At 30.1% G+C, this 225,210-nt stretch overlaps 8 protein-coding genes and 1 long non-coding RNA gene across 41 annotated transcripts; 5 read left to right on the forward strand and 4 right to left on the reverse strand.

The window, feature by feature from the left end:
* Positions 1–4,410: 4,410 nt before the first annotated feature.
* On the reverse strand, positions 4,411–169,680 carry LOC140668128 (uncharacterized). Of its 20 annotated transcripts, none has more exons than XR_012047125.1 (15): positions 125,620–127,196; positions 117,225–117,747; positions 79,491–79,554; positions 68,118–68,374; positions 37,365–37,428; positions 36,156–36,251; positions 24,215–24,315; positions 22,039–22,170; positions 18,580–18,753; positions 16,622–18,514; positions 15,184–15,322; positions 14,826–14,948; positions 12,714–13,112; positions 11,011–11,125; positions 4,411–4,635 (listed from the first exon to the last, which is right to left on the reverse strand). XR_012047125.1 is itself a non-coding variant. In XM_072896799.1 (14 exons), the coding sequence occupies exons 2-14, from the start codon at positions 169,207–169,209 to the stop codon at positions 11,082–11,084; spliced, it is 3,576 nt and encodes a 1,191-aa protein (XP_072752900.1). In that variant the 5' UTR covers positions 169,210–169,326; positions 169,547–169,680; the 3' UTR covers positions 10,921–11,081. The 20 variants fall into 20 exon arrangements, 17 of the variants coding, with proteins under 17 accessions (XP_072752900.1, XP_072752898.1, XP_072752896.1 ...); XR_012047124.1 differs by lacking the exon at positions 4,411–4,635 and adding an exon at positions 6,188–10,681 and having other exon boundaries at positions 125,620–127,195; XR_012047123.1 differs by lacking the exon at positions 4,411–4,635 and adding an exon at positions 6,188–10,681 and having other exon boundaries at positions 10,922–11,125; positions 125,620–127,193.
* On the forward strand, positions 50,563–51,551 carry LOC140667633 (uncharacterized). The gene is made up of 4 exons (XM_072895775.1): positions 50,563–50,643; positions 50,742–50,900; positions 51,015–51,219; positions 51,476–51,551. The coding sequence occupies exons 2-4, from the start codon at positions 50,747–50,749 to the stop codon at positions 51,549–51,551; spliced, it is 435 nt and encodes a 144-aa protein (XP_072751876.1). The 5' UTR covers positions 50,563–50,643; positions 50,742–50,746.
* Positions 169,681–180,331: 10,651 nt separating the features above from the next.
* Positions 180,332–187,522, reverse strand: LOC140668130 (lanC-like protein 2). 6 transcript variants are annotated; one of them, XR_012047128.1, is made up of 11 exons: positions 187,301–187,419; positions 186,945–187,160; positions 186,651–186,830; positions 186,424–186,575; positions 185,658–185,805; positions 185,432–185,572; positions 185,096–185,278; positions 184,878–185,024; positions 184,481–184,583; positions 184,168–184,276; positions 180,332–181,318 (listed from the first exon to the last, which is right to left on the reverse strand). XR_012047128.1 is itself a non-coding variant. In XM_072896802.1 (10 exons), exons 2-10 carry the CDS (start codon positions 187,041–187,043, stop codon positions 181,242–181,244), a joined length of 1,230 nt encoding a protein of 409 aa, XP_072752903.1. In that variant the 5' UTR covers positions 187,044–187,160; positions 187,406–187,522; the 3' UTR covers positions 180,332–181,241. The 6 variants fall into 6 exon arrangements, 4 of the variants coding, with proteins under 4 accessions (XP_072752903.1, XP_072752902.1, XP_072752904.1 ...); XR_012047127.1 differs by having other exon boundaries at positions 184,168–184,375; XM_072896802.1 differs by lacking the exon at positions 184,168–184,276 and having other exon boundaries at positions 187,406–187,522.
* Positions 187,523–188,332: 810 nt separating this feature from the next.
* Positions 188,333–191,296, forward strand: LOC140667993 (chitinase domain-containing protein 1). Its single transcript, XM_072896486.1, has 7 exons — positions 188,333–188,544; positions 188,673–188,816; positions 188,916–189,093; positions 189,170–189,279; positions 189,365–189,519; positions 189,769–190,101; positions 191,067–191,296. The coding sequence occupies exons 1-7, from the start codon at positions 188,434–188,436 to the stop codon at positions 191,206–191,208; spliced, it is 1,173 nt and encodes a 390-aa protein (XP_072752587.1). The 5' UTR covers positions 188,333–188,433; the 3' UTR covers positions 191,209–191,296.
* A 1,607-nt stretch (positions 191,297–192,903) lies between these two features.
* On the forward strand, positions 192,904–193,751 carry LOC140668013 (uncharacterized). The gene is given in 2 exon segments (XM_072896525.1): positions 192,904–193,242; positions 193,244–193,751. Coding segments are annotated over 2 exon segments (783 nt in total). The 5' UTR covers positions 192,904–192,967.
* Positions 193,752–198,195: 4,444 nt separating this feature from the next.
* Positions 198,196–199,925, reverse strand: LOC140667719 (uncharacterized). Its single transcript, XR_012047067.1, has 4 exons — positions 199,462–199,925; positions 199,091–199,366; positions 198,875–198,961; positions 198,196–198,562 (listed from the first exon to the last, which is right to left on the reverse strand). It is a non-coding gene; the product is annotated as an uncharacterized lncRNA (long non-coding RNA).
* Positions 199,926–204,323: 4,398 nt separating this feature from the next.
* Pus10 (Pseudouridine synthase 10) lies at positions 204,324–207,286 on the forward strand. The gene is made up of 7 exons (XM_072895886.1): positions 204,324–204,622; positions 204,883–204,987; positions 205,059–205,366; positions 205,506–205,711; positions 205,865–205,990; positions 206,072–206,264; positions 206,729–207,286. The coding sequence occupies exons 1-7, from the start codon at positions 204,482–204,484 to the stop codon at positions 207,156–207,158; spliced, it is 1,509 nt and encodes a 502-aa protein (XP_072751987.1). The 5' UTR covers positions 204,324–204,481; the 3' UTR covers positions 207,159–207,286.
* A 3,272-nt stretch (positions 207,287–210,558) lies between these two features.
* LOC140667715 (uncharacterized) lies at positions 210,559–218,051 on the forward strand. Of its 9 annotated transcripts, none has more exons than XR_012047061.1 (8): positions 210,559–210,570; positions 212,852–213,113; positions 213,621–216,132; positions 216,212–216,550; positions 216,640–216,723; positions 216,949–217,160; positions 217,365–217,523; positions 217,668–218,051. XR_012047061.1 is itself a non-coding variant. In XM_072895883.1 (8 exons), exons 3-7 carry the CDS (start codon positions 215,922–215,924, stop codon positions 217,500–217,502), a joined length of 984 nt encoding a protein of 327 aa, XP_072751984.1. In that variant the 5' UTR covers positions 212,747–212,761; positions 212,852–213,113; positions 215,753–215,921; the 3' UTR covers positions 217,503–217,523; positions 217,668–218,038. The 9 variants fall into 9 exon arrangements, 3 of the variants coding, with proteins under 3 accessions (XP_072751984.1, XP_072751985.1, XP_072751986.1); XR_012047058.1 differs by lacking the exon at positions 210,559–210,570 and adding an exon at positions 210,618–212,761; XR_012047059.1 differs by lacking the exon at positions 210,559–210,570 and adding an exon at positions 210,618–212,682.
* A 3,783-nt stretch (positions 218,052–221,834) lies between these two features.
* LOC140667691 (uncharacterized) lies at positions 221,835–223,971 on the reverse strand. Its single transcript, XM_072895846.1, has 4 exons — positions 223,689–223,971; positions 223,476–223,616; positions 222,308–222,470; positions 221,835–222,178 (listed from the first exon to the last, which is right to left on the reverse strand). The coding sequence occupies exons 2-4, from the start codon at positions 223,515–223,517 to the stop codon at positions 221,835–221,837; spliced, it is 549 nt and encodes a 182-aa protein (XP_072751947.1). The 5' UTR covers positions 223,518–223,616; positions 223,689–223,971.
* Positions 223,972–225,210: the final 1,239 nt, after the last annotated feature.

Below are 225,210 nucleotides of genomic sequence, written 5' to 3' on the forward strand. Positions count from 1 at the left end.
TGAGTTTTATCTTCGTAAAAAGAAGTAGAAAAAGACGAGTAGAAAAATCTGCGATTATTAAAGTAGAAAGCACAATACAAAATAATAATTAGAATAAGGTAAAGAAAAATAATTATTATAAAACAATTTGATATTTTCAGTATAAAAAATTAGTATATTTTCAAATATAATTAACACTAATTTTCTTTTAAATTTTAATATATAAAATTCATTTTTGTTATATATTTGCAAGTAATGTAAAGTTATAATATTAATATGTGTATTAAGAATGATAATATATATAAATGATTAAATATATATATATATATAAAGAAAGTATGAGAAAAGTTTTTTTTTCATAAGATTGGAACTAAATATGAGAAAAGTTTTTTTTTTCATAAGATTGGAACATTGATTGGAATGTCTTTATTGAGAGTCTAAAAAAATATTTATCTTTAAAAAGTTAATCTTTCTAAAGTTAAATTAATTATCAATATAGGGGAATCAAGAGCATTCATGCGTTCATCCAAAAATCTATCGCTTTATTTTTATATCATGTCCAATCATCGCATAATAAAAACATAAATCATAATATCGTTGTATTTTTTTAATTTGCACCGTTAGTGTCAATCTAAATTTTATTAATACGTTGTAAATAAATTAACTTTGACTTTTTAGATATAACGCAGTCCGGGGAAGATATCAATCAAGAATATAAATTATCTGCGATACCAAAATCCTTGAAGAAATCTGGATGCTATTAGACGGTCAAGAAACTGATACCTGTTGATTTCGATTTAAAGATCTATTTTTATATTTTTTCGATCACAATATAATAAATTCCAAGTAAATTGTTCATCGATGTCTTAAAATTCTTAAGTGCAGTAAAAACCTGTTGGATAACGTTTTGGAACCCATAACCTGCTTACTTTTTTCTTATCTATTATGGACTCTTATTAACTTTTATTAGCCCCTATTAACACTTCATACCCACACTTACATGCATCTTTCACTGACCATTCAATATATTAGAATATTCGCTGATTTTGCACACAAATTTACGATACCAGTAGATTTTAATAATAATTAAATAATTTTTATTTAAAGTGAAATTAAATGCAAATACACACACATAAATTTTATATATATATATATATATTGATATTTATAATTTGATCCGAAACACACACAGGAAAACGTTTATCTTTCGAGAAATATTTGTTACGTTTTTCCACTGACTTACCTTTCAAGCTTGGCTGTAACAGTATTGATGTAATATTGTAAAATAATACGTGTGGTATATACTACAGTTTTATATTATACAGATTATGTAGATTACTTACATTATATTATTTATTACTATCATTTATATTACTGTAACAAACAGTATCCCAGGTAGCAAGCACACGACATTTTGACGTCAAAATAATTATTTTATTAGTCAGTTCGAACCAATGACGTGATGTAATGGCGTAAAAATGACAGAACTAACGTCACAGACCGATAACGACATTTCAAGACGTTAAAAAGACGTGACTTTATGACCATTTTAGACCTATTTATATTAGTGACGTTTTAATTACATTTGATCATGAATCTTTTCCTCTAGCGTGAAAAATGTAAAAAATGAAAAATTCATTCGCAAATATTGAATTCGTTAATGAAAGTTTTCAATTTTTACGAGTTCACGCTAGAGGAAAAGATTCATGATCAAATGTCATAATTAAGTTCCAGGTTATAGAGGAAATTCATGTTAAGGTCCTGAGATATAGAGACTTGTAAATATCAAAATTATACACAAAATTGTTTTAATAATTTAAGATATTATAAAAAATTAAATGAGTTTTTAGTTAAAAAATAATAATACTTAGGCGATTTATAATAACTTAAGAATCATGATATTATGACGTTTTTTTACAACATTATTAAGAAGTCACAAAAAAGATGTTTTAAATTAGATATTATTTGGTCATGTGACGTCATTGAACCAGAAATGACTAGTTTTCGACGTCAAAATGACATGTGCTTGCTACCTGGGATTTCTTATTGGGATGTTTATTGAATCTTACAATATACAAAATATTTACAAAAGAATTATTATAATATATCACTAATTAATTGCGCATTGAAACGCATTCGACAGAATTGATGTTGCACAACTTGTTCATTTGTATTATTATAAATAAAATAAATTCAATGTAATATAAATACAGTGTTTAAATTGTGGACAATTATTGTACATATTTGTTTGTTTATTATTGTTACATGAATTTGCAGTGCAAAGAAAATTTTCAAGTTTTGGGAATATTATTTGTATATAAAACAACAATAAGAACCAAAATTATTTATTGTTTATGTCTTTTAAATCATTTTAAAACATTTGTAACAGTATTAAAATGTACATATATAACAAAAAATTATTTTATTATTTCGAGATAACAAATGATATACCAATTCTAAGATAACATTACATATCACTTATAATCACTATAAAAAATAATTATTATTTCAGAGTTTTACATGTGTGAGCATTTATTTCGCATAAAGATCTGTATTGTAAGATAAATGAACTCATTTATGGACGTAAATATACGTCATTAAATATAATTTATGAAGATTTTATAATAATTAAATGATTATATTATACAAGAATTATATTATATACGAGAATCACAAAAAAAAAAGATTAGTGCAGTATTTATGTTCGTCTAAACGGAGAAGAATACAGATGTTTTAAGTGATATTCAAAAAGATGCTTACATTATTTGTTACATATTATACTCATATGACAAGCATAGCTATATATATAATAATTATTATGTAAATTACAGTGAGAATTATATTATAACGTAAATCAATAAAATACTATTTTTAATGTAATAAATTTTTTTTTAATGATGGATTGATAATTCAATATAACGAAGTTTATGTTTTACAACAAATTCAATCTGGAGCTTATTATATTTTGCTTTTTCTTTTACATTTCTTTGAAAATATAATCACAATTTTGAAAATTGTAGATATATAATATTTGAAAATCGGAAGTGGAAAAATGTTTTTTTTATATGTAACCTTTTATTTATCTATTTATTTTCGTCAAAAAACATCAATTATTAAGCCTTAGTAAAGCAATGAAGTAATTCGACAAAAGGGAACATGTATGTCTACAGGTGCAATAAATTTTTCAAAAAGTGTTTGGACAGCGTGGTCATATATAGAAATACTGAGAAGTTATATTTATTCCAGATAAGCTTAAGACAATTATTATTTTCACAAAAAGTTTCTTATTTTTAGTCCCATTTGCTTGGTCTATCTGATAAAGATAAGTTTCTTAAAAAGTTATTGTATATTAAATTAATTTGTTAATTAAATTTCTTTGTTTTTTGTTTTAATGTTATTCCATGATATCATTCATATATATTAATACTTCGTATATTAATTATATAGTGCGTATGTGTTTCTTTTTTTATAGAGTCAAAAGAGTAAGAAATTTTATGCTAATCTAAATACTAACATAGTTTTATAATGTTTCATTGTCTTGGATATCTTGCAACTATCACCTGTGTAATAAATATTGTAAAAACATAATTATTTATGTTGGATGTTGCAGTAAGAAATATTATATATGCTTATTACGTGACATGATAAAATAAATTAGTTTTGATAAGAAAATAAGATATATACAAGGCATTGTTAACTGCTTAATCGAGATTTTGGAAAATCAATAAGAAAAAGACTGCTAGTGTTCGTGTAAATGTACTTTAAAAATCTACCTATATAAAAAGTCATACAACATAGATATAATAATTATTTTTGATTAATTGTAAAACTTATACTTGATATTTTTTATTTTTTTTATGAGTTTCTATAAGACTTATTGTTAGTAATATTATTTATTTTACTTTCGGGGATTATTTGAGTACGACAGATTAAAACAGTACGTGAAATATGTAATAAACCGTGAACGAGATGGAAGTCTAATTCGCTTTTTGTGGTTTTGAATGTAAATGACAATATTATCAAAACTCGATGCAGATGATAATTCCAACAACATACAAATATCATTAAAAATTCTGAATTTACATTAGTTATCGTATTTACGGACAAAGGCAGTATAATAATATTTATATTGAAAATATGTTCGCGTATTAATACAACTTTTGTTATATATTATACGCATCTTATAACTTTTGATTTATTTCAATTCACGTACCATAAATCTAATACGCATGGTAACTGTCAATAATAAATAATAATTATATAATTAATCAACATTTTGTTAACTAATTAACTTGAAGATAAATTGCATATATATATATATATATATATATATATATATATATATAGCGTATATATCGCTATAATCGTTATCTAATCGTAAAAACGTCTATTTATTTAAACATTGTTACAATTATAACAACGACGACAATGATAATGATAATAACAATGCTGATGATTACAGAATTATGAACGATAATAAAAGTGTAATAGTTTAACAATTTTATTGTTGCTACTCTCTCTACCGTTGTTATTTTTAGTTTATTATTACTATTTTATTATTGTTTTATTATTATTATTATTATTTATTTGTCAGGTTTTTGCTCGTCAAGTCCATCCCGTGGCTTTTGAATTCACAGAATAGGCATGGGCAATATCCTGTAATAGAATCCCGTACCATAGAAATTATTATTAATCATCTTGATGGAAATATTCTGTAGAAATTACAATAAATTACAGTTTCAAGTCCAAGCTCTTTATTAGGGAGTTCACTCTTCGTTTTCGGTATTCGTGGAGTAAAAATTTGCTACTACTCTACTTTTTCGCGACCAGAAAATTCCAATTCTATTCTATCATCTTTATGAATTCTTCGTGATAATTGAATAAAAAATAGAAACAATGACCAAATACAAGTTGAGTTCAGGAGCCTACAAAGTATTGTAAAACAAGAAAAAAAATTACCAAATTTTATAATCAATTTTTGATCAATCGTATTCAATATTTGAGTCATTTTGTTGCAATTGTTGCATTATTGTAATTTTAATAACATATAGCTCTCAGAAGATATTATGCAATGATATATTCAATATTAAATAGTTAATATTATAGTATTTGTTAATGTTATATATTGTTAATTTGAAATAAAATTATCTTTTAGTAATATTTTTCTTAATTTTTAATTTTTTTCACAATGTATTCCTTATATTTCCATACATGTTACTATCCTATATTCAGTCATTTTGGCAGAAATATCTATCCCTCACAAATAAGGACTTGACTATATTTGACAATGTAAATATAAATGATTGATACTATTTTAATATAAATTAAAATTTTCACAAAATAAAAGATATAATTGAATACTATAAACTATAACTTAATGATAAAAACATCATTGTAAAAAATTAAAAACTAATTTGTTAACTTTGCAAAACATTATTTTGTTTTAAAATTTATAGAATTTTATTAAAGGTTACGAAATTTTCAAAGATTATTTAAATAAAATTTGTTGAAATATTGGTGAAAACTGTTGATGAAATTATTGCATAATCTTTCAAAATTAAATTAAAGAATGCAAAATATGAAAATTTATGAAAAAATTCCAATTATAATAATTATAATAAATTTGTATATTATTTATAAATGAGTGTATTATATGTCAAAATTCAATATTAAAATTTAATATTTGTTGATTTTTTAATTTTTTTTATATTAATTTTTCGATATAAGGAACAATGAAAAACATTGCAAAATTGTTGCATTAAAGTCAAAATTTAATTTTTGTATCAAAAATAAAATGCAATAAAATATTATATCAAATATTTTGCATAAATATATAAAATGTTGTAATATATAATTTTTTTATTATATTCTTTAAAAGATTTAATAACTTATAATCGGATATATATATGTAGTTTTTATTAATTTTTAAAATCAATTGAATTTTTATTAATTTTTAAAATCAATTTAAAGTTTAATAAAATTAAAGATGTGAAAAAGATGATTTTGACGAATCTATTAAAAGAAATACTTGAGAAAGTATTTATTTTCATTTACACTTATAGAATTTCAAGAAAAAAATATAGTTGTGCAATATTTTTAAACATTTTTTTATATTAATATTTATTAAATTATTATATATATTTTATATAGATAGCAATATCAATATAAAAATGACATAAGTTTATTATATTTTAATATCAATAAAATATTTAAAATCTATTTTTAGTAATATTTTTTTGTTAAACTAACTTTATTTAAATTTTTGTTAAAATTTTAATAAAATCACAATGAAAATAGGACAATAGAAATTTATAAGATAATAGAGATTTCAGTATGTGATTCACTATTTCTCAGTATGACTTTTTATCATAATTTCTAAAGTAAAATATTTCCATCAGGGAACCTACGTAGAAATTTAGAAACGATCCAACACTGATTGTGAGTGAATATCATGCGTGCTGCCAAAATTAGACTAGTAAAATTCCTTCACAAGAGTGTACTTATTAACTATTGTATTTTGCGATTAATTGCATAAACTGACAAGAAAGATACGTGTCAATTATTTATTAGTGCAAAAAGATATACAATTAGCATTGTATTTTGAAAATAATTCTGTCGATAAAATTAGTATTGATTGATATTTTATTAAATCTCTGTCAAATACAGCTATAAATTAGTTAATATTCTGAAATATCCTCTATAAACATTTAATCCAATTTTAAGATTTATATATAAACATAGATATCACATATCTTCACTATTTATTATTTGCGTTTTCTTCGTGGACTTTAATTAATATGTAGTAGAAAGTCGAATACAAGATGTAGTCATGATAATATCCTGTATAAACATAAGAAACTAATAAACATTATTGGCACAGCACTGCAATATTATTCTGCATTGAAAATTGTTTTTTAAATTGTAATATGACTAATTTTAATATAAAACTCAACTATTAATCAACAACGAGACAACAACGTTTAGTTGGATATCGCGAACATTAAGTAGTTGACCATAATTTGAACATAAATAACGATGCTACTAAATCAATGTTGGACTTGTTTAACTTAACAATTTCCACGTAGGAAGTTGTCTCATGCAATTATTATTATTATTGTTATTATTATGTAACTAATTTTTATTTTACATTGTATATTACTGTTTTCGTGGAATGCTTGTTTGTATTTGTTATAATTGATAAAATACTAAAGAAAACCACTGTTTCGTATATATTTATTTTAGAATCAATTAAATAGAATCAGCTTTTGTTGTTTTGAATTATTATTCTCGAGTTAAAAATACATTAAAATTCATTTGATTAATTTTCTTTCGTATATGTATATGTATGTTCAATGTAAAAATATATGTGATGTAAAATACATATGATTATTAAATTATAAAAAATTTAATGTCAAAGATTAATTTATAAATTTAATTAAAACATGTATTGCGATTCGTTAATTAAGGGCCTGATGTTATTCTGTAAAACTCTCGAAAATCGTAATTTTTGCCTAGCTATGAGCAAATGTTATTTCGTTTTTTTTTCAATCTACATCTTTTTCAGCGTATAAGTATGTAGCGGCAAATTGTCTTCTACCAGTCTTTTTTCCTTCTCCATTCATAAGCATTTTAATTATTAAAAAATCGTCATATTATAAATTCTATGCATATGATCATATTCTTTTTTTTTTCCCTCTCTCTCTTTCTCTTTTTACTTTTTTAAGTGAGCTCGATTACTAAATTTAACTTGAACCATGGTTAAATATTTTACTTCCTGAATGTCGCATTCTGCATAACTTTCATATATGTGGCACAAATAGAGAGATGTAAAGTTTAGCCCCCCCCCCCCCCAGTGGGCTTTTTTACTTCTCCCACACGGACACATGAATTGCAAGGAAGACATTAGCATATAATTCTTATACATTATATAATGCTTATATAATATCTCAATATATGAGATACAGTTCAGTTTCAGAGAATTTACATAAAAAAGAATAAACGGTTTATATAAATATATGATCTATTTTACTTTGTTTCTAAATTATAGTTAATATAATGTTCTAATAAATTCATGAATTATTTTATACATTTATCTTGCGAATTATTAAATATGACTCCATTGAAGTGTTTATAACATTTTATATTTTATATACAACTTTGATGACAATATTTAACTTTACATAATCAGACAAAAATCTTTCAACTGATATATATTGATCATATATAAGGTCATGTCTCTGAATAAAAGGTCTTAGTTGTTATTTATTAAAAAATTTTGAATAAATAAAAGTCTATGCAAAAGAAAATTTGAACGTAAACTGGGAATGTAATGAAGTTTACTTATCAGTTTATTTTTTATTCATTATATATAAAAAATACTTTTGTAGTCGAACTCTTATTTATTAATAACTTTTTTAACAACAATGTGTGAAATCAATGATTAAAAATTTTATGAAGATAAATTTTTTTCAGAATCGTGATCTTGACAAAATATGTCAGCCGGAAATTTTATGGACTTGTGTGATTATATAAAGGTAAATATTCACTAGAAAAGCATCCCAGATAGTAAAATGCTAGCAATGTCTCAAGAATACGTCAACAAATTCAATCATATAATTTCTCGGTATGTTTTTTTATGTATCCTTATTAAATTCAGGTTCTGACAGCATATAGCTTGCTGATATAGTGATATGACAAAAATAGTAATAGAAACAAGCATTGTCTGCTATTATATCGTGAGTATATGTGTATGTACGTATCGAGCAGTATCGACAAAGAGCTACAGAAATCAAGCAGAAATTACGTAGCTAGCATAATAATAATGTAGTGATAAATCGCGGCGAAAATACAGCACGGTTTATCGTATTAAATGTATAGCTGAATGTAGCAGAAAGCCTGTCGTTACGATGTGAAACGGTAAACACACGACAATGGACATTAGAACACATCTAATAAGCACTTAAATTAATGTAACAGAAGTACAACAAAATTAAATGTTACAAATATCATTGCAACGTGTTTTACCAAAAAGTCACTGATATTATTTATAATTTTTCATTCATAAATATGACATAAATGTAACATAAATGTAATATAACATGTTATAATATATCATAGTTATTTTCTATATAGCATATAAAAAAATTGGTCTAATTAAATGAATAATTAAATAATTAAATTTAAACAATTTATTTAATTCACAAAACGCAAAATTTTATTTATATAAGAATTTAATTTTCATTTATGTCTTATTATAAAATAAGCGGAGAATTTTAATCTGCCCTTTAAATAAATTAATATTCTGAATCTCCTTTTGTCTTAAAAATATATCAGAAATTAAACTGATATAACAGATATATTATACTTTTATTCGCAATAACCGTGCTTTCCAGATTTTATATCTGATAGTGGCATAAAAATTTGATTATGAGATAAGTAGATTACATAGTAGTACATAAATGAAAAAAAGATTATAATTTGACTACTATACCTTATTCAAACATATCTTACTTGTAATGTTACCGTGTTTCGGCTATTATTTCATGATAACAGACTACGCTGTACTTTTGTTGTGCTTTTTTTTATTATAATTTATTTTATTAGGCAGCAGTGCATGTTCGAGACCGCGTTTCTGGCATCATAATGTGCTTATTCGATTTTTAAGCTATATTCTACCAGTACGTTATGTTATAGTTACAATTATAGTTTGGTTTATTTTTTGTTGAAATATTGTATTAATAAATATGCAATGTTAAAACTTTATTTTTATGCTAGCAAGTTTCATTTAAATTCTTGTAACATCTTTTTAAATATTATATTTTATAGTGGGCGCGTACACGCACACACACACGTACAAACACATGTACATACACATGCGCGCGCGCGCGCACGTACACAGAGGATTTGCTCGTTTTCTGTTGCATTTCTATTTCTGCTGACATTAGCTAAAAATGGTTTATTATTGCTTAACTATTGTTGGAATTTTGTCAATATAATATATGTAACAATTTTGTAATACATGCTCCTGGCAAATTTGGCTATCTGGAATGATCTATTGAAGTACTGTAATATAATTTTTTATAATTCTTTTTTTACTTTTGAAATGATGTATAATAAAAATTTCTAAACAAGATTTAAAATTTACGAATAGATAAGATCTTAGATGAAATTTTACAGGTTCTAAATCAGAGATACACACAAGACACTGATTTTTGAGCATTTATGAACATAAATAAAGTATAAAGCTGTCAGAATATATAAAAAATAGTTATAATTTAGAAACGAAGTAAATCACACATACACATACATAGATTATATATTTATCTGAGATTCTTTTCTTGATTTTCATGAATGCTGCATCTACTTCTGAAGTATGTCTTATATATTAAGATATACTTCATATATTTTATTCACTGATGTATATATTGACTCTATGATTTAATATCTTGATATTTTATATAAAGTAGAGTCTCCTTAGATTTGACCCTGTTAATTTTGATACCCTTTCTCCATGTATTTTAGTGAATATTAATATCACACATCCCCTTTATGTTCACCGGACTACATGATGACATACAGATAATATGTAGTTTTATGTGCCCAATTGCCTTCGCAGTTGCAAGTATATACGGCGATTGGATAACTCACATTTTGGAGGTGACATTTGTTAATTTTTGTTTTCCGAGAATTGTTCGTTTTTATCCTGCCAGAGGGCCAAAATTAATGAGATTTTACTGTTATATATAAGTTTGCAACATTTTCTCGATTAATAATAATAAAAAGTAAAACTTCTGATTAATTTCAATTTATATAGTATAGGCAAGAATATATGCTGTCGCATTTATATAAATTCTCTTATCAGAGATTTGAAATTTAAATGCAAATTAATTGATCAGCATCGTAATGTATGTCTAACAATTAAAATCATCGAAAATATAATTACAATATTTATTCGTTTATGTTCACAATCAATAAGAAAATCTGCAATATCGACAATCTTGAAATTCAGTCATCAATCGTCGCTGATATTACCCTTTATTCCAGGAAAAACTGTTGTCAATGTGTTCACTATCATGGACGGTCCTCATGTTTCTACAGAAAAGCTAAAGTCGCCACAAGCTTGATCTGTGTGGTGCCGATGTTGATCCTATAACAAACAAAAATTTTGTTAGACTTTAAAAATATTTTATTATAATAATCACGATCCTTATGCATAGAATAAGATTTGTTTATTTGTATATATATGATACATATTTTCTCATGTAAATCTTTCATAAGGAAACAATCGGAACTGTCTCTTACTAGTTTTAATGAACTTTGTACTAGACAAATATCGATTAATAAAACCAGTCTCAATGATTTTGATATACATTAACAATAAGATCATGATCTAGTTGTATCTCTAGTAAAAAAAAAAATTTTGTTTATTTTTATTAGAAAAATATAAATAAATAAAAGTTTAGGTAAAAGAAAATAGTTTAGATATAAATTGTTGATGAAAAATTCAATACTAAATATAGTTTTTAAGGATGTAGAAATCTTATCATACTTGGCAATTCACACATTTAAATTGAGACACTTAAATATCTAAAAAAATATACAAAATTAAAAAAAATGTTCTAAACAAAAGTGTGTTCAGTTCCAAAAAAGAAATAAAATATAATACCTATTTATTTAAACTTAAGTAACTTACCAAACTTATCAAACTCAATTTTTTAATTAAGAATTTTCTTTTATAGATTATTTTATAGATTCTTGTAGCTGATGTTGAAACATTTTCAAAATAGTATAAGGGATTAGTTTTGATTCTTTCCTTATGCTATTGAGTTGATATAATATTATTGTGTTAATATTTTTAAATAAAGAAAAAATTAGTGAAATGAATGAAAATCAGTGAATTTGAATAACTTTTGTGCGTGTACATATTTAGTTTCATTTAAAAACTATATGTTTGATTGAAAAAAATTTATTTGAAAAACTTGCAACATTTAATTTTTTCTTTGTTTGTACAATATTGAGCGTATTATAATTAATAAATACATCTCAACATATTTAAAAAACGTAGACATTATTTTCAATATGTTCATAAACATATTACAAATTTAATTATTTTTAGTAAAAAAAAATCTGAGTTCTCTAATTAAAATAGATAATGTGTTCAATTACATATATTACAAAAATTAAAAAAATAAATTTTGTTGCTATAGTTAAACTCTCTATATATTTAATAAGTACAATTGCTTGTGTTTGTTATTTTTACTACTCTATTGTAAACAACCCAGCAAACATATTGCATTAATTTATACAGGGTGATTCAAGATTTCTTGTTGCATTGCTCCTAATGCGTCAGAAAATAGGTTATCTAATAAAAAAATAAATCGCTTTCTTGCGAGATTTATTGTTCCTTAGAATTTGTTGTAAAGATCCTGAATCATCCTACATAAAAGAGATTAAAGGATATTAATCTATAGAAAATATAGCGCTTTTTTTGCTTGAATATCGAACCTAAAATAATCAAGATCATTCAAAAGACTGTTAATTGATTTTCTTTTAATGAATAATTGTATATAATAAAATTATGTTTCTTGTATATAGTCACTTTTTATGAAACAGAAAAGAAAAAATAATACAATGGAATGATGTAGAATGCACAAAATTATGTACATATATTTTTGGAAAACGTATTTGTACCCGTTTGTATTACGATATCCTCCTTTATCTATTGTTGTACCGACCAGCATGTGAAACAGCCACCATTTCTATGGGTAGAGATCCTCTTCGTTTGACAAGCGCTTCGGAGACAGAATCGCGTGTTCCTATTTCCCTCTTCCATTTGAGCCATGTACCATTATCGTTCCCGTCATCCATTATAGATTTGTCAGTGAACATTTCCGGACCCCCACTACTTCGTCTTTTTAAAATCTTCTTACGACTTCGTGATTTGCTATTTACGCTATTTCTATTGAACATATCGTGGCGTAACTCGGATATGTCTGCTGGTACTGACCCTCGTCTTGGGGAAAACATTCCAGAAATGCTGCTGTCGAATAGTTTACTAATTCCATTGTTGTTACTGTTATTAGTGTTGTTGTTGTTATTATTATTGTTGTTGATTGAAAAGCTTTCACGATCGCCTAAAATAATTCAATGTAAAATTATATTTTATATTTGTTTTATGTATTTATATATGTTATATTACTGTAGGATTATCGTTTTATAATACGTTTATTGTCTCGATAATAATTTACATAGTATCATTGGCTGCGTTCAGCAGAGAAAGCAAATCAGTGAGCGCTTAGTGATTCTTTATTGTGATTGGTTCTTGCATTTAGATCTTTGTTGGATCCAAGTGCAGAAACCAATCACGGTAAAGAATCACTAAGCGCTCACTGATTTGCTTCTCTGCTGAACGCAGCCGTTGTGTGTTAAAGATAAAGACGAACCGAACTGACTCAACTGATTAACTGAACCACAGACTTCTATATAATACTAGACTGCTAACTCCCTAAGATTTTGCTTATATAAAGTGTCCTCGAATTTTATGTACTAATAAGAGCGCGTTCGGAGAGATACTATTAGCGCTAACAGTGTCGTTCTGTCTTTGTTACTCATTAAAAGTTGAACAAAAATAGAACGATGCTGTTAGCGCTAATAGCGTCTTCCCGAACGCGCCCTAAGGTGACCCTTTCTGCGCATGCGCTGACATGTGCCGACGCCATTATGATCAGTACATGTACTTCTAACCTGCTTTCGGTTTTTAATTCTTGTCAGAACATATGTCGTGTTAGTAAAAAAAGTAAGAAATATAAATATTAAATTATGAGATACAAATGTGCAGTTATTTTATATCTTTTATATAAGCTTGTCTATCATACTCAGTATGTATATACATGTGTGCAACACGCGCCTTCACAGTGCATGCGCAAAAAGGGATGTCATACATACTTGTTTGTACACAAAATTAGAGCTGTCTTATACTTAGACCATATATACATATATGGACCGCGCATGCCTTTGTTTGAGCTGTTGCTGAGTTGGGGGAAAGAGAAAGAGATATTCGACTAACGTGTGTGACAAGGAAAAACTAATCCCTTAAGGGAGTTAACGTTGCCAATTGTTCCAATTGCTGTGTTGTCACGTTTTGAATATACTCTGTTTGAAGTAACTTTGGTCTAAGTGTTGACTATTGTTACGACACAAGTTAACGCGAATGAGGTATATTTTATTATATATAGCACTCATATCTGTCCTTGTCTATCAACTCGCAAGCAGTCCCCATCACTAACGCGCGGTCCATTTCTATATGGTCTAAGGTCTTATACATAAGGAGTTAGCAATCTAGTATTATATAGAAGTCTGTGAACTGAACTCAAAAAACTCTCTAGCGCGTTCCTCAATAAACTAAAAAAAACTTAAGGCGCTCGCTGCTTCTAAAGCCTTGTGGCCACGATACTAGAACTTGGTCCGAGTTCTCAATCCGAGAAACGAATAGCCAATAAGATTACCGCTTTTCTATAAAAACTGCAAGTTGATTGGCTAAATATTTTTCAGATCGAGAACTCGGACCGAGTTCTAGTATCGTGGCCACAAGGCTTAACAGAGACACTCCACTGCCTTGTAAGGCGCATTTTCAAAGAAAAGATAAAAGAACTAGAATTCACTTATTCCCTACATTACTACGGCCGGTATTCATAGTCCGTTCTTATATTCGAGCTCGTTTTAAGTAAGGTCTTAAAATTCTATTCGGCCATCTGATTGGCTGAACGTCTTAAGTCGACTAAAAACATGTCTTAAGATGATTTTATATATAAGAATGGATTATAAATACCGGCCTAAAAGGTACTTACTACTTAAAGTCAAGACATTTCCAAAAAGATTTCCCAATGCAATCTCTTGCGGAAGACTAGCTCTTCTTACGGCCAACAAATTGTTTTCTCGAGGTCCTAAAGCGAGCCGATTACAACCTCCGACTAATATATAAAGAAGAATGTATTTATATAGAATGTATAAATAGAAATATTGTAAATATGGATAAGTACTTCTCCAGCTCAATTTTTTTGATAGCAATTGCCAAACTATTATAAAAATAAAATACATGAAAGTTTTTAGGAGAGAGCAAGTTTATATTCAAAAGCTTATCCATATTTATTAAAAAACGTACCTCATACAAATAATATTTAAAAAAAGAGTTATTTTTGTGTATACCTTGATGTCTAGTGATATCTGCCGGTACAGATCCACGTCTACAACTATGATCAATTCTGGTAGGAACAGAAATTAAAGTAGAATCATCAAGTTTCGATAGAAGTCCGACCGGAGCTGATCCGCGCCTTCTTGCCCATCCCTGCAAAAATTATAGAGATATTAATAAAATAAATATTGATAATAAAAGACAAAATATTGAAAGAGACAACAGAAAAAAATATTAGCCAATTTAAATCAGTTTAGGAAATAACACTTTATTTGCAGTTCCGTTACAATTTTTTTCAATCACTGTAATAATGATGGTGTTACAAATTTCGTATGTGGAAACAAAAGTAATTTTGATATATTTTTTCGATAACAAATATGTAAATTCAACAATTATGTCGTTACTTCTCAAATTTACGCTGTATGATTTCCACATAAACAAACATATATAATATGTAATAAACTCTTTAAAAAATTAATAAAAACTCTCGATAAAGTTAATATTTATTTTAAGGGGGGAATCTCTTTTTTTTTGGTCAAAAAAATCGATTTTTTTTACGGAATCTTCTAGTTTAAGGTCTTGAAAATACTTCTGTAAAGTTTTAATTTGAAATTAATTAAATTGTGAAAGTTATAAACCGTGAACTGACTCGACGCGCAGGTATATTTTGAAGCGCACAACAGCTGTTTGAACTCCCTGCTGCATGATCAATTCAATGTGAATAGATTTCATTGTGTTGACAAAAGGAAAAGAAGAAAGAAGAAAGAAAAAAAGAAGAAGGCATACAGTACGACCCTAGTATAGCAGATTAGCTGTAAGTACTTGATATATCTTCATAAACTCAACTTGAAACTTTAAACGCGTTTTTCTCGAAACAGGTTTTTTACAACTGGTTGATACGATTTCTAAAAAACTATTCAATCGATTGACTTGAAATTTTAACTGTATGTTCAGAAAACATCCCTCTATCGCGTGAACTAAAGAAAAAGTGATACGTTATATACTTTTTTTTTATTGGAAAAAAAATTACCAATTTTAAGAGTAAAATCGATTATTTAAGTTTGACAAGTCGCCATTTTCTTAAAAAAAATTTTTTTTGCTTACTTCTAGTTCAGGCGATAACTACATGTATACAGAAGAAAACACCATTTGATTTTTTTGTTTCAGATGATCTCAAGGGTAGATATCGTGTTAACCAGCGATTAAGGCACTCCACGCGGCATCATAAATGAGCAGGAATAACAGGCGATATTTTTAATAAAAAAAATATTTTTAAATAAATAATACATAAAGTACATTTAAAGAATATAGAGTATGTAAAGAATATAAAATATATGATAAAAAAATGATTTATTTCAATAAAAAATTTCTTTGACATTATAATATAATAGGCAAGGAATCTTATAATATAATAAACAAAAAATCTTGAAAATTTAATCAATTTTATATTACCTGACTTCCCCTACGGGACAACGCTAATGTTTTAGCGAAATCGTCGTTTGTACGAGGATCAACATTTTCCTTCATCTGCGCATCAGAACTTAACTTCACGATCTTCGAATTTTTTTCTTTCGTACAATCCAATTCCCTCTTGCTACCAATAATAACAGCTTCGTTACTTGAATCATCTATATTTTTTTTTGGCTCACTATTACTATCACTCGACGAGGACACACTATTATTACGAGGTGGTGAATCGGGAGGACTACCAATAAAGAACACTTTATGAGTGTTAAACTCAGAAGACACTGGAATTGTGGTGTAACGTCTACCTGCGTGGTCGATCATTGTTCTATACTCTGTGATAGGAGTTGAGTATCTTCGCGGTTCTTGGTCAAAATGTGCATTCTTAGCTGATGAAGTACATTCATCTACTATTTTTGATGATAATGTAGTCCGTAATTCTTGAACCGTTAATTTTGCACTATGACGATTAAGTTTGACATTGCAATCCGAATTCAATTTAGATTTTACAACAGACATATCAGAAATATTGTTTTTGTCACTGTGGGAACCTGTTAACGTAACATAGAACACTTGCGTGGAATCAGACTCTTGAGCAGAAGAAGATCTTTTGCGCCGATGTTTAGAAAAAGAATCATCAGTGTGAACAGTTTGCATAGAATGACGGCGCTCGGAGCTGAAAGCGTGTTTTTGTTTAATCGTATTCGACAAAGTGGAGCTTCGTCTTTTGGTATCTACCGACAGTAATTTTTGAGAGACTTTCAGGGTGTTGGATTTCTTTTGATAGCATGTATCAGGATCATGTATAGATGGTGGCGAACAACATTGGCCGCTTGAACAAGATTTATTCTTTGTGGGAGTTGAAGAATTGGAAGAACTGTCAGCTTCTACTAAGATCTGAGTGTAACATTGTGACATCTCCGCGGTTGCAGACATATACCTTGTTCTTACGTACGATTGCAACGGAGGGAAAGTCTGTTGTCTTGTGAGTTGCTTAATTTGTGCATTGGGTTGAACATCAGATTGCAAAACTGAGCTTAATTTTGATGCCTCGGTATTGCTGGTAATACTGGCTATACTCGTTTCTGGTAGGAGATCCTCCGCGCTAACTGGTCTTTCAGTAGTGCTAACATTCGATGAATCAGCCATGCTGCTTTTGGAGGATAACAGAGATAACGAGCTTGGTTCCAATAAGCTTTGATTTTCTAGTTTCTGCAAGGAACTCTTTACTTTGATTTGTTCACTCGGAAGACTTTCTCTCCTGGGGGTCTGACGTAAAGGTACACTCAACGGTTTCGATATGCTTAAAGGTACAGAATGACGTCTACCAACGCGATCGAGTCCAACTCGTCCTGGCAGCGTCGGCATTTGCGCTGTTTGTGCATAAGCGGCTGGTATTAATAAATCGATACTGCCCGAATCATCGTTGGCAGCTGCTTCCTCGCCTGAACTAATGGCGCCTTCAGGTTCATCCAGCTCAGAAATTTCGGTTTCTGTTTGTTCGCTTGTTTCTTGATTAATCAATGTCTCCCATTTTTTCTGATTTGTCCTTAAGTATTCCATTAATGATACGCTTAGGCCATCGCCAAGGAAACGGTGCCATTCCATATAAAGAGGAGTGACGACGTGTTTAAAGAAACCAGCCTGGATTTTTGGGATACTAGTGGTATGTCGATCGCACAACGGTGTTACCGGAAGATTTAAACGACGCTCGTAATCACCCTGTCTAAAGAATTCCTCGCAAACTTTGTAAGACCATTTTTTTGATATATCCCATGGTCTACAAGGATTGGAAATATCAGCGCATTTTAGAGCAATTTGCAAAATAAAATGACGATCTTCCGCACGTTTCATCTCAAGTGAATTGTTGCTTAAATAATCCTGTAACATGCAATGAGATGATTAATTTAGTTAATCAAAGTAAAAAATTGACTAATGGATCATACCGTAAAACGTGAAAGAAACTCTTGTTGTCTGGTAATGTCCGTTGCTAAAATCAATGAACTGATATGCCGTTGAAGTTCTGGTCTCACATCGGCCGGTAATTCTGCCGAGACTCCGCTGTCTAGAAGACATCCTATGGCTGATCTCCAATGATGATTTTCAAGAACAGAAGTATTCTGAAAATTGTCAAGTTTTTATTTATGTACTGCCAAAAATTTAAAAATTATTCATAAATAACTATTGTAAAATATATAATATTTATATATATTAAAATATTTATAAATTTATAATTAAAATATATATGAAATATACATATATTAAAATATATATATTTAATTTATAAATATATTATTGTAAAACATAAGTAAAAATTGTGAAAATTTATTAAAAAAAACTAAAAAAAAATGCAAAAAAAAATTATAGAAAACATTAAGGTTGTATTATGTAAAACTTTAGAAGATAAATCTAGATTACAAAGAAGATGTAAATATAGTAATGTAAATATAGATTGTATAGATTTATAGTACGTTATGTCTTCATCTATTGTAATATAATAAATATATATGTAATATAATGTAATAAATAAATATGTATGTAATATAATATATGCACATCCAACAATTTAGTTGTTTATGAAATAAAATATCAGATAGTTTATGACCGACTTAAATCGAGTTAACGTTGTCAAATTTATAATAGAAGAGTCAAATATAAAATGTTGTTAATTTTGTAAATGTTTATTTGTTTACATTGAAATTGTCATTGCAAGTGGAACGAAAAATAATAATAGATAAATAGGGGAAGAGCGGGAGGGAGGGAGGGGGTGGGAGGGAGGAAGAGTGAGGGAGGGACGAAAGGAAAGGGGAAGAGTGAGAGAGGAGAGTATACATCAATATAAAATTACCTAGACTATTTAGAAAACTTTTTTCTTTCTTATTTTTTACCATAAATCACAGTGGTCTTTAAATCGGAGTCTATCATCAATAATTATACCTAACAATAAATATTTCATTATTTCTATTTGTTTTACCTAAGTTCCAAACATTTTAACCTAATATTTCTTTTCAATTATTTTCTTATATTCACTATTATATATTTCGTTTTTTTTGCATTCATTTTTAATTTACTTATATTTATCAATTTTTCTAATATGTATTCTAAATGCCATATTCATTTTACTCTTTAACTCCGCACCACTTTCTCTACTTACATATATTAATGCATCATCTGCGAACATTTCTATACTACATTCTTCTGTATGTGGACAGACTTTAATTATATTGTTTGTATATACAATAAATAACAAAGATCCTAAGTAATACAGACCTCTGGCACTCCATATTCAGTGGCAATTAATTTAGATCATTTATTACTAAAAGGATCTGTTGTGTTCTATTATTTATATTTGATCTTAATTCTAAATCTATAAAAATTATCTCTACCATTTTTCCTTCAATTTATCAATTTCCATTCGTCGATAACGGTTTGAATCGCCGTTTCACATGTATACTATTATAAAGTCTGATTGATGTTTCGTATAATATCATTAGATTCAAGATACATTTCAATTTGTTTTTTTTACTAGTAATTTTAATACTTTCTCAAAAATTGGTAGCATATTAATAGGTCTACATTCGCTTACTTTTTTAGCTTTTCTTTTGGAATCGGTATTATTGTCGATGTGTTTTCTAATTTTCTGGATAACAACCTTCTCTCAAGGAAGATTATTTACTAGATCAACAAACCCCTTTTTTATTACACAAAACGTTGTTTTAAATATATCACTAATTATCCCCTTTTCCATATCTTTTTTTTGGCAGCCCCATAACAATTTCTTTGAAATTCCTCCATTCCAAATCTTCTATTTTAATAATTTCAGTATTTCCTATAATTTCGTTATTTTCAATAACATAAATAGTTTTTTTACTTTCCGGATTTTCACTTGGACCTTGGACCCGCCCCTCCAGACTTTTCACTATTTATAAATTTTACTATATTATTAATACTTTGTATATATTGGCAGCTGTTTTTGTTTTTCTGCCAAAGGAGGAACCAACAATGACATGAAAAAAAAAGAAATTATAAAACATATAATATATAGCTTAATCAATTTTTCATAAAATTGTATTGTCATTGAAATCATTAACTATAAGTGTCAACTATATAAGAATAATCAATGTACATATATTTAAAAATAAATATTTCTTTTTAAATAATTTCTTTTTAAATAATTTTTAAATAAAATAATCTTCGCGTATAATAATGTTTATTTCAAAAATTTTTAATTCTTATTTATTTTATAACCAATTGATTTGTGCGAAGAAAATTAAAAATAGTTTTGTAAGAAGTATGTATGTACGAGATTGAAAAGTTTCTGATCTGACCAAGAAAGAACAAAATTTTAATCAAAGTTCAATATTTGTCCAATAGATGGCAGTGAAAGAAACACAAAGAATTAAGTTTGATGTCATTCTAGCGATTGCTTTGTTTCTGACAGCTTTTAAAAGTGACAGTTTATGCAGTGGAGAAATTGGAGTCACGCCGTAATAAAATTGACTTGTTTTAAAATTTATCGCATAAATTACTCGATTACAAAATAAACGGAATAGAAAGTTCTTGATTAAACATATTTTTGAAATATAATACAAAATAATTATATACCTTCACAGTATTAATTATGCACTATTAAGAAAATGCTTATTACGTTATGTTTAAAATTAATTCATATTCACATGTGTTAAACTTATCAATAATTAGGTTTTAAAATGTCAGATTAAAAAATCAATTAAAATATCTTTTTTTGTATAATTTATCTTACATTTTTTCTTTTTAGCTGATTTTATAGAAAAGTTTTATCTAATATTAATAAATAGATATTATCTAAATAAATTATTTAAAACTAATAAAAACCCCACCCAAAAAATAGGATGATCATTTATTTTTTTTCTCTTCTCTCCTTTCTTCCCTCTCTTCTTTCTCTCGTTCACCTTCCCCTTGCCCCTCCACACTCTTGTCTCTTCTTCCTCGTTTCTTTCTCTCCTTCTTTCTTTCTCATCTCCCTTTTCTTTCTCCTCTCCCTCCCCCTCTCTCTATCTCTATCCAGATAAGGACGGTACTTCCGTTTGATTGTGTGTGTGTACGTGTGTAGGTATGTGTGTATAAGATTATACAAATACATTATATCATTATAATATTATTATTATATAAAATTATAATCTCTTCTTTTCTTTTCCTAGTTTTTGAAGTAAATATAAAATAAAAATGCACATATTCTAAATAATATTAGTAATACTTTTTTGGAAAGCTATGTATGATTCTCACATCTGATATAATAGAGGTAACTTTTTATTCAATAAAATGGATATAACATTCAGTATATTTGATATATTGATTAGAAAGAATATATTTAATCAAGCAATAGTTATTTGAATGTTATTTTTATTATTTGGAAATATTTTTACCTGATAGAGTGCAGCCAAATGATTACTCGTCGCAACCAAAAATGGTTGATTGACACCAGGATGATCTAAATCGTGTGTTACAGCCGCTATCAAGGAAGCCATAATTTCTAAACTGGTTAGATGTGGTTTAATCTGTAAATTTACAATTCTTAGTTTGGTAATTATTTAGTTTAATAAACTCCATCTCCCAATTTTAATAATTAGTATATGTTATCAAGGTCATTATCCTGAGTAATGTTGTGAAGGTTTTAGTCAGCGCTCGTTGTTTATTTAAAAGTTATTAACAGAGAAAGTATAATGAACAGTATTAAAATACGTTAATAATTTTGATCTTGCTTCACGTGGAATAATATAAGTGTAGACGGGGGCTCTGCTCCTCTTCCTGTTCCCCACCCCGAAAAAAATCTAACCCAACCCGTATTACTCTCATACTGATATACGTAAATAATTTTGATCTTGTTTCGCGTGGAAAGTTGTAAACCTATATATAAATGGATAATAGACTTTGTTTTGAAAGTAGGAGTAGTGTACAATGGACCTCGCTTGTATGGAAAGTTGGAAATCTATGTACAACTCTATACTTATCGATTTTATTATCATACAGTTCCACATGGACAGCAAAGTCTATTCCACATCACCCTTGCTTTGAGTGCGAAACGAGATCTATCATTATGCGGTTTCACATGGTTTTTAACTTCTCGTGAAGTGAGATCAAAGTTGTTTACATATATCAGTATGAAAGTAACACGGGTTAAATTTTTCCGGGGTGAAGGTATAGGGAGAGAAGCTTTGCTCATACTTTGATCACGCGGAGCGAGATCAAAATTATTAATATATTCCAGATGAGAATAAGATGTGTTAATTTAGAATTTTTTTTAGGTAAATACGTAGGCGAAGCCTCTTCCCCGCCCACGCGTTTCCTGCAAAATCATTACAAAATATAATTTAACTTTCCCTAAGAATAAATAATTACATTTTATTAAAAAATTTTTTTGTTAACTTTTTAATAAATTTCTGCTAAAATCTTTACAATATTACTCGCAAGAAGATTTACGGAAGTGTTACTCACCGATTTTAATGAAATTTTGCACACTTGTAGAACATCGAAAAATAATCGACATGTATTTTTTTATATCGGCAATGGTGCGGGTTTAAGGGTAGAAACCACCTCTTGAACGTAGAGGTGGTCTCCGAGCATAGACAGGAAACAATCATTTAATTTAGAAGAAAAAATACTTTCAGGGGGGTTTTAGTACAGCTGATTCCGAATCTGACGTCAAAATTACAAAATTCAAAATGGCGGATTCAATGTGGTGATTAAAATTACAAAAATTCTTTTGGTTCGAAATACTTTGTAGTTGGCCAATAAAATTATAGTTTTTAGGGTTTACTACGAGAAGGTTGCAGAGCGATTTTAAACCCCTTTCTGTACTTATTTTAACGGGATGCTTGATTAAAGTGAGTCTCTTCGCCTTTCATTATTCGGGGTGCTTGATTAAAGTGAGTCCCCTCGCCTCTCACTATTCGAGGTGCTTATTTGTAGTGAGATACATAAATTTCTGAAATAGTGAGAAGCAAGGGGACTCACTATAAATAAGCACCCCGAATAGTGAGAGGCGAAGAGACTCACTTTAATCAAGCATCCTGTTAAAATAAGTACAGAAAGGGGTTTAAAATCGCTCTGCAACCTTCTCGTAGTACAGAGTATTTCCAACCAGAAAATTTTTATAATTTTAATTACCATATTGGATCCGCCATTTTGAATTTTAACGTCAGATTTGGAATCAGCTGTACTAAAACCCTCCTGGAAATATTTTTTTTTCTAAATTAAATGATTGTTTTCTGTCTATGCTTGGAGACCACCTCTACGTTCAAGGGATGGTTTCTACCCTTAAACCCGCACCATTGCCAAAATAAAAAAATACGTGTCGATTATTTTTCGATGTTCTACAAGTGTGCAAAGTTTCATTAAAATCGGTGAGTGACACTTTCGTAAGTCTCCTTGAGTGATGACCTAGATAACATATACTAAAAGTATTAAAATCGGCAGAGATGGTTAAGCTAAATAATTACTTCGCATTCTATTTAGCTGAAGAATAAAATTATCAAATGTCTAAATAATTGAAAATACGCTTACATTTGTTTGTAAATTTATAAGATAGAAGTATGTAATTACCTTGTCTTCTTGGAGAAAGCAATGCATTGCTTGAGTGACATCTGTGGCATGTATACTGTTGTGGTAAGGATTTGTACTGTGATATCCCTCCTCGATAAAAGCTTCAATTAAATAATTGCATAAATTATTTTAATATAACATTCAAATTTATACATTTTCAAAGAAATTTTCATTTATTTTTGTTTTATTTTTATTCTATTTTTAAAAATTTTTCTCTTAACTGTAATCTACTCTTAAGAAAACACATAGTTGAAAGTATCGAAGTTTATTATTGTGGCTTATCTTTAATGTCGATTAGTTCTCTCGTTGTACTGTCTTTGTGAATAGCTATCATTTATTGTATGGAATATTTTGTATGTATACAGCGGTTTTATTTGAAAAGTTTCCACCCTGTTTATTTTATGACCAATTAATTTTTGCGAAAAATACCGAAAGACGTCAATTTTGTTTTTAACGTATAAATACGATAAATGCAACAGTATTACTTCATCGCCTTCGCAGGGATAGCTACCTCTTCAAAAATCTTAAATAGCAATAGGGGTCAAGTAACATATCATTTTAAAGGTATTTTGATTCTCTTTACAACGTTTGTTTTTTTAATTTGAGTGAATATTTTTCAAGAAATTGTACTAGAAAGTTTCAGGTATAAGAAAAAAAATTTTAGATGCAAATATACAATTTAGAGTAAATTTATTTATTTTACATGTCATTTTAAATGTTCAAAATGTTCGCCATTATTAGCTACAATAATAAAGACAATTCTCAAACTCTAAACGAATATTTTTAAAGGTATCTGTTGGAATGGTTTTATATTTTTATACAATTCTTCGACGCAAATAATTCATATTGTTTATTGGTGTTTTATAAACAACAAATTTTAAGTGTTCCCACACAAATCATTTATATTGTCTACTGGTGTTTTATAAACAACAGATTTTAAGTGTTTCCACAGAAAGAAGTCCAAGAGATCTTGATGGCCACTCAGTAGCTCCTCTTCTACTGATCCATCTCTGTGCAAATCTGTCATTTAATCACTGTCGAACTGGTAACATATAATATGGAAAGCATCATTCCACAAATTCCCACAGAGATGGATCGGTAGAAGAAGAGCTATCAAGTGGCCACCAAGATCTCCTGGACTTCTTTCTGTGGAAACACTTAAAATCTGTTGTTTATAAAACACCAGTAGACAATATGAATGATTTGTGTCGAAGAATTGTACAGGAATGTAGAGCCATTCCAACAGATACCTTTAAAAATATTCGCTTAGAGTTTGAGAATCGTCTTTATTATTGTTTAGCTGATAACGGCGAACATTTTGGACATTTAAAATAACATGTAAAATAAATAAATTTACACTAAATTGTATGTTTGCATCTAAAATTTTTTTTCTTATACCCCTCAAATTTTCTAGTACAATTTCTTGAAAAATATTCACTCAAATTAAAAAAACAAACGTTGTAAAGAGAATCAAAAGATCTTTAAAATGATATGTTACTTGACCCCTATTGTCATTTAAGATTTTTGAAGAGGTAGCTACCCCTGCGAAGGCGATAAAGTAGTACCGTTGCATATATTGTATTTATACGTCCCCCTCGAAAACAAAATTGACGTCTTTTGGTATTTTTCGCAAAAATTAATCAGTCACAAAATAAACAGGGTGGAAACTTTTCAAATAAACACGCTGTATATACAGGGTGTCCCCGAATTGGCGGATCAACTCTCGTCGGTAGATAGAGCGTGTTAAACTGAAGAAAAAAATCTTATATCATTTTGCTAAATTCGCAATAATTAATAAGATATAAATTAATAAAGATCGGCCAATCTGTGCCAATATAAGCGTGCGGCGCGAAGAAACCTCCCAGTTGTTACTTGATACTAGGCGCGCGGCAAGACGTAAACGCAGAACGCACTGTACGTGTCTCTTTAAGTACGCCCTTTGTACGTCCTTTGTATGTCCTTTGTAGAGCGCTCCGCCTACTGTCTCGCCGCGCGCCTAGTATCAAGTAACAAGTAGGAGGCTTCTTCGTGCCGCGCGCTTATCCTGGCACGTATTGGCCGATATTTATTAATTTATATCTCATTAATTATTGCGAATTTAGCAAAATGATATAAGATTTTTCTCTTTAGTTTAACACGTTCTATCTACCCACGAGAGTTGATCCGCCAATTCGGGGACACTCTGTATACAAATATATACAGGGGTCTCATAACTAACGAGCCAACGCTCGTGAGCGAGTAGAGTGGGTTAAATGGAATAGAAAAGTCCTGTACCATTTTACGATTTTCAGAATAATTATTGAGAAATTAATTTACAAAGATCGGCAAATCCGGCCTGAGTATCAGTCCGCCGCAAAAAAGATGGCGAGAAGGACGGCCCACCGCTAGGCCGGTCGCTAAATAATAATCGCTAATCTATTGTTCTTATCAACGCTTCTCATCTATGCCCCTGGTAACTGCGAGGCAATGGCGCCTATTTACGCCGCGCGCGCTTAGCGATCGTCCTTAGGGCCGTCCTTCTCGCTATCTTTTTTGCGGCAGGCTAATACTTGCGCCGGATTTGCCGATCTTTGTAAATTGATTTCTCAATAATTATTCTGAAAATCGCAAAATGGTACAGGACTTTTCTATTTCATTTAACCCGCTCACGAACGTTGGCTCGTTAGTTATGAGACACTCTGTATATATGTACATATATATTATAACAATTATATTATTATGTGTTATATAGTAACAAATACCATTTACTGTATGAAAAAAATAATCTAGTTTTATCCATTAAAAATATATACAATTATTCGAATAACCAAATCTTTGACGAAGTGTCAAAATTAATTGATGGCGCATAATTTTATTTATAACCACGTGCAACCGAATACATGCGCAATATTATAAAAGCATCTATCATTGTAAATCGAATTAACAGATTGATACAATTATTTCGTTCTATCACCGTTCAATCCAAATAAGTATACGTGTGTATATATTATGTGTGTATTAATTTTTATTAGTATTTATACTACAACAGTAATCTTTACAAGAAAGTAGAGCAAAAAAAATATAAGTTGTGTTTTGATAAAATATTAATTATTTTTTTTATAAAGTATTATATTCTTGTGTTAAAAAATTTTACTAGTTTTATGAAAAAAAACATACTTATATTATATAATTTATAATTTAATAAAGAAGACAAAAGTTTAAAAAAAATTTTAAAAAAGCATAAATATATGTAAAAACATAAACAATACAAATTTTTAAAAATTAATACATGCGTAATATATGTATATTTATATGGATTGAACCATGACAGAACGAAATCATATACTAAACTAATTCGATTCACAATGAATGCTTTTAATAATGCGCACGTATTCCGTTGCACGCGGTTATAAATAAAATTATGCGCCATCGATTAATTTTGGCATTTCATCAAAGATTTCCTTATTTCGGATAGTTCTATATATTTTTAGTAGACAAAAACATATTATTTTTCTCATATGAATAAATTGAATAAATATGATTTATCGTACCCCATTAGGGTTATTATACGTCTTCTTAACTTATGTATATTTAACTTAATTATTTTACTGCTAACTTATTTATTTTAATAATTTTAACTTATTCTAACTACTCCTATCTAGTATACACACTACATACGTTTTTTCTATCTTTTATCTTAACCTATGTGACTTCCGGTTCCAGTGCATTCTTTACTCTTCTCTCCTTTCTTCTCTCCTTTCTTCTCTCTCTCTCTCTCTCTCTCTCTCTCTCTCTCTCTCTCTCTCTCTCTCTCTCTCTCTCTCCCTCTCTCTCTCTCTCTCTCTCTCTCTCTCTCTCTCTCTCTCTCTCTGTTTCTTCCTTCCATCCATTCTCTTCTTTTCTCTAACATCTTCATTCATTCCTCCCTTTTGCCTTTCTCTCCTAAAATGTGTTCTATTGCCTCTTGCAAGCTTTTCTCTATCCTTACACTTCCCTTCCTGCATATCCTTCCTAAATCTATTTTCATGTCTTTTCTTTCTATTCATATATTCTACATTTTTCTTCTCTTCCTTACTAATAAATTAATATTTATTACCATATAACACATAATAATATAATTGTTACACTATATAAATATATAATATATAAATATGTAATATAAAAATTCTCATATACAGAGTATTCCGGAATAACCTTCCGTCCGTAAAATGACGTATTCCTGACACAATTCTAAGATAATTTTTCCTTTACCAAAGTTTGATTTAAAGCGTAGTTTTTGAGTTATAAGCAAAGATAGTTAGCAAATCATGCGTCGAGTACAGAAGGCAGGCAGAAGCGACGCGGCGCGCCGTGTAACAATCAGCTGATTGCAGCGTCCGACGGCCGGAGATCCGGAACAACTTTTGGTCATTAAAGTAATATTATTTTAAGGAACACGTATTCCTGACGTAATTCTAATTCATTTTCTTCTTTACCAAAATTTTACTTAAAGCATAATTTTATGTTATAAGATAAAATAGTTAGCGACTCATGCGGTGGTAATCACTCGTCGGACGGTCAGCTGCGTCCGCATTCGCGGCGCGCAACGCCGCTCCTGCCTGCCTTCTGTACTCAACGCGTGATTTGCTAACTATTTTTGCTTATAAGTCAAAAACTACGCTTCAAATCAAATTTTGGTGAAGGAAAAATTGTCTTAGAATTGTGTCAGAAATACGTCATTTTACGGACGGAAGGTCGTTCCGGAACACCCTGTATAAATAATTTACTGATAAATGATTGTCTCTGAGATTGCGAAAAAAAACTGTTGCCATGAAGCGTGATATAAAGGTATTTTTAGCTTATTCAGAAACATGAGTTTGCGGAATACAATTTTCTTATATAGAGTTGAATTTGTCATTAAATACGAAGGTAGATTAAAAAGTTTCTGACCTGACCAAGAAAGAGCAAAATTTTAATCATTCTAGAAATAATATTTCATCCCAGGTTTTTACGATCGTAAATGAAGGAGCAAGATCTCTATACACTGAATTTTCTTTTGATTACCGTAGGAATTTTTCCTTTCAAATGAAGAAATTTTATCATAGTGCGATTTCTCCAATTTCTTCATTGTTTACAACTGTCACTTTTAAAGGCTGTCAAAAACAAACTGCTAGATTGATATCAAACTTAACTCTTTGTGTTTCTTTCACTACCATCTATTGGACAAGTATTAAAATTTGATTAAAATCTTGTTCTTTCTTAGTCAGGTCGGAAACTTCTTAATCTACCCCTATGCTATAAGTTTTGCTATAAGACAAATTTAAAAAGTTTCAAAAATTGAGAGGGGAGGGGTATTTTGAAAAATATGACATTTTGAAAAAAATTGATTACACTGTATATAGTAAATTAAAAGCTATAAAATTTTTATTGAAACTTTTTTTTATATTTTTTACATATTCGCTTAGTAATATAAAAACCGATTCTTTCAAGAGTGTGTTTCATCCTTTTAACGGCCAAACGGGGTATAAAAAAATATGTGTTTCTTATTTTGACTTAGATTAACAACATATTCAAAGCTTTTATCAAAATCGAAGGGAGACACTTCCGACTTTTCCGTTGTTAGTCAAGTGTGTTTGAAAAAAGATTGAAGAATGTACATAGGGCTAAAGAATGAATAGAAATTATTGTATAGAGCATCTCTCTCATGATAATTGTTCATCAGGAGATATTTATTTTAGAATTCATGTTTATTAGATTTTTTCTTGTTTTGATCAATACTATCTACTTTCAAAATGTATAACTATATTTTTAATATTGTGTATATACATATATATGGGACGTTCTTTGTAAAGCGAGTTATTCCATCTGCCAAAATTCAGACTAATAAAAAAATTTTTTTAGGTTTAAGTTATAACTTTATCTGTCTACTTTAATTAACAATGTGGCCTTTTCGAAAATAAAGTGGAAGAGACAATATGGCAGCGTAAATTACGAAAAAAAAAATAAATTTATTTAATAAAAATTTGTAAATTTCTTGTTAAAAAAATTCTTTTTAGTTTTAAATTATAACTATACATATTTACTTTTATTAGCATTTAATTCAAAATAATGGACTTAACAGGGTTGTGAAAGTGTACAAAAAACTAATCAAACGTTAATAAGTGAATAAATATTTCTTTTTAATTAATTTTCTGTAACAGATTATTTGATATAATTATTTAAATATGTATTGCAAAAATTAATTATTTTGGCAAATGTAAAATCTGATGTCATAATCGATATTACTGAAGAATAAGAAAAAATTAGAAACGTGAGCAACTCTATCCGCACATAGTTCAGCTTAATAAAGAGAAATCTTTTTTGGTATTACTTTATACATACACATCATTTTTATTTTATTAGCACTTTGGTATTTTTGACACTTCAAAATAGAGAATCCAATATAGTGGCACAAATTTACAAAAGACTAAAATTTAAATTATTAAAATTTAAAATTGAAAGATTTAAATTATTAAATAGTTAAATGGTACTTTTTAATTCATTTTTTAAAAATTTATTTTAAAATAATTTTATTAAAGCTAATTAGAAGCTAAGAAAGCTAAAAAATTGAATCGAAACATCGACAGCATATTGTTAGAAATACTGCTAATACTAACAAATACTAATAAATCAGTTATAACTTATTACCTTAATTCGTCTTAATTAAAGTCATGATTTTGAGTGATGAGGTAGATATTAGAAGGATATTTCACGAATTATTTTACAATAAAAAATTAATCTCCGAAATGATATTTATTAGAAGCTAACATAATGGTCTTTTGCAAACGGACACTTCTGTGTCCGTAAATATTCTTATTTATCAAATACTTATTGTAAAATAATAGATATGGTTTTGAAAATTTAAAGATTATTAAATATATGTATATATGTTATACATTATGTTTATCTGCATGTATTTTTACAGTCTGTTTTTGACTACCTAACCGAATGGTACATTTTATTATTTTTCTCTCACGTTGTTATTAACATCGTTGTTATTCACATCTTTATACCTACGTGTAAGCCTATTATTTTCCACTTTTACTTTGCAATTAATTTAATTTAAATTTAAATTTTATTATTAATTTTGTGATTTTTTTTTACTCACAATGTCCATTTTATTTTCTTCATTGTAATTTATTTTTATTTTTATAATTTTATGTAATTTATTCTTTCTTTTATTTATTTATTGATGACAAAATTATAGGACCTTTATTGAAAACGTTAATATACGTTTACACACTTCTGGCTAAAAGCTAGTGAGAAGCATTTATATTTGTGTAAATTTTTATATATGACGATGAGAGTATCAGTAAGTTTACTAGGAGGAGAGTATTAACAAATGATTGAGCGTATCAACTTATAATTCTTTCCGGCTTATTTTAATAATTTTGACTCAGTACATTTAATATATTTTAATTTATAATAATATTTATACTATATTCTTGCACTGAGGAAGATCCAAAAAATTGGACCAAAACGTTTGTTTTTATTTTTTCTTAACATATTATAACATTATATGCACTATTATCATGTAGATCTTTGATTTATATTCAAATGATTAAAGTTGTTCTTAGATACTTTTTCATTTATTTATTGATTTTTTTATTTATTGATTTATACTTGAAGAATATACTATTCCTTTTATTGAATTTTCTTAACAAGATATTTACAATTTATAATTTATAAATATAATGAGAAAACTCATTAATATAATTTACAAAAATAAGAAAGTATTGTATAGCCTGTTACGAGCTAAACTGTGGATGAACGGTCAGTATTTAATTTATGTATAGGTCACATAATAAATATGTTATGGCTTCGTTAGATGTCGTGTCTTTTGTTTATGAATGTTCCGATAGAATTAGCAATGTTAGGTATTTCAAGCCGGTGGTATCATATATACAAAAATCCACAAATTTATCAAAAGAAAAATTTTTAAACATGGTAAAATTCATACTTGATTGCACTTATTTTACATTTGACAATAAGATTTACAAACAAACATTCACTCCCATGGGATCTCCTTTATCTTCAATCGTCGCGGATTTGGTGTTACAAGATTTAGAAAATAAAGCTTTATTTAAAATTGGCAAAAAAATTAAATTCTATTAGGTATTGTTATGTAGATGACATTTTACTTGCTGTTGAAAAAGATCCATTACAAAGCATCGTGGAAATTTTTAATTCTTTTCACAAAAGATTACAATTTACTTGAAATTACTATGAATTAGAGGCTAATAGAATAAACTTTTTGGATCTAAAAATTCATATTATTAACAACAGTTTAACTATTGATTGGTATCACAAAAATACCTACTCAGATAGATATCTATCCTTTCATTCGAACCATTCTATTTCTCATAAAATTGGTACGGTTTACAGTTTAATTGATAGATCGATCTTATTATCACATCTGAATTTCCAACAAAAAAATATAATATTAAGCATAAACATTCTATTAAACAATGGTTATCCTTTTCCCTTCATATTAAAACATGTTTTTATTAGAACCAAAAACTTATTGTTCACTAAATTAAAAAATAATAATAATACAGACAGCAACATAATTGATAGTTCAGATAATAGGAGATTCATAGCAGTTTCGTACATGAAATGTCTTTAACAGAGTGTTTGCAATGTTTTGAAAAATACAGAATTTTCCGCAGGTTTTAAATGTTTCAATCGGTTAAACAAGTTTGTTAAGGTACACAAGAACGCAACTCTAAAATTGAAAGAAAACAATGTCATATATAAAATTAATTGTAATGATTGCAATGCGACGTATATAGGACAAACTAAAAGGCATTTAGAAACAAGAATAAAAGAACATAACAATATAAAACAACCATACACCAAACCATCAATCATAACTGAACACATTAAAAATGAAAGTCACACCATAGATTGGGTAAAAATTGAAATACTCGATCATGAATCCAATTATTATAAAAGATTAATCTCAGAGATGATCTTTATAAAAAAACAAAAAAATGAACTAAATAAAATTGATGATTTGGCAGCTTTAGATAATATATATTTTCCGTTATTGGAATCTCTATAGTGTTGTTGTTTTTCTCTTAGGGTACATGTTCTTCATTACTCTATACATATATAAGTAAATTAGAGACAATTATTTACACTCTCATTTTCGGAATAACAATATGTAAGAAATTATAAGAACAGTTTAAAATGTTTTTATTCAATGGTTTAATATACCGATATCGATGTGTCATCTGTCACATTTGGTTCGTATGGTAAGTTCTCGTGGTAAGATTTATTAATAAAATAATTTCTTACGGATAAGCAGAAATTGACTCTTAATAAAACTCTTGTATTTTTGACAATAATTTTACTATTGTTTAAGATATCTATTCGATTTATGGAAGTACATTCGTTACTGACCCTTTTGCTATCCCTGAGCGTGCAAAATTCTAGTTCTGTCATTCATAATCTTTAAACCTTTCTAATTTCAAAACTATTATAGCCTCGGAATTTTCGTATTCGAACTTTCGTCTTAAAATGTTACAAAGAATTTGTCATTAAAATTATTATCGAGCATTTTGGTACAACCTGTATTGTATACATATATTGTATATACAGGGTATCTCATAACTAATGAGCCAACGCTCGTGAGTGGTTAGAGTACAGTGAACTAAACAAAAAAGTATTAAGTCATTTTGCGATTTTCACAATAATTATTAAAATATTAATTAAAAACGTTTAGCGAATAATATTATTCATATCTACAAGATGTCCGGTAATAATCGTTCTAACTCTCTAGGGCAGATAAAGCAGGTCCAACTGAATATAAAAGTCCTGTATCATTTTGCGATTAGCGCAATAATTATTGAACTATTAATTAAAAACGCTCAGGGTATGCTGAGCGCTATATGCGGCGCGCACTCCTACGCTGAGCGTTTTTAATTAATAGTTCAATAATTATTGCGCTAATCGCAAAATGATACAGGACTTTTATGTTCAGTTGGATCTGCTCTATCCGTTCACGAGCGTTGGCTCGTTAATTATGAGACACCCTGTATATATATATATATATATATATATATATATATATACATATATATATAATTAATAAAGAATATTACTTAATTAAATACATGATGTTAAAATTGATTAACATTATATTATTAATTAATTCAAACATATTTAAAATAAATAGATAAATAAATAAATAAAATTATATGTATATAATTATTTAAATAAAAAATAGTATAAACAATTTTTTACACATTAAATTATAAGAAAATTAATAAATAATTTGGTAAATATCCTGTTTATAGAAGAGGATACTCCAATGTCCTTGACCTTGACATATATTGTCAAGGTCATCACCCTGAGTAACGCTTGAAAGCCGTCGTTCGTTGTTTATTGAAAAGTTACAAAGAAAAAAGTTTCATTTCAAAAGAGTATAGTTTTTTGACACCGTGTACATTTCAAAAGTAAATATATAATTTGCTATACATAAATATAACATACACAACTGGCTACCTAATTTTTGGAAATTGTACTATTGTCTGTAAATATTTGGTACTATTGTGATTAAATATCAACGCTTGAAATATTTAAAAAAGAGCTATGTTCATGATGTAGCGTCGATATTTACAGTTAGAATAATTTATATTTTTAATTTAGTAGAATCAGATATGTTTTATTTACATAGATATCATAGATATTAATATATCAATTATATTTAACTAATGAGTAATTAAATATTGATTTTAATATTTAAATTGAATATTATTAACTATATATTTTTTTATTTAAAAAAGTTATTTTTATGATTTCAGAACTTTTTTATGACATTAATTTATATTTACATTTTAATATAAAAATGTTTTATTTTTGTAAAGATTCTAGTTTTTCAAAGATTGTTATTATGGTTAGAAAAAAAGATACTTTTTTTACATCTTTTATGTCTTTTTTAGGTGAATCTATTTATTCATTACGCTATTCTTTATATTAGGCTTTCGTAACTCATCGAATGCGTATATGGCTGATTTTTATTGTTTAAAAACACATGCCACAGTGTCTTCATACATAAAAATTATTTTTTGATCTATTTATTGTTAGTTTCACCGTTATTTCATAAAAAGAGCTGTATATAGATAAAGTAGCGAACTGTAGACAGATAGAGGCGTTATAGATATAGGTAGTTGAAACTATGGGTATAGTTGAAAGATTTGTTTTTAAAAAACAATTTTATCGTATATAATTAAATTTTTTTGTTAAATGTAATTTAATTTTTTTTATTAGGAAAACTGTCAAGTTTTCAAAAATTGCAAGAGAAAGAGGATGTTTTAAAAAATTTGACACTTTTGAAAAATCTAACATTATAACATTGTTATAACATTAAGAATCATAAAACTTTTATATGTATATGAAACATTTTTTATATCTCTTACAATTTCAACGATATTCATTTAGAAACAAAAATCATTATTTTACCGCTTATAATATGTGATTGATTTATAAAATATATGTGGTAATTATGCATAATAAAGTCAATTTCATAGATTCCAATGACCTGGATATATGTTGTTGAAAAGTGTTTCTATTTTAGTATTTATATATTTTGCGTATTTAAGACTAATATAATATTAATTTGTATTGAATGTTGAAACTATGCAAATTTGTGAAGAACATTAAGAATAATGTACTCTATTTAAATACTAGAATATTGTAAGAATGTTAAAAAAAAATGTCAAAATCTGCCAATAAAATGTAAAGTTATGGCAAAAAAATTGATTGCAGTACGTTATATATAGTACATTTATAATACATATAACTTCATGTCGCTTTATGAACATGTAATATAAATATTTATGCGTATTTTCCGTCCATATTAGTGCTTCCAATTCGATTAGATATAAATTATAAAATTTTCAAATTTTGAGATACTTGTAATACTCTTATGTATGCTTACCGAATAATTTCCATACTGTTACAACATCCAAACTGAAGTAGTGTAAAAGCCCATACCAATGAAAAAGATGGACACATAATACTGGTAACGAACGACCTGGAAATCAAATATGAGATTACTACATATGTAGATATAAATAAAATAACTTTTATTATGATATATTTGTAGTACATTTTTTATATTTCATCATAGTATATTTATAATATAGCTTCTTATTCTAATTGTAAGATACATAAACAATAAAAGCAAAACTCTTTATTGTTTCCGTAACACTTTATATTTACTTTTGAAATGTTAGGTTACTTTTGAATAAAGTTTTTCTATACTCATGTATATATAATATTTTTTTCTTATAATAAGTAATGTAACAATTAATAATAAGCTCGATTTTGTTGAAACAAATTTAAGTAATTAAATAATAGACATATACAAGCAAGTTATGGGTGTTTTTTTGATTTATTATTTTAAATGTATAAATTGGTCAAATAACATAAAATTAATACAATAAATAGGACGTTTCAACAATTACTTTTGCCTCCTCAGCTAATAAAAAATTAATTTAAAAATTACAATCCTTGATTAAACTTATATAAAATATAAACGCAATGTGATGTCTGAAATGTTAACATGGTTTACAAGTATTATATTGTTGTAGACCGTTTTTTTGTTTTCTTTTATCTTTAAAAAATCAATCCCAGAGCGCATGAACTTCTATGGAATTTGATGTTTGTCAAATTCTTTTATCAAATTCATGTTATTTTGGAGATTGGCTAATAGACTTATTTTTTCCTCTTCAACGGACAGATTTTTTTCTTATTTTTAGTTTAGCATATAGAATATACTTTAGTCATATAAGATAGTTTTAACCTCGACAAAACATTCTGTATAATTATGTATTTACAGATACAAATTAATTTTAATTTCGCTTTCAGAAATGCATATGAAAAATATGTCATTAAAATGAGATAAACGCACAAAAAATATTTTAAAAATATATCATTATTATATAAAAACATTTATTCAAATATTTTAAATAAATAAAAACAAAAAAAAGTATAACTTTACAATCTAAAATTATATTAATTTAAAATTATATTCTACAATTTAAAATTATTTGCCAAAAATTATTTCATGTATTGGTTAATACTAGAAAAAGATTTGTATACAATAAATAATTTGTATACAATAAATGATTCTAACAATACTTACCACCTGTTACTGTTTCTAGCGTGAAAGCATTAAATCGCCAATTTCCAGCCTTTTGTAGAACGCACTGTAACATATATTACAACTTTGGATATGGTAAACCGATACAGTATAATGAGTATGATAATATCAATAAAAAAAAACAAAAAATATCAAATGTAAATAAATAGTTAATATATTTTAAATAATTTTTCTTTTTTTAAAGATATCATTGCATTATAGTATATTTTTTTAAGTTATAATCAAGAATAAAGAGCTCTGCTTGCTAAGAGCGTAGAAAGATAAATATAATGTAAAATTATATTTTTCAGTAATATATAAAGTTATATAATATATAAAGTTAAATAATATGTATAAAGTTTTCTTGAATTTTAATTTAAAACTTAATATCAAAATATATTAATCAAAACTAAAAGGTTACAATAAATAATAATCTTTTTGAAATCTTTTCTAAAAAAATCTCAATTCAAAATTAGCGAAAAGCACAGTTTTAGAAAGTGTACTCAATAAATAATGAATAATAAAATAGACTGTTGAGAGCTAACGCAGAGAGAATGTGTAAAAATTTCCAATTATAGTACAAAAATATTTAGTTATATACATTTTAGGTCTGTTTTCGGACCTTCTTCAGTAAAATAAATTGAAAGTGTGAGTGCTTAATGTTTTTTCAATTTATCGGCGTTATTTTACTGACAAAGGTCTGAAAAGAGACTTTTTCTTCTGAAACATATTTATATAATATAAAGAAATCTTTTTTATTTTAATTGAAACTTCTTCTTTTTACCCGTTCTATCTGCGTTGACTCTTACTAATCTATTTTATTATTACTTACAGAAATGGGAATATTACTTCATAAAAGTAACGTTACTTTTTGTCATTATTCATAAAAGTTTTACTTTTTGTCAAAAATAACTTTTTGTCATTACTCATTACTAATTTTATATTAAAATATAGAATAAATCGAATTAGCAGATCAACCTATAAAAATTACAATATATCCCCCAACAGACATAATAATAATTATTAATAAACTAGAATAATTCATATAATAAAAATCAGTAATATAAGGCTATAATATTATTAATAAAATTAATATAATTACAAATCTTATTAATGGGCATAAATAAAATAAATTACAATTAGACTTACAAATATAAAATAATTCTTTATTTAATAATTTAATTGCATCTCTAAGTGACTGTAAAATTCCAACTAACCCTACTTTATTAGGACCTTTACGTATTTGAACATATCCTAAAATTTTTCGTTCTAATAAAGTTAAAAAGTTACTCCTATTACTAAAACTAATAATAAAATTAATAAATGTCAAATTATATAATAATGAATATCTTTAATTATTACTTATATGTATAAAATATTTATATATTCAATAAATTCTAAATTTATCACACTTATCTCTGCCAAAGTAATTTTATATGTATATATATATTATAAGTATTATATACATATAATTACTTAAATTTAATTTTATTTATTATTAAAAAAAATTTTTAAATAAAAAGTCCTTTCATACAAATTAATTTTTTTTTAATTATAGATAGAAACTGATCTGGCTTACGCCGATCTAAACTCAAATTATATAATATTTTAATAGTCGAACAAACTAAATAATTCTTTATTTAATTTTTATTTTAATTCAACATTGAGGTCGCAATCATTTTTTATAATATGTTCTTAAAAAAATATTACGCTGTTATCCCTAGGGTAATTAATTCTCTAATAAATTTATTTATATTTATTCATTTTTTTATAAAAAAATCTATGTTATATTTAATTATTATTAATAAATAATATATTTAAAAAGTTTATAAAATTTTTTTATCCTCCTAACAAAATATAAATTTTATTATATTTATAATTATTATATTTCTCTTCTATTAATAAAAATTATATTAAATTCTATAGGGTCTTATTGTCCCATAATAATATTTGAACATTGTTATTCAAAATTTAAATTCTTATTATTCAATTTAAAAAGTTTAAATCTCATCCATTCCTTCATTTCGGTCTCTAATTAAAAGACAAATGATTATGCTACCTTAGCGCAGTCAAATTATTTAATTTTTAATCATTCAGCAGAATAAATCTTTAATTATCTTCTAAAAACTATGTTTTTATTAAACAGGTGAATTTAATTATATTTATAAAATCTAAATAAACTTATTTTGCCTACTTCTTTAACCGAATTTATATTTTATATTTCATAATTTTTATATATTTATCATTTTTATCTTTAATACAAATATTATCATTATTTATTTTTAAATTATATATTATTAAAAACATTTTTCTAATAAATTAAATTTATATTTTTATATCATAAATTTATTTAAAACTTATTTGTTATTAATAAATTATTAAATTTTTTCAAAAAATTTAAAATTTAAAACTACTTTTTTAAATAATTTTTTTATTTATTTAAAAATAATAAAACTTATATTTATTATTATTATAATTTTATTTTAATGTATTATAAATTCTTAATTTTTAAATAAATTTTTTTTATAATCATTAATTAATTTATTCTTATATAAAATTTTAAATTAATTTATAGATTATTCCATAAATTTTTAATATAAATAAATTCTTACAATAATTTATAAAACATTTTAAAAATTTTTATAATTTTCTTTAAATTTATATCTAAATTAAATTTATATAAAAAAAATATATAACAAAAAATTGATTAAAATATCATTTCTAAATAAATATTTAAAATAATTTTTATATATAATTTTATTTATTATTTAACTTTTTTTCTCCAGAAATTTTTATTATAAAATTTTTTTTAATATACCCTGATACAAAAGGTACACTTAATAAAAATTACTTTTTAAAATTTCATATTATTTTCATTTATATTACTATCTTTAAGATTTATAATTATTATTAATGTAAATAATTATTTTAAAATTTTCCTAAACCTTTTGATTCTTTTTAAATATAATTTTATTTAATTAATTACAAATTATCTCCTCTTTATTCTGAATTATTATATCTAATTTTATTAAATATTATATATAATTGTTATTATTATTTATTTATAAGTTAAAATTTTAATAATTTTTAATTAATCCTTTCAATGTAAATGAGAAATATTTTAATTATATTTTAAAAGTAACTCGTTATCATTACCGTTACTAAGAAAGTAACGATTCGTTACTTTTTTATCGTTATTAAGGCTATTCCAATATTCACTGTTACTATTGTTAGAAAATGTATACTTTACATATATACGTTTACGTATATATATATATAATATATATTATTTAATATTTCTATCCAATCAAGAATACCTAATATATATGATCAGCATGTAAGTGAGGCGCGATCTATTGAATAGAGATAAACTGATAACTACTATTTTAATACATAAATTATAATAAAATAAGAGATAATGGGCAATAGGAGCCAAGCTCAGTAATTATTGAGCAAATTCATATTTATACATTGCTTTAATTAACTATGTTAGAATATAAATTACATAAGTTGTTGGCAATGCATCGATTTATATAAACACGAACGTTTCGGCGAATTTTTTGGCCCTCTTCAGCGCAAATAACTTAAAATAATAATTTTGTGTGTGTGTGTGTGTGTGTGTGTGTGTGTGTGTGTGTGTGTGTGTGTGTGTGTGTGTGTGTGTGTGTAAAGGGTGGATCAAAATTCATGATACAATCAAGAAGACAGTTTGAAAATTTTAATTTGATGAATAGGATATCATCCACAAAAATAATTTGTCGCAGTAGATATAATTTTAATGCACGAATCCTAGCCGTATTTTCTATAGTGTATCAGTTCATTTGTTCAAAAAACTAATAATTAATATCCATGTCAAGTAGTCCAATACAATAGTACGTATAATAATCTACATAATACAACCATAACATTGTATTGTGCTTAAAAGAAAGTATAAAAGCGACTTGTAGCGAAACCGAATTTGTCGATTTTTAATCAGACGCGTACCTACTCGATTTTCAAATTCATTTTTCTTGAAAATAAAACTTTAATCGGAAAACAGTTATTGAATCATTTTGATTTATTATGAGGCGTAAAATTACCTCTTTCTTGGTTGCATTACAAATTCTGGGTTAGCTTTTACATTGAGCGAAGACAAAGTTTTTCTATCTTGAAAAGTATGTGTCTTAGCAAAAAATATTTTAAACAAATATTTTAGGTGTTAAGTTATAGGTTCACTTTATAATTTCCACTTATCTCTTTGGCGCGTGTACTTATAAGTGTACTTTAGATTTTTTCACATTCTGTGATATAAGTAGCAGCAAGTTAGTTGCAGACGGTCGTCTTTAACGGAAAGTAGCAGAGATAGTACAGAGTCTACTTTGTATCGTACATAAAATTAAGTATATTCTATTAATTATCACATTATTTGACTGCCCTACTGATAATAACAGATTATGGGCCTCGATGTGCCTGTGTAGTTAGTGTTAATTAACTGTAATTAGTGCCATTCTTCGTTTACGCTGTAAATCGACTTGTAGTTCTTTGTTCTCACAAAAGAAAAATAACAAATTAACAGTTAGCAAATTTAATTGACACGATTTAACGATGTGGAAGTTTCAAATTATGGGCTTTCTGGAATATCACATATGTATACTGTTTATTCCTGAAATTACATGAAATCTTTTCAGTGTTAGAACGACACAGGCCGTGAAGAAAAAACAAAGTTCACAAAGTATAAGTTATTAACGAAGATCAGTTGTAAAGTGAAAGCAGTAGGCAAACGAATTACTGATGTATCAAACGGTCATTAATACAGTTGAAGCGAATATTGCGACAAATGAAATTGGAATTGTGACATGCTCGTCTTGAACATGCAAGCATAAAAACCGTTCATGAAGTGACCAAAAGCAATACTGTGATCGGTATAGTGCAGTAACACTGATTCAGTTCAAGCTGATCATTATGAAACATGCATATTGGACAACAATGTCATAAGTCATTCCCATCGTCGATAACTCGCGTTAAGAATCAAGTGAATTCATTCATTTTAATATTTGTGTATTGAAATTTTGAGTATTCGAAGCATCAACATATAGTATGGACTACGCGAAGGATCGAAAAGTATGTCCGGCCAAAAGAAAGAAACAGCGACTGGCGCTCAAGCTCTATTCTTTCTCTATCTCTTTCGCTATCTCTTTCTAATCAATAGCGTGACAAAATATTTATGCACCCTACCATCAACAATTTATTGCGAATAATTAATAATTAATAATAATGTAATTCATAATTCATTACCTAATATAACCTAATTATATTAAATTATTATTTACCTATGGAACGATAAACTTTGCGATTTGTCTGATTTTCTTACAGATAAAACATGTATACAGGGTGTAACTAAAAAAATATATATGATGCATACTATGAGATGCAGGACAAGAATTCAAACCAAAAAGTCCTGAACCACTTTTTGATCCGAGCTTTCTATTTGTCGTTATACGATGTTAAAGTTAGCTAATGAGCATCTGGTTACAACGGAAATCAGCTCCACTCCGCCGCGCGCCGCCCGACCGTTACTGCTGTAACCAGACGCTCATTAGCTAACTTTAATATCGTATAACGACAAATAGAAAGCTCGGATTAAAAAGTGGTTCAAGATTTTCGGTTTGAATTCTTGTCCTGCATCTCATAGTATGCATCATATATGTTTTCTTAGTTACACCCTGTATATTATAATATACAAAAAAAGTAAGTAGTAAATAAAGGTTTCTCTTTTAAACTAAAATTAACGATGTTTGCCGATAAACGTAAAAGTTATGCTCACAATTAGTTTGTTATATTCATTACACGATGAAGGTAGGTATAAGGTTAGGTTTATCATGTAACAATACCTATCTGACATGCTGTGAACGGTAACAAAATCAGCCAATAAATGTATTAGAAAAAGAGAGCGATTGATCGCTAATTCGCTCTCTTTTTGTCTAATTCTGCCGGACACTTTTTAGAGAGATTTTATAAAGGATAGTGTAGTTCATACCATATGTCGATAATTCGAAGCATAAGTGGATAAGCGAAATGGCTGTATTTATTGATGATTATAGTGGAATACTTATAAAAACCAATGAAATTAAAGCATTTCAAGCAAGTGCGTAATAAATACAACATCGCACAGAAGTTTTCAACTGAATATTGTCCTGTACAAAATGATCATATAGAACGTCAGAGAAGAACAGTTGTTCGAAATGACACGCACCATGATAGCAACAGCAGAATTACCATTGAGCTTGTGGAGTGAAGTATCAAATACGGCAGCGAATGCATTCGAAATTTCTTACCTTTAGATAGATTTGGTGGACGTATGCCATGGGAATCTTGGTTTGATACAAAGCCTAACATCAGGTTCTTACGTGTGTTCGGTAGAAAAGCATATACTTTGATTGAAGATCAACAACGCCACAAATTTGCACAGAAATCAGAACAATTAGTTCTAGTCGGTTTCAAATCACAGCAGAAGGCTTATCGCTTGTGGAAACCTGGAACATGAAGAGTTGTTATTCGTCGAAATGTATAAATAATCGAGCCTATTTGTCGACAGTCGGTGAGTTATTAATTATGGTGTGCAATCAGAGCTGAACTCATCAAAGTTATCACCCAATGAATCAGAGACTACGAGCAATGAAGTGTGCAACGGAAGATGCTGACACACAAGAGTTAATCCAGAATAATATATAATAAAGTCACGAATATGAAAAATGCATTTGGATACAAGATGCCTAACCGGCATTGCAACTAGAACACGAAGACTGGTTGCATTTAAATGGAAAAACATAGTAGGCAATCATGCCTTGTATATGCGTTAATGGCTGAAGCCTGTCCGCTTGACATTAATGAGGCACTCAACGCACACTAATCAGGAAGGAAGCAATGAGCAAAGAAATGAAATCCCTCATGAAAAATAGAACTTGGGAGTTAGTCGAACTGCTCTCAGATCATCGCGCAATTAAAAATAAATGAATATATCGACTCAAAACAGACAGAAATGTTAACTGTTATAAAGTAAGATTGATTATAAAAGGATGCTCACAGAAATGTTTTCACTTGTCGTTCGGTTAAAGTTAATACATGAATGTTCATGTCAATTGCATGTGCAAATGATTATGAAATTCATTAATTTGACGTTAAAATCGCGTTTCTTTATAGTGATCTCAAGGAAAATTTTTATACAATATAACTCAAAGATTTTAATGACTGAAGCGGCAAGGTTACAAGGTACACAAGAGTTTATATGAATTAAAACGAGCTCCGAGATAATGGAATGTAAAATTTAACAAATTTCTGCAGAGATTTAGTTTGATTACATCATAATACGACGCATGTGTCTACGTTATATTCACGGAAGTCTTATATCTAGCGTTGTATGTAGATGATGGATTAGTTATTGGTAAATCGCTTCAAACAATGAAGAAATTTCGACGAAATGAAAAAGGAATTTGAAACAACATATGCAGAAACAATGTTATTTGGACATCGAAATTGAACGTGATCGAAAAATATGCAAGCTACGCTTACATCAGTTAGCATATGTTCAGTATACAGTACTTAAGAAATTCGAAATGTAATTCAGTGGAAGTATCAGCTAACCCTAATCAAATTTTAACATCTAATATAGGTGGAAACAAAAATCCTAATCCAATTATCGATGTATCGTATCGATAATTAATTGGTTTAGTTATATACTTGGCAGTTGGTGCAGACATTCCATTTGCTATGAGTACTTTAAGTCAGTTTTTGAAAATCCATCAGAATTGCAATGAAAGGTAACAAAACGCGTCTTGAGGTACATGGCTGGCTTGAGGTACATTACACGTACTATGGAAATTGAATTCAACTCATTCAAGATATCAAATGTTTTAATAGCATATTCCGATGCAGATTACGGATCCTGTCTCAACACACGTAGGTGGTGCATTGATATCAAGTGTGAGATTGACATTAAATGGTCTAATTTGGTTTGCACGCAAACAAGAATAAGTTGTTGCAACATCAACAACAAATACAAATATAATTGTAGCATATGATACTATAAAAAAGTTGTATAGACATGCAGAATTTTAGAAGAGTTAGGACTACATCAACTTGAATCAAGAGTATTACATTGTGATAATATAGCAGCTGAACAATAAAAATCTTGTGTTTAATTGATATAAAACATATTGATATTAAATGCCACTACACATGTGATATTATAAAACAAAACAATTTGGTACCCAGATAACAAAAGTTGATCCTAAATACGTCCATCGAATGTAAATAAAAAATTTTTGGATATCCAGAGGATATCTATGAAAAACTGTAGGATGTACGTAGGATATACTGAGGATGTCTGAATGTCCGCTTTTGCAATATCCTTAGAATATTGTAAAATGGATGTCCATGGGATGTTCTACATACAACTAACAAGTTAGATCCTAACAATGTCCACTGGATGATTTTAAATGTTTATTCGTTAGCCTAAATTCTACATAAAATTATTGAAATATAGAAATTCATTTTAAATGTTTATTTAAAATATTTTGTAAAAAATACGTATTTCGAAAAAATATTTCAAACAAAAATTGTTAGTTTTGAGGAAGCAATAAAATAGTAATAATCTTGAGTAACGTCAAAGATTTCAATATTATTATAAAATTCTCAAATCGTCGTGATGCTCGCATGCGATCTAGCACAAAAACAAGTATCGTGTGCCGTTGGCTTATTAATATACAAAATAGAAAAAAATATTAAGAATAAATAATATTTGATTCTAATAAACGAATTGAAATTATTATAAATATATACAGGTGTCCCATTTTAATTCCTCCAGTCGAATATCTCGAAAACCAACCCTGGGAGAGAAAAAAAAATGTTTCAGGCAAAAGTTGTATGGTTTCGAGGGGGCCATAAGATGGTATTATTGGTCTGACTTTGAAGAGTCATTTGAAGGTCACCTCAATTTTTTTAAATGGCACCCCCTATTTTTTGTTACATATTTGTAGCTGACTTCGAGAGCTTTCCAAAACACTATAAAAAAATGTTTTTTCATTAAACACTTTTTAGTTATTTTTTTTTATTTAGAGTTATAAGGCTTTAAAGTTGCAATATTTTGACATAAAATACAAGATATCTCGTAAAATATTCATTTCTCGATTATCTTATCCTAATACTTTTATGCACAAAATAATGAGACAAATCAATTAGTGTAAAGAAAACACATAGTTATCTTTAAGAAAAAATCTGAATTTGCAACCAGCAGTTACACATTTTTACTTTAACATAATTATGTGTTTTAATTACGCCAATTGATTTATCTCGTTATTCTGTGCATAAAAGTATTAGGGTAAAATAATCGAGAAATGAATATTTTACGAGATATCTTGTATTTTATGTCAAAATATTGCAACTTTGAAGCCTTATAACTCGAAAAGTGTTTAATGAAAAAACATTTTATCATAGTGTTTTGGAAAGCTCTCAAGATAAGCTACAAGAATATGCAAAAATATATAGGGTGTTCCATTTAAGAAATTCAAAATGACCTTCACGTGACCTTCATATGACTCTTCAAGGTCAAACTGATGGCACCATCTTATGTTCTCCTAGAAACCATACAACTTTTGTCTGAAACATTTTTTCGAATTTTCCATATTTTTCGAGATATTTCACTGGAGGAATTAAAATGAAACACCCTGTATATGTGTGTGCGCATGCACACGAAATTAAAATTGGGAAATTAAATTGAAAGTAGTTAAAAAATGGCTTACATTTAAAAAATATATAATATATATGTAAGATATCTTTTGCCTAATTTGAAGATATATGTATATATGTATATATGTATATATATATATATATATATATATATATATATATATACACATATATACATATATATATATATATATATATATATATATATATATATATATACATATATATATCTTTAAATTAGGCAAAAGATATCTTACATAAAAAAATATATATATTATTTTAATATCTATATATATTAGAAATATCCTTAGGAAATTCTATGGATAACTCTTTTTCATATCTTTTTTATTTATTTTTTATCAAATCAGAATGTCCTATGGATGTCTTATATAAGATCTTCGTAGGAGATGCTACATAGGATATCCTCAAGTAATCCTACAGACAATTTTTAGTCTGGATCAAAATGGGATCATTTCGATCAAATCAGGATATCCTATGAAGATCTTATGCTATGTGGGTAGTCATATTGGAACAATGAACAATTGGCGGACATACTAACATACTAAGCCGCTTACACACGAAAGATTTGAAATTAATCTTAATGCCAACCTCACATCAGATTCCTTCGCAATTTTTAAAAAACGGTCACTCAAGGAGGGGACATACGGTAAAACGAAAAATGTGGAATTCTTGTCACCATCAGTGTCATTGTTATTATTAGTCGATATTGTATTAATAATGTCCGAATAATTGTGTCTGTCAAATAAAAATTTCAGTCTTTCTCTGACCGTTTAAAAAAAATGAGGTTGGCATTTTATAGCATTAATAAATTACGGGGCCTCATAAAGGACACAAAGATAAACTGAATTATGATCAAAAGAACGTGGTGTATAAGATTAATTGTTCTAACTGCCACGTATCATACGTTGGACAAACAAAAAGGAAACTTAAGACTAGAATTGCCGAACATCGCAACGATATCAAAAAGAATTGCAATAACCGTTCAGATATCGACATATAAACTTAATTTTAACCACGAATTTGATTGGAATAATGTTAGGGTCCTGGATAAAGAACGCTGTTATTATAAGAGACTCATCTCTGAAATGATCTACATAAAAAAACAAAAAGAAGGCATTAATTTGCAAACGGACACCGAAAATTTAGATGAAATATATTCGGTAATTGTAGATAAACTCCCTAAGTTTTAAATCAAACATAATATAATAAATAACAAACAGCTTTTTTTTGACTCTCTCTCGATACGATTGACACAGGTTATACTTAGGTGCAATCTGTTTATTTGTATCAGTCTTTGTTGAGACACTCGAGATGTTGTTACCCCAGGTTCTCAGTGTTATAAGCAACTTTAATGAGACAAATTTCCAATCCAGATTTGACAATGTCTTACATCATTGGGTAATTATCTTTGACAACTTATTATGTCTTAATTATTTAATTTTTCTTTAATTTATTACATTTTCCTTTATTTATTATCATTATTTAATTTTATTTGTTTGACTGTTATGTCTTATTTATTTATTTTTTATCTTATTTATTACATTTTCCTTTATTTATTATCATTTTTTTATTTTTATTTGTTTGACTAACCGCTTTGGTTTTCTTTTTCAATTAATTTTTATTTTTATTAATTAATTTGATCAGCCTACGAATCAGTGATGTTCAGACAATTGTTATAAATATATCCGCACCAACAAACGACAAGATAATACTTTAGTTCGATAGAATGCTACTCTGCGTTTTCGACTTATACTCTTCTCCAACATGTGTCAACGTCACAATATTTATGTAAATGACCAAATTGAGTACTTTATCATTGTAACTATCCGTTCTTTACTTTACATCAGTTTGACGCAAATATGTTTATATTTACTATAATGTTTATTCCGATTAATTTGCACTGAAAATGGCTTAAAGAGAAGGCCAAAACGTACGTCTTAATTTTATATTTATATGTCAAACCAATTTATATGTATTTAAATTTGTTTGTTTGATTTTAATATTGATTAAAGAAATTTTTTGCGCCTCACCAACTGCGACTGACTCGTATCGCCACACTTTCCCAGATTTATAATTAGCTGCTTAAATTTTTAGCAAAAGTATCAATGTAGTATATAATAATCTCTCTATATAATAATCTTAATAATCTCGAATCTTTCAAAAGCTCAGAAAAATCCTCTATCATGAATGTCACAAAACGATATGGTTTATCGGATAGATTGCGCTAACTTCTCATATGTGAATCATATTGGACGATCTATCACATTTTATTGTATGGTCAGTGTAATATTCCCCAGAATTTCAGATGGCGCTGTTGACATTCTTTGGATTTACTATCTATTGGTTATATATGTATAGATTCTTATGTACCTTTCCTTTTTCTATAGTCAGAACCATGGTGTAATAAGATAGGTGTAACCATCGACATATAGAATGGACTGAGCATCGCGATAGCCAAGCGGACGCCCGCTATCGAGAGAGAGAGAGAGACTACAGCTGAGGCCTCTTCTGTCTTCTTTGCTAGCATCTCATTGGTTATTTTGTTACTGGAAGGAGACAAAATAACCAATGAGATGCTAGCAAAAAAGACAGACATAGGCTTCAGGTGTAGTCTCTCTCTCTCTCTCGATAGCGAGCACCCGCTTGGCTATCGCGATGCTCAGTCCATTCTATATGTCGATGGGTATAACATTCCCGAGGATGCGCAGTCATCCAAAGTAATGGCCGCTCTTCGACCAATCAGGAATTGGTCTTAAATGCTGAAAAGTAATATGGCTGCGCACATATGTTTAGAGCTATATGTATATGTAGTTTAAAAGCCAAGCGCGGTTTAAAAGTCTTAAGCGAAAGTTATAAGCGTTGTAAAGAAAGTAAAAAAAAGTTGTTTAGCTTGCATTTAACCCCTTCGCAGTGTACGAGCCAAACTCGGCCAAAAATAAGTCGTGCCACCAGTGTGTTATGGACGAACTCGGCCATATAAAAAAAAGGGTTTACGCTTTTTCAATTTTTACAAAACTCAGTACTCTAAGGTTTTTGGGGTTGCTGAATTCAAATCTGACATCAGAATTTAAAAATTCAAAATGGTGGATCCAATATGGCGAATCAAAAATTTGAAAATCGTTCGATTCAAACGACTATCCAAGGTCAAACCAATGGTATCATCTTATAGCCCTTTCGAAACCATACAACTTTTTGTCCGAAACATTTTTCTGTAAAACTTATATTTTCCGAGATTTTTCAGGGTTTCCATATTTTTTCCTCACCCTGTATGTATTGGATCCGCCATTTTGAATTTTAAAATTCTAATGTTAGATTTGAATTCAGCGACCCCAAAAACCTAAATAGTAAAATCATCAAGAGAATCCAAAAACTTTTTTCTTTACACACTTCTTAGCACAAAGTCTATTTTAGCTACACTGCGAAGGGGTTAAGTGTTGTGGTATTGTGAAGTGTATTGTGGTATTGTAAAGTGTGTTGTGGTGTTGTAAAGTGGTGTATGTGGTGTTGAGAAATAGAAAACTGTTAAATAAAATATATTGTAAGTATATTTTGGATATATATCCTTAGAAAGAGATATATTAATGTGATGCTGTTAATCTTTTTATTTCTATAGTATATATTTTTTCCTATTTGCAGGAACCATGCCAACGTGTTGCGTAAAAAATCGTACAAGTCGTACTGACCATACGCAGACGACAAATCTGAAATTTTTCAGATTTCCAAAGAATGCACATACTTGGCAGCAATGGCTTAATGCTTGTAAAATAAATGATATTGATATAAAAATTGATTCTGGTAAGTAGATATGTATAATTTCTCTATTATTATTTCTTATGTAATTCTTCTGTTTTATGTATAAGATAATGTTATTTTATTACATAAATACATTATACTACAACTTAATTTTAGCAAGAGTATGCAATCTACATTTTAATGAAGATTATTTTGAAATGGAGTGGACAAAACCACGTACAAGTAATGTGCCTACCAAACAAAGGCAGCGATTAAAAAAGGATTCCATTCCTACCAAAATGTTAAATTTAGAAAAAAGAAAAATAGTAAAAGTAGTGGAAGAAAAAGACGTTGCAAATGCAAACAAAAAGATGAAAGTACCGTAAGTATTCTTTTTATTTAAAGATGAGATTTTATGTATATGTATTAGTAACACAAGTAAAACATACTAATAATATTAATATACAATAATTATTGAACAAAAAATTACACTTTGCAAATTATTCGGTTTTGATATATTATGGAGGATCAAGTTTTGAAATAGAGCAAACTCAAGACTATCTTCTGTAACATGTGAAAACTAAAATAATTATTTACTTTTTAAAATAATTATTTACTTTTTTTAAAGTGAAAACAAGGATACCGACTTACACCAAACTTGTGCAATATATGCATAAAAATCAGCATATTACTTTTCTAAAGAAAATGCTGTAAAGGAAGTAGTTGTACAAGAATAAGTTGTTGAACAAATAAAAGAAGATATGTATATATAAGATGATATACAAGAAATTTGCAAAGAAAAGGATATCTTGCCACTGAATGAAAAAAAGCAACAGACGTATGTAATATAATTTATATCGTATAATTTCTATTCTATTTAATTCTACATTGCCATATATATAAGCTTGTTCTTGTTTTATTTTGTAATATACCTGAAGTATGGAAAGGAAGTTATTGTAACCCTTTAGAATAAAGAATCTGATTAAAATTATATAATGGTATATACTTATTTTATATTTATATTTAATGGGAAAAAGTAGATAACAGACTTTATTTAGTTTTATTATTAATTATTATTATTTATTATTAATTTTATCTTTGATATTTCCATAAGTTATATTTACAAATTTTAATTACATATTTGAATTTCATGGGTGTATTTGGGACCAATTTTTGATTGACTATTCCATTATGCTGCCGCCATTATGCGCAATGTTATACCTATCTTATTACACTATGGTCAGATCATTAAAGAGTTTATAATAAAAGGCGATTTTTGGTGTGACTCTGGTATAGCAACAAAGTACAGTATAAGTATACACAATAGCGACAGTGAGCGATTTTAATGTGACAAATTTCTAGTGCGCATGCGTCAGCTTGTACTACGGAGAAGATAGCTGCGCCCTATGGATGCATCTAACCTATAATATAGACAAATATGTTTTACGTGAATACTACTGTCATATTATTTTATTTATTGTGTAAAAATGACATAAAATTTTGTCCAATATAGTGCAATATGAAAGCGAAAAAAGGTGGATTCTCTTGTGCAATGAAAAGTTGTAAAAATATTTCGGGACGAGTGCCTGGGCTTAGTTTTTTTAGTTTTTCACGTGATTCGGAAAGATATAAGTAAAGATATATTTCAGTAATAATAAATTTTTGAGAGAGAGAGAGAGAGAGAAAGAGACGACAAATAAATTTTATCAATTTATTAAATATAATTATAAAATTATTCTTGTAGCCAAATGAAAAACAGCGCGCGTGTACTATTCTCAAAATGGCGACAGGTCATGTGACCAGGCAACATCAACATCAAAGGTGCCGACGCTCACTGTCGCTACTGTGTATACTTATACTGTGACCAAAGTATACCAAACTATACCAGAACGTTTTTGTGTGTTTGGTAATTTGTGGTAGAGGCGTGGCTAACTGTTTTGATAATTGATACCACATTATACCGAGCAATAAAGCAGGATACCTTTTGTAAATTTTAAGTTAGTTGCAAATATGAAGGCGCCAAATATGAATACATAAATAATTAATTTTATATATTTATTGTGTTGGATTTATCTTATTTTGTTAAACTTGGTATTTTAATCAGTTATCCTACAAGCATATATTTAAACTATCAATTTTGGATGCTTATAAATTTACAAACTTCTATACTTATGGATTAAATTATTACTTCTACTAGTAAATAAAGTTAAATTCTATTTAGTTAAGCACTAATTGAAATATTGAGTTTTATGTATGAAATAAGATTTTTTAATTAATTTACCAAAATTTTATTTTTATTTGATTTATTACTTACTTATTTATTATAGACATTATGGATAAAAGTACAATTATTTAATATACACTGATAATCATGGCCAACCAATATTGGACGAAAATGGAAAATTAATATATTATTATATGAAAAGTATGTAAAAATTATGCTATAGTTATATATTAATTTCATCCTAAAAATAAGAAAAAATCATATTCGGTGTATAAATTCACACGAATTTCAGAATATTATCCAGAATGATTATGACTTTTTTTCATTTATTTTCATCAAAGTTTTAATTTTCCTCTTCTTTGCATTCTTTGTATAAAAAAAATGCTTATAAATTTCTACTAATGGTACCTCATTATTTTCGTCAAATACTTCATTCATTAAAATAGAAAAATACCCTTTAAAATTCATATTTATTCTGTATGTCTCTTTTATTCACATTAGAATAAGAAAATATTTAATTATTTTTAACTAGTTTTGAATTCGCGCGTACAGAAAAAAAACCAGTATGTTTTAGCGTGTATATATATATATATTTATATATATATATATATATATATGTATATATATACAGGGTGGGGTAGTAACTCTGTCCACATGAAATATCTCCGCTATTTTTAGAGATATGAAAATATTGTAATTATGAAAGTTGAACGGCATCAAGAGAGCTATAATATGCTAGCACTAATTTTTTTAGATGGGGGCGCTTCGGAAATATCAAGGTTATTCATGTTCTTTTAATTAAAAACTTCTATTTTTATTACATATTCTTGTAGCTTATCTCGAGAGCTTTCCGAAACACTATAATAAAATATTTTTTTATTAAATACTTTTTGAGTTATAAGGCTTCAAAGTTGCAGTATTTTAACAATAAAATACAAGATATCTCGTAAAATATTCATTTTTCGATTATTTTACCTTAATACTTTTATGCACAGAATAATGAGACAAATCAATTGGTGTAAAGAAAACACATACTTATCTTTAAGAAAAAATCTGAATTTGCAATTACCAGTTACACATTTTTACTTTAACATAATTATGTGTTTTAATTACGCCAATTGATTTGTCTCATTATTCTGTGCATAAAAGTATTAGGTAAAATAATAGAAAAATGAATATTTTATGAGATATTTTGTATTTTATGTTAAAATACTGCAACTTTGAAGCCTTATAACTCAAAAAGTATTAATTGAAAAAATATTTTATTATAGTACTTCGGAAAGCTCTCGAGATAAGCTACAAGAATATGTAATAAAAATAGAGGTTTTCATTTAAAAGAACATTAATGATCTTGATATTTCCGAAGCGCCTCCACCTAAAATAAAATTAGTGCTAGCATATTATAGCTCTCTTGATGCCGTACAACTTTCGTAATTACAATATTTTCTCTAAAAATAGAGGAAATATTTCAAACGGACAGAGTTACTGCTGCACCCTATATATATATATATATATATATATATATATATATATATATATATACACACACACACATATATATATATATATATGTATGTGTAACGTTCGTGAGCAGGTAGAGCGCATTAAACTGAATAGAAAAGTCTTATACCATTTTGCGATTTTCGCAATAATTATTAAAATATTAATTAAAAACGCTTAGCAAACAATATTATACATATCTACAAGATGTCCGGTAATAATCGCCCCAACTCTCTAGGGCAGATAGAGCAGGTCAAACTAAACATAAAAGTCCTGTATCATTTTGCAATTAGCGCAATAATTATTAAAATATTAATTAAAAACGTTCAGCGTATAAGCGCGCGCCGCATATAGCGCTCAGCATACCTTGAGCGTTTTTAATTAATAGTTCAATAATTATTGCGCTAATTGCAAAATGATACAGGACTTTTATGTTCAGTTTGACCTGCTCTATCTGCCCTAGAGAGTTGGGGCGATTATTACCGGACATCTCGTAGATATGTATAATATTGTTTGCTAAGCGTTTTTAATTAATATTTTAATAATTATTGCGAAAATCGGAAAATGGTATAAGACTTTTCTGTTCAGTTTAATGCGCTCTGCTTGCTCATGAACAGTTGATTCAATCTTTATGGGACACCCTGTATATAAAATAAAGGTGAAACAGATTATGGACCCAGTTAAAAGGGTATCGCAGATAAAGGTTAAAATTTTACAGTGACCGTTTATCACGAAAGTACATGATAATGGCCGACATTACAAAAATCACAGTTGCCAAATTGAACGGTGAAAATTATTTCACCTGGAAATATAAAATGGAATTGTTACTAATTAAAGAAAATTTATGGAGCGTTGTTAATCAAGTAAAACCTGAATTGAAAGGCGACGGCTCAAACAAGAGAGAGATAGATGACTGGCGAAGAAAGGCTGATCAGGCTCGCTCAATGATCGGCCTGTTAGTTGAAGACAGCCAACTGTGCCTTATTTGAACAAAGACGACAGCACGTACCACATGGTTAGCATTAAAGGAATATCATGAAAAGAATACTCTTGGCAATAAAATTAGTCTTATGCGAAGAATTTGCAGTTCGAAGATGGATGAAACAGGTAATATGGAAACTCATATTTCTGAATTAACGTATTTATTTCAAAGATTAGTCGATCTGCCGAGGAACGGTTATCAGAAAGATGGACAGTTGCAATGGTATTAAGTAATTTACTCAGAAGCTACGATGCGCTAGTTACAGCACTTGAAGTAAGATCAGAAGTTGATTTAACAATGTCTTTGATAAAGTCAAAATTAATCGATGAATATAATCGTCGCAAGGAAATTGATGGTAGCAGTAACAACAGAAACTGTTCAATTTTGACAGACAACGGAAAGCAAATTATCTTGTTTTTTCTGCCAAAAGAATGGTCATATAAAAAAGGATTAGCAAAAATATAAATTTTGAAAAGAGAAGAAAGAGAAAAAAGACAAAATGACAACAGATAAGAAGGTGGTAAGCAGCAAAGTAAATAAAGTTGAAAATAATGAATTTTTATTTATGGTTTCACCATCTAATTTAAATAATTGGATTATTGATTTCGGTGCGATAAACCATGTTACAAGTGACAATAGATGTTTTGTCTCGTTTGAACACCTGGATTGTAGCAGTCTAAATGTAGCCAACTGTGAAAAGGTACATGTACAAAGCAAAGACACATGCAAAATTGAATTTATTAATTTGGATGGAATAACATCATACGCAACTGTTACTGATGTTTTGTACGCACCACAGGTAAATGGAAATTTATTATCAGTAAAAAAACTAATAGACAAAGATTTTACAGTTAATTTTTCAAGAAACTTTTGCGAAATCAAAAGTGGTGAAAAACAGATAGCAATTGCAAAAGCAAATAGTAACTTATATAAGCTGTGTTAACCAGATAAAGTCTACACAATCAAGGAACACAAATTAAACTGTATATATTACTGGCATCGAGATCCAAATGCAATCAAAGAAATGTGTTCAAAACAGATGACTGATGAAATAAAAATTTGCAGAATCAAAATCCAATGAAGTATGTCTTTAAGCAAAAATGTCACGCTTACCTTTTCCAAAACAATCATTAAGCAAGTCAACATGTGTACTTAATCTATTCCATTCAGATGTGTACGGACCCATGCAAACTACTTCGCCTAGTGGAAAAAGATATACTTACATTTATCGATGATTTTTCTCGAAATACAGTTGTTTACTTTCTTCGAGAAAAATTAGAAGTTAAATTAAAGATTAAAGAGTACATTGAAATGGTGAAGAATGAATTTTTCAAGAAGTCGAAGATAATAAGATCAGATCGAGGAGAAGAGTACGTTAGTAAAAAAGTTATTGAGTACTTGAAGAATCAAGGTATCCAAATACACAGCATCATACACATCTCAGCAAAACGATGTTACTGAGAGAAAAAACCGTTTACTTATGGAAATGGCAAAGTGTATGATTATGGATGCAAACTTACCATACGCATTTTGGGCCGAAGCAGTGAATATGGCAAACTACGTTCAAAATCGTTTGCCAACCAAAGCCATTGAAACAACGCCATATGAGATGTGGTTCAAAAGCAAACCTAAGGTAAAACACTTTTAAATATTTGGTTTAAAATGTTATGTTCATGTTCCAGCTGAAAAAAACGAAAATTGGACAAGACAGCAAATTAAATGATATTGATTGGTTATGATGAAAATTCCAAAGCATATCGTTGCTGCGATCTGGCCCAAAGGAAGTTAATTGTCAATCGAGATATTCATTTTACAAATGTGAAGATAAGCGACAAAAGAAGCAATGATAATGAAGTTGAAGCTGATTTTGGTAAATTGTCTGAATTAACGGTTTATCAAGATACTGAGTCTGATGAGAACTTTCAATCATTTGACACTACACCGAACATAAGTGAGGATAAAGAAAATAATACAGCTGAAACAAATGAAGAGAATGATTTTCAGGAGGAGCAAATACAGCAGACAAAATGAATTTCAAAACGTTCAACTAAAGGTATATCACCGGATCGATTAACATATGACACATTAAAGGTGACTGACGAAATAAAAGAACCTAAAACATTATCTGAGGTCTTATCAAGTCAAAACAAAGCACAGTAGATTCAAACAATGGAAGAGAAGATGAAGTCACTAAAGAAAAACGAGACAATCAAACGTGAAAATTATGTAAATTGTCAGATGCCCGAACAGCCATTGGATGCAAATGGGTGTATGGAGCAAAAGAAGATGCTAAAGGAAATATCATTCGTTTCAAAGCGCGATTAGTTGCGCAAGATTTTTCCCAAAAATACGACACCGATTATGATCACGTCTTTGTCCCAGTTGCAAGACAAGCAATATTTAGAATACTTCTGGCAATTGCTTCAAAAGAAAAATACATTGTACAACATTTTGATTTTACGACAGTATTTTTAAACGGAAAAGTAAAGGAAAAAATTTACATGAAGCAGCCATCGAGTTTCGTTTAGAATGGCAAAGAAGAATTAGTTTGTTTGTTACAGAAAGATTTATATAGTTTGAAACAAGCAGCAAAATCTTGATGAATTTAACAAGATTTTAAATAAAACCAATTTCGCAGAGCAATGTTGATTCATGTCTTTATATTAAGAAGGATGATGAATGGTGTTTTCTTGTCGTTTACGTTGATGACATAATTATAGCGGCAAAAACAAATGAAATTATAGATAAAGGATAATATCAGCTCCGTTTTTAAAATCTATAATTTAAAAAAAATAAAAAACTTTAGGCATTGAATTCATCAGAGATGAATTTGGCGTATATTACTTGAGCCAATCCAAATATATTTAAAAGATGGTGACTGAATTTGATCTTCAAGATGCAAAGGTCTCAAGTGCTCCAATGAATGTTGGATATTTCAAAGTAAATCAAGATTTAAACAATGATCTGCTATTATCAAATAAGGATTATTAAAAACTCATTGTATGTTTACTCTACATGTCAATAAACACACGATAGGAGATTTCAGCAAGTATTTTAATTTTAGCACAAAAGGTAAGCCAACCACGACAACAGGACTGAAATGAATTGAAGCGAGTACTGAAGTGCTTAAAAGGAATATCACATCTGACAATGAAATTGGGACTTGGAAATAATAATGACATAAACAAATTGTTATATGGAATTCTCTGATGCGAACTGGGTAAAAAACAGAACGGATAGGAAGTCAAATAGTGGATATGTTTTCTTTGTTGATGGAGGCTTAGTTAGTTGGGGTTGTCGCAAACAAAGTGTAGTATCATTATCAACTATGAAAGCAGAGTTTATCGCACTGTCTGAGGCGTGGCATTTTGATTGAGACGACTCTTAGATAGCATGCAGCAAATTGTGAATGCACCATTAAATAATTTATGAAGATAACCAAAGTTGTCTTAAATTTATTGAAACTGGAAGATTATCAAATCAGAATAAACATTGATACAAAAGTCAAGTTTGTACTACGTTCTTACTACGTTGATCAAGAAATTGTGTCATATCAATATTACCCAACTGACGAAATGCTTGCAGACCTGATGACAAAACACTCAAAGGTTTGAAAAACTTAGAGTTTTCGGTTGATCAGACTACAATAAAATGAGGAGAAGTGTCGGACAATCTATAACATTTTATTGTATGATCAATGTAATATTCCCTAGAATTTCAGATGACGCTGTTGACAATTTTGGGTTTACTATCTATTGGTTATATATTCTTATGTACCTTTCCTTCTTCTATAGTCAGAACCATAGACCTAAAGTATGGACTACGCTATCCCTATTTTAGCCGTAGGTGAAACTGACTCCACAAAAAGAGCGAAATAGCAAGTGGCCGCGAATTACCTCTGTCTTTATCTATCATATGTTTTGATGTTGACTAAAAAAGGCAGATATTGGCCGCAAATTCGTGCTGTCTTTTTCTCACACTGGGACTCACTTTTGAATTGCATTGCGCAGTCCATACTTTAGGTCTATGGTCAGAACATTAAAGAGTTTATAACAAAATAAGATTAAAAGTTAAAAGGAATAGTTTATTACTATACACCTAAATGCCCCATATATATAGGATGTTCTCAATTTAAATGGTAAAACTTCGGAAGCATGTAGAGGACCAAAAAACTAAGACAAAAAGTTCTTTAGAGATTTGCTCATTTTTGTTCCATTTTGGAGAAAATCGTAAAAATGCAATCTCCTATCGTCAGTTGCTCTCTTGAGTTGATTGGTACCGAATAAACTTTCTGTTTTAAGGTTCCTTACATATGTAAACACTTGATGTTATCCTTTACATTCTTTTATTTGTTTACATTATTGCTTTTTTCTACGAGTCCTTAATCAGTCTTTAGTCAGTTTTACTAGAACAATTCTAGCTGTTTTTAATGGAAGAGATCCCAGTTGCGCACAGAATAAATCGGACACAGTAGGTAAAATAAATCGGACACAAGTCCAATCGGACACAACAAGAAACGGACACACGGTAGTTGGAATCGGACACAGTGATAATCGGACACAATGCCAATCGGACACAGTGATAATCGGACATAATGCCAATCAGACACAGTGTAAATCGGACACAATAGAAAAGGAACACGCGGCAGTTGAGTTATTTAAATTATGTGTATATTTTAACTCATCTAATTGTTTTTTTATTATGAAAAATGTATAGATCTTCTGTATAGCTGTCTTTAAAATAACAAAATAAGCAATTTATTGTATCTAATCATTATTTTATTATCAACAGTACAAAGATTTTCTTATCTACAACAAGAAAATCTTTACATTGTCGGTAATTTTTTCCTATCACACTAAACCCCGTAAGACTGATGGTCTTTAATAGTATCTCGTCGATGAAATGAGTGAGTACCGATTGGACACAATGCTTATTGGCCAGTTAAAAATGAGGTTTTTTGATTGGTCAACTGTGCTGGTTACCCTAGGCATCGATCAATATATGTGGTGTGTCTGATCGAACATGTGCACAATCGGGACGCTACCGGCAGTAACCAGCTAACCAGTACAGTTGATCAATTAAAAAAACCTCATTTTCAATCGGCTAATAAGCATTGTATCCGATCGGTACTCACCCATTTTATCGTGTGTCCGATTGACACTGTGTCCGATTAGCAATGTGTCCGATTTCCACTGTGTCCGATTGGCATTGTGTCCGTTTTGCACTGTGTCCGTTTGCAACTACTGTGTGTTCGTTTCTTATTATGTCCGATTGATTGTGTCCAATTGCAACTGCCGCGTGTCCGTTTTCTACTGTGTCCGATTTGCACTGTATCCGATTTCAACTACCATGTGTTCGTTTTTTGTTGTGTTCGATTTATTTTATCTACTGTGTCCAATTTATTCTGTGCGCAACTGGACCTCACTCCAATTAATGTGGTCAGTGCTAGATGTAATGCTTGCATTGCTGCAAGAGGGCAGCATTTTGAACAATATCTACATTAAATAGATGATAACATGAATAAAATGTAAATAAATAAGTAAAAAAACGAAAACTTATTTTGTTTCTTTTTTTGCGATTTTCTCCAAAATGGAGCAAAAACGGTCAAATCTCTAAAGAACTTTTTATTTTAGTTTGTCGGTCTTCTACACGCTCCCAAAAAATAAAAGTGAAACAGATCAGACGAAAAGACTTTTGAAAATCCGCATTTCTGAACATAAGAATTACATAAATAGAGCACATTGTCAGAGCTCTGTTATTACAGACCACAGGTTTAATGAAAACCACAATTTTAAATGGGGAGACATACGAGTCTTAGATAGAGAGCCGAATTATTTTAAAAGACTTATTTCGGAGATGCTTTTTATTAAGCGGCAAAAGAAAGGGTTAAATCTACAAAGCGATACGGAGGCATTGCATCCATCCTATTTACCATTAATAGAAAAATTGAGAAAGTTTTAAATTAATATTTATTTTTGGCATCAATTGTTTAATGTCACTTGTTTATTTTCGAGTCGTTAATCTCAAGATGCCCTTATTATTATATGTTTGACACGACATTAACATAGTGCGCTTCGTGAAGATAAATTCGCATGACAGTTTTTGCCGAGCTCGTTGTATGATGCGGCGGAATCACCGTTGGTGAGTTAATCCTTACAATGTCATAGGCACTATCTCTAAAATCTCAATTTATAGGCGACAATTATTGTCACGCCGCAATTGTCGGGGAAAACATTGTGGGGGACTACGGATTTGAAGATAACCATCGTTGGTTTCCCGTTTCTGCGTTTAAGGACAATTATTTTTAACTATCTAGTATTTGTTAGAAATGCTTATGTTCAGAAATGCGGGTTTTCAAAAGTCTTTTCGTCTGACCCATGTATGAGGCGCAATCTATCCGATAAACCACATCGTTGTGTGATATCCGAGGTAGGGAATCCTTTTGAGCTTTTAAAAGATTCGAGATTATTTAGATTATTACATATGTTTTAATTACAATTTCGACACATGTATATTGCGATAGACTGATTGTAATTTATTTTTTGTTTATCTGATACACTGAAGAGAGTCCGGTCACATAGGACTAAAACGTGTGGAAATGCGCAACATAATCTTATATTTATTTTTTGTTTTTTTAGTTTTTAATTAATGAATTTTTTTCTTTTCACCAGTTATTTTTACTAGAATATTTGTTTCAAGTTTACAACAATTATTATATTTAAATAAACCGTTTGCTCCGTAAGCCCGTGATTACTTTGTTTCTAGCCTAAGTAAACAATAAGGAATAATTATCATTTATTCGGACAGTATTTGTCTGAAATATTATATTTTCACTTATTCGAGCAGAAATTGTTCGAAATTAAATTGATAAAATGGTTGTTATGATCTTATTAGTCATTCTTTTATAATGTTTTCATTACTCAATCTTATATGTGAGATTATCGCATAATGCGTCGCATTAAAATAAGAAAATGAACTATTTTTTTTTGTCGAAAAGACGTCTTTTAGTCTCTTTTTTGTTTTGTTAAAAAACAATTATAAAAAAATGATAAAAAATTTTTTTTTTTAAATATCCTCTCGTCAATATTATGTGCTTTCTGGATTATTATTCCTCATTGTGTGCATTATTTTGCTGTACCAGCTAGACAGTAAGTGACGATAGCAACAACAATATCAAAGCATGCGTTGCAGACAAATGACTCCACCTTTCTCTTTCGTACAGATGTTGGACCCAATGATTTGTGCCCAACATCTATATTCAATTTTTCTTCCATTTTATGCATAGTCTAACTAATGCTAAAAAAATTTAATTATAATTTGATCACAACACTGCTTTAAAACACATACACACATAAAGAAAAAATCTATCCGTATAGTAATCTCTATCGAAGTCGTCATATACGCCTAATTTCGGCAGTACTTAAACTTTAATGACTCATAATTCACTAAATTTTTACTCAAATTGAATTTGCAACTTGAGTACCTTGTATCAGTAAAAGAAACGAAATCGGTGTCCAAATTCCTAATTGATTGATGTGTTTGACCAATTAGAACATTGTAGAGGTCATCATATTGATCAAAAAATGACACAACGTTCGATTAATCAGAAATTCAGATCAATTTTAGTTGTCACACGTGCTCATCTCACGATGAGCTCAAAATAGCGACTTTTACAAAGACTGATTTTGTTTTTTTTTTTTTTTTTTTAATACAGCATTATTTGAAATGAATATTTTGTAAATGTCTTGACATCAACTACAAGAATATATATATATATATATATATATATATATATATATATATATGTATGTAATATGTAATAAAATAACATACATATAATAAAAATGAGTGATGCTTTTATTAAAAAATTTCAAGCTGTTTCTAACATATGCATTATTACTTAAAGTCAAATACATAATAATTTTTTTTACTTAAAAATCAAACAATTTTTGTCTGAAATATTTATTCTAAATATATATTTTTTTAAATATTTGAGTTTTTATATTGGATACATATCTTGTATTTAATACATATAATAAAATTATTTACTTTATTTTAACTAAATTTTTTTGATGGGGAAATAATTTATTTAAAAAATGTTTTGTATAAAAATAATTTTAATTTGCTCTTGAATAAAATTAAATTAAAGTGACATATATATGACAATTTTTGTTCTGAATAAAATTTTTATTACATTTTATTGTAGCTGACATCAAAATATCAAGATGTTTTCAAATCATTTTCTTTACGAAATATTTATGAAAGAAAGTCTAAAACTTTAATACAAGATGTTAAAGTCTCCACCCTCTATATTTCGAAATTGGTCAAAAATTACGAGAACCCGTAAAACGTGTTCGATTACTTTAAGGGGTTATTCTTTTAAGGGAATTAAAAGTATTGCTCTTCAAGGGGATACCCAACTTAAAAATTCAAACAAGACCGTTTATGTTTTATTATATTCTTATAGCTTATCTCAAGAACTTTCTAAAATATTAATAAATTTCTTTGATTAAGTACTCTTCGAATTATGAAACTTGACAGTTACAGTATTGCCCATATTACTCAAGGTATATCGCGTAGAGGTTGCATGGTCGAATTTATGTCTTTTATATTTGTACACACATAGAAACATACAATTAGAGAAACTTGTACGTTTGCCTTCTCTCTTTCCCGTTGAGATCCATAAGAGCATTGACCATTCGATCAAAAAAAAAATTATCGATGTAGTCATTGTAGTTTTGCAAGTGACGGACGAGTGCATTTATACAGATACGGTGCGATGACAGTTGAGTTCGTAGACTAGTATGTTTAAAAAAAATGCAAAATGCAAAATGAGCTCATATGCTTCTACATATTTATCTTTGAGACAAGAAGAAGATAAAAAAAATAGAAAGGATGAAGATTTCTGATTATTTGGAGGCAGTAAAAGTAAATAATTTAACAATAAATAAGGTAAATAAGAAGTAACAATTTTAGATATTGACAACGGTCAACGAACTCGAGCAAGTAGTGCAGATAATGCAAAAATGCAAATTAAAAAACAAATGATCAATTCTGTTTTAATGATCACAGTACACATGTCAGAGGTTAATAGGGGTCAAACACTTTTTTTTAAGTAGTAATCAACGACCTTACAACTTCATCGGAAAAGAGGGAAGGCAATGTACAGAGTTTTCTAATTGTGTGTTGTGTGCACACACACACACACACACACGCACGCACGCACGCACGCACGCACGCACGCACGCACGCACGCACACACGCACGCACGCACTCACGCACGCACGCACGCACGCACGCATACATATATGTATACTGAAAAAAATTTCAAAATCGTTGGCGTTAACGTTATTCAAATCATACTACGAGGAGGTCGGACTGTCGGATTGATGCTTCGTTTTGTGTGTGTGTGTGTGTTTTCACTTATAACTTGTCGCTTTTGTGATATTTTTTTGCCTTTGAACTCCTTTTATGCGTGTGTGTGCGTGCGTGCGTGCGTGCGTGCGTGTGTGTGTGTGTGTGTAAAGTGTATGATTGAATGATGTAGAATGGCAAATTCTGTGGCTTGCGTGCGGTCCGCGAGCGCTCGTGAAAAAATTTCCTGACAACCCTTTGCGAGACATAGTTTGCTTTCTCAAACATGCGTTTGTGTAGTCAGTAGATTTTTACATTTTCGCGGATAATTTTCAATTTTCTCAAATTTTGATAGAGAAAAAGAAATTAAAAAATGTTTCTTTTTCTCTTGCTGACACAATTAGTAGAAGTTAATGTAATGTCAGTGTACTAGAAATCAATTTTTTAACATTGACTTTTCCATTTTTTCTTATTGAAATTAAGCAATTTCATAATTTCTTGTACATTTTGTCCCATAAAAACGTAGTGACCACCATGAAAAAAATCTTATAGCTATTCGGCAATTTTTTATCAAATTCTGTGTACTTTAAAGTATAAAAAAACGTGAAGAACCAATTTTTGTTGTTGTTTTACACAATTGTTCTCTGTGTTAAAATAAAGAAAGGAAAAATCGATAATTTTTACGTTATTTTCTTTCATTTATAGTATGTTTACATGTTTGTTAAAAAAATTTAACAATTATATATTCATTATATATTCATTTTGTGGAGCAAAGTTTCAGCTTTTTTGTTCATTGCGATACAATGATTTTTGACGGAGTTACGAGCGATTAAAGTCAAAATGCTCATTTTTTATTTAATCAACGGTAACTCAATAAAAAAAATCATAGACAAATTAAAAGAAAATGGTTTTGTAGGGAAAACTTTAAGCTTTTACATTAGAAAATTTAAAATGTTCACAGATTTTTTTTAGACATGTGACAGGCTCTTAAAGTAAGAAAAAAATTTCACATTTTGTCTAGCTCGTAGTTTTCTACATGTAAAAATTACCAATAATAATAATGAGCTTTCGAAAGTAGAAATTTCAGCTTTAAAACTCTTTTGTTAAATTTAAATTTCGTTTATTTTTAACAAAGTTACAGCTAGTTGAATTTTGTCAATTTTTTAAGAAAACTCGATTCTCTAATTGTTGTGCGTAGTACATATATATATATATATATATATATACACATACATATATGTATATACAGTGCCGATGTTTGGGTAGGATGCAGTCGGGCGACCGCTCGGAGCGCCAAATTTTTAGGGACGCCGCCTGTGCCCCTGAATTCTCATATGTGCGATCATGATAATTACTAATTGATATTCGTGCCCTTAAGTGGGGCGCCACGATCATTTTTTCCCGGGGCGCCAGTCATGCTAAAACCGGCACTGTATACAGGGTATCCTGAAAATACCGGTAAATATTTTAATGGTAGGTTCTTTAGAACATTTTAGGACGAAAAGTTTAATACAAAAATGTCAAGGCTACAATAGTTTTTAAACTGGAAGCAATTATATTTCACGAATGATAGGGCTGAGATTTCGTGCTCTCAAGTGCGGCAAAATAACAAGTGATAAAAGTGCTCCTATAAATAGCGCTCTTTTCACGATATTATGTTAGCACTTGTTATTTTGCTGTACCTGAAAGCACGAAATCTCAGTCCTATCATTCGTGAAATATAATTGCTTCCAGTTTAAAAACTATTGTAGCCTCGACATTTTTGTATTAAACTTTTCGTCTTAAAATGTTCTAAAGAACCTGCCATTAAAATATTTACCGGCATTTTCGGGACACACTGTATATATATATATATATATATATATGTGTGTGTGTGTGTGTGTGTATGTGTGTGCGTAAATACAACAGAAGTGTAAATTCGATCGTGCTGGATGTGATATAACTTGAGTAAAACTAATACCGGCGGTACTGTAACTTTTAAGCCTCATAACTCAAAACCTAAAAAATATTTTATTATATAATATTTTATTATATAATATTTTATTATAGTTTTTTGAAAAGTTTTCAAGATAAGCTACAAGATATGCAATAAAACATAAGAAATTTTATTTAAAATTTTTAAGTTATGTTCTTTTTGGGACACCTGTCCTAAAGAGGGCAGTCTCTTCACCTTTTTAAAAGTGTACTCTTGAATAAGACTTTCATATATGATTTATGTCCGATTTTAACGAAATTTTACAGATACGTAGCATTTACTAAATGCAGTCTAATATTACTAGACTTCCGTATGCGTGAATCACATACAACAGTTTAGCAAAAAAATATTTAGAGAACACGCACACAAAAATAAATAATAAAAATGGTATTACTGAAATAAAAAAATATATTTTATTATAATAATTATCTAAAAAAGTATTTTTTAAAGAAAATATATTTTATGTTAAATATATATTTGAAATTAATAAATAAAAATATTGAATAAATAAAAATGTATTCAATATTTTTATTTATTAATTTTAAATATTAATAACTACAGTAATATGTGTGCAGGTTTGCACACATATATATTTAATAAAATTAAAAAGAAAATAGTAGCAAATTTTAAAGAGCAATAAAAAAAGATATTTTAAATGAGTATGTATGTACATATGAGTATATATATATATGTACATACTCATTTAAAATTTGTCTTTTTTTATTGTTCTTTAAAATTTGCTATTATCTTTTTTTTAATTTTTATAAATATATATAAAAAGTATATATACAAGGTGTAACTAAAAAAACATATATGACATATAATGGCAGATTCTCTGACCAATTTGGAGACGATTTTTCCTCAGCAAAAATGTCGAAAAAGGTCATTATTTTTTGCACACTTCCAATTTTTGTCATTACATATCTTTTTAACTAAGCCTCAAATTAAAATTTTATTTAGGTAAACTATACCTGAAATTAACTGAAGAATGTAAATATGTTAGTCTTTTAACTCTAAAATGTTTAATTTGCGAGAAACCCATTTTTTTAAATAACTTATAACTCTAAAATTATTGACTTCTCAACATTTTTGCTAAGGAAAAATCGTCTCCAAATTGTCCAAAGAATCCGTCATTATATGCCATATATGTTTTTTTAGTTACACCCTGTATATATATACTTTTTACATATACTTTATATATGCTTTTAATTAAAAAGTTTTTATTTGATTTTTAATGTAAATTACCTGTACTAGCCCGTGAAAAATATCATCTAGGATGCCAGGCTCTTGATTCAAAGATCTAGTGGTAAGCTTCTTACGCCGTCTCTTGTGTACTGTTAAAAATCGACCAGTTTGCCTAGATCTGCAGCGATCAATGTTCAAGTTTTCCAGCAGAATTCGATCCGTGTCAGATAAATGCCTGAATGTTGTTGCTCTTGTAGATCCATCACGCACTTTTGATAATGTGACCGATGTGCCAGAATCAGGACATAAGCTGTTATCTATAAAAAAGATGAGTATTTTTATTATTTTTTGCAAACAAAAAATTATTTTTTTATAAATGTATATATATGATATTATATTTATATTATATAGAAGATTACGTATATACGTATATAAATTGTATATTTAATTATTATATATGATTTTGCAAAAGGCTAATTATTATATATACATATATATAGGGGAGAGAGGGGGGAGAGAGGGGGAGAGAGAAGGGAGAGAGGGGGGAGAGAGGGGGAGAGAAGGAGAGGGAGGGAGAGAGAGAGAGAGAGAGAGAGAGAGAGAGAGAGAGAGAGAGAGAGAGAGAGAGAGAGAGAGAGAGAGAGAGAGAGAGAGAGAGAGAGAGAGAGAGAGAGAGAGAGAGAGAAGTCAAAAAAATGCAAAAGCGATGTGCAATATCGTCCTCAATAGAGTATTCGCAACTCGAATACCTGATAACCTGCGAAACTGCTGCAGAAATATGATCGAAGCTAAGCACCATTCACGAACAGAATGCTTCGAATAAACTCACACTAATGACCAAATTTCATGAATAACGAATGTCGACCGCTGATTCCGTCGGGCAGCACATTACCAAACTAGAGAACATGGCACGTCAATTGAAGGACATCGGAGAAGAGATATCAGAGGTCATGATCACCGCTAAAATTCTGGGGACTCTTCCGTCAAAATTCAACGCCCTGGTGACTGCCTGAGACAGCGTAAGCGAGAGGGACCAGAGAAAGGATGTCCTCATCGAACGATTAATTAGGGAAGAGAATCGTCTCACCGCCATGGACGAAACAGTAAATGCACTTGCAGCGATCAAAGTTCAGACCGAAAGCTCGCATCTCAAGGACAACGTCTCGCGTAAGCAACGCAATAACGATAAAATGACGGCTAAAGGTAACAGAAAAGACTTTACTTGTCATTACTGCGGTAAAAAGGGTCATATTGCTAGAAATTGTTTTAAGGAGTTAGACTACCTTGACACTTTCAAAAAATCGAATTTTTTTTTTGCTTAAAATATTCCTTATAGTCTTAAAAATGATATATATTAGACCCGATTTCGAAATCGCAAAGAAAAATGATGTTTCGAGTGAGTATAGTGAAGCGCGTCACCGTGTTGCGCTACGTCGTGTAAGCGGCTTATTGAAAGAGCCTGTTACCTGCAAAGGGACACTTATTCTTATACATTTTTTTTGTACCTGTACATGGCTCTGCCAAAATTTTGACCGTTATTTTATATACGAGGTCAGTTATAGAACGAATAGACGCCAAACGACGCTCAGCGTAAAAAATTATTACGAAAAACTTTAAATGCGTTTTTCTCGAAACATCATTTTTCAAAACGGCGGGCAGCATAACTTCGCTAATTTTTATCCGATCGACTTGAATTTTTACCCAGATCTTTATTTCAACATTATCTAGGACTGTACGTAGAATTTTTGCGATACCTTAAAAATTCTCGCCGCTATCGCTTTATTTCATTCAAATTTTTGAAGCCAAAAATGACTTTTTTTCAAATCGTTGCCATTTTAACAAAAATGCATATTTCTCAAAACGACTACGTACATCCCTAGTTTTGAATGTAGAAAATAAATATTTCTGTTTTTTTGTTCTACGACTAACCAATGCTGAGTAATTGTGTCCGCCGTTTTGCATGTCGATCAAAACCACGTACAAAAAGATAGCCATCACGCGCTTAATTTTTATATTAAATACTTTAAAAAATATTTTTTATATTCTTCAATATATTCATAATAAACACTAAAAAATAATTTTTCCTTGTACAGTATAATTTAAAAAAAATTCTTAAAACTGCTTTAAAATTTGAGGCTCCAAAATGGTCTAATCCCTTAAGAGACGCGACAAGTCAGAAAGTAACAAAGACACTGATAAATCGAAACGCAAAACGAATAGCGAGGATTCCGCAAATTTAGAGACATTTTTAATTTCCGATTCTGAGTGTTACGCGCGAATTTTAAACTCCGATACAAAAGATGTGTGGATTTTAGATAGCGGCGCGTCAAAACATGAGTTTTCGCCAGGAGTGGTTTTCTAACCTAGACGAATCTTATAGAGAAACCGTCAGCCTAGGAGATGATTCGATTTGTAAAGTGATGGGACAGGGAACCACATTAATAAAAAGATTAGTTAATAACGAATGGCACGATGGAGAATTAGAAAACGTTCTTTACATCTCATCTCTACGTAGAAACCTTTTTTCGACCAGAATGTGCATCGAAAAAATGTGTATTCTAAAATTCAAGGCAAACGGCGTAAGAATATACCGGGACGGAAAATTAATAGCTCGCAGTACCAAACAGAACAATAACTTATACAGAATGATGTTTAAGGTAACCTTACAATGTGAGGCAAACTCGGCTTCCTTAAAGGACATTGAGACGTGGCATAAGCGCTTAGGCCATATTAATCGCCGATCACTGCTCGAAATGACAAACAAGAAGCTTATAAAAGATATCGCACCGTCTCGACCCGACGAATTCTTCTGCGAAAGCTGTCAACTTGGAAAACAGCATCGACTGCCCTGCAAACCGAAGGAGCACAAAAGGGACACCGAAGTAGGCGAATTCATACATACTGACTTTTATGGACCCATGTCGGAAGAATCCATTGGCGGATCGAAGTATTTCCTTCTTTTTAAGGACGACCGTTTCAGTTTTCGTCATGTGTATTTCTTGCGCCACAAGGATGATACATTCGAAAAATTCAAAGAATTTGAACGATTGATTTTTAACAAGTTTGGATGAAGCATAAAAACTATAAGATCTGACAACAGGACCGAATTCAAAAACGAGAAGATGTCTAGTTACATGGCAACAAAAGGTATTACGTTGGAAACATCCGCACCGTACATATACGAACAAAATGGACGTGCTGAGAGAGAAATGCGTACGATCGTCGAGAGCGCCAGGACCATGCTAACTGCCAAGAATTTACCGAAGAAACTATGGGCTGAAGCGGTTAATATCGCGGCGTATATTTTAAATCGCTGCCTGTTGTCTCAAGTAAGCGACATCACACCTTTCGAGATATGGTATAAGAGAAAACCTAAATTGTCCCATATAAGGATTTTCAGAAGCGATGCTTACGTTTATGTCTCAAATACACAACGGAAGAAGTGGGATCCAAAATTAAGGAAGTTAATTTTAGTCGGATACCATCAGCCAACTATCGCCTCTTCAACCCTGCAACAAGTCGAGTTATCACAGCCAAAGATGTGATTATAAATGAAGATTCCGTCCCAGATACTTACAGCGAGAAAAATAGAATTACTCTACCTGCGGTTAAAACTAAAGTCGTCAATCCTCATGTTGATCCTACAGACAACCCTGAAGACAATGACACGAATGACACAAATGGGGATGAATCCGACATCCAAACTAATGATGTAAGAAATACCGAAAATATGAACAGAAAGGATAGATACAATCTGAGAAAAAGAAACTCAATTAAGTAACCGTCCAAATATGAAACTTGTTTTACGTTGTTCAACGAACCAGAATCGTTCCAACAAGCCGTCTCGGGAGAAAATTCCAAAGATTGGATGATAGCTATCCAAGAGGAGCTTCACGCTCACAAAAGGAACAACACATGGACGATAATTCAAACTCCACCTGACTGCAACCCAATAGGATGCAAATGGGTATTCCAAATAAAAGAAGACTCATCAACTAACAAGGTTCAATTCAAGGCTAGACTATGCGCGAAGGGCTACTCACAGAAGGCAGGAACCGATTTCGAGGAAATATTTTCACCAGTCGTCCGATATGACTCAGTTAGAATTTTAATGGCGCTGGCTGCAATTAATGATCTAGAAATCGGACAATTTGATGTAAGAACAGCATTCTTACACGGAAAACTAGAAGAAGTTATCTATATGCAAATTTTCGACGGAATAGAGACTGACAAAAATGGTAAAATCTGTAAACTGAATCGTTCACTATACGTTTGAAGCAAGCAGCTAGATGTTGGAATCAAAGATTCAAAGATGCCTTAAAGGAGATAAACTTCAAATCCAGTGAGGGAGACCAATGTGTATTTTACAGAAAATGTAACCAAGAAACACCCTACATTGCGCTATACGTGGACGACGGTCTCATATTTGTATTATCAAGAGAAACATTGAACAACATATTCAACACCTTACATGAAAAATTCGAATTAACCAAAGGAAATGTCGAAGTCTTCGTTGAAATGGAGATCAAACGCAACCACGAAAACAAGACAATCTTTATTCATCAGAAATCCTACATTAATCGCATAAAAGCATACTTCGACATGGATCAAGCAAAGCCCTCAATTCTTGTCGATCCACACGCTACGTTGTATTCAAAAGATAATAATAATAACGATTTATTAAGTTATTCAATTCCTTATTGAGAAGCGATAGGGTCGTTGTCGTTTATAGCTACGGTTTCTAGACCGGATATCTTTTACGCAGTAGGCCTCGTAAGTCGATTTTTGAACAATTATAACATGTCTCACTGGCATGCTGTACAAAAGATATTCAAATATTTGATAAAAACCAAAGACTACAGAATATTATACCAAGGAAACAATGCGAATTACTACAATTTAGCTGGTTATTCAGATTCAGATTTTGCATCTGATTTAGATAGCAGACGTTCAACAAGCGGTTATATTTTTAAGTTAGCTAACGCACCTGTAACTTAGAAATCTAAGCGTCAAGATACTGTGAGTCTGAGTACTACAGAAGCGGAGTACATCGCAGCCAGTCTAGCATATAGAGAAATAGTTTGGTTAAGAAAATTTTTGTTAGGTATTGGATATCAATGTTTTACCCCGGTAAAATTACACATTGACAACCAAAGCGCGAAAAAATTAATTAAAAATCAAGAATTCCACAGCCGAACAGAGCACATTGACATTCAATATCACTTTATTCGCGAAAAATATGAAGACAAGATCGTGGATCCCACATATATTCCTAGCGAGGATCAATTAGTCGATACATTCACCAAACCCCTCTCACGCATTCAGTTTGAGAAACTAAGATTGAATATGAGTATTGTTTGTTCCATGAATATATAAAACGCCGAAAATGTTCAAAGGGTGAGAGTGTTGTGATATAGCAATATTATGATAACCATTTCTTTTTATTTCTGTTAGTTTTATCACATTTTCTTTTAGTTTTTGTTTCCTATAAGTTAAGTCACGCGGGCAACCGACATGATAAGCCGATAATGTCGCGATCCTGCCCACAGATGGCACTCATGTAATTTCTGATTATTAAGAAAGAAGAAGCTCAGATAGTGTGGACATGTCGAATAATGCGCTGTGTTCATGTGTGTGCCCGTGAAAGAAATAATAAAGTACGACATTATTATCCTGAGAGAGTGAATGGTTCATTCCACGTCCATTCCTAGCGTCCTAAAAATCTCATCAATAATGTTCTTTCTTTGAGTTTTCAGCAAATGTCAAATTTCATGTAAAATTAAGTTTTTTAATATAATGTATGAAATCTTGATTGATCAGTTGGAGATTTAAGTAGAAGAATACGACTATATAATCATATAAAACCGGAGAAGTAAAGAAAAATGCTTATGCGCTAAGTTCTAGCGTGGCTGAGTATATCTATAAGATAAAGAAAAGAAAGAATCAGTAATAAAATACCAGAATATGAAGAATAAAAAACGTCGAATTCTATACAAATATTATAATATACCTGTGAAAGAAATCGAACAATTAACAAAAATTTGGCTCGCACATAACTGACGAGAATTAATAAAAAATGTCGAAAATTGCATAACAAAATGTAAATTATATTTAAAAAATAAATAAACAATAAATAAAAATTAATTCACACAAATTAAAGCTTTAATAATAAAACCAGCTAATAAACCGTTAAAAAATACGCTTTAGACATTGTAAAACTGCTAACTATTATAAATAACGAAAATAAATACATTTTAACGTTCCAAGATAATTTAATGAAATTTAATAAGGCTATATCCCGAACAGATAGTCATCTTATCGTGGTGAAAGTGTTTTCGATCGCGTAAAGGTTTATCCGTTCAGGAATAACACGTGACGAATAAAAAGGAACTTTTCAAGCCAAAGTTACCGTTGTCGTGTCAAAAGCTTTATTATATCCAGAACAATGTGTCATATGAGTGGATATAATTTGACCATGTTTGGAATGGCCACTGTTAAATTTGACTACGTCCGGAATGGACACGAGGAATACCGCATGAAGTTCATTTTGTCTATGTTCGAAACGTTCGTATTGCACGCGTTCAAAATAGACACGTTCGATTTGGTTACATTCGAAATGGCCATGTTCGGAATGACTACGTACGAAATGTCCACGTTTGGAATGGACACAAATACTACATGAAGTTCGTTTTGCTCACGCTCGAAATAGCCACGTTTATTTTGCTAACGTAAAATATTGCATAACATTCACGATTAAACATATTTATGTACTTTCTAGTATGTATCTACATGCTGGAAAAGAACGCTTAGGTGAGAGTGTACAGGATAATTACTTTACAGGACAAAGCTCTGTCTCTTCCATGCCCTCCCTCATAAATAAATATAACAAAATTTGAGAGTGTGGAAACTATTGTACTAAGGCTAACAGTACTGCGCGGAAGCTTTATTGTAAAATCTTAATTCAACCCACGTCCAAACTCTTACACTATATTTATAATTTCGCGTACTTTTACGTCAATGATCGTGAATGTTATGCAATATTTTACGTCGGCAAAACGAACGTGGAAAAAACGAACATGTCCATTTTGAATGTGGGCAAATTGAACTTCATGCAATATTTTTCGTAGTTATTCTGAACGTGTGCAAAACGAAAGTGGCCATTCCGAACATGAGTAGTTTAGACGCTCCCGTGTCATACAATGCTTTTCGGAAACTGGATGTCCTCTGGCAGTACTAATCAAATCTCGAGTATTTTGCGACTCTGCCTTGATAAGACTGTGCAATCATGGTCGAAGGATTAAAATACAGATATGACGAAGAGCTAAACAACCTTAAATCTCAAAGAAGTTAGCCAAATCATAGCTTCCTAAGATAGTAAATGACTGGAAGATACGAAAAATCTGGTGTTAGTTTCCTTAGATCAACTTCAAATTCGAGTCAATACAGGGCTAAAAGCAACTCTTGAAAGAGACGGAGAAGGAAGAAGTTTAGATCCAAGCTTACCCACTCTCAGTACTACTGTAAAAATCATAATGGCAAAAGTCAGTAAAGTACATAAAAACATTTTAAATCGGAGCAAAATACGCTCAGTAAAATAGTCATCAGAAAAAGAGAATCACAAATCACTGACCAAAAGTGAAAAATGGGCAAATGACTATAAAAGATCTAGATGGTCTTGTCAGGATAATACTTGTATTAAAAGACTATCTTAAAAAAAAAACTAGGTTCTAGCAAAATAACTAACTACGATCAAAAAACTATCAGAATACATTTCAGTCTTCCTGAAAGGTACTAAGGTTTTTAAGTTTAGCTCAAAAGTTTATCCCTCGAATTCCAAATCAATAACATCTTTCTTTGTGCACCATGAGGTGTTCAAGTCATCGATTGTGATACACATAAGAGAACTAAATGTGTCAGACAAAAAAGATATAGAGTCTTTAACTTTAAGCTATATACTCTTTAACATAATACGAACTTGTAAGCCAGGGAATAAATTGTGATTAGAGGGAGGGAGCAAATGTAGAGAATCCACATGCATTCTTTTTACCAATCTAGTGATGAACGTTTCTAGAGGCTTTTAATACTCGTAATTTCAAACCTTTTTCTGTAAGATAAACTGTTAAAATTGACAAAGAATACAAAGAAAAGTCATAGAATTAGGTAGCAGGACTCACTTATGACAGACAACTACATATCAATTATGTAGATTAACTTGCATCGTGTTTCGGTGATTTTTAGCCAAGAACTCAGATAGCCAAATGTTCCGATTTTGCAATCATGTTGCCGATAACCGTTGCAGCAACTAATTTTGAAAAACTAGGAACAAGGTGCGACAGCATTATGCTCGTCGGATTGAACTCACGTGATTTCTAATTCTTAGAACAGCAAACTGATAGTAATATGGTAACATCGATTGCTGTCAGCAAACAAAGAGACTTGACAGCAACTTGATGACAACCTATATTCATCGATTTGTCATCCGTGATTAATACATCGCATTGATAATGTGGCGATAATTTTTCAGGGGATCAATCATGTAATTTTTGTTTTAGTAAGACAGAAACAAAAAAGTTAAAAATTCTTATTAATTAAGCATTCAAGGATAAGAAATTTTAACTTTTTGTTTCTACCCAGACAACATTATGTCGTCTTAAAGACGTCTAAAAGACATTCTAAAATTGCTAAGATATCTTAAAAAATTATCAGAAAAACGTATTTGTGACGTCTTTAAGACGAATAATCTTTACTTATTCGGACAATCTACCCGAAATGTTATAATTTTTTTATTTGACTAGAAATTATCCGAAATGAAATTGATCGAAATGATTGTTACAATAATCTTATTAGTCGTGCTTTTATATATATTTTTGGTAACTCAATTTTAAATACGAGATAGATACCTCCTGCAGCGCTGCATAGCGGTAAGAAAATGAACTTTTTTTGTTCGAAAAGACATCTTTTAGTCAACTTTTTGCTTTGTCGGGAAAACAACTATCAAAAGATGATGTAAAGATATTTTTTTAAGTTGCCTTTTCGATAAAGCAAAAAAATGTATTATAGACATCTTTCAGATGTATTATAGACATCTTTCAGATAGCGTCTTAAATTAAATGTTTTTTAGACGTCTTTAAGACATCTTAAAAATGACGTCTTAAATTACAATGTCTTTAAGACGTCAGAAAGACGGCTTTTGGTCAAATCTTAAAGGCGTCATAAGAAAGACGTCTTTAATACGTCTTTAAGACATACATGTTGTCTGGAAATATTATACATGTATTGTTGCTATCATAATGCTGTAGTCAGCTGTAGACGAAATACCAAATCATCAGATGTTACCATATTGCTGACAATATATCGTTTCAGTATATCAGATCGTTTGCTTTAAAAATTTCGTAAATTAATTGTTTGTAATATGTTCTCATGTTGCTGAATTCAGTAGTGCGTTTTAATTCGATGTCAGCAAACGTACAACAAACATATAACAACTCATGCATTGTATTAGTTTGTTTTTAATGATCAATCACGCTTGGCTATCTGGGAACATGACTATATAAATATAAATAGGTATTAAGGTATAATAGGCGCTAAATAGGTATGAAGTTAATTTAGTAGCTATGACTCAAACAATGTTGTTAAAGGTTTGATTGAATATAATATCATCTATAATGCGTACACCCAATCTAACCTAACTAACCTAATCTAACCTACCCAAAATAAAAGACTTTCATTGTAATCAAACTGTTACATCGCCCCGACTGAATGATTCCTTTCTTCTGTCGAGTCGCAAGATTAACTGTCTAAAACGACAATTATTAGGTCATCGACTCTTGCGTAGTCACGAAAATAACTGCGCGAGCGATAAAACAAATATTATTACGAAATAAAAGAAAAAAACAGGAAAGGGCAGTATGACTCTAATCTATTAGAAAAATATAACGTATCTAATACTGTCCTTCCACAGAATCATGAATCATCACCTGAATAATCAAAATAATAACACATTTTCGTACACATGACTTCTGATGCAATAGAAGCACCGAAAAACAGGAAACGGTTCCTGACAATATTAGAAGAATGTTTAATCAAAAACGATACAAAAACTATCAGCAGAGATCATAGAAAATAACATGACTCAGAACCACATGAGTAATAATCTTGCTCCAAAAAGTATATAAAAAGGGAGACTTTCAAGAACCAGTCGGTCCCAATTAGTCAGTCACAATTCGACAATCGACATTCACAGTTCAACATTCATAATGTGACAGTCACAAGCAGTTTACTCTATAAATAGTGGAACAATTAATCAACGCGAAACGCATTTACTTCGAGCACTTGTCCCTGAGGAATCTAACTGACAGCTGCTTCCGCAACTAAAAACGAGACTGAATACTGAGAACGCCATCCTTTTCAGTTTGGCGTGAAATAACAAATTATTGAGATTACTAAGGCTCTTTTAATGTTTACAAACAACTAATATGAAAACAGAGCGATTAAGAGCCAAACGCGAATAGTTATGCGTCGGTTTTGCAGAAATTTAATTTTTCTCAGTATTTTCATGAACAATAGTTATACATAAGCAAAGGATAAGAGAGATATTGGTGTGGGGCTGAATAGCTCGGTGGTAAAAGCAGTCGTCCGCCAAGACTTGTGTTCGATTCCTGATTCAGCGACTTCCCCGATATATTTTCTCGCCTACGTCTCTTTAGGGGAGAGGGGGGTAAAGAGGTTAATTAAAATTCTCAAATATGAAAATTAATAGTTAGTCTTTGTAAATACACCAAGTTAAATTCCCGGTTCACCAATCAGTTTTGCAGAAAAATTGAATTTCTGCGAAACCGACGCACAACTATTTGCGTTTGGCTCTTAATCGCTCCGTTTTCATATTAGTTGTTTGTAAACATTAAAAGAGCTCTTTTAAAAACTTTTTAAAAAAATATATAACGAAAAAGGCGTTAAATTTATGCGCCAGTCAAAACTATTATGTATATTGTGTAAAATATATCCTACAAAAATAGTAATATTAATAATAATATTAATATTAAAAATTAGGCTTACTCGAAATAAAAACTCAAAAATATTTTAATCAAAAAAATTGTAGAAAATAGTTGTTTTAATTTCCTATAAATAGTTGTTATAATTTCCTACAAATATAATGATATTAAAAAGTTGTAATTCAAAGAATAAAAAGGTTTAATTAAAAAACTTACAATGTAACTAAACAAACAATATGCTAAAATTAATGTATTTTTTAATTAGAATTTAGCAGTGTTAAGTTTTTAATTAACATTATTTTATTTTTCTAATCTTAAATTTTAATATTATTTGTAAGAAATTGAAACAACTAATTTTGTACAACTCTTTTTGATTAAAATATTTTTATAAGTTTTCATTTTAAATTAGTAAAATTTACAAAAAGAAAGTAAAATTACTCACCAAAGATACGCACAAACGTCACATTCTGTTCCTCGTTGTCCACCGCTACCTCAGCAGTCCGCCTCTATAATAATGACATGTAATAAATTAGTTTTTGTTTAACTTATAAGTGTAAATTAGTGATAATAAAATAACATTATTGTTAATAAATGTTAATAAGAAAACACTTCATATAGATTAAATAAAGTGCGGGTTTTCTGGTCTTGACAATAAGTCATTATAATAATCACAATTTATTATTTACTGTTTGTTAGTTACTGTTTAATATACTACTTGTACTGTTATACACTATATTATACAGTTTATTTTTTACTGTATTATTACTATATTGTAATTATAAAGTAAATAAAAAAATGATACTTTATATAATTAAATTTTTGTTTGCATAAAAAATGAAACATTACAAAGATTAGACTAAATGACATAATATTATTTGTTGATTTATTTATCATATAAAACAAAAAATATTTTTAAAGAAACCAGAATTGAGAAATTTAAATCAAATAACAAACTTTTTATGAAAACTATTATGAGAAAGGATGCAATTACGTGTAAAATATGGGATAGAGTGGGAGGGGACTAGTGTAGTCCCTGCAAATTGTCCTAGATTTATATTTATATATAAATTCTTTTGTGACCCAGCTTTCTTTGTTGAGAGTGCTCATAACCCGAGCTCAGCATTTGCTGTCAGGCTTTATAGATTATTGACATCTTCACTATTGTCTTTGGTGATTTTAATTCTCCTGCTGTTAAAGAGTAATGTCCCTCAACATATACCTTCAGAGTGCGTTTTTTGCAGTCATATGAGACGGTTTTTTTAATAGTTTAGAACGGCCTGGATTTGAGGGAGTTCATGGCAAGATATTCTCGGTGGGTTGCCACTGCCTTTCCGAGAGGTGGCAATCAAATAAAAATCGAACGAATTCGATATTTCTAATCGGATTTGAACCCGGAATCTTTGGCACAGTGAGCCGACACGCAACTCACTGTGTCATGATTGTCACATTTACGTGTAAAAATTAAGTATAAAATTAAGTATAAAATTAAATTAAGTATAAAAAATATGATACAAAAGAAACAATATATAATTTTTTAAATAAAAATTTTGTTTTATTATTATGTCTTCTATTATAAAATTATATGAGACATAAAATTAATAAATTATATATTAAATAGTAAGATTCTATAAAACACAAAGAATCACCGAAAAAACACCGGCGGTGTTTCTTCCATTTTTGATCCCGCGATTTTGGAATTAATTTGTGTGTCAAATGATAACTTATGATGAGACATTAATCAAAAAATGGTAAATCAATCCAATATGGTAAATCAAAAATTCTACAATGATTTAATTTTTATAACGTGAAAATCAGTACAAGAAGATTTTTTCAAAGATACAAAATTCTGATACTAGGTCAATTATTTTTTTTTGAAGATCTGACTTTAAATTTATAATCAGCGATCCAAGAAACTCCTAGATATTAAGTGTTTCATAGAAATTAAAACATATTTTAATATATGGTCCGTCACATTAAATCAGCCATTTTAAATTTTAAAAATCTGACTTAAAACTTTGTTGTTAATAACCAGAAAACCTTCCGAGTACGAAGTATTAATTATCGGACAGATAAAAATTTGTGATTCAAAGGGAATGAGCTGACACCTTAATGAATTTTGACTACTTTGATCCCCCATATCTCGGAAAACAATTGTCACTTCATCATAAAAACTTTTTGTCATGTCTCATCATAAGCTATCATTAGCATACAAATTAGTTCCAAAATCGTGGGACTAAAAATGGGCGATTTTTGCGGTCGTTCTTTGTGGACTAATAGGAGCCAGGATAGTAAAGCGTCAGTTTCAAAAAAATTTATTGTTTTTTTCAAATTAATGCACTACCATTCTGCATCTAATTCTTATTAATTCACAAAATTTAAAATTTGTGTTTTACATGAGAACCTTTTAATTAATTTATAAACTTTATTACATTAATTGTTAATTTTATGTATTATACAATTATATAATAAAACACATAATAATAAAAAATTTGTTATTGACAAAAATCACATATTGTTTGCTTCATAATCACATTTTCTTAAAATAGAAAATATTTAAATTTGTATTAATTATTATTATTAAAGAATTATTAAAAAATTTTATTTTGCTTAAGTAAAAATGTTATAGTCATAAACATTTTTATATTATGTTTTTGCCTACAGATGTTACCCTTTTTCTTTATACGTTACAGCTAAAGTGTCAAGTGTTATTTGAATTTTGTTGGAAAAAGTGATTTTCAAAATAAGTGCTGCTACATGTCTCGCTACAAAGCAATGTTCTTGTGTTTACATCCAAAAGGACCACAAATATCTTCATTCGTTGTAGCCAAATATATGGGAAAATCAAAGTCGTTCGTCCGTTATATAACGTTTAATAAAACGTTATATAGACATAAAAACCGTGAATGATTTGCCGGAACGTGGCGCGATACAAACTTATATTGACAAAGACGTGAAAACGACCGAAAACGCTTATTTCAAACCAAAAGCACGTTGCTGCTGCGTCAAGAACAGACAATATTAAGACGAAAAGGTTTAATAATGTCGTGTGAAACCATTCGACGTTATTATTTCCGTGCTCATGGTATGCAGTGGTGCAGCACAATAAAAAAATCATTGTTATCAGAAAAACATGTGAGCGCACTAACTTGGACACACAAAAATGAAGATCGCGACTGGACTAACGTAGTTTTCACAGACAAATCTTCTTTTTGGACACGTACTGCAGTGCAACGATCCTGGTCTACCACCACCGATAGACTCGTTCAACGAACGGTAAACACGCAGTAAAAGTGCATATTTTAAGCTGTTTCTCAGAGCAAGAATTTGGCAATCTCTATATCTTTACTAATAACTTAAAGGCGCAAAAATGTTAAAAATATACCAGAAAGCTTTGTTGCCGTCTGTCCAATATTGGTATATCAGTAAAGATGAAGATTGGGTACTCTAAGAGGACAACGACCCGAAATATCGGGGCCAGCTCTGTAGGGCCTGGAAAAAGCAAAATGATATCGAGACATTCAACTGGTTATCACAATCGCCCGATGCAAATTCAAAGAAAATGTTTGATCGTTCATCAAGAGGAAGCTTCGTAGAAGATAGGCATCAACAGAAAAGCGTTTAATTACCAAAATTCGACAACTTTGGAAGTTCTTGCCACATGAATATGCTGTTAATTTAGTGGAAAGCATGCCTCAGAGATAAGAGTTCATTATAAATGCAAGTGGCGACGGGACTCATTATTAATATAAGTGCATTTTAGTCCTAATCGTGGAGAATATAATCACTACAAATTAAATGCTAATAAGTTTATTATTCTTTCAGATAGGTCTGCCACGTTCTTATTAGCTACACTGTATACCATGTCTTTTTATTTACACAGGTTATTTGCTATCATTTTGATCAACAATATCTAACTATTAGGGTTGTGATTTTATTTAATGTTTGATAATGTGTCGATTGCCTATTAAAGAGAATTTTTAGAACCATGATAGAAACTTTAGAAATTCTCTGATTTGATAGCCAACTGTTAGACAATGTTAACAAATGTTAAGTGAAATCGCAGCCTAAGAATGCAGTGTAGTCGCACTCACATAGATTGTCCTAAACTTTATCCAAGCAACAGAAGCTTTAAAACATCCTGGATACAAATTTGTGTCAAAAGGAATGTTTTTTTTGTATTGTTGAGTACAACCAACAAACGGTTAAACATTAGATTCATGTTTTAAAAAGATCTTGTCTTTTCGATCATTATCTTTTGAGAAATAGACTGGACGGCAAAGAAAATAAGTTCTTCAATATACCGTATTAGCAATGAATTGTCTTTAAACACATTGTTGAAAGAATATAATGATGATTTTTAACCATCTGTTGGAGTTATTAAAAGTTTCAAAGTCAAGTTAATGCAAAAAAAACGTTGTTCTTAATTTCTTTGAGTTTCTATTTAATTTGCGTTGCATTAATAAAGAGCTTGAAAAAATGGAAAAGTCTGGTGCTATTAATCGAGTTGAGATATCAGAATGAGCTTCACCATTAGTAGTAGTACCAAAGCCTAATGGATCCGTTCGTATTATCGGAGAGTTCAAATGTATAAATAATTAATTACATATTAAATAGTATCCTTTCATAAGAGTTGAAGAATTATTCGAGAAAATCTTACGCGGTTAAGTTTTTATCAAACTAGATGGTCCAGATGCATTTCAAGTGGAAATAGAAGATGTATGCAAGAAATATTTAGTCATAAATACCCATCGAGATTTCCAATAATATAATGTACTACCATAGTATATACAGTAGCGCAACTCTCCCGATTTTGTGTTGGCTAAAATGGAGTGCACATGCGCGAAATAAGGGAGTTGGTCCAGTAACGCCATTTAAACTTCTCTCTCACTCCCTCTTCATTATTTCATTCTCTCTCTCTTTTTATTCCCGACTGCTGCCAAAACCCAAATATAAAAAATAGAAGAAATATAAAAATAAAATATTTAAAAAATGTTAGTCACATTAAAAAAAAATTATATATATATTATAATACTCGTAATATTAAAAAAGACAAAAAGCCAAAAGACAAAATTTTAATATTTTATTTTTATGTTTCTTCTATCTTTTATATTTAAGTTTTGGCAGCAGTCGGGAGTAAAAAGAGAGAGAAAATGAAATGATGAAGAGTGAGTGAGAGAGAAGTTTAGATGGCGTTACTGGATCAACTCCCTTATTTCGTGCATGCGCACTCCGTTTTGGCCAACACTGACATCAAAGGTGTCGACAGGGAGTTGCGCTACTGTATATACTGTGGTACTACTCTAGGCTATTGCATCGTCATCGGTAATTTTTCAAGAGTTGATGAATTGTACATTCAAAGTAATTCCAATGACAAAGTTATTTGTGGATGACACAATCTCTACTGGAAAAGATGACCAAAACTATTTACAAAATCTTGAGATGACTACAACGCACCTGTATGAAGTTAGCACCCCATTTTTAAAATTTTAAAATTCTAAAAGTTGTTACAGGTTGTTCTAGACTTGTTCTAAATTGTTCCAGAAGATCAAATTTTTATAATAAAAATTTTGGCAGAAAATCGAAAGAAACGATTTTTTGATCTGGCACTCCATTTTTCTGAAAATCAAACTTTTCAAGGTTGTTCCAGATTGTTCTAGTTGTTCTAAACATTGTTCCAAAGTATTAATTTTCCAAACAAAGAATTTAAAAAGATATAATAAAAGAATATTGAGCGCTCAAACAGTATTTTTACATCTACAGCTATCATTATCATCTTCTGAACACCAAATTACATATTTAGGCTAATAATTAACAGAACAACCCGGAACAAGTCTCTCATTTTTGCCAAAACAAATTTTTAAAGGGCACTTTACTCTTGGAGGTAGACACATTTTTGCTTTTTCGTCATTTTGGACCGATAACGACGCGTCAGCGACAGCAAAATGTAAAATAATAACAAATATACATAGAACAATCTGGAATAACTTTTATTTTTGCCAGAACAAATTTTTAAAGGGCACTTTACTCTTGGAGGTAGACACCTTTTTTGCTTTTTTCGACCGATAATGACGCGTCAGCGATATCAAAATGGCTCTATATATAATGGACCTATTTTTTAAAGCCGGGCTTAGAGTGTAAGAATAGCAAAAATACTCTTGATTTTTCCATTATTTTTCAAAATTGTGGCGATTGATGCAATCGATAATTTTGGAAGATAATGGAAAAACTAAGTGTATTTTGTCGAATACTCTCGGCACATGAAATTTAACTGTAATGAAAACTGAACTGAAAGTGTCTACCTCTAAGAGTAAAGTCCTCTTTAAAAATTTATTCTGGCTAAAATGAGAGTTGTTCCAGATTGTTCTATGCATATTTGTTATTGTTTTACATTTTGGTGTTGCTGACGCACCGTTATCGGTCGAAAATGCCAAAAAAATAAAAAAAATGTGTCTATCTCTAAGAACTTCGCAAAATTAAAAAATTAATTTCTAAGAAATTTACACATAAACACTCGCGTCTGGCTCTTATTCGTCAAGTTGATAGTTGCCTGTTTGCAAAAAAATCGTTTTTTTCGATTTTCCGCTAAAATTTTTATTATAAAAATTTGATCTTTTGGAACAATTTAGAACAAGTCTAGAACAACCTGGAACAACTTTTAGAATCTTAAAATTTTAAAAATGGGGTGCTAACTTCATACAAGTCTGCAACGCATGAAAAAATGAAATTTTTATCTGTTTAGGAAGAAATGCATTTTCATGCAACCAAGTCAAGTTTCTTGGACAAATTCTGTGTACAGAAAGTATTTATACAGATCCCAGTAATGTTGAGTTAATCATGTCCATAAGAGAATCCATAAAAGGTATAAATGAAGTCTTTCCTGAATTTGGTAAATTTTTACAGTGTCACTAACTTATCACATTTTTAAACTATTCAACAAATTAATACGCAATGGAGTTAATTGGAATTGGAATAATCACTGCAAGAAAAGTTTTAAAATAAGATCAAGAAAGCTATGTTAAGTGCTAGATCACTGCAGTCAGTTCTTGTCGGCATAGCATGCAATGTATCTTCTGTTGGCGTTGGAGTAGTATAATATATTCGAAAAAACATTGTACGTTACGGGATTCTTGATACAATAGTTTCTAACGATAGTCTCTAATGCGTCGAAGAATTTTGAAGAATTTTGTGAAGGAAATGGTATTCGCCATACCAAATCAGATGTTTATCACCCTCGAAATAATGGGAAAGTCAAGCGATTTGTTGCACGTTAGAAAACAATTTGAAATCTACAAAAAAAAAACAATTTAGAATTGTGTAATTTTTTGTTTAATTATCGGATCACATCCCATGCAATTACAAGCATTTCTCCGAATTTATAATGACAATCAAAATTTTAAAACAACCAAAAATTTTACTTTGATCTACTTTACTCTGATGTAAATTATAGGGTTAAGATAAATCACAAGAAAAGCAATAACAGCAGTTTAATAAAAATGTTTTTGTTGTGAATTCAGTTCTAGAGATAAAGTTGGAGTCCAAACGTTTAAAAAAATGATCCTAAATGGAGCTTTGGAATCGTTGTTAAGTCTATTGGTTTAGTATCATATGTCATCAAAGCAGACAGTCGTATTATGAAGCGATACGTAGACATGATCTCTGTCCAAAAGCCATCAAAAGATAAATCTGATGAAAGCATTATTAATTCAGAGAAATTGTCTAATTCAACAGAGTCAGAAACAGAACACATAACATATTATCTATGTTAGTATGGGCAACCACAAAGTGGCCAATTGCAACGAATGAGCAATAGCAACGTGATCAAGTGCAACTAGCAATCGCAATGTGATCAATATCAATGTGGTCAATCAGGACTGATTAATCGTAACATAATCAAGCTCCAATCCGATATTATCGATGGAAAAAATGATTATTTTTAATGCACAAACCAAGACACGATGATGTTTCGTGCGAAATCATGCCCAACAAAAATGTATAGCAACGGATCATATATTTATGCAAATAATCCCGCAAATTATTTAAATTATCAGATTCTCAGGATTCTGGATGAACCGATTGAGTTTTTCATGGGTTTCATCGATAGTTTGAGTTTATTTTATACAAATATTTTTATTTTTATTTTATGTGCTCTATAAACAAACAATATTACCATAAAAAGTTTCAATGCATTAAAATATTTATCAAGAAACTTAATCATTATTCTTGTTATTATAATCATCATGTAAATTCCAATGTATTCTACATTTCTATATCCATATACTCAATGTTGAAAAAAGTGTAAAATATTTTAAAGGAATTTAGTATACCCCAAAATAAATCGTAAAATTTGAATAAATATCAGGCAACATAAATCGTTTTTGAGATATTTCTATTTTTTTTTTGTTTAGCTACTTTAAGCTTATTTTTAAGAAATTAAAGTTAAATTTTATTTATAATTTATGCAAAATAATAATATAGCTGTTTTGCCTTACTTTATTAGAGAAAGTATTCAAAATGATCTTCTTTCATGTCTATACAGATCTTGCATTTTCGCAAGAAAGACTCTTGTGCTCTTTCAAACACATGTAAGATTATCCTGATTATAATGTGGACTTTTTGTACGCGATGTTGTAATTGTTCTATATTATTAATTGGCTTTCCATGTATCAGACTTTTTAAATAATTCTAAATAAAATTAAACGGATCTAGGTTCGGAAGCCATGCAACTGGACCTTCACGTCCTATCCATTTTTCTTGGTACATTTGATTTAGATATTCTCTAACATATAATGAAAAATATAATCGAGTGTATCATATCATGCTTGAATCAAGTCGTAGCTTTAAAGTTTAATGGGACATTTTTGAGTAGTGAAGACAATGTGTTCATTAAAAAGACGTGGTATGTTGGACTAAATCGATTTGACAAACTTATGAGTCTGTTTGTCGAAATACTTAACTAGACATTTAGATTAAAACGCTATTGATGTCTAAATTCAATAACAGCATGTGAGTTTTTCGTTATTCTACTCATTGGATATTATAAAAATTAAAAAATTTATTTGTAGTAAATTCAGCTTCGTCAGTAAAAAGAATATTAGCAATCAAATTAACATTTTTGGCCTGTTTCCTCAAAATCTATCTGTAAAATCTCTAGCCTGCGACAAAGGTGGATTTAATGTCTAAACATATTGAATATAGGAATAAAACAATTGCTCTTTGAGTGTCCTTATACTAATTCCCTTCTTGTATCATTGCCAAGAGATTACCTTAGGTGGGCCCTTTACTGTCGCCCATGTTTCTACCAAATAAATTAGTGGCCTGCAGTCTTTGATAAAGTTTTGTAAATATTCGACTCAAAGAAATTTTGCGATTTGGAAAATTTTGAGCATACAGACAGCGTGCTTCAATGTTGAGATGGCAAACATACATTTTATGTATGGTCGTGGTAATGCCCTAGCATTACCACAAACATACATAAAATGCATGTTTGCCATCTCAACATTGGTGTAAAAGATCATAATTATTAAAAACCGTTGATGCCAGTGAACTGTCAATGTAATTTTTTGCTAACAAACACATCTATTGTACAAATATATTTATTGCCGAAATATGACAAAACATTCCTATTGTCAGAACTTGTTGTTAACCGCGTTCGTCGATCCAACTTTATTTGCAAACCGCGAAGCAGATGTTATTACAAACAAATGTTTATCTTGAGACATATTTACGGTTACTGGGTCAATTCGTTATTATGATTATTGGAGTTATTATTTCATGAAGAATTATTCATGCAAATATAGATAAATATAAGTAAATTAAGTTAAATTGTGTCTAAGTAATTTATAATATAAGATATTGCGAATACTTCAAAAATAGCTTATTTGCAAATTCATGTTTACTAAGACTATTAACTTATTTTCAGGTATATCACTAAATTCTCTTAAAATATTTTACCTTTCTTTTCAACAATTTTTTGTCAACTGTATATTACTCTCGCAGACGTTGTATGGTTGCAGCTTCCGATTTAAGATTGTGTTAGCGACACTCGACATGACTGCATGTAGTCACTCGCGTCCCGACTTTTATTAAATAGGTTACTTTTGCAAGAGCAATGTTTTATAATGTGATAGCTTTCAACTCAAAGAAATATGTAAGTATTGAATATGTAAATATTGAAAGAAGTATGTATTCTTACTTGCTTATAAAAACCATAGTAGAAAGAATACAAGGTACATCATTCTGGTGGGTGCGCAGTTCTTTAAAAAGTAGAGGGGAGCATCAACCAATGAAGGAGTGCCCCAAAGCATAATTCTATATGGCTAACACTGATTTTTTGATCTGTGAGACAGTGTGGGATTGGTTAAAAATTTAGATTCCGCCCACAATATGCACAATCATTCACCTTGTATTCTTTCCATTATAATGAAAAACTGTAGAAAAAGATTTGTCGTGATATGATTGAATCAAGCAACTTTATGTTTTTATATCACAAATGGAATATACACAAATGGTCTTATCTATGTTTATTATGTTAAAAATATATTTTGATTTAACATTTCCAAAAGGATAATTATTCCATAAAATTCTATGTACAGATCTTTTGTGTTACTTCTAAAAAATAATAAGCTATTTCATAAACAAATACAGGATGGTGCCTTAAATCACTTTAATCATCTTAAATATCTCGCTTGTTTTAGATGATATAAGAAAATGTTTCAAATAAAAATTGTTGAGCTTAAAAGGAAAAAAAGATAGATATATTACTTTGACCTTGAGTATATGGGTCAAGGATATATAGAAAAATCAGCATAATTCTATTAAAAAAAAACAAGATTGATTTAATCTTGTTTTTTTTTAATAGAATTATGCTGATTTTTCTTTATAAATCGATTTCTCGCAATATTGCATAAAAAATTATCATAGTATAACCACAGATTAGAGTGATAACCACAAATTTAATAGTTTACGAGATATTTTATACTTTGACATAATTTTATATTAAAGACGTCTTTAAAATGTGTCTTAAAGACGTATCAATTATAATCAATTTCGGACGTTGTGTGTAGTAAAAAATATATAAAATGTCCTAAAACTATCAAATATACTCTTAATGGCAGTTTGCTTCAATTTCAAGAAGAAAATTTTAATATAAAAGTGTCGAGGTTATAATAATTTTCAAACAAGAAGCGATTATAGTCTTGACATTTTTGTATTAAACTGTTTTTGTCTTTAAATATTCGAAGAAATCTGCCATTAGGTTACTCTAGTATAATAGCTCAGGATACTTTGTATATTCTAAAATAATCTAGAAAGAATAAAATTAGTAAGTAATATATATAATATATATAATTTATTATATATACTGTAATTATTAATATATATAATTACAATATAATACAATATATAATATATATAATACAATATCTACATATAATTTATTATAAACATTCTTTTTCTTTTCTGCTATTTTTTTTTGTTTTTTTCTCACAATCGCTGAGCAAAAGATCGCAACTTGAAAGAAATTGAAAATCATTGAAAATGATTCTAGGCAGCACCAAGTCGTCTAAAAGGACTACTAAAACTGGATATATTTTCGTCAAAAACATCTTTTAGACAGAGCGTATAGTTGACGAAAAGATGACTAAAACTAGCTCATGACCCGAATTACGTCACTTTTAAGTCACGTCTACATGATGACTAAAAGATAACTAATTTTAGACATCTTTCATTGACTACTTTTAGACATCTTTTTAGTTATTTAAAAGGCTTTTTAAAAACTTTCAATCATTTCTTTGACATTTTTTTTAGATACATTTGTTCGTTTTAATTATATGTTACATTAAATTTTAAAATATATGAAAAAAAAAATAATTATGTTTATAATTTATAATGGATTCCATAATGTGCATTAGAAAATGTAGCCAAAATTATTCATATAAAAATATTTAATTTATAAAAATATATTTATATAAAAAAATATTTTTCATATTTTATAGCTTAAACAATAACGAGTAATTTTCATTTATTCAGATAGATATCCGAATAAATAAAAATTTAATATTTTGTACAGATAGTGTCCGAAATGAAACTGATAGAAATGGTCGTTATGACCTTGTTAGTTATTCTTTTATATAGATTATTTCTATCGAGGGTTCAAATCGGGTCAGAGTCGAGTCAGGGTCGGGTTGGTTTGCCTATTTCCAACGGATTAGAGTTACACTAGGGTTGCGGCAACCTTACCTTAAAATTTTATTGGGTATAGTTCAACTTCAAGTTTGATGTTTCTACCATAGACATAGTAAGAATAGACCGAGCGTGTCGTTTTGTAAACATTCAAGCTCAGGTAGCAAAGGACAGAAAGTAGGTGCCGTATACCTTTCTCTTTCTAACGAAGAAATAGTGGGGATAAGGAAAAGTGAGACAAAACTGATCACCATAGCATAGTGGCTGATTAGCTTTCTCTTCACTCTTTCTTACCACCATTCTTTTTTTCGTTAGAAAGAGAAAGGCACCTATTTCATGTCCTTTTCTACCTGAGCTTCAGGTATTTAACGTTCGGTCTATTCTTACTATGTCTATCGTTTCTATCGTAAGAGCGCTCACCTCAACTCGACTGTAACCTAACTCTAAACCGATTCAAACTCTCGATGAAAATATAGTCATAGTTTTCATGACTCAATCTTAAATGCGAGATCGTATTTAACTATCGCATAGTGCGTGGCGTAGTAATAAGAAAATTAACTATTTTTTTTACCAAGAAGACATCTTTTCTTTTTTTTGTTTTATGAAAACAAACAACTATAAAAAGATGTCTTTTTTTAAATTATTTTTTCAAAACGAAAAAATGTCTTACAAATACCTTTTTGTTTTATCGAAAAGATAACTTAAAAAAGATGACAAAAAGTAAGCTTTTTTTTAAGTTGTCTTTTCCGGTAAGACAAAAAGATATCTTACAAACATTTTTTCGTTTTGTGAAAAAATAACTTAAAAAAGTTATCCTCTCATCATCTTTCAGTATTATGTGTCTTCTGGAATATTACTTACGGGTTGAGCGGGTTCTACTTATAGACTACACTTATATACAGGATGATTCAGAACAACTCAGGAATTCTTGCAAAGACGTATTCCTAAGTTAATTCTGAAACGATTTTCCTTTATGAAAATTTTGTTTAGAGCTTACTTTTTAAATTTAAAAAAAAAATTACGGAATGATGGGTCAAGTACAAAAGGTAGGCAAGGGTGCGGGCGGCGCAACTCATCATCCGAAATGTGTGTATATGAGAGAGAGAGAGAGAGAGAGAGAGAGAGAGAGAGAGAGAGAGAGAGAGAGAGAGAGAGAGAGAGAGAGAGAGAGGGAGGGAGGGAGGGAGGGAGGGAGGGAGGGAGGGAGGGAGGGAGGGAGGGAGGGAGGAAGGAAGAGTTGTGCTGCGTGCGCGCGTGTGTATAAGAAAGGGACTGTGTGCATTGTTGCATGTATTTGAGTGCAACAAGCGCTCTGTAATCACCCGTGTCGGATAGTGAGTTACACCGCCCCTGCCTACCTTCTGTACTTGTCCCGTGATTCGGTAACTATTTTCTTTTATAATTTAAAAAGTAAGTTTCGTAAATGAAAAATCGTCTCAGAATTAACTCAGGAATACGTCTTTGGAAGAACAACTGAATTGTTCTGAATCACCCTGTATATAAGTTCAGTTTCCAACTAGCAAGACTCGGATTCCACTCCCACCATTACAGGCTATCTATCTATCTACCTATCTATCTATGTAAATATATACAGCGTGTTCGTTTGAAAAGTTTTCATCTTGTTTATTTTGTGACCGATTAATTTTTATAAAAAATACCGAAAGACGTCAATTTTGTTTTTGAAGGGGACGTATAAATACCATAAATGCAACGGTATTACTTCATCGCCTTCGCAGGGGTAGTTATCCTTTCAAAAATTGTAAATGGCAATAGAAGTCAAGTGGCATATCATTTTAAAGATCTTTTGATTCTCTTTACAACCGTGTTTGTTTTTTTTTAATTTGAGTAAATATTTTTCAAGAAATCGTATTAGAAAATTTCAGGTATAAGAAAAAAAATTTTAGATGCAAACATACAAATTAGAATAAATTTATTTATTTTACATGTTATCTTAAATGTTCAAAATGTTCGCCGTTATTAGCTAAACAATAATAAAGACGATTCTCAAACTCTAAGCAAACATTTCTAAAGGTATCTGTTGGAATGGCTCTACATTCCTGTACAATTCTTTGACGCAAATCATTCATATTGTCTACTGGTGTTTTATAAACAACAGATTTTAAGTGTCTCCACAGAAAGAAGTCCAGAGGAGTTAAATCCGGAGATCTTAGTGGCCACTCGATAGCTCCTCTTCTACTGATCCATCTCTGTGGGAATATGTATGTATGTATTTGTTTATTTACTACTAATCTGTTTAAGGTTATACAAATTATATTTTTTATTATATTATATTATTTATATTAATTATGTATTATATTGAATTTAATTACATTTTTTTAAAGTTTTTTTTCTCTTATGCCTATTTACGCACTAAGGGGAGATTATGGTTTTTCTTATATAAAATGCTATTTTTCAGGAATTTTTTTGACAAATTTATAAAGTATTAATTCTAAATTTTATATTTTTTTTATTGCATTTTTAACTAAATTAGAAAATTTTTTCATTATTGCATATTTTATTTTATTATTGCGTCTATTATAAGCTGTGATTTATGATAGCGTGCGAGGTGTTTCGATTGCTGGTTGACATGATAACTTCACTTCAGGTAATCACAAAAATTCAAATAATGTTTTGTTCTAAATACATATAATTATCTATCATTTGATAAACGGTAAGTTCCAAAAAAATTAAAATTGAAATAATAATGATATTTAAATGCAAAATATGTAACTTTTTTGTCAAAATTTACATCGTTTTTTCAAAGAAAAAGAAAAATATTATTAAAAATTACTTGTATCGTTTATCAAACATAATAAAGGAGTATTTATTTTAGGAGTAAAAATTTAAAATAAATCGATACATTTAAGTTTCGAAATATCATGTCAACTAGCAAAAAAAAACTGTGTTAAAAAATGCGTTTAAAGTTTGATGTGTAGTTTACAAAAGAATATGAATAAAGTACTTCTAATATTTAGTGACTAATCAGCTGTATAGGAGCCAATTTATCATCTTCTTCTTCATAATATTTATATTGAATTATTTTCTTCTTTCTATGCTTAAGTTAAATTATCTTTCAAACTATTCAACTTATTTCAAACTATTTTAGAAGCATTTAGGTCTTATTTTAATGATCTCTGCAATTGCTGCTATTGATCGTGAAAATTACAAAATATTTCGTTTTACTAGTTGAGGATGATTTCCATTGTCATAATCGTTTTGAGGATTGTATTATTCATTAAAAATACCAGTAGTTAAATAAACTGCAATTTCAATGGTTTTTGTGCCACAGTAAAGATATTTAGGCATGAGTCGTCACATCGTTGAATTGAAACTTTTATATTATCAGAATTTTTTTTCAACCAGTCATTTGAAGACAAATTTGTGTAAATAAGTTTTACAGTTTTCACATCTTCATGAAGAGACTTATTATGAGGAGTTGTCCCAGATTTTCTTCAACTTCAACACAGTGCCATTTACACTTACATATTTTACTTCACAAAACAATATATATATTATAGGTTTTCATCTGTCGAATATTTGTGATAAAACGTAGCCCATATTACATTATAGATATATCAACGGAATCCGGATATCTTCAAATCGTTAAACTATAGAAAATCGTCAATTTCCCTATATCCTTATCCCGTCCCATTTTTATTCTTACATCAAATTGTCTTCTCTTTACTTCTTTATTTTTGTCCTTTCTTTTCCCTTTCCTATCTCCTTTTTTCTCTCTATCTACTTTTTTTTTGGCCATTGTCGCTTTGTCCCTCTCTCTTGATATCTCTTTCCCATTTATTTCTCTTACTTTTTTCCTGTTTTTACCCTTTTCATCACTCTTTTTCAGATGCATCTGTAAGTATGCCTTTTCTTCTTTCTTCCTAATAACTCACTATTTCCTGGTCATCAGTTCTTAATCCTTCTCTCTCTCTCTTTCTCTCCCTCTCTCTTTATTCTAGATGCATAATATCTTCTTGATCTTTATTTTCTTGTGTCTCTTTCATACCTTTTTCTTAACTTCCTTCTAAATTATTATCTCAAGTTCTTTCTTATCTTCTTATCTATTTTCTTCATTTCTATCTTAACGTTTTATTTTTCTATATTAAATCCTTTTTTATCTATAAAAACTTTTTTTTTCAATTTTTTCTTATTTACTTTTTTTCCTTCACATTTTCATACTGTTAGCATATCTCCATTCTTTTTTTTTGCTTTTCTCTTTATTTCTTCAATTCCATTCTCTATTTTTTTCTCTCAATACTATCTTTATTTTTTAATTCCCTATCTTTTTTATCTTTTTTTGTTATTATAGACCTTCCCTCTTTCCTTTATTTTCCATCTTATTTGAATAAAATTCTAATTTACATTTAAAATAATTTAATAATTCTCACACTTTAGCTAACATATCATTTTACAAAAGATTAAATTGTTATCGTTTCTATTTGATTTAACTTTATGTTTATATCAATTTTTTGTATTATATTTTTCTTTAAGAAATGACTTTTATTACATATGTATATATCACAGCATGTATATTTGTATATTTTTTTTAAATCTGGAGAGACTGAATCTTCTCTTTCAATTTCTTCACTCTTTTTTTTAGAATCCGGATATATCGCAATTATTACTAGCGTTACGATAACTTATTTGATTAATTACTTATCGCCGCATTGTATTATAGCGTTGTACTTAAATAATTGTAGAGATATGAGAGCATTTCGCTAATTAACTTATTAATTACTCATTCTTTATATTTCTTTTTTCATTGCTTCTCTTTTTGTTCTTTTATTTTCTCTTTCTGAATTTTTTTCTTATATTCTCCATAAGCGCTCTTTCATTTCTTCCCTGAAAAAAAGAGAGACAGAAGCAGAGAAGAGGAGAAGAGGGGGAAAAGAGAAGAGAGAAAGAGATATTGATTATTTTTATTAGCTTTCTCAGCTATTTGTAAAATTACAGAATATATTAAAATACATTGTAATTATCTAAATTACATTATATAAAATATGCTTCTTTAACATATACTTAAACGCTTCAATTGTTTCACATCATTTCATTTCAGTTATTAGGGCATTATATATTTTCATTCTTTTGTAAAACATGCTCTTTTGCGCGCTTCTTGGTCTACGAAATTGTATTACAATGTCCTCGGCTTGCTGTATTTGTCTTTTATTTATTTCTTACTATTTCTAATCTATTCCTTAATTAATTTGGCAACATATTCTTAAAATCTTCAAAATAAATATATATACGTTATAATGTAATCTCAGTCGTATATCTTACGGACATAAACTGCAACATTTGCAGTTATATGTTTTAGTTTGATATACCTATCACATTGCAATATAACTGTCATGGCTCGATTTTGCAATTTATCCAGTATTAGTTATATATCTGTTAACAATGTTATGCAATATTCAAAGTGAGGCGCTATAATTGATTTATATACAATACATTTGGTATACATCCATTTTTCCACTATAATATGTGTAAGAGAAGTGCCTTGGTCACCCCGATCAATGATCTGACACCGATGGATTTCTTTGTGTGGGGAACTTCAAAACAAAAAGTTTATTCGTTGCCAATTCATTCAAGAGAGCAGCTGAGAGACAGAATCGCGGCTGCAATACATCAAATAATACCACAACAATATAAGGCTGCAGTACGAGCTGTGAATACTAGATGTAACGCTTGCACTGTTGCAAGAGAACAGCATTTTGAACAAAATCTTCGTTAAAAAAAGTAATAATATAATAAGTGTAAGTAAACTAACTAAATAAATAAGTAGAAAAATGAATATTTTTGTTTTTGTTTTATTGCTATTTTCTCGGAAACAAAGCTAAAACAAGCAAATCTCTGCATAACTTTTTTTCTTAGTTTATCGATTCCTCATATGTTCCCGAAGTTTTGACATTTAATTTCAGGACACCTTGTATATATGTATATATATATATATCATCGCTTGCAAAAGATATAAACATATATATATATATATAAGTTTATATCTTTTGCAAGCGATGATCGTGCAGTAATATAATATAGATTGAATATTAGCAATATATTGAAAAATTTTTTTCTGATATGACATTTTAATTAAAGCATTCTTGTATGTTATTTGTACTAGATATGATATTTTTTTAGATTTCCTAGTGATATTTATCATTGAAAAATACCTTTTTAAGTGATATATTCATCATTAAAAAATATCTTTTTAAAAAAAATTTAAACAAAGCACTAAATCTATGTGTTTCTAAAAAGAAAACTGCTGCACAAAGGAAAGTTCTTTTAATGTATAATATACTTATTAACAAAACAACTGTACAAAGTATTGAATCAATAGATATTTTGTTGCTTAAATTTACTCTTTTTACATAAATGATTGTATCAAAAAAATGCACAAATTGAGAATAAAACTTATACATTATATAATTTAATTCAAAGTATTACTATTTTGATTACATTATATAATTTAGTTGAAAGTAAGGTAAATATTCACATAAGGTCACCCCTTTCAGAAGTCAATGACCTTGACCTTTTAAGCGTTACTTAGGACAGTGACCTTGACAACATATGTCAAGGTCATTGACTTCTGAAAGAGGTGACCTTATGTGAATATTTACCTTACTTTCAACTAAATTATATAATGTAATCAAAATAGTAATACTTTGAATTAAATTATATAATGTATAAGTTTTATTCTCAATTTGTGCATTTTTTTGATAGAATCATTTATGTAAAAAGAGTAAATTTAAGCAACAAAATATCTATTGACTCAATACTTTGTACAGTTGTTTTGTTAATAAGTATATTATACATTAAAAGAACTTTCCTTTGTGCAGCAGTTTTCTTTTTAGAAACACATAGATTTAGTGCTTTGTTTAAATTTTTTTAAAAAGATATTTTTTAATGATGAATATATCACTTAAAAAGGTATTTTTCAATGATAAATATCACTAGGAAATCTAAAAAAATATCATATCTAGTACAAATAACATACAAGAATGCTTTAATTAAAATGTCATATCAGAAAAAAATTTTTCAATATATTGCTAATATTCAATCTATATTATATTACTGCACGATCATCGCTTGCAAAAAATATAAACTTTTGGACTGCATATTTCCTAAGCCTGTGGTGATCTGAGAAATAACAACATACTATTTATAGCTATGTAACTATACACACACATATATATATATATATATATATATATATATATATATATATATATATATATACACACACAGTTATATTGCTACTGTATCTTGTATTATAGACTAGGGCTGCTTAACCTCAAGCTACTAGCGGAAAGTCACAGAGGAACATTTTCGATCTAGGTGACATTGGGAGTTATTCTAGTACCACCCGTCTCTCTTACTACTACTACCACTACTACTATGGCTAATATTGATTAGCTTATAAATGTAAAATTACAATAACCAAATTTTAATATATTATCATATATTTTTGCAAATCACTACTTCAACTTCTTTTACATTAGTATAGCAATAATATAATAACACGAATCAATTTGACGTTAAATATATATTAGATTCTTTTTTCTTTCCCTTCAAATGTTTCCAACAATGTACTGGACGTGTCAAATAGTTATTTATACGCTCAAAGCATTTTAAACAAAGAAAATGTACTGAATTAATAATGCTAATTAATATAATCGTCAGGGATCTAATTTTAAATATTTAGTGAAAGGTATTAATATTAATACGAAATGTATATGTATAAGTAATTTGGAAAATTGTATTCTTTCACATGCAAATATCCACATTTCTGCAATCTAATCTAAGAAAAACAAAAATTTTATAATACTATTAGGTAATTAAAATGTTTATAATATCTAAAATCTATTAAGCAATAAAATTAAATTAAATTTTGCCTATTTAGATTATTCATTTAAAATAAATGTATACTAATTTTATACTAATTCTTTTAAATACATTATTTATTGATACATATACTTACAAGATGTTTATATCAATAAAACAGAGAAAGAGAAAGAAAAGAAAAGGGAGAAAAGCAACAAAAGAAAATGAGAAGAGGAAGAAAATACGAAGAAAAGAAAAAGAGACCAAGACAAAGAAAGGAAGATAGAAGAAATCTTTTCTTTTAATTTTTTAATACAAAAGCAAAGTTCTGGAAATTTTTATATTCAATGTTTTGTATGATATATTTTATACTCAATCAAATGTATGATTGTAATTTTGTAAAACTAATAAATACAAACTTTATGTTTAAATTTTCTTGTATATCAGATTGGTCAGAAAGTTATATTTTGAGTTGCCTTTTTGCATAAAATATGAAAAAATTTTTTACTAACCTAATATACATATATTACTATACAAGGTGTCCTGTAATTAGTGAAAAATCTGCTAGTGGCAGATTCTTGAGATCATTTGAAGACGATTTTTCCTCATCGAAAATGTTGAGGCATCAATAATTTCCGTGTTATAAGTGATTGAAGAAAAGGCATTTTTTGCACACTAAACTTTTTGGAGTTAAAAAATTATCAAAACTACATTCTTTAGTTAATTTCAGATAGAGTTTACTTTAACAGAATTTTAATTTAAGGTTTAATTACAAAGATATATAATGATAAAAATTGGAAACTTGCAAAAAATAATGACGTCTTTCGTTATTTTCACTGAAGAAAAATCGATTCCAAATGATCTCAAGAATCTGCCATTAGCAGGCTTTTTCACCAATTACAGGACACGCTGTATAGTGTCAATATCGAAATAACATACAGATATTAAATTCTTGATAAATATTTACATACAAGAAATTTAGGTAGAAGTTGCATAATTGTGGAATATGCTCAATTTCATAATTAAGTAATTAGGGTTAATTAATGCTATTGGTGAAATATCTCTCAAACTAAATATGAGAAAGGACAAAAAACACCACTTTTCTAACTTTTTGAAAATTACAATTTTTAATGTTAACTCTGTCAAATTGTTATAACGTAAATGTGTAGGCAATGGAAAAGGTTCTGCAACTCTAATCTTTTCCCGTACATTCCCACTCGACGTGTTACGAGATTTATAATTATATGGATCCATATGCATTTGCAACTTTTTGGGCGAAACTAAGTATATTCCATGTCACTCCGTGCTTCAGACGCGTAACGAGATGTACAGTTATTCGGTTTTATGGGTTTACGATTTGTCATGTCAAGTGAGATCTTTTGTACATTAAAGGTTAAAAAATACGATCTAGGAAAAAGTTAGAAAAGTGACGTTTTTTTGTCCTCTCCCGCGCTTAGTTTGTTCTGATATTTCATCAGCATCATTAATTGACCCTAATTAATTAATTAATTACGAAAGTAAGCATTCCCACAATTATATTATTTTTAGCGAGATTTAGTTCATATGTTTTTAACTTAAAACTTGGTTATTATTAGTTACGTGTAATTTGTTAAAAAACTACACGTATTAAAAAGAATAAATTTTGTTTTATACACACACGCACGCTCGCATGCACCTCCCCCCCTCCTACGCACACACACACGCACGCACGCACTCACGACGCCGTACGCAGGCACACACACACACGCGCGCGCGCGCGTTTTCGGTATTATGAGCACAATAATTTTAACATTGATCTTTCATCTCAAAATCTTGTTGAAGTATATGTTCATTACGAAAATCTCCTCAAAACATTTAAGAGATTTCTTCTTTTTTTTAAATTCAAACAAACAATTAGACAAGATATCCAAAATATTAGTATAAACAAACAGAAATGGATACTATCCAAAAGGCGATTTTCGAAAATCTGTTGTAATAATAATATTGAAGATAAATTTATAATATAATACATCGTAGGTCGTTACATTCTCTCCGAGATCTATTAAATGATGTCATTTTTATCCAGAGTTTCTATTTAAAAAATATATCCTTCAGGATAGCGTCTGTAGATTCAAATCTTTGGACTAAAAATTATTACACTGTTGAGGGTTCCATTTTCATATTTTTTTTTTGGAACATTATATTCTACGAAATGTTGTCAAATTAAATCAAACGACTATTTTTCTCATTTTCTAAGTGCTCCATGTGTAATTTAAAATATTTTTCGTAATGTGTGTGTAATTTGAGCGCTATTTTACGCCTGTTGGATACGATTTAGTGGAAAATTACCGAGAACAAAATTTCCTTATTTTTTCTATAGAATTCGAATCTACAATAAAAAATAGTTTCCATTGAAAAAAACAACTTGGGCCTTATTGGGCCCAAAAAGCTGATACTCAAAACAACTGAACTTAAAATCTAAGTTCATCTATTCTTCAAACCCTACAACTTTTATTTGAAACAATTTTTTAAAAATGCATAGTTTTCGAAATATTTCAATATATAATAGTAAGTTAAAATAGGACACTTTATATATATATATATATATATATATATATATATATATATATACATATATAGTATGATAGATTTTTGATATCACGTCAGAAAGTTAGAGAGACCATCTGTAAAATATTATAAACTGAAGTATTCAAAATTTTGAAGTGAGATTTTTAATTTTTACATATGTATATATATATATATTCTCTACTTTTTTTTATTAAAAAATATATTCTCTTGTTTTATTTTGAAAACACTAATTGTTTTCGAAAAAAATACACGATCGGTATATTCAGACAGTAGTAATTTTGAATAATACAAAATTGCATTGATTGTATAAAACTTCAAAATCAAACATATTTAGCCATAATTACAAAAAAAATGTTTGACTTCCTTCTATTATAATGCTAGCGCCAGACTATGCGCGTATTCGTTTATAATTCATGAATAGTGTAGATGAAAGATTCGTCAAATTTGATCTATCAAATTTATTTATACTGTTCACGAATTGCGAAACACACAACGTAAATCACGAATATGTGCACAATCTAGCGTTAGCATAACACATTCTCGTGCACGAATCGATGAGTGTTACAACTGCCATAATCTTCCAGGATCATTTCTTATTTGATCGCAATAATGACTAATTTTTTCTAATTTTTTTTGTTATTAATTAATGTTACATAAACAAAGCTTTTTAAATAACTTCACATAAAAATCCAATGGATTTAAATCAGAAAAGTGTCGGTCAAGAAGTAAGTTTCTTTCAGTTTATCTATCAATTTGGATGCATGTTATCCAGTTAAGTATGCATGAACTACATGCGTCTTGTTTCCCCTGAAACATTTTCGGTAAATAATTTTGAAGGAATTCTAAATAAGTTATTCTGTTTAACTGCTCTAGTAAAACAAATAATGTCTAAGAAATATTTTTAAAAAAATTGTATGTATGTATTTTTAACACCTCTAAAATATTAACATTATTTGATTTAAATGTACTTAATAATAGTGACGTATATTAATATTAATTTTGAGGAACTTTAATAGGAGTGTTAAAAAACGCACATATCTTAGAATAGAAGAAAACGTTTTAAAATGTATGTGAACAATATGATCCAATTATGACTTTACAGCAGATTCCTATTCATTGCATCCGTTATTGCTTATTTTCTACCAGCAGCTACTGGTGTGAAAGCATAAATGTAACAAAAATTGAATATTATCTGTTGTCATGATGTGACAGCAAATATCGAGTAGAGTCTGCTGTATCCGAAATTAACGACAGAAAACAACAAAAAGAAGCAACATAAAGTCTGTTTTTTAGCCAAACTAGTTGCGCTAATTCAGGGTTTATTTTTTTTCCAATGTGTAAGAAAAAAGATAAACTCTGAACTAGTGCAGTCAATTTAGTTAAAAAGAACAGACCTATAATGTGCTATTACGTTTAACAATAAAAACACGACAAAAATGTAGTATAAATGAAATATGACAGGTATTATATTATGACATAAATGTTATTTATCAATAAGTCAGTTGCCAGTTACTTTTAATTTTTCAGTCGTAAATGTATTTAATGTAATATGTATGTATGTTATGCAATGTAACATATTATATCGGAATAAAGTTCCGAAAAGCTGAAATCCCCGATTTTGCTGTCATCACCTGAAATTTTCAGTATTTAATAAAATAAACGCAAGAAGTGTCAATTTTTAACGATTTTTTATGGTTTTCGCCATAAAAATAAAATTTGCCGTAATTTCCGGTATTATTTTCGTAATCAGCGCATTAAAATACGTAAGTATACGTGATGACAACAAAATCGGGGGTTTCAGCTTTTCGGAACTACACCCTTATATCGTAATTATATTTTAAATATTATATATGTATAAATAAAAATGTTTAAATAATTAAATTTTAACAATTAATTTAATATCGTAAATTTTCTGTAGAAATTAGAAATTAAGTTAATAGAAATAAATGTTATACATTTTTAATTTTGTTGACCTTTCTGTCTTGTCGCTTTGAAGTCTTTATATTTGTCTAGAAACTCAAATATGAGATAGAAACGTGGTATGTAAAACAATAAACGAAAGCATTATAATAAATTGATATAATATATCTTAATATTGTTTTGATTCTGCTATTATTTTATGACCATGCTGTGTTTTGTTATGTTTTTGCTGTTATCTTTTGAAATAGCAACACATGCTCAATTTTTGTCGTCATGTGCTTGTATGATGTGCTCGTAGATAAAATCGATTTCTGATGATATCCTACCGACGCAACATGATGTAATGTGTTATGTTAAATTTTGATATAGTTTCTATTGGCATATTGTATCAATACGCAATGCTTAAAATCTATGGTTTTTATGCATATTTAAGAACTGTTTTAATTTTGCAACAATTTTTGAACCATATGATGTAACTGATTATTTTCTACTGCATTCCTACTAGCACTAACTGAGCTGGTAGATCATGCGCAGTTGTTGCCGGAGTTCTGTCGACATAATATGTAGCGCACAATTGGCAGTATGCGACTTGGCAGACTTGGTTATTTTGAAAATTCTTCTCGAACAATTACTTTATCTTTACTATAAACTATTTGAATATATGCTATCAATCAAAATGATTACCTTTCAAAGAAAGAATATTCAGCCTGTTTTTTACAGAAATTCAAGCTTTTGTTGGTCCGATTTTATACATGGATGAAGCAGACTTTAGAAACGATGAAATTATATTTTACAATGTACATATGTAGAATGATGAAAATCCATATAGGGTGTCCGAAAAAGGTCGGAACCCTTAAATATTTTTAAAAAATATAAATTTTATCAAAAAATGTTTCAGACAAAAGTTGTAAGATTTAAAAAGGTCTATTTATTGAACCTATCAGGTTGATTTTGAATGGCGTCGTCAAGGTCAGACCAAGGTCATCTTGAATTTTTTAAATGAGACACCCGATATATTATTGCATATTCTTGTAGCTTACCTCGACAGCTGTCCAAAACACTTATGATAAAGTATTTTTCATTAAGTATTTTTCGAGTTATGAGACTTGAAAGTTGTAGTATTTTGACATAAAATACAAAATATCTCGCAAAATATTCACTTTCCGATTATCTTACCCTAATACTTTTATGCACAAAATAATGAGACAAATCAATTGGCGTAATTAAAACACATAATTATGTTAAAGTAAAAATGTGTAACTACTAGTTGCAAATTCAGATTTTTTCTTAAAAATAACCATGTGTTTTCTTTACACCAATTGATTCGTCTCGTTATTCTGTGTATAAAAGTATTAGAGTAAGATAATCGAGAAATGAATATTTTACGAGATATCTTGTATTTTATGTCAAAATATTGCAACTTTTAAGTCTCATAACTCGAAAAATACTTAATGAAAAATACTTTATTATAAGTGTTTTGAATAGCTTTCGAGGTAAGCTACAAGAATATGCAATAATATATTGGGTGTCTCATTTAAAAAATTCAAGATGACCTTGGTCTGACCTTGGCGATGTCATTTAAAATCAACCTGATAGGTTCAATAAATAGACCTTTTTTAAACCTTACAACTTTTGTCTGAAACATTTTTTGATAAAACTTATATTTTTCAAAATATTCAAGGGTTCCGATCTTTTGCGATCACTCTGTATAATAGAAATTTGACATCAGCGACAATTCTAAATTAACAGATGTTAGTTTGAGCAGGTATTATTGGATGTTATTTAATAAGATTAATTGTGTTACAAACGGTAAATGGAAATGCTTAAATGATTGAAACTGATTGAAACATAAAATGTACTAATTTATTTAGAATCCTTTCAAAATTATTTGCTGAAACTATTAGAAGAATGTCACTTAAAACAAGACGCAATATGTAGCTAATACATGAATGTTCTATTATATTTCAACGTTATGGTGGAAGAGCACCTCGATAACGTGTATCTAAATCAATACATAGGTCAAGGAGAATTTATTTCTTAGCGACCTTGATCTCCTGATTTAAATCTATTGGATTTTGACCTGTGGGATTATTTAAAAGCCTAGTTTATGCAACATTAATTAATATCAGAGAAAAACTACTAGAAAAAATTATTCATTCTTATAAACTTTAAGAAACTTTAAAGAAAAGTCCTTTTCAAATTTTAGCTTTAAAGACGAATATCTTGGCAGAGATACATTGTAGAAAAAAATTTTATAGGAACTTATAAGATTATTTTTACTTGCTTTATTTGTCTGCGAGAGTTTATCTATCTTTTTCGAGACACTCTGTATGCACGCAGGCACGCACAGAGAGAGAGAGAGAGAGAGAGAGAGAGAGGGGGGGGCGGGAGGGAGGAGGGAATCTTAAACCTATTGGATATGTTTTTAATAACAAATCTTAATCAATTTTAATTTTCATATTCTTCAATATGAAGCAAAATCATTTTTTGCAATCATATATAGGATATTTCATTTTAAATGCACCAAACAAATATTTCAAAAATTAAGAAAGATACAAAAAAGTATTTTAGATAAAATTGGAAGATATATTGAAATAATGTGATAATATTTATTTGACTTTAGATTGACCTTGAAAAACTTCGTTAAAATCAATATAAAGGTTTTAAATTAATTACTTCTAATTTTTATTGTTTACTTTTATATACTTAATAGTTGATGTGACGACTTCAAATTACTTTCGTTACATACTCGTTACATACTGATCAAGTACTTTTTTTATTTATTAGTCCATGAATGTTTGCTACGATTAGTACACTAATGCTGATCAGCATTACTTGAACTAATGGTCTAATTGTAAGTTGTAATATGCACTGTAACTTGAATTGATAACTTCCACATACTATATATTGAGTAACGCTAATAAAATGAAATATTCATGAACCAGTAAATGAAAAAATATTTGATCGGATTCATTAGTGTTTTTAACATGTCTTGACATCAGCTACAAGAGTAAGCGATAAAAAGAGATCTTTTATTTAAAATCTTTATTTTGACATTTTCAAGATCATTCTAAACCAAATAAATATCACCCTCTTTTTTCCTCTTTAAAATTCTACAATTTTTATCAAAATACTTTTTCATATCTTTCTAATTTTTTAGATATTTGTGTAAGGCATTTAAAATGGGATAGGTATTCTACATTAAATGTTTCAAACTCGATATGTTAATGAGTGGCAAAAGTAGAAGACAACTTTTCCTACTTTTTGTAATCTTATGTTAAAAGACTTAAGTGTACACGTTTTATCGTAGCATGTTTTAAATTAGATTACTTTTGATAGATTCGACATGTTTCGAGGAGTTATGAAATCCGCCAAGCATCACCAAAACTGCTTTTATTTTCTCTATTTTTCCTATAAGCGATTTTAATTGCTCATAAATAGGCCATCAAAAGAATAAATAAACCACATCTGGCCCAGAGAGTTGCTAAAGTCGTTTGTGACACTTCTCTACATCTTTGTAATTAAACCTTAAATTAAAGTTCTATTAACGTAAACTTTACTTGAAATTAGCTGAAAAACTGTGGACTTTTTAATCTCTAAAAAGTTTAGCTTGTAAAAAACCCTTTTTTTAATCGTTTGTAATCGAAAATTATTGATGCTTTGCATTTTTGTTAAGAAAAAAATAATCTTCCAGTTCATCAGAGAATCTGTTATTAAAATAACGCCCGATAGTTTTGAGACATTATTTGTATATATACAAATATTTGTATACATATATGTCATATCTAATTTTTATCACATTTCTCTAACACGGTTTATTTAATAATATTATTATTGTTTTAATTAATTAACTGCTTTGTCTGTTTACTTTTTTATAAATTTATTTTGTCATTAATAATAAATAAAGTCTTTAATACATTTATTATGCATTAATAAATAATTAATCTCAATTAATTAAAAAATCATTATTTGGTTATATTACAATTATTTGTCTCTTTACGATTAAAAAATTAAAAATTTTTGCTTAAATATTAAAAAATTTATTATTTTGTTTTGTGTAAATACAATGTTTTGATGCGTTTCCAAACTATAACGCAATTACTTTAAGATTAATTAATTATGAAGTAGTCAAATCAATAATTTTCATAATTAATGATAAGTTCATAATATATAGTCATTATAAATTGAGTAGAAATAATAAGTAATTATTAAAATGTTATAATTAATCAAGTAAACAAACTCTCTTTAATTAGATACAATGAACAGGTTTAAAAAGGCATAAAGAGCTATAACAAACTATAAGGAGTAAAAGTGAAAAGTAAAAATAAAAATAAAAAAGTTAATATAGAAAAAGTAATTTACTAATCATAAATGACATGTTGCATCGAGAAATTAATAGTTTAATTGTGAGTGTGGACGGACGTTTCGATTCATTTTTAAGTCGTCCTCAGCGCCTACTGTTATACATATATTCTAATTAAAATTCACGAAACAGAAAACCCATTAAAAAGCATTAAAATGTTATATATTAATTAATATTAGTATTTATTAATATTGTAATTTATTGTTTTTGTTTATTATTGCTAATTATTTTTTGTTTATTTTTTATAAAAATTATATTGTCTGACAAAATTTAACTTTTTTTTTGTAACATGAGTGTGAATGAAAATTTGATTGTCATGTCACAATTTGTGAGAAAAATGATGACAAAAAGGCCAAAAACAACGATTTTGAGGATTTTCATGACATTATAGTACCAGCATTAAATTTATTTTTAATTTCATTAATGCCATACAAAAATATCAACTTTTAGCTGTAAAATTCACTTTGGTTAAATTCAATATGATTTTTTGTTTTAGAGATATAACAATTTGAAAATAGCTCTTTGTTCTATGTTTGACATCTTTTTTATACACGAGTGAATAGTCATTTCCGATGTATTTTTTTCCCACTGAACAGGAATTTATTTTCAAAATGTGGCTACCACGTTACAATTTTGAGAAAACATTAAAAAGACCAAAAACGACGATATTTATTTCTGGTCTCTGACGCCATTTTTCATAAATGTTACATGGAAAAATGAAAAATGAAACATCATATCGAATCAAACCAAAGTGAATTTTACACCTGAAAGTTGATACTTTTGCATGGAAATAATAAAATAAAAAAATTTAGTGTCAGTACTATAATGCCATGAAAACCCTCAAAATTGTCGTTTTTGGCCTCTTCGACTGAACACGAATCTGGTTTCAAAATTGTGATGTAATAGCCAAATTTTGAAACTGAATTTATGTTCAGCAAGCAAAAATACGTCGGAAATCATTATAATTCACATTAGTGTTATAAAAATGGTGTCGCACAGCGTTATTAATATTATATTAATTATTAAAATTCTTAAAAAATAGTAATATTATATATGTAATTAATAATAATAGTACGGGAAAACATGAAAGGCATGTAGAGCCAAGCGCCAGATTCAGGAGCGCAATAAAACGTTTTATAAAAAAAACCAAACTTTATTTTCAAACATTTCAATCCATTTTTGGATCATCTGCAGTGATAAAATTTAAGAGTATTAATTCGAAAACATGGGCGCCTTTGTAATGCTCTTAAATTTTATCACTGAAGATGATTAAAAAATGCATTGAAACGTTTAAAAATAAAGTTTAGGTTTTTTTATAAAACGTTGTTTTATTTGCGCTCCTGAATCTGGTGCTTGGCTCTACATGAGTTTCATGTTTTTCCGTAATTTTAATTTATGAGTCTTTAGTCTTTATTGTTAATAATAATAGCTTATATTATCCCCCCCCCCCTCTCTTCCTGTGTGTGCGCGCGCGCGCGCGTGTGTGTGTATGTGTGTGTATGTGTGGAGGGGAGGGGTCACAGTTAATATTATCGTTATTTATTATATAGATAAAAATTTATTTATAATTATTTACTATTCAAGATATAGAAGAAGTTATTCATTTGTGAACGTACTTTGCGTCACAAAATTGCTTTGCATGTTTTTTATGTTACTAGAACAGTTTAAGTGCGCGCTATTTATTTTGTTTATATTTATATTGTGTATGTTAAAGTTAAGCGTTAAAGTTTTTTTTCGCGATGCTAATTGATTGTTAAATATTTAATTTTAATATTTACAATTGACTTTAAAAAAGCATCCTTCTTTCTTTTTCTTTCTTTCTCTCTTTTTCTCTTTCTTTATTTAATATTATATCCTTCTTTCTTCCATCTCTTCTTTTTTCTATTAATTACACATAATTACACAATATACAATACATGCATATATAATATATGTATCTTTCTTTTGTCTCTCTTTTTCTCTTTTTCGGTTTCTTTAACTTTTTTTTTAACTTTTCTTTAATATAATTTTTCTACAAATTGTCACAAACTATCAAAATTTGACAGCAGACGACACGCGCGAAGCAAGTTGCAATAATGCATTTGACAACGAGACCTCGAGACAACCAATCAGCATTGTGGAAAAGTGATGATAATGTCAATAATATGCCTTTTTTACTAAAGGGATAACGAATTCGGTCACCTTCACTAGTTTAGAAAACATTAAGACATTTTTATGATATTCTAAAAAAACGTTCTAAAATTACTAATTGTAAGATGTCTAACAAGATTATTAAACAAACGTATATATTTATTTTTCAGATTTCTTATGGCCTGACTTATGACATTTTTGAGACATTAACTTTAGAATGTTATATATAGAATCGTTTTTTAAACGTGTGTTAATTACGCTAATACAGATAATATAGTTTAAATAATAATGTATATAAAAATGAGTTAGAATTGCTTGATAAAATGATCTATTAATGATTCATTGTGGCAAAAATATACAGGTTGAAACGCTTAGTAGATCAGCCAAATCTCGAAAACTGAGCCCGTAGACAAAATGTTTCAGATAAAAGTTGTTTGACTTAAAGAGAAACATAAGATGATGCCATTGGTTTGACTTTAAATATAGTTGCTAAGGTTATATGAAGGTCAAACTAATTTTTCTTTTAATGGAACTATTCAAATTTTTTATATAAACCGATTTCCCGCAATATTTTGCATAAAATGTTATAAAAGTTATAATGACTAAAAAATAATAAAAATATTTTATACTTTAATTCGATATAAGTTTACATAAACTTTGAAATATCTCGTAAAATATTCATTTTTATATTATCTTAATACTTTTATGCACAAAATATGCACAATAATGAGAAGAATTAATTAGTGTGAAGAAAATACATTTAAAAAAATTAATTTGCAACAAGATTTTCTTAAAAAGTTATATGTTTTCTTTATACTAATAAATTCCTCTCACATTAGCCTGTGCATAAAAGTATTAAGATAAAATAATCGAAAAATGAATATTTTACCTTAATAATAGAGCTATTTCATAGTTTTTATAAAATTATGTCAAATTAAAGTATAAAATATTTTGTAAACTATTAAATTTTACATTAAATTTTTTGCCATTATACTCTTATAACTTTCTACAAAGAATATTGTAAGAAATTAATTTACGTAAAAAAATAGAGTGGTTCCATTTAATAAACTAGGCTGTCCTTCACCTAACCTTGGCAACTCCACATATTCAAACTTCATACATTCAAGATTTAATCAATGATATCATCTTATATCTCCCTTCGAGTCAAACAACATTTGTCTAAAACATTTTTATCTGTGGGTTGAGTTTTCGAGATTCAACTAGCCTATTTTAACCGCTCCACCCTGTATATTTCACGAATAGAGATCAATTTACGTTATGTAAATATAAATTACTGACATTTTCAGTTCTTCTTTCGTATTTTTCTTTTCGCTAATATGCTTGATTCGCAAAAGATTTTTTTTTAAATTTTATCCTTTATTTTTCAGCAAAAACACATACATGTGTATACATAAAAAACATTAAAATTCTAAAAATGGATCTCAAAATTTCCTACTTTTATACACACATATACAACTTTAATTCCTTAATTTCTGACGCATGTGACTCAAACTTTTGTATATATTATTGATTTACACATTTTCTCCTATTTCATATTACAATAATTCCCACTGCTTTGCAAAAGATTGCAGAGTAACACAATATTTATATCAGTTATGTATTTTTTATTTATTATAATTGCATCTACACTTTCTGTGAGTTTTAAATGTTTAACCTCCTAGAATCAATATGAGTAAGTACATATTTTTAACAATTATTTTTTTATATACTTTTTTTACAATCAAATTATTATTAATACGACTCTGTATATAAAAACATCCCATATAGTAAACACACATTATTTCGATGTCGAAACTGGTCATTGTAGATTTAATGAACAAATAAAAATAATGCTTAATTTAAAATGTCTTTTTTGTAACATCTTAATAACATTGTACAAAAACGTCATAATATTGCGATTTTTAAGTCTTTATTATGTTATTTCCATAAATAAATTTTTCGTAAGATAATTACAAATATAAGAACGTTAACAGTTTTATAGAACACTTCTCACACATTTACAATATTAAATTAAAAAAAAATATCTACGCATATATATATATATATATATATATATATATGTGTATATACATATATGGGATATCCTGTATATATATACATATACAGGGTATCCTATTTTAATTCCTCCAATCGAATATCTCGAAAACCAAACCCGGAAGAGAAAAATGTTTCAGGCAAAAGTTGTTTGATTTTGAGGGGGCCATAAGATGGTACCATTGGTCTGACCAAGGGTCTGACCTTGAAGAGTCATTTGAAGGTCACCTCAATTTTTTTAAAAATTGAGGCTCCCGGGCTTGGTTTTCAAGATATTTGACTGGAGGAATTAAAATGAGACACCCTGTATATATACACACACAGGGTTTTTCATTTTGCCAACTAATGCATTTTTTATCTTCTCTGTTACACGTCGTAGACAAAAATGTTTCAGATAAAAGTTGCATTGTTAAGAGAGGGTGATGAAAATATAGATTTCATCTTGAGTGATTTTTTCAAAGTCAGATCAAGGTCATCGACGTTTTCTTAAATGGAATCTCCTATTTTTGAATACAGATTATTGTAACGATGCTCAAGACCTTTGCAACGACCTATATTTAAACTATTTTATCTAATTATTACTGAGTTTTAAATTTGTTAAATTCACTTATTTATTATCGTGCCGGTGTTGAAATAGTCTGTAACAATAATACTTTTTCTTGAAAATTACGAATGTTTTAAGTGGATTTTTTACTTTAAATGACTTTAGCTTCTTTTTATAAAATTTGAGAGAGGAGAGGAGTTGAGTAAAACAAGCATTTCAATTTTTTATATTTTTCTTTCTTAAAAACTATTAATAAAACTTATTAACTTTAAACGCTTAGTATTTAAATGTATACTGGTAGCCAAAGGGTTGTCTGCTATCTAAATGCACGACAATCACTTTTGAAGGATTAAAAATCGGTTTTTTCGTGAGTATTTTACGTGGGCATCGTCAGTACTGCCATTATACCGCGAGATGGCTCCATGGCAAATTATCTTTTCGCAGTCAAAAAACCATCACATAGATGTAGACGATTATACATTTGTACATAAGGCGATCAAACACGCTGAGTGAAATGCCATATATGTGTGTATATCATTTGGCTTTGTATGGTGTGTGTCATTGTCTTTTAATAATTAGATGAGAGAACGTTTTGTCTATTTTTCATATCTTTTAAAGTTGTATAGTTTGTTGGAAGAGTTTAAATTAATATTTTTAAATTTTGTTTTAAAAAATTTAATTTTTTTAAATTCTATCTTTATATTTTACTATATTTTTATTATATTTAAAATGTATATTTTAAATAATTATATGTAGCTCGTAATTATTCTGTTACTCTGATCATTTAATATCTGATCAATATGCCTGATTACAACGCGAATGAGATTGTCAAAATATTTCTAGTGCTTGGTGAGTGTAAAGATAACTATATCGCAGAACTGCGGCTTTGTATCATCAGAGGTTTCCTAGAAGAAGGCATCACCCAAATGATAGTACAATTCGCGTAATAAAGCATCGTGAAAGATGCAGGATTCGGTGACGAAATAAACAACCTAGAGGTCCTAATGACATTGTGCGTACTATTGCTATATTAGGGATGGTTGCTATGAACTCAAATATAAGCATTCGAGAAATAGGGAACGAGTTAGGCATTCCAAGAAGCACAATTTCCAGGTATCTACGATCTTTAAATTTTCACCCTTACTATATGACTTTCGCACAGGCACTGTCTGATATGATACTTAGGGTCGAATGTTGCAAGTGATCACAAGAAATGTTGTGAGAAGATCCAGATTTCTTTAGTCTTGTTTAGTGAAAGAAAAATATCTTTCTTTTTATAAATACAATTAAAATCTCACATGTAATTAAATCTATAATTTTCATTATCTAATTTTTAAGATTTTATAAAAAAAGAATTATAAATTTAAATAAGATATACATACTTTCTCACTAATTAAATGTGAGATTATAAATGTATTTATAAAAAGAAAGATATTTTTCTCGCCTATGTCTCTCCAGAAAGATAAAGAAAGATTTCTATTAAAATCTCAAGTAAATTGAATTATCATCTACAGCAGGTATTAGACAAACTTTCCTTATAATACTTCAACCTCGTTTCTAGACATAAAACAGTTACGATATTTATATCAATATGATAATGAAGGTCAAGAGAAGAACGTACTAAGTCACTTTGTGTCAATTTTACAAGAGCATTTAAAAAATTTTTAAGTTTACATACTTTTTTTAAGTAAGTCCTGATAATAATGTTGTTTTAAAACACTTAAAATAATCTCGACTACAGTAATAACTTGCCTGATATGTCATTTTATTATTAATAATATGTATTTTATTATAAAAAATTAAAAATTTTCGAAGTATTGGTATGAATAAGTATGTTTTTCCCTTGCACGCATATTCTTTCACTACTTTTTTTTTTCGACCTCTAAGCAGGTTCTTTATCTTTATGACAGAATAATCTGAAACTACTTCATCAAAGTTATAACATTGCAGTGTTATCTCAAAAAGACGAAAAATAAACTTGATATATTTTTTCCTGATGATTTTTCTTTAATTGATAAATGTTAACATCAACTTATATCTCATGGACTACTTTTTTGACATATATTCTAAGTATTGTATTGAATTATATGATGCTTTCTTTTTGAGATGTATGTACTTACTTGTATCGTCTTTTCGTTATATTCTACATGTGTATTAGTATAATTTTATTTATACACTTTATTAAATATTTAATAAAAATAAAAATAAATATTTAAATAAATGCATGGAGAAGAGAAGAAGGAGCCTTGCTCTTCTTCCTACATTCCTTTCTTAAAAATTCTGCAACTTAATCCAAAACTAGTTTTGATTTTAAATTTAAATTATATTAGAGAATTTTTTGAGGGTTTAGGGAATCACTCTTTAAAAAATCCAAATATTATTTAACACCATTGACAGTTTTGGTAATAGAATTTCTTATTGTAAAATATTTGAAAATTAATATTGCAAAATATTTAAAAATAATTCTAAATAAACTTATTATAAGATTGAATATGTAAGTTCGGAGGAAAGTAATTTGTAATAACCTTTAAGATCATGCTGCTCTAACTGCTTCAGCGTCTTTATTGTTACATAATAACGCTTGTCCTTTAATTTCTTGCACAACTTTGCATATACGATTAACATAAGACAAGAAGACAACTTTAGATGTATGTCTAAAGTTGCCTTCTTGTCACGTCATGTGTTTATGTATTCTAATTAATTAATAAATGTTGTAATCGGTAATAGAGATAGCTATATATATACTATAGACGTACTGCAAAAAATGTTTTATAATAAAAGATCTATTTTTCGAAAGTCTTAAAGATATCTTTAAGGTGCGTCTTTTAGTAAAGTCTGAAAATAAAATAATTTCAAGATTTTTTTTAAACATACGTGTTATCTGTACATTGCACGAGTGCATACTAAAGAATTCTAATACATAAAATTATCTAAGTATAAAAAGATAACATAAATATTTTAAAGAATTAAAATCTAATAATTATGATTTTATTACGTCACTTAGCAGAACACACATTAATTATTTATATATACATTATTTCATTATCAAACTAATTTATGTATATATTGTACTAGTTTCGATACTTGTGCGTTATATTTAGATTTTCTAGGTACTTCTAAATAACGTTATTTGACAAAATAAGGTAGCGCTTGCTGCCTAGGTTCATGTATAGTAATCTTTAGTATTGCACTAATGCGATGTAATGCGGGTGATTGTGTTCGCTATAAAAATACAGCATTTAAAACCGAAATTTTGATTTAAATTTTTGAGAACTTATATTTCGAGGCTTCCGAATCGAGCTTATCACTCTTATTCAGATTAGTCCTTATCGAAACATTAGGTTGACATCAGGGATCCGGACCGAACTGGAATTGAAATCGAAAACCGTTCCGTAACCCTTTTTTTTAGATGAACCGATACCGAAACCGAAACCAAATTTTACAAAATTTATAACACCGAAATCATAACGAACCAATAATATTATTTACGGTTAACAGTTTTTTTCGGTTGTTTTTCCGGTTTTTAACCTATCTATATATGTATAGATCTGTTTTTTATAGTTGAATCAATATGACGACTTAATGTTCGATTGAAAATGCTTAATTTTTTAATAATAAGTTGTTAGAAATATTAGTTTGGACTAAAATAACATTATACTTTTTTAGATTTTTTAACTGTTCTAAATTTTTTATTATTATTGTTAATTATCTCTACGTCGCTTATATCTTAATTCTTCTTCACATCTTAGTTCATCTTTTACACATGTATATGCATAAAATAAAACATCGTATTAAATAATATAATTTTTTATTTTTATTTCTCGTCATCTGCAAACGTACAATTTAATAAAATAAATATAAAAAAAAGTCATTTTATTAAATTTATCATTACACTTCAAACTCTTTCCGTACAAGTAACTATAACCGAAAAAAAGTTTTAAAAAACCGTAATTTTTTCGGTTTCGGTTTTGTTCACGAGTCAAGAAACCGAAACTGAAACTGAAACACTTATTCGATGTTTTATTAAACTGTAACCGGAACCGAACTGAAAAAAGCTTTCGGTCCGGATTCCTGGTTGACATTACATTATAAAAGTGTTGTATTAATTTTTTTATAATTACATTAGTTCTTAAAATCTTTCATATTTAAAATATTATTAACAGAAATTATGATAAATAAAACGGTAACAATAGGCAAAAATATGCCGTTAAACGTGATTAGTCACAACCATCCTCTCATTACTTTTATGTATGTGCCTAATATTGGAACACTACTGCATATCTTGATATACACTCTTGACACATCTCTTTTTTAATAACTAATTTATAGCTAACTTTAGTAAAATAGTACTCTATACTTGTAAACAATCTTTAAATTACAACATTCATATATTTTTAAAATGAATAAAAAGTAACATTTCTGGATATATTTAGATCCCACAATTATAACACATATTTTATACATAATAGCCAAGTTTAGAAAAATGTCTGTAAAATAAGAAAAAGAATTTACTAATCTCTCCTCCTTTTTCTTCTTTATCTCCTTCATTTTTTTGTTCACGAAACAAATGAACGGTTTAAAAACAACTAATCTCTCACCTCTTCCATCTGAATGACATTTTTGACTCTCTCCGCGATCTCGCTTGCTTTCATGAGTTCGGTCTCCGCGTGCTCCATTTGTGAATGTCGTCTCTCTTGCACGTCCATGGCCAACTCCTGATAACAAGACTCCCCAGATCCGCGACGACTACCTGCGATGCACATAGCCCGACGAAACAGGCCGGCGACGACAGCACACAGGCCACACTGCATCCCCGTAGTGCTACCGCGGCTAGAAAGTGACCCACCATTGGCCCTGCAGCGGGTCCGAGACCCACGACAGCCGCTGTCACGAGCGTGGGTCGCCAGCTTCGCGTATCCGTTTCTATACACACTTTTCCTATCTAAATGTCTTGGAATCCACTTTTCTTTTTCTTACGTTTTCTTCTCACGATATCATATCTCCTTCGATGTGCATTCTCGTATCCCTAATTTTCGCCGAATTCACGGTTGCTTATCACTCCTATTCTATTTCAATAATCCGCACTGTCAATAACAACACTACATTAACATTGTACATTATCTGGATGATAGCGTTAATGGAGAGATTATTGAAAAGTAAACAAGAAATTGTAAGTGGAGTAATCGCAAATGCGATAGAAAGCGAGAGTTGAAAAGAGAAAAGAGAGCAAAGTACAATAATGCTTCACGATAGAAAATAAACATTTGTTTTATAAAATTACATAAAGTTAAAAATTAAATCTGTTATATAAATGATAAGCAAATAGCGTAATATCAGTTAATAACTTCTTAAAACAATATATAGGGATAAGAGAGATTTTAACAATTTTTATACACAGGATAAATATTATATATTTAAAATAATATAAAATAATTTATACTGTTAAAACACAACAGACAGAAATAAAAATATTACATATATAACTTTTATTATTATTATTATTGATATTTTTCTATATGCCATAAAAAAACTTAGTTTAGATAATACTTAATATATCACTCTTTTTAATAGAATAACTTCTATATGTTTAAAATAATTTTCCAGAAAGAGAAAAAAAACAAGGGAAAAGAAAAAGTAAAAAAAAGATATTTTTAAGCAGGAAAGAATGGAAGAAAAAAAAAATAATAAGATAGGAAAAAAAACAAGAACTTTAATATCTAATATGATTTGTTTTTAAACTGGAGAAATATATATTCTAGAAAGTAATAAGATTCGAAGAATACGATTCGATGAATAAGCGACAAAAATGAGATGATCTATATGTAATCGATGTATCCATGTGTAATCGAAAGTAACAAATTCAAATATTGCAATTTATAAATGACGAAGAAAATTTGTCATAAATAATTATTATATTATATGATTAAGTATGATACTGTGAGTACTATAAGCAACAATAATAAATATCATAATTAGATATTATCGATTTATTTTTTAAGCAGAGAATAAGATTATATACATTCATATTACATTACAATTTAATTATTATAGAATAATTTTTATAAAACGTTAATGAAATTATATTATGTAATGCTACAATATTATTTGTGGAGTACACAAATACATGATTACGAATACCGAATTATATCACAATCAAGCATTGTCAATTGTTTTCAGATATATAAAATCGTTTTCCGCATATAAAATAAAAAATTATAGTACATAGAATATTTAATTATTAAAAATAATTATTTAGAAAAATAATAAAAAGTTAAAAGAGTTGTTCAAACGTCACGATTGAGGATTGTAAACTAATTACTTAGTTGTAACAAATAAGTGATATATGCAAATTATGCTGAATCGTAATCAAGTATTATCAATATAAATAGACATTAACAAATAATATTTATTTTATTAATCGTGATATTACTCTGCCAAAAAAACTTTTCTTTTTGTTGTTATTAGTTTTGACTTTTACATTAAAAGTTTTTCCAATCTTATTGAATAATAATTTTTAAAAATTACAGTTTCTCAAGAAAAATGGCAAAGAATAATTTTTATTAGTATACTTATGATAATTATTTTTCTTTCTTGCACACTACTGTGACATTATTGTACAATAAGGTAATGAAATGGAATTTTTAATTGTTCTGTTAAAGATTGACTTCTCTCTCTCTCTCTCTCTCTCTCTCTCTCTCTCTCTCTCTCTCTCTCTCTCTCTCTCTCTCTCTCTCTCTCTCTCTCTCTCTCTCTCTCTCTCTCTCTCTCTCTCTCTCTCTCTCTCTCTCTCTCTCTCTTCACACTGTATAGGCGCAAAAGTAGGTTTCATACTGGATATTAGCAATATCAATCAAATTCAATTAAGAGATTATGTAATACCTTTGAAGAAATCTGTCAGTGTTAGACACATTATGATCTTTTTAATTTTATCATAGACGAAACATAGCAATAACATCTAAAGTAAAGTTAAAGAACATTGTATAATAATTTAAAATATATAAAAAAACTTTTTAATGTCAATCTATGTAAACAATGTAAATGTATCTTTAATATATCCATATTTGTTTATTCACATTTTATTGCACTGCAGTATATCACGAGTATACTAACTTATTGTTACAGCGCAGTTACAATGCATTTTTAATTTATATATTTGTTTTATATTTGATATAATAATACAGTTCAACAAGAAAAAAGAAAAAAAAATTTTTTGTAAATTTTAACGCTAAATAAAATTCTAAATACGATTCCAAATTGCTCCATCACATCATACATGTAATTTTGAGAAATTTACAATTAAAGTTGGGAAAAGAGCTACTTTAATATACTTTGTCATATTACGGTAACATAGTTACGGTATGTGACGTATTACAAAAGTTTTATTTAATAAAAAATTTAATATATTGTTAATTGACTTTTAACTTTAAAAAAATGTATCGACTATTATTAAGATATTTATAATTAAATACAAGTTAATATGGAATATATTGTGAAAAAATTGCAAATTAGATTATAAAAGATTTGCTAAATAGTTTTTATTTTTGTTTATTTAAACTTAAAAAGTAGCTGGACACAAATTCAATGTCAAAATTGACAAATTTTGAATAGTAGAATATTTGTCAAAATTTTAAAAATTAAAAATATTTAAAATTAAATTATAAATTAAAAATATTTAAATTTTTGCAAAAATTAAGCAATGTATTACATAAAAAGCAATTGGTCATGCGACTACAACATACTGTCGAGGTACTACTAACAATATAATATAATAAGTAGCTTATTTAAAATCTTCTGTTAACTTTACTTTTAATCAAAATATTAAAATGAAATCATAATCAAATCTAATAGTATTCAATCTAATAATATTTTTCTGATATAATATTGATATGTATAAATTTTTTATTCTAATCAAAAGAAGATGTAGTTAATTTCGTGGTTTTAAAATCTATTCCACAATAGAAGTGTCAATTTTTTAGATTTCAGATACACGCACATACACAAAGCGAGTTTACTCATCAAAGCGCATTTGCAGCGCTTACATATTAGGATGTATGCAAGTAACCTATATAACACATATTCCTAAAAGATGTCTTATTGTCTTTTAGATATCTTTTTATGTTATAGGGGTAAGTATCAGCACGTATTTGCACAGTTATTTTTGTCTCTTAAAATGCAAAATATAATATGTTATATAATAGCAAATACTATAGCGCTTTAAAATTGTATTTTTTAATTATTCATATGAAGTTAGCTCTATTTTTAAATTTTGTATTTGATTAATTGTGATGTATTATGTTACGTTTGTGCCAATTTGTGTCATAAACCATAGCTCCATAATTTAAACATATTTTAAAAAATTAATTAAACAAATTGTCTGGCGCCACACTTTTCAAAATTGGAATTTTTATGCCAATTAATGCTACAAATGCGAAATTACTAACTAAAAGCATATTAGAGGAAATTTAAAAACTAAGAGTTAAGACATTAATAAGGTTCGAGAACTAATAAGAAACGCAGGATAATCGCGCATTGATTTCGCATACAAAAAATTACAAAAATATTGTAATTTTTCTGCGAAACTAATTAAAAACTAAAATTCTTATTATCTCTGCACTTTGTTATGTTGTAATTATTTTTTTTTACAAATTAGCACAAATTTGAGCCGTGTTATACTATTAAAAAAAATCTCCTAATCTCTTTCCGTTTAATTACAAATATTTTTTAACATAAAAATAATATCAACAATTATTTTGGAATGCATTTATAGAAGTTCTATACATTGTGCTACATTATTTTAATTACTACAAAGGGTTAACTAACAAAAAAAACAGATATTTGTAAATATTGATTAAAAAATGAGAGTTAATAAAAAGGAGGGAGTCTAAAAGTCGCCATTTTTGGCCTCAAAAGGGAACTTATGAAACATGTTTTAATACCTTTTCGAAGTTGAAATAAGAAGAAAAAAATGTTTACTCAACTAGAAAACTGCGAGAAATATTTTAGAAATGATAATAATGACTTTAAAAACCAGTTTGACCCAGAATAGTCATTTGAAGATCACATGAAGGTCACGAAGTGAAGTATTTTTTTATTAAGAATATTTTTAATTGAAATGCTTGAAAGTTTTATATTTTGAAATAAAATATAAAATATCTTATAAAACATTCAGTTTTCGGTAATCTTATACTTTTATGAAGAATAATGAGACGCATGAATTAAAGAAAATACATAGTTGTTTTTAAAAAAGTATGTATAATAATACACTTTATGTATGTGTACTTCATTATAACGCTTTGAAAAGCTTTCGAGGTAAGCTACAAGAATATGTGATAAAAAATTAGGGTTTTTACTTAAGAAGTAAAAGGTGACCTTCATGTGATCTTCAAATGATTCAAGGTCAAACCGATAGCACCATCGTATGTCCTCTTCGGAATCATACAACTTTTGTCTGAACCATTTCTTTCTACAATGAAAAGTAAAAAAGTTTTTTGAGAAGAGCGTATATTAAAATCGGACACCCTGTATGTACAGCAATCCTATACAATTTCGTGGTGTAGAATTCATTAAATTAATAAATGGAAATATATTACTCGTTTTAAAACTTTTCTTCTTTTATTAAATCGCTTAAACACAGCTATTTTGATAGACGTTTTAAAAATCATTATTATCATTTCTAAAATATTTCCCGCAGTTTTCTGATTGAATAAACATTTTTTTCCTTCTTATTTCAACTTCGAATGAGGTAACAAAATATGTTTCACAGATTTTCCTTTGACGCCAAAAATTGCGATTTTTAGACCCTCTCCTTTAATATTTTCGAAATTTTTTTGCTTTTACCAGCTTGTGTTGAACGAGCACAACCATTTTTTTCAAAATTAATAAAAAATATTATCAGATCATTATATGATTATCACATAGCTTTTAATGTATAATAGAAATTAAGTTCATTTTTAAAAATACGATACAATGTGGAAAATTTGTACTAGTTTTTGGAAATTTGCTAAAAAGATATGCGCATTACTAAAAAAAAGTGATAATGACAAATACGGAATTAATGAGAAATTTACTTTTTAAGTTTTCTATAATATGCTTTTAGTTATTGATTTTGCGTTATAAATTGGGACAACATAGTATACAATACAATACAATCATATATATAGTATACATACAATACAATTATATATAGAAAATCAATTAATTCAAAAAGTGGCAAGTTAACACAAAATTGTTTTTTTCTTAATTTTCTGAAATATAGTTTAATTTATTGAACTGTGATTTTTGATATAAATCAGCACAAACATAATTAATAAAATACGAAAAGTACAACATTAACTTTACACAGAACATTTAATTTAAACGTGACATCTGTCAAAATCTGGTAATAACAGATGTTACAGATGTGATTTTAAATTTTAATAAGTAATAAATATGTGTATTATTTAATGTGTTTCGGAATGTCTTATTAAATTGTTTTAAAATGTGAAAAATTATCATCGTAGAATCGAATAGAAAGAAAAAAAATTAAATAAAGTTTAAAATATAATTTAAAAATAAATAACTTGAAAACAATTTTACATAAAATATAAAATATTTTTATTAAAAGATATTACTTTAAAATTGTAGATATAAAATCAATTTGTCTAGTTAAGTACTTCAATTTAAGAGTTTATCAGTGATTTATAAAAATTTTAAGATTCAATTAATGAATTTCATGTATTTATTGAGGTTTTTATCGCAAATTATGCAAATAGTGTCAAATCTATTTACATATTATAATAATGTTATCTATAATGAAAAGGAATCAACAAAAAGTAACAAAATCCTTTCTAAAAATTTTTATTTGTCTAAAAAAAGAAACGCACTTCAAGTAAGTTAAAAAATATAGTTAAAATTTTATTTTATAGTACTTCAAAATATAAAATTATTCTACGTAAGCCTTACGTTCTTAAATATGAATTTATTTCAAATATTATTTTTTAAATATTATTCTTTAATAATATTCTTTAATCATATAATCTATTCGTTATAAGTGTATACACAAGTTTAATATTTTTAAAAAATTATACATTTAATGTTTATGAAGTAAAATACCATATGCAATAAAAACAATATGTAATACTTCTTATAAGTGAAGAAGATTTTGAAAAAACAAAAGAAAAAAAAGAAAAAAAATTAAGAAATATAGAAAAAAAATTTAAAAAGAAATATTAAAGAAAAAAAGAAAAATATTTCAATGGTATTATAATTTTTTTCTTAATTTAGATATTATTTAAATAGAGTTAGTTTAAATTATATTTTATACTAAAATTTAATATTATAGTTAATATATGATTAAAACTGTTTATTATTACGTAAGAATATTGGAGTCTCTTATTAGAACCTCTTACTCCATGGTATCTTACTCATATGTGTGGGTAAAAGTTTTTATTACAATTAAAAATTAAATATATATATTTAATTTTATGATTGTAATTTTTCGATTACACCATATGTAGTTATAATATGATAAAAAATATTACCTTTTCTTGCAACTTTAAAGAGTGCAAGTATTGATATTACAGTATTAGAAAGTACTATATTACCAAAGTTATCATTGGATGACAAACCGTGATTGTGGTCATATGCGAAGTATCAAATGATGTACATCAAATGACTACAGCATCCAATATCAACATATCAATAATAAATGATGATATCAGCAATAATTAGAATAAAAAAATATTTTGTTTCTATAAATTATGTTTAATTTTGGTATTTTTTATGTTGTGTTCATCTATCAAACTGCAATCTTTGGAGTTTATTTTCTTTGGAACAATAAAAAAATATACTCTGAATCTTATATATTTTTATTTTACTTGTAATTATTTTTCATTTGATCACAAAATTAATTTGAAAATCGACTGAAGAAAAATTGGAAAGGATTTCTTATGACAATTTGGTCAAACTCTTTCTTAAAATTATGACTTTAGAGCAATTTGAAAAGCGGAATCGTCAAATGAATTAAATAAAATGTAAAAAAAGAAATATAGAAAATAACTAGTTTTTTCTTGTATTCAAAAAAGTTCTTTTTTATTAAACTGTATAATCATATTTCTCATCAATTCAAAGCTGTGTGTATGTATGTATGTATGTAGTGACATTGAGTTTTAAAAACAAGCAACTTTATCAAAATTCAGTTTTCTATGCTGCATATTAATAAAAAAATCTTTTACATATTTCTATAATTTTTTTATTTTGTTGTTATCAATAATAAAAACAATATATGTCACAAACGTAAAAATCGCTATATCTTTTTCTTAATTTGAAAATATATAGATTCATAGATTTTTTAAAATAACTGCATTTTATCATTGAAAATTTTCTATCTAATGATCACCAATGAATCACTAATAATCTTAATATTATGACTTTTCAACATTTATTGGCAATTCTATACGTCACTTAATTTAAAAAAATGCACTATATATTCATGCTATAATGTTTTTATTAAATAAATTTTTGATATGTTAGTTATGTTTTTTTTATTATTTTATTACTATTATTATTTGTCTTTTTTTCGTCTTTTTATTTATTTTCTTTGACAGTTATTATTTTCTTTTTTTCTTTTAGTAAATATATATAATACAAATATAATTTTAACAATATTATTTATTCCTCTAATTAAACACTATCCCTCATTGAAAACATTGTCTCTGCACTATTAAATTCTGTGTGCCTAAAAAGATTACTATAACTCTAAAAGAAAAATAAATTTTTATTTATCTATCTATATTTGTTCCTTTATTTCTCTTTCTTTCTCTCTCTTTCTCTCTCACTCACTCTTTTTCTCTACTTCTTTATCTATGATTAACTTTCATTTGTATAACTCTATTCTGTACAAAAGTAATTACAGCATAATTAAAAAATTACACTGTTATTATTAAAGAATGTAATTATTAAAGAATGATAATGAAAGATATGTATTTTGTACTAATTTCACACAATTTACATAACAATTAAATCTACAATTTCTCGAGTTTTTTCAGGTACTTTCAAATTACTCTACTTAGGATTATTAATTTGCTGCCCTGCAATGCCATTTCGACTAGTTTTGACCCGTTGATACGAATGACGTTTCATGTATATCTTTCTCTTTCTTTCTCTTCTCTCTCGTTTTTCTTTCTGTTTCTCTCACTTTCTCACTTTCTCTCTCTCTTTCCTTTTTCTCTTTCTAGCATTCTATCTCGTTCCTCTTTTTTTTGAAGATATACCTCTGTCAATAGAGGTAGAGCCTCTTGTCGTACAAATTCGCAGTGACTATTAGTTGTAGACGAACTGTTGTCGATGATTAACGCTCATACAGGGATCGCGATTGGTTCTTCTTTGAGACAAGCCTACGAGCTCCATCACTGTGTGTTTCCCGGGGTCGATCTGGGTGGAAATGAGAGCGACCGGGCCCTGAGGCCCGGCGCTGCTCAAGACACAAGCACGATGTTCGCCGTTCGTTAAATTTGGCACACACAGGCAGCCGCTTTGTATGTACGTCGATAAAAATAGCACGATAGAAAAGTGATATTCTGCGCGAAGAGCGTTTGCTCTAAAAATACGACACTATTAACAGAGACTATGCACGCCGGCCGGCCGATGTGCATACACTGAAATATTGGAGCTGAGCGCCGAGTGAAGAGAGAATGCGCGTGTAAGAGAGAGAAAAAGAGAGTAAATGTGAGAGAGAGTGAGATTCGCTCGGTCGACGTTCGCGACCTCGGTTGTGTTCGGCCACATCGGTGCTATCCGCTTCGGCACTAGTCGCCGCGCAGCCACGCTGCTTCCCGGCGATTTTCTCTCCCTCTTAACGCTCACCGTGACTATATATTATGCGACAAGGGCTGCCAACGAGAGAGACTCTCACTATGTCGCGAGCTCTTGCCGCGGAAAGCTGGTATTCGAAGCGTTACTATCGTCGCGTAGAGGGAGAGCACCGGCGCGTGAGGAGACTAGGATCAATAACAGATCTCTCCCTACTCTCGTAAAGCACGATGCGAGGCAAACGAAGCAAACGCATACGCATTTATACACAGAACATACTTGCTCTGCAAATTTTTACCTATAAGCACTTTCGCCTAGATAATGTTTCCGCGATCATTAGACACGTATAAATGTACACATTAGGCTATCGATCTTCAATAAATTTTATGAAATAACATTTAAAGATTGTAACTTATGAAATAACTATAGTGGAGGAATTAATTTGTTGTGCTGTGTTACTTTTGGAATAATTCATGAGCATTTACAACCTGACATTTTTTACATGTTGACCATTTGTATTCTATATTTTTATTTCTTGTATTCTACTATTTTTACATTATATACTACTGAAGAAAGTCCAATCTAAACCAGAAACGTTTACGTCTTCTTAGATTTTGCGTTCTTATTTTATGTGTAATTCACGACATAATTAACGAGTTAATGTATTATTTTTGTGGTCTTTAATTTATTAAAATTGTCGAGTAAACCATTTTTAATTCAATATAATCGTTATTTGCTCCTCAAGTTCTCTTACTATATATTTTGAGTATAAATTATATTTTGAAAATATAATAAGCAAGAAATTATAAAGTACACAGTAATACGATTTATTCACTTATATATACATATACATGATGTATTTTATTCATTCGTGTACACACACACACACACACACACACACACACGCACGCACGCACGCACGCACGCACGCACGCACGCACGCACGCACGCACGCACGCACGCACGCACGCACGCACGCACGCACGCACGCACGCACGCACGCACGCACGCACGCACGCACGCACATAAATATATATATATATATATATATATAAGTCAAGATGTTATTTAGAAATGTATGGAAATATACATGGTGGGCTATTTTAATTGATCCAGTTGAATATCTCGAAAATCAAGGCCGGGAGAGAAAAATGTTTCAGGCAAAAATTGTTTGGTTTCGAGGGGGCCATAAGATGATACCATTAGTCTGACCTTAAAAAGTCAGTTGAAGGTCACGTGAAAATCACCTCAAGTTTTTTAAATGGCACCTCCTATTTTTTGTTACATATTCTTGTAGCTGATGTCGAGAGCTTTCCAAAACACTAGAATTAAATGTTTTTTCATTGAGTATTTTTCGAATTATAAAGCTTCAAAGTTGCAATATTTTGACATAAAATAAAAGATATCTCGTAAAATATTCATTTTTTGATTATTTTACCCTAACACTTTTATGCACAGAATAATGAGACAAATCAATTGGCGTAATTAAAACACATAATTATGTTAAAGTAAAAATGTCTAACTGCTAATTGCAAATTCAGATTTTTTCTTAAAGATTATATTATATATTATATATTTTCATTATATAAAATTTTATATATTTCCGTTATATTACTGCAGTTTTTACTAAGATAATAATAAAATAATAGTAATATTAATAAAATTGCAATTAATTAATAATTGCGCACGCACGCACACACGCACGTGTCACACGCACGCGCCACACGCTAGGCACACGCACACGCGCACGCTACTCACACGCACGCACGCACGTACACGCACGCACACAAGCACACACACACGTACACATGCGCACACACGTACATACACACACACACATGCGCACATACGTACATACACGCACACGCACACACATGCGCGCACGCGCGCACACGCACGCACGCACACAAAAGAGATGTAAATCTGATCGACAACCTTTACGTGGTACACTTTGAGTAATGCTAATGCCGGCGGTATTGTCAATTTCAAGCCTTAAAAAATATTTTATTATAGTGTTTTGGAAAGCTCTAGAGGTAAGCTATAAAAAAATGTAATGAAAAATGGAGAGAGGTTTCATTTAAGAAATTAAAAGTGACCTTTATGTGACCCTTAAAGAATTATTCAAGGTCAAATCAGTGGTACCATCTTATGTCCGTCTCGAAACCATACAACTTTTGTCTAAAATATTTTTTCGTATTTTCCATATTTTTCGAGATATTTGCAATTAAAATGTAACAGCCCATGTATACAGGGTGTCCGGTCGCGACCGCCCCATAGTTTAAGAGCAGATAGAGCAGGTCAAACTGAACATAAAAATCCTCTACCATTTTGCGATTTGCGCAATAATTATTAAACTATTAATTAAAAACGCTCAACAAACAATATTACATATATGTATATACAAAGTGTCCGGTAATAATCGCTCCACCTCTCTAGGGCTGATAGAGCAAGTCAAACTGAACATAAAAGTCCTCTACCATTTTGCGACTTTCGCAATAATTATTAAAATATTAATTAAAAACGCTCAGCATATGCTGAGTGCTATATATAGCGCGCGCTCACACGCTGAGCGTTTTTAATTAATATTTTAATAATTATTGCGCAACTCGTAAAATGATAGAGGACTTTTATGTTCAGTTTGACCTGCTCTATCTGTCCTTGATCTATGGGGTGGTTGCGACCGGACACCCGGTATATGTATATATATATATGTGTGCGTGCGTGCGTGCGTGCGTGCGTGCGTGCGTGCGTGCGTGTGTGTGTGTTCAAAATATATATATATATATATATATATATATATATATACACATACATATATGTATGTATACAGAGTGGTACCAAACGTTCAAGTTTTCGTGATCTAATAAGAAATTTAATACTAAACAAAACAATTGGTTTATATTTATATGGATCTAAAAATGTTTTCTTAAATAGTTACTACCCAACATTTTTAAAATTATTTTTTAATACATTTTTATAAGTATGTTTTTTAATAAAAATTATGAAAACAAAAATTATAGAGATTATATTATCTTTCAATTAAGACCAAAATATTTTTATCACATTCCATAGGTTTTCAAATAATTAGTTTCAAATTTATAAAAAAATAGTTTTCAGATTATTGATAGTAAAGTTTTTGAAAAATATTCTTTATTTATGCGACCTTAGTTAATTTTATTATAACGAATCGTTTAATTACATGCAATTCTAAGATTATTTTTGTATTTATTTGCGCCTTGTGTACCGAGCTAGGCTATTTGTTAATTTTTACTTTCTGCTAATTTTTAATGTTTATCTTGCTTATTTGTTATTCTATTTAAAAATGGCAAAACTCTTGTTTAGAGAAGCTTCCTCCAGTGATTTTGACATTGACATATGTTGTCAAAATAATGACTCTGAGTAACATTCGAAAGGTTTTAACCGTCGCTCGTTATTTATCAAGAAGTTATATTAACAAAAAAGGTATCATGAAGTACATATTACTCTCATACAGTAATTATTATTTATACTATTCCACTTTCGCAATCTAGTTGTAAATGTGATTACGTGAAAAGTGCCGGCTGTTATGAATGATACATTATTTTTTTTTTTTTGACTTTTCAGTTTTTAATTTTATTGAAAATGGCTTGAAATAAAAGGAAAACCTTTAAGCAATGAAGGACCTCACACATTTTACAGGTATAAAACTTTTCCCGGTCAAATTGGCTGAAATTTTAATATGTTGTAATTTAAGTTGTGCTAATGAAAAACCTACAAACATAGAGCCCAAAATTCAAAGCTATAAAAGATACGATAGTTTAAAGTAAGTGAAACTAAAGTTTTAAAAATGCCTGTTTCTCAATACATATGTATATTAAGTTAACGTATATAAAAATATATGTATATAAATGCTTGAAATATATATATATATATATATATATATATATATATATAATGTGTAAGATGTGTGTTATACAAGGTATCCCATTTTAAATTATTACTCCTTTTATTATATCTTCGTAGAATAAAATCTAGTTAAAAATATGTTCAGACAAATGTTGTTTGGTTCGAAGAGGACCATGAGATGATGCCATTGGTTTCGATAACTTTTATAATTTTGATTTTTGGACTCTATGCCCGTAGATTTTTCATCAGCACCATCTAAATTGCAACATATTCAAATTTCATCCAATTTGACGGGAAAAGTTTTATAAAATGTGCGGGGTCCTTTTAAACAATAATTTTTATTTTAAGTTCTTGTTTTAATTAATTTTTATTTTGCGTGTATAATCTTACGTCTGGTTTTTATTAACATTTTTTTTTGTTTATTTATTATATTTTTAATATACAGAGTCTTTCTTTATTTTTTTTATAATATCTCGTAAATTATTGAATTTTTAGCTATCACATCTTTATAATTTTTTACGCTGAATATCGCAAGAAATCGATTTATATAAAAAAATTAGGTTCCATTTAAAAAAAACTTGATTGAGTTTCATATAATCTTGGCACCTACATTCAAGGTTAAACCAACCTTTTATGTTTCCCTTGAAGTCATAAAACTTTTATACAAAACATTTTGCAAAAATTAGTCAGATATAAAAAAATGAGATAGAAACTTTTTAAACACCTAGTGTTTTTATATATTAATATCTCAAAATGACTAATATAAATAACTTTTAACTGTATAACATTGCATTTTCTTATCGTTACTCAGTCGATCAGCCAGAAGTCCGATGATCATCAACCAGGCAGGGGTGGAGGCGCTCTGCATCCTTTTTTAAATGTTTTCAAACGGCCAATGTTTTAAAACGGGTCATCGCTTCGAAGTAAACAATGCTCGGGAAAAATCTGAGCGTTGGTGAACGGTTCCGAACACACATTAGAGTATGTATGTTGGTAGAGGAGGTTAAACGACAGCAATTATACGTGCATGCAAGTGAATAGAATGCGCAAGCTGAATAATTCGTAAATGAAATAAGACGGGAAATCGCTGGTATATTAGTTACAAATTCAATTTAATATCGCGATGTTTCGACGATCGGAAATGCGGTTAATTTCCCACGCATAATTGAGACGGCCCAAGACGGCGAGATTTTAAGAACCGGTCTGTTTATGCTTCGTTATACAGGGTGTCCGATAGCTCGCGCAACACCCTTTAAGGGAAGATAGAGAGTGTTATTCTGAACAGAAAAGTCCTGTATCATTTTGCGATTTGCGTAATAATTATTAAAATATTAATTAAAAACGCTCAGCATATGTTGAGTGCTATATATGGCGCGCGCTCATATGCTGAGCGTTTTTAATTAATATAATAATAATTATTGCGCAAATCGCAAAATGGTAAAGGACTTTTATGTTCAGAATAACACTCTCTACCTTCCCTTAAAGGGTGTTGTGCGAGCTATCAGACACCCTGTATATGCGGATATATATGTACATATATATATGTATATATATATGTATATATATATATGTATATATATATATATATATATATATATATATATATACATATATATATACACAGGGTGTCTCAAAATGACCTATCACCTCTCGGGTGCAGGTAGAGCGGGTTAAATGGAATAGAAAAGTCCTGTGCCATTTTGCGATTTTCAGAATAATTATTGAGAAATTAATTTACAAAGATCGGCAAATCCGGCGCGAGTACCAGCCCGCTGCAAAAAAGATGGCGAGAAGGACGGCCTACCACAAAAAAGATGGCGAGAAAGACGGCCCACCGCTAGGCCGGTCGCTAAATAATAATCGTTAATCTATTGTTCTTATCAACGCTTCTCGTCTATGCCCCTGGTAACCGCGAGGCAATGGCGCCTATTTACGCCGCGCGCGCTTAGCGACCGTCCTTAGGGCCGTCTTTCTCGCCATCTTTTTTGCAGCGGCCTGATACTCGCGCCGGATTTGTCGATCTTTGTAAATTAATTTCTCAATAATTATTCCGAAAATCGCAAAATGATACAGGACTTTTCTATTCCATTTAAGCCGCTCTACCTGCACTCGAGAGGTGATACGGTCATTCTGAGACACCTTGTATGTATATATATATATATATATATATATTTAAACGGCCTCAGAAATTCACCATTAATAGGTGATACGTAAGTCTGGCACACCCTATATATATAGAATGTCCCAGACTTACCATATCACCTGTTAATGGTGGATTTCTGAGTCCATTTGGAGACGAAAATCCTACTATCAAAATATCGAGATATAATAGTTTTCAATCAATAAGAGTTTAAAGTTGACCAATTAGCATGACAAACCTTCGTGCGATCAGGCTCGTCGCATATTGAAAGTGCCCCCACACTAAATTTAATTACCGACATTGAAATATTGATAAATTATGTATTTAATTTACTGTTAAGTTATTGTTACGTAGTAATATTACTATTATTACGTGGTAATTTATTGTTATTAAAATAAATTTATAAACTTATTTCTTTCATTTACCGTTAATAAATTTGTTGCGCGCGGAATTACGAGGATTTTCTGTCATTGCAAGAATATTCTAATAATAAAATTTATTAATTTCAATATGCGACGTACCTGAGCGCGCGAAGGTTTGTCATGCTAATTGGTCAACTTTAAACCCTAACTATATGAAAACTATTGCAACCTCGACATTTTGGTATTAGGATTTTCGTCCTCAAATGGCCTCAGGGATACACCATTAACAGGTGATATATACATATATATACAGGGTGTCCCATTTTAATTCTTTTAGTCGAATATCTCGAAAACCAAGCCTGAGAGAGAAAAATATTTCAGGCAAAAGTTGTATGGTTTCGAGAGAGAGATAAAAATAAGATAATACCATTGGTCTGACCTTGAAGAGTCATTTAAAGGTCACATGAAGGTCATCTCAATTTTTTTAAATAGCACCCCCTATTTTTTGTTACATATTTTTGTAGCTAACTTCGAGAGCTTTCCAAAACACTATGATAAAATGTTTTTTTATTAAACACTTTTCGAGTTATAAGGCTTCAAAGTTGCAATATTTTGACATAAAATACAAGATATCTCATAAAATATTCATTTCTCGATTATCTTATCCTAATACTTTTATACACAGAATAATGAGACGAATCAATTGATGTAAAGAAAACACATAGTTATCTTTAAGAAAAAATCTGAATTTGCAACTAGCAGTTACACATTTTTACTTTTACATAATTATTTGTTTTAATTACGCCAATTGATTTTTCTCGTCTTTTTGTGCATAAAAGTATTAGGATAAGATAATCGAGAAATGAATATTTTACGAGATATCTTGTATTTTATGTCAAAATATTGCAACTTTGAAGCCTTATAACTCGAAAAGTATTTAATGAAAAAACATTATATCATAGTGTTTTAGAAAACTCTCAAGATAAGCTACAAGAATATGCAAAAATATATAGAGTGTTCCATTTAAGAAATTCAAAATGACCTTCACGTGATCTTCATGTGACTCTTCAAGGTCAAACTAATAGCATCATCTTATATCCCCCTAGAAACCATACAACTTTTGTTTGAAACATTTTTTTGAATTTTCCATATTTTTCGAGATATTTTACTGGAGGAATTAAAATGGGACACTCTGTATATATATATATATATATATATATATATATATATATATATATATATATATTTAAAATCGTATCCCATTCAATTAAAAAATAAGGGGTAGGGTAGACTGGGTACAGTTGTAACGGAAGGTCGGTTGTAACATCGCAAATAACTCGACAACCGCTCACGATGGCGCATCTTACTCAAGAGGTGAAGGGGGCCGATGGCATGTACGAACTTGCTTGCCAGTTGTCCGCGTCGCAACGCGCGTGCTGAGTGTGTTAGGAGGAATTTTTGTGTTTTTGCAACAAAAAGTAAGTATTTGATCATAAACTATTTTTCATTTTCTTCTCTTACTGTGCATCCTACACATATGCGCATTATTTTCTAACAATAGCTGGACATTGAAGAATAAATATATAAATATTTCGTTTTGCTATCATTAGCCATTTTTTATAAAAATGAAATAATATCAAGAAGCAGTAATTCAGGACGATTGTAACACTCTTTCTGTGGTAGGTTGTAACGTTACAACCGTACCCACGTATATCAAACTAGTATATCAAATTGATTATTTTGTTTTGTATATCAAACTACTTGTATATCAAATTGATTATTTTGTTTTGTAGATGCCATACGTATGCAAACGTCTAACAAAGAGAGCAGAACATGACATAACCTGTTATATGAAGGCGTACGAAGATATAAAAAATGGGATGTCAGTACGATCGGCAGCAAAAAAATACAATTTATGTCATGTTTCCCTAACAAGATATAAAAGAAAAAAGGAAGCTGCTATCGATAATGTAAATTTTCCTGTAGAAATGGGTTATAGAGCTCATAACAAAGTTTTCACTCAAGAGCATGAAAGAGAACTATCAAAATATTTGATCCGTTGCACCGACATATATTTTGGACTTACAAAAAAAGAAGTAAGAAAATTGGCATTTGAGTTAGCTATAAAGTATGACCTTGCCAGACCAAACACCTGGGATGAAAACGAAATGGCCGGAGAAGAATGTTTCGTTTCTTTATGACAAGAAATGCCGAATTGTCAGTAAGAGCAGCCCAAGCAACCAGTTTGGCCAGGGCTACAAGTTTCAATCGAACAAATGTTGAAGCTTTTTACGATAATTTAGAAAAAGTCTTGAATCATCATCATTTCAAGCCACAAGATTACTATATGGACGAGACTGGAGTTACGACAGTTCATAAACCTAACAAAATAATAGCCAAACGTGGAACACGACAAGTAGGAGCCATAACCTCAGTTGAACGTGGAACGCTTGTTACATTAGCTGCTGCTGTAAATGCTTTGGGTAACACTCTACCGTCTATGTTTGTTTTTCCAAGAGTTAAATTCCAAGATCATTTTATAATGGGTGGACCTGTTGGTTGTGTTGGTGCGGCAAATCCATCAGGCTGGATGCAGGAAGATAATTTTTTAGTCTTTTTGAAACATTTTCAAAAGTATTCAAATGCTTCTCCATCTCACAAGGTATTACTGTTGATTGACAATCATTCATCGCATGTCAATATAAAATCTCTGGACTTTTGCAAGGAGAATGGGATCGTCCTTTTATCATTTCCTCCACATTGCACACACAAGCTCCAGCCGCTTGATAGATCTGTATATGGGCCACTTAAGAAAACCATTAACACTGCCAGTAATGCTTGGATCCACAACAATCCAGGAAAAACTATGAAAATATATGATATTCCTAGTATCGTTGCTATCGCTTTTCCATTGGCGGTGACTTCATCCAATATTCAAGCCGGTTTCAGAAATACTGGAATATTCCCATTCAATCAAAATTTATTTACTGAAGTTGATTTTGCTCCGTCGTATGTAACGGACAGACCAAATCCTAATGCTCCTATCGAAACAGTAAACATGAATCCTTTAAATTCTGTTGAGATGCCGACTGAAACTCAAGACCAGCAAGAGATTTTTCAAGATTTATCACCAGATGAGGTTGCAACTGAAGAAAGAGCTAAGACTGCCAAAAATCAGCAAGACTTTTCAACTGAAGCATCGAAAGAAGTGACTTCTAAACGCGATACACTGACAAGTGCACTATCTGAAAATACAAATACACCATCGACCAGTAATGTTATTTTTTCACCGGAACTAGCCTCTCCCAAAAGCTTCTGAAAGAAAAATTACAAACAGAGAAAGGAAGAAAAGATACACGGCAATTTACACTGATAGTCCTGAAAAAGAAATAACAAAAAAAGAAACAGAGAACAAAAAGAAGAGAGCACAGTCGAAAAAGGAATTAAAGAATTTTGCTGACAAAGAAAATAAAAAGAAGAAAAGTGCAAACAACAAAAAGAAAAACACAACGCATATCAAAAGAAAAGACACTCTTCCTCAGGATACATCTTCTGTGGATAAAGATTGTTTGATATGTGTTGAATCTTATAGTAAGAGCAAGCCTAGAGAAAAGTGGATCCAGTGTGTCGATTGTAAGAACTGGGCTCATGAGAAGTGCACTGCTGGAAATCAGTATTATGTGTGCCATAATTGTGATACCGACTAATCACATTTACTGTTTTTTCTTATCTTAAAAAAAGTTTATTTCATTGTTTTTTTTGTTTTGATTTTAATTGATTATAAAGAAAATTATATTTTTATAGTTTTCTATATTTTTTGTTTGAACTTAAAAAAGTTTATTTCATTATTTTCTTCATATTTAGTAACTGCAGGTTAAATTCATTATAAGAAAAGCTAATAAGACTTCTAGATTAAATCTGATTCGAATACTATTTACTGTTACTATAATACTCGTTTATTACTATAATACTCGTTTAATTTTAAGTTTATTAATATAACATTAATCAAAATTACTGTGACTAAGAAAAGTATTTTTAGTTAATTAGTTACGTTATAAAGCGTAAATATTTGTGCCTTATTAACTGTGATAGTCTAATGATGGCTGATTGTTCACTTTTTGCTCACATAAACATTATTTTTCTACTAATTTTGGAGCTCTTTATATGTGTTACTATCGACCCTACCCCCTGTTACAACCGTCCTGAGGCTGGGGTAGGTTGTAACATTTTACCGTTCACTTTTTAGACCTCTCTTCTGAATCCTAATCGTAGTAACAAGGAACAAAAGTATTGCCTGTTTGTAGCCAAATGATGACACTTTATGAAACACTAATCATTTTTTATGTAGCTGTTATAATCAAAATTTCTACAAGCAATGAAGTCAAAATGTTACAACTGTACCCAGTCTACCCTACCTTCTTTTTATCCCCCTAAAAGTCCCCTCAAAAAATTTTCCTACGCGCCAAGTAATCAGTCCCCATGTGCCATTTAATATAAAACAAAATTCAAGTCCATATCTCCAATAGTTTCGGAGAAAATAGCCTGTCACAGGTTATTTGGCCCACCCTGTATATATACAGGGTGTCCCATAACTCTTAATTAATATTTTAGGGGGTGAAAGAAGTTGAAATTTTGAGCAAAAAGTTCCTCTTCCGATTTTGGCTTAGACCATTATTTACCGAGTTATTAACAATTAAGATTAACTAATCAGACGGCACGCGACCAGAGTACATAGGAGCGTAGCATATCATGGGATTCCTCATGCTTACCGTACATTTTCTCAATTAATTTTATTTCAATTTTTCTTGTTAAATAATAAATAAACGAATAAATCAATAAATTAATAGATAAATAAATAAATGAATAAATAAATAAAAAAAAATAAATACAATTAGAAATACATCCAAATTTCTGATTGTTTTTTTCTTACTTATTATTTACCTATTATTTTGTTTATTTAATTATGTATTAATTTATTTATACATTTATTCAATTATTTAACCTATAAATTCCTATAGCCAATCAAGCAGTGATGGAAATAACTACGGGATGTTTGCGAGCATTTATTTATCTATCAATTTATTCATTTATTCATTATTTAACAAGAAAAATTAAAATAAAATTAATCGAGAAAAGATACGGTAAGCGCGATGGTATGCTACGCTCCTACATATTCCGGCCGCGCGCCGTCTGATTAGTCAACTTTAATTGTTAATAACTCAGTAAATATGATCTAAATCAAAATCGGAAAAGGAACTTTTTGTTTAAAACTCTTCTTTTCCCTCCTTAAAATATTAATTAGGAGTTATGAGACATCCTGTATAAGTAATATACAGGGTGATTCAAAACAACTTGATGTTCTTAAAGTGACATATTCTTGAGTGAATTCTAAGACAATTTTTCTTTTATTAAAATTTGATTTGAAGCGTAGTTTTTGAGTTATAAGCAAAAATAGCAAATCATGCGTCGAGTAAAGAAGGCAGGTAAGAGCGGCGCTGCGCGTCGTCCTAACGGGTGATTACCACCGCATAAGTCGCTAACTATTTTATCTTATAATATAAAATTATGCTTTAAATAAAATTTTGATAAAGAAGAAAATGTCTTAGAATTACGTCAGGAATACGTGTTCCTTAAAATAATGTTACTTTAATAACCAAAAGTTGTTTCGGATCGCCTGCCGTCAGACGCTGCAATCAGCTGATACTAACTAGCTTCAAATCAAATTTTGGTAAAAGAAAAATTGTCTTAGAATTCACTCAAGAATATGTAATGTTAAGGACATCAGGTTGTTTTGAATCACGCTGTGTATATATATATTGTGAATGATCTTGGTTATTCGTCGGAATAACCCTCTCACTTTCATACTCGCGCGCATGTAATAAAAAGAGACTTTTTCAGGAAAACAATAATCTTGATAAGAACTGTTATTACACAGAATAATACAATTATACTCATAATAATCCGTTCGTATTCAAATCCAGAACGACAATTCTCCCTTTTTTTTTAAATAACTGTCTCCGCACCATGTTCCTTCGATTTTCATCGACGACTTCAGACCTATCGATTTATTGATTTCTCGCTCAGCTGAGAAAACTGAACTATAAAGAACGGACAACACAGACGGACATAACACTGCTCCCTCTCTTCAAAATTATCATCCCAACAATTTAGGGTAATTTGCTGTCTACGATAATCCAGAAACGACGTTTTCTGTTTTACTTCAAGCTGCTGCACCAAACGGCATCGTTGCAGATTTCAATATCACAACAATACAATATCTTATTATTCTCACAGTTGTCATCCATGGAAGTGGCTAATTTTCAAGATAACATTCCATGCAGAAAATTCCAAAATCATTTTTCAGTGTAATTGCCTTCGTTACTGGTTCGGTATGTCTTCAGACAAAAGGGGGGGGGGAGGAGTATCGTGGGTCTATCGTTCAAAAAAAGGACTTCCCAAGTCCCTGCCTTGACATTTGTCCTTCGTCCCACGAGAAAACTGCGGCTCAAAAACTGCGAGAGAAGCAATCTTCTTAAAAGAACACCAATACTTCATAATCGTTTTTAAAAAAACGTCGCTCCTTCTAAGAGAAATTCTCTAAAAAAGACAATTAAAGTAAAGATGCAAATTACTGTTATTTTAACATCTTTAAAAAAAATTAACATTTTAACACATTAATTTTTGTTAAAAAATTTTTCTTTCTTAAATTCTTTAACACTACAGAAATTTTTATTTTCAAAATGAGTCTCAGAAGTGTACATTTCGAGTCCAAACTAAGTCTCAGAATAATCTAATTTTTCTCTCTTCTTTCATAAAAAAAGTTAATCTATCCGCGTGCACTACTTGCTTTTTGTGTTTAGGAGATTTTTATATACAATATACCACTTCATTTTTCTGAGAATATTTTTGCGAAAGAACCAAGTATGTCTATTTGTACTCTATCAAATGGAGTTCCTACGTTGTACATCTGTAAAGGTGATTTTCCTTTCCCAGTAGGCCCAGCTTTGGTAACACATACGGTAGAGGAACTACACCATTCCTCAACATCTTTTTTACAAGTGGCTCAATAAAACTTCTTATGATTTTCGCCAATGTCTTGTTTACTCTAAAATGTCCACCAAAAGAAGAGTCATGAGTTTCTTTTAAAATCAAATTAATTTTTTTTTGTGGTATGACTATTTGATCTTTTAATGAAGGAGATTTCTATTTCTTATACACGACTCCTTTCAAAACAATTAAAGCATCCTAGATATTCCAATAAATTTTTCCCGAAAATCCTTTTGCCACCATTTCTTGCTAACTAAGATCTCTGACGCTTTTACTTGAAGAATCAAGACAATGATAAGATTCTCAAATCTCCTCCAATTTTCAAATTCTACTTGTGCAAAAACAATTCGCCCTACTGCTTTTATTCCCTTCTTAACATCTTTCTCTTTTATCTTCTTACAATAATTGGAGGGATCTTTTTCGCATAATTGCTCAGAAAGAATGTCAGCATTGCCATGAGATTTTTCGTTTCAATACACAATTTTAAAATCATATTGCTAAAATTTCTCTAACCAGCATTAATGTCCTTCCAATTCCTTGAAGGATATCATCCAACGAAGATACATGATCCATCGAATTACATATTTTATTTCGCACAAATAATAATAAAAAGATTTTACCGAATCTACAATTGCCTAAAGTTCACATCGCATGACACAATAGTTTCTTTCTGTTTTACTTAAAATGCGGTTAAAATACGCGATAACTCTCTCTGTACCATTTTGTATTTAGGATAGTACTGCTCCAATACATGGTTCGAAGCAGCTGTATCTAAAATAAATACTCCTTTTTCTAACGGAAAAAGTAAGATTTAAGAAATTAAAATTTGTTTTTAATTATTAAATGCCTCTTGACAATGTTCAGTGCAATGAAATAAAGTTGGATTTTCGGTTAGTAAGGCATAAAGTGGCAATTACAAAGAAGTCCTTTACACATTTTTTAGAATACAAGAAAACAAAAACAGAGAAAATTACAAATCTTCTTTTTGGTTTGTGGAAACAATTTATAACTGCAGTGATTTTTTTAGAATCTGTGATTATATCTTTCTTCGAAACAAGATGTTCAAGATATTTTACTCTCGACAAATCACATTTTTTGAAATTTTATTTTAAATGTGTTGTTCGTAAGCAAAAAACCTCTTTAAGATTCTTTATTATCTCATCCAAAGTTTGTCCAAATATTATAACGTCGTCTAAACTCCTCAATAAATTAAATTCCTCAATAAAGATCCTTGAAGAACTTCTTCCATTAATCTTTCAAATGTGGCAAGCGTATTGCATAATTCGAAAGGCATAACCTTAAATTGTTACAAATCATTGTCGATAAAAAAAGCCATCTTTTCTCAATCTTTCGGAACAAAGCTTTATTTGCTAATATTCACTTTTTAAATCTAAAGTAGAAAACCAAGCGTTTCTTACTTGATAGTAAAAATATTGTCAATCCTCAGTAATGGGTAGGAATCTTTTACTGTTACCGTTGAAACCGCCCAGATCAGTTTTAATATCTGCAAGAAAGACAAATCCAGATGGCTGATTAGACAACCCTTAATATTCCCGAAACGATCACCCTCCCGATTTATGATCGAACGATTCGACATAAATTCTCGATATTACTGATTTTTGCGAGTACTGTGCTTATCGATAGATTTGTGGGTTAAACTATGTATTTATCTGCTCATATCCAGCATATATCTCGACCGACGGATTTGCAGTTTGGATGCCAGATAAGGAATGGCGTCTCCAGGAGTTCCTGAAGAACGAGCTTGCTTTGTTTGAGCGTGACCAGCTCGACACTTTGATGCAGTATCACATCCGATTGAAAGATCTCACACCGATCAAGCAACGTTATCAATTTCGCAATCCGATTATGCAGGCGATCATCGATAACAAAGTTAAAGAGATGGAAGAGACCGGCATCATTGAACCATCGTAGAGTCGCAGAGTGCTTGGAGCTCGCTCATCGTAGTTGTGTAAAAGAAGGATGGCAAACATCGATTCTGCATCAATTTTTGACGTGTAAACGACGTTACAGAGAAAGATGCCTATTTTCTACCGCCATACTGGACAAGCTAAGGGGGGTACGATATCTATCTATTTTGGATCTAAAAAGCGGCAAGTATCATTGACATCGGAGAGCTGATCTATTATTGCCTTTACAGTTAGAGTGGCCTTCACTTGGACACAATTGGACACGTTACAAAAGAACACGGTTCAAATGGACACGAAATTTTGGACATTGTTTACTTGAAACTGTTCATTTAGACACAAAAAAATGCGCGCTATTCACTTGAACACTGTTTATTTGAATACCGTTCATTCAAACACCATTTAGTTGGACACTGAAGACGAAAAATCGCAAACCCATGTGGAATTGTATAATTGTAGACCTCGGTTTGGTGTCCAAATGAACGGTGTCCAAGTGAATAGCACGTATTTTCTTTCGTATCCAAATGAACGGTGTCCAAATAAACGGTGTTTAAGTGAACAGTGTCCAAAATTTCGTGTCTATTTGAACCGTGTCTATTTGCAATATGTATAATTGTACTGTGTCCAAGTGCACCGCTCCCTGATAGTTACGGGAAAGGGGCTATTCAAAGTGATGCCGTTTAGTTTGCACTTGGTGCCCGTCACGTCCCAACGATTGCTCGATATTGTCTTAGGGCCAGAGTTACGGCCCTCGATCTTTGTGTATCTTGACGATATTATCATCATCAGTCGCATATTCCGCGAACATCTCGAATTGTTCTCCGAAATTTTCCACCGACTCCATAACGCACACCTCCGACTAAACCCTGACAGTGAAAGTTCTGCGTTGACCAGTTTAAATACCTCAGGCATGTAATCAAGTGCGCGGGTATTCATACATATCGGACGAGGTTAACGTAGTTGCTAACAGCCCGTCTCACGAAACGTTAAACAGATCCGGCAATTTCTGGAAATCCCTTATCGTTGATTCGTAAAGAATTTTTCAACCGTCACCGACCCTCCTCACTTAGCTGACCCGCAAATACGCCCGTTGGTTCTAGAGTTCGGGAGAAAAAAAAGCGTTTCTCGCTCTGAAAAACAAATTAATTTTGGCGCCGATACTCGCATGTCCTGATTTTGCGAGCCGTTTCTACTGTTTCGCAAACAGACGCTAGTTCTTGTAGTTTTAGAGCAGTGCGTCTACAGTATTTCAATGAAGGCGAGAGAGTCATCGTCTGCGTGAGTCACATGTTGAACGGCGCGGAGAAGAACTATTTAGCGACCACGGAGCTGAAATGTTTGCACTGGCGGTGATCTGGGAAATCCGGTGAAAAGCTATCGCAAGGGGTATGATCATATTGACTGTAGACTGTATTGACCAACCATTAATCACTACGATGGTTGCAGAAATTCGAGGCTCCCGTTTGGCTCGGTGGTTATTCAAGTTACAGCAATATGACTGCAACATAAAATACTGCCTGGGACTTTTGAATCGCGTGGCCAATATTCTGTCTCGAATAGGAAACTTGTGTCACTAAGATCCGCTGTCGTTAGTACTGCCGCCTCTCCGAGGAAATACGCCGCAACCTCGCTAGTCGACCTGATTATCATATAGAGAATGGGGTGCTTTATCGTCACCTTCTGCATAGCCTTAACTTCAAGGAATTATCTACTGATTAACAGTGGAAATGATGCGTTTCACAGGATCAGCGTCCGGACATCCTGCAACAATTTCACGACACTCCCACAAGCGGATACCTGGACATTGCCAAGACGATCGCTTGTATCGCCACTACTCACCAGGAATGTTTAGATATTGCGATATTGCGAAGTATATACATTTATGTAAAAATTGTTTGGCGCACAATCCGGCCCAACAACGTCCGCTCGGAAAACTGCACGCTACCGACGTTACTCGACCATGACAATAGGCAACTCTCGACTTAGTTAGATCATTACCACGTTCTCGCCAAGGACATCAATAGCTACTCATCATACAAAATCGCTTCACCAAATGATCAAATTATCTCAGGCAAGCTACCGCTACCGCAATTATGAGGACGCTCACAAAGATCATCTTACGACATGGTTGCTCCAAAACTATATTAATAGCCAATGGGACACAATTAAAATCGACTCGAATCAGCTTGCCAAACGGTTAAGAACTTTCAATATCGGTCATGTGCCTGCATACGCATCGCAATCCTGTCGAGAGGATCAACCGAACCAATAAGACCATAATCAGTACATAGAGCAAGACCGCCGGAATTGGGATAAAAACATACCGGCTCTACAGTTTGCATACGATACTGCATTTCATGATGTGACCGGATATATTCTAGCTTATCTTATTTAGGATAGAGAGCTCAGGACAGAGAGCACAGGACGGGCCACGAGACAATCCATCCGGAGGAAGACAGGGAGTCGCCCGATAGTCTTTGGAGGTGACTCAATTCGTTAAAATAAGGCTCGCACGTCCAGCAGTAACAGAAGTACTACGACTTACGACAAAAAACGTAGAAACCACGGCTTGAAGAATATGTCTGGAAAAACAACATTTTCTGTCTAACAAGACAAGCGCAGAACGCCAAGCTTGTTTCAAAATTTATCGGGCCACTGGAAGTATAATGCATCATTTCCCCCGTTATTGTAGATCTCCGGGGAGAGAAGGGCAGATAGTACCGACATTTACACATTCAAGACTTAAAACCAGTATGAAACAATAACATAAATAATCCGGAGGACGAATCCGACACTAACAGTGTGAAAAGCGACTTCCCTACTATTGGCAATTTCGACAATTAACTCACTATTTTTTGAATCGCCGATCGACAATTCATTTCGAGAACCGAATAGAATATCTTGAGCAAAATTAACGCTCGGCTCGTCAAGGTCGCTACCTTGAACAATTCGTCTTCTGAAGCTTCGAAATAATGCTAGGAACCGGCAGGGTGAGAAATCCTCGACCACCGCGCGTTGGAATAATTATATAACGTTCTGATCATGTAAACCATCAGAAGGCCGAAATTTTGACTATGGCTCCACTGCACGTCGGCCATATGAGCGGCCACCATAACCAAGGCCAGCAACACCACCGACGACGCAGCAACCGCTGTTAATCCTCATGGAACCGTTACTGATTCGCGTCCAAATCGAACCGGGAGGTCATAGCGGACATACCGCACTTCGCGCCGCCCATGCACGCACAGTCCGCCGCTACAAATTCAATAGTCCCCAAAGACGATGGATGCTCCGGTTTTCGCGCGATGATCAACTGCGATACAAACGCCGTACTGATTGATGTTTCAATTCAGGCAACGTAATGTAACTAGGCAGCTCTCGTTACAGTAGACTAGTCGGAAGTCTGCTATCCAGCGACCATCAGGTGAACAGAAAGACGCTTGGCGCCTCCCTTTTTAAAATTTTACATACAGCTATTACAATCGCCCACAGCGGGTCGCCGTGTGAAATAATAACATAAATAACTCGGATCCGACAATAACAGTGTGGGAAGCGACTTCCCTACTATTGACAATTCACGCTATCTTTTAAATCACCGATCAACAATCTGAGATGGTAACCGAACAGAATATCCTGAGCGAAATTAATAAACGACAAACGCTTGGAGAAAACTCTGAGTGGGCTAAACAGGCCCGAGAGCCTCGCGGAGCTGATTTCCCCTGCGCGGGAAAAATCGGTTTTCCCACACAAGGCCAATTAACCCCCACTAACCCCAGAGTTTATTATAATAATAGTTTATTATTGTAATTAGCACAGCAACAAACTGAATATAAGCGACGATATTGCCGCTTACTGTCACTTAGTTCGTCTCCGACTGTTAAAGCGGCTAACCGTATCAAAAAATTCCTACATCTACGGTTATGTATCCAGCGATTCGAAGGTGGAATGCGCTCTGTCTCTGCCGAGCGTTCTTGATAATCGCGATACATTCCTATTAGTCTTATAAGGGACGGCTCCAAGGTGGAAAGTACTTTGCTTTTGTCGAGCATTCTCGAGACCGAATCCGTATTCTTTCTTCCGACTGTCCAGAAAACGTCGGACATCTGTCTTGAGATGAAAAGTGAGCCACCTTCGACGATAGTCGTCCACCGTCCTGATACTGCTCTCAAAACGATCCAATCGCATATAATAATCGTGATATAATAATCTGTATCTAATACTCCGCATAATAGGGCAATTTAATCATGGCTTTAAGAGTGCGGAAGCATAACGCAGACTGGCGATTTAAATCTCGCCAGCACTCCGCGTGACAGGTCTAGACACATGCGACAAAAATTTCGACACGCGTGCGGTCAAAACAGAGCGCATTCCATCCGCTGAAAATTTGCCATTAATGTTGTTCAGAAAACCAACAATAAAACGCATTCTCATTTAACCGCCTCGTCCCGTAGCCGTCGATCACCGCGATCCACCTTTATATATAGCAGACATATATGCACTGTATGCAATCACTGGATTATAAATAAGTCATTCACACGCGCACATTTTTCACACTCATCTATGTAAATATCGATCATTTATCCAGACATCGATACACATAATTTATTGCGCACATATTGCACACACCCACACACGCACACACACACACACACACACACACACACACACACACACACACACACACACACACACACACACACACACACACACACACACACACACACACACACACACACACACACACACACACACACACACACACACACACACACACACACACACACACACACACACACACACACACACACACACACACACACACACACACACACACACACACACACACACACACACACACACACACACACACACACACACACACACACACACACACACACACACACACACACACACACACACACACACACACACAATTATTTAATTTTGGAAGGAAATATAAAATAACAATAAAACTTAAGGCTTTTTGCTGATTACTTACATTTTTACATACAAGATGTCTAGTAATAATCACATTACCTCTCGTGTGCGAGTAAAACGGCTTAACCGAATAGAAAAGTCCTCTATCATTTTGCTATTTTTGTAATAATTAATGAGAAATTAATTTAAAAAATCAATCAATTTGAGAATATATTAAGTCCGCGGCTAAAAGTGACAGTCTACGGTTATTGCATGGTAAACATACTATATAATTAAATGCTTGATTATTTATTAGTCGTGATGCTTTGCGCACTTAGTAATTGTGTAACTTTGGACTGTCTCTTCTCGCCACGCATTTAAACTCATGCGGATTAGTCGACTTTATTAAATTCATTTCTCATTAATTATTTGAAAAAAATCACAAAACGCTATAGAACTTTCCTACTCAATTTAATCTGTTCTACCTGCACATGAGAAGCGATACGATTATTCGGTATAGTGGATAGAGTCCTGAATAGCGTGCATGTTGCAAATTCTTTTGATTTTTGAAATATATTTCACTTCAAAAAGTTCTACCTTTCATACCTAAAAAAACATCTTAAGTGTAATCTATGTAAATAGTTCAATTAGTTTTGATAACTTTGACTTATCATATTTAAAAACTTTAGTATTTTCAGTGTATAATAATTGTATAATTTCACACAAGTTTGCAAAATTTTATTCAAAACAGAGATTACATGTAGAGCAAAGTGAACGTATAATTTATGGAAAATTTGTAGAAATTGTATTTTATTGTTTTACTTTACTGTAGAAATGCATAAGAGAAAGGAGCTTCTTGCATAAATCACTTTATCGCTTATGTCGCATGTCGAAAATGTTTAAGAATTAGTAGAAATATGTTGATGAAATCTGTTAACGTATAATCATAATCCCTTTAGTAAAAAAGGCATGTTATATCAATAGTCGTAAATCTCGAAGTGATTGGTGTCTTTTTACCGCAATGCTGATTGGTTGTTAGTTATCAAGTTTGTGTGGTGCTTCATTTCTGTTGTCTACAGCTGTCAAATGTCAAACTATCAATTTTGACAGTTTGTTTGACAGATATTTGAAAAAGAGGAGAATAATATAGGACGGTATGAGAAATTGAGAGAGATTGAGAAAGAGAAAAAAAGAGGGGAGACTAGATTATTTATGTATAAATGTGTATGTGTGTGTGTATTTCGATTAAAAGGGATTCAGAGAGCGATATGACAGAGAGAGAGAGAGAGAGAGAGAGAGAGAGAGAGAGAGAGGGAAAAAGGTATGAGTTATTTATGTGTGTGCGTGCGTGCGTGCGTGTGTGTGTACAGAAATATATATATACAGAATATATATATATATATATATATACAGGGTGTCCGGTAATAATCGCCCAACCTTTCATGGGCAGATAGAACAAGTCAAACCGAATAGAAAAGTCCTTTATTATTTTGCGATCTTCGTAATAATTACCGAGAAATTAATTAACAAAGATTGACAAATCCGCGTGAGTACAAGCGCGCGGCGAGAAGGCCCATCTTACTGCTAGGCGGTTACTAGGCGCGCTACTCATATGCAGCCATTGCTAGTCGTAGACCGCTCCTCCTATCATTCAATGAGCGCCTAGTAACCGCGTAGCAGTAGGATGGGCCTTCTCGCGCACTTGTACTCGCCTGGATTTGTCAATCTTTATTAATTAAATTCTTGGTAATTGATACAAAGATTGCAAAATGGTAGAGGACTTTTCTATTCGGTTTGACCTGCTCTATCTGCCCATAAAAAATTGAGCGATTATTATCGGACACCTTGTATACAGGGTGTCTGGTAATTCATAAAAAATCTCTCGTGAGCAGATAAAGCGAATCAAACTGAGCAAAAAGGTTTTATATTATTTTGCAATTTTCGCAATAATTACTGAGAAATTAATTAAAAAAGATTGACCAATTCGCGCGAATATCAACGCGTCGCGGCAAGAATGATTCACCGCTGGGCCGGGCCAAGCTGGTCGCCAGGCGATTCTCTCAATGCTTCGTCTGCACGTCTAGTAACCGCGAAGCAGTTAGCCGCGCGCGTTTAGCGACCAGCTTGGTTCGGCCTAGCGGTGGGCCGTTCTTCTCGCGAAGTGCTGATACTCCCACGAAATGGTCGATCTTTTTAAATTAATTTCTCAGTAATTATTGCGAAAATCGCAAAATGATATAGAACTTTCTTATTCGCTCTATCTGCGCACGAGAGGTTTTTTACGAATTACTGGACACCGTGTATATATAAATGTATATTATATTATATAAAATATTTCTATGAAATTTTCTATTATATTCTCAGAGAAAGAGAAGCAGAAAAAATGGAAAAATAAACGAAGAAAGAAATAGAAGTAGAAAGACAGAAAGAAAAGAAGGAGAGAAAGAGAGTGGGAGAAAGAAAGACAAAAAGAGAGAAAAAAGAAAAAAATAAGCAAAAAGAGAAGAAGGTATGTAATATTAACTAATAAAAATTTTATATATGTATATATACATATAAAGATATTAAGAGAAAGGGGAGGGGAGGGGAGGGGAAAGAGAGGTAGAGAGGGGTGAGAGGGGGAGAGTGGAGAGGAAGAGAGGGGAGAGAGAGGTACAGAGAGGGGAGAGAGAGAGGTACAGAGAGGGGAGAGAAAGGGAGCACGGGAGTGATGGAGAGGGAGGGAGAGAAGGAGGGTGGAGGGGGAGGGGGAAAGGTGGGAGGAGAGGAAGAGGGAGGGGGAGAGAAGGGGGATGTAGGTATACATACATAAATTCAATTTTACAGCGTGTGTGACCATACAGGGTGTCTCTAATTTAAATGGCAAAATTTTAGGAGCGTGTAGGGGACCGAGAAACTAAGCCAAAAAGTCCTTTGTAGATTTGCTCGTTTTTGCTCCATTTTGGAGAAAATCACAAAAAGGAAACAAAATAAGTTTTTGTTTTTTTACTTTTTTATTTACATTTTATTCATGTTATTATCTATTTAATGCAGATATTGTACAAAATGCTGCCCTCTTGCAGCAATGCAAGCATTACATCTAGCACTAACTGCATTAATTGCAGTTAGACATTGTTCTGGTACAACTGACTAAAGACTAATTAAGAACTCGTAAGAAAAAATAATAATGTAAACAAACAAAAGAATGTAAAGGATAACATCAAGTGTTTACATATGTAAAGAACCTTGAAGCAGAAAGTTTATTCGGTGCCAATCAACTCAAGAGAGCAATTAACAATAAGAGATTGAATTTTTGTGACTTTCTCCAAAATGGAGCAAAACAAGCAAATCTCTAAAGGACATTTTGTCTTAGTTTTTCGGTCCCCTACACGCTCCCGAAGTTTTGCCATTTAAATTGGGGACATCCTGCATAAGGAATAGTGCGCGCGTAGCGCGCGCCTGTAATGTTCCAGTAAAGATAAAAAAGATAGCGAGCACAAACAAAAAATGTCAATAAAAATAACACATAATACAAAAAACTAAATATAATCAAAAATAAAAATGTAATACTTTATATAAAATACTGTATCTCAAAAACTAGAAAAATTGTAACGTGATTCAAATTGTACATGATTCAGGATTCTATCCACTATAACATATATATCTCCAAATCAAAGTAATTAGTGAAAAATGCAACCTTTTTGCAAATTATATAAAAATAATCTTGAGTAGAAATATTAAGATCATATTACTAGATAAGATTAATTTGAAATTTTTGAGTTCAAATCTATTTTTTATTGCATACTTTACCATATTTTTACTACATATTCTTATAGCTGATATCGAGATGTTTTCGAAATTATATTATAAACTTTTTTACATTATTGAATTAAAGAGACATTAGAGAAATAGATATTTTATTTTTATAATATCATATACATATTATTAGATAGTCCAATAATATAGAATTACTACAAGTATATATGTCAAAGGTTGCTTAAAAAGTGTTGTGTATGCATGTATGTATATATGTATGCGTGTACATATGTATATGTGGACACGCGTATGTATGTGTGTGCGCGCGCATCCATACATGGAAGTAATCTTCGATCGTTTCTGACTTTGTTACCTTCGTTGCCTTTATTATTTATGACTAAAATTTATTATTTTAATTGGTGCATTTGTAAATGAATGTAATGTATATGTAAAATTTCTTTTAAATAAGTATCTCCAAAAAATTAGATTTTTGTTACGTTTACTTCATTGATTTTAGACAGCGTTAAAAATATAACTGTCGCATGTACACACATACACACATAACACATGTATATGTACAGGTTTGTATACATGTACACATTTTGAAAATGTTTAAATATATATTATTTTAAATGAGATATAAATATAATGTTATCAAACTATTAAAAATATTTTGTTGAAAAAACATTTTCTTGAAAAAACAGTTACATTCGGTCAATCATTTTATGTAACTAGCGTTGCAACATCACTCTGTTACTTGATCTTTATATTTTTTATAATGTTATTTAAAATTAGTTTTTATAATAATTATTTATTTACGAAGTTCTTAATTATTTAGTTGTAATAAAATATATAATTATAAGTGACTTTTTTGTTTGTGTATATATTTAAATTATCATTTTCTGCCATTGTGACAAAACGTGGAAGAATTGTTAATGTAAGAGAAGTTTATGCTAATGTAAACAATAAAAGAATATTTCAAAATTAATTTTTTGTTTTAATATTAACACAACGATTAACGATCAAGAAAGAGAGGAGAGAAAGAAGTGGGAAAAGAGAAGGGAGAGAAGAGAGGAGGATGATGGAGGGGATGGGGGGAAGAGGGAAGGAGGGAAAGAAGATTGATTGATTGATTGATCGATTGATTTTTCTTAGTTTTTTTAGCTAAGGTAAGGCATTATAGTACAAAAAAATACATAATAATTATTTAAATTATATTATAATATATGTATATGCTTCTTTAACCTACATTTAAATGATTCAATTTTTTCACATCTTTTTATTTCAGCTAAGGTAAGGCGTTATACATTTTCACTCCATAGAACATACTCTTTTGCGCGCTTCTTGTTCTACGAAGTTGTATTGCAATGTCCCCGGCTTATCGTATTTGTCTTTCACTCTCATTTTTTACTATTTGTATCCTATTTCTTAATTGATTTGGTAATATATTCTTTAAAATCTTACAAATAAATATACACACATTATAATATAGCCTCTGTTCTTACGAACATAAACTGCAACGTTTGCAGCATGTGTTCTACTTTGGTATGCCTATCACATTGCAATATAACTCTCATAGCTCGATTTTGCGCTATCTGCAATTTATCTAGCTGTGTTTTCTCCATATCTATTAACAACGTTACGCAGTATTCAACATGTAGCGCTACAATTGATTTACATACAATACACCTGGTATACATCGATATAAATTTACCTATTCTATTTTAAAAAAACTTGTTTTTTTCTATTTTTGGAACATATAAAAACAGTGGTCTTTAAATCGAAGTCTATCATCAATAATTATATCTAAGTATTTCATTATTTCTACTCGTCTATCTCAGTTCCATCCAAACATTTCAACGCAATATTTTCTTTCTTTCCTAATACTCCTGACTATTATGTTTTTGTTTTTCCTGTGTTCATTTTCAATTTATTTATTCATTCATTTTTCTATTATATTAAATGCCATATTGATTTTATTCTCTAACTCTGCACTACTTACTCCAGTTACATATATTAATATATCATTTGCGAACATTTTTATACTACATCCTGCCGGATAGACTTTAATTATATTGTTTATATATACAATAAATAACAAAGCCCCTAAAACAGACTCCTGTGGCACTTCATATTCAGTGACAATTAATTTTGACCATTTATTGTTGAAGCGAACCTATGTTCTATTATTTAAATATTATTTAAATACTTTTAACGATTTTAATATTACCTTTAATTCCGTATTGATATAATTTCTCTATTAATCTTTCTTTATCTATTGTTTCAAACTGCTCGTTTAAGATCCATAAAAATTACCCCTACCATTTTCCCTCACTAACTATCAATTTCCATTTGTCGATAATAGATTGAATCGCCGTTTCACACAAATACTGTCTTCTAAAATATTTCGTTATAATATCATTAGATTGAAGGTACATTTCAATTTGTTTTTTTACTACTAATTCTAATACTTTTTCGAAAAGACCTCGCACAAAATCAATGGGAAAGTGGCCCCAGTCAAACTGGTTAAAATTTTAGTATGATGTAATCCTGACTGTCTTGATCAAAAGTCTCAATGGCCACAAGTTCAGAAAATAGCTAATTTCCGAGATATTTGATCTCAAAGTGTTGAAATCGGTGATAGCTTATCGTGAAAAACTCTTATTTTCAAAGCTTTGCAACATGTTTATATATACATATATATATATATATATATGTATATACATATACATATATATATATATACATATATATGTATGTATGTATGTATATACAGGGTATTTCATTTTAATCGCCCCAGCAAATATTTCGAAAAATAATTAAAAATTCAAAAAAATATTTCAGACAAAAGTTGTATGGTTTCTAGGGGGACATAAGATAATGCCATTAGTTTGACCTTGGATAGTCGTTTTAAGGTCACGTAAAGGTCATCTTTAATTTCTTAAATGGTACCTACTATTTTTCATTACATATTCTTGTAGCTTACCTCAAAAGCTTTCCAAAACACTATAATAAAATATTTTTTCATTAAATACTTTTCGAGTTATAAGGCTTGAAAGTTGCAGTATTTTGACATAAAATACAAGATATCTCGTAAAATATTCATTTTTCGATTATCTTACCCTAATACTTTTATGCACAAAATAATGAGACAAATCATTTAGTGTAAAGAAAACACATAGTTATCTTTAAGAGAAAATCTGAATTTGCAACTATCTTTGAAGCCTTATAATTCGAGAAATATTTAATGAAAAAACATTTTATTATAGTGTTTTGGAAAGCTCTCGAGATCAGCTACAAGAATATGTATCAAAAAATAGGAGATGCTATTTAAAAAAATTGAGGTGACCTTTATGTGACTCTTCAAGATCAAACTATTGGCACCATCTTATGGCCCCCTAGAAACCATACAACTTTTGTCTGAAACATTTTTTCGAATTTTTATTATTTTCCGAAATATTTGCCTGGGGAAATTAAAATGAAATACTCTGTATATATAAACATGTTACAAAGCTTTGAAAATAAGAATTTTTCACGATGAGCTATCACCGATTTCCACACTTTGAGATCAAATATCTCGGAAACTAGCTATTTTCTGAACTTGTGGCCATTGAGACTTTTGATCAGGATAGTCAGGACTACATCATACTAAAATTTCAGCCAATTTGACTGGGGCCACTTTCCCATTGGTTTTGTGCGGGGTCCTTTGGTAACATATTAATATGCCTATATTCACTTGCTTTTTTAGCTTTTTCTATTTTTGGGATCGGTATTATTGTCGATGTTTTTAAACTCTCTGGAAAACAACCTTCTCTTAAAGAATTATTTATTAGATCGACATACTTCCCTTTTATTACGTAAAATGCTTTCAGTATATCACTAGTTATTTCCCCTTCCTTTTTTATCAGTTCCATAACCACAATTTTCTTTAAATCCTCTATTTTAATCATACAAAATTTTCTATAATATCGTTATTATTTTCAATAACATAAATAGTTCTTCTACTGCCCGGACTTCCACTCGGACCTGCATTTCTAAACTTTTCACTATCTATAGATTTTATAATATTATTAATACTTTGTATATAATATATATTAAATTTATTAGCTATATATTGCACTCATTCATGTCTTCTAATATTTCAAAATTTATATCTTCTATTTCTCTTATATGCATTAGTTTTTACCTCTAATTATTTCTTTTAAAGTTTTTCACATTCTTGTCGGGTTATTCTTATTACAAACTATTATATTTTCATAATATTCTTTCTTCTTTTCTCTAATTAATTTAATTACTGCATTTCTTTCACTTTTGAATTGCATCCAATTTTGCTGCGTCTCGTCGAACAAGGCGTTATTGTATGCTACATCCCTCCTAGTTGCTGCTACTCTTATATCATCTGTGAAAACCATATTTTCCCTTCCCATACTTTTGGAATTCTAAATTTTTTCCTAGGTGTTATACTATATAGTGCATTTACTATATTATCGACAAATGTCTTCAATCTCTCGCTTACCTTGACTTTGCTCTATTCTATCTTCTATTAATTTATTAAACTCGTCTACATTACATTCAATGTAGTTTCTACTGCTAAATTCTCTATATTTATTTATAATTTAACTCGCGCTTAATACAACTCCTAGGCACGCATAATCTGTTATTTTAGACTCATGTATTACTTGTACTTGTACCTTATTATTAGCAAAGTATAAATCCATATTTGTTTGATTATCCTTTGTAACCTCATCCTCTCATCGGTTTATTAATATACTATTTCATTTCTAAGCTTGTCATTACCGTTTGTAACTTTTTAGTATAAAACGAATTAACTATATTAAAGTCTCCCATTACCATATAATCTCCTTTTATTACTAACTCCTTTACTATATTCTCTAGAAATTTACAAAGTCACCGTGCGATGCACTCGGTAAATGATATAATATCATTATCACACCTTTATACAATTTCTCTTTTATCTCTATCACAATACATCAACAGTTCGACACTATTTTTTCACCAATACTATTTCATATTTAATATCATGTCTTACATATAAAATAGCCCCTCTTGTATTTCTATTTTTCGCATCACATCTAATTATAGTATAACTTGGAACGTTCACTTCACTATCTTCAATTGCATCAGTCAGCCTATACACTGACAGTCTTATGATTGCAAGATTTACTTTCTTCATAATTTGATGTTGTATCTCATCCTTATGTGCTATCAAACTTTGCGCATTTGTATATAATATTAGCTTCTTTTCTTTCTGTAACTGCTATTTGTTATCCTCTCAGCCAGCCCTCTTTCTTTCCTCCTGTATCGCTCTTTTATATGTTGAACATTCTGGATCAAGTGCATCATACTTATTACTTATCTTCAGATTGTATGTTTGAATTTTAAATATACAATTTACGCAATTTTTTTCTTAGACACGCTACATTCAATTGCTTTATGATTTCTTACACATTTGTGGCATGTCTCATCTCGTGTACAATTGTTTGCAATATGATAATATCCCTAGCATGTAAAACATCTTTTGACATTAATATAATTAAATACAGAACATTTTTTCCATTCTACGTTTACTTTTCCTTTACTTAATATTAACTCATGGCTTTTTTTTCATCTGTTTCAATTATTACGACGCCTTTTTCTCTTCTTTTTCTTCCCAATTGATTACTGTAGTTTCTTTTCTCCTTGATTACTTTCTTTACTATTTGCATATGAAATTCTTTATTTATTCCAATTTTATTCTGCTTCTTGATTGCATCTATTAAATCATTATCATCCAATTTTATTTCTTCTTTATCGATATTGACACTTTTTATCTTAGGTTTCATCTGCGGCGACTCAGTAACTTTGAAATTTTCGTCCAACTTAACTTATACTGACGTCTTTAATTTTTCCATTTCTTCTACAATTTCACAACCTAAGATCACTATCCCTTTACTTCCTTTTTTTAATTTCGTTATTCCCATCGTTATGTTTTCGATTTCTACTTTTCTTTAATCAATTTTTTGATAACTTCACTCTCTTGTTGCATTTTAGGTTTAATAATTAGAACATTTTCTTTTTTCTTCTCTTTAACTGCTTTTATAGCTTCTATGTGTTCCATCTGAAGATATTCCTTCTTGTATTGTTTTTCTTAAATCTTCCAGTTCTTATTTAACATGTCTCAATTCTTCTCGAACTACTTCTTTAATCATAATCCTGACTTCCTTCTTACATGTTGTCTCATCTTTCATTTCTTTCACTATTCTTATAAATCAATATATTTTTAAATCAATACTCAATAATCCTCTCGTGCCTGCTACTCTGTTTCTACTACTTGGTGTTGTAATCGATCCTGTAGATCCTGTTGATCCTAACCTATCTTTCGTCGATGTCGACACTTCTTCATGTCTTCTTCCCTATCGCTTTCAATTGTAAATTTCTCAAATGGACCTTGACACGGCACTAATTCACGGTTTTTGTCATAAACTTTATGTTTATTCACACATTTTGGATAATAACAAATTTTATTACATGACTTTTATTACATTATCTGGTTATTTTATTGTCTTCTTACATGCCGAATATCGATATTCATCATATTCAAAGTTTATATCGATAGATATCGACCGAAAACGCTAATTAGCGTAAACGATCAGTTATCTTTATGTCCACTTCCACATGTCAGCACTTTTATGTCCACCATTAATGTCTACCTGTCGAGGCTTCGATATTTCAGACAGAAAAACGCAGCTTTTGCACTCACAAATTATACGGTGCACATCCCAGGTAGATAACCCGGCTCATGGTTAATCACGGTCTATGCAACTACGATTTTAATAACTTTCGATCACTTTCCCTGTTTATTTAACCACTTAAAAATTAGCACTTTTATGAAGCGATGTTTCACTTATTTAGAGAGACAAAGAGAGAAAGAGAGAGAGAGAGAGAAAGAGAGAGAGAGAGAGAGAGAGAGATGTGAGTACTTTCTTCAAAATAATTATTTGCTTATACATTTACATACATATTTGTCTCTGCATATTCGTCATATTATATTATGTTAAAGATAATGGAGTAGACACCTGAAATCACTTGGAAGATATTCGTGATATAACTTTATTGAATCACAGATTCGTTCAATCACGCGTGAGCGAGCACGGCCAAAACAAAACAGAGCTCAACGGATGTACAGTGATTATTTCTTGACGAAAGAACATAGATGGCCAAACTTGTTGTAGCGCATTAAGCTCTCGCACACGGAGCATGCAATTTCTCTAGGCTCGTTACCGCTCACGAATTACGAACACATAATTGCGGAAAACGATAGATCAATTCTCAACATATTACATTAATTTTTTGATAAATGTTTACATTAACAAACACCTCGTTAATGACCTTGACATATGTTATAGAATATACATTCCTAACAAGGAAAGAATTGAAAGTATCCATCTGTAATTTTAATGAGCTTTGAATATGTTGTAGCCTAGGACAAAACAGGAGACAAGATATTTCTTTATGCCCTCATGGCCATTAAGAGGGTAAAACATTGTTAAAAAATTTATTTTTATATTTCTGAGCGAATATTGTCGAAACAGTAAAAGAAAAAGTTTTAAACAAAAGTTTTATGTTTTTCAATGTATTTTATAACGATGCAACAGATTTTTCGAGAATGTTATGTTTTTCGAAGTTCTCTCTCCTCTCAACTTTTGAAAATTTTAAAATTTGTTTTATATAACAAAACTTATAACATATTTAATAACAAATTCAAATATATATAATAAAATTGTATTTTGAAAACGCATTTTTCAGAAATAAGTTAGAAATACCTTTATATCCTCGTCCTTCTACCCCAACCGTATCCGCCTCATGGCACTTGCTACTTATAACGACAGTTTTTTCTTCGCAAGTATGAATTATCAGTAAATAATTTATGTATAAAAATTTTCATATTATTTATTTATTTATTATACTAATTATATTATTATATATTATATAGCAATAAATATATAAATTAATATATGAATATATAAATATATAAATTACATATATGAGAAAAATGTTTTATATTGTATATTAAAAAGAGAGCTAACCGAACAAAGAATGTTTGACGAGATGCCAAGATTAATAGATACAATGATTCGGTGCTATCAATAAACAGATGCGCTTACACAACTGCGAAATAAGATGATATGTGCAATATAGTTTTATTTATAACCACGTGCAGCGGAATACGCATTACTATAAACGCATCGAATCCAAGCGACAGTACACGATTTCTTTCTGTCAGCACCTGTTATAATATTAAAAAAGAAAAATACATAAGTAGAGGAAAAAGAAATATGATGATAAATTGTTAATTTTCATAAAATAATAAAAACAGATAAATTGATGCTCAATTCATTACAGGCTTTTGATAATAAATAATCTCTTGTATAATTTCAATCTGCCAACTAAAGTAGATAATATAATAAAAAATTTGTTTTAGAAATTTTTTATTATATTATCTACTTTAGTTGGCAGTTGTTTTAGAAATGTCCTTATATGTAATTTTTTTGGTGTTTATTAATAAGGAATTAATATTTTTCACATTATAAGACTTTTATAAAAAAAATAATAAATATGATAATGATGAGATGACAAAAATCATGTGAACAAAAAATGTATGCATTTATACATACAAATTATATTTTCTTGCATTGTTAATATGATTGTAAATAATTAATTATTGTGTGATACTCCTCAAGTGTGTAAGTAAATCTTATCGTATGCTGTTGACTCTTTTACCATAAGTTACTGATTTTTTAATTCATTATCAAATAAAATGTAAATTATAAACTAAAGTATAATTATATATAATTATGTATAATAATATTATACATACTACGCACAACAATTAGAGGAATACTTGAATTTTCTTGAAAAATAGACAAAATTCAACCAGCTGTAACTTCGTTAAAAATGAACGAAATTTAAATTAAAAAAAAGAGTTTTAAAGCTTGAAATCTTCATTTTTGAAAGCTCACCATTATTTTTATGTTTCTGTGAGTTTGGTAATTTTTACGTGTAGAAAACTAGCTGCTGGACAAAATGCGAAATTTTTTTCTCATGTTTGTGGGCCTGTCACGTGTCTAAAAAAAAATCTATGAAAATTTTAATGTTTTTAATGTGAAAGCTTAAAGTTTTCTCTACAAAATTATTTTCTTAAAATTTATCTACGATTGTTTTTACTTAGTTACCGTTGATTAAATGAAAAATGAGCATTTTGACTTCGATCACTCATAACTCCGTTAAAAATCATCGTATCACAATGAGTAAAAAAGATTCTTAAAGCCGCAACTTTACTCCATCAAATGGTATAATTGTCAAATTTTTTTAACAAACATGTAAACATACAAATGAATAAAAATAATGTAAAAATTATCGATTTTTCCTTTTTTCATTCTGACTCAAAAAAGAGTTGTGTGAAACAACAAAAATTGGTTCTTCAAATTTTTTTATACTTTAAAGTATAAAAAACTAAACTTGACAAAAAATTGTCGAATAACTATAAGATTTTTTTCATGGTGGCCACTACATTTTTACATATAGTCTAGAAATCAATCCTGGAGGGGGAGGGGGGAGGGAGAAGCCTATACCATTACAGAACTACCATGAAAAGCTCGAAACGGTTAAATTCATGTAATTATGATTTTTTTTAGTAAGAAATATAATCTCTCATGTCACTTTCAATATTTTGTAAGATATCTATAATATTGTATATAACTGTAAAGAAGATATTCATGTTCTTTATTTCTTCTTGTATTAATAAATTTAGTGTTATATTTGCTAATATTGTATTTATGCGTTTATAGATTTACATATGTTACAAACGTTCTGTAAAACGTTCTTTATGTTACAAACTGCGTGCGTCGATCATGCGTAGTGATATAGAGATTATGATTTCAATTTTTTACTTATATTGTTCCGTTATAGAAAAAAATATATTTCGGAATATATTTTCTAGTTAACCTTTAGGACGGGAAGCCAATATTTTGGCTTTGAACTATTTTCACTTTAAATATTTTACATAAGGGTAATTCAAATTCAAATTTTATTTAAAAACTTAAGTTTTCACAGGTTACATCTGTTAATGATATACTCATATATATTTTAGTGAATATGTATTTTTTGGCTATTTCTCATTCGAAACTAAGATAAAAGATGAACTCTTTGATAATTATAATTTTATAATGGTTCTGTGGAATTTTTTTATTTTTGTTACCGTACCGGACGAGAAGCCAATAATTGGCTCTATAAGAGTCGCTTATTTTTCATAGTATAACAATATAATTGTAGAGTGCGGGATTTAAATAGAAATATTGTCTGTTCTAAATGTTAAATTTGTAGAAATGTATATTTATAATATGAAATATAACGGCGTAGAATGCGAGGATCAGCTATTCGTCACGACCAGTGTTTTGTTTTCTTTTTTGTTTTGACTGCGCTGATCGAGACGAGGATACTGGCGAGGAGTCTCGAGAAAGTCGTGTAACGATAAACACGTAACGATTATCAGCGAGCGAATTTTGACGACGATTTGTCTCCGAACTTTCAGTTGTGTTCTGTACTAACTATTCTCATTTTAAATAAAGTTTTTACGTTAATTACCCGAGTGTTCTTCGTTAATTTGAATTTAAATTACTAGACATATATACATTTTAAAATCCTACAAAATCTGGGAACTCAGCCGGGATTCGACGGAAACATTTCGGGCGATGAGTGGAAAAAGATGGTTTTTAAGTGTTGTTACGAGACAGTACAGGAACAAGTGATAAAGAAGAAAACGCTGATTTCGTGTAGAGCGAAAGTTCTCGAGTTATAAGTGAACGACGACGTGCAAGAGGACGACGATTTTTGCTATATCGAAGTCGAACGTTCAAGAATTTTCGAAAAACCGTTAAATGTATATACGTGTATCAGTATATGTGCCATGAGGTCGAAAGTTGTAAATATACGCAGAATACATGTGAAAGGTGAGACGGGAGACATTGAATACAAAGATGTTAGATAAATAAGAAAAAGACGTTGAATTTAATTTTCGAGACCGACATTTGTATGAGGTGTAAGTGACTGTGCATACGACGTTGAAGGATAGACAAACGACGCATCAAGACGACGAAATAAGGAAAAGGAAGGACAATGTCCAACCCAATGATGAAGGACCCGAGCTTGTTTACAGTGGCTAAGCTTAAGGAGATCTTGAGACAAAAGGATTTGAGTACCACGGGACATAAACATGAGTTAATAACTAGACTTCATAATGCTGATCCAAATGATGCGTGGCTTGATGAAGCAGTAAATGGAAACGACGAGCGCGCAACTGGTTCGACATCACTGTTGATTGACGATGAGCAGCAGGGTGATCGTGTAATGTCTGGTAATGAAGGCGACGGTGGTGATTCTTCTCAGAATGTGTATGGCGAAGGATTTCTCGTGGTGGCGAGAGACAGGAAGTGATGCATCAGCAAAAAATGGAGATATATCGCCGTGAAAAGGAATTAGCCGAAAGAGAGCTCACATTGCCAGGGTGTGAAATCGAGCTCTTACGGCAAATGCAGAGCAATTATATATTGAGTGGATAGGCGGTTGTACCCGTAGCGATGGATCGCGACCAATTGGGGGTAACGGCGACGCCTTCTTCTGTATTGCCGGCGAAGGTCAACATAACCGCCGTAGCCGATCTGTTAAGTTATTTCAATGGTGATTCTGATATTTTCGAGACGTGGGAAAAAGAAGTGAAATTCCTCAGAGCTACGTACAAGTTGAGCGACGATCTCACTAAGATTTTGATAGATATGAGGCTTAAAGGTCAAGCGATGGAATGGTTTCATTCTAAACCAGAGTATATCGGCATGAAATCTTCTTGACGAGCTTCTTGACGAACTGCGAGATATGTTTTATTATCGACCTAATAAGATCGCGCTGAGACATAGATTTGAGGAGCGAATGTGGAAGAAAAACGAAACATTTCATGAGTACGTACACGAAAAGATGATTATGGCAAATCGCATCGTCATAGAAGACGACGAAATTTTGGGCTATATAATCGATGGAATACCGGACCAGAATCTTCGTGACTTGGCCCGAGTCAGAGAATTTGTGACAAAAGATGAGATGCTGCAGGAGTTCAACGAGATCACGCTGCGTGACAGAGGCTGCCTGACTATAACGACCAGCTCGAGAAGCGACGAGAGGAGGGACGGTATAAAGCGCAGGAACGACAAATACATCAAGGACGATGTGAACGCGAAAAGCGACGAGAAGAGTGCGAGCGAGAGGAAAGAGCGTAATAAAACGTTGTTTCAATTGTGGCATAAAGAATTATGTAAGTTTAGCGTGTTCGACGAAAACGCAAGGTCAAAAGTGTTTTGCGTATAATAAGTACGGTCATATCGCGCATAGTTGCCCGACAAAAGTAAACACGACGACGACAAATAGTTGCGCAATAGATTACTCGAAACGACGAAAGCAAACGAAAGACGTGCTAATTAATGGCGTTCCGGTTAATGTGATACCGGATACCATCGATTCCGGAAGGGATGTTACAATAATGCGAGCGAACGAGTTTATAAGAATTGGCGCGCCGTGACTCGAAAATACTGTAACACCGTTTCGTGGTGTAGGTACCAAGGAAAACGCGAGACTGGGATACTTCTGGGCAAAGCTTACGGTTGACGGAAATTCGTTTAGAATTGTTGTTAATGTTGTTACGGACGATCTTTTACGAAGTAAGTTGTAAATTGGACGAGATTTTCTTAACACAATCGAATTAAACATAAAGCGTGGAGAAACTGAAATCAAACCGTTGATTGATAATGACGGTACTTTTGCTGAAATATGTCAAATCGAAGTAGGCTGTGATCGCGAAGTTGATGTAGACTTGTCACACATGCAAAGCGATGCCCATAAGCAAGCGGTACGGGGTCTCGTGGATCAGTATAAGCTTGAACAAACGCGAGAAGTTAATTTAAAGCGGCTTATTTTAACAGACGATGAGCCGATTTATCAAAAGGCGAGAAGGCTGTCGTCATGCAAGAGGAGTGAGGTCAATGCGCAAATAGATGAGTGGTTGAAGGGTGAAATTATTCAACCATCTGACTCTGACATGTAGTCTGAACTGTACACGAGTCCGGTCGTTCTGGTAAAAAAAGGGACGGTACGAACCGACTTTGCGTTCATTTTCGTTTGCTAAATAAAAAAATTGAGAAAGACCGATATCCTCTCCCACTTATTGAAGATCAGTTGGATGCGTTGCAAAATGCAAGGATATCAACAGTACGTTGGATCTCAAAAACGGCTTTTTTCACGTGCAGAAGGATGAATCAAGTAGAAAATATACTGCGTTCATAGTTCCCGATGGGCATTATGAATTTTTCAGAGTACCTTTCGGTCTCTGTAATTCACCCGCGATTTTTCAGAAATTTATTAATATTGTGTTTAAAGATCTTATTCGCGAAAGAATAGTGCTAGCTTATATAGACAACTTGATAGTGCCCTCGGTGGATTGTGAGGCCGGTTTGAAAAACCTTGAGCTTGTATGTATAGACACGACCAATAAGAACGGTTTAGTTATCAATTGGAAGAAATGTAATTTATTGCAAACGAAAGTCGAGTATTTAGGTCATATAATTGAAAAAGGGCGTATTAGACCTTCAAAGCGTAAAACAAATGCTGTAAAAAATTTTCCAACTCCCACTACTATCCGACAGGTGCAATTGTTTTTGGGTTTGACAGGATTTTCGCAAATTTCCGGGATATTCAATGATTGCACGACCATTGACGAATTTACTGAAGGCTAAAGCGAAGTTCAGATTCGATGCGCGTGAAGGAGTCTTTCGAAAGATTGAAACTGATATTAATTAATGTGCCGGTGTTAAATTTGTACAGGGCAGGCGCGGAGACTGAGCTACATACCGATGCATCGATGCATAGTTACGGCGCCATACTTTTACAGCGTAGCAGTAACGATGGTGCAATGCACCCAATATATATTACGCGAGCGGCAAGACGATGCCTGCCGAAGAGAAATACACTAGTTACGAGCTTAAGGTTCTTGCCATAATAAAGTCATTAAAAAGGTTTAGAGTGTATTTGTTAGGTATAGCTTTTAAAATCATTACAGATTGTCGTGCGTTCGCGTTAACTATGTATAAAAAAGATTTATGCGTGCGCGTGGCAAGATGGGCGCTCTTGCTGAAGGAGTTCGATTACGAGATAGAACATCGGCCGAGAAAGAGTATGGCTCATGTCGACGCTTTGAACAGGAACCTGTTATTTGCATGCCAGATAATTGACGAGAGCGATGACGATGTAACAGTCCGACTCAGGAAAGCTCAGAATGACGGCGAGGAGATAAGGAAAATCGTTCAACAAGCAGAAAATCAGAGAAGCGGCTACATCATTCGAGGTGATCTATTCAAAGAAGTTGACGACAATTATCGCTTGGTGATGCCAAAGGCGATGCATTCACAGATTATTAGACGAGCTCACGAAAGAGGATATTTTTCAGCGGCAAAAACCGAAACAATTATAAAGCGAGACTACTATATTCGGAATCTGCGTCAGAAAAGTGAAAAAATTGTCCAAAATTGCATCGATTATATACTGTACTGTATACTGGCTGAAAGGAAACAAAGAAAATAAGAAGGTTTTCTTTCGGTCATTGGAAAGGGTGAGATCCCGCTCGACACGTACCACATTGATCACCTGGGTCCGCTAGCATCAACGAGGAAAAATTATAAACACATATTTGTAGTGGTGGAAGGTTTTAGCAAATTCACGTGGCTATATTCAACGAAGTCGACGAGCGCAGCCGAGGTCATTGATCGTCTCAAAAAGCAAACCACTATATTCGATAATCCAAGGAGAATTATCTCGGATCAAGGTACTGCATTTACCTCAGGCGAGTTTCAAGGATATTGCAAATGCGAGGGTATCTAGCACTGACGACAACAGGAGTTCCTAGGGCAAATGGATAGGTGGAACCGAACGCTCATACCGCTCTTGACAAAATTGACCGCTCCGAAACCTGAAGAGTGATTCAAGTATTTGGATGTCGTTCAGTTGTATCTGAACACTACGATGCACCGAAGTATTGCAACTACGCCGTTCCATCTATTACTTGGTACTCACGCACGCCTACGCAATGACAATAATATTCGCCAGTTACTAGAGAATGAATGGATAGTTTTCTTCCAAGAAGATCGAGATGAGTTAAGAATCCATGCGAAAGAAAATATCGCCAAAATACAGGAAAAGAATTGCCGTGTATATAACAAGGCATGTAAAAAAGCACGACTATATCGTGAGGGCGACTTAATCGTTTAAACGTACGTAACATGCTCCTGGTTTAAAGTTCGCATCAAAATATCTTAGACCTTACCGAATCGCGAAAGTCTTACGCAACAATCGCTATTTGGTTCACAAAGTTGGAGAGCACGAAAGACCACAACAAACATCGACTGTAGCTGATTTCATGAAATTATGTTGTTAGCGAAGACAGCGATATCGAGTTAGACGATGCTGAGGAGGATAAACCAGAAGAATAAAAATCGATTGTTGGAGCCGAGCTCGTAAAGATGGAAAAAGACATACGAGGTCATATGTCAGTACAAGACGGCCGAGTGTAGAGTGCGGGATTTAGAGGGAAATATTGTCTGTTCTAAATGTAAAATTTGTAGAAATGTATATTTATAATATGAAATATAATGGCGTAGAGTGCGAGGATCAGCTGTTCGTCACGACCGGTGTTTTTTCTTTTTTGTTTTGACTGCGCTGATCGAGACGAGAATACTGGCAAGGAGTCTCGAGAAAATCGTGTAGCGATAAACACGTAACGATTATCAGCGGACGAATTTTGACGACGATTTGTCTCCGAACTTTCAGTTGTGTTCTGTACTAACTATTCTCATTTTAAATAAAGCTTTTACGTTAATATTACCTGAGTGTTCTCCGTTAATTTGAATCTAAATTACTAGACATATATACATCTTAAAATCCTACATAATAAAGATATAAAAATTCTTACTTCAAATTACAAAACTTTATGAAAAAATATGCCCGTCCTGTAAAGGTTAAATCAAGTGACTCTTCTTTTCCATTCTATAAGTTGCCTTACATAATTCTCATAATTTCTTTGTAAGTTATTTATCTATTTCTCTTCTTGTCGTCTTTATTTAGTTTTGCTCCGTCTTTTGAATTTTAATTATTTCAAAATCCTGAATGCCCCTGTATAAAAGTAGATACATCTGGTTGTTCATTTCCTTTTATGTTTCCTAGCCATCAACTAGGTGACACATCTCAATGCTAGATTTGATTTAAAAGTTATATTCTTGAATTTCTTATTACTCTTGATAACGTGAAAAAGAAAATTTTTATATTTGTATTGACAATGTCTAATTTTTTAATCTTTTGTATGTTCAATCATCTCATTTCTTATTTGATATTGTTACAGATTGGTTTTATTTATTTTTGATATATTATTGACGTCTGTATTAAAACTTCGTTGAAGATGATAAAAAAAAAACGACCGAACGTACGTTCATTATACATTTGAATTTGAACATTTTGCGAATTAAAATAAAATTTATCCACTTGCGATGTTAGTTTTTATTTACCATTGTAATTTTTTAATTAGTAATTATATTCTGTAAAACCTTGTCTACGATATTTATATTGTTTTAATGTTTGATTCCAGTTTCTAATATAAATATTTGATTTTATGGAGTTTAGTTTTAAATATTTTTTAAATAATTTGTAGTTTTAGAATTTAGTTTTAAATATTTTCTTAAATAATTTATAATTAATTTTGGTTTTTCTTTTAATTTTTCCTTTAGTTTTGTTTTATTGTAAATGATACATTGAGAAAAAAATTGGTTAATTTTACACAATTTTATTGATTATCATTTTAGTTAAAATATTTAAGTATTTAATTTATATACATATATGTACTCACGCACGCACGCACGCACTCACACAAAAGAGATGTAAATCCGATCGGCAACCTCTACGTGATACACCTTAGGTAATGCTAATGCTGGCGATACTGACAATTTCAAGCCTTAACTCGAAAAGTACTTAATGAAAAAATATTTTATTATAGTGTTTTGGAAAGCTCTCGAAGTAAGCTATAAGAAAATACAATGAAAAATGGAGGGCTCCATTTAAGAAATTAAAGGTGACCTTTATATGACCTTCAACAATTATTCAAGGTCAAATTAATGGCACCATTTTATCTCCCCCTAGAAACCATATAACTTTAATCTGAAACATTTTTTTGAATTTTTAATTATTTTTCGAAATATTTGCCTGGGGCGATTAAAATGAAACACCCTGTACATATATAAGTAAGACTTTAGTGAATCTGAAAAAATAAAATCTTAATTTTACATCATAAAATTAGAAAAAATGACAAACTATACGATTATCATATTATCACTCCTTTTTCCTACTCATTAGATAATAATATTTTTTAAAGCATAGATTTTGTATTGCTTTATGCAAAATAAGTTTCCTTATTTAATGGATATAAAATATCTTATATCTTTAAAAAAGTTGTTGAAATTTGGACGTCTATAAATTTTTTGAACTCAAAATCATTTGAGAATTATATTAATTTAAGTTACCATTACTACGTTACCAATACTACAAAAAAAAATAAATTACACAATAAAACAATATTGATGATCTTAAAATCTTAAACAAATTTTTTTTAAGAAAATACATTTTATCAATTATAATAAATCCTATCAATTATAGTAAATGTCTTTTTAAAGTGAATAATTTCGTTTTCAAAAATTTTGTCCTACTTTTAAAAACAATGAAGATGCTTCAAGTGCTAAAGATAAATTAAGAATTGTTATGTCTCAAAAGTTTATTATGAATTGGTAAATATTCAATTCTTATTGTTAGATATAAGATAAAAAATTTAAATATCTTTCAAAGTTTTTATTTTTTAAACAGAGTTTATACTTATTCATACATACATATATATTTTTATACGACCAGAAAAATTGATTTAGTGCAAATTACACTTCATGATTTTATTTTAGAAAAAATGCAATTGTATTTTTTATGTAATATTGTATTCAAGAAAAAAATGAGATCATAAAAGGATATAAAACATTATTACCCTATTTAATTTTTTCATACTATTTTTTTCTATTGTCAATCATTTTTGAAGATATAAATAAATTATAAAAAATAACTGTGGAACATTTTATGTGATGTGTGTGTGTCTATATATATTAAATGATTTTTGTGTGTTTACAGAAATATATATATATTTCTGTAAACATACAAAAATCATTTAACATCTACCAATTTTTCAAATGAGATAGTTATACCTTTTTAAAAATAAAGTCAGTGCAATTTACACAAATTAATTTTTAAATGTACGTACAAAATCATTAACTTTAAAATTAAAAGCTTTGAAAAAAATTAAATATTTTTATCCTTTATTTAAAAATATATTGAATCATTCATCAAATTTTGAAGGAGACGCGATGAAAATGTGTTTATAATATGTACATTCGTATTGGATAAATTTATATTTAAATATGCTCTTAGATAACAAGCCCGCTTATGGATAACAATATAGATTTATATAAATATATGTTTGACAATAAATGCTTATGTTGCGTGATACTTAGCGACTCACCGAGTAGAATGAGACTTCATCATATAGAACTACCCAGCCGCGGGCATCGCGACGACCACCGAAAGACAAGCACGTGGTATACGGGATCATGATGGCTCCCAAGAGAAAAAAAAAAAGAGAGAGAAAGAGAAAATGAAAAAGAGGAAGGGCGGAAAGGTAAAGAAAAGAGGAAAAGAGAAAGAGAATAGCAGCTGCTTCAGTCTATTGCTGCAGATGAGAACGTAACGTTACACTTTTTTAATTTAGTTTCAACAATAACAACAATGACAAAAATGACAGCGGTGGCAAAAGCGGCAATGCTGTCAATTATTGATGACGACAATCACGATGATATTCACGATAAACAGCAATCGCGCTAAATCGGATTCTAGTTAAACTGTTTACAAAAGAAAAATGAAGATAAATTGCAATGCCGGTGACAACAAACCATCACGAGACTTCAGCGCAACCAGAGAATCGCAATCGTGTGGCCACGATGTACACTATTATTATACGGCGCGCAAACGCGTCCGGAGATCAATGAAAATAGCCGAAGACGCGCGACGAATGCGGTGCAACGCACCGACAATAACCGAACGAAGAGGGGATAAACAAGAACTAAATTGAGATTTTTAAAAATATAATTGTTGTTTGTTAATTATATCACAACTTGTGAAAAAAATAAAATCAGAATAAAATATGTAAAAGCTCTTGTGTGAAACAGTATTATAAATCATATATAATAATTATTAAATTCTATTATTTATTTGTGTGTTAAAAAATTTACTATAATTATTTACTATAATTATTTTACTAAGGTTTTAATGGCTTTTGTTTCTAAAAAGTTGTTATTTTTATAAATGTAATTGATGATAATAATTTATATATATGTTACTATAATCATATAAAGGATAAAGAGTAAAGAATAAAGTTATGATAATATTAAAACTATTTAAGATATAATTCTAAACATAATTATATTATTTTATAGAAAATTTAGGTCAAAATTAGAAAGAAAAAAATGTATATTCTTACAATTAGTGAATCTATTTTTTTTTCTTGCATTACATTTTAGTAAATCTGCATTTTTTATAACTAAAAATATTTCTCATCAGATATTTAGCAATAAAAGCGATAGTACAATAGTACACAACTTCCAAGAAATGAATAGTTTGGTTTTATTCATAAATTTATAAACAGTAAAATTAAAAATATAATTGTAAATTATTTATTTTTCTTTCAATTTGTAAAGTACGTATAAAGTTAATGTTTTAATTATAATATTGTATAAAATTGTATGGTATCAATTCCTGACAAAGATAATAGTCCATCCAACGTATATTTTCCATGTATAGTCTATGAATTGACTCTTCAAAGCTCACTCCAATATGTTATAGAACTCAATAGTTTACCTATATCCCATGAACATGGTCAATTAAACGCAGAATAATTGATTAATCGCGTCTGATATAGTGAAAATTCTTAAGTACCGGTCGATATGAGTGATTGTATTATCAGAATGTGTGTCAATGGAATCTTACTCAAAAAAGAGTCTCATGTCAAATAATTAATAAACTGTGATATATTTATTCTTTATAAAAATAAAATCTTTATGAAATAAAACTCCTTTAGCTAACAAAAATTTTTTAGAAAATAGGCACATTAAAAAATATATATAAATTAATGATTGAAAGAAGTGTAGAGGAAGAGAGAAAAATAAGAGAAGGTGAAAAAGGGAAAGAGAGTGAATAAAATTTTTATTTATTTATAATAAATCTGTATCATCTGTAATATATGTATATCTGTAAATGTCACATTATTCAAATTTTAATAAAGAAAAAAATTGCGACTGCTCTGATAGGATGGCTTTCCTTACTTCAGTTCTACACTTCTATTATAACCTCCTCAATGATTGTGCTACATCCATTACCTGCCTCAGGCAGTTGAAATCAGCCATCGACTTAGCTTTTGTGTCTCACTCTCTATACGCTTTCCTACAGTAATTATAATTAACTGTTACTAAATGCTCTTTTTTCTTTAAAATTAAACTGTTAAACAAAAAGTTAATTAAAACGACCTAACTAGCCAAAATCATTTAATTTATTAACACGTTTCGACCATATGGTTGTGGTCCTTTTCAAGTGTCACTATAAAGAAAATATACTTTATATAAATATAAAGGATCAAAAAATATATGAATAAAATTAATACCGAATTTAACGCAAACAATACAATGTAATACCATTAAAATCAAGTCTACTCATACGTAAATTAAGAAAAAGAAGAAAGAATACAATGAGACATGTATAAAGGTGGAACAAATTAAACATTTCACTTGTTAAAATCAGTGGTTAATAAATTGAAATAAACGTAAACAACGAGACACGTCATGTCACAATAAATTTTTAAACGAAACTGTCGATTTTTTAAAAAAACAACAAGTCAAACGACCTTTATAATTTTATCATAAATATTATATAAATTTTTAGTGTCTCTTTGTAGGTTAATCGTGGAATTAAATTTCTTAATGAAAAACATTTTAGCTATTTCTCTCTTCTTAATAAATTTTTGATTATGTAAAATAACCGGTTTGTCCTACTCAAACTCATGTCCAAATTCAATTCTGTGTTTGCTAACAACTGATTGATTGGTTGGATGTAATTTTAAACTGTTAAATTTCAGTAAAAAATAGTTTTATCAATTCTTTACATAGAAACCTCATATTAACTTAACACTTAAAACATTTGCTCTTGATTAAAATCGTAAGTATTATACGTTCCCAGAACGTATAATATAACAACTTCTCAAACGCTATGTTAAGAAGTCTATTAATCGTTAATTATCATTTTCTTCCATAAAATTCTTTCTCGCAGCTTTCTGGTGAAGTGATAAAAATGAAAAAAATAGCAAATAAAAAAAAAGTTTTACAGCTTATAAAAATCCGTATTATATTATACCAATTATGTTGATTTCAAGAAACAAAAAGCGGTAATTAAATTTTTCAAATTAGTTAAAAAAAGTGCGAAGACTTTTTGCCATTATTTTATTTTCAAAACCTAAACCCCTGTATTCTAAGTGTGGCAAATAACAATTTAACATCTTAAACTTTCTTTTCCACCAATTAATTCTAATTATTAAATTCCAGAAAATTATAATAATTATACATATACAGGGTGTCCTATTTTAAGTGTGCACCCCAAATAACTTTCTTATTTTTTATTTTAAAGAAAAATATTTCAGACAAAAGTTGTATGGTTTCAAGGGGGCCATAAAATGGTACCATTGGTTTGATCTTGGATAGTCATTTGAAGGTCACCTCAATTTTTTTAAATGGCACCCCCTATTTTTTGTTACACATTTGTAGCTGACTTCGAGAGCTTTCCAAAACACTATGATAAAATGTTTTTTCACCTTTACTTTCTTATATGGAACCCAGATAGACAAATCTGTCGAAAACAGATTATGCCAAGTGTCTGCTATTAACTGTCGTCAGCAAAAAAGATACAAATTTGGTACAGAAATTGTTATGACCGATTAAATCGCCAAATTGATGTAAAAATCAAGCAGATCCTATACTCACAGACTCCGACAGCAGATTGGCGACAGAAACCGAGCAGGATCTGCTAACATTAGTTCACTTCAGATTGTCACTAAAAATCGAACAAGATCTGCGCGCGCGCAATTTGACGACAGATTAACTGCAGAAACAGAACAGAATCTGCTGCTTTAGACCATTCGTATAAAATGAGACATTTAAATTATTTAAAAAGTCAACTCATGTTAGCAGATTCTGCTCGGTTTCTGCCGCCAATCTGCTGTCGGAATCTGTGAGCAGGATCTGTTAGCAAACCATAAGCTTAATGCGGACATAACAGATGTCAATTTGCTGCAACTTACATAATTCTGTTGCCAATTTGTTAGCTTATTGCGATCATTTTGTTTATTGGGGAACTTATTATTTTTTATTACATATTCTTGTAGCTTATCTCGAAAGTTATCCAAAACACTATAATTAAAGTTTTTTATTGAGTACTTTTCAAGTTATAAAGCTAAAAAGTATTTTAATAAAAATACAAATTCATTTTCCGATAGTCTTATCTTACATCAGCTAACCAGTTAAGGCAAGATTCAAACATGATCCAGCCAGTCAAGGCAAGATTCGAGCATGATCCAGCCGATCAAGGCAAAGTACAAGCATGATCCAATCGATCAAGATGTTTTTTTTTTTTTTTGTATAATTATTTTAGGTGTTCGAAAACTTAGCCATTTACTTGTATAGCTCTAGTCTATGCTGAAAGTCATCCCTAACTTTTTGAAGAATATCTGCATTAATATTTCTGCAAGTTTGTCTGGAAATTATTCAGCATAAAGCCTTTCTGCTGCCGAGTAATTATTCCTGGCCTCACCCAAAATGTGAATCATATTCACAATTTCATTTGGTGGATAAGCAGCCATAATTATAAAGAAAAAGACTTCGCAAAAATATGGAAAGTTTCTCTTTTAAGAAAAAGTCAAAGAATGACAATGACGCGATCTCCTTACTTGGAGATACTAAGCGAATAAAACGAGCCTTTTTATATTTGTTTTATTGAAAGAATTGACAATTGTATTTTAACGATTGCTACAGTTTATTAATTATCGTAGGTAATGCAGACAAATGCATGGTATTGTCATTCTTTGACTTTTTCTTAGTAAGAGAGAAACTTTTGATATTTTTGCGAAGTCTTTTTCTCTATAATTAAGGCTGCTTATACACCAAATAAAATTGTGGACATGATTCGCATTTTGGGTGAGGCCATCAATAATTACTCGGCAGCAGAAAGGCTTATGCTGAAAGATTTCTAGACAGACTTGCAGAAATATTAATGCAGATGTTCTTCAAAAAGTTAGAGATGACTTTCAACATAGAGCTATACAAGTAAATGGCCAAGTTTTCAAACACCTAAAGTAATTATACAAAAAAAACATTTTACCTTGACCGATTGGATCATGCTTGGATCTTGCCTTGACCGGCTGGATAATGCCCAGATCTTGCCTTGACCGGCTGGATCATATTTGGATCTTGCCTTGACTGGTCGGATCATGCTTGTATCTTGCCTTGACCGACTGGATCATGCTCGGATCTTGCCTTGACCGGCTGGATCATGTTTGGCTTTTGCCTTGACTGGCTGGATCATGTTTGGCTCTTGCCTTGATCGGCTGGATCATGCTCGGATCTTGCCTTGACCGGCTGGATCATGTTTGGATCTTGTCTTGACTGGTCGGATCATGCTTGTATCTTGCCTTGACCGACTGGATCATGCTCGAATCTTGCCTTGACCGGCTGGATCATGCTCAGATCTTGCCTTGACCGGCTGGATCATGTTTGGATTTTGCCTTGACCGACTGGATCATGCTCGAATCTTGCCTTGACCGGCTGGATCATGCTCAGATCTTGCCTTGACCGGCTGGATCATGTTTGGATTTTGCCTTGAACGGCTGGATCATGCCCAGATTTTGCCTTGACTGGCTGAATCTTGTTTGGATCTTGCCTTAACCGGCTGAATCATGTTTGGATCTTGCCTTGATCGGCTGAATCATGCTCGGATCTTGCCTTGAACGACTGGATCATGTTTGGATCTTGCCTTGACTGGTCGAATCATGCTTGTATCTTGCCTTGACCGACTGGATCATGCTCGAATCTTGCCTTGTTTGGCTGGATCATGTTTGGCTTTTGCCTTGACCGACTGGATCATGTTTGGCTCTTGCCTTGATCGGCTGGATCATGCTCGGATCTTGCCTTGACCGGCTGGATCATGTTTGGATCTTGCCTTGACTGGTCGGATCATGCTTGTATTTTGCCTTGACCGACTGGATCATGCTCGAATCTTGCCTTGACCGGCTGGATCATGCTCAGATCTTGCCTTGACCGGCTGGATCATGTTTGGATTTTGCCTTGAACGGCTGGATCATGCCCAGATCTTGCCTTGACTGGCTGAATCATGTTTGGCTGTTGCCTTAACCGGCTGAATCATGTTTGGCTCTTGCCTTGACCGACTGGATCATGCTCGGATTTTGCCTTGAACGGCTGGATCATGCCCAGATCTTGCCTTGACTGGCTGAATCATGTTTGGCTCTTGCCTTGACCGGCTGGATCATGTTTGGATCTTGCCTTGACTGGTCGGATCATGCTTGTATCTTGCCTTGACCGATTGGATCAAGTTTGAATCTTGCCTTAACCAGTTGGCTCATGTAAGATAAGACTATTGGAAAATAAATTTGTATTTTTATCAAAATACTTTGGAGTTTTATAACTCGAAAAGTACTCAATTAAAAACTATTTAATTATAGTGTTTTGGATAACTTTCGAGGTAAGCTACAAGAATATGTAATAAAAAATAGTAAGTTCTATGTAAGAAAGTAATGGCGACCTTCACGTGACCTTCAAATGATTATCCAAGGTCAAACCAATAATACCATTTTATGGTCTCCTCGAAACCATACAACTTTTGTCTGAAACATTTTTCTCTAAAATACAAAATAAGAAAGTTATTTGTGGTGCACACATAAAATGGAACACCTATAGTATGGATAAATTTAATCCTAATGAATTTGGGTCGATTTCCATTATTAAATTCCATAACCATAAAACTTCTTGACAAGTAGCTGCTAACGCCATATTTCCCGCTTCAGTTATTGATAAAGCTACGGTATTCTGTTTCTTACTTTGCCAGGATATTGCTGCACCCTTAAACTTAAAAATAAAACCTGTAATAAATTGTCTAAAATCAAGATCATTTGCCCAATCTGCATCTCTGTATCCTTCAATTGTTTGAATTCCGTCTTTGGAAAATTGTAGTTTTAAAATAGTTCCTTTCTAAATATTCTCTTTACGTATCTAAATATCCTCTTCACAGCTGCCCAGTGAGATTTTCTTGGATCATTTGAAAAACGACTGACTATATATATTGACAGCATGAGAAATATCCGGTCTTGTTCCTTGAGCGATGTATATATAATTAAGGCTTCCTACTGCTTCTCGATATGGTACTTTACTAATTGTAAGTTCTTTTCAGCATCAAATAAATGTGATAGTAAGTCTTTGATTAGGATCTTCTGGTATTTGAATTGATTTACAATCTTGCATATTCAATTTTTGAAGAATCTCTTTAATATATACTTCTTGATCTAATCAGATTTTTCCTTGTTTCTGTCATCTCTTATGATATGTAATCCCAATAGTTTTTGTGCTTTTCCTCTTTTATTTGGGCCATTTAAAGCTTCTTTTATGTTAATTGGATCTATTATTGAATCTTCCATTGCTAAATAAGTTATATAACTTCTCGAATAACTGATTTTTAATTACTCTTGAAGATCTGCTTAGAGCGTTATTTTGATTAGATTGATTATTTTTAGTTGATTCTTTATCAATTATCTCTTTTTCAATATCAGTAAAATATTCGGTATCTTCTTTGCATGAATGTGCACTAATTGTATCTTCTTCTTCTTCTTCTTCTTCTTCGTATGAATGACCACTAATTGTATCTTCTTCTTCTTTTTCTTTGGTGTTTATCAATTGAAAAAATTCTTCTTTTTTTTCTTTATCTTTTCCTTCGATATTTTCCAGAAAAATAACATCTCTGTTATAAACAACTTTATGTGTTTTCAAATCCGTTAATCGGTATTCTTTCGAATCTTCATAATAACCTACGAAAATCTTCTCTTTTGCTTTGAAATCCCATTTTAATCTTTGACTTTTTGGCATGTGGATATACGCTTTACAACCAAATACTCGAAGATGTTTCAAATCTGGTTGTTGTCCTGTCCACGCTTCTTCAGGAATTTTTCCATTGAGTCTTGCTGCTGGTGATTTATTTATTAGATATATTACTGTTGAGACAGCTTTCGCCCAATATATTTTGGGAAGTTCTGCATCCATTAACAAGGATTTGGCACGTTCGATTATTGTCTGAGTCATACGTTCCGTAAATCCATTTTGCTCAGGATTATATAGAATCATTGTTTGATGTTTAATGCCTAAACGTCTCAAATTTTTATTCATAGTATGATTTACATATTCCCGTTTATTATCCGAACGTAAAATGCGAATCTTCTTTGTGATTTGTCTTTCTACATTGGCTCTAAATTCTTCAAATACTTCTGCAACTTCTCGTTTTTCCTTTAAAAAGAATATAAATACTTTTCGTATAAAATCGTTAATTAAAGTGAGAAAATATCTTGACCCTTCAGCCGAAGTTGTTTCCATAGGTCCACAAATATCAGAATGAATTAATTCAAGTTTCTCAGTAGCCCTTTTACTTTCCTTCGGAAACGGACCACGATAATGCTTTCCTTTGATACAGGGTATACATTGTATATCTTCTTTAAAATCCTTTACCTGTATTCCTGTTACTAATCCATTATTGAGAACTTTCAAGCTTTTATAATTGAGATGACCTAAACGACAATGCCAAAGAACAGAGGTTTGTGAAGCAGCTGTAAAATATATTTTATTCTCCAATGTATTTAACTTAAATATACCGCCATCTTTTATCATTGTAATTAATTTGTTACCTTGATTATCTTTAATGAAATTTTCTTCAGGAGTAAAATGTACAGACAAACCTTTTTCTGTCAGCTTGCTCACTGACAATAAATTAACTGCGCTTTCTGGTACATACATCACATCTTTTACTCTTATCTCTTGTTTTTCTTTTCCTCTTCCTGTGTTAATATGAAGTTTTATATCACCTATTGATTCGGTTTGCTATTTTGATTAGCCATTATACTTGTGCCGGTGAATTCTCGAGCTTCTATGAGATTTTCTTTGCTTGATGTGATATGTGTTAAAGCACATGAGTCAATATACCATTCGCCTCCTTTAATTCTGTGGGATAACTAAAAGGTTGAGAATATCTTTTTTTTTTTTTCCTTCTGACTTATCCTATTTTAGGTTTTGCAGTGATTCTTGTAGATCTTTCAGGACATTTATTTGCAAAATGTCCTTTGGTGTTACATTTAAAACACTTTACATCTTTCAAATCTCTTCTCTTCTTTCTTTTGAAGAAAAACGCTGCATTTTCTTGACCTGAGTATTTTAAATTATCTATCTCCTATAATAATTTTGTTTTTACTAGATTTGCACGTAATAATTAAAAACCCAGAACTTTCGAAACCCATTATTATGAGACGATATATCCGGTAATCCCGCTAATAATATTACGCCGATCCATTCGTTGGATATTTGCATACCGATTCCGCGTAATTGATGAGCAGTCGAAATTGTTATATTTATGTATTTTCGACTGTTTCGCAATTCTTTAATTGAGTTGATACGAGAGTTTTCAATAAGCTTACTCTTTGGGTGAGACCCGTGTATCTTCAAAAGCTACTCTTAATTGATCTCAAGCCTCTTTGACCATTGTAGTATTTTGAATGTGAATGTAATTAACAGACTCAATTGACATTAGAATTTTAGATCTGGCTTTGATTACCTTTTTAACGTCGTTAACATATACTCTGGTAAACCTTGGACGCAGCCTCATAAATTTTCATATTGCAGACATGCTTCCATTGTCCTCCATGTCGGATAGTTTTCCCGGCCTCGCAGTTTCTCCATCGTAGGTAAGCTGAATTATGATGAATTTCCCATGGCCATCTTGAAAATTATTTCTTTCTTATTCTTCTTCGAATAATACGTAAATTTCACAAGCTCACGAACAAATTATAATATTGTTCTCACGCTTAATTTACTCTTGTGCAATATTTCACTAATGTCATGGACCCATAACCTGTTAGATTATTATGCAAAAAGAACCAGAAGTATTGTACAGGAAATTAATTTATTTGTAAGACAAAGATAAGAAAAACTTGCACAACATATTTTTATTTATATCAATCAACTATCTCCTAGAAACCGTAATCATGAAGACAGACAAAGGATAAAAGAAAGGTAAGTATTACAATTAATTAAATACTGTGTATATGAGTATATATAATTTACATGTTCAATATAAATATAAGAACTTTGCGTTCACAATATCTAATAATTATAATAAATAGTTAATAGCTGAGATGATATACATCAAAAGACAACAAAACAGTCTCAATCTACAGACTGATACCGAATGTTTATCAGATATTTACAATAACATAATAAATAAACTTCCCAGACTTTGAAAGTCACATACACGTATACTTGTGTTCTAACCGTCTAATGTCAAGATGTATCTGACCACAGTACATTTTATTGTTGTGCTGACTAAGTGGGAAAAAAATCGTTTGCATCTCATTATCATGTAAGATTATTGTTTTTTACACTTTTATCATATAAATGAATTCTTATTTTTTACTTTCTTGGCTATCCTACCAACTGTATAATTTTACGTTTAATTTTATTGTTACCTTCAACTTAAGATATAAATAGTACATAAGAATTTAAAATAGCACACATATTTTTTATATAAACATACAATTTTCAGACGGTTATATGATAATGGATAAATTTTTATGCGTCAACATTCACTGTAATCAATCATCAGCAAGAGAATATTGATAGAACAAGACGAATAAGGACTTATTATTGTGACGAATCTGCAAGTATTTAGTCTTACAATTAGACAATTGTCTCGAATCATTACATAACTTTTATGATATTATTGCGTTCATTACTCTGGTGTTACTCTACCTACATCACTTGCGCTGAAGATTGCTCGAAAAATCGAGTCGAAACGTTCGCTATGAATTGTTACTACGAATCGCTATTTATATTTCAATATTTACACTTTACCTATGCAATTTTAATTGTAATGTCTACACATTTGTTGTTAAAGATTCATTATGGTGTAAAATATTCAATTAATTTTATAATGGCCTAGCTCTCTACGCCTTTGCTTTTTTCATTATTTAATTTAAAGAGAGCTTCATATGCATATATATATATATGTATGTATGTATGTATGTACGTATGTACGTATGTATATATGTATGTATGTATGTGTGTGTGTGTGTGTGTGTGTGTGTGTGTGTGTGTGTGTGTGTGTGTGTGTGTGTGTGTGTGTGTGTGTGTGTGTGTGTGTGTGTGTGTGTGTGTGTGTGTGTGTGTGTGTGTGTGTGTGTGTGTGTGTGTGTGTGTGTGTGTGTGTGTGTGTGTGTGTGTATATATATATATTCATTATTTTCGATTAAATAATTAATTTACTATTATTTATAAAAAGATTGTTTATTTGTTTTGATTATGACTTGTTATTATTTACTTTCTGGTTGTTACATAAAGAGTGTGTTAATTGAGAAATTTTTAAATTACTAATAATCATTAAGATGATTGATATTGTAATAATCGGTTTTTTATGTAACGTTTTCTTTTTTTATAATGTTTTATATTCTTGACATATTTTTTACTCATTCACTCTGTAGTTTGTAGTTACTTTGTAAATCTGCGCTGAAGAGGATAAAAAAAAGTGACTGAAACGTTCTTTTATTATAAACTTTAATATGTTAAGTTCTTAAGATTGTTTAATCTAAATAAAATAATTGTACACTAATTACAGTATTTAGCTCTTATTTGTCCATTTCTTGCTAATATTTTGTTTAAATTCTAAGAACTTTTATTTATTTCTTTCTTTATAAAATATCTTATAAAATATTCATTTTTTTATTATCTGGTCTGAATACTTTTATACACAGAATGAGAGGAATTAATTGAAAACATATGTAATCAGTTTGTAATGAGTAGTTACATATTAATAAGATACGACAGTCAAAAAATGAATATTTTATGACATATTTCATTTTATTATGTCAAATTAAAGTATGAAATGTCTCGTAAATTATTCAATTTTTTATCCTTATAACCTTTTATACTTTTTACGTAATTATTGCGAGGAATTGGTGAGGAATTTATATAAAAAAATAGAATAGCTCTATTCAAAAAAAAGATTATCTCCATATAACTTTTGCACGTACACCCAAGGTCAACATTATCTTGCGTTTCTCTTCGAACCAAACTAACTTTTGTCTAAAGCATATTTCTCTATAATAAAAAAAATGAAAAAGTTTGGGAAGAGTAAACTAAAATGGAACACCCTGTATATAAAAATATGTGAAATATTAATCACATTTTTGAAAAAATTTATTCTCTAATTTAAATATATTTATTCTCCAATTTAAATATTATATGTCGGAAATTTAGCCAGATGTGATTGTTGTACATCTAACAAAAAGTATATAACACCAGCAAGACCTGAAAATATGAATAGTATCATCATAACGATACTTCCAATGTGATATATATATATATATATATATATATATATATATATATATATATAAAATATGATATATATATATAAAATATATATATATATATATATATATATATATATAAAATATGATATATATATAAAATATATATATATATATATAATATATAAAATATGATATATATATATATATATATATATATATATATATATACATACATATATATATATATATATAATCGAATGAATCCCAATTGCGCACATTATCAATCAGATACAGTTCCCATTGAACAGATATGGTTACAATCGGACATAGTCCCAATCGATTACAAGCCAGATCGGACACGATTTGTTACGAAAAGTTGCAAACCCAAAAACCTTATAATTATAGACCTTATTACGCATCCGTCGTAGTACCATGGTAATGTGAAATAGATCTTGCAAGCCCATGTAGAGCCGTAATAATTAGCACTTGGTGATATGGATTGGACCTCGCTTCGCGCGGAAAATTGCAAACACATGTGGCATTTTTATAATTATGAAATTTGCTTCGCATCCGAAGTATTAAGTAATATAACTTTTTTTCTCCGATCGGAACTGTGTCCGATCAGAACTGTGTCCAATCAGGCCTGTCTCCGATCAAGCTTGTATTCGATCGGGAAATATTTTCGTGTTCGATGGACAATGTATGCAATCGGGATAATCCCTATAAAATCTTATCATGCTACAGGAAATTTTTTTTGGAAATTTATCTTGCAGAATCCTAAAATATGTATACTCAACTTAAAAATATATAATTGAAAACATAATAAACAAATATAAACATATTAAAATAAGCAAATATTTAAGTAAAATATAATTATATTACAATATATTCTATGTAATATCTTCAATATCCAAATATGATAAACAAAGTACAAACTTTTAATATGCATAATTATTCCTAATCAGAATAATAATAATAAGAGAGAGAGAGAGAGGGGGGAGGGAGGGGGAAGAGGTAAGAGAGGGGGTGAGAGAGGAGAGAAGGGGAGAGGGGGTGGTGGAAAGGGGAAGAGAGGGGGAGGGGAGGGGAGAAAGAGGGGAGAGGGCGGGAGGGAGGGAGATGGAGGAAGGGAGGGGGAGGGTGGGCGAGTTTTGTGTGTGTGCGTGTGTGTGTTGACTATGTGTTATTTTTACATATATTATATATAATTAAATATTCAAATAAAATAAATGATAATACTTTTGCTCCGAGGAAGGTTAAAAAAATTGGACTGATATGTTTGTTCCTATTTTTTCTTAACAACTTATTACAATCTGTACATTATTACTATAATCATATAGATCTTCGATTATTTTATCAAATGCTTTTATTAAAGTTGCTTTTATATACCTTTTCATTTATTTATTAAAATGATATTACTACTTCATTTAATAAAAAAATTTTGTATGCAATATTTACATTTTGTAATATATGCATTCTAAAGAATTTTTATCCCCAATAGGTCCAATTTCTTGATATTTATACTTTTTTAAAAAATTATAGGTTTACATATATATATAATCAATAAAAATGATAATTAAAAAACAAATAAAAAGTAAAAAAGTTACTAATGTAAAAAAATTTAATGCTGATATAATACTTTTACTGTAATGAAGGATTATTATTAATATCTAAGTATGTAATAAATAATAATTAAAATACAATAATTACTAAAATTATTTCATAGCAAATTATTTAAAATTATTTTATTAAGTTTTTTTGTATGAAATTTTTCATACCTTTAATTAATTTTATGGCCGTGAAATTCTTTATTTAAAATATCTTGTATCACAATTATATTATATTCATAAATATTTAATCAAAATAGACAAATTACTCATTTATTTGATATGATAATTTTAATCTTCAAACATAGTAATATAAAAGAATTATAAAAGATAATTATATTTTATATATACAAAAATATACTATACAATTATAATGTGCATAATTTTTATTCCCAATTCGTTAATATCTTTTTTGAGAAAACTAAATTCAAGTAAATATATATGAAATATACATTAAAGTAATTTCTTTATACAATCACTTTTTATAAGTTTTTTCAATTTTTATAAACAATTTTATGAGCTATATAGTGAATTATAAAAACTGTATGATTATCATAAACATCATGACATTCAGAACTTTTTATATTTTATGAAGAACATACATGGCTTAAATCATAGTTTCTCTGATGGAAATATTTTACTGAAAATATGAAACTTTTTTTTAAATCTTTCTCAATTAACCCCGTTTTTCATTATCATTTCATTAATATTGTAATATTTTAATATCAGCAATTTTTCAACATTTTAAAAGTAAGTTTTCAGTTTATTTCAATAAATTTCATAATGTCTAATGTCTAATATTTCAAAACTCTCTTAATTCTTTTCAGTAGTATATTTTAACTTTCTTTATATTTCGTATTATATTGAATTTCACATAGAAAATTATTTATTTTGAAATTCAGTAATTTTTTAATAAATTTTATTTCATTTTTCATTGATTTTAGTATATTTAGCAAAATTTTTCCGAGTTGATGTCAAAATTATATAGAAATAATTTAAAAAGTTGTAGTTACATTACAAAAAATTGCTGTTTTTGCATAATTTTTGTGTGAAAAGTAAAATTATTTCTAGCAAGTTTTTGTTTCTTTTTTCATGCAAGATTACAGCAATTATTGTAAATTTATTTAAACTCTATATCAAACACATTTTAATATTAAAAAAATAAAAATATATAATATAATCTCATTTAGATTATAATAAATTTAAAAGTTTAAATTGTGAGATGAAAAATAGTTACCATGATTATTAATTGACAACAGTTTTGTAATATACAATGGTGATGATCACATGGCGTTTTGTATAGTTTTGCATATAGTGTTTTGTAGTGTATAATGCCATAATTTAACCTATTGGAAACTCGATTATTAAAAAAAATTATGAAGATTTGATAATCCAAGATACTTTTGAAATGGACTATAAATTGATATGATCTGTTTCACTGTTTGCTGTACAAGATATGACTATGTTATTTGATTGTGTACAATTGTATTATGCGAAATATTATAGTGAGATAATTTAAATATATTAAATAATTTACATATTATTGTTACCTTCGAACAAAGAAAAAGGCCTATCAGGATATCGATTTTGATGTGAGCCATAATCAAAACACCATTCAGCAAACTTGCAAGCCCGATATAAGTACTTAATATCCTAAAATTGTTGTAATAATTAATATTAATTTGTATAAACAATTATAAATTACTTTAAAGATTAGATAGAAATATTCTAAAATATATTCTAATTTATCTCATAGTATAAGTAAATAATATAAATATCCAAAAATTTTTCAAATAACTTTAACATGTTACAGTTATAATAATATGAATCTACTCATTTGTATATCTGTGTATCTGTATATCTAGATATATGATAATTTTGATATATTGATTTGTCTTAAATATTTGTATATTGTTTTGTTACTTATTTTCAAAGAGTGAACCAAACCTTTGTTTGTTGAAATAAATATAGAAAAGTATAACCGTTTCCAGCGACACCATGACAAATGCTATATCCTTTTTTTAGTAATCCTCTTTCCCATATTACTTCTCCACAGTGTATTGCGGTGTCTAAAAATGTATTATCTTCGAATATCTAATTATATTAATGATAATATAAATTACTTGAGTAATTATTTATTAAATTTTATATAAAATTTATATGACCTTATATGCCAAACAAAACAATATAGATATTCCAGGTGCTCCATGACACCACTGTACTAATTTGTCAGAAGAATTTCCTAATGAAGAAGGGAAATTTCCAGAAGAAAATTGTAATTTTTGAAGATAGTATAACGATGGCTTCAAATAATTGTCAATTTGTTCTTGTGTTAAATAATGTCGTGCCTAAAAAAAAAAGAAAAACAGAAAATGCAATCAATAATAATACTGCTAACTTTACATATTTTAAAAAATTAAGATGATAAAATCAAAAGAAAATCGAAATAGAATCAAATAATGTATCATATTCCAAAATACATAAGTCTTGTAATATAATACCTGCAATAACAAATATAGTATGCCAGTTAATCCATGAGCACCACCAATATATTCTTTTTGATGCCAAGAATACATTAGAGGTGATTGACAACAATTTGATGAAGAATATGATATACCACTTTTTATTATATAAGAAATAATCTGTGTAAACAATTTTAATGTAAAAAATTTGTATTATTTCATTTAAATATAAATTATATATTATGAAATTTAAAAAAAACAATACCTTTTTGATGAAATCTGCTTCTATTGGAGCTGGAGATATATTTGCATTTACATAAAGCAAACCAGCTAAATACCCAGCTTTTCCATACAATAATTCATCAGGAACATCATTATGTTTGTTCAAAACATAAGTAGAGAAAGATTTTAATCTATAAATTTTAAAATTAAATTATTCTCTTATATATTAAATGTTTAAAAAATAATTATTTATTAAAATTTATTATAACATATTGTTTAAACATACCGATATTTTTAAATAATGAAAATTAGAAATATTCCAAACTTAAATTTTATTTCTTTAATAAAAAAATTTTTTAATAATTTTTTAACTAATAAAAAAATATTACTTTATTATTTTTCAGTTCTACATTTACAAATATTTTATTTCTATTGCTTAATTTAATAATTTAAGTTTTTTAATGATTTATATTATATTATTATTGCTTTATTATTTTACATATATAAATTACTCAAATATATATATCATAAATTTGTATTTAAAATTATTTCCACTTTATAATAGAATAAAATTTATAAAAGTTTTAAGTTTAAGAATTATGTATATGTATTTATTATTTTATATATTATGTAATAACTCACAATTCATATACTTTCTCTCTCTCTCTCTCTCTCTCTCTCTCTCTAAAATATATCTTAAAAAATCTTTATATGCAAGTTTTAATAAATTAAATAAAAATTTATAATTTTAAAATATATTTTTAATTCAAATAAAAAATATATACTTCATAAAATAAAAAATTATATACTTAAAAATTAACTGTTCCATTTCTTCTTTCTTTCCCTGTGTATATAATATTACAGCTACCAATGCTAATGGACCTACAACTCCAGTCAAAAAAGTTATTTTATGCTTGCTTTTGAAATCTGTACTACATTTTCTTAATATATCTGTTGCTGTCTAAAAAATTAGGTACATTATAGAATATTTAACTTTTAATTAGAAATTATATAGCATATAAAATTTTATACATACTTTGATATATGTTGAATCATTGTAATATTTCCCATAATGATATAATGTAAATGCAATTCCTGCTGATCCAGTGTACACAGAATAATCATCATTGTTATACCATTTTTTTTCATTCTCTTTTAATATTTTCATTAATTTCTTTATTTCTAATGTTAATAATGATTTAAATTCATCATGAATCTGAAAGATATTTCTTTTTGAATAAAACTATATAAAATTTTGGATCTTGTTATATACATAATAAATTAGTACATATATACAATTATATACAAATTAATTTAAAAAACTATATACCATAGCAGAATTAGTCTCGATTATATTATGACTGACAGCAATGGAATAATCCTTAAAGTGATTTTTATAATGCCTAGTGGTATCCATGATAACTTCCATAAATTTTATTTCGGTAATTCTGAAGGAGAGTAGTCTTCCTCACCGTTTTTGTTAAAACTTAGAAATATTATGTATTTATGTGTGTAAAACACGAATTCACAAATAAAAATCGTCGCTCTACAACAGAAAAAAAGTTATAACGTGTTAAAAAGTGACAGTTGCGAGGTTATAATTTCCATAACATTAAACGTGCAAGGGCAGCACAGACTATCCAAGCATACGCAGTGACGTGAAAGTATGCAAAATTACAAATTTACATTGAAACTACCACGCAGTACTGTTAGCCTTGATAGTTTCCACGCTCTCAAGTTTTGTTATATTTTTTATGGGGGCTTCGCCCCGTCCCTCCTTTGCACTCTTACCTAAGCGTTCTTTTCTATATATATGTATAGTATGTATATGCTATGTACACAGATTAAGACAGATAGCCAAAGGCCCCTATAAAGATGAGATCTCCATTTTCGTGCGACAGAGTTTTGCCCCTTACCGACACACTTTGCCCCTGGTTTGAGTTCGTGCTAAATTCCGCAAAAGACTTTGCCCCCGGTTCGAGTCCGTGCTAAATTCCGCAAAAAACTTTGCCTCTGGTTCGAGTCCGTGCTAAATTCCATTATTCTTCACTGATTTTAATCTCCTTTTTTGTGATGAATATTAAAATTAAGTTGATCTGTATTCGAGCTTTTTGTTCAATGCGTCTTGTAATATTTTTTTATACTTGAAATTTAGAGAAATATTCATGTTTGTTATAAGACCTAAAGAAAGATAAATATTCGATCAGTGTCGCTAGCGCAGCGAAATAGCACAAAAATATTAATTCAGGGATCTTAGGTTCAAAACTTGAGCTGTTATAATTTTTTTGTTTTTTAATTAAAAAAATTTTTTTATTACTTTGTATGTCATGTAATATGTATTATTTATTACATAGAAATAAATATTCGGCATATATTTATTGTTAGATACACATATATTTCCTCATATAGTTAAAATGCATAAAATGATCGTAATATAAATAAAATTATAACAAACATGAATATTTCTCTAAATTTCAAGTATAAAAAAATATTACAAGGCGCATTAGACAAAAAGCTCGAACACAGATCAACTTAATTTTAATACAGATTCACCACAAAAAAGGAGATCAAAATCAGTGAAGAGTCAACGGAATTTAGCACGGACTCGAACCAGGGACAAAGTCTTTTGCTGAATTTAGCACGGATTCGAACCAGGGGCAAAGTCTTTTGCGGAATTTAGCACGGATTCAAACCAGGGGCAAAGTGTGTCGGTAAGGGGCAAACTCTGTCGCACGAAAATGGAGGTCTCATCTTTATAGGGGCCTTTGGCTATCTGTCTATTAATCTGTGTCTCAGGCTTCTCTTTGTAGTTACATACTATGAATACAGATATTTTGATTATAATATTATTTCTTGGAGAATTATGTTGTGGTACTCTATCACCACCAGCAAAAAAAAATGAAAAAGAAAAAAAAAAGGCTAATAATAAGGTTGGTTCATGAAAGAATATATATATAATTATATATATATATATATATATATATATTTTATTTTATTTTTTTTATAAGTATATAAATATTTTTTTATTTTATAAATATCATACTTTAAATTATATCAGGGTCCTGTAAATCAGAATGTTTTCCAAAGAAACTTAGTAGTAGAAAATCCTAGACAGCAGGATATTCTTCATGAATCTGGTCGATATTTTCAAGATACAAAACATAGGAGATTTAAAAAAGATGTATTAGGATATTGTACTTCTGTAAGTAACAATAGTAATACACTATATAGCCTTATAGAATTATAAGAATAAAATATAAAAAATAGTTATATTTATTGAATATGATTTGACTTTTTTTAGTGGAATGCAGATGGATTTAAAGTTTCTAAAACATTTCATGGCAAGTTCACAATGATATCACCGGTATGGTTATCCTTTCCTTTTAGTAATATATCATCCTATCAATTGACCACTGACTCTATACAGACTAAATGGATAAAGGAAATTAGAACTAATAATGCTAATCATAGCGTGAAGCGTAAGTAAAAAATGATTAATATATCTATACTTCTCATTAGTTAATTATTTATTGTTGAATTATTAATTATTTTTAGTTATACCTAGAGTATTGTTTGAACACTGGTCAATTGATGATATTATTAGGATACACAATAATACAGAGAGTCAAACACAATTAATAGTATCTCTCTTGGATACTGCTCAGGTATCAATTAAATATATTCTTGTTAAATATTATATATTTTTTATTAATTATTTAAATATATATAGAAATATTTTATGTTTTACAGACCTTCCATTTTGATGGATATGTTTTAGAAATGTGGAATCAGTTTGTATTTGCAGGAGCAAATTTATCAGTTGTTACTTCTATAGTTAGATTTATTGCACAGAAGTTAAAAAAACATAATTTGGACATTATATTAGCAATACCACCATCTAGAGGGTACTTAATAACAATAATTTTTTAAAATACTTTCACAGGAAGGCCCTTGTATTAAGTGATATGACTATTATGTAGTCATGTATAATCATTTAGTTATGCAAATGTAGAATAGTGAAAGATGAGTAGTAAATGTAGAGTAGTAAAAGATAAACAATAAGAAATCAGAAAATATGCAATACAAAGGCTTGTCTGTACATGTAGATGATATAAATATCCTTCTACTTATTTGATATTTCTCCAATTTTTTAGTACACAAATTGAATTGTTTTCAAAACAACAATTTGATGACTTAGCGTCATATGTAAATGCCTTTTCACTAATGACTTATGATTATTCGAGTATTCAAAGACCAGGTCCAAATAGTCCTTTAAATTGGGTCAGACAATGTGTTGAACTATTAGTTCCAAAAAAAGACGAGCTCAGACGATCTCAAATTTTATTAGGTATTAATTTCTATGGTTATATATATACACCAGAGAGTGGTAGAGCAATTCTTGCATCTGAATATTTGGATATACTGAAATCATTTAAAGGAAAAATACAATGGGATAATAGCAGCAAAGAGCATTTCTTTAAATCAAAGTAAGTTTTTGTGATTTAATAAATATTATTTCAGTTTATAATGGATAAAAAATTATTTTAATTTTTAAGTATCTTTTATGTATGTGTACATATATATACATATGTGTATATGTATATATATATATATATATATATATATATATATACACAGGGCATCCCATTTTAACTTAGACACCAAAATATCTCGAAATGTACAAAAGATACAAAAAATGTTTTCAATAAAAAGTTGTAAGGTTTGATGGGGGACATAAAGAAGTACCATTGATTTGACCTTAGGTGGCACCGACAAGGTCATGTCAAGGTCACTTCGATTTTTTAAAATGGAACCTCCCAGATTTTATTGCACATTATTATAGCCGTTCTTGAGACCTTGTCAAAACACTATAATTTAATTTACTCTAGATCAGCTGCTTTGAAGTTATCATTATTTATACGATAATATCCAGTCAACGAAGATCGGTGATTGATCCAGTTAGTTGATCAGATCATTCTTCGATCTTGCCTTAATTGGTTGGGTTATTCTTTGATCTTGCCTTAGTTAGTTAGATCGAGCTTACCTTCATTGACCGAATTATTTTACTTTAGTTGGCCAGATCATCCCTCGATCTTGTTTTAGCCGGATCAATCACCAATCTTCGTTGACTGGATATTATCATATAAATATTGATAACTTCAAAACGGCTGATCTAAAGTAAATTAAATTAGTGTTTTGGTAAGGTCTCAAGAAGGGTTATAATAATGTGCAATAAAATCTGGGAGGTTTTATTTTTAAAAAATCAAACCAACTTTAACATGACCTTGTCAGTGTCACCCAAGGTCAAACCAATGGTACTCGCTTATATTCTCCATTGAACCTTACAACTTTTATTTAAAATATTTTTCCGTATTTTTTGTACATTTCGAGATATTTTGGTATCTAAGTTAAAATGGGGCGCCCTGTATATATAAATGTATTTATGTTTCAGATTACCTATAGGTAATGGTTACATTTTCTATCCTACATTATATTCGATTAAGGAAAGATTAGATCTTGCTAATGAATTAGGTACAGGGATTTCAATATGGGAATTAGGCCAAGGACTGAATTATTTTTACGATTTACTGTAAAATGTTAACCACTTCCACTTTAAATAAAATTTGTTAAAAAAAACATGTGCAAATACAGTAATAAGAGGACTAAAAACATATATATTTCAATGTTTATATAATGTTGATAAAAATATATTTTAAATCTATTGTGTTAATTTTACTGTTCGTATATATTTATAATTATAATAGTTGAATTATCACTATCATTTGTTGTATTCTTTGATTCATTATCTTCAAATACATAAAGAATATCATGTATATATATATATATATATATATATATATATATATATACATACACATATATATATATATATATGTGTGTGTGCGTGCGTGCGTATGTATATATATACAGGGTGTCCCATAATTCGCGAACCACACGTTAAGTGCAGGTAGAGTAGGTTAAACTGAATAAAAAAATTATCTACCATTTTGCAATGTTCGCAGTAGTTAATGAGATATTAATTATAAGAGATCATATATATATATATATATATATATACAGGGTGTCCCCGAATTGGCGGATCAACTTTCGTGGGTAGATAAAGCGTGTTAAACTGAAGAAAAAAATTTTATATCATTTTGCTAAATTCGCAATAATTAATGAGATATAAATTAATAAAGATCGGCCAATCCGTGCCAGTATAAGCGCGCGGCACGAAGAAACCTCCCAGTTGTTACTTGATACTAGGCAAGACATAAACGCGATGTACGTGTCTCTTTTAGTACGCCCTTTGTACATCCTTTGTAGAGCGCTCCGCCTGCTGTCTCGTCGCGCGCCTAGTATCAAGTAACAAGTAGAAGGCTTCTTCGCGCCGCGCGCTTATCCTAGCACGTATTGGCCGATCTTTATTAATTTATATTTCATTAATTATTACGAATTTAGCAAAATGATATAAGATTTTTTTTTCAGTTTAACACGCTCTATCTACCCACGAGAGTTGATCCGCCAATTCGGGGACACCCTGTATATATATATATATATATATATATACAGGGTGGACCATTTTAATCCATCCAATCGAATATCTCGAAAACCAAGCCCGAGAGAGAAAAATGTTTCAGACAAAAGTTGTATGGTTTCGGGCCATAAGATGGTACCATTGGTTTGACCTTGAAAAGTCATTTGAAGGTCACATGAAGGTCACCTCAATTTTTTTAAATGGCATCTATTTTTTATTACATATTCTTGTAGCTGACCTCGAGAGCTTTCCAAAACACTATAATCAAATGTTTCTTCATTGAGTACTTTTCGAGTTATAAAGCTCCAAAGTTGCAGTTTGAAAAAATTCAAAATATCTCGTAAAATATTCACTTTCCGATAGTCTTATCTTACATGATTCAACTAGTCAAGGCAAGATTTGAACTTGATCTAACCGGTCAAGGCAAGACCGGAACATGATCCAGCCAGTGAAGGCAAGATCTGAGCATGATGCAGCCAGTAAAGGTAAGATTCGAACATGCTCCATACCCTACACGCACACGCGCATGTACACACACTATACATGCTCTTACACACACCACACGAACACTCGACACACATACTTGTTCTCGGAGAATGTCAACTAAATTATCATGAAGCTTCGCGAGTTTACCGGAATCGTTACCCCGAAGAGGACAACATCCGAATCATACTACAATCCGGGACTTCGAACTAAGAGCTCGCAAAGGCCGTTTAGAACGTCAAAGAGCACATTATGAGTATGATGAAGATGATGTGCGTGTGCACGTTATCTTGGCATTCATTCATCTTAATTCTCATACAAGTAGTCGTATTATGGCTAGAGAAATTGGTATCTCGAGAACAACGATCTTAAGAATTTTGAAGAAAATGAAGTACCATCTTTACCATATCACGTTAACACAAGCTCTTACTCAAGCAGATATGCCGTTGCGTGTACAATTTTGTCAATGGGCACAACAGATGATCCGTGCTGATCCGAATTTCTTCTATTATGTTATGTTGTCTGATGAATCGACGTTCGAAAATAATGGTGAATTGAATAGACATAATTGCCATTATTGATCGGATGTTAACCCACATTGGCATAGAAGATAATCAACATTGCTGGAGTGTGAATGTTTGGTGTGGTATTATAAATGATTTCTTGATTGGTCCTTATTTCTTTGAAGGAAATGTTAATAGTGTAAATTTTTTGGAACTTCTCAGGGATCATTTACCACAATTGCTTGAAGACGTTGATTTTCATACACGCCAAAGAATGTGGATACAAATAGACGGGGCGCCACCTCATTATGCGGCAATAGTGAGAGCTTATCTAGATCGAGAATACAATGGCAGATGGATTGGGCGACGAGGGGCCATCGCATGGCCTCCACGATCACCTGATCTAACTTCATTTGATTTTTATTTATGGGGATATATTAAAAATGTGGTTTATGAGCATGCGCCTACAACTAAAAAAGATATAATAAAGAGAATAAGAGTAGCTTGCGCAAATATACCGCAAGCTGTCTTACTCAAAACGGTCAGGCACTTCGAAAATAAGTTGGAATTATGTATTCAAGCCAATGGAGATAATTTTGAACAGTTCCTTTGATAAAGATCTTACCTTGACTGGTTGGATCATACTCGGATCTTATCTTTACTGGTTGGATCATGTCTAGATCTTGCCTTGACTGGCTGGATCATACTCAGATCTTACCTTCACTGGCTACATCATGCCTAGATCTTACCTTTACTGGTTGGATCATGTCCAGATCTTGCCTTAACTAGTTGAATTATGTAAGATAAGACTATCGGAAAGTGAATATTTTACGAGATATTTTGAATTTTTTCAAACTGCAACTTTGGAGCTTTATAACTCGAAAAGTACTCAATGAAGAAACATTTGATTATAATGTTTTGGAAAGTTCTCGAGGTCAGCTACAAGAATATGTAATAAAAAATAGATGCCATTTAAAAAAATTGAGGTGACCTTCATGTGACCTTCAAATAATTCTTCAAGGTCAAACCAATGGTACCATCTTATGGCCCCCTCGAAACCAAACAACTTTTTTCTGAAACATTTTTCTCTCTCGGGCTTGGTTTTCGAGATATTTGACTGGATGGATTAAAATGCATGTATGTATGTATATATATACATACATACATACATATATACAGGGTGGAGCATTTTAATCCATCCAGTCGAATATCTTGAAAACCAAGCCCGGGAGAGAAAAATGTTATATATATATATATATATATATACACATACGGACAGAAGGTTGTTCTGGGACACCCTGTATATATATATATATATATATATATATATGTGTGTATATATATACATACAGGGTGTCCCAGAACAACCTTCCGTCCGTAAAATGACGTATTCCTGACACAATTTTAAGACAAGTTTTCCTTTACCAAAATTTGATTTGAAGCTTAGTTTTTGAGTTATAAGCAAAAATAGTTAGCAAATCACACGTCGAATACAGAAGACAGATAGGAACGGCGCGGCACACCGCGAGCGCGGGCGCAGCTGACCATTCAACGAGTGATTACCGCCGCATGAGTCGCTAACTATTTTATCTTATAGCATAAAATTATGCTTTAAATAAAATTTTGGTAAAGAAGAAAATGTCTTATAATTACGTCAGGAATAAGTGTTATTATAAAATTTTACATTGAAACTTCCACACAGTACTATCAGCCTTGGTAGTTTCTACGCTCTCAAGTTTTGTTATATTTTTTTATGGGGACGGGCTTCGGCCTGTCCCTCTATGCATTCCCATCTAAGCATATACTTTGCAATGCATATACGATTCCACATGGGTTTGCAACTTGCATAGTTATTAAAAAGGATTTATTTAAAATTTTGTGTAAGTTACTAAAACGCATGCGGGCGTGACCGCAGCGCACGTCCATGTCACTATACGTCGCCCGTCGTCATTTTACCGCACATGATTTTTTTCATTTTTCGGATAAACTATGGATGACCAAACGTTGTAAAGAATTTATTCGTGATGACCTAATGATTCTGCATTGAATAAGCTCTTATTTAACTCGATTGGACGAAAAATAAAAATATTCGGCTAACTTTAGTTCGAAATTTTAATTATTTAATTAAAAAAAAAAGATAAATGATCAAACGTTTTAATTGGATGACCAATTATGAATAAACGATGACCTAACGATTAGTTAATTTTAATTATAAAAAAATCAAAGTGGTTCGGCTAATTTTACAGAGCTCGTAAAACACTATCATCAGTGACGTCACGGTAGTATTGGTAGTGCTACTAGCTAACTCCCCGAACAGTGATAGCAATGGGTGCATCTAGTACAACAACCGCTCACTGAGCGCTTAGTGAGCGGCTATTCGTGAGCGCTCAATAAACGCTTTTCATGCACTGGATATATGCTCAGCGATAGTTAGGCTCACTGAAGAGGGGTTATGAAAAACTGAAAATATAAATATAAATAAATATAAATAAAATATAAATATGTAGTCATATAATAAATTTTTATGATAAAATATAACTAATTCTTTAAGATGCAACATTTATTTACTAGAATTGTTTTTCAAAAATATTAATTTTTTGTATATATTTACTTTTTATGTACAGGTTATAGAAATTTTAAGAGGTTAACACGCGTGTTTACGCGGGAGTACGTGGAAGTTGAACATTGATGAGCGGTAGTGAGCGACAAAAAAATTACGCTCTCAAATATGGCGACCGCTCATTGTGAGCGACAGAGAGAGCGCTTGCATACAGTATACAAATTTAGTGAGCATAGTTAGCAGCTATTTAGCGCTTACTGAGCGGTTGTTCTACTGGATGCACCCATTAAATAGCGCTAGGCAGTGTCTCTCCGAACACACCCTTTATATAAGCAAAATCTAGGGAGTTAGCAGTCTAGTATTATATAGAAGTCTGTGATCGTGATAATCTAATAATTAAGCACCAAACGTTTTAATTAAAGACTACCAATCACCACCAAACGATTTTCTATTATGTAAGACTAATTAGAACAAAATTGCTTAATAAATAATATATTAGTCCGGCTAATTTTACAGTCATCGTCGTCATTTTACCGCACATTTTTTTCATTTTTCGGATAAACTATGGACCACCAAACGCTGTAAAGAATTTATTCGTGACCACCTAACAAATCTGCATCAAATAAGCTCTTGTTTAACTCGATTGGACGAAAAAATAAAAATGTTCGGCTAACTTTATTTTGAAATTTTAATTATTTAATTAAAAAAAAAAACGATAAACGACAAAACGTTTTAATTGGACGACCAATCATCACCAAACGATTACTAAGCGATTAATTAATTTTAATTATAAAAAAATCGAAGTGGTTTGGCTAACTGTACGGAGGTGGAGGCAAGTCCTATGCTTGCCCGTAAGTGGATGCGATAGAGAAATAAAAAGAGAACGCTGCAAGTGGGCCCCTTGCTATCCTTCTCTAATCGCGCATGCGCGTTCGCTGATTGACTAGCACGTTAACCTCCAGAATAAAGCATAGAGATATTATATATAGAGTACGGGGGTGCTATGCTGGCCCGTGAGTGGATGCAATAGCGAAATAGGAGAACGCCTGCTATATGGGCCCCTGCTGTCCTTGTCTGTCGCGCATGTGCAAACTGATACAATAAACATAGAAAATAGAGGATGGGAGTCTATTGACCACGTCGCCAATTGGCCAGTTTAAAATGAGGCTCTCTGATTGGTTAATCGTTGCTGATGACCCTAGGCATCAGTCGATATAAGTGGCTGTGATCAATCGTGACGTGTCAAACGGGACGCTCCCGAAAATAGACATAGACAAGGACAGCAGGGGTCCATATAGCAGGCGTTCTCTTTCTATTTCGTTATTGCGTTCTCGGCTCCCTCCCGTACTCTATGGGTGCGTTCTATATGAACGCTCACGCGCTATAAGCGCTCACGCTTATAAGCGCTATTTTCAATCGTTCCGTTTGCTGCTTAAGCGCTTAAAATTGCAAACGGAAAGTTGTTCCTTTTGGGTGCATGAGCATCGTGAGCAAAATGGCGGAAAAACAGATTGTTCTTTTGTGTTCGCTAATTGTAATAATGTTCGAAATATTGTTTGATGACGATGGAGATTTTTTAAAACTTAATACAGAAGTAGAAAACTGCATGAGCATCGTGAGCAAAATGGCGGAAAAACAGATTGTTCTTTTGTGTTCGCTAATTGTAATAATGTTCGAAATATTGTTTGATGACGATGGAGATTTTTTAAAACTTAATACAGAAGTAGAAAACATTCTTTTAAGTCTTAATAAGTATTGCGAGAAAACTGCAATATTACGCCTAAAGAATTACGTAGAAAAGATTTTACCATCATATATCGATGTACAATTTAAATCACATTTCAGTTATTAATCATATATTAATCATATATTAATCACATTACAATTTAAATCCATTTTTCTATTCACCATGCGATACCACAGGTGTGTTCCATATGAACGCTCACGCGCTGTAAGCGTTCAGGCTTTTGCTGCCCCACCTCGATCAAATAAGCATTTGTAAGCACAAGTTATGACGTCACAGTGACGTCATTAATGCGTTTATAAGCGCTTATAACTCCAAATGGAATAGCGTAAGCAATGCTTATAAGCGCTTTAAGCGTGTAAGCGTCCAAAAGGAACGCACCCTGTATATAATATCTCTATGGAATAAAGCGATTAATAAATGAACATATCCTTTAAAAAATTATTAAAATTAAAAGTAGATTTTGCAATTACATCACAAAAAACGGCGAATTTTTATACTTACTAAAAACATAATAAAATGTAGAATATTACAATAAAAATTATATATTTAAGAATATAATATTATTCTTAGAATATAATAGAATTAAAAATTAAAAATATTATATTGTTCATAGTTAATTGTAAATAAAATAATAAAATTCTTTTTATAAGCTTTATTATTTAATTTAATATAAACATATATATAAAATTTTAAAAATATCTATATATATCCATATATCTATATTTACTTTTTATATGAGAAAAATCGAAAATTTTAAATAATTGTTAGTGCTGTATTATAATCTAATAATGTGTAAATATGTAACATGTGTTATATATCACATCTCAGATAACAAGATGAAGAAAAGATAATATATGTTATTTATTAAACATAAAAATTCTTTTATTTATTATTCAATTTTTCTATTAAAATATTCATGTTTTTAATTTTTATTTGTTTGCGTGAACTTTTATTATGAGCAGCTGCTGTTTTAGAAAGTGTGAAACTTCTGTATCGAAGAAAACGATGCCAAGCTTCGTTACAAACAAAATTCTCTTGAGAAATATATTCTGTTTTGCAATTATGTATAAATCTAATTTTTTTTATCTGCTTATTGTTATCTGTTGATGAATATTTCCTAAAATTTTAATTATATATGTAAGTATATACATTAAAAATAAAAATATTTAGCTTATTATATTATGTTATAATATTATGAGCCAATTTCACCAACGTCAATTAACTTTAATGTCGGATTAACTTTAATCTCAGATTAACTTATATATGCTCATCTCTTTCTCTTGAACTTATTTGAAAAAGATAAAGATATAGTTTAATCCGAGATTAAAGTTAATCAACGTTGGTAAAATCGGCCCTAATATATGTATTACAGTCAGATATGTACTAGTGCAATACAATTTTATAATTAATATAAATGATCAATTATTACCTTTTTTTACTAATGGAGTCATCATTTTGGAGATTGTTGCTGTCATTGAGATTGTGACAGTTTAATTCAGATTTGTTTCCAACATTCCTTAGATAAGATAGAATGATTAAAACTTTTTTCAAAAACAACTTCTGAGCATAGTTATGTATTACAGTAACTCATATATATACTAGTGCAATACAATTTTATAATTAATATAAATAATCAATTAATTACTTCTGTTTATTAATGGAGTCATCATTTTGGAGATTATTAATGTAATGTTCAAATTCTGCTTCGTTTTCAACATTCCATGATAGATAAAAGTGATTAAAATTTTATTTTTCAGGAACAGCTTCTGAGCGTAATCTTCTTTTACTTCTTATTGCATCTGAATATTGAAATAATTTAGAATTAAAGTGATCACTGCATATATATGCAGTTTTGAAATTCGTTGTAGATAAATTTAAAGCTTCCATCCATTTCTTTCTTAAGATTTCGTTCCTAGGAAACCTGCATTATAAAGAATTATTTTGAGTAGTAAACAGATATAAAATTTTGAGGTTAAAATGAATGAATATGTATGAAACACTTATATATTCACTTACATATGAAAACTACGACCCCCAAGTAGCACATGTTCGTTTAATAAACGTTTTATAACGTTTTCTAAACGTATCGTATTAGATACGTTTATAAAACGTTTATAAAACGAACAGTGCTACCTGGGACCAGATATAAGACTTGGTTTTTTTTTACAAATTATGCATTTTTTTGTCATCTTGAAAATAATTAAGTAATCTTTGGGCGTTTTCCAGCAAAGACACAGACGACACAGTGTAACACAGTGTCCATTAGTGTAAGTGAGACACAACGAATGTTCTCCCTCACACTAATAGATACTGTGTCGTCTGTGTCGCTTGCTGGAAAACGCCCTTTGTTATAAAAACGTCAATTTTCTTATTCTGCGAGAACTTAATTATGTCAGCACATGCGCGATTAGACAAGGATAGGAGGGGGCCCACCACAGACTTCTATACTATAACTAGACCGCTAACTTCCTTATATATCAGACCTAAAAAGTGACCCCGAAAAATTTGTACAACATTAGTAAGATAGAGAAAAGAAGGGGATAGATATATAATATGGCTACTATAGAAAACTCGTGTGTGAGTGACATTACTTTAAATTCAACCAATCAGCGTGACTGTCATCTTACTAATGATGACGCATGCGCATAAGTTTGTACATACTTTTCGGTATTATGTACTGCCGGAGTTAGCAGTCTAGTTGTATATAGAAGTCTGTGGGGCCCACTTGCAGCGTTCTCTTTCTATTTCTCTATCGCGCCATCGGCTGCCTTGCCTCCTCTATATATAAGGCCGGGTCTACAATAGCTGTAGTAAGCCTTAAGTCGTAAGAAATGAACCAGTCATATTTATTATTCTTCTCTATAGTCAATTGTAATTGGTTAATTTCTTACAGCTTAAGGCTTACTATATCTATTGTAGACCCGGCCTTATGGCTGCGTTTAGCAAAGAAAGTAAATCAGTGAGCGCTTAGTGATTCTTTATTGTGATTGGTTCTTGCATTTAGATCTTCGTTGGATCTAAGTGCAGAAACCAATCACAATAAAGAATCACTAAACGCTCACTGATTTGCTTTCTCTGCTGAACGCAGTCAATATCTCTATGGGCTGCCACTTCTGATTGGTCCGCCATTTTTCATCCGTTGCCATCAGGTTTTCAAACTTATCTAAATTTTGTATTGAGTAAATAAAGTATTTAAATTAAAAAATTAAAATAGGAAATAAATAGATATATATAAAAAATTATATATTGCATATTATTTATTGCACATTGTTAAACGTATGTTTATATTATATAAAAATAGATAACTAAACTCATTTGAAACAAAAAAAATAAATAAACTCGGTAAATATTTACATAAGGTCACCCCTTTCAGAAGTCAATGACCTTGACATATGTTGTCAAGGTCACTGTCCTGAGTAACTCTTAAAAGGTTTTAACCGTCGCTCGTTGTTTACTAAAAAGTTATAAAAATTTTTTTAAATTGACGTTTTTTGCAATTATTTTATCAAATACTGAAAATTTAAAAAAATATTTCAAATAAAAGTTGTAGGTTTCTTCAAAACACATTTTATATCCTATCCATTTTTATTATACGAGTGATAGTTTTCGAGAAAAACAACGATAAAGACTTTAAACCTTATACAATATTAATTATAACATAATATATAATATAGTCCCACTGCATTCGTGCATACACTTTCTACACGTATACTTTCCAACCCATACAACAAATGAATTGGGTTAGGTTATTTTTTTGGAAGTGGAGCCCCCCCCAGGGGAGCGGAACCCACTGTATCCACGCATACACTTTTCACGCATAGAAAGTCTATGCGCGGGCATAGTTGGTTCCGCCCCCTTGCGGGGGGCTACACTTCCAAAAAAAATAACCTAACCCAACCCATTTGTTGTGTGGGTAGAAAAGTGTATGCGCGGATACAGTGGGACTATATTATATATGATATTATAATTAATATTGTATGAGGTTTATAGTCTTTATCGTTGTTTTTTTCGAAAACTATCACTCGTATAATAAAAATGGATATGGTATAAAACGTGTATTTTGAAGAGACTTACAACTTTTATTTGAAACATTTTTTTAAATTTCCAGTATTTAATAAAATAATTGAAAAAAACGTCAATTTTTAACAATTTTTGTATGTAACTTTTTAGTAAACAACGAGCGACGGCTAAAACCTTTTAAGCGTTACTCAGGACAGTGACCTTGACAATATATGTCATTGATTTCTGAAAGAGGTGACCTTATGTAAATATTTACCCAAATAATTTTACCTCGCATAAACCTGAATTTTTAGCTGGTATCCAGTTTGCGTATTTATTATTTATATTATTAATCCATTGATTTCGGCGTTGTACATCTCTTGGTAATATTTTTATACTATATCCCTTGTCTGAGGAATTAGTACAAAAAGGAATTGTACAGCCAACCATTTTGTAATAATTTGGACAATAAATGTATAAGTATGATAGGAAATGCTGTCAATTTTCGCTTAACTTCAATGACATAGACACTGACAGACAGAGAGCGTTTTCCATCAAGCGACACAGACGACACAGTGTCCATTAGTGTGAGGGAGAACATTCGTTGTGTCTCACTTATACTAATGGACACTGTGTTACACTGTGTATTCTGTGTCTTTGCTGGAAACGCCCAGAGTTACAGACAAAGACGGCATATGTCTCTTTCTCCTTCGCACAATTTCGATGAAAAATGGTGGACCTGTTATGTCGCCACCACAGACATCTATATAATACTAGACCGTTAACTTTTATTCCCTAGACGGTTCGGTATATAATGTACAATTTGTATGTACGGGTACCGGCAGAAATGGTGTCCGTCGACAACTTCAGCGTTACACACATACAACAGAAATCATACGTATACATATGATTAACTTCATGTGTATGCGTGTGATCCTGAAGTTGCCGATGGACACCATTTCTGCCATTGCGTGTACATACATACATAATAACCGATTGGAATGCAACCTAACCCAATCTTAACTGATCGGTCTCTTGCAAAACTGATTATTAATATTTAATAATTCATGTTAAGAGCTAATAATAATTGCTAATTAATATTTTTATTAATTTATTTACATTAGTATGTGTCGTCGTTTATATGATCACTGGGTGCTTTCCATTTAGCGACACAAGTCGACACAAGCATCATTCTGTCTTTTTTTAACACCAGGAAACAATAAAGATAGACTCTGCGTTCGAATTTCACTGCCAGTACTAAAAATCTATAGTTTACGTTACATACACTATACATTTTTTAGTACTGGCAGTTACTGGCAGTGAAATTCGAACGCAGAGAGAATGATGTTTGTGTGGACTTGTGTCGCTAAATGGAAAGCACCCACTGTATACATAGTTACCCATAGGCGGAGGACATGAAATTTTACCAATCCAGCATTCCATTCGGTTATTATGTCCGCCGCCTATGTGTATAAAAGTACATAGGTTTCAGGTTCACAAAATCTAATAACTATATAAGGAGGTTAGCGGTCTAGTATTATATAGATGTCTGTGGTCGCCAATCTGATTATAGGCTCTCTAGGCCTTACGTATAACGTAGTTCATGCTATAGGTCGATGGTGTCGCCTGTGTCGCTTGCTGGAAAACTTCCTGTGATATCAACTCAAGGAATTAATATAATCCATACAGCACAAATCTTTCAGTTACACTGCAGCTATATTTCAGTAATATTACAATATTGCTGCAATATAGCTACAGTGTAACTGAAAGATTCGTGCTGTATGGGAATTGAAATTACAACAAGAAGTGGTAAAATAAAAGGAAAAAAAGTGTTTTGAAAATAAAATAATCCAAATTTGTTTACGTTTTTCGTCAGCAGGAAATCTAAAAAGACGAAATCCTTGTTCTGCACGATTGCAACAATTTTTCGCACAACAGCCTGGCATTATTACATATATTTTTTAATACTATCATCTATCATATATATCAATTTCACCTTTCACTTTTACTACTACTCACTCATTCTTCTCGTACAACACACACTCACACATACTTCGTAGCCCCAAAATGGCGCTCATGCGAAGACCTTCCTTCCCCTCCCGTCGTTCATCAACAGACCTTGATATCAACCCATAGAGCTTGTACCATAGAGATATTATATATAGAGTGGGGTTGTATACGGGAGGGGGCTGAGAACGCGATAGCGAAATAGAAAGAGAACGCCTGTTATATGGGCCTCTGCTATCCTTGTCTATGTCTATTGTCTATGTCTATTGTATCAGTTTGCGCATGCGCGACAGACAAGGACAGCAGGGGCCCATATAGCAGGCGTTCTCCTTCTATTTCGCTATCGCATCCACTCACGGGCTAGCATAGCATTCCCGTACTCTATATATAATATCTCTATGGCTTGTACCAAAGAGTAAAAAGGAACAGGAGGAAATGTATCGGTGGTGGGAGCTAGCCAAATCGCTGACGGAAGCCGCCATCTTGAGTGTCCACTTTTTGACGCTTATTAGCATCGTCTGCTGCTGTTGTTAGAGAGACACGCATGGCAAAATTATGGGATAACATTTCATCGGTTAATAATTGTTATCAATATAATAACAAGAATTTAATATTTTATTTAGATATACTATTTAAAGGACAGTAAACAATGTGTTAAAATTTCAATATTATTAATATATATTATTTTATTTGTTGCATATTGAAATTATATATTTCAATTTAATCGTATTGAGTTGATTTTATTAAAAATATTAAGTATATTCCATATTTATATTTAAAACTTTGTTCTTCCAGCATCTCCGAAAAGCCATTCAATTTTGGCGCCAATAAGCAGCCATTTTGAGTGTCCACTTTTATGCTGGTATATATAGACATTTCTGTCCGTTTAGCTCGAGCCATATGCTCCCTCCTGTTTCTTTTTACTCTTTGGCTTGTACACATAACCTTGTTCGAGTTCTAGTTTCTTGTATCATCGATACAAAGATTTAGAGAAAAAACAAAAGATTAAATATATATTTTGATTATTACAATGTTTACTATTTTGACGGAGGACGAGAAAAAGATTTTTCATTTTTTAAAATCACAAAGCTGCTGCTTAAGATGTTGTTTACGATATATTGGATGTCGTACATCAGAATATTATTGCAAGCCTTTTGAATTTGTGGCGCAAGTAAGTTTGTTTTTTTAATAAAGAAAGAAAAATAACATTTTTAGTAATACTAATCGGTATTATTTATAATCACAATAAAAATAGTTTAGTTAAATTTGTAACATCAATTTTATTATATGGAAATATCTATAAAAAATAATCTCATCTATAAAAAATAATTTAATTTAAATCATCTTTATCTATAAAAATAATTTTATTATATCCAGATTTGATTTGATAAAGAGATTTAAAAGATTTGATTTCATAATATGATGTTATAGATGGACAGTTTTGATACAAAAGATTATATTTCTTTGGAAGAAATACCTTGTGTTGTATGTTTAGGAATACTTCAAGATAAGACACTAGAAAAAGTAATTCTAAAGGTAAAATATAGCAATATATACATATTTCTATATACATTTAACTTAATATTTGATGCTTTTGAATTACACAGGTAATAGAGGAAGTAAAAAGAAAAGGTTATGATTGTACAACTTTTACTTGTGCATTGACTGTTCCCGTATCAGTGAAACTCAGAGAACATATATTGTTTGCTCATATGTCTAAAGAATTGGATATTAATAAATCTGTTGTAGATACTTTTAGAACAAGATTACAAAATATCAAAGATACCTGGAAATCATTTATGATTCCAAAACTTGAAGAAGCTATAAAAAAATGTATAGATCTGTTAACACCATCGCCTTTTCTCATTGAAATTTTCTTAACATATGCCAATGATGAGATGATATTTAAAGAATTGTGAGCATCTCTTTTAAAATTTTATGCAATCTAAATCAAGATGAGTATAATTATTAATGATAAAGAAGATAATTTAAATAAAAGAAAATTATGTTTGTAATAACAATATTTAAAGAAATTCTCATATTTGTACTTTTAGAATGAATAAATATAAAGAAGGTAATAAGAAACAAAAGAAAAGAAAATGGAATGATAATACATTTAGTAGGAAGAATATTGAAACTTTACTCATTAAAACAACAGATGAACAGCTTCTGCAACATTTTACAATTTCACAAATTGTATCAAAAATGTTTGTTTCTGTAGATAATATCTTGTGTTCTCATAGCAGTATTTTCATAGGAGGTATCAAAATAACTAAATATAATGAAAATGATACTTGAGTTATTTGAATATTTTTGAATGATTTTGATATTCAATTCATTTAGAATTAATTGTGATTAACAATCATTAAATGAATATTTATGGTATAGTATTAAATTTCTGACACAATTTTAGGATGTTACAACAAATTCTCAAGAAAACTCAGTCAGACTCCATGGTTCATAAATGGTGAGAAAAAAGTGGATACCTCAGTGCAAGACTTGCTGTGCAATCTTATTGCTGAAACTATGAAGGCAGAATGTACAATCTGATTGTATTTATATTATTATTGTATATGGTTCTACTTTCAACAAAGTTATAAAAATGTTTATATTTGCACAGCAATAAAATTTTTATCGTCAGGAAGAGAAGATGTTGATGTACGAAACATATATGGTGGTCGACCATTTGCAGTTGAGGTACTGAATCCTCGTATGACAAATATTACAAATGAACTTTTGAGACATTTAGCTGAAAATATCAACCAGTCAACTAAACAAGTCCAAATAACATCAGGTTTAAAAATTCTTTCAAGGTATGCTTTTTATTTAAAACAATTTGTTCAAACTGGTTTAATATAGTTTTAAAATAAAATAAAATAAATCGAATTGTTGAGAATATTGAGAAAAAAAAGAATATATATATATATATATATATATATATATATCTTTTTATATATATATATATATATATATATATATATATATATATACACAGGGTGATTCAAAACAACCTGATGTCCTTAAAATGACATGTTCTTGAGCGAATTCTAAGACGATTTTTACTTTTACAAAATTTTGTCTGAAGCTTAGTTTCTGAAAATAGCTATTTACGAGTCGGATACAACGGGCATACAGGGACGGCGTAACGCATTTTAAGGACATCAGGTTGTTTTAAATCACTATATATATATATATATATTTAGATTTAAATTAAAATAAATAAATTAATTAAACTATGTAATTAAATTATAGTGAATATATGTACGTTTTTTTTCAGGCTCGATTTAAAAAAACTTAAGGAAGGTGAGAATATTAAAACGAAATTTTATCGAGCGCTATGTATTTGTCGAAATGCAAACGGTGACAGTTTATCACAATTAAAAATTCTAAATGAATTGAAGAATATCAAAATCATTCAGAAAACACCAATAAGAGTGTTGCATAGACGGCCTTTAAGTCCACGAACACGCATTATTTACGAAATGCGCGTACGCTGGGCAAAGCCGCACGAACTGAAGAAATTGCAAGTTTCTGAGAGAACCGATAAATTTTTCATTCTCGATGTCAAAACACAAGCAGGTACATATGTGAAGGAATTCGTACATGGTGATTTTGGTAGAACTAAGCCGAGTCTATGCGATTTTCTTAATGCTGAAGTGGATATTGTAGCATTAGACGTTACAGGTATTAATTTGCAATGGCCATAACATTGAATTAAATAATTAATAATATATTATTGATAATATTAATTATTTTTCTTACATCTAATTAAAAAATTATCGAATGTAAACTGTGTATTATAAAAAATGAATAAATAATATGTGTACATATTATATGCGTGCATGAGATTGAGAGACCGAACGGATATTATGTATATTTGCGCGTGCGCACATATACATAATGAGTTTTAGCTCTATTATGATATTTTAATTGATTTTAAAACAAGCTAGATATTAAAACAAAAATTTTTTAAATTGTTTTTCTATTTTCTCGTAATAAAAATGAAAATCCATTTACTCACATGCAAAAATGTACATGATCCATCCATTTCATTTAGCCATTTATATTAAGATATATGCATACATCAAGTAATTTCATGCTTTTTTTTGTTTCGTTTAATATATTTTGGGGATGCTTGACCCATCTTTTTTATCGACGAAATGAATGAAAACTTTTCGTGTATAAATATTTTTTTTTGGCTACACAGATTGATAAATTCTTTTCCTCAATTGAAGTACTTACAAGAACGAAGAATGGGCGTTATAATTTAATGTGGAAAAGGGAAAAAATTATAAAATTACAGTTTTGTTACCTGTTTGTCAAGTCAACATTTGTTTGAAATAAAAACCAATGATTTTCGAAAATGCTTGACTGTCATTGGTCAATTTGCTTGCGATCTTACGTTCTACGGCCATTGTAGATGACCCATTTTGCGTTATGCAAGAGTGTGTGCATGACATAAACATTTTCAAAAATGCTTGACTATCATTGGTCAATTTGCTTGTGATCTTACGTTATACGACCATTGTAGATGACCCATTATGCGTTATGCAAGAGTGTGTGCATGGCATATAAGCATTTTCGAAAATGCTTGACTATCATTGGTCAATTTGCTTGCGATCTTACGTTATACGACCATTGTAGATGACCCATTATGCGTTATGCAAGAGTGTGTGCATGACATATAAGCCGTAGTCGAAAAATTGCTACAGATGCTTTAAAAAGTACTGAATTAACCAATCAGGTTAAAGAAATCTTTACTCAGTTTATTTTGATTGATCAATCAAATGTTTTGAAACATCAGACGTGTCTCTTGGATCGCAATCATATTATCATATAAAAACATTAGAAATTCTTTACTCAACAGCCAATTGCCAGCGCGAGTTTTGATTGGCTTTTGTTGTCTGCTTTCTGTTTTTCTGCCAAAGTGTGAATCAGCCTTAAAAGAATTTGGAATTTTACCGCACATGATTTTTTTCATTTTTCGGATAAACTATATGGACCTCCAAACGTCGTAAAGAATTTATTCGTGACCACCTAACGATTCTGCATCGAATAAACTCTTGTTTAACTCGATTGGACGAAAAATAAAAATGTTCGGCTTACTTTACATCAAAATTTTAATTATTTAATTAAAAAAAAAGATGAACCTCCAAACGTTTTAATTAGACTTCTGATCATCTCCACACGATTTCCAAACGATTAGTTAATTTTAATTATAAACAAATCAAAGTGATTCGGCTAACTTTACGGAGCTCTAACAGAGATCGAAAAGTTGTAGCCAACATTACGGTGCGGACGCTATTCGTCTCTCGCTCTAGAGCAGAATAACTGTGTGATATGCATGTATTGGAACCGAATGCGTCCAATAAGCCATGATTTACAAACGTGACGCATGCGTAGAACAGTTAAATCGTCTGCTATGTGTCTCTTTTTGGCACGTCTTTTGTCTCTTTTCCTCTTATGGATGTTAGCAATATAGTAGTATATATAGAAAGTACATATATGAAAAGAGTCCGAAGTCTCGCTCGCGAGAATTTTTTTATCTATTGTTTTTCATATCATATATCATCTTACCATAGAAAATAAAATTTTATTTCGCATTTTATTGGTTTGAAAATAATTTTAATAGATTAATGAGATTTTTATGATTAAAATGACATAAATCAGATGATTTTTAATTACAGCCATTGACAAAATTATTAGGTACCCTTAAAATTTCCGTATTTTTTATTCCGTATTTATGAAACTTGACTTAAATTTTTCGAGAGCAATCTTTTTACCGAGTTGCAGAGTGTCAAAAATAGAAACAAAACAATGTTCTTTTTTAAAGCACAGAACAAGAAAAATACAAAAATTTTTTTAATTACCGATAGCAACTTTAATGCGTTATCAGTACATTAAAAAATTTTTATATTTTCCTTGTTCTGTACTTTAAAAAAGAACATTGTTTTCTTAAAATTTTATTGTATTTTTGACACTCTGCACAACTCGGTAAAAAAATTTCTCTCGAAAAATTTAAGTCAAGTTTCATAAACTACAACATTTTGCCTACAAAATGCTTTTTTTAAACTTTCCTACAATTTTTTTTGGCTAAGATACATAATTTTAAAACTAAATCTGTATTTTTCAGACATGTTGTCGATATTGGGCGAAAAATTATCGCAAACGAAAAATGAAAAAAACCCCATACAGCACCGAAACTTCCAGTTACATTGCAGAAACGTTGCAACATTGCACATTTCAATATAATATTGCATGGATATTACAGAGATATATAATTGCAATATTTCATTGAAATGATCCAGCAATGTTGCAAAAACATTTTGCTTAAACCGCGGCGCTGCGTGCGCTAAATTTTATAATATGCGTTGTCTGTTCAGTGTTGAGTGTTCAGTGGCATAATATGTCAACGTGGTATAGCCCAGACAGCACATAATACTAAAAGATGACGAGAGGATGTCTTTTTAAGTCATCTTTCTGCCTACAAAAAAGTCATCTTTTGAAAGATGTCTAAAAGATGTCTTCTAAAAGTCATAATTAATTTTAGTCGATGAAAAGATGTTTTTTTGGTCATATTTCCTATACAGCACGGAAATGTTGCAGAAACATTGCATAGATATTACACTGAAACATTATAATATTGCATAGAAGTTGCGAAATATCACTGCAATGTTGTTGCAAGATTGCGGCAACATTGAAATGTCCACCCTGGGAGATATTACAATGAAACATTGCAGCAACATTGAAATATATGCTTTCAGAAACATTGCAATAAAATATTAAAGTAACATTGAAATGTGTGACTTCAAAAATATCCCAGACAGCACAAAGTCGATTAAAAGTATTATTAAAACTGGGTATATTTTTGTCAAAGACATCTTTTACTCAAAGCGTTTAGTCGACGGAAAGTTGACTTAAAGTCGTCTTATGACTCGAATTCAGTCACTTATAAGCCTCTCCATATGCTGACTAAAAGATGACTATTGTAGATATCTTTCAGTCGTCTTTATGGGGAGTATTCCGTTTGGACACAGAACGATTGGACACTGCACGGTTGGACACACACTTTACACGATTGGACACGCATTCTGCACGATTGGACATCTCGTTTCGCATGTACATTGCAAGACAAAGCAAAGTTCATATGGATTTCCACGCGAAGTGAGGTGGACGGGGTGGATGCGGGAGGTGGAGGGCCGGAGGTTCCCCCCTGCACCTCCGTGTGTGCGTGTGTGTGTGTGTGTTATAAAAATATTAAAAATATATATCAAGATAAAGTTTTCATGTCCAATCGTGCAAAGTGTGTGTCCAATCGAGTGAATATAATTTGTCCACGTTCAAAATGGCCACGGTTAAATTTGACCACGTTCGAAATGGCCACTTTCGAAACGACCACGTTCGGAATGGCCACACGTTCGTAATGGCCACGTTCGAAACGGCCACGTTCGTAATGGCCACGTTCGAAACGGCCACGTTCAGAATGGCCACATGTTCGTAATGGTCACGTTCGAAACGGCCACATTCGTAATGGCCACGTTCGAAACGGCCACGTTCGTAATAGCCACGTTCGGAATGGCCACGTTCGAAATGGCTACGTTTGTAATGGCCACGTTCGAAACGGCCACGTTCGTAATGGCCACGTTCGGAATGGCCACACGTGGCCGTTTCGAACGTGTGGCCATTACAAATGTGTGGCCATTCCGAACGTATTCGTTTCGAACGTGGCCGTTTCGAACGTAGTCAAATTTAACCGTGGCCATTTCGGACGCTCCCGTCCAATCGTGCGGTGTCCAATCGTTCCGTGTCCAAACGGGTGTCATCCGTCTTTATGGCTTCTTTTAGATATCTTTTTAGTCATTTCTAATGTTTTTTTTATGTCTTAATTATAGGTTATTCTTATAGGTTATATTTCACGTTTTGTATCTCTTATTGGGACTATATCAGAAATTAAATTGATAAAAAAAGATATACTTTATATTTCATTCAGAAGGTATAATGGTTAGGCGAACAACTGGCAGAATTAAGCTTATATTCATTTATTCGATGTTAAACAAATTTCTCATGACAACGACAACGTTTAGGCCTTTGGTTTAGATCCTTATCAAGTCTAAAATTTAAAAATTGAAAATTTGCGTAAGAATTTGACGTCATACAGTATTGTGAACTTAAATATTTATCGAGTTATTTGTTGTAATTAATTAAATCATAAAACGAAAGATCGTAACTGCCCATACCTTTTCGATGACGATGAGCAGTAATTATTACAAAATTGTCTATTACACATCACAAGCACACGACAAAAAGTAGACTGAAATCTCCTTCAAAAACAGTGACAACCAAACAAACAGAGATCGAATGTCGTTAAAAATATTTGAAAATATTGTTATAAATCGGGTTTAAATTTTCCGGTGATGGGATCACCATTGTCACCCATTGTAGCTGACTTAGTAATAGACGACTTAGAGTCACACTGCTTAAAATTATTAGATTTTGACATCCGAGTTTTTTATAGATATGTCGACGATATTTTTGCCATCTTCCCACGTAACAAAATCGATGATATATTATTAACGTTTAACAGCTACCATCGGCGCTGTCAGGATAAAGGGACCCCGTCATTCTCGTTCCCGAGCCGGCGCGTCCTCCCATCTTTCCGTTTTCTTTTTTTTGACGGCGATTGCCTGCGAAAATCACTCTCCCGTTCGCCTTCCCTTTCGATCCCCCGGGGAAAATCGTCGCAATATATATATATATATATATATATATATATACCCATACAGCACAAAAAGTTGCAGCGACATTGCAGCAACGTTGCAATATTACACGTTGCAGTGCAATATTGCAGCAACATTGCAGCAACGGTACAATATTGTACGTTGCAGTGCACTATTGCAGAAACATTGTATAGGCATGATTTGCAATATAGTTCGAACAATGTTATAGCAACATTTCAACAATATTGTAAAAATAATGTATTTTATGCTTTTTATTATATATGTGCGTATATTGCTTAAAGTAAAAGAGTATACAAGAAGTTATAAATGCCTGTCATTATAAACAAAAATATTTTTAAAATTTTCAATCTTATACGATATTGTACGGTCTTTATGAATGCAGCGAGGTTGTGTTGTATCACATGCAGAAGTGTCTTATGGGTGAACTTTTCGAGGTTATAGTTACCCACGTGCCACGTGGCTAGCAGTGCCTGCATAATTCATATAAAGAAAAGTAACTTATTTAATGCAAATAAATATTAAAATAAGTGCGAGAAAAACAATATATATATATATAGAGAAGATATGTAAATGTATAATTATTTTTTTAACAATATTCAATTTTATAGTGATGATTATATAAATCCACTTAACCTAATTTTTGACTAATATCTTTCATGCAGATATTTTGTAATTTCTTATAAAGTATATTGATCGCAAAAGTCTATTGAATAATATAATGCATCTGACTCCAGCTGTGAGAATAATTATAGAGAATTTCAACAATTATATAGAAGAATCTTCTCGGAAGAAATTCATCCCGATTGCGACATTTGCTTTCATCGATATTTTTTGAAGAAATAAAGAAAAATAAAATGATATATAGGAGATAAAAGAGTGTCAGTGACAGCGGTATACTATAATCGCATATACATATAATTACTGGTATGTAAAACATCATATAAATACATTTGAAAAACTATAAGGGCTTTATAGCAGAATAACTGATTCATAATTTTAAAACAATGTTTTATGGTTTAAGTCTGTGTCTTTAATAAAGTAATGCACAATAACTATCTTATGTATTAATGTTTTAAATGTATACATATACAAAGACGTTTTTGTAAGACTTAACGTACAAGACAGATTATTGCAATGTGCATTACTTAAAGACACAGACTTAAATATATAAGTCATTTATTTTATTCAATGCATTTTAAAACATTATTTAATTCCAGTAGTTTATCGATAAAAGATAAATGCTCCTATTATACTGTAAATGACACTTTGAAATATATGAAAAGAAAATTCTATATAACTTATAAAGTTAAAGCTACATATATATATATATATATATTGAAATAAGTGATTAATTTGCACAAATGTATATTTATTAAATTTGTTAGGCTTCTTATTATATTACCTGCTTAACAATAATACATTTTTTTGCAGTATGATATTGTATTTATGCAATTATTGTTATTGGGAAATATGAATAACGCACAAAAAAAACTTATTTCTAAACGTCATGCTAGGCGAATTATTTCAAATAATACTAATGTAGATATTGCAGGGTGTTCTGAATATGTTTCAAATTATGATTCTACAAATATTTTTTCTAAAGATTGTTCTAATTTAGATTTAAATGATGATAATATTGATATTTCTAATTCGCATGATACTAATGATAAGAAAGTATTTATTGAATGTACACTCTCAGAGGATCACAATAATTTTCAATATAGTAATAATAATATAGCAAACAGCTCTAACTATCAAAACTGCATTATCAATGATATAAACAATATTGATGATAATAATGATGAAAACGAATTAAGAAATGCTATAGCTACATGGGCAGTATCCCATAATATTACTCAAAACGCATGTAATGATTTATTACATATTTTTCGGCGATATACATCGTATAATATACTTGCAGATATACGGACACTATTACAAACTCCAAGAGCAACTAATGCTTTTAAAATGTGTGAAGGAGAATATTTTCATTTAGGTTTCAAAGATATTATTAAAAAAATGCTCTCAAAAAATTATAGTACTTCTATTAATTTAATTATAAATATTGATGGGCTTTCATTAGCAAAATCATCGCAAGTATCTTTATGGACAATTTTATGTTCTAATACGATCAATATGGCAGTGTATCTTGTTGGTACTTATTTCGGTTTCCAAAAACCTACTGATCCTAATGTTTTTTTGCAACCTCTTGTCGACGACTTAATTAATTTAATTAATAATGGTTATAATCATGCTGGAAATATAATCGCAATTAGATTATTTGCTTTAATATGTGATGCACCTGCAAAATCTTTTGTTTTATGTATAAAAGGACACACTGGTTTTTATAGTTGCACTAAATGTTTAATTAAAGGAAAATATGTAAAGAATAGAATTTGTTTTCCAAATGATAAAACTTATCCTTTAAGAAAAGACGAATTATTTGGCATTAATGCATATAAAAATTTTCAGATTAGTCATTCTATTTTAAATAATGTTCCAGAATTTTTACCTTTAACTAATACACCATTAGACTATATGCACCTTATATGTTTAGGAGTTGTAAAAAAAATGATAATTCTATGGATGAAAGGCCCATATTCTGTCCGTTTAAATACAAGATCTATTAACAAAATATCACATTTGTTGATGTTATTTAGAAATACTATGCCAAATGATTTTGTTAGAAAACCCAGATCACTAAAAGAAGTTAAACACTGGAAAGCTGAGTTTAGAAATTTTTTATTATATACGGGTCCTATTGTATTAAAATACGTAATAAAACGAGAGATATATATTCACTTTTTGACACTACATGTAGCTATAACAATTCTAATACGTCAACATTTATGTCAAAATAAAGAATTAATAAATTTTGCGGAAGCTTTATTGGATCATTTTGTTAAATCGTTTGAAATACTATACGGCAAACAATATGTTTCGCATAACGTACATAATCTTCTACATATATGTAATGATGTAAGATTATTTGGTTCTTTGGACAACTTCAGCGCTTTTCGCTTTGAAAACTATATGTCATTTATTAAAAGACGATTACGAAAAAATGAGAAACCATTACAACAATTATTTAAAAGATATCATGAAATTGATAACTGTAATATTTTACGTTCAGAACACAATAGCAATAATGAGGCATATTCATGTAAATTTTTACATAACAATGGTCCGATACCTGATATTTTTGACGTCCAGTTTCAATATCAAATGATATCAAATGAAAAATTTAATATAAATTGCAAAAGTTGCAATAATTTATTAAGAAATGATACATGTATTTTGGTTCTGAACATAGTGCAAAAAAAGAATAAGGACATTTTTCTTATTGGAAAGAAACTTAAGTATGTAAAAGAAGTCTATACATTACCATGTTCATCCAATGATTTTAATATTAAAGTAGTAAAACTAGATCATGATAAAATTATCTTTTGTCCAATTACTGATTTATTGTGCAAAACATGGAAAATTCCTTATGGGAATGATCGAAATACGTTTGCAATATTTCCTCTGAATCATCAAATATAATTTCGTGCGTTATCTAATAGCGTTTTCGAGTGGTAGAATCATTTTCCAGAAGAATGGAATGACTGATGTGATTAGAAAACCCGGAACCCGGATTGGATTAATCCGTACCACTAACGCTATAATAGATTTTTCTTAAAACAATAGAAGGCATATTTACAATTGCGTACATGGAATACCCATAAATAAAAAATGAGTACCGCCAGATTTGTAATCGTGGAATTTCAAGATAGGCTGCAAGTTATACCTTCAATATGGTATAATGCAGCTACTTTGTCAACCATTTGGCCTAGTCATTTTAAAACTAAATTACGTATTAATAAGGCTATTATAAAAAAAGAGATGCCAAAAGAAAAATCTGATTGGGATGAGTTACCAATTAAAAAAGTTATTGGCTTTACAGGTAAATGAATAATGCAATACATAAATTTTTTTATTATATGTAACTTTTATATCATTTTATTTTATTATTAATAATTTAGATACGTATGAAGAAGGCTTAAAGAAATTAAAGCTAGCAGAGGATACATCCAATGTAGATACTCTTGTATCATCAAGTGAATTACAAAAACGAGAACAAGAAAGTAAAAACAGAAGACGTCAAAAAGCAGCAAGAAAACATGTATCTAGTTCTGAAGATTCAGATTTATCTTCTGTTAAAGAGAAAGAAAATAATGTCCCACAAAATAAAATCCTGCCTGTTCTTCCGCAAAAACGTCAGTTTGTTTCAATCGAAAATTATCAGTTACCAAGCACATCTAAACAAAATACGAAAAATGTATTATGCGATAACACTTCCTTTAATACAGTAAACAGTAATGGTAAGTATACATATATAATTTATTAAATATGATGTATATTTGCACAATATATGATATTTGTTAAATAATATTTATACTTTAATTTTTAGACTCATATAATAACATTACAATAAGTAATGTAACACGTTATACACAAAATCCTACTAATAATGAACATCTTGATGATACTTATGGTAAGTTTTGAAAATAATTATTTTTTTATATGTTATATACATACTAAGAAATATGCAGGGTGTTCCGCGTTTAAATCGACAAACTTGTATATATATTTAGATGTAGAATATGTTTAGAGGTCATTCAACAAGAAAATTCAGATACACTGTAGATCAATTCAGTTCAGTTATCGAGATGCAAATATACAATAATTTTATTAACTAAATAATGTGTATTTATTTTAGATTCAGATTTTAAGAAAAATATCCTTTGGAAATTAAACAAAATATTATATCAATTGAATAATATTGAAAACAGAGTTATGGGTATATCACAGGAGAAATCTTATGAATTTTGCAATAACCCAGAAATCGATAATCTATTTCCGATATGTACAATGTTTGATTTAATATCCTTCGAAGAAAAACTGGAAGAAAGAAAATTTCAGGACAATGTGGTACGTATATACAAAGTTTTCTTAAATTAGTATTTACTATTTATAATACTATATGTGCATTATAAAGTTGAATTAAAAAAATTAAAGTGAAGGGGAAATTATAATATTATGTTGTTAATAGTATGTTTTAGTATTATTTGGTAATATGGTATTATTTGATAACAATTGTATGATATTATTTGAAAACTTGACTATTTCTTTCAGCTACATTTTTTAAAACTCGTTGGTGGAAATACGGCAAATATTATAATACGAAATATATTTAAAAAAGTATTAACCGATAATGTAGCCAAACATTTTAGTTGGGCTGGGAAAAAAATAAACGAAGCTTTAAAGATTTAAAACTTTCAAAAGTTGTCATCCGTAAGTGTCATTTTTATATATCATTTAACATTAATTTTATTTAATTTAAAAAAATCTGACAAATTTTAGATTTACATTAATATAAAATTAATTTAAAATATATATATATATATATATTAAATAATATACCTCTATGTATTTCAGAAGCTGTCCATATGTCGCATAAAGATATTACAGATAACGACATTGCAGAGTATGCATCAAAGTGGCTTGCCCAAGCAACTGTAAGAATTGCAAGAGAAAAAGTTGAAGAAACAGAAAAATAAGAATATATATCCATTATATACATAATTAATATACACTATACGTAAAGTTGCATTTTATTATGTATTTTATATATTTTAGTATGCATCATATTATTATTTTCATGATGTTTATTTGTAATTCTTTAGTCTGTGATTTATTATGACACATGCATAGTATATTCGTTTTTTATATTTTATTTTTTGTTTTAAAAGACAGATGTCCACAATATAATTTTTGTAAAAATTAATATATCTGTCTTGGATACCAAAGACATAATTGTTTTATGTGTATAGTATATATAACGTTAATAACTATGTATTTTTGTAAAATTAATAATATAATCTTATAAAGGAATAAGAAATAAAAAACATTTATTTATATAATAATATTATTATATATACACGTATAATATATTTATAACACACGCACGCACACGCACGCACGCACGCACGCACGCACGCACGCACGCACGCACGCACGCACGCACGCACGCACGCACGCACGCACGCACGCACGCACGCACGCACGCACGCACGCACGCACGCACGCACGCACGCACGCACGCACGCACGCACGCACGCACGCACGCACGCACGCACGCACGCACGCACGCACGCACGCACGCACGCACGCACGCACGCACGCACGCACGCACGCACGCACGCACGCACGCACGCACGCACGCACGCACGCACGCACGCACGCACGCACGCACGCACGCACGCACGCACGCACGCACGCACGCACGCACGCACGCACGCACGCACGCACGCACGCACGCACACACACACACACAAATTCAAAATAATTCATTCAATTTCAAATGACTGATGTATTATTTTGTAATTTAACGAATGCAAATTAATTATTAAGTCATATATATATATATATATATATATATATGTGTATATATGTATATATATATATAAAAGTTACTCATTTGTGAGGTACCTCTAATGGTTCAACATCACATACCTCAGAAAATACAGGGTGTTAGAAAAGTCTGGAAACGGTCAAATATCTCGAAAACAGAACGTTTCTGAGAAAAATGTTTTCAACCAAAGTTGTAGGGTTTTGAGGAGGCCATAAGATAGTACCATTGGTTTGACCTTGAATTTTTATTTGGAGGTCATGTAAAGGTCACATTGATTTTTTTAAATAGAACATCCTATTTTTTATTGCATATTCTTGTAGCTTACCTCGAGAGCTTTCCGAAACACTTATGATAAAGTATTTTTCATTAAGTATTTTTTGAGTTATGAGATTTGAAAGTTGCAATATTTTGACATAAAATACAAGATATCTCGTAAAATATTAATTTCTCAATTATCTTACTCTAATACTTTTATGCATAGAATAATGAGACATATTAATTGGCGTAATTAAAACACATAATTATGTTAAAGTAAAAATGTGTAACTGCTAGTTGCAAATTCAGATTTTTTCTTAAAGATAACTATGTGTTTTCTTTACAGCAATTGATTCGTCTCATTATTCTTTTCATAAAAGTATTAAGATAAGATAATCAAAAAATGAATATTTTACGAGATATCTTGTATTTTATGTCAAAATATTGCAACTTTCAAGTCTCATAACTCAAAAAATACTTAATGAAAAATACTTTATCATAAGTATTTTGGAAAGCTCTCGAGGTAAGCTACAAGAATATGCAATAAAAAATAGGGTGTTCTATTAAAAAAAATTAATGTGACCTTTACATGACCTCCAAATAAAAATTCAAGGTCAAACCAATGATACTATCTTATGGCCTCCTCAAAACCGTACAACTTTGGTTGAAAACATTTTTCTCAAAAACGTTTCGTTTTCAAGATTTGACCGTTTCTAGACTTTTCTAACACCCTGTATTTTATTATCTAAGGCCAAATTCTGCTTAACAGTGTTTAATATTTTTATATATAAATTTTTTATTGTTAATTTTGTCAATCCAAATGTTTCAATTTGTATTTGTTTCTCTGTCGCCGTCAATATTTTGTGTACACTATCCGATGCAAAGATTAATCCACCGTTCGTACTAAAGCAAATAAATTCAGAAAAAACCTACAACGAGTATAATTGTGTTCTTGTGTGGGTATTAAATTTTTATAACAATTATAGCAATGAATCATTTTCAATAATTGTTTCACAATATATCCTGCTATATAATATATGTTTTCTTTCAATACTTCTAGATCTTTAGGCAATACTAATTCTTCAGGTAATTCATTTTCATCAGATAACTCATTGTCAGTTACAGAAATGTCAGTCGTAGAACATAATAAATTTTCTTTTTTTTTGCCTCCACACAATTGGAAAAATATTGCCACTTGGACCGTTATCTAACTCTATACAATTTAAAGATGTACTATTATTTTTGATGCTATTCCCAGCGAGAAATGATATATCAATTCGATCACGAATTGACCTTGAAATGATGATATCGAACACACATTGAAATTTACATCGATTCGAGTGTTTTCTGACCCCCCAATTAGAGGTGTTTTCGATGTCAAAATTACATCGAATCGATCGTCACTTAGACGAAATTTCAACATTATTTTGATCGTACTTTCGTATGTTAATAAAGTATTTAAATAATATATATAAAACTGGTGAGAGGGATGTCTAAATCAATTCGAGTCATTTACCGGAGTTTTGACTTTATTTTGTCTGTACTTTTGTATGTCATTGATATACAATCGCTATTTTAATCTTTCCAAAATCATTGTTTTGATTTTGGAAAAGTGTTAAAATAATGTCAAAACTCCGTTAAAATTACTCAAATCGATTTAGACATTCCTTTCATCAGTTATATATACTATTTAAATATCTTACAAACAACAATTTTGTATTTATATACATATTTCAATCTATATATTTCAATTTCTACACTGATAATCATTCAGCTATATATGAATGTGAAGGTAAAGTTCATTCTAATTGGGAAAAAAATTATTTTTCACCATTTATCAGTCAAGTTGTACATACATTTGCAGGTTTATTTATTTAAAAATATATATTTTGTAAGAAATCAAATTTAAAACTAATATATAACTCCAGTTTAAACATTGAAGTTAATATATAACTGTTGCTGAAATTCAGTTCAAAATATACAAAAATATAAAGAAATTCTCTAAAAAAAAAAAAAAAATAAAATTCTAGAAATTATAGAAAAATATATCACAATTTGAGCATTGCTAGAACAAAATTGCAGTAAAATCATAATGTTGTTAGTAAAGAGTATCATTCAAAGTGTTAGATAAATTAAAGATATTTCTTTAATTCTTTTAATACATTATTTATTAAAAATAAAAATATTTCTTATATTAGAAAATATCTGCAACTCTTTTTCTTATATAAAAGTATGTAAAAACTGATGAATGCGCACATATACTTCACAACTTAAAAATATCTTTTCATAATAATAGCAAAACAATCATAAGCAAATAATAAAAAGAACATAGACTTTGGCTCATTCCAACAAAAATGCTATTAATATCATTAAACTAAAACAAAGAAGTAAATCAGTCTCAATTATTAAATAAAACTATTATAACAATTATTATACTAAAACAGTCTTAATCATTTAACAAAAATACAAATACATTATCGTATATAAATCAAATGTTTTGTCAGACTTATGTTAACAAATAAAAAATGGCACTTAACTTTCACAGTCAAAGTCAGAACTTATAACAACTTTGCTTGCAACTAAATTATTGTAAGGCATACATCAATAAGGCTGTACAAAAGTTTGAACAATTCTAGCCAAAGAGATGTGCAAAAACAACAAAAACAAATAATTCTTAAACAATCGATTATAGATGTAATTAATCATTGATTTAATAGATGATATATAGATTATATATAGATTAAATTTTTCTCTTTTGAACGTAAATGGTATGTAACAGCAAAATAAAATTTTAAAACAAAATAAAAGCAAACAAAATAAAATTTAAAATAAAATAAAACTTGAAAACTAAAATAAAATTAAATTTTTGTGTTAGGATGCGACTTATTAATATAGCAAAAATTAAACCAAGATTTTTTCTAGAAAGAATAAGAGTTTTATTCAGATTTCTCTTTCCGTTTGTGACATTCCTTGAAAGAGCGATGATTTGATTCCCCCTTCGATCTTTGACTATCCTTCAAAGAGCAATGACTTGACTTATTGTTAGATTTCTCCTTAACTTTATGCTTTCTCTTAGGAGAGAAAAGACTTAATTCTTCTTCCAATGTGTAACTTTTGTTGGAAGAGAGAGAGCGGGACCTAGATTTTCTGTGACTCTTATTAGAACTTCTCCGTGAAGAACCATCTTCCTGTTTGCGCCACGCAGCATTTACTAGCCATACGCTAGTTGCTGATTCCACTAAAGTTAAATTAAATTTTTCTTCTTTAGACACAAATGCACCTGAAAAATATAATGTTCAAAAGGTATGAGATGCAAAAGCACAATAAAATTTTGAGAATCAAAATAAAATTTTGATAATTTTACGTTTTTCTAACCAGACATAGTTTATGCTAATAAAAAGCAAAATACCTTCCACTACAGAATAAAGCTTTAAAGTTTGAAAAGCTCTTTTAGTACCAGATCTTTTAAAACTGAACTGTTTAGCCAAAAAATTGGTCACAAGATTCCTCAAAATTTTGAATGTTGAAGCTTTAACAGTCTCCAGATTCACATACCGTGACATGTACGCACACTGCAACACACATAATTTTTGAACCATTGTACAACCAAGCTCATAGAATGACTAATAAAATAAAAAAATAGAATAAATCACTATTAGAAACTAAAATTACTATTAGATCATAATGGAACATATACATCTGCAAAAATAAAAAAGAAGACCAATATCTTTGATATATATGCAATGAAGAATATTCTTATTAAGTTCTAAAGAATCAAAGAACATTTATGATAGACAACAAGGATGATATGTGAATTTATTAAAAGTATCTCATGTTAATTTCTTTTCAAAGTAAAAGTTATAACAGATTTAATATATTTTGAAATGAAAAAACAACGACCATTGTGATTCAACCAAAATTACAATTATTTACTGCATTAGCTTTCATGAGAAATAAAATGCTAGATCACGATGCCAAACTTAAATAAAAAACATTCTAATTAAAACTTAAATAAACAACATAGTTTACGAGTCAACACAGAGCTTTAAGCACGTATTTTTGTTCTAATCATAATATATTGTTACTATTAATATAATAAAATTTCCAGTAAAAGTACTTCAATGTTTCGAGCCCTGTTTTAAGCTATCCTCAACACAATAGATATACATTCAATATCTAAAAAATAATGCTAATGAGATTAATATATAAATTAAAAATAAGTTTACAAGTAAATTTTGTAGTAATCTAATATTGCAGAATAAAATTATATAACAGATTATGATGATTAATTATGACAGATCAAATTCCATGAAAGTTTAATGTAAACGATAAAATTATGTGATTTTGAGTCCAAAAAAAAGGCTCAAAATGTTCATGATAATTTTGCGTCAAAATTTAAGTATATGATTATTCTAATAATATTATATTATATTATGAGAATAAATAAAGTACACGTCCAAATAAGTTTTGCACTGACTCGCAAATGTCATTTTTCTACTTTAGTCATTTTTAATTTTTAACCTGTACAACTATCACTAATTTATTTTATTTTAAATATTGTGAATATGTATACTCACAGTGGCAGCCAGATTGTTTTCTTCGGACAGAAACTGCTCCATTTCAGTTAATTCTCTCTCAGTTCTTAGGGGAAGAGGAGGAAGTTTGCTTGGTCTCTTCACCACTTTCTCACCAGGCCTTATAAATCGATTCAATCGTTTCTGGTTCATAATTACAATGTCTAATTTACTGTTGATCTCTCTCATCTCTTTTCTGAGGGAGGACAGACTTACTTGACTTTCCACATCAAATCCTTACACACAAAGATGATATGTACCCAGATAGACAAATCTGTCGAAAACAGATTAGACCAAGTGTCTGCTATTAACTGTCGTCAACAAAAAAGATACAAATTTGGTACAGAAATTTATGACCGATGTTATGACCGATTAAATCGCCAAATTGATGTAAAAATCAAGCAGATCCTACACTCACAGACTCTGACAGCAGATTGGCGACAGAAACCGAGCAGGATCTGCTAACATTAGTTCACTTTAGATTGTCACCAAAAATCGGACAAGATCTGCGCGCGCGCAATCTGACGACAGATTAACTGCAGAAACCGAACAGAATCTGCTGCTTTAGACCATTCGTATAAAATGAGACAAAATTACTTAAATTATTTAAAAAGTCAATTCATGTTAGCAGATCCTGCTCGGTTTCTGCCGCCAATCTGCTGTTGGAATCTGTGAGCAGGATCTGCTAGCAAACCATAAGCTTAATGCGGACATAACAGATGTCAATTTGCTAGCAACTTACGTAATTCTGTTGCCAATTTGTTAGCTTATTGCGCGCATTTTGTTTATTGAGTATTACTTTAGAAATTATTAAAAATTAGATGATAGCCACTTAACGACTACAGATATATATATTAGCAATCTTAAAATGAAAAATCAAACTCACCCTCAATTGATCTATTTAAAATATGAGACACATTGCTGTCTTCTGATATATTTTCCTCCACAATATCATCAGTGTCAGTATTTCCTTTATATGATGATACAGAATGACAAAAACTGTCTACAGGAGAGAGATTCGCATTGGAAATGGAAGGAGAACACATATCTGATATCAATGCTTTCTCTTGTTGCAATGCTTCAGGCACTACAGTAGATTCCTTTTGTTTTACTTGATTAAGTTCTTTCAATGCTTTTAGCTCAACAACATTTTGAGTTTTATTTTCAGATTTGTTCTTTGAAGTATTTAATGTTTCGCGAAATTCATTTTGGACTGATGAGCTTTTTCTGGATAAATCATTACTCTTTAAATGTTGAAGAATATCACTTGCTTGTTTGGCTCTTTTAGAGTTAACAATTTCAATTCTGGATGAAACGTTTCTCTTTAAGTTTTGGTTTTCACATTTTGACGACTTTGAAGTCATGCCTTTTAAGTTTAAACGATGAGGCAGGGAAATTTTAGAATTATTGTCGCATTTTATATGATACATATTTGCTTCATTTTCTTCTGAGGAACTGTCAAGGTGGTTGGACTTTTTCTTAATTCTATGTCCCCGTTCCATTTCCTTAGAACTCTCATAGTTGGAATCGTAAAGAAATTGTTTGCAACGCCTGAGCTGCATTGATGTATGTATCTGAAAATACGCCAGATATTAATATATAGACACAAAATGAATAATTTTGGGTAAATACATAGGCCAAAAAGCACATGAATAATAAGTTATATTATGATTGACAACATGCTCAAGGAAAGCCATACTTCATAATATTCGAATTTCAATCATACTTTCTAAGAAAA

This window comes from Anoplolepis gracilipes, chromosome 7 (genome assembly GCF_047496725.1).
Source record: "Anoplolepis gracilipes chromosome 7, ASM4749672v1, whole genome shotgun sequence".
NCBI classification, from domain to species: Eukaryota; Metazoa; Arthropoda; class Insecta; order Hymenoptera; family Formicidae; genus Anoplolepis; species Anoplolepis gracilipes.

Bases quoted from the DNA above. Each gene is read 5' to 3' on its own strand.
- LOC140667633 (XM_072895775.1), top strand. From the start codon at position 50,747: ATGCCAACGTGTTGCGTAAAAAATCGTACAAGTCGTACTGACCATACG. The intron at 50,901-51,014 runs GTAAGTAGATAT...ACTTAATTTTAG, and splicing joins TGATATAAAAATTGATTCTG to CAAGAGTATGCAATCTACAT. The intron at 51,220-51,475 runs GTAAGTATTCTT...AGTGAAAACAAG, and splicing joins AACAAAAAGATGAAAGTACC to GATACCGACTTACACCAAAC.
- LOC140667993 (XM_072896486.1), top strand. From the start codon at position 188,434: ATGAATACAGATATTTTGATTATAATATTATTTCTTGGAGAATTATGT. The intron at 189,094-189,169 runs GTAAGTAAAAAA...AATTATTTTTAG, and splicing joins TGCTAATCATAGCGTGAAGC to TTATACCTAGAGTATTGTTT. The intron at 189,520-189,768 runs GTACTTAATAAC...CCAATTTTTTAG, and splicing joins GCAATACCACCATCTAGAGG to TACACAAATTGAATTGTTTT.
- LOC140668130 (XM_072896802.1), bottom strand. From the start codon at position 187,043: ATGGAAGTTATCATGGATACCACTAGGCATTATAAAAATCACTTTAAG. The intron at 185,573-185,657 runs GTATTGTTTTTT...TTGTTTACACAG, and splicing joins AAGCAGATTTCATCAAAAAG to ATTATTTCTTATATAATAAA. The intron at 185,025-185,095 runs GTCATATAAATT...TAATATAATTAG, and splicing joins TGTTTTGTTTGGCATATAAG to ATATTCGAAGATAATACATT.
- LOC140668128 (XM_072896797.1), bottom strand. From the start codon at position 117,437: ATGCAGTGTGGCCTGTGTGCTGTCGTCGCCGGCCTGTTTCGTCGGGCT. The intron at 22,171-24,214 runs GTAATTACATAC...GTAAATTTACAG, and splicing joins GCTTTCTCCAAGAAGACAAG to ATTAAACCACATCTAACCAG. The intron at 18,754-22,038 runs GTAAAAATATTT...GACAATTTTCAG, and splicing joins ATTTGGCTGCACTCTATCAG to AATACTTCTGTTCTTGAAAA.
- LOC140667715 (XM_072895883.1), top strand. From the start codon at position 215,922: ATGAGTACCGCCAGATTTGTAATCGTGGAATTTCAAGATAGGCTGCAA. The intron at 216,133-216,211 runs GTAAATGAATAA...TTAATAATTTAG, and splicing joins AAAAGTTATTGGCTTTACAG to ATACGTATGAAGAAGGCTTA. The intron at 217,161-217,364 runs GTACGTATATAC...TATTTCTTTCAG, and splicing joins GAAAATTTCAGGACAATGTG to CTACATTTTTTAAAACTCGT.
- Pus10 (XM_072895886.1), top strand. From the start codon at position 204,482: ATGTTTACTATTTTGACGGAGGACGAGAAAAAGATTTTTCATTTTTTA. The intron at 204,988-205,058 runs GTAAAATATAGC...TGAATTACACAG, and splicing joins TAGAAAAAGTAATTCTAAAG to GTAATAGAGGAAGTAAAAAG. The intron at 205,991-206,071 runs GTACAATCTGAT...ATATTTGCACAG, and splicing joins TGAAACTATGAAGGCAGAAT to CAATAAAATTTTTATCGTCA.
- LOC140667691 (XM_072895846.1), bottom strand. From the start codon at position 223,517: ATGGAGCAGTTTCTGTCCGAAGAAAACAATCTGGCTGCCACT. The intron at 222,471-223,475 runs GTGAGTATACAT...TGTGTGTTGCAG, and splicing joins AAAACAATCTGGCTGCCACT to TGTGCGTACATGTCACGGTA. The intron at 222,179-222,307 runs GTATTTTGCTTT...TATATTTTTCAG, and splicing joins GCTTTATTCTGTAGTGGAAG to GTGCATTTGTGTCTAAAGAA.